This window comes from Aotus nancymaae, unplaced genomic scaffold (genome assembly GCF_030222135.1).
Source record: "Aotus nancymaae isolate 86718 unplaced genomic scaffold, 86718_ANA_hifiasm-v0.15.2.pri h1tg000006l, whole genome shotgun sequence".
In the NCBI taxonomy this organism is placed as follows: domain Eukaryota; kingdom Metazoa; phylum Chordata; class Mammalia; order Primates; family Aotidae; genus Aotus; species Aotus nancymaae.
The window spans coordinates 36,106,789-36,335,059 of NW_026988417.1; the positions used below are offsets into that span (position 1 = coordinate 36,106,789).

The 228,271-nt window shown below is 38.6% G+C and overlaps 1 protein-coding gene across 4 annotated transcripts; it reads left to right on the forward strand.

Moving 5' to 3' along the window:
* Window positions 1-16,054: 16,054 nt before the first annotated feature.
* On the forward strand, window positions 16,055-224,462 carry NWD2 (NACHT and WD repeat domain containing 2). Of its 4 annotated transcripts, none has more exons than XM_012475003.2 (7): window positions 16,055-16,524; window positions 108,081-108,169; window positions 135,033-135,149; window positions 205,928-206,131; window positions 209,156-209,300; window positions 213,824-214,413; window positions 218,233-224,462. In XM_012475003.2, exons 1-7 carry the CDS (start codon window positions 16,374-16,376, stop codon window positions 222,163-222,165), a joined length of 5,229 nt encoding a protein of 1,742 aa, XP_012330426.2. In that variant the 5' UTR covers window positions 16,055-16,373; the 3' UTR covers window positions 222,166-224,462. The 4 variants fall into 4 exon arrangements, with proteins under 4 accessions (XP_012330426.2, XP_012330427.2, XP_012330428.2 ...); XM_012475004.2 differs by lacking the exon at window positions 16,055-16,524 and adding an exon at window positions 41,759-41,964; XM_012475005.2 differs by lacking the exons at window positions 16,055-16,524; window positions 108,081-108,169 and having other exon boundaries at window positions 135,058-135,135.
* The last annotated feature ends 3,809 nt before the right edge of the window (window positions 224,463-228,271 follow it).

Here is a 228,271-nt window from a genome sequence, read left to right on the forward strand (position 1 = left end):
TCTGCTCCACATATGGCTTTCTTGGTGTTATTGCAGGTACATGTGTCATTGCTAGATGCAAAAGCCTATGTGCTATTCTGAATGTATTTTGAGATCTTTTGCCATAGTGTGGGCAATTCACTAGAGAAGCATTTATTAAGCACCTCCTCTGTGCCAAGTAGTGTGTAATTTCAGTAAATAAAAAGCTAAGATTAATGGATATGGTAAGGAAATGGTCTTGCTTTTCACCCCTGAAAAACATTCTATATTTTTTCCAAACACCGTAACTATTAAGATAGGGACTATAAATTCAAAGTTATAATTTGTTTGCTATTCCCCTATTCTTTCTGTAATCATAAGAGTAGTTTTCAAAAATGAAATCTGCTCCCATATCTCTTAGTTATTTTTTTCTCATTTTAAAATAACCTAAACTAAGATTTACATGTACTAGTGGTAAGTGGGGTGTGTGTGTGTGTGTGTGTGTGTGTGTGTGTGTGTGTGTGTGTTTCTTTCCTGACTTTTTAATTGGAATTCTTACCATTCTCTTCTGGTGGGAGAAGAAAAGAAATACTTTTAACTAAGTTTTTTTTTAACTGAGGATTTAAAAGTTTAGTAAGATTTTTATGAGAATCGATTAACCATTCTCTCCATGTTTTCAGTTGTCCGCAAACCAAATAGTGGAGATGTGGCCATTATCCAGTTAATTTGATCATTGTAACAACCAGTACTGACAATGGACAAATAAAAAGCCTTCTTGAGAGAAAATATATTTTCTGGAAGAACTGAAATTAGTGAAGAGACATGTCTAACAGGAAGCTGAAGGAAACAGAGATTTTGATTTCTGCCAGCAGTAAACTTTGCTTGAAATCCCATATACAATGAAAGCATTAGCCATGACTTTAAAGTACTCTTAACCCTCCTTTTAGTTTAACAACCTCTGCATAATTTAAAAATGACTCAAGCGTATGTATAACTCTACGGCCTGATTGTTGGAAAAAAGGGGATCTCCTTTGAAATATTCTGAAAAATCTCTGAATTCAGCAGAAACAGGATTTACCTCCAGACTGGCTATTAAAGCTTTGATATATTCAGTAACTTCTAGCCATAGAGTCCTGCTTTTCTCTCTAATGGATTCTGCACACAATACTAATAGCATGTTTTATCACACATCTTTAAGGTGTTATACAGCTACATTTTACAATCTTGATTTGCAAACGAAGGTTCCGAAAGGTGAAGTGATTCCAGATCCTATTCTTCTCTGTCCTCATTAAGCTTGCAGGGCTCTGCCCAAGTCATATCTGGGAAGAAAACAAACCGTGACACAGATAACACCATCCATCTGGGTCACTGCAGCAGTTCTTAGTGATCCATCTGCACTGACACAAGAGATATGGATTGGGAACACCGATTACTCAGCCACTGCTGCTCCAGCTCACCTTGGTCTCCTCTTTTCTGAACAACTGAAATACTCACCCTTGATTCACATATTGGGCTCTCATTCACTACTGGGCACTGTTATTTGATCATTTCTCTTGTTCATTTGTGTCACTTGCTCACAAGTATGAAACATTTATGGTGAGGCGAGTACCATTGTAGACTGACATGTATGCTTTTTTATTTTTTTTAAGACTTACTCTTTTAAATACCTCCAGTCAGTGTGTAGTGCTCCCCTCCCTGTGTCCATGTGTTCTCATTGTTCAACACCCCCCTATAAGCGAGGGGTGGGGAGTTGGGGAGAGATAGCATGGGGAGAAATGCCAGATATAGGTGAAGGGGAGGAAGGCAGCAAATCACACTGCCACATATGCACCTATGCAACAATCTTGCATGTTATTCACATGTACCCCAAAACCTAAAATGCAATAAATAAATAAAATAAAAATAAATAAATACCTCCATTTTTTCAAAATGATGAAAAATGAAAATAAAAAAGAATTAAAATTGCAGTGAGGAAATATGGAGTCACTGTTCTCAGGTATTAAAATCTAGAAAAGATAGGACATTGCAGTGTTCATGAGGACTCTCTACAAATACTTCAGCTCTTTCCTTTCCCCAGGTATATGGTAGAATTGAAACTGTCTGCCCTCTCTAAAGCATGTCACTGTGTGAGTTATTCTGGCCAATGATACATGATTTGAAGTGACGTGTATGGCTTCTATGTCGAAATTGGAAGGGTTAATAGGCAATTTGCCACATTCCTTTTGTTTTATCTTAGTGATCACAGAATTATATGATAAAGTAAACCTTCCATCAGCCATGGTCTTAAAGTGTCCACTATAAGCAAAGTCTCTCTGCCAACCTTCACTGAATACGTATCATGAGTGCAAAATAAATTTTGCTTTATTAAATCACTGAGATTTTTATGAAGATAAATTCTCAATAAAAAATACAATTTTCTTGTCTAAAGTGTACAGTTCAGTGGTTTCAGTATGTTACGAACTTGTATAGCCATCATCAAAATCTAATTTTAAAATATTTTCATAAGAGCAACATCATTTAGTAGGTTCCAGCAACAAGAAATCTTTTACCCATCCGCAGCCATTCCTCATTTCTCTCTCATCCTTCCAGCCCTGGGCAATCACTACTTTACTTTCCATATCTTTACATTTACCTATTGTAAACATTTCACAAAAATTAACTTACTCAATATGTGGTCTTTGTGACTGTCTTCTATCACTAAATATAATGTTTTTGAGGACACCCATGTTGTAGCATCTCTTGGTAACATATTATTCTTTATTGCTAAAGAGTATTACATTGCAGTATATGTCATTTTAGAAATTCATTCATCATTTGATGAATATTTGGGTTATTTTCTCTTTTTGGCATTTGTTAATAATCCTGTTGCAAACATTTGTGTACACCTTTTGTGAGAATATAAATTTTTATTTTTCTTGGAATTTCTCTAGGAGTAGAATTTCTGGATCACATGGTAGCTGTGTTTAACAATTTGAGGAACCAACAAACTGTTTTCCAAAGTGACTGTAACATTTTACATCCCCACTGTATGAATGTCACAATGTGTGAGGTTTACAATTTCTTCACATTCTCATCAACAATTTTTAGCAATTGTTATTGTGTGACTTTTTTATTGTCGTCATTCAAGCAGGATGCAATAGCATCTTACTGTGGTTTTAATTTACATTTCCCTTATGAGTAATGATGTTGAGCATCCTTTCATGTTCTTATTCACAATTTGTAAATCTTTTTTGGAGAAATGTCTATTAAAATTCTTTGATCATTTTATAATTGGGTTATTTCTCTTCTTACTATTGAATTGATACAGTTCATTACATATTCTAGACACAAGTCCCTTGACAGGTTTTGGGTTTTTCATTTCTCAGGTTGTCATTTCACTTTCTTGATGACAAGTTGGCAAGACAAAGGTTTCTAATTTTGGTAAACTCCAATGTTTCACTCTTGTTCTCCAATGTATCATCACTTGTGCTTGAGTTGTATAGCTAAAAAGTTATTGCCTAACTCAAGGTCACAAAGATTTACTCTTAGGACTTCTTATAATAGTTTAATAATATTTGCTCTTACATTTAGATATCTGACTCATTTCTAGTACATTTTTATGTATGGTGTGAGGTAAGGGTCCAAATTCATTCTTTTGCATGTTGATATCAGTTGTCCCAGAACCATTTGTTGAAAAGATAATTCTTTCTTCCATTGAATTATCTTGGCAGCTTTGTCAAAAATCAATTGACCATGAACATAAGACTTTTACTTCTGTACTTTTAGTTTTATTTTTTCAATTCTATTCTCCCGATATCTGTCCCTATGCCCATACTACACTGTATTAATTGTTGAAGATTTATAATACATTTTGAAATCTGGTTGTGGAAGTTCCCCTAACATTGTCATCCTTTTTTCAGGATTAATTCTAGATTTTTGCATTTCCATATAACTTATAAAGTCTGATTGTTAATTTCTGCAACAACAACAACAACAAAAAAACCCAGCTGGAATTTCAATGAGGATGGCATTAAATCTGTAAATCAATTTGGTGAGTGTTGCCATTGTAACAACATATTGAGTCTTCCACCTGTGAACATAGGATATCTTATCATTTATTTAAAGCTTTAACTTTTTCCTAAACTGTTTTATAGATTTTGGTGTATAAGTCTTTCACTTCTTTTGCCAAGATTATTCCTATATATTTTAATTTTGTGGATGCTATTGTAAATAAACTTTTATTTTTTGTATTCTTCATTGCTAGTATATAGAAATGCAATTAATTTTTGTGTATTGAGTTTGTATCCTGCAACTTTGCTAAACTCTTTTACTAGTTCTAGTAGTTTTTTAGTGGATTCCTTTGAGTTTTCTACATAAAAGATCATGCTGACACTTTGAGTGGCCAAGGCAGGCATATCACTGGAGATCAGGAGTTAGAGACCAGCCTGGCCAACATGGTGAAACCCTATCTCTACTAAAAAGAAAAAGTATAAAAATTAGCCAGGTATGGTGGCATATACCTGTAATACCAGCTGCTCAGGAGGCTGAGGCTGGAGAATCGCTTGAACCTGGGATGTAGAGGTTGCAGTGGGCCGAGATCACATCATTGCACTCCAGTCTATGCAACAGAGTAAGACTTCCTCTCAAAAACAAAAAGATTATGTTGTCTGCAAATAAAGATAGTTTTACTTTTTTTTTCAGTTTAATGCCTTTTATTTCTTTTTCATTTCCTGATTGCTCTGACTAAAACCTAAAGTATAATGCTAAAGAAATTTTGAGGTTAGATGTTACTGCAGCATAACCTTGCCTATATGTCATTAAGGCAAATATTAGGAACAAAATAGAGATGGATTCGATTTCATTGGGAAAATCAGAGAAGGCTTTGGAGAAGTGACCTGGAGAGGATAAGCCTTGAAGAATGAAAGAGAAGGCTGGGCATGGTGGCTTACATCTGTAATCCTAGCACTTTGAGAGGCCGAGGCCAGTGGATCATGAGGTTAGGCGTTTGAAACTAGCCTAGCCAACATGGTGAAACCCCATCTCTACTAAAAATACAAAAATTGTCCAGGCATAGTGGCAGATGTCTGTAGTCCCAGCTACTTGGGAAGCTGAGGCACAAGAACTGCTCGAACCCAGAAGGCGGAGGTTGCAGTGAGCCGAGATCACACCACACCACTGCACCACTGCACTCCAGCTTGGGTGACAGAGTGAGACTTCATCTCAAAAAAAAAAAAAAAAAAAAAAAAGAATGTAAGAGAAGTCATTGAGTATGAATATTAAGTTCTATACCCTGATTTAGAGTAAACATTTAAATAAAGAGTGGAAGAGAAGACAGGGAATACAAGTTAGGAACAGAATATTTGTAAAAGCCATACTGGGGAAATTGAAAATGGAGATAGAGATAGAGAAGTTCTTCTTGCAAAAGAACATCTTGCAAAATCCTAGAGAGGAATAGCAGGTATGAGAGCTAAAACATAGTGCTGCCTGTTCGCAGATCCTTCCAGTGTTCACATTTAAAGCCTCAACAGTACCTACAACTCACCTACCCAGACTTCTCCAGTCTTTCAACTCCAAGCCAGAAAATACTGACAGGCCATTAAGCACAAATCTAATGATGAGCCTTATTCCTAGCTCCTTTTTTATCTTGGAACCCAATATGAAGAACAACATGATTGTTCCACATTCAAATTGCAAGATTGCCTTCAGGGGTCTGTGATCTTCTTTTCTTCTTCACCAGAGTCCTAGGGACTCAATATGCTTCCCCTACCTTGTTCATGTGGCTCTAGCTTATTTCTTACCTAGATTTTCACATCAGTTATACCAACTATGGAGTAGAACCCAATGACTGCAGCTTCTACTGATAATCCTGCAATGCTGACACACAACCACACAAAAACAAGATACAAGGGTCCAAAATTGCTTGGAAGAAGTCTCTTTGGATTGAATGATCTGTTCAGTTTTGTTTATTAGACCTTAAGGATATAAACAAGACAACACACACTATGTAAAGTTTTAAAAATCTAACACAGTTTTGTTGCCATCATCCCCTTTTGAATGAGTAACTGTAAATCTAGTTTTTTCTAATAGTAATAACACTCACTGGGTTCTAGGTACTGTGTCAGGCACTTTACTAACATGCTTACCATTCACCACAGCAAAGTAGGCATCCTGGTGTCCATTTCACAGAGGAGGAAAACGAGGCTTAGGGAAAGAGATTTACTAGGCTAAGGCCATAATTATTAAGTGTTGGAGCCCGTATAGAAACCACATTTATTGATTTTCTCCAAAACCCCCATCCTGCCAGGAGTGAATAGAGCTCACCAAGCCCCTTTTATTCCACAGTCCTTATAATGTATGTCTCAGTGACCTCATACTTCCATCAAGCCCTTTTTTCTAGAGTGTCACTAATGACTTTTCTAGTGTGTATTTATCTTACATATTACTTGTGTTTAAGAAACCTCTAAATTGATTGATAATCATTTTAGTAGAATCTTACCCCATATAAATACTATCTTTCTAAAGTCCCATACTAGACTGGACCTCCTGGGAAACAGTTTTTTGCTGGGAACATAGAAGTGTTCAACTAATCTTTGATGAATAAATGAACAAATAAAATTAAAAAATATATTAATACGCAAGTTTTCTAACAGCTCATTCTTGCAACTGGCATTTGCACTGTTCTAAGGCAATGTATCCTGTAGTAGAATTTAAAGCATACAGTCAGACATGGAAATAGAATCCCAGCCTCAGTGCTTCCAAAATCCTGTGAGTATGGACACATTATCCACTCTAAACCTCAGACTATTCATATGTATAGTGAGTAATAATTTACTCTGGCATATGGAAGATCATATGAGATCATGAATGTGATACAAATTCAACATCCATTGAATATTACTTCACTTCTCTTTAAGACAAATGTTGCAACATGAGTTTTCTTCTAGTTTCCTTGTCTTGAACTAGTTCTCCTTTGCCTGGGTAATTGTATTGGTATTCTATCTGGCCTCTAGAGATGGAGTATATACTAAAGGTCGAAACCCAGATTCTGGAACCAAAGTGCCTGCATTAAAGTGCAGGCCCCAGCACATCGTAACTGCATGACCTCAGGAAAGTACCGTGATTGGCATCTAGCCTCAGCCTCCTAATCTGTAATATGGGGATAATTATAGTAGCTTCCTTCATGGCATGAAAGTTTATAATTAAATGACTATGTCTCTAAAGTGCATAGAACCATATTTAGCCCCATAAAAGGCACTCAGTGAATGTTTATTGTTACTACTGCTAGTACTATTACTACTACCAGTACTACCATCAACACTACTTTAGACACTTAAGCAAAATAGTCCTACAATGTTCTTCTTGCAGGCTGGACTCACTAGAATCTCTGCCTACTGTTGGTTTCTACCTACTTAGTGGGTGTTTACTACTGGATAGCGCAAGTGCCATTTGTCCCTCTGTCTTGACTATCTGGGTTGTTTGCTACAGAAAATTGCCCCCAAGTACTGGCAATATGCTGAAGTTTCTCTATCTCAACTTCAGGGTCTATTTATCACTGATCTTTCCCATTTGGGATTTACAGAGCAGCATCATTCCAATAGTAAGTCATCTCTAGATCACTGCATGTGGGGGGGGGGGTGTGTGTGTGTGTGCGAGAATACATATCACTTCTGCTGTCATATATTTCCTGACTCTTTGCTGTGAGCAATGATTTCTCATTTCCAGTAGTGTGTTTGTTCATAGCAGCCTTTCCTCTTCTGAGTTGATGTCTCTAATCTGCTGTGGTTCTGCCAACTGGGAAAACCCAGTTTGTTTGAATTGTGTGTACAGTAAGTGTAAAGAGAGTCTGACAGAGAGCCTCTGGGAATCTCCCATGAGTCAAGACAGTGAGAGTCATTATGTGAACATTGTAACATAGAGTCTGGCTGCTTAGAAGATTCTTTTCAGTTCACTTTCTTGCTCTTGGTTGTTGTCCAGGAGAGGTAAGCTTTGCCAAGCATCTGAGTCTTGGAGAGGTCGGGTATTATTATTCTAATTTTATTACTAGGAATACAAAAGGCATTCAACTCGTCTTTTGTTCATGGCATTGAAATGTTCTGAGCCACATATTAATAAGAACAGAGGAAGTGTACCATACATTTTCTGGGGAAAGGTGTGTGAGGATTTTGACAGTCTAACCTCTAAAACCCCTTGCAGTGTTCAAAAATCCTGCACAGTCTGAATCTTGGTGCAGGACAAATATTCACTCTCTCAGGCTCTCTGGCCCCCAGCAGCCAGAGTGAAGAACTGTGTGGGGCAATGAGGATGGCAACGTCTAGAGCCCAGTGGCAATAATGCCAGCGGTGGTACTGGTAGGAACGGGTGTGCTGCAGTGTTCAGGATTTGACAGCAGCAGCAACAATGCTGCCCTAATGCCTGTCCCTGTGATGCTTATTTTGACTGTGGATCCAATCTGCTGACCTCTTCCAGTCCCCTGTCATTTTCCAAGCCTGGTTCTCTAGCTCTCAACATTACCATTACTATCTAATAGTTTTCCAGTAAATTGCTTATATACTTAAGTTAATCAGCACCAGTTCTGTTGTTTTCAGCTATGAGCCTTGTGTAGGACACACGAGTGATTCCTTATTTTTCTATCTAAATAGTATATATAAGAAGCACTTGATTTCAAAGGATGGTTCTCATACATTGGATTATGTTCAGTAAATTTTATTGTCATATCTTTATTAACACAATTATTCAGAGGAGATGGTGTGTTACTCTGTTATACTGCTAATAAAGATATACTTGAGACTGAGTAATTTATAAAGAAAAAAAGGTTTAATGGACTCACAATTCTATATAGCTAGGGGGACCTCACAATCATGGTAGAAGACAAAGGAGGAGCAAAGTCATGTCTTACATGATGGCAGGCAAGAGGATGTGTTCAGGGGAATTCTCCTTTATAAAACCATCAGATCTCATGAGACTTATTCACTATCACAAGAACAGCACAGAAAAGACCTGCCCCATGACTCAATTACCTCCCACCAGGCCCCTCTCACCACATGTGAGAATTATGGGAGCTACAATTCAAGATGAGATTTGGGTAGAGGACACAACCAAACCATATCAGATGGCAAAATTCTATTTTGACTCACTCCTTCCTACTCAGTTTACTCCCCTGAGCATCTTACAAGTGAGCAAGTAGTATTTAAAACATTTTCCAAAAATCACTTATTTTAATAAAAGGAAAGATTTACAAAATTCTTTCCAGAGAAAGATTAGTTTGGAGGAATAAATCCAATGATGATGTCCTTGCTAATATGAAGTACATAGCAATTATTTTTTGACAGCAGAGAAAAACAAAAGGTAAAAATTGAGTACAATTTTACATTAGTATTTGCATTGGGGTATGCTAACTTCCTGGAAGAGTGGAAAGAGCCACAGGGAAACATCAACTCAAAAGGAACACAAATATGTTTACTCAATTACTTTGATGTTCCCTAGTTCCTAAAAAAGATGTCAGAAAAGAATCAGTCAGTCTTTCCATGTGGCTCAAGAGTATTAACTATCAAAGAAAGTTTTTTGTGTGTGTGTGTGTGTGTGTGTGTGTGCGCACGCGCGCATGCCTGTGATCACACAAGAGAAAGAGAGAGATGCAAGGGAAAGAGATGTTCTTGTTGCTGAGAAAGAACCAGAGATGAGAACTGGAAAAAACAGTAAAATAATGTCCATTTTTCCCAAGGACATTTCCTATTCCTGGTTCCAGTTTGTCTCGAGACTCAATTCTTTTCTGGCCATGTGTTCTGCATAAACTCCTGTATTCTGAAAAGAAACTCATTTGTTTTGGTTATTTGTCAAGAATTTGCTAAAAAATCTTGACTAATAGATCTATATATCTACAGATCAAATAGATTAGCATCTTTAAAAATGTTATAAACAATTATATAATAAAAATATATAATAAAATATGTAAATAAAATATATTAATATACATACATTTTTATAATAAAAAAGCTATACTATATTTATTTGGAGAAGAATAAGGCCAGTCTCCTAAATTTTAAGTTTGCTCTAAATCTTTCAAATGATAGTGGAACGATCTTCCCATACTTATAAAGAAGTGACAGGAGTTATAAATTTAAAACCTATTTTTGAATCATTTGATTTGTAAAATGTTTCCCAAGGCTTCACCACAATCATAATTGGCTGCCTATCCTCTTCTTTGAACTGAATGTAAATGACCTGTCAATTTCTGCATATGGCTTTCTAAATTTAGGCAATAAGATAATTTACATTTACAAGGGGTAACCCAAGAAGATGCATAGTGCAACTCTGTAACTAATTCAGGCTAAAGAACTGTGATGAAGACTATTATTTTTGAAGAAATAAATCCTATTAAATAATAAACATAAAGCATAACTGTAAGAATGGTGAGGAAAGGAAGATGGAAAAGTCATAGTTTTTCAGAAAGTAGAATCCAAAGAATTGTTTAGGGAGACTGTTGTAGAATCATCATGTATATTCAATTTTTGCAGAAAATACACAAATTGCAAAAATATGCAAAGAAAATACTTTGTCCCATTAAGGTATTTAGGAAAGAAAAGCAAATTCAAAATACATTCGAGCTTTATACTATTCCACCTAAGTACAAGCATTTAAAAAAATAAGAAAACAAACACAAGATTGACCTGGACAATATATTTAAGATATTTGGGCCATGTCAATATTCAGTACTATAAAGGAAAGATTTCCTTCCTAGTCATGTGGATTTAGTGTTACATGATGAAAAGACTCCATCTAGAACAAGGGTGAGATAAATCTGGTTCACATTCTAGCTTTGCCAACTTACTAGCTATCTGAATTTGGACAAGTCTCAGCCTCTTGAACTTACCTACAAAACTGAGTGGTTAGCAGAATTAAAAGATGTGGAAGTTAGCTTCTGCTCAATAAAAATATAAAAGTCAATGTAAATAGGCAATGTAGCTAACATTGCCAACCAAGTAGTGTGTTTTATACCTTATATCATTTGGTTTGCCTAACCACCAGTGTAAATTTTATGGAGAAGTGCAAACGATGTTTAATCAATTTGGCTAAATGGCTCTTGTTATACATTTGCAGCCACATGGCATATCATAACTGACCTATGGCTTTGTTTTCAGAGATCTAGTTTTGACATTGGCTCTGCTATCCAGCAACTGAGTGAACCTAAACATGCCACTAAAATCACTTGAGCTTCATATTTAAAAATGGAAAGGGGAGAGAGATAATGTGAATGCAGAACCTATTTCACAAGGTTAAAATCAAAATCAGCTAACATGTATGAAAGTGCTTTGTAAAAAGCAATTCTCCAAATAAGTGTCAGGTGATGAAACAGGCAAGAAGAGGGTTTTGTAAAGTACTGCATTTGAGATTATCATGAAGGAGAAAAAAAAAAAACCTTGGCAATTACAAAATGAAAATAAAATATTTAATTTAGAAATACCAAGTAATCTACAAACTTATATCAAACTTACTTTAACTTTCTTCTACTTCATGTGGCATGCATAGTGCTTTCATAGCACAGTGTTTAGAAGGTTGTAAGAAGAAGACTGCTCAAAAAATACATTAAGCAGATTTGGAAGGGGGTGGAGGTAAAGTTAGAATTTCTGAGTCATGAAAACATCAGATAGCACTTTCCGAAAGGTGTAACTTTATTTAAAACTGTGCTGCTGTGAATTCTACCATGCTGCAGACACCTCTGAATCAACAATCTCTGTTGGCAAATTGTTATGCTGATAAATTCTCACAAAGACTGAAAATTTCCATTTTGTAAACAAATAAGTGGGTTTCTGATCATCTAGCTTATCTCCTGGAACTTTGAAAAGTAGAGCCCTGGCTTTAGTGACTCTGAATAATCTATTTTTCACATTAGCAAAGCAGATTCAATTATTTATTACCCAAATCAGAGAGCCACTGTATGAATGTGATATTAAGTCTGATACTCTTCTTCAAGCTAGGGAAGCACCAACAGCACATCACTGACTTCGTTGGTTAGATTCCCTAAGATAGTTAGAGTGGCATAATGTGCTAATATGGTCTTCTTCATAACACTAGGAGTTCTATTTCACTTCTATCCACAACAGAACAAATGTATTTAATAGAAGAATGATCCACAGGTTTCCTGTATATTTGATGTATACACGTGGAAATGCACATGCAGGCACATACAGTTTGGGTGATGGGCACTCTTTCTGCAGGATCAGTCAGTCACAGGGGCTCTAGTCTGTGCTTTTTGATCACCACCCCCATCATCTAAGAGGAATGAACTGGATGTGTGACATAGTTATGTAGCTGGGTGAAAAATCATCAGCCATCATAGTGAGGGGAAGTAGGTGAGGTATATGTGCATACCATGGACTTTGGAGCAAGCAAAGTGCACATATGTTACAAAAGGTGATGTATGCACACAACAAAAGATAGAGAGGAACAGTAGTGTCCAAGAAGGGATGTCAGACTTGGAGACAGGAGGTGCTGGGCCCAGACCCTGGATGTAGTGGGATTAAATTAATCAGATGCCTATTAAAAGCCTGACACCAGGTCTAAAATATGAGAAATCCTCATACATCAGTATGATTAAGAAATAATTTTCTTTCCACTCATTTAATAAAATTACAATTTGGGCATCACCTACATATCAAGGGGGGTTTCATTCCATGATCACAATGCTCTTTCTAGCTCAGTGAGTAGAATGAACCTAATGATAATTTTACCTTTGGGCGGCCTTGTTTTATAAAGAGCTAGGACCCATAGCTAGGACCCTATCCTTTTAAAAGGAGCACCTCTCTAGCCTACTAATCGGTGGTAGGGTGAGAGGATAGAGAGGGGAATGCTTGTTGTTGATGACAATCTTGGTCCCAGGCCCATTTCTCATGTACTTTCACCTTCCAATTTCTAGATGCTTTAAATTCTCCAGCCCACATCTGTGATGGTACAGATTTACGTGTGGTCTCACGAAGAAAGACAGGACCCAAAAGAAACAAAGAATCTGGAAGTGTTTGTCATCCGATCAACAACTTAGAAGTTGGAAGAGTCTAGTCTTGTGTGATCAGGCAGACAATGGTCTTCTTTCCTATCTAGAAAGCAGAATTGATAACCAGCCTTCCACAGCTGGGAACACAGGCCTGAGCACCCATTGTGCAGGTTAACAAAGATGTCCTCAAGGGCCAGACCTGAGCAAAATTAGAAAACAGAGGTGGTATGTTGTAATAAGCACTGGGACAGGAGCCGTGATACCTGGATCCTGGCTCTACCAGTAACCAGTTATGTGACCTTGAACAAGTCATTTCACTTTTCAGAGCCTTGGTTTTCTTACGTGCAAAATATAACATTTCTTCTGTGTAAAACATTTTACATAAGAAAACCAAGGCTCCGAAAAGTGAAATGACTTGTTCAAGGTCACATAACTGGTTACTGGTAGAGCCAGGATCCAGGTATCACGGCTCCTGTCATGGTTCAAAAACTACCAATATTTAGTGACAAGAAGAAAACGTTTAGAAAATATTTTAATCAGATATAAAAAACAAAGTTGTCTTGAAAATCAGGGTCAGTCTTCCACAATTATGCCCTCCCTCTCTTCTGTCACGCTCTCACATTCTTTCTTTCTGATTCATCAGGTTAAGAAATAAATCTAAATAATTTATAATAAAGTTTTACCACCATAGGTGACACCTCCTTTACTGGTATTTGTGTGCTAAGAAATGAATATCTGGTGTTTAGATGTCAGACACTAGCAAGATCAAAGAATGTGGAGGAAGATTGTTTTTGCATGTACATGCGTATGCATGTGTGTGTGTGTGTGTGTGTGTGTTTGTGTGCTGAGGGAAGTGAGCAATTGGTATCCTCCTTAGGTAGAATACTCCAAAGACAGTAGTCTCTCTAGCTGAGGCAACGCTGGCTGTGCAGAGAGCCTTTTACAGCGTGGCCCACAGACAATGTACAATTCTCTCTCCTCTGCAGCCTTGGTCTGCAGTGAAACTGGCAGATGCTAAACTTCAGCCTGTCTAGAACAGTTAATTAGGTTATAGAGGCTGCCAAAAATCCCAAAGTCATCCAAAGAAAATGCAACACTTTTAGATTTGAAGCAAAGGTCAGAAGACACAAACACTAATCCTATTTCTAAGAAGAGAGAAACGAAGGGAAAAAAGAAAGGCAGGAAGACAGGTCCCTGACAGTCTGGCAACTTGTTATCAATCTTTTTAAACAGCATTGAGATCAGGCATAAAGGGATCCTAGCTCTTTCCTCCAGTAATAGATACTGTATATTCATACACGATGATATGCAATAGACCCTAGATATTCACGGCCTTTCCACAACTCTCAGTCCATAACTCTTGAGACAGTAGAGGATCTTTCAGGGATCCCCTTCCTGCTGGAGAACATTTCCACCCGAAAATGAGGCTGGAATGAGGAAATTGAATCAATTAAATAGCTGGGTATGTTCAGAGCTTCTTTACAGGTTGCATCAAAGTATCACAAAGTAAGAACTGCTGCTGTCTGCCCCCTGGTTCTCAGGAGTGGAGAGGCAGCCTTACAAACCTAGAGACCCAATTCTTCCAAAGAGGTTACCCCAGAACGTGTGTGTTGGGGCTGGGGTGGAGTAACAAAATAAACAGCAGTGCATAGGACTTCACTGCCACCAGCAGGCCCCAGAGGAAGTGCAGGCCCAGAGGAGGCAGGGCTGCTTAGATTAGGAGCGTCCAGGCACGAGGAGAACACTTGCACCTGAACTGCCGCACCCTGTGCCCGCCCACCCCATCCCCAATCTCAAAGATTTGGAAAAACTGTTCGTCCTCCGTAAAAGACAGGTGTTCCTGCTCAAAAGCCCAGAATAAGTGATTTGAAGACTAAACTGCAATTAAGGCTACAAACAGTCCCTTCCCCCGGCGCCCTTTGCCTCCACCATAATTACACTTTATTTTACGAGGTCTTCGTTCCTGTCCTGGCTTATACAGTATTTCCATGGGTGCAGCGGAGTGGATGGGAGAAGGCGATTTTACGTCTGGGTCCCTCTGAATTTCACGTCACCTAGGGCGTGGACTGGACCCCTGAGCCGTTCACCTTGAGCCCAGAACCAGAGGACCGCCCCGCGTCCGCTGTGGCTGCCCTGGATCAGCTTCAGGTGGAGCAGACCCACGCGTTGCACTGACTTGGAAAAGCGGCTGAAGCGCACACAAGAAGCTGCTGCCCACAGCCAGCTCTGATTTCTCGCACCCCGGTCCCAATCCACGGCCATCTGCACTTTGCGTAACGTTGCGCAGGGAGGCGCTCCGGAGAACCCACACCCTCCCGCCCGGCCCAGGTGCGCGACGGGTCGCGCGGGGCTCTGGCAACCTCGTGGCCAACGGGCCGGGAGCCGCCCAGCGGGCAGAACAGCCGGTGAATGCGCCTCGATGGCAGCAGAAAGGCCCCGTTGGAGCCTTAGAGACCTCGGAGGAGCCTCCCTGCGGAGATCCGCTCCCGGAAAGGTTTTGGGACCACGCGGCGAGAAGCACGTGAACGGGGCAGCTTGGCTATAAAAACCCCCGCTCAGACGCGCGTGGGGAGTAAGGAGAGCGGCAGGACGCTGCCACCTGCGCCACTAGAGATAGGGATGAAGTGACCCTCCCTTCAGGACGCCAGAGACAATCTGGAGACTTCATGCTTCAAACTTCCCAGGTCCGGCTTGGGGTTATGTGCGTCGAACTTTGAGGCTGGATTCCCTGCACTTGGGCAGAGACGCGCAGACGCCCGCGCTTGTGGATTCCCGAAAATTCTCAGGGCTTGTGTGACCTTTAGGAGAGTTGGAGGGGGCGTAGTAGAATCTCAGGCTAATTGATTTCTTTACTCCACCAAGGAGGCGGCCAGGAACACTCGGCTCGTCCACAGAGGAGCCCTGGAGGCCCCTGCGCAGCCCTGAGGCCCCGGCGCCCAAGTCCCGGCCGTCCTTTAAGCCGCAGGTTATTTCTGCGCGCGAGAGAGGCGGGCTCGGATAAAGTCGGGACGCCTTCTCGCAAATAAAGTTTCATCTGCTCTTCTCGCTCGCACGGTTCCCGCCGCCTGGCGGCCCCCTCCTCCCACAGCGGGCGCGGGCGGGGAGATGGCCGCCGGCGCTTCCCGGCGCAAACGGGCGCTGCGCGCGTAGCCGCCGCCACGCTGACCTCCCGCTCCAGCTGGCTGCTGCTCTGAGCCCTGGCAGCGAGCGAAGGCGGAGGCCCAGAGGGGCAGGAGACCGCCGCGACAGGGGCCCAAGGGTCCGTATGGCCGCTCCCCGCCGGCGGGTGCTGTGCGCCACGGAGCTCGCCAGAGGCGCTTCGGGCTCGGAGCGGCTCTGAGCCGCGCCGCCTGCAGAGATCGACCCGGCCGTTCCGCGGAGCCGCAGGCAGGAACCCGAGGAGCAGGGAGGCGGTGGCAGCGGCAGTGGCTGTTCCTCCCAGAGGGCGATGTGGCCGGCCGGCGCGGGCACCAAGCTGCCCTGTCCCCGGGACTCTGCGCTCCGGCGGGCGGCTTTCTCTGGGAACCTCACCGCCCTGCCCTCTCACCTCGTGCCCGCCGGCCGCAGCGTCCGGGTCTTCATCAGCGCCAACCCTGAAGGTACGTCCCTCGCTCGGGTTTCCCCGTCCGTCCTTCTGTCCGTCCGCGCTGCAGGAGCGGGAGAGTGTGTGTCTGCCCCACAGCCCGGTGCGCCCTGCGCTCCCTTCCTCCAGCTAAAGCCGTGGCCGCCCTGAGCGCGTGGGAATTTAATTTGAATCACTTTTCTTCTCCCCTCTCTGGCCAGTTTTGCCTGCTTACTTCTATTAGGACACCCATTCTCCACCCCGGGTTATTCCCCTGGATCGATCCAAGAAACATCCAAGGCATTAGCGGGCCCTTCTGGAAGCTCCATTCTGCCGCCGCTACCACCACCTCCTTTTTTTTCTTTCTGTTTTTAAGCGGGTTCTTCTCCTAGATGACCGCAGACGCAGAACAGTAGCTCTCCTCCCCGAGGCGGGTTCCTGAATGGGGGCTCCCTTCTTGGCCACTGTTTCTGGCTGAGACGAGGTGAGTTCCTTGAGACTCTCCTCCTGCAGGTGCGAAGGTGCCCTTTGCAGAGGCCAAGCAGACTTTTGTGAACGGGAGGTCGAGGGGGACACGCGCTGTGGGTCCGGAACAGGCTTCGCGGCAGAGCGTGCAGGATGAGCTCATCTCCCCAGTTGGGTCACAGGGCTGGGTCTCCTGGATCTAGAACCTGGCCTACTCAGTCATGTTCCTGCTTAAGGCACCTGGTAGGCACTCCATGAAAAAAACTTGTTGATTTCTTGTTGCATTCACAACCACAGAGGTTGAACGCTGGGCGGTCAAATCCTGGCTTATCACTTGACCTTCCAGTCCTCAGTTCTCAAGGTTAAATTTCATTCCCAGTAAGTCGGGGATGGGGGAAGGAAGGATGTATTTGGGGCTGGATAAAACTGCAAGAATTGCTCTTTTCTAGGAAAAACAAATGTTTGGCTATGAGTCTATAGGAGACTGATAGAGGTGAGAGATTTGAGAATTAACGTTTTCTGCGTTCTAACAAACCTTGGGTCTAAAAAAGTAAAAGAGAAAAGTCCACATTCAAAGTACATTGGATATAAGAAAATCCAATATTCTGGTTTCTTGGAAAAGCATTCAGAGAAGACCAACAAAAGTAACTTTCTAGAAAATTATCATTTTGGCGGGGTGGGGGGGAATTGCACTAGCACAAGTCTTAGGTAAAGCTTACATTATGAGAAAGGAGTTGGGGAGAGAATCAAAAAGATAACATGCACTAATTAGTATTAGGAAGGCAATATACTTTTGGGGAACTGGCATGACTGTCCTTTTATCAGTTTACAGCTCACTTTCAAAGAACTTAATTAAGAAGGCTTTTAGAATGTTATAGTACACTCTCAAAAAATCATTCTATCTCAAAGATGTCTTCTAGGATTTGTACCTAAATCTGGATTTAAGGGGAAAAAAATTGAGATATTCAGCCTATTTAAGGAAAGCTGCAACTTAAGTGTTCAGGGTTGGTTCTTTAAAATATTGCTAGAACATTTTTAAGTAAGAGAATTATGTTAGAAAATGTTTAAATGCTAGACATTTTTAGTTCTGAGCTTTGGGGAAAAAGTCATATGAAAAGTGTCTCAATCTGCTGATGTGAAGCTAGCTAAATCACTCTTTGCCTTTAAACATGCTGCTTCTAAAATACTGTAAAAATTCTCCGGGGGTCTGTTGGCGGGGAGGGGGGATAGCGGGGGGGTGGGGAGTTGGGGAGGGATAGCATGGCGAGAAATGCCAGATATAGGTGAAGGGGAGGGAGGCAGCAAATCATACTGTCACGTATGCACCTATGCAACAAACTTGCATGTTTTTCACATGTACCCCAAAACCTAAAATGCAATAAAAAAAAAAAAATAAAAAGAAAATATATAAAAAAAAAATTCTGTTAATATTGTATGTAGTTGATTTTTTTCTTGCTGTGTAAATATGCAATTTCTAGGATAAAACCGATACCAAACTCATACTATTAGCTTAACATTGAGTTAGTACTCAAGGTTAATGTCATTTTTCTTAGATCTGTCCATATGATTCTTCAAATTCCCTAGTTTCTTGAAATAAAAGCTTTAGCATAGATTAGCCCTAGGAGAGCAAACAGGAGGGAGGAGCCAGTCATGCCCCTTGGCTACTGTGTGAGCTGGACAGCTTCCCCAACGATCTTAACAAACAAAACAGAAATGTGAAGCTTACCTGGGAAGTTTCAATAGGGGCAGGACCTCAGATTTTATCCAAACTGGAGAACTGATGGCATATTAAATAAAAAAGACAGATGGACATTTTTAATTATCTGAACGTGAAGCCTTAAAATCTTGGTTAATGCTCTGTCAGAAGGCAGCACTTGACCGTGGGATCTTTATGGATGCAATTTAGAAAGCAAATGCTTGTGTTTTGGTATGATCCAATATTAGATTCTTGGCCAATACTGAAGAGCCTCTCTACTGTCAAATTAAGACAAAGAACATTATCTCATGCTTTCCTTTACAAGCAGAAATCCAATTTACCTTCTAAATAAAAGCTGCTTTGTGTTGAACTCACAGCAATACTCTGAGAACCCAGCAAGGATTTTGCTTAGAGTATTGTTTTAATACGTATTGCTTTATAAGACTTGCATGGAATTTCCCCATCACTAATGAAGATAATGGAATGAATAGAATTTCTTTAGAATGAAAAAAATACTTTCCCGTATATTAATTCCTTCAATATTTTAATTTTGACTTCTATCCTTAAACAACTCTCTGAGGGTAGTGGACCAGGGATGTTCCTCCCATTCTACAGATGAGATTACTGAGGCTGTATCAAATTATACCACTTGCCTGAATTCATATAGCAGAGTGAAACAGGTAGAGCCTATAGGACCCTGAAAACACTTCTCTTGGTATTCTTTGGCCAGCCTAGGCTCCTGACAGATCTCTGTGAAATACCTTACACCACATGGACAAGACAATAATCTAGATATGGGGGATAAGTGCTGTCCAGCATCTTCTGGCTGTCAGATTCCAAGCCAAGCTGGCGGGAACATGGCTGTGCTGACCCACTTTGTTCCCACCAAGAGGTAACCCTAGGCATTCAAGGAAATTTCAGAATGTGCTGGACTCTGACACATTCTTATCCAGAAGTGTATCTGCCTCTGACTAGTCCCCACCACATGGAAGATGCTGGAGAAGGACCCATGTGGGGGAGGCGATAGCATTATCCCAGATTTTCTTAAGTGGATGGGCTTTCATCTAGTTTCGCCTCCCACCCAACATAGAAATTCCATCTGTGACATCTTTATCAATCCTTGGAAGTTTTCTAGTCATTTAGCTACTGTATTTCTGCCAGAACAGCACTCATAGCTCCTTGGAAAGATGATTTTAAAACCCACATAAGATCCTTTATTGTGATTAGCCTAAATAGCCCGTGCATATGGAGATGAAAGGAACCTGCGTGATTCTCTCCCTGTTATTAGAGTGTAAAGGTCTTCCTCTTCTCTGTCTTGATTCTTTATCAATTTATGGGAAGGTAGTCTTAACACAGAAGGAAGACCAAAATATCACATTTATCACTAATGAAAACTGACACAGGTCTACAATCCCTTATCTGTGATCTGGGCCAGATATGATTTTTGGAATCTCTTTAAGATTTTTGGGAAAAATACTTAATATACTGTCTAATATGTGGGGTCTGGGGTAACAATTCATGTCAGATATGAATAGGTGTATATGGAAACAGGAGTTCACTCTAAGTCAGTGTTACACAGAATTTTCTATGATGCTGGAAATGTCTATCTGTTACAGTAGTGCTAGCCACATAGGGCTGTTGAGCATTTGAAATGTGGCTAGTATGACTAAGAATATAAATTTTTAATTTTATATAATTTTAATGGATTTGAATTTAAACAGACACATGTGGCTTTTGTATCAAATAGCAAAGCTCCAAATGGAGTGATGATACAGATTGTAAGTAGCTTCGTTTCAGTCAAGGTCAGGTTTGGCCATCAAGGACTCAGGTTATTTCAGGTTTTGTTACCAGATGGATTGGGGGAAATCTTTTATTTTCAAAGCTTTGGAGATTTTTGGAATTGCAGGTAAAAGATAACGGACTTTTGCTGGAGACTCTGGTTTTAACTCTAGGCAAGGGAGTTTCCCATTGTTGAACCCAAGAATTAGGCTCCACTCCCAGTCACTGTCAGCAGTGGGCAGGGCACAGACCACTCTCCCTGGCCCAAGAACAGAGTAGATCCCTTTAAACCTTAAGAGATGGAGGAGGAGAAGAGAATGGCACTTTTACTTACAAGAGAGAAAGCAGAGGCTGGGCTATTGTCGTCAGATTTTCCTTCCAACTGTAGCCATCAGATTTAGACACTTCTCCTCCTCTAAGGAGTAATTGACAGCATCCTACACTAGTACATTGCCCTCTGCATGCAAAAAGATCTGGAGTGGAGAAAAAGATATTCTAACACTTATCTTTATGCATTTTTTTACCCACTCAGATTTCTGTGCTGGTAATTTTTGAGAGTTGTGAACTCTTGTCCACAGTGTTGATGATCAGGTGTTCATACAACAGCAAGAGACACATTTTCCCTTTATATGTGTACATGGATTTATTTGCTACAACCAGTATCATTGTTTGAGCTTACTTTCTCACGCAAAAGGCAGAAATATCTGCACTGAGAAATTCACATGAAACCTAGCAATATTCTTCACCATTATTCTTCTTTTCCTACTATCCTGATTATTTCTGTGGCTCCCTTTTTATTGTCTTTATGAGTAGTAGAAAAAATACAGCAAAAAGCATATATGTGTATATATATATACATACATATATACACAGCCATTTTGATACAAGAACATCTTTAAAAACTAAGTTGTAAAGGGGAATATACTGAGTTGCTATATTATGATAAATGCACATAGGACATTTGTAGTAAATGAGTTCTAAAATTTTAGTGGTTGTATCTTCTAAGTCCAGAAGCAGACATTATTCAAGCGGAGAAATTATTGGATACAAGATATATATATCTAGACTTGGGAGACAGGTTTCCTGCATTTAAATTCTCAATCTACTATTTAATGCTTTGACTTCTTGAGCAAGTTGTTTCTTTGTTTTCAGTTTCCTAATTTGTAAAAGAAGACAGTGACAGCACCTGTCTCACAGAGTTATTGAGTAGATTACATAAGCTAATAAATAGATGTAAGGCATTTAGGATGGTACTGGGCATGTAGTAAATATTAAATATATGCTATTTCTATCATTATTATCTTTATTACATTATATGATCCAGACACTGTGCAGGTATGCTTAAGCAAATTTACATATGTCCTGCCCTCAAGGAATGCAGTCTTTGGAAGCATTTGAATTAGAACTCAGTACGGTCATGCCTTGCTTAATGACAGGGATATGCTCTGGAAAATGTGTCATTAGTCAATTTTGTCATTGTATGGACATCATAGAGTGTACTCACACAAACCTAGATGATATTGTTTACACATAGGCTATATGGTATAGCCTACTGCTCCTAGTCTACAAACCTGTATAACATGTTATTGTACTGAATACTGAATAGGCAATTGTAACAGAAGAGTAAGTATTTCTGTATCTAGACATACCTAAACATAATAAAAGTACTGTTGACTGGATGCAGTGGCTCACAACTGTAATCCCAGCACTTTGGGAGGCCAAGGTGAGCAGATCACTTGAGGTCAGGAGTTCGAGACCAGCCTGGCCAACATGGTGAAACCCTGTCTCTACTAAAAATACAAAAATTAGCCGAGCATGGTGGTGGGCACCTATAATCCTAGCTACTCGGTGAATCACTTGAGCCTGGGAAACAGAGGCTGCAGTGAGCTGGGATCACACCACTGCACTCCAGCCTAGGTGACAGAGACTCCATCTCAATAAATAAACAGTAAACACACTGTAACAATACAGTATTATAATCTTATGGGACCACTGTTATCGATGTGGTTCATTCTTAACTGGAATACCATGTGGCACATGACTGTAGTAAAATAAAAACTACCCTAGATCTTTCGTGGAATTAGGTACTTCCAAAAATTATTACAGGGGTTGGATGAGCAAAAGTCAGGGCACCACTGGGTATTTAGTTCATGTTGCCAAAGCTACCACCCAGAGAGCAGGAAACTGTAGAAGCCACTGCAGGTATCACAGCTGCCTCTGGGTACCGGGTAGCTGCTCAGCCTCTGCAGAAACACATTTGCTGAAACCTGCATGTTAGCCACTATAACTGCTGGTGGAGGAACTTAGTCCTCCAGATCTTATGCAGGTGCATCCCTTTGGTAGAAGCAAAATTGCATTTGGACCCTGGCAACAAGCAAGTCTAGGAACTTCAGGCTTTCAGCCCCTACAGTACAAGGGAGATAGATAATGGAAGGAAGAGATAATGAATAATCAACACCAAACGATAGTATCTAGCCAGGGGGAAGCAAACACATTCATTCACTCAACCAGTAAATATTCGTGAAGCAACTACTCTATATGGAGTGCTGTTCTGGTGCTTAGCATACAGAAAAGTGAACAAAACAGACTAGGTCTCTGCTCTTATGGTGTCTACATAAATAATATGTATGTGACAAGCACTGTGCTGATGATAGGAACAGAGCATTAAAGGAGCACCAAGGACGGTTATGTAAACCAACTCAGGGTTGGAGGGGGTCAGAGTGAAGGGTTAGTTGGGCTCCCCAGACAAATGAATAGAGCCAGGGTAGGAAACTATTCTGCATGATAATCAAATATGAGGCAGAGTGATGATGATATCTCCACAGGGATTAGAAAGAAATAGTCTTTATCATTCAGCAAAAACCTTTTATCATTTTGAAGAACTGTCTTGAGGTGATATTATCATTTTCCCCTTGAAGGTGGCTCATTTAAAATGAAATTTGAAATAAAGGATGATTTGGACTATAAAGATAAACTATATACATGTCTTTGCAGTCTACAAAATCAGTTTATAGATCTTTTAATATTATTTTGTAAGCAGTGTATATCAGAGCAACAATACCATTTGCCATTTGAAAAGGTGTGTGAAAGTTTGTATTTTATTTCTGTTTCAGTTATCTATTGCTATATATCAACCCACCCCAAACCTGAGTGACTTAAAACAGTGATTTATTTCTCACAATTCAGTGGTTGGTATTTTAGGCAAGGCTTGGCTGTGTGGTTCTTCTGTTCCATGGGGTATTGAATTGAATAACTTGTTCAGCTGCTGTCAACTAAGCCTAGACTTGGCTGGGCTGGAAGGTCCAAGGAGGCTTTATTTACATGTCTGGCACCCCTGTTATCCTCCATGAGGGTCCTCTCTCCATCTCTAGCTTTTTTTCCCATCTCTTAGGAGTCCAGCCCAAGATTCATTATAGGGAATTGACTTTCTCAGAGAAAGGAAATGGAAGCTGCCCCTCCTCTTAAGGCCTGGGCTTGGAAGTCCCAGAATGTTTATTTTGCTACATTCTGTCATCAATGCAAGTTACCAGGCTAGTCTAGATTCAAGGTGGGGAGAAAATTTATTAATGTGAGAAGAGGTATGTGCATACAGGGAAGGGAGGAATTACTAGTAGCTGACTAAAAATTACCATAACCCCCCCATTAGGTTTTTGCAGTTTCTTTGACCTCCTTTTGTCATAATTAGATTATGTGAGATAACAAGAGCATAACCCAGAGGCCTTGCAAATATTATAGTAGTACTCAACAAGTGTTAATAATTATTGTCATTATTACTATGTGTTGTTGAAGACTGGGAATAACTCAGTAAGTAGCACCCTTCTTTCCTCTCAAGTCCATAACTAACTAAATATCAGTTTCTGAAAAAAAGACTCAAGAGTTTGCAGATAGAGAGGATCAGAATATCACTATTTTTCCTGATATAGATAATGGAGAATGCTTTCATGCATCTTAATACTAAACAGCAGAATTAGATATTCTTCTGGCCACTCACTGGAGGTGGTGTACCTCCAGAGACCCTCCATCCTGTGGCCTACTCCATAAAACAAGGAGCCTGGAGGATAGAGTGAAGCCATGCTCCCCAGGACAGGTCAGGGCCCAAGGGGTAGGAGTGAGCAGGTGGGCAGAGATCGCCTGCTTTCTTCTTCCTTACTTTCCAGTTCTGGGCAGGTTAAATGAGGAGGTAAAGAGGGTCCAGGAGGTCCTCATTACATCATAGCCCACTATCTCATATAAAGAAGACAATGAGGTACAGGCTACTAAAGATAATAGGAACGATATACATGTATCAGATATTCAGTATCAGAATACATTTGTAAGGTAAGTTTTCAGCACGGCCTTGGGGAAAGTCAGAAATAAGTTGTTTAAAGCCACTGTGTTTTGAAGTAGATTGATATACAGCAATAGATAATTGGAAAATTAAAAAAGCAAAAACCCACAAGTACCTTCTAAAATGACAAATGATGATATTCTACAGAGTAACAGGAAGTAATTAGGTTTGCTAAAGTAAGCCTTAGGTTTTTGTTTTTTTCTTTAAATCCATCCTTAGCAAACTAACACAGTAACAGAAAACGAAATGACACATGTTCTCACTTATAAGTGGGAGCTAAATGATGAGAAGACGTGGACACATAGAGGGCAACAGCAACCACTGGGGCCTTTTGGAGAATGGAGGCTGGGAGGAGGGAAAGGACCAAGAAGAATAACTTAATAGCTGGGTGATGAAACAATCTGTACAACAAACCTCCGTGACACACATTTACCTGTGTAACAAACCTGCACTTGTACCCTTGAACTTAAAGTTTAAAAAAATTAGGCTGGGAATATCAACATTTGTTGAAATACTGAAAGTTCCATTTTGTTGAGAAATTCTTGGCAAGAACTAAATGGCAATATGTATTTCACTGATACAGGAAGAGAATGTCAAAAAGCAACCAACTTTGAGCTTAAGCATTGATGAATTCCTATCCAAGGCAGCTGCAGAAGATCTGTAATACCAGCATTCAGACATGAAAGATAATCTGTTTATAAACATAAAGCAACTATAATAAACCAGGCAGCTTAAAGCTCAACTCAGTTTTTTTTTAAGTTTTGTTTATAATGGTCGTGTTATTTGAATAAATGTAAAACTTAAAGCAGTGGCTCAAAAGCATACGTAGGTACTGAGATATGCAATCAGTTTAGAAGGAAATGTGATATTCAAGACACTCTTGCATCACTTCTTCAAAGCTTTAGCTTCCATTGCAATTTTTCTTGAAAGCAAACAGGATTCATTCTACAAATTAAAGTGTGTTGGCTAATGTATAATTAGAAAAGAGAGATATGTGATAGAAAGTTAATAAAAAGATGAAAAACTGCAGCTTGGATGCAATTCAAAGAGAATAATACCACCTTCTAATGAAGTACTTCCTTGAAATCTCATTTTCGATCCAAAATATTTCAAAGATTGTGACATGGCACACTGAAAACAAAGAGCAGAGCACAGATGTCAGGTGTCTTATTCCTGGAGTATTACAGAATTCAACTCGGATGAAACCACAAAATTGAAAGCATATCCCTCATAATATTTAATCTGATCTATTACATATGGTGTCATTCAAAGAGTTTCTTGCCACACAATGTCTCCTTCAGATTTTATTCTTAGCATCAACTGCAGTATTTATTAGCTACCCATTGTGCACAAGCAAACACCGAATTGGTTGGTGTTACAACCAAGTTACAAAGGGAGTAAAAATAACAGTATGTACTGCTGTCTTTATTCTTTAGGCTCACACATCTAAGAGGCAGGACAAACACAACTATAAAATGTACAGACAGTGCAGTTGTGAAAGGGATGTTTACATACAAAGGCTGACTGGAATAATTGGAATCAGGTTGTATCTGCTATCCCAGTCTGGCATGAGCTGTTCAAATTTAGCCAACAGGGGAAGACTGAGAAGAATCAGACCTAAAAATCAACTGTCTACTGTAGAAGGGTGGCTAGTGGGGAACTGGTCCTGCCCATATGTAAGAAGAACGTGTCCAGATCCAAGGGAAGGCACAGTTTTTGAAAGGGAAGGCATTTGATACCAAGGAGCCTGATAGAATCTGAAAGGTTACCCAGTGAGTGAGCAAAGCCTGGGCTGAAATGTGTTTAATTTATCTGAGTGTCAGAAGAGTTACTAGGGTTTACTTAGATAAAAATTGAAGGAGTTTCTGCAGATACAGAGCCTGAATGTCTTGAGCACAGAGTTCCCATTCTGAAGTGGGGACTTGTGAAGGAGAATAGGGCAGCAGAAAGTATCTAGCAAAAACAATGGAATCCCAGCCCCTAGTCATAAGGGAGGATGGAGGCCCTGGGACAATGTACAAATCTGCTGTTGGGATTAGAACCCAAGGCCAGAACTGCAGCCTGGGTGTTATGACCCTGAATCCCAGAGGATTGGGGCGGAAATAATGCTAAACATTTTTTGGTTAAGGTTACTGTTGGGCCCAGAGAGTGGGACCAGCCACCGCTACAGGTGGCAGGAGCTGTGGTTTCAGATATGTCAGAGGATGGATGCAGAAGCCAGAAATGGTTATTCAGTTAGAATAAGGAATTTAGAGCAATATTTGAAAGATGAGAAATACTTAATTGTCATAATTGGAAAAGAAATGTTCCAGAAGGAGAGAATAGGACATATCCTGGAAGTCGAGTAAGTCTCACTTCTGAATTGGTGGCAGTGCTTAGAATACTTTGGCGAGAAAGCTGTGGGGCTATATTCAGGCTCAGTGGAAAAGAGCAGTGATTAGTAATGTCTGCTGTGGAATGAACGCTGGTCTATATCCTTATGTGTGCTGTATATATGTGACTACGGGCACTGGGGGTAGAGGAATGAAGCAGTGTAAACAAGAAAGAGAAGGCTTTTGTTTTGTTTCATTTGGCCAAAGCAGAGAAGACAACTCAGAGAAAAATAAGAAAATTGTGTCCAAGAAATAACTGGTGAGAAATTTCCTTGCCCAGATGACAGAACTGGTAAAATCACAGCTTTCTAAAGGGAGAAGAATGTGTTGAAACTGTTAAATAGACTGAAAAATCTACTTACATGAGTGGAACCTGCATGTGAGTTTGTTGCTAAGTAGAGTAGCTTCAGAAAAAATCACACTCAGTTGATGATATTCTAGAAGACTCTAATTAAAATGGAATTCAGAAACTACTGAAGTCACTGTGTGATAAGGAAAGTTAACCAAAATTATCAAATGCTTAAAAAAAAGAATCTTCTATGAACACTAAAAAGTAGAATTGAAAACAAATTCATTTTAAAGCCCAGTTTTTTAAAATTCAGAAGTCTAAATCTTTTCACAGAAAGATTTCAATAACAATAAGAGTATGTAAGAAAAAGAAAGATCCAAACTTTCTCCCCTCTGAGAAGCTACCATTTGGAGGTTTTACCTAAAAAAGAATAAGAGCATTCATAAATTGAGGGATTTCACAATTTAGCAAAATCACTGCCATGCTGGAAATTTAGGGTTTTGCAATGTGGCCCTCAAAATTTGGGGCTCTCTTATTAAGAGGTGGGGTCTCTGACTTTTCCCCTTGAATCTGGGCCAATAGACTACAGGAGAGGTGTCAGTGTACCAGATTTGGGGCCCAGGCATTCAGAGATTGGCCACTTCCACTTTCTGTCTGTCGAAACGCTGATTTTTAGAACCTCACTTCCCCATGGAGGGACCCCTATGGAAAGGAGGCCACAGCCAGCACCACCTTGCCAACAAGGAGAATGAGCCATCTTAGTGGTAGAGCTTCACCCCGTTGAGCTTCCCCAGCTGACTGTGGCCATGTGGCATGGAGATCAGCCTTCCTACTTAACCCTGCCCAAGGTGCAGGTGCAAGGGTCAAAAGGAGTGACTGTTGCTTTAAGCCACCAATTTGGGTTTGTTATGCAGCAATACGTAAATGAAATTAGTAAAAGAAAACAAACATTATAGTGTGTCCTAAGAATGAAGAATTTGAAGGTTAGATTCAGGTTTGAATCCCAAGATTTGCCCAATCTTGGGTAAAATATTTAGTCTTCTTAGGCTCATTTCCCAACTAAAAAATTGGAGCAGTAACACCTACCTCACAGGGCAGTGGTGAGAAAAAAATAAAATACTATACCTAGGCATCTAAAACAATGTCTGAAAGATACTAAGGACTTAAATATTTTAGGTCAGAATTTGTTAAAAGCTCTAGAATATAGAATTATGACAGTTTTATGGAAATGAGAATTTCTTGAATAACTTCCTTCTTAAAAAATTATAGCACAAAATGGGTCATTATTCTCAAATCACACTACCTATATGATCATGTGTGCTTTTAGCTAGAAGGGATTACATAAACACACAAGATTTTTAAAATGATGATTTAATACATAAATATGAATTCAGCCCAAACTATAACATATTAAGTTAATAAGTTACATCTCTAAATAATAGAGCAGAAGCAAGCTGATTTTTCAAAAAAATACCTACCAAAAAAGACAACTCTTTTGAAACCACAGGTAGCCAGCAGAGTTCAATAAAATGACATTCAAAGAACAAAAAGTTTGCACTTTCACCTTTTAATGTCAGATGTGCTAAATTCTTATACTAAAAAATCATAATTTCTATCACTCAAAGAATTCCTTTAATGTTGCTTTAAATCTACGTAAAGGTTCATATATCATTGTTCTGGTCCTGTTAATCTTTTAGACCTTAATGTATAGTTTGCTTGCCATAGATGTTCCAAAGAGGCTGTGGTGCCCACATCTACGTGGGAAAGACCACACTGGATAAAAATGAGCAGCCGTATTCTCTAGGAAGGATTTTGGTACAAATCTCATGCATGATTGAAAGACTATTTAATTCCAAGTAGTTACTATTGTTGAATGACCTAACCAACTCTCACTGTAAGTTGATCATTCTTATTGTGTTCTTTTAATGGTTATTGAGAGCTCACATTATAGTGATTAAAGAGCATTTGTGCTCCTAGAGGAGCAGATGTTTGAAGTTGGAGGTGGTTGCAGGAGATGGGTCTTTTGAGTGAGTCAATGAACAGAACTGGGCATAGGTAGACGATGACTTGAATCTAGAAAGTGTTCATCCTTTATTTGTTCATTCTGGCTTGCAGATCTCAGAGTAAAATGGAATGAGGGAGAAGGCCCAGGTATCCAGGAGTTTTGAAACAGAAATGGGTGTTGTGATTAAGTTTGGAATTTGAAAAGGGCTAGAAACTGAGGCAGTGCAGCATCCCCAGGACAGGGAGTCAGTCCTGAGTGTCTGCAGGTGGAAGAAGGCAATGAGCCTGCTTTTCTGGATGTAACCAGTGTGTTTATCTGAAAAAGAGGAAATACAGGGCTCAGCTAAATACTTTGTTTCTTTTGCTGAGATTTTAAAAAATATTTGAAACTCATTCCTTGTTCCTTAGGCTTATTGTATAATAGTTTTATTTTCCCTTACCATTTTTCTTTTGGAAAATTAGTCTTTCCTATGTCAAAGGAAAAAATGGATTTCACTTTTGCTGCGATCACAAGTAGGATCAAAGCAGACCCATGCTCTGGAGGCTGCCCCAGTGGATGGGTAAGCACAGGGGTCCCCTCTTTACATGCCATGGACCTCAAAATGTATATGTAAATTTCCTCTCTGCCAGCACCTGCAAGGGGGATGGCAGTGCAGATTTCAAGGACATGAGTTTCATTTGATACCAGAACATGTTAGAATCACAACGTCAGAATCTAGATTATGCACTGCCCAGTGTTTATGAGCTGTGTAACCTGGGGCAGATTCCAGAACCTTGAGCCTCCATTTTCACATCTGTTGAAAACAAATACAACTCTATATTTTATATCTTATTCAGTTCTATGGATTAAATTCTGCTGTAGTAAACATACAGCGAATGCTATATAAAAGCAAAGCATTGCTCTTTGCTTAAAACTTTTCCAATTATGTAAGACTTAAACTTCCTTATAAGCCAATATTGTGATACAGTATAATTAGCATTTAATACACAAAACAGGTGCTCAGCAAATACTTGCAGAATTTTTAAATATCTAAGAGACAGTGAAGAGGAGGTCATGGCATGAAGAGTGTTCCTCCTGACCCGAGTCCCAGGCATTACTGCAGGGCCTAGGACAGCAGGGCACACTCTGGGTCACAGATCTCATCCCTCTCCTGTCCCTGTCCCTGTTGCTGCCAGTAGATGTAACCATCTGTCAATATACCAACCAATTTATGCCTGAGGCTGCCTTGTTACTTTGCCTGAGCTTGACAGGCCTCACCTAGAGGCCAGCAGGATCCCCACAGGGAGGGTTACAGAGATGCAGCCCTAGCGTTCCCACCCTTGGAGGCCAGAGCTCCCACCCAGCCACAGTCCATGGATGTCGCTCCCCAAGTTCTACCGTAGTGCCTGGAGAAAAGGCAGAGAGTGGGAGGAGAGGGATGTCTTCCTACCCTCCAGGGAAGGAGCCACTGAGGTAAGAAGAGAGATGAGATTTCCATGAAACTAGAGAAGAACAGTGAAGTTTTAAATTCCCATGCCATTCTCACAGAAACAATGAGAAATCAAATACTGTTTGTACTATGGTCTGGCTGCATTATGACTTTGGGGACCAGTTAGGAACTTTGCCACTCTCTATAACATTATTTTTATGGACAGTTTCATTCTGTGTTCCGTTTAAATCATGTACCACCAGGCTATGTCACAGCCATTTAGAAGGGAGCAATTGGAGCATTTTCACTAGAGAGTGCTCGTTTTCTAATAGTGTCATGTGTGCATGAGGTGTGATGTTCTGGTCCTTGAGACAACATGAGGGGAAGAAGGCATGAAATGGACTGAAACTTCTTGGCTTCTACTTCTGGTTTATACAGTAGCTCTGTGACCATGGGCATTCTCTCTGGGACTCTCTTTTTCTCATCTGTAGAATGAGGTGGTTGACAAACAGGTTCTCTGGGGCCTCTTTCAGCTGCAGTATTACATTATTCCATTTCTCTGAAACTCCCCAGCAGTGTCATTTGCGTGGTTTATATTTTAAGGAGGGAAAATGTGGGATCTAGCTCTTTCTTCCTAACTTTGTGACTGCATCTACTCCATTGCCTGAAAAATAGTAATAATATCACCTGTCTTTCCTGCAACAGAAGTTTGTCATGATAACGGAGGGAAAGCAGTTTTGAAACTACAGTGTATTAATATGTGTAAATTATTTATTATTTGAATGTGGAGAGTATAACAAAGTGCACAATAAAGTTTGTGGGAAATATCTCCAGGATTTAGAAACACCTTCCCAACTATTCCTTATTCAAACTGGAAGGTATGAATAGGGTAAAATAGGCATAAAAGATATCTTCCTTATGCCTGCAAATGAGGCTATTAGATTGATTTTTAAAAATCATTGAGTTTGGGAAAAGGCAGACAGTGTGAACCCTTGGATAGAAGGGATCTGATCTCCATCCTGAATTGCATAATAGAAGCCTTTATGTGTGCACGTACAACACATGATACACACAGGGAATTGTGAATAGTAGAGGCTGAAAATTCAAACTGTGGAGTTGGAAGCAGTGGGTTTGAGACCTTGCTGTGTGCTATTTTCTGACTTCAGTGACCTCAAACAAGTTACTCAATTTATCCAATCATCAATTTCCTTATTTCTAAAATTGGAAATAACCTAGGATTCATGTGAGAGTAAAGCTTGTAGAGTGTCTAACACATGCTTGGCACAATGAGCTTTCATTAAACATTAACTAGAATTATTCATTAAACATTAACTAGAATCAATCACCATTATAATTAGTAGCTCCATTTTCTCCTTATGTAGGAGATGCCGAGGACTCAGCTAGTGAAGAAGGACACGTCAGGCATGGCTCAACCAGCTGGCGTGCATTAAACAAATGCTCGTCCGCTGGCAGGATCCTTGTTGCCCACTCAATAGGAGAGAGAAGGACGTGTAACATGATGATACAGTTAGGAAACATTTATATTCCGTTTGTTTATATTAAGCCAGAATGTTTATTTCCAACTGTCTGTCAAAGTTGACATCTTAAGAGTCCATATTTATAATAAACATTTTAAAAAGAGCTTTTGAAGAATTACCATCACAAGTAAGTTGTAAGCCACAAAAGTAGGCATGCCTTCTTATTTCACAGACACCCATTTTCCATGAAATTCACAAGAATTTAATGAGGGACTTGTACATGCAAGACACTGTTCTAAGCCTTAAAGATGTGGAATTTAACTATGTTAAATAACGATGTTTAAATAATTATGTTATTAAATAAACATACACATAGCCTCTACTTTCATGGTGCTCACATTCTGATGGGGGGACCATAATGTAAATATACAAAATAAATTAAAATATTTGTGAAGTTTGTGGAAGGTGGTGATAACTACTGTGGAGAAAAACAAAGCCAGGTAAGGAGAAAGAGTAATGGGCAGTTCCTCTCTCCCAGTTAATGGCTAGTCATCAAAGTTCTGTCTGATGAGATACTGTTTGAACAGAGATATTAACAGTAAAGAGGAAACCAACCAGATATGTGGAGGACAAACATTTCCACCCAAAGAAGCATCAAGTGCAAAGGCCCTATGGCTGAGCATGACTGGAGTGTTCAAGGAAGAGCAAGATCATTGTACTGGAAAGTGGATGGAGACAAGGGTGATTTTCAAAAACTTTAATGCCCCTGTGTGGCAGACACAGCCAACCAGAATAGATGCCATCTACAAGCATCCAGGAAGCTATACCTGTGTGTGCCTACGGAGCATCAGCTATAGTAAGAAATAAGATCAGGGAACTCGTGGAAGCTGGGTCATGTGGGGCCAGTGTGTTATCTCATTGTAATTTGTAGAAGCCAACTTTACCCACAAATGATAAGGATTTTCACTATTCATTCAAGGAGTATATTCACTCATTCAATTCATTTTTTAAATGATCCCAAGAGAAGATTCCATAGTGGCTGTATCAATTTACATTCCCACCAACAGTGTACAGGTTCACTTTTCTCCACACCTTCACCAACACTGTCTTTTGTCTTTCTGATAATAGCCATCCTAAGAGTTGTGAGGTGATATTGCCTTGTAGTTTTGATTTGCGTTTCCCTGATGATTGGCCAATATTGTTGGGGGAAAAAGTATTACCGTATTCAGTGGGATGTCCATTTTCTACGAGAAAATCAGCAATTCCTTCAGTGTCCTGGTAGGATAGTAAAATGTGGAACCTAAGCCGATCTTCTCAGCTACCCCAGGTACCTTGGAACTAAAATGGAAATAGATGAGAGACATTGTATTGGATTTATAGAGGAGCATGTGGCAAAGTGGCTCAACCCTTGAGAATAAGACTCATAATAAGAGGAAAAGGTTTTTTGTTCATACGTGGCCTGGGAAGACAGAAAATCCTCTCTGAGGTTGCAGAAGGTAGAGTCCAACTTGGTCTCTGGATGCTAGAACATGATGTTACAGGGTGCTTCTTGATATAGCTCCAGGTGGATTCACTGCCACATCCTCTAAACAAAGCTTTTAGAAAACCTGCTAAAAATTACTTGAGAGGGGAAATGAAGGCAACAACCATTTGGGAGCCCATCATAAATTTGATAGAGCTAGGACCGCCAGTGCTGCTATATCTGTCTCAAGGTAGCTATAGCCTCAGCAGAGTCCTAGGTGAATGTCACCTGTGGCCTTTTGCAGCCTAGTAGCAGCTGTGATATGACCCCCACCAGGGACAACAGGAACTGCATGGTCAAGCTTTCACAGCTTCTGAGATCCCAGGGCATTTTATATTATTAGAACCTGTAGTTGCAGCAGGAAAATGTAATGGCCCACAAGGAAGACACATAGCCGCATTTTCATAGCAGGTACCCAAGATGATCAAGAATCATACCAGCTATTTTTTATTCATTCCAGGAACATTAATGCATAGCCAGAACTGTTCATCACTTTCCCTTGCTCAGTCTGGCTTGGCAACTGAAGGAGCATGGGTTACACAAGCTTTTAGTATGTCAACAGTAGCAAAGATTGTGTGGGTCTTGGCTCTGTATTAGAAAGTGCTAGGTCCAGTGTCAGAGCTCTGCCACTTTGTAGCAGGGTGACTTCTTCCTTAACCCCTTTAAGCCCTGGTTTCCTCATCTTTGAAATAGGGCTTATAATAGTGTTAGACTTTTAAGGTTTTATGAGGGCTAGTGAGAAAATGTATTAAAGGCATTTAGCACTGTGCCTTGGCACATAGCAGATAGATTATTGCTAATTGTTTTATGATGATTTAGGGTAGAATTATTTAGTAAAGTTAGCATGTGCCAGAAAGAGAAGAGGGAGGGAAGGAGGAGAATATGCTGTCCTTATAAATTTTGGCAGAGAGAAATTATTTAAATATAAGAGTTACTGATAGACTGTAACTGGCCCTGAATTATTTTGTTAAAGAAATGAAATGATTCTTTAGGAATAGAGTTTTAGATGGTCATTGGAAGCAGTTGACTATTGCCTCTATTTCAGACCATTTAATGCCTGTGAACCATGAGATTAAATAATACTTTCTGGGCATCTCTTAAATAAGATGGTAAAGAGAGCACGAGGATAGTATTTGATGCCTGAGAGGAACAACAAGGTAGTTAGTAGCTGCTCTGTTCACTTCAGATCGGACTGACCAACCCATTCATTCAAGGGAGATTTTTGGACCCAGACTCCTTCAGTCTGTCTATCCAATCCCAGTTTGAACAGAAAGCTGTCAGCTTATAGTGCCTGGCTGAATTCAGATGTAATGGGTAAAGGTTTCCTTTTTAATCAGTCCTTTCTGACATAATAGGAAGACAGAATAATTTGAGTGGCTTTCCGAAGGTTAAATAGCTAGAATAAAACTCATATATCCCTAACATTTGAGAAGAGCTTCCTTTCCTTTTGGTGGATGTGTGATTTTGGTAATTTCTCTCTCGTAAGTAAAATGATGTTTCTCTACCTTCCTCCTGAAGTTGTTTTGCTTATCTTTTTAATTTTTTCATAACCAGCTGACCTTTTTCCTAAATAGGTCATTTTGTTGTGTGCCCAGTAAACTCGGTGTTCTGGAGATTTTTTGCCCAAGGAGGTTGAATATATTTATATCTAGATGTGTCCATATGTCAAACAGATATTTCAATCTGTATTTGAAAGCTGTTACGGCAATAGCACTATAAAATTCCCTGCTTCATAAAAGTCAAAGAAAAACAAATGCTCTTAACATAACAGACATTTTCAAAAGTTCAAAAGTAGAATGTGAAAATGAGAAAGAAGAAAATCTGTAAGAAAATCAGAAGCAAAACAGAATCTAGCCCTTTTTTATTAATGCAGTTATAGTTTATGTAAACATTTAATTTCCCATTTAAGTTGTATAAAAAACTGATTATATATTTAAAGGATCTATGTTTTTAAAATATTTTCACAAAATACCATTATCTAATCAAAATGACATGTACAAGATAAAAAGTAAAATGTAGAGTCTTCACTTCTGTCGTAACTTTTCTTCCATAACATTTATGCTATTAACATATGCTGGAGGATGCTTACTGCTGAATCTATAGGTTAGAATGAGCCAGGAAACTAATCTCCCAGTCATGTAGTGTGTAAATTGCCATAAAGTGAAATAATATTAAAATCAGATAAAAAATGGTTGTATCTAAAGCTCAACTCCAACCTGTACTGTGACTTGATTGTAAAAATCTCCCCAAATAGTGAGGGATGTAAAAGAAAGTAAAGGAATACTTTGTGATATTAATGATAATACTGAATCATTCTTTCAGAATAAAATAAGGAACTCAAGCTTGGCACAGTGGCTCATGCCTGTAATCCCAGCACTTTGGGAAGCTGTGGGCGGATCACCTGAGGTCAGGAGTTTGAGATCAGCCTGACCAACATGGAAAAACCCTGTCTCTACTAAAAATACAAAATTGGTAGGGCATGGTGCATACCTGTAATCCCAGCTACTCAGGAGGCTGAGGCAGGAAATCGCTTGAACCCGGGAGGTAAAGGTTGCAGGGAGCCGAGATCGCGCCACTGCCCTCCATCCTGGGCAACAAGAGAAAGACTGCATCTCAAAAAAGATAAAATAAGGAACTCAAGATGCAGATATAAAATGATATACTTCTAATATTTACTGCAGTAAATTAGACAAGATTTAATGGACCTAACTGTGCAGTCTCTGTGTAAAGAAACACAAGTATGAGACATGAGAATTACATTCAGGAGCTTACAACATACTGACATGGCTGACATTGACATCTGAAAAGTTAAAAGCAATTTAATGAACAAAACCATTCATCTTAGTTTTCTATTGCTTCTATAACAAGTTAGCACAAAATTATTGTCTTTCATTCTGGAGGTCAGAAGTCTGAGTTCAGTTTCACTGGGCTGAAGTTAACATTTTGACAAGTCTGCATTCTCTCTAGAGATAGTAGAAAAGGACCTGTCTCCTTGCCTTTTGCATCTTCTAGACTGTATGTGCAGTTCTTGGCTAATGGCCCCTTGCTGTATCTTCAGTGCCAGTAATGTAACATCCCTCCCATCTCTCTCTGACCTCTGCTTCCACTGCTGCATTTCCTTCTCTGATTCTGCTTTTGTGGTTATACTTCCTCCTCTCATGCTGATCCTTATGCCTCCCTGTTATAAGGATCCTTGTGATTATATTGGATCCTCTCAGATAATCCAAAAGAGTCGCCCTATCTCAAGATCCTTAGCTTAATCACATCTGCAGAGTCTGTCCCCTTTGCCATATAAGGTCACATTCACAGGTTCCAGAGATGGGCTGTGCACATCTTTCAGGGGGCCATTGCCACAACATTGAAACCTTAAACAAAAAAGAAAATTATTTGCAGGCTAAATTTCAAGATTCTTTAAGAGCACCACAGTCTTCCTCTTCAGCTTCGTTCCCTATCAGACCTCTAAATTCATTCTTTCTGGCGATAGTCCTCCCTTTTCCCTCCCTTCTGTCTTCACTGATGAGTTCTGTAACCTCATCACTTTTCAGATTCTTAACCATTCTTCAATGCCAATCTCAAATGTTATGTTTTCCATTTAATATTTCTGGTTTTCCCAAATTAGCCTACACATTTTGGTTGAAGGTGACAGAAGCCCAACAAACCTATGTAAGCAAGACCTGGAGCCACTGTTAACGCAAGTAATTGAATTGTTTCAAGACAGGGCAGGGGTGGATCTGGCCGTAGAAACAGCTACGATCAGGAATGTGAACATGATCTGGTCTACTGTTACTTCTCTCTGCATGCATACCAAGTTCTGTCAGACCAGCTCTTCTAACTTTAGCAGAAGTCAGTGTAGCTACAGGTTACTTCGGGCTTAACAGTTTTACAGCTTTTAACTAGAAAGAGACTGTCTCCTTCAGCTGGAGTTTGAAAACACTTCTGAGAGATGGACTCTGAATGGCTTGGCTGAGGTCACATGTCCAACCCTTAGACCAATCACTGTGGTGAGATGGTCATATATTGAAGCTAGAGATAGGAAATGTGGGAAATAGTCTTTTTTTCCACATTTTTCCATATTCTTCTATGTGGAAAAGGTATTGGACAGAAAAAAATTATTTACTGTCACTACCAACTTAGTGTGATGTCTCAAACCCCATTATATTTTGTTTATGTTTTTCTGAATTTATATCATTAATTATACTACCTTTATTTTGTCCTATTTTTCTTGCTGACATACTGAGTTCTTAAAGCAACTGATTATGCCTTTCTCATTTTCACCCTACCCCTCCCACTCAGCACCTCATTTTACGCAATACTCATAGTAAATGTACAGTAAAAGCATTGAATTGGGTTGAAAATAATACTTTAACACAAGAGATATCTCAAGGCAGCTCAAAGTTAATTAAAATAGGTGCTAAAAATTCAGAGAAATTAAGTGCACTATGGAGTTTAATGACTTGATAAAATGTTACAGCTTAAATTGGAACTTGAAAGATCAGTTGAATTTAGGTAGAAAAAGGACATATAGCAAAGAAAATGACATGTTCCAAAATGCATGTGGCCGTAAAGGAAATAAGGAGTAACAGAAACTGTAGTCCAGGTACAAATAGTCTTTTGGTGCTGAGACTTCTTCTATGACTGTACTGCTAGAAATCATAAATATTTCATGTTCATGCTAATTAAAAATCATTGCAGAATAGCAGTTTTTCCATATCTTGCAATGATTTGTTGTCATTTATTCATTTATTGGTGGTTTACTATGATTATTTATGCATATTAAAGCCTGTGACTCATAATAAGGTGATACTGCTTCAAAGAGGGAGGTAAAAAGCTGAGGGAAGAGAGTGCTGAGGAGGAAGTGGAAGAAAGCAGGGCCAGCCCTGATCATAGCAACTCCATCAGAGCCCACAGCTTTTAAGAATTTCTAAGAACCCTAGAGCATACCCTGAAGGGATGCCTACATTTTAAAATGTGCCTCTTTAGCAAATGTGACATCTTTGATAACAAAGCTGTGGCCTTTGAATTGAGGACCTCACCCACAGATGCATCTAGTTAAAATCTATGCAGATCTACCAAAAGTTATGTGCTATAAATTTGAAATAACAGAAATCCTTGGATCAGTGTTTTTTTTTTTTTTTTTTTGAAGCACCTCTTGGTCTTTGTGTGTTCTTTAAGACAAAATGTGAGTACTTACTATATGCCAGGAATTACTATTATTACAACATAATTAAGCAATAATTGATACAATTACAACAATTAATAATAAGTGGGTGGTGCCTCCAAGGACTTCAGATCTGATGAGGGGGACAAACACAGAAATAGAACATTTAAGAGGTATATGATTAGAACTGTGAAAGCCATAACACTGCCCTCCAGTGTTATGGAGCCTCGGTGTTCTGCCTCCAGTACTGATTCCTCATACATTATCCACTTTTCTCATGCTGGTGCTACTATTACCTGTTCCTGTGACTTGTCTTGTCTCATATAGGAATCCTCTGTACAAAGAAAATGGCTTTGTAGTTGGAAGACAATTTTCATATATTCCTTCTCAACCCAGAAACATCAAACTACTCTCACTACCTGTGGGTTAAAGTCTGAACTCAAGGGCCTGAGTTCATACCTACAAATTTGGAGTCATCCTACTAGCTCATTGATTTCTTCCCTGTATCCTGTTTTTACACTTTCCCCTAAATGAAGCCCGTGTGTCTTCTCTCTCCTGGAGAGTTATTCTTTGTCCACTACTCATCAAAACCTGTGAACTTTTAAGGTTTTAGTTTAAAATCTACTTCCTGCTAGAAGCCGTTCTGAATGAACTTCTAGGGAAATTACCGCTTAACTATTAACCTTTAATCACAGACCTTTTATGTTATTCCTTCTCTGTGCCTAATGTCCATACCTTGTTTCCCAAATTCATTGTTAACTAATAAAGAACCAGGACTCTGTTGTATTCATCTATGGATTCTGAGCACCATGGACATTGCCCTGCCAGGCAGCATCTAGTGAATATGCAATATCACAGTACCTACTTTGAATGTTGATAAGACAATTATAAATGTAAATTAAAATATAGTACTTTTATGCAGAAAGATCATTCATTAACATTTGTGATGTATTTTGCAATTGCTGAGAGCCTTGAAAAAGCTATTTTGTGATAATTAGAGAAAAAAAGCAGGCTGTTGGAATGAGGAAATCATTATTTTAAGAAAATGATTCTGGCAGCTGTATATATAGTGGGTTGATGGGGTGGGACTGAAGGCAGGTGGACAAGCTATGAGGCAGGTGCATTAAATCAAGCATAAGAGGCAAGTGAGTATCTGGGCCAGGATTCTCCCAAACACCCTGCATAGCCCAGCAGCATCTGTAATTATTTAAATATTGCTAAAGTTTATTTGACAAATGGAAATAAATTCCCAGGCTTTATTTCCAATAATTGATCAAAGTCCATCTTTAGCCAAGTAAGATCAGTTAGAGGGAATTTCAGATTTCCCACAGCAGCTATTTTTAAGCCTAGTCTTTGAGAAATCCTTTTGTCATTATGCAATTTATTTTTATTACTATTGCTTATATCAGTGGTTTTGTAGGAATTAAATATGATAGCCTGTTTTTTTACATTAAAGAACACATAATCATGCTATGATCACAAATAAGTGTTTTTTTAAATAAAAATGGAACATATTGAAAATGACCGCAATCAACATTTGGCTTGATTCAGGACATCCAGATGCTTGTCTTCTCATGCTGCTAAATGGTTGGTTGTACTTTTAATTAGAGAGCAAGGCAAAACTGATGTCTAAAATGTTCAAGTAAAAAAATGGAAGCTTAGTCCACAGTCATATTAACAGTCTTTTTATGAGATAAGATTTATATACAATGAAATACAACTTAAGTCTATACTTTGAGTTTTGACAATGTATTCATTTGTGTAACCACACCCTAATAAAGCCAGAGATCTACCCATGTGCCGTTCACCTGTCATTCTCCATCCTATAAAAGTACCACTCCTGATTTCTGTCACCATTGTGAATTTGGTTTAGAACTTCATTGAATTGGAATCATACCATAGATACCTTTTACATTGGGTCCTGCCACTGAACATAAGGTTTTGAAGATTTATTATTATTGTGTGTATCAGTAGTTCATTCTTGTCCACAATTTGTTTTGATTAGTGAATATTGTGCTGTTCTGTTTTATGAACACACCACACATTGTTTATATGTTATCTTTTTGATGGACATGTAGGTTGTCTCCGGTATTTGCTCTCATGAATTAAGCTGGTCTGAACATTTTTAGAGAGTCTCTATATTTTTTCACTTGTTAATTAAATACCTGGGAGTGGAATTGCTAGCTCCAAAGGTAGCTAGACGTTTTACTTTATAAACTGTCAATTTCTAAAACTGGTTGTACCATTTTACACTCCCATAAGCAACATATGTGGGATTCAGACATTTTTTTTTTTTTTTTTTAGAGACGGGGTTTCACCATGTTGACCAGGATGGTCTCGATCTCTCAACCTCGTGATCCACCCGCCTCGGCCTCTCAGGATTCAGACATTTTATATTATTTGATGGTGTTAGTCTTCTAGTATGAAGTGATATCTCATTGAGGCTTTAATTTGCTTCTCTCTGAAGAGTACAAAATTGGGCATCTTTTTGTGCATATTTGCCATTTATATATCTTTTTTGTGAGGTGTATCTTAAAATCTTTGACTCATTTTTTAAAAATAAGCACTCTATATTATAAAATAATGGAAGTTATTTAATACAACTTAAATAAAGTTAACCATTCTCATGTCAGGAATAGTTATTATTAGCATAATTCAAGATACACCAAATCAAATAGTATATCCAGGCACAGTGGTATTTAAAAATTAATTTTTGAATGAATAACTAGATCCTATTTGAACTTCAAACTGTAATAATGTGTTTGCAAAGTAGTGAGGCTATCCTTTGTTCTAAAAAAAATATTCATACTGTAGCCCCAAAGGATAACAGTTCAGTCTGGTTAGCTTCCCTGTTCAAAGTCATGTCAGTATTTTCACATATTCCAAGATGGCCTACTAGAAGCAGCTAGGGTGCATGGTTCTCATGGAGAGGAATGAAAGGGGCCAGGAAATACAGCACCTTCAACTGAAACATCCAGGTACTCACATTGGGACTAATCATGACTCATTTTTAATTGGGTCATTTGTCTTTTTTTATTAATTGGTAGGATTGTTTATATATTCTGGGTGTGACTCCTTTGTCATATATACATACTAATATTTTCTCACAGTCTGGTACATATCCCTTTTATTTCCTAAATGATGACTTTTTTGAGAAGTTGTTTTGATGTTGGTGACTAATTTATCATTTTTTTCAAAATGTAGTGCTTTTTACTGCAAAGAAATATTTTTCTATTTCAAAGTAGCAATTATTTTCTTATGTTTGCTTCTAGAAACTATATAATTTTAGCTGTTAGGTTTAAGTCTTCAATCCAGTTTGAGTGGATTTTTGCATGTGGTATAAGACAAAAGGTTGAAATTCATTTTCTGTACATTTATCTGGTTGTTCTTGTGACATTTCTTAAAACGGCTTTCTTTTCCCCCATTGAATTGCTTTGACAGCTTTGTTGAAAATCAGTTCACTGTATACGTGTGAAATCTATTTCTAGACTAAGTCTTGTTCCATTGGTTACTTGGTCTATCCTTACTCCAGTACCACACTGCCTTGATTACTGTAGCTTTATAGTAAGTCTTGAGATTAGATAGTGTAAGTCCTTCAACTCTGTTTTTCCTGCCAGATTATTCTGGCTATCCAAAATCTTCTAATTTTCCATGTAAATATTAAAATCTATTAATTTCTATAAAACAGCCTGCTGGGGTCTTGATTGGGATTCCATTAAATCTGAAGTTGAATTTTAGAATAATTGATATCCAAATAATATTGAGCCTTCTAATACGTGAATGTGGATATCTGAACAGTGTTTTGTAGACTTAAGTAATGAGGTCTTAGACATCTTTTGTTAAATTATTTGCTAAGCATTTTAAATTCTGTAAGCTATGTTAAGTGGAATTATCTTGTATCAGTTTTTACTGCTAGCACATAAAAATAGAATTGATTTTATATTGATGTACATGCCTTGTGATTTTCCTAAATTCACTTATGAGTTCAAATAATTCTTTTATGACTTTCTTAGTATTTCTAGAGACAAAACCATGTCATCTAGAATGAGTTTCACTTTTGCCTTTTAGGTCTTTAAACATTTTATTTCTGTTTCTTTCCTTATTACATTCACTTATTTTACTCCAAAATAAGTTGTTGAACAAAAGTGATGAGGAGATTTTTGTTTGTTTGTTTCCAATCTTAGGTTGAGTTGCTTGATCATGTTATTCAGTTCACCCAATAGATTCAAGTCACTGACATGTCAGTTCCTTTTGTCTTGAAGGACTCTCTATGGTGTTTGTTATAAGGCAAGTCTACTAGCAGCAAATTCTCTAGTTCAATATTTTACTGTAAGGAATCATGTTAGCTGTAAGTTTTTTGTAGTGCTCCTTTATCAGATTGAGAATGTTGCCATAATTTTTTGAGGACTTTTATTATGAATTGGTTTGAATTGTATTGCAGGTCTTTTCTGTGTAATTGAAATGATTATATGATTTTTATTCCTTGATTCTGTAACTGCAGTGAGTTATACTGTTGATTTTCAAATGTTAAAGTAACTTTTTCTTCTTCAGATAACCTAACTTGGTCGTGATGTATTAATATTACCTTTTTATATATTGTTGTGTTTAGTTTTCTAATATTTTGAATTTTTTCTGTTTGTTTTCTCATGAAGGATATTGTTCTGTAGTTTTCTTATAATGTGTTTGTCTTCATTTGGTATCAGAGTATTGCTAGCCTCATAAAATGAGTTGAGAAGTGTTCCTACCACCTCTGTTTAAAACATAGTTTGTGTAAGATGAATATTATTTCTTTATTAATTGTTGACAAAATATACCACTGAAGGCATCTGGGCTGCAGTTTTCTTTGAGAATTTATTATTAAGTTTCTTTCATTAGTAGAATTCAGATTTTCTGTTTTATCTTGCAACAGTTCTGATATATTCAGATTTTTAGGGAAATTGTCTATTTTATTGAAATTGTTGGCTTTGTTAGCATAAAGTTGTGCATATTATTCTTTTATTATTTTATTGGTACATATAAGATGCCTAATGGTATGTCCTCTATTACTGATACAGGTACTGATAATTTAGGTTTTCTCTCCTTTTGTCTTAATCAGTTTTCAAATGATATAAATATTATTTAGTAATCTTATTTTAAAACAACTGTTTTTGTTATATTTTCTCTATCATTTGCTTTCTGTTTCATTGCTTTCTGTTCTTGTTTCCTGAATTCTACTTGTGCTGGGTTTAGTTTGTCTTTTTTCTGTTTCTTACTGCAAGAACTTACATTATTGAGTATAAACCACCTTTCTAATATAAGCATTTATGGCAGAGCATATGTTCTATCCCAGAGAATTTTCCATGAAAGCTTGAAGAGAAGGTATATTCTCCATACATTAGGTGATGTGCTCTCTAAATGTCAGTTAGGTTGAGTAGATTATGTTATTCAGTTCACTCAATAGATTCAAGTCACTGTCACGTCAGTTCATTTTATCCTGAACAGTGCTCTGTAGTGTTTGTTTTAAGGCTGGTCTACTAGCAGCAAGTTCTCTCAGTATTTATCTGTAGAATTTTGCTCTCATTGTTTTGGGGATATTTTTACTGAATCTGGATTTTTTTTTCTTGGTTTAACAGATTTTTTTATTGCCTTCTGCATTTTCATTATGTCATTCCACTGCCTTCTAGCCCTCACTGCTTCTGATGAGAAGTCACCCATTAATTGTATCAGTCCTCTGCAGTGTGTGATGTCTTGCTTTTCTTTGTGTTTAGAGTTTTCTGTCTTTGGCTTTCCACAGTTTTACTATGATATGTCCAGGTGTGAATCTCTTTGTATCTATCTTGTGTTTCATTGAGCTTCTTTAATGCATTAATTGATTTTTTCATCAAATTTGGAAGGTTTTAGCTGTTATTTCTTCAAACTATTTTCTATCCCTGCCTTTTTTTTCTCTTCTTCTGGGACTACCACATATTTCTCTATGTTTGATGTCCCACAGGTCCCTGAGACTTCGGTTCATTTGTCTTTATTCTTGGCTTTTCATATTGAATATGTTCTTTAATTCCACTGATTTTTTTTCTTCTTTCATCTCAAGTATGCTATTGTGATTCCTGGGGAATTTTTATTTCAGTTATTGTAATTTTCAACTGTAATTTTAAAAAAATTCGGCTGCTTCTTGATGGTCTCCATTATTGTTGACATACTTTTTGCCATTTTAGAAAATGGTTTTCTTTTTTTTACATTAATGATTACTTCTTTCAAGTCTTTAATATCAGGAATATTCGAGATGGTTTCTACTGACTACTTTTTTCCCTACGTATATGTCACACTTTCCTTTTTCTTTGCATATCTCACAGTTGTTTGTTGAAAACTGGTCATTCTAGTTAACACATTATAATAGTTCTGTAATTTGATATTTCTCCCTGAAGATTATTGTTTTTTTCTGCTTTTTTGTTTATTGTTTAGTAATTTGCCTGAGCTACTTCTGTGAAATCTGTCTCCTTTACAGTATGATTCCACTGATACTTTGATCAGTTTGTATACAGACAGAGAAAATACTTATATCTTTGTATTTATTATAAGTATTTTCGGGGTCATCTCATATATCTCTGTAGCTTGGTGGTGAGAGGTCATATTCAACCACCTTGTGTATAAGTCCTCTGTCAATGACTGTGTGTATGGGGTGGGTAATGCATTTAAAACTCAGACTGTTTTAATTTTGCTCCAACCTTTATCTGTGTCCTTTAAGGTCTTTATGTGCATTTATATAACCTTAGGTTTAGTTAGGAGTATGTGAATAGCTTGAGTTGGTATTAGGGTGCTCTCTGCATGTGCTCTCAGCCATAATTATGGTTTCTCCAGCCACAACTACAACCGAAGAACAATTGGTACTTCCTACTTCTCCACTGTTGAGATTATCATGTCCATGATACATGCCCCTGGGAATGGACATCATCCACCACTCCAAGTCAGGTGAGCCCCTTTGGATATGCACAGATAAAATGCCAGCCTCGTGGCCTACCCTAACCTGGTGGAACCTTCATATCAACCATACTGGACAACAGCAATTGTGAGATACCATTAATTTTAAGTTTCTTCTCACTTTCTTCAAATGTGAGGAGACATGTAGCTAGAAATTGATGAAAAGGGGCATATCAGGAAAGCAGTGCTTGACTCAATCTTGAAATGCATTGCTGCATTTGTGAGAGTTTTGATCAATCCGCCAGTCCCCAAACCTTCATAGAAACCAGCACCCTTCTCTTGGCCATTTATCAGTGTGATGAACTGGGCCAGCCCATAGCAAAAGAGAAATGGGCCATTTCCCAAAACACATACACCTAAAACATAAATATTTAACCCAATTTCTGACTTTCCTACCAAAGATTCAACATATTTCAATCTTCACTCTTTTAATCCTCCTTCCTTAAAAGAGCAGAGTACACAGTTAGTTTTGCCAAGTGCAGCTTACTGAACCCCCTGAAGAAAACAGTGCAAAACTGACTTAGTATTATATAAGCATTCACCTCCATTATACTTGATTCTTTAGTACAACATCAAGAATAATGTCCACAAAAGGCGGACAGAATGCAAAGAAAGAATAAAATAAGATAGAGAAATACACAAGGTTGTTTAAAAAAATACATGTTTTTAAATGGAGCAGACAATTTGCTGTGAAGTTTTTTGGTTTTAGGTGTATCTGTGGCAAGTTCCTTTATTTATTCACTTTGCTTTATAGATTTCTAGCTCCATAGTTCAATTGTTTGCTGTTCTTTTAAATATTAGTTCATTTCGAAGCCAAAATAAACAGATAATGGAGGAATAGAGCCTACAATGGAAAATCCTTCTCACCAAATGGAAGGGTTGGTTTTGGAACAACAAAAAGATATTGTGTAACAATAAGACTAGATCTGCAGGAAAGTAAAAAGTTAACATAGTGATTTACTGTGCATTGCCATGATTCCACAGTGAAGTCTCTAGAAGTGATATGTAGAGACAGAAGTTCATTGTAAATGAATATTTGTTGATTTTTCCAAATGTGTTCTGAGGTTACTATAACATCTAGAATAAATTGGAAAAATATACAGTGAAAAGTATTCAGAAGTAGAAGCATTTCTGTTATATCTGCATTATCTTGAAAATAATAAATTACCCTATGTATCTTGGTAGTGGCATGTTTATAAGTTCATTCTTCCCTGGCAAAAATCAGTTACGGTATTACAGAGCAAAATTCCTTTTGAAACAGATACAGATAATATTATCACCTATAGTTAAGCCTAAACATGAGCTCTAGAATATAATCAAATGAAATGCCACTAAAAGCATAAAACTAAACCAAAGTAAAAAATAAAAACAAGAAGTAGGAAATTACTCCTAAATTACGGTAGAGATCTTGTCTCATAAGAGAATTCCCTAGAGGAAAAGAAATGAATAGAGACACTTTCCTTTATCATTTTATAATTCATAGAGAGATTGACAAGAGAGAGGAGGAAGGCTTTGAGGCCCAACCTGGCATCAAAGAGAACAAGTGGTTGCTAAATGGCTGCAGAGCCAGAGAACATGTGACCTTTGTTTTTAGGGTTTTCCCTTTATATACCCAGAGTACAGTAAGTCCTTCTCTAATGTCATCAATAGATTTGCGGAAACTGAAACTTTAAGTAACAGAACACATAATGAGACTGTTTTACCACTGACAAATTGATAGAAATAAGAGTTAAGTTCCTGTGACATATTTCTGACCACAAAAACATCACCAAACTTCTAAATAAAAAACAAAACACTTCTAATATTAAACACTGAAATAAACGTGAGCTATACAGGTATTTGAGAAAGATTCATAATATCATTATTTACTCACTTACTCCAGTTCAGGATCTGGGGTGGCCAGAACCTATCCTGGAAGCTCCAGGTACGAGGTGGGAACCAGCTCTGGACTGGAGGTCACCCCGTGGCAGGGTGACTCACACACACACTCATTCAGACAGGAACCACATGGACATTCCAGTTCACCTAATGGGCCCAGCTTTAGGATACAGGAAGACCGGGAGAAAACCCACACAGACATGGTGAGAACATGCAGACTCCTGCTAGGAATCAATTTTTTTCTCTCATCAACATTATAAGGAAGCCACGTTGTTTGAAACAGCATTATTTAAGGACATCTGTACTGTGTCAGTCAAGGTTCCAGCAGGAAGCAGATGGTAAACTCAAGCTAGGTTAACTCTAGAAGGTTTAAGAAAGGGGACTGTCAGCAAAGCTCTGAGGAGAATAGAAAGAAATTGCAAGGGATAGTGAAGCACCCCAGGGCTAACAATAATAAAGTTGTTACCACCCCAGGTCCAAAGGACCCAGAAGAAAGTGCATTTACAGGATCAGAAAGAGAAAGCCCCCTAAGGGGACATAGCATAGCAAATATGAGGTGTCCCTACAGGTTAAGACCCTGGGGAATAAAGACCATAACCTCTCTCCTTTCTCCCTGTAGCCTGGTGCTGTGGCTCACAGGGTCCACATATCACAGGAAGCTGGAGAATTAGGAAACCCATTGGTGTCCTTTGTACAGATCAGCCTCCTGGCTCTGGAAGAGAGTAGGTGGAAGGGTGGGGAATGGGTCTGGAGGGGCAAAGGGAAGAAAGCTAACCCTTGTTGCCAGTTTGGAATGCTGCTTCTATGGGACAGTCCAAGGGAGGGACATGGTTAAAAACAACCACAACAAAATTAAATGTGATCACAAAAGAGGAAAGCATACATGTCAATTTCAGGACCCCAATTCAGATTTTCCTAGGAAGGGTCTCCCTCCCCTCTTTGATAAACTACCTAGTGAGTGTCCTCGTGAGACAGTTTGTGGTCCCCTCTCTTTTGAACCACACAAAGTGGTTCTGGGGCCAGTTGGAGAGTTTAGTAGAATTCTATATTTTTTCAAAAAGCTGCTATGTACCAGATACCGTGTTAAAAATAGGTAATATAAAGATAAGTAAAGACTCAATTCCAGTCCTCATAGCCCTCATGGGATGAAAGGAAAGAGATCCTTATGTCTCTATGAACCTATTTAGGAGAACTGGAGAAGACCGACAAGGGGGAGGAGAATGAGGACTGGGACCCATCTCTCCACTTAAGTACTATATATGTGTTAAATCATTCTTTTACTAACCCTATGAGATTCATCCTGTTTGTGTCCCCACTTCATGTATGAGAAAACCGAAGCCGGTAATTTTTTTTTTTTTCGAGACAGAGTCTCGCTCTGTCACCCAGGCTGGAGTGCAGTGACATGATCTCAGCTCACTGCAACCTCCGCCTCCCAGGTTCAAGCAATTCTTCTGTCTCAGCCTCCCAAGCAGCTGGGACTACTGGCGTGTGCCACCACACCCAGCTATTTTTTGTATTTTTAGTAGAGGCAGGATTTCACCATATTAGCCAGGCTGGTCTCAAACTCCTGACCTCATGATCCATCTGCCTCAGCCTCCCAAAGTACTGGGATTATAGCTGTGAGCCACTGCTCCCAGTGGAGGCCAGTAAATTTTAAGTAACCTGCTCAAGGTCACACCATAAGTAAGACATGAAGATGGTATTTGAGCTAGGTAGTATGGAGTTTAAGAAAATGGTAAGATCAATATAAAGAAATTTTATTTTCTTATATATTTTTATTTAACATTATAATAATCATAGTTATCAAATTATTTTAAACAAATTTGTGTACATAAAATTATAAATAATTTAAACTGCATTTGATTCACAAACACAGTAACACTCTAGTATCTAAACTGAGGGAGTATGGCTAAACACAGCTTCATAAAGCCTTCATGATATTTATGATTCCCTAGGAAGAAATAGACAGATCCATCTCTTCCATACATATATTATCTTCAGTATTTCTCTTCATTATAGTGGGTATAATTTTGCTTGTATCAGCCAATATTTTAGAGCAATTATGCATAGACCTTTAGTGTTCAGTAATATAACTCAATAGCCTCTCAACTTTAAATCACTAACATATTTCTTGTAAAAAGCAACAGTTCCTATGGAAGGCTGTTAAAGATGAAAAACACAACAAAAATCAAACACCCCAAGACCTTAAGCATAGGGTGTGCATTCCACTATTTATATTGAAAAAGAAACTGCTTATAAATTGATAGCATTATAGCTATGTTTTATTCTTGAGGTAGAAAAAAAGTTACAGAATAACGAAGGGTTTTTTTCCCCTGAGCCTGCTTTACTTCCCAGCCTTGAAGTAATTTAAGTGCTTAGAAAAGCATGTTGAGACTATTAGTCTGCTCTGATACTATTTTTGCACAGTAAATAGAGTTTGTAGGTATAAAAATAGTAAACCGTCTCCCTCTTAAGTAAACAGTAATTCAGTAAATCAGATCCATTGACCTTCCAGTCAGTCTGAATCCTTATACAATTTGAGTTGTGAAAAGAGTCAACCACAGTTCCATCACTCACGTTCAGTATGTATGTGATGGATATTTAGCTCCAGCTGTTATGCAAGGCATGCCCTGAGAATGTATCTTTAGCTTACATTTTGGGGCACTAGCTTCTCTTTGCTGGGTTCTGCTTACACACATTTACTGAAGATTGTGAGTAAAGTTACACCATGAGTATTCTTGGAGAAATTATTTAACCTCTCAGTGCTTCCATTGCCACAACCATCAAAGTTGTATTATAGTTTCTTATTTTAGGGTTGTTGGGTGAAACAAATCAACCAATAGATGGAAATGATGTAATTATAACAGGTACTGTTTATAACACCCAGGACCTTGCTTATTGGGAAAGTACAATTATTGTCTTTGTTTTACTGGGGGACACTGAAGCTCAAAGTTTAGTACTGTCCCCAAGGTCATAGAGCTGGTGTGCTGTCATACCGGGACCCATACCCTGTCCTGTCTGGCTCAGTTGAGGCTCTGACCCACTAGCTGCGGCACATTGCCATCATCATATCATCATTTTTACTGAACTCACCTTAAATCCAGACTTCTGTCATCAAAGAAAAGCTTTCTCTCAGTTAAAATGTGTAAATTATCAGAATTCATATTGGTAATATTTTAATATGCAGCAATATGTTTTATCCAACTATGGAGGGATATATTCTGGCTTTAGGAAAAAATTACCCTGAGGACCACCCAGCTTTTTTGACAGCCACAATAATTTCTGAAAGATAGCCCTTATGTTCTCCTTAATGTTGTTTTAATTTTTTAAATTCAGTATGTCTGTGTATGTCACCAAAGCCTTCTTAATGACACTGGAAAGTTTTAGTTCTGTCTTATGATAATTGTAGGGGTCAATGTTTTGATAAATTATAAATGTACACTTGTATTATTACTACTATTTATTAAAATATTGAACCTCTTGGACTTAGGAGTTTTACATCTTTCTAAAAGCCTTGTACCATTAATATCAGTGATATAAGTCTTAACAGGGTAAGACCCCACAGTGTGTAAGTCTTGTATTTCTGAAAAATTGGGACTTACCTCTTATTATGAGGATCACATAGAAATGTATATGTAGTGGTGGGAGCTCAGATAATTTGACCAAGATTTTTCTTGATATCTCAGTGGTATCTGAGGAGTGTAAGATGATGAAGAAAACCAGTATATCTGGGGAATGTATTTAGGGCTGTTCTGTGTGCTGTAGAAGTACATGCTCTGGAGTGAGGTCAGGAAATTAGGATTCTGAGAATGTTTCTTAAACTCTTGGGGCTTCAGTTTTCTCATCGCTTAAGGAGGTGGCCCTTGATCTGTTTACTGTATACATTCTATGCAGTTGAAATGCTGAAAACATTTTATGTAAATTCATTTTAAAAAATATCTTGACAGGCTGGGTGCAGTGGCTCATGCCTGTAATCTGAGCACTTTAGGAGGCCAAGGCAGGCAGATTACGAAGTCAAGAGATTGAGACCATCCTGGCCAACATGGTGAAACCCCGTCTCTACTAAAATACAAAAATTAGCTGGGCATGGTGGCGCGTGTCTGTAGTCTCAGCTACTTGGGAGGCTGAGGCAGGAGAATTGCTTGAACCCAGGAGGTGGAGGTTGCAGTGAGCCGAGATCCCGCCACTGCACTCCAGCCTGGCGCCTGGCAACAGAGCAAGAATCTGTCTCAAAAAATAAATAAATAAATAATTTTTTAAATATATTTTGACAATATCCTCTGGAAGGTCATTAGCACTGAATTGTTATAAGTCAGTATAGCCCATTTATCTTAGTCTGTTTGGACAGCTATAACAAAATACTATAGATGGAGTGGCTTATAAGGAACAAAAATGTATTTCTCACAGTTGCGGAGACCTGGGAAATCCAATATCAAGATGCCCACAGACTTGGGGTCTGGTGAGAGCTCACATTCTGGTTCATAGGTGGCACATGGTAGATGCATCCTCACATGGTAGGAAGGGCAACAGAACTCTCTCTTTTATAAGGTCATTAATCCCATTCAGGATAACTCTCCTCTCTCCTTTACGACTCAGTTACTTCCCAAAAGCCTCTCCCTCTATCACCTTGAGGTGAGAGTAATTGAACATATGAATGATAGAATTTGAACATGAATTTTGGAAAGGTACAAACATTCAGACCATAGAGCTATCCCATCCAGAGTCGAAATTATTCTGTGAGCCTCAGGACCCCACAGACCATCTTGAGGAACCCTCATTCCTTGGCTCCACCAGTGCCTGTTGGAGTCCCCCACAGGGCCCTGGACCTCCAGTTTCTCCTTCAGCCTAGGGTGACCCCATGTATCTAATGGCTCTTCTATGGCCCATTTGCAGGAGACTTCCTCTTTAGCATGAATCACTTAAAATTAAGAGTGAAAAGAAGACATTGTTCAATTTGGAGGAGTGGAACAGAAGAGGTGCATGTAGCTCTCTCTGCCCAAACACAGCGAGTATCTGGTTCTCCGGATGCTGTGATAGCCCTTGTAGTTGACTTTCCTCCAGAACCAGGCTTCACATTTGTGCCTCTTCAGCTGTGCACTCTCCTTGTGTCCCTTCAGTGGCAAGAGTCCTCTGGTGAGGGGTATCAAAGAAGGCAGACAGCAGAAATGCTGGGATGCCCCCCCAGGATTCTTAGCCTACATGCCTTTGGAGATGACACCCTCAGTATTTGTTTTACCAGTGAATTTCCTTTTCCAGCCCCACTTCACAATTAGATATTTACTACCATGTCTAAGGACAGGGAGGGATGATTTTATTTTTTTTAATCTTGAAACTGTAAATGACTGTTAATACCATACAATGTTAACACTTCTTTCTCTACCCAGCTCCTTTCACACACCACATCCTCATTTTACCTGTGAGGAACCGAAGCCCACATCAATCACAGTAATTACTGGCAGAACTCAAATTTAGTTCATATGACTCGTATGAACTTTCCAACACACTATGTAACTTTTATGGGAATAGTCCTTTTCTTTCATTTTTTTCCCTAAATTATCTCTAACATGTGTTCCCTGTAATTCAGTAACATTTGGTTATTATTTCATAGCTTTGGAATAGTTAGAGAAAACATTAGAGCTGCCAAAATATATTTGTAAATAATTATTCTAAATTTTTCTCCTGTATTTTAAAGTTTGCTGATCTCTAAGACCTCCTAGTAATATACAATATAATAATATAGTTATAGAAATAAAGAAAAAGACAATATAGTGGTCCTGGTTGATAATTTTTATAAGTACATAGGAATTAACTGAAAAATAATTAGGGGTTGTTCTCACAACGTTTATTTTTATTTTAACTGCTGTCCAAATGAAGGCTGCTATTCCTTAACATTTAATTAATTTCTCTGAGAAAGTGTATACACTTTTTGGTTTCATTTGAGCTGAGTAGTACTTTCTAAATTATGTTTGGTTAATATATTTTTACTTTATTTAGGGTTCTAATGTATGTCTATATACTTTATCTTCACTTCCTCCCATTGAACATTTTATGCGAAAGTTTACAGTAACTTGATTTTATTTTTTATGAGTAGGTAATTTTTTTTTAATTGCATTTTAGGTTTTGGGGTACATGTGAAAAACATGCAAGATTGTTGCATAGGTGCATACGTGGCAGTGTGATTTGCTGCCTTCCTCCCCTTCACCTATATGTGGCATTTCTCCCCATGCTATATCTCCCCAACTCCCCACCCCCCGCTGTCCCCCCGACTCCCCCACAACAGACCCCAGTGTATAGTGCTCCCCTCCCTGTGTCCATGTGTTCCCATTGTTCAACACCCGTCTATGAGTGAGAACATGCGGTGTTTGATTTTGTGTTCTTGTGTCAGTTTGCTGCGAATCATGTCCCTACAACGGATGCAAACTCATCATTTTTGATGGCTGCATAATATTCCATGGTGTATATGTGCCACATTTTCCCTGTCCAAGATGGTGATAATTAAAAAATCTGGAGACAACAGATGCTGGAGAGGATGTGGAGAAATAGGAACACTTTTACACTGTTGGTGGGAGTGTAAATTAGTTCAACCATTGTGGAAGACAGTGTGGCAATTCCTCAAGGACCTAGAAATAGAAATTCCATTTGACCCAGCAATCCCATTACTGGGTATATATCCAAAGGATTATAAATCGTTCTACTATAAGGACACATGCACACGAATGTTCATTGCAGCACAGTTTACAATAGCAAAGACCTGGAACCAACCCAAATGCCCATCGATGATAGACTGGACAGTAACTTGATTTTTTAATCAAAAACGTAAATGTAGAAAATTCTGGGTGCTCAGTATATAGGGAGTGTCACTATTCCATTCAAATGGTTGAAATTTTTAAAAAGTTACGTTAGTGTCATTTATACTGAAAAGAATTTCACTCTGAGTTTTGAAGACTCATCAGATATGTATGAGTATTTTGAAGCAACTTAGTGTTAGAATCATGACATCAACTGACCTTAGGCCATACATGTGCACCTGAGGCATTTAAAGGTCTTGCCAATGCAGATCCAAGAAGAACAATTTTCTGTTTTTATGTGACTGAACAAGTAGGATGTCACATCGTAGAGTATCACTTAAAGAGGCATAATGTTTATTTTCAAATAAACTTTTATTGCTATCTAAAAATAATTTAACTTCTAATATGATTGTGTAAGTTAATCATTTTTTGTGTAGTGGTGGTTTATCTAGGATCAGCTTCAGAGACTCATTGGTACTTTCTTAGCACTTTTGTTACGGTAACAGTAATGATGCTGAAATTCCCAAAATATCCTAGAGTTGAAATGTCATCCAAATTACACTTGTGCTTATTGAGTCAAGTTTTTCTTAATGCCTGAGTTGGTTTGGAGAAGTATATTAACTCTTTCTTGCCATGCTACATTCCAGGGAACAGGGCCCTTGCAATCCTGACTGTGAAAGTATCTTCACAAGACACTCACTTATATATTAATCAAGTGGAGGTCCAATTTGCATTGAAATATGCATGCACAAAGATGATTGCATGGGGAAGAAAAAGCAAAAAGTTAGAATCAGTGTTGTGGGTCAGTAGAAAGAACACAAGCCCACTATTGTAGCCTGGTTTAAACCATGAACTGACCAGTAGCCAACTTGTATGCACTTGAGCAAGTTACTTAGCAACTGTGAGTTTCCTCATGTGTAAAATAGAGATCATGATACCTTCTTCACATGATACCTACTTCCCAGTGTGTGGGAGGGTACCTGGAGCAGTTCCTGAGGAGGGTCCTAATAAATGTTGAATATGAATTTTTACTGCTTGTATTCTCACAAATCTTAACATAGTTTAATCACATTGAAAAAAAAAGACCATGGGGTACAGGGCCGAGATGGCTGACTAGAAACAGTGGCAATCAAAGGCTCCCATCTGAAAGAACCATAACTAGCATGTGAATCTTTCACCAGCAACCAAGGTATCCAGGTTCTCTCATCAGAACTGACTGGATGACAGACGTGATCCATGGAGGAAGGAAGAGCAGTGTGGTGCTGTGGCCTACCTGAGAGTCACACAGAGCAGAGGAGTCCCCATCCCCCAGCCAAGGGAGGTGGTGAGTTGAATGTGCTACCCAGTCAGGGAAACTGCTTTATCCATGAAACTGTGCAGTGCATGGATCAGAAGATCCCACTCTCAAACCCATGCCACCAGGGCCTAGGGTCCCAACCCTGGAGTTGATCAGATTCTCAACAGCCTCTCAGCTAGAATCTGCCTAAGCCCGAAGAGCTCCCAGGGGAAGGGGCAAGTAGCACTACAGCTGTAGCTCTCTGCTGCCTAAGCCATTTGAGCTTTTTGGGAGGGGGACAGCAGTCAGCACCGGGACTCACAACTACCTAACACACTAAGCTCCCTGGGTTGGGGAAGGGTGGCATCTATCTCTGTAGCTCCGGGCTGCACTTTTCCCCTGCTGGAGCCAGGGAGACTGGATGGGTTGGTCCCCAAGAAGTGTTCCCCACAGCCCAACACAGCTATGGCATACTGTGGCCAGAGCACCTTTTCAAACCTGACCCTGACTATAGGATATAGTAAATTCCTCTCCAAAGTTTATCCTGTTAACTTCCTTTAAGAAGAGAAAAATTGTTAAGTATAATGAGTTCTGATTGCCTCTTCAAAGAACCAATACGTCAGTATGTTCAGCCTCCCTGTCCTATATTCTCCATTTTAAAGTTTGACTTCCTTGTTCTGTATACCTCCTTGCCCCTGGTTTCAGTAAACAACCCCCTCCTAACCTCAATACTCACATATTTAGAGTCCTTGGTCATCCTAGTCACCTGCTCTGTACCGTCCTTCCCACCGAAACTGCTCACCCCTGACTCTGGCTCATACTCCTGCTCTCTTCAAAATAGCCAACCTAGGGACTAGCTGCATTAGGGATAAGAACTTCTCTCCCTTCCTTGTCTGGTGTGCTGTCACCATTGCTCCATCTGTGAGATGCACCCTTCTATAGAAGTAAATTTGCCTTGCTGAGAAAATTTGTTTGAGTGCTGTTTCTTTTGCAGCACCAAAAACTTGTTTCTAACATTGACACATTCTTTCTTGCTGGGCAGGGCTTCCTTGCAGAAACTAACAACTCTAGCCAGAGGCTCAGGAACAGAACCCGAATCTCCCTTGGCATGAGCCCCTCAGGGAAGGGGTGACTGCAGTCTCTGCAGACCAGCTGACTTAACCTTTCCTCCTGGTGGTTTTGAGGAATCTGGGCAGCCCAGACTAGTGGGTTTCCCCCAGTGAAGCACACCCCTTCCACCACGGTACAGTCAAAGTGCTTCATTAATGGGTCCTGTTGCCTATGCCACCCAACTGGGTGAGACTCTCCAACTGGGGTTACCAGACACCTTATAAAGGAGAGATCCTGTTGGCATCAGGTTTGTGCCCCTTTGAGAAGATCAACCCCAAGACACATAATCATCATATTCTCCAAGGATGAAGAGGTTAGAGATGCCAGAAGAGGGAGCAGGCACCCATCTTGACTGACATCTCTAGGCACAGGAGTGAACCAGATGAATAGGACCTGAAGTGAACCCCCAGCAAACTGCAGCAGCCCTACAGAAGAGGGACCTGACCAATGAAAGAAAAGCAAACAGAAAGCAACAACAACAGCATCAACAACAACAAGCCCCCCATGAAAACCTCGTCCAAGGGTCAGCAGCCTCAAAGACCAAAACTAGACAAACTCATGAAGATGGGAAAGATTCAATGAAAAAATGCTGAAAACCCAAAAGGTCAGAGGGCCTCTTCTCCTCCAAATGATTGCAACACCTCTCCAGCAAGGGCACAGAACTGGATGGAGGATGAGATGGATGAGTTGACAGAAGTAGGCTTCAGACTATGGGTAACTAAAAGCTCCGGTGAGCTAAAGGCTCATGTTCTAACCCAATGCAAAGAAGATAAGAACCGTGATAAAAGGTTAGAAGAGCTGCTAACTAGAATAACCAGTTTAGAGAGGAATATAAATGGTGACCTAATGGAGCTGAAATACACAGCAAGAGAACTTTGTGAAGCATACAAAAGTATCAATAGCCAAATGAACCAAGCAGAAGAAAGGATATCAGAGTTTGAAGATCACCTTGCTAAAATAAGGCATGCAAACAAGATTAGAGAAAAATTGAAAAGGAACAAACAAAGCCTCCAAGAAATACGGGACTTTGTAAAGAATGAACCTATGATTCATTGGAGTGCCTGAAAGAGATGGGGAGAGTGGAAAGAAGCTGGGAAACACACTTCAGGGTGTTATCCAGGAGAATGTCCCCAACCTAGAAAGACAGGTCAACATGCAAATTCAGGAAATACAAAGAACACCATTAAGATACTCCATGAGAAGATCAACCCCAAGGCACATAATCATCATATTCTCCAAGGTCGAAATGAAGTAAAAAACGTTAGGGGCAGCCAGAAAGGCCAGGTCACCTACAAAGGGAAGCCCAACAAATCAACAGCAGACTTCTTAGCAGAAAATCTACAAGCCAGAAGAGATTGGGGACCAATATTCAACATTTACAGAGAGAAGAATTTTCAACCCATAATTTTGTATCCAGCCAAACTTAAGTTTCATAAGCAAAGGAGAAATAAAATCCTTTCAGAAAAGCAAATGCTGAGGGATTTCATTACTACCAGGCCTGTCTTGCAAGAGGTCTGGAAAGAAGCACTAAATATGGAAAGGAAAAACTGGTACCAGCCACCTGCAAAAACACACCAAAATATAAAGACCAATGACACTATGAAGAAACTACATCAACTAGTGTGCAGAATAACCAGCTAATGATGACAGGATCAAATTCACACATAACAATACTTAAATGTAAATGGGCTAAATGCCCCAATTAAAAGACACAAACTGACAAATTGGATAAAGAGTCATGACCCATCAGTGTGCTGTATTCAGGAGACCCATCTCATATGCAAAGACACAAATAAGCTCAAAATAAAGGAATGGAGGAAAATATACCAAGCAAATGGAAAGCAAAGAAAAAGCAGGGCTTGTAATCGTAGTCTGTGACAAAACAGACTTTAAACCAACAAAGATCAAAAAACATAAGAGCATTACATAATGGTAAAGGGAACAATTCAACAAGAAGAGCTAACTATTCTAAATATATATGCACCCAATACAGGAGCACCCAGATTTATGGAACAAGTTCTTAGAGACCTACGAGGAGACTTAGACTCCCACACAATAATAGTAGGAGACTTTAACACCCCGCTCTCAATATTAGATTAATGAGACAGAAAATTAACAAGGACATTCAGGACTTGAACTTAGCTCTGGATCAAGGGGACCTAATAGACAGCTGCAAAATGCTCCATCCCATTCAACAGAATATACATTTTTCTCAGTGCCACATGGCACTTTTCCCAAAATTGACTACATAACTAGAAGTAGAACACTCCTCAGCAAATGCAGAATAATGGAAATCATAGCAAACAGTCTCTCAGACCACAGTGCAATTAAATTAGAACTCAGGATTAAGAAACTCACTCAAAACCACACAATTACATGGAAATTGAACCACTTGCTCCTGAGTGACTCCTGGGTAAATAATGAAATTAAGACAGAAATCAAGAAGTTCTTTGAAACCAATGAGAACAAAGAGACAATATACTAGAATCTCTGGGACTCAGCTAAAGCAGTATTAAGAGGGAAATTTATAGCACTAAATGCCCACATCAGAAAGCTAGAAAGATCTCAAATTGACACCCTAACATCACTATTAAAAGAGCTAGAGAGTCATGAACAAACCAGTCCAGAAGCAAGCAGAAGACAAGAAATAACTAAGATCAGAGCAGAACTGAAGGAGATAGAGACCTGAAAACCCTCCAAAACAATCAGTGAGTCCAGGAGCTGGTTTTTTGAAAAAATTAACAAAATAGACCACTAGCTAGAGAAATAAAGAAGAAAAGAGAAAAGAATCAAATAGACACAATAAAAAATGATAAAGGAAATATCACCACTGACCCCACAGAAATACAAACTATCATCAGAGAATGTTGTAAACACCTCTACGCAAACAAACTGGAAAATCTAGAAGAAATGGATAAATACCTGGACACATACACCCTCCCAAGACTAAACCAGGAAGAAGTTGAATCCCTGAGTAGGCCAATAACAAGTTCTGAAATTGAGGCAGCATTTAATAGCCTGCCAACAACAACAAAAACATCCCAGGATCAGATGAAGTCACAGCCAAATTCTACCAGAGGTACAAAGAGGAGCTGATGTAATTTCTTCTGAAATGATTCCAAACAACTGAAAAGGAGGGACTTCTCCCTAACTCATTTTATGAAGCCAGCATCATTCTGATACCAAAACCAGGCAGAGACACAATGAAAAAAGAAAAGTTCAGGTCAATATCTCTGATGAACATCGATATGAAAATCCTCAGTGAAACACTGGCAAACCAAACCCAGCAGACATCAAAAAACTTATCCGCCACAATCAAGTTGGCTTCATCCCTGGGATCCAAGGCTGGTTCAATATATGCAAATCAATAAATGTAATCCATCACATAAACAGAACCAAAGACAAAAACCACATGATTATTTCAATAGATGCAGAAAAGGCCTTTGATAAAATTCAACATCGCTTCATGTTAAAAACTCTCAATAAAGTAGATATTGATAGAACATATCTCTAAATAATAAGAGCTATTTATGACAAACTCAAAGCCCATATCATATTGAATGGGCAAAAGCTGGAAGCATTCCCTTTGAAAACAGGTACAAGACAAGGAGGCCCTATCTCACCACTCCTATTCAACACAGTGTTGGAAGTTCTGGCTATGGCAATCAGGTAAGAGAAATAAAGGGCATTCAAATAGGAGGAGAGGAAGTCAAATTGTCTCCGTTTGCAGATGACATGATTTTATATTTAGAAAACCTCTTCTAAACCCCAAAACTCCTTAAGCTGACAAACAACTTCAGGAAAGTCTCAGGATACAAAATCAATACGCAAAAATCACAGTTATTCCTTTACACCAATAGACAAGCAGAGAGCCAAATCATGAATGAATGCCCATTTGCAATTGCTACAAAGAGAATAAAATACTTAGGAATACAGCTAACAACGATGTGAAGGACCTCTTCAAGAAGAACTACAAACTACTGCTCAAGGAAATAAGAGAGGACACAAACAAATGGAAAAACCTTCCATCCTCATTGACAGGAAGAATCAATATCATGAAAATGCCCATATTGCCAAAAGTAATTTATAGATTCAATGCTATTTCCATCAAACTACCATTGACTTTCTTCACAGAATTAGAAAAAAACTACTTTAAATTTCATACAGAATCAAAGAAGACCCCATAGAGCCCATACAATCCTAAGCAAAAAGAACAAAGCTGGAGGCATCACGCTACCTGACTTCAAACTATACTACAAGGCTACAGTAACCAAAACAGCATGATACTCATTCCAAACATACATATAGTCCAAAGGAACAGAACAGAGACCTCAGAAATAACACCACACATCTACAGCCATCTGATCTTTGACAGACCTGACAACAACAAGCAATGGGGAAAATATCTCCTACTCAATAAATGGTACTGGGAAAACTGGCAAGTCATATGCAGAAAACAAAAATTGGAGACCTTCCTTACACCTTATACAAAAATTAACCCAAGATGGATTAAGCAGGATGCAGTGGCTCACTCTTATAATCCCAGCACTTTGGGAGGCCAGGGTGGGTGGATCACAAGGTCAGCAGTTTGAGACCAGTCTGACCAACATGGTGAAACATTGTCTTTACTAAAAATACAAAAATTAGCCAGGCATGGTGGTGCGTGCCTGTAATCCCAACAACTTAGGAGGCTGAGGCAGGAGAATTGCTTGAATCTGGGAGGTGGAGGTTGCAGTGAGTTGAGATCGCACCACTGCACACCAGCCTGGGTGACAGGAGGAGACTCCATCTCAGAAAAAAAAAAAAAAAAGGATTAAAGACTTAAAACCATAGAAGAAAACCTAGGCAGTACCATTCAGGACATAGGCATGGACAAAAACTTTATGACTAAAACACCGAAAGCAATTGCAACAAAAGCCAAAATTGACAAATGGGATTTAATTAAACTAAAGAGTTTCTGCACAGCAAAAGAAACTATCATCAGAGTGAACAGGCAACCTACAGAATGGGAGAAAATGTTTGCAATCTATCCATCTAACAAAGGTCTATTATCTTTAGAACTTACAAGGAACTTAAACAAATTTGCAAGAAAACAGCCCCATCAAAAGTGGGCGAAGGATATGAATAGACACTTCTCAAAAGAAAACATTTATGTGGTCAAGAAACATGAAAAAAATGCTCAACATCACGATCATTAGAGAAATACAAATCAAAACAACGAGATACCATCTCACTCCAGTCAGAATGGCTACTATTAAAAAATCAAGAAACAGTAAATGGTGGCAAGGCTGTAAACGCATAGGAGCACTTTTACACAGTTGCTGAGGATGTAAATTAGTTTAAGCATTGTGGAAAACAGTGTAGTAACTCCTCAAGGATCTAGAACCAGAAATACCATTTGATCCAGCAATCCCATTACTGGGTATATACCCAAAGGATTATAAATCATTCCTCTATGAAGATACATGCACATATATGTTTATTACAGCACTGTTTACAATAGCAAAGTCATGGAACCAACCCAAATGCCCATCAATGATAGACTGGATAAAGAAAATGTGGTACATATAAACCGTGGTATATTACACAGCCATCAAAAGGCATGAGGTCATATCCTTTGCAGGGACATGGGTGAAGCTGGAAGCCATCATCCTCAGCAAACTAACACAGGAACAGAAAATGAAACACTGCATATTCTCACTCATAAATGGGAGTTGAACATGAGAACACATGGACACAGAGAGGGGAAAAACACACACCAGGGCTTATTAGGGGGCAAGGGGAGGGAACTTAGAGGACGGGTCAATAGGTGCAGCAAACTACCATGGCACACATATACTTATGTAACAACCCTGCACGTTCTGCACATATATTCCAGAACTTAAAGTCAAACTAAAAAAAAAAAAAATCAGTACAAAGAAGATAGAGTATTTTCTAGTGTGAAATATTTTATGTGGATCCTTTATGTCGACAGAGATAAAGCGAGGGCAAGGAAAATTAATTTCACACTTTAGCCTTCTGCAAATGCCTCTTGTTCCAGGATTACTTTAGCCAGTATCACTTAACCCCAAGGTGAAAATGAATATAGAAAGAGGGAGAAACAGTTGTTAAATTTATTACAATAGCCAAGCTGTCAAATTGAACATGTTATTTATAGTGTTTCTAATTGTCAGCCTAATTTATATATTAATATTTTAGGACAGCATGTGCAGAAATTTAATCAGCAAACTATTATTTCCATGGAGGTTTAGCGGTTACATTCTGGGATAGAATTCAGGCTTCAGAATCTCTTCTACCTCCTTTGTCAGGGGGTCCATATGCACAGTGGCAGAATTTGTAGAAAGGTAGAAGTTGTTGTTGTGAGTTACCCATTTGCATATATCACACAATGCTAAACAATTGATCTGAGTTTGGGGGTAGTTCATTGTTTTTTGTTTTTTGTTTTTTGTTTTTTTTAAACTAGGTGAACTGAGCCCAAATCCTTTAAGGAACATAATGGAATGGACATGATTATACTGGATGAATCAGTTGTTATTTAAATAAAACTGAGCTCTAGGGGAATAACAGTTATAAATCATTGAATTACTAGTAATTGAATTTTAAAATATTTTTAATATTTACATTTTAAATATTATGTTTATGTTAATTGTACATGTGGTTTACATCTAGTATTTTAGTTTTATCTTATTTTCTCTTTTTCTAGTATTTTAGGTTTATCTTATTTTCTGTTTAATCCCTAAGATTGTCAGTGACTTCTCATAATGAATCTCTTAACCTCTAATTCAAGCTAGTGCCTAAATATTGTTGAATTTTTTAACAAATACCACCAACATGGTTGTAGTATTAAAATTTTACCACCCCACATGATAAGTCTAGTTTGGGATGATATAAATTGGAAATTTTCATATAAATTGGAAATTTTCATATAATTTCTGACTTTTCATAGCTGAAGTATTCCCTTGGGACAAGTCAGTACTTAGCTTTTGGATACTAATGTGCCTGCAACTACATGCGGCCAACCAACATCTTTTGGGCAACATTTTATAATGAAAACTTTCAAAATTACAGGAATGTTAAATAATTGTACAGTAAACACTTATATACCCACCCCCAAGATTCTACAATTAACATTTTACATACTTGCCATATCATGTGTTTATCTCTGCATTCATCTTTTATTTTTGTTATATGTATTTCACAGTAAATGGCAATCATCAGTGCATTCCACTCTTTTTTTTTTTTTTGAGACGGACTTTCGCTCTTGTTACCCAGGCTGGAGTGCAATGGCGCGATCTCGGCTCACTGCAACCTCCGCCTCCTGGGTTCAGGCAATTCTCCTGCCTCAGCCTCCTGAGTAGCTGGGATTACAGGCACACACCACCGTGCCCGGCTAATTTTTTGTATTTTTAGTAGAGACGGGGTTTCACCGTGTTGACCAGGATGGTCTCAACCTCTTGACCTCGTGATCCACCTGCCTTGGCCTCCCAAAGTGCTGGGATTTCATGAGCCACTGCGCCCGGCCCAGTGCATTCCACTCTTAACACTTTAGCATGCATATCATTAAATACAGTTCAATATTTGTTTATTGTTCTTTTCATTTGTCTTTTGAGGTAAAATTTACACAGTGAAATGCACAAATCTTAACTGCACCATGAGATGATTTTTGTCAAATGCCTGCATCAATATAACCCAAACCTTTAGCTAAATATAGGACATTTTCCTCATCCCCCAAATTTCCTTCATGTCCCTTCCTCGTGAGTCCCACCCCTAGAGGCAACCACTGTTATTATTTTCTTTCAACAGATTAGTTTCAGGAAACCAGTTATCAGCAAAGGCTTTTTTCCCCCCAAAGTTGTTGGTTAGATTTAACTACATGCCTAGGTACCCTGCCTGAAAGTCAAATGAACAATCTGTTTTCCATTTTCACATCCGTATAACTTTCTGCGGCTATTTCTACTTCTCTTCTGATGGCTTATTTGCCCTTTTGCCTAACAATCCAGTCATCTTCTAAGCCCTTTCTCATAGTTGTAAGTAAGAAAAAGGCAAAGGAGGGCCCTCAGGTATCTTCACGCTGCGCTGTCCTTAAGAAATTAGACGTGCAAACCCTTTGAGAGATAAATTTAGCCAACATTTATTAAAGGGCTTACTCTGTACCAGGTTCTAGGATAAACATAGACAATATCAAGATAGATAAAACATGCTGAGTCCTCAGTAAGGTAGACTGACACATAAACCAATAACTATTAACCATTCATTTTGTTTTTTAAAATGTATTGGGCTACTACTATGTAGATAGCCTTATACCAGACAATGGCGATATGGCCCTGAACAAGATAGACATGGTTCCTGCCCTCAATAGCTTCCATCTAGAGGTGAAGGCAATTTTTACTGATTGTTAAGTGTGCTGATATCACAGAAGTGCAGTGTTATGGGAGTGTATTTGGGCAAATATGACTTAGTCCTTCAGGGAAGTTATAGGTGGTCAGGAAAGGCTTCCAGGAGAAACTGCCTTTAAGCAAATGCTAATGGACAAGTAGGAGCACACATTGGTAAAAGGCACATACAGTAGTTAGACCACAGATGTGTGGAAACCACCTAAGAAGAAAGATGACGTGTTGGAAAAATGGAAACAGAATGTAGAGAACAAGGAGGGAAGCAACAAAAGGTGGAGGCTGCAGGAGGGGATGGGCTCAGTCAGGTAGGTTCCTATGACATTTTTCCTGAGAGGCTAAGGGTATTTGGCAGGGTGAGCCATCATCATTTTTGCTCTTCACTCCACAAATGAATTACTGACTTTTTGGATTAGCTTCTGTGTTTGACCTGAAGTTGGCTGTACTGTTGTTTCAGCAAGAAGCAGTTCTGAGAGGTGTAGAGTTAAGGCGTCCTAGAATTAAGGAATGATATGACAAGATTTTGGTTTTATGGGACTTCTTAAAGTATTCAGCTCTATGTAGTCTTGAACTCCTGAGAGCAAACCTAAAAGGAGTCTGATGGATCCTTTGATCAAAGGTATGAAGTTAACCTCCTCCTTCAGAAGCCTAAAATCAGCCCAGGATATGCAGTGATTAACAGAACATCCCTGAGTAGTTAGTTCCACAGTTTAAAAATAAATGTAGCCAACTTCTTTGTATCTCTTTGATTTTCTTGCATTATTTAATAGTTTGTAATAAAATGACTAAGTAGCCATAACAAAAATAATAGCCTAATCTAAGGATTGCTGTGGGACTTAACCTTTTTGTTCATCCCAGATAAAATTATATATAGGAAAAAAGTCTACAGTGATGCAGCTGCTACATTGAATTGCACGCTATTGCTGATATAATCTCCATTACCTTTTTTGTAAATTTAATTTTAATTACATCAGTCTAGTAGGCTCCATACAGATATTTACTTTTAGCATAATGGATTTTTAAGGGAAAATGTTCCATGAAAGCATTGAGCATTGAATATTTTATTTGAAAGCAAATGCTAAAGGTATTTTTATAACATTCAATATTGCTACTTTGGGAAAGAGTAAAGTGAAAGTATATTTTAATGGATTAGAAGGAAACCTTTAGAGCCTTTACTGTCAGTAGTATTTAGAAGTTCATACTACTACTAACAATATTAATGTATTATTTATAAATGCATTAGAGAGGATAGCTTTACTAAAATTTTTGTTTTGTTTTGATATTTCTGTGAAAAACTGTGTTAGTGTTCTTCATATGATATATAACTAAGATAACCCACCCTTTCAATGATGAGACCAGTTATATGCATCCATAAACGTATGATAATCAAAATATTTAAGCTTATCCCAAACATTAAAATTAAGGCACCATCCATTATATACCCTTGGTATGGGTCACACCTTAAACTCTTCTCTGCAATTTGTAATTTTTCTGAACATATAAGAAATATTGCCTGAATGTGAGCTGACTCAGACATGGAAGCTCCTGAAGTGAAGACCACTTTGAGTGGGTAACTATCTGAACAAGGTCACACATGATTAAGTTTTTTTAGAAAGTTCATAAAACTAAACATAATGATCCTCACATATTTTCAAAGGCCTTGCCTTAGTACATTTCACCCCTTGGCCCCACTTGTGAGGTGCATTCCCTTAGGCAATCCATTGCCAGGTCAGATTCATAGGTGCTCCAAAGATCCATGCAGGAAACTGGGGCCAGTGAGTCTGCTATGATCCGTATGCAACCTCACAAACTGTGTATGTTGAAAATGTGATAGTATTAAGAGGTGAGGCCTTGAGGGGGTGATTAAGTCATGAGAGCACAGCCTTCATGAATGGGATTGGTGATGTTATAAAAAAGGTTGAAGGGAGTGCTCTAGCCCCTTGGGCCCCTTCTGCCATGTGAGGATGCAGCAAGAGGCACCATCTGTGAAACAGAGAGTGATTTCATCAGATACCAAATCTGCAGTGCCTGATCTTGGATTTCCAGTTTTTAGAACTGTGAGAAGTAAGTTTCTATTATTTATTAATTGCCCCACCATAAGATATTTTGTTATAGCAGCCTGAATGGACTAAAACTTTTACCTAGCTCACCTCCTGCCCCAGGATCCCATTCAAACAGGTATGAAGATACTGAGGAATCCTGACATATGTGGAGATCAAAACTGCGTTCTCTAAAGCATTGGTTCCCACTGGTTTCATGGGCGACAACGTTTCCATAGACCAGGGAGTGGCAGGGGATTAGATTTTGGATGAAACTGTTCCACCTCAGATCATCAGGCAATAGATTCTCATAAGGAGTATGCACCCTGGATCCCAGGCATGCCCAGTTCACAATAGGGTTCACACTTCTATGAGAATCTAATGCCACCACTGGTTTGACAGGAGGTGGAGCTCAGGCTGTAATGCTCACTTGCCCACTGTTCACCTCCTGCTGTGCAGCCTGGTTCCTGGGGGTTGGGGACCTCTCCACTAAAATGTCTCTACCCATTAGACAGATTAAATCTATTTTTTGAAAATGTCATCTGCTGAACAATGTCCAATCAATTGTAAATGGGCTGGTACTGGAACTAATGTTGCCACTTTCTTTTTCAACAAGATGGTTTGTTCGAGTAAGCCAATATTTGTTGTTTTTTTCCACCCTTAATTTCCACATGGAATCAATTAGTCAAAATCAATCTCAACTTCATCTTTCTCTTTCTCCATTAAAAAAGACTTAACTTTTAGCACCACACGCTCTCCTAATTTATAGGTATTTGTGTCATTGTCTATTTGCCAATTAGATGTTAACCTGCCTAGCTGCAGGGGTGGGCAGATTACTCATATCCTCCACATCGCCTAGGACAGGACTTTGCACATGGCAAATTGCAAAACATATTTGCTAGTAATTTAATTCGTTAGTGGTATACAGCAAATCAAAAAACCATGCTTGTTCCCAAAAGCAGTTATTATGGAAATTATTTTATGCCTATTTTGTGTCTTCACTATTCATTGATAAATATCAACTATAACATATGAATGTTTACCATTTTGATATTTTATATGTTGCCAAAATGGTTTAATTAACTTTTTCTCTAGCCACATACAGTATATTAATTTTCTGTTATAATTGGTTTGTACATTTTGGTTTCTATAAAACCAGATGGTGGATGACATTTTTATTTGGAGGATTGTGTTGACAGTGTAATGAAACGAAGTTACATGAAGAAGGAATATATGCATTTACTAACAATGTTAAGGGTTTAAAACATTTTCTTAATAATGTGGAGCAAGCTTTCAGCTATTGTTATTCTTCCCAGCTATTGCAAACCATGTAGTACTGGGTAGTAGTTAACAAATGTTAAGCCCAGGACACACTGTGTTAAAAAAAAAAAAAAGATTTGGACTTTGGAAATTCAGAGGAGACCTATCATTGAACATTCTCCTCTATTCTAAACTAGTAAAAAGCATTATTAAAGCATTATAGGTAAGGCTCACTATAGGTTATAGTAAGAAGACAGGTATCAGGTGTTCCACAAATCACAGGAAATCCCCACCCCCTTACTCCTTTATGGAGAAGAAGACTTTCTTTGTTGTCATGTGAGGGAATATAATGGAAGGGAACCACAGAGTTGATGCAATAAGACAAATGTGAGAGCTTCCAATCTTGTAACAGGCTCTAATATTCCCAGGGCTTCCCTACACTGTTGAAAGAGTGCATACACATGGTGTGAAAATTAGTGTTATTGTCTGGGCATTTTTATCTTTTGTGTGCCACTAACTGGCAATTGATTGTAGGTTATTTCAGAGAAATCCTTAGTACCAAAGGCTGCAAGTTAGTGTGGAATTCTCAGGAATGTCTGCTTTTATAGGCCCTGCACACTTAAGCCCCACCCATGTTCTCATTTCCCACCACTGTAGGACTACATTCTGACTTACCATAGCGGCTGCTAAAAAGGATACATCGCAGACCCCAAATGTCCATCTCACTTCTTGCTTATTAATAAGGTAGCAGCAGCAAACTAAGGAAAGAGATGGAAAACATTGACAAAGAAGATGTAGCTTCTGCCTTCTCTATGTTATAGATATTCTAGTAAAATGGACTATGCCTTTGTCTGTAACAAAAGTTTTTTTGAAAAAAAATTCAATAGGTTTGACTATTTTTAAGGATAAGGTCAAACTTGCTTCATGATTGATGAAATACATAGAAATCATTTATTAAGACATCAAAGTGTAAGCGAAAATTAGTCATAGAATATTAGAATGTAAACCAAATGTATCTGAGACGAGTCTCAATCAATTTAGAAGTTTATTTTGCCAAGGTAAAGGACATGCCTGGAAGAAATAAACACAGATTCACAGAAATAGTCTGTGGTCTGTGCCCTTCTCCAAAGATGACTTCAATGATTGAGGACTTTAAATTGGAATAGCGGGCTAGAGGGAAAGGAGGGAGGGCATGGTCACATTCCTGAATCTACATGTTGCAAGAGAAATGAAGCAGGTAGGGGAATGGTTGATTACATATTTATCTGATGCTCAGCATAAAATAAGTTGAACATAGAGCAGTTACTTGTGGAGATGTTTGACCTTTTCTCTATAGCTCTCTGCTTAGGAACGAAAGGTAAGGCAGCTTCTTGCATGACTCAGCTTTCATGCAATTTTTTTTTTTTTTTTTTGCAGAGTGTATTGGTGTCCCAAGTTTTTATTTTTTCACAAGTCAGAAAAGTTTTTAAAGATTATCCATCCAATTGAAGTATTCCTTAAATGTTGCAGTCTCAGTAAATGATCCTGTACTTTGTGTTCGAACACCTCCCATAGTTGTGAATCCATCTCTTAAAGGAGCTCATTCTATGTGGAGATATCTGATAGAGTTAATTGTCTTCATTTTTAGTTGAAATAATCTCATTGGCACCTATCTCATGCTGCTCCTTAGCTCAGTGTGTGTACATCTTAGTAATCTTTACCAAAACCAAAGCAGGTTTCACTCTGACCCATTCCTGATTTATTAGCCTTGATTCTGTCTGTTTTCCCTGTGATTATTTAATCATCATTTGTCTTATGGGTTAGGAAGAAAATCTGGCTTTTCCTTTGTTCTTCTTGTGGAATCATTTATCTACTAGGTTACCAGTGATTCCCATCACTTCATCTCCTACCCTTACTTGGCCTTCATCAACTGCTGGGTTTCCAAATGTGTCTAAGGCATTTCTGTGGCAAGCTTCCAAACCTATGATAACTTAAATAGCATTTGCCCTTCCAGAACACCTAACTTATCCAATGACTATGATTCATTACTGTACTACCATTTTTCTAGTCTTCAGGCTGAAAGTATATTTCCTTAATGTTTTATTTGCATATACAGTCAGTCCCCATTATTCACAAATTTAATATTTGCACATTTTTCCACTTAAGCTTATTTGTAACCAAAATCAATACTCACGGTGCTTTGGGGTTGCTCACGGACATGCACTGAGCAATGTAAAATTTGAGAATCCCCTGACATGCACACATTCCCAACTGAGTGGACCAAAGCAATGCTTTGCTTCTCGTTTCAGCTCTCATACTACAAACAGGTGCCCTTTTCTAAGTCTATTTCATGCCACATTATTCCTACTTTTCTGTTTTTTAAAATAGATTTCACCATTTCACATGGCCCCGAAGCTTAGTGCTGAAGTATTAGTGTTCCTAAGGCTATGGGGTGCCTTAGGAAGAAAATACACATGCTAGATAAGCTCCATTCAGGCATGAGTTATAGTGCTGTTGGCCGATGTTAATGAATTAACAATATGTATTAGATAAGGTGCCTTTAAACAGAAACACACATAAAACAAGGTGATGTTATTGATTGCTCAATAAAAATATTGTGATCCTGTATAATGACAGCAGCACAGTTCACAATTGTGAAGATGTGGAACCAACCTAAATGCACATCACCTGGTGGGTGGATAAATAACATGTGGCATATATACACCATGGAATACCACTCTGCCATAAAAAGGAATGAAATAATGTCTTTTGCAGCAACTTGGATGGAGCTGGAGGCCATTATTCTAAGTGAAGTAACACAGGAGTGGAAACCCAAAAATTATACGTTCTTGTGTATAGGTAGGAGCTGAGCTGTGAGTATACAAAGACATATGGACTGATATAATGGACCTTACAGACTCAGAAGCAGGAGTGGAAGGGGGCCTAGGGATAAAAAAGCCTACATATTAGGTACAATGTATACTACTTGGGTGACCTGTGCACTAAAAATCTCAGAATTCACCACTATGTAATTCACCCATGTAACAAAAAACCACTTGTACCATAAAAGCTATTGAAATAAAAAAATTATAAAAGAAAATGTTGTGATCGGAGGCTCACAGGAACCTACCCCTGTATTTCTTTTAGGAGTAATGATTCAGTATTCACAATCCAGTGTTCACAGCAACTTCGTAGAATTTAAGTTCTGCAAATAATGAAAATCAACTATAATTTGGGATTCACAGAAAAGTTTCCAGAACAGTAAAGATAATTTCTATATACTCTTAACCCAGATTCCCATTTTACCACATCTGCTTTATCCCCAACTCCTCTGTGCGCATGTGTACCACACACAGTATATATGAATACCGTTGTCCCTCTGTATCTGTGGGGGATTGGTTCCAGGATTCCTCACAGACACCAAAATTTGCATATGCTCAAGTCCGCTTTATATAAGATGGCGTAGTATTTGAATATAACCTACACATCTCCTTCCATATAATTTAAATCATCCCTAGGTTACTTATACTACCTAATACAATATAAATGCTGTGTAAATAGTTACTGTTATGCTGTATTATTATTTGTATTATTGTTATTCTTGTATTTTTTCCCAAATATTTTCTATCTGTGATTGGTTGACTCTGTAAATAAGGAACCTGCAGATACGGAAGACTGACTATATGTAATTCTATCATATCTTTATATCCTTTGCAACTAAATGCTTCAATGTATATTTTCTAAAAATAAGTATATTTTCTTACATAAGAAAAATACAAATATCAAAATCAGGAAATGAACATGAATGCGGTATTACCAATCTATACATTTTTTAGGAATTACCAATTGTCCCAATAATACTGGGTCATGTATTGCATTCAGCTGTCATGTTCCTCTAGCCATTCTAAATTTAATACAGCTCCTCAGTCTGTCTTTTTCTTTCTTGACATTGATGTTTCTAAGGAATATACATCAGTTATTTTGTAGAATGTCTTCAGTGTCCTTTGATGTTTGTTTATGATTAGGTTTAGATTATGCCCTTTTTGGCAGGAAGATTACAGGAGTGGTGCTGTGTTCTGAGTACATCATGTTAGGAGGAACATGATGTTGGTTTGTTCCATTTCTAGTAATGCTAACTGAATGCTTAGTTGAGAGGGTTTTTTTTCCAAGATTCCCTACCACAAAATCGTTGATATTCCAGCCAGAGACCCCCAGGAAGACCCTCAGGTTGAACAAAGATGCTTTGTTGGCTACTGCAACATGCCACGGGGAATTGCTGGGCATCTCAGTAAGAGATGCTCAGAAAGGAGGTGCTTATTATTGGGTTTTTACTTATGTGTGATTATTTGGGAGAAGTTTCAAGGAAGTATGGTTTCATTCTAGATTGGGTGCTATCAGAAAACAGGGACAATTTCATGATTGGTTATATTAATAATTTTTATCAAGGGTGGTCAGAGGAATGGAGCAAAGCTAAGCCAGTATGTAATAAAGAAGCATCAATCACTCGTGCCAGGAGAGGGCGCATGTCTGGTCCTTGTTTGTGGTTTGGGCAGTATTCTGTTTTTGCCATGTCTGATTATGGAGTGGTCTTGCTTTTATTTTATTTCATCAGTATCACAAACTGACTGTTTACTGTTTGTTCTGTATACAATTATTTATATTCAGCTAAATGCTATCACCTAGCTTCAAGAGCCAGGCCAGCTCCCATTTGATAGCAGTCAGAGACTGCTTTTTGCTTGTTTATTAATTGCTATTTTTTACTTTGTAATTAATGTGAGCATCCCTACTGAAGTTGGTAGATAGGTAGGTAGATGGGTAGGGTAGAGAGGTGAGTTGATGAGCAGCTGGATAGGAAAAGAGAGAGCTCTTCATTAGCTAAGTGATAAATGTAAAAAAAATTATGGAAACAGAAAATCATTATTTGACGACTATAATAATTTTTTCATACAATGATCATCAATGCAAGTTTGAGGAGCAACAGTCTATTTATATAACCTCAAACTCTTTCCTCACAAAATACCTATTAGTTACAAGGGAAACAGTTATTTTATAAAGTAGAAAATGTTAATCACCCTGTTACGATGATGATGACAGTGGTAGTACGGCCAAGCTTTACTGGAAAGTTATGGATGAAGTACTTTACATTAATTTAATCTAGGTGACGTAGATTGTATGGACATTCTCTGAGGTTTATAAAGGCTTATGAACAAGTTCTAGGGCATACACTTTATATTTAACTAAAACGGTCTTCAGACTCAATTCTTATTACCAGCCATGTTATGCAGTCTCTTTCCTGTGTATCTAATTTATCACTCAATTTCTCTTTAAATCTCTCATTTGCATTCCTCCTTTTCCTACTGCAATAGAGATCTCCTCACCTCATATATGGATTACTGCAGCTACTTCAAAGCAATCCCCTCATTCCAGTTTCTTCTTTGTCAAATCTGCAATACAAAACATTTCCTTCTGTGTCTTTCTGTAAGATCCCCTGAAGCATGGCATCACCCTGCCCACCTCGTTAAATTCAGATGCCTCATTTTCAAGACCCTCAGTAATTGATCCCTTTACCATCATTTAAACTTTTCTCTTTTCCAAAGAAGTTTTGTTCATCCCCAATCCCCTTCTGTAACAAACTCCATGTCTTTTTCTACAATGAGAAAGCTCTTCTATTATACTGTATATCTGAATTCTACTCATTTTCAAGTCATAACTTCCCAAAAATCTTCCCCAATTTGGGTCTCAAAATCAGTCTCGTATCTAGAATGTGCTCCATCCTATCTAATATTGAATAATTTTTTGTTTTCTACTGGTATCTCAGTTTTGACCTTGTCTAAAATGCAAGTCCCAAAGGGGACTGTGCAATCTTTCTATTGATTCCCTGAGACCTAGCAGAGTGTTGGGTGCAGGATGGAGCCTCTGTGAATGGAGGACTTGCTGATTGGTGAATTACTCTAATGTGGGCAGGTGAACCAGGTACAAGTAATCGCCTCTCGGTGAAAGGACAACTGCATTTTGGACACCTAGTGAAAGATATTTTTCTTGTAAACTGATATGTATGATGAATTGCTTTTGATTCTGTATGTTCTTCAATATATATGTTTCTTTTCCATTTGATTATGAGAAAGAATTGCCGTTAAACCCCCAAATTTTCAGCACGCAGAGAAACCTCAAAAGACCTGTGACACTGATAGCCTAATTATAATTTAGCCCCATACACTATACTGCAACAAACTGTACTACTTCCTCAAATACATCATGCCCTTTTCAAGCCTTCCTCCTTTGCTCATGCTGCTATGTCTTCTAGAAGATATTCCCTCTTTCTTACCTGGGAAAGTTTTATTTATATGTCAAGTCCCAGCTTAATTGTAGTCTTCTCTGAGAAACTCTTTTTGATCATCAGACAAAATTAATTGTTCCTCTCTCTGTGCTTCAGTAGCACTTTGCTTATACTCAGTTTCAGACCTTGCTATGCATTATTGGAAATATTACTGTCTTGCTCCATTGTATCGTGAGACTGAGGGCAGGCCTATTCCTTGTGTGACTTTTGTTTTGGAAGCAATGCTATAGCAATCAATAAATTTTAACATGGCAAGCCCTTGTTGAGAACTATGTATGTGAACTCATGCTAGTAGAATGTAAAGTTCTAATTGTATATTATTTTAATAAGTGGATCTGAAAGGCCTCATATAGATCATACTGGGTGTTCTTTAAATAGACTTTAACATGAAAAGAAGAGAAGAATTGCAGATGAATTATGCTAATTTGAAGAGGCTTTTTTCTTCCCAAAATTAAAAAAGAACTGAAAACTCCGAAGTCACCAACTTTGCAGTAACTTTATTTACTTGTGAATTATTTTGTATAAAATATGTTTCAGAAAGAGAAACATCTTGGTTTATCATAATAAAGCACAAAAAAGTATATAACTTTCTTCAATAGCATGCATGGTTGTAACATGAATATCTAGTTTAATGACTACCCTAGAAATTTTAATACACACATCAAACAAAGAATAAAGATATTCAAAATATTATTTTCTGAAAAACATAAGGAATTTATGAGGTTTTAATTCTCATCACTCCTGATTTACATGCTTAATTTAGAATTTTACTTCTTTTTTAACTCCATAAAGTAGACAGATTATTTAAGACATAGATTATTACTTTATGCAGCTAATACTTTGGCTTAACTATATATTTACCAGTTTGTTTGCACACTAACACTTTTTGCATCTCAAACTTTACATTTGAGACAATTTTTCTTCTACCTTCTAAAGAAAGATGGCAATAAACTCACTTTTTGCTTTTCTAAAAATGTCCTCTTTGACCTTTTTTGACACATAATTTTGTAGGTTATTTAATTCTAGACAGCAGATTTTTCTCTCAGCATAGTGAAGATAATCTACGGTCTTTCTGGCTTCTGCTGTTGCAAGGTCAGCTGAAAATATAATCGTCATCTTGTAAGCAAGCTGTATTTTCTCTCTGGCTGTTTTTAAGATCTGTTGTTTTTAGTATTCTTCATTTTCACTATGAAATGGAATTTCTATATTTATATGGAGTTCTTTGTATTCATTGTGCCTGGAATTTGTTGACTTTCCTGAATCTGAGGACTGGAATCTTTCAACAGATCTGGGAAATATTCCAGCATTATTTCTTCAAATACTGCCTCTGCCTTATCTCTCTCTTGTCTATTTTTTTCTGTAATTCAAAAGATGTATATTAGATTGTCTTTATATATTATGCCTATCTCCTATACTCATATTTTTCATTTCTTTCTCTTGCTGTCATGAATGTATAATTTATTCAAATATGTCTTGCTCTTCACCTATTTTTTCAGTGATTTAAGCATTCCATTGAATTTTATTTTAAAGCTTTTTATTTCTAGAGGTTTTATTTCTTTTTCAAATCTGCATTATTGGCTTTTGAGGCTTCTTATTTGTATTCTTTTATTCAATGCTTTTATTATTTTAAATAGATTAAGTACTTGCTTTGTATTTCAGTTAATTTTGTATTTCAGATAATTTCGTGTATGATTCAGCTGACTCTTTTGCTTGAGCTGTATCTCACATATGTTGTCTTGATTTGTATGTGTGTCTATGGTTTAAGAACTTTGCTGGAATAGATCAAGGCATTGTTAGAAAGTACATTGTTAGAAAGTGTAATGACTAAATCAAGATAATTAGCATATCCCAACACAATTCTTTGTGTTGGGAATATTCAAAATCCTCTCCTACTTGCTTGAAAATATATGATAAATTATTGTTTACTATAGTCTCCCTAAAGTGCTACAAAACACTAGAAATTGTTCTAACTGTAATTTCATGTTTGTTAACCAACTTCTCTTTATCCCCTCTTACTATCTACTCTTCCGAGAATCTAGTATCCACAATTCTACTCTCCATTTTTATGAGCTCAACTTTTTTAGCTCCCATATGTGAATGTGAGCATGTATTGTTTATCCTTCTGTGCCTGACCTACCTCACTTATTATAATGTCCTCCAGGCTCATTCTTGTTGGCATGAATGACAGAATTTTATTCATTTTGATGGCCAAATAGTATTCTATCGAATACATATACCATAATTTCTTTATCCATTCATCTGTTGATGGACTCTTAAGTTGATCCCAGATCTTGGTTATTATGAATAGTATTTCGATGAACATGGAAGTGCAGATATCTCTTCGATATTCTGATTTCCTTTTCTTTAGATAAATCCCAGTAGTGAGATTGCTGGATTATATGTTAATTCTATTTTTAGTTTTTTGAGAAACCTCCACAGTGTTTTCCATAATGATTATACTAATTTCCATTCCCATAAACAATGTACAAGAGTTCCTTTTTCTTTGCACTCTCACTAGCATTTTTAAAAATTTTTTTGTATCTTTTGATAATACCCATTTTAACTGGGGTGAGATGAATGTCTCACTGTGGTTTTGATTTGTATTTCGTTGATGATTAGTGATGTTAAGCATCTTTTATATACCTGTTGGCCATTTATATGTCTTCTTTTGTGAAATGTCTATTCAGCTCATTTTCCCATTGTTCAATTGGATTATTTGTTTGTTTTGGCTGTTAAGTTCATTGTATATTCTGAATATTAATCCTTTGTTGGATGAATAGTTTACAAATATTTTCACCCATTCTTTGGGTGATCTCTTTTCTCTGTTGATTTATTCCTGTGCTATGAAGACACTTTATAGTTTAATATTAATCCATTTGTCATTTTTGCTTTGTTACCTGTGCTTTAGAAGTCATATGCAGAAAATCTTTGCTTAGATCAGTGTCCTGAAGTATTTCCCCTTTGCTTTCTTCCAGTAGTTTTATAGTTTCAGGTCTTATATTTTAATCTATCTTGAGTTGATTTTTGTTTACAGTGACAGATGTGTGTTTAGTTTTTGGTCTTCTGCATATGGACATCCAATTTTCCCAGGACCATTTATTTGAAGGAGGCTGTCCTTTCCCCATTGTATGTTCTTGGCACCTTTGTTGAGAAACAGTTTTCTGTAAATACATGGATTTATTTCTGGGTGCTGAAATTCTGTTATGTTGGTCTGTCTGTTTTTATACCAGTACCATACTGTTTTGATAACAACAGCTTTGTAGTGTATAATTTGAATTCAGGTAGTGTGATGCATCCAGCTTTACTCTTTTTGCTCAGGGTTGCTTTGGCTATTTGAGATTTTTTTATGGTTCCATGTAAATTTTAGGGCTGTTTCTTCTATTTCTGTGAAGAATGGCATTGGTATTTTGACAGAGATATCATTGAATCTGTAGATTACTTAAGGTAGTAGAGTAATTTTGCCAGTCTTCTTCCAATTCAAAAATATGTGATTTTTTTTCATTTTTGTATGTCCTCTTCAGTTTCTTTCATCATTTTTTTCTAGTTTTCATTGTAGAGATCTTGTACATTTTTGGTTAAATTCCTAGGTGTTTTGTTATGTTTTGCTACAATTATAAATGAGATTGATATCTTGATTTCTTTTTCAGCTAGTTCATTTTGATGTATAGAAACACTACTGATTTTTATATGTTGATTTTTCTATCCTACAATGTTACCAAATTGGTTTATTAAATGCAAGAGTTCTTTCATATAATTTTTTTGGTCTTTTAGTTTTTCTATATATAAGACTATGTCATCTGCAAACAAGGACAGTTTCATTTTCAACTTTTCAGTGTGCATGCCTTTTATTTTTGTCTTATCTAATTCCTCTGACTAGAACTTTCAGTTCTATGTTGAATAAGAGTTTGGAAATAGGCATCTGTATTAGTCCATTCTTGCATTGCTGTAAAGAGCTACCTGAGACTGGGTAATTTGTAAAGAAAAATGTTTTAACTTGTTCACAGTTCTGCAGGCTGTACAGAAGCCACGGCTGGTGAGGCCTCAGGAAACTTACAATCATGGTGGAAGGTGAAGAGGAAGCAGGCACTTCTTACATGGCTGGAAAAGGAAGAAGAGAGAGAAAAAAAGTGCTACACACTTTCAAACAACCAAATCTCATGAGAACTCTATCATGAGAATAGCAAGGGGGAAGTTTGCTCAAATTATTCAGTCACCTTCCATAAGGCCCCTCCTCCAACACTAGAAATTACAATTTGATGTGAGATTTGGGTGGAGACACAGCCAAACCATATTATTTTACCCCTCACCCTTCCCAATTCTTATGTCCTTCTCACATTGCAAAATACAATCATATTTTCTCAACAGGCCCCCAAGTCTCTACTCATTTCAGCATTAACTCAAATGTCCAAGTACAATGTCTGAGGCAAGGTAAGTCCCTTCCACCTATGAGCCTGCAAAAGCAAAAACAAGTTAGTCACTTCCAGGATACAGTATAAGTACAGGCATTGAATAAATGCTCCCATTCCAAATGGGAAAAGTTGGTCAAAACAAAGGGGCTACAGGCCTCATGCAAGTCTGAAACCCAGCAGGGCAGTCATTAAATCTTAAAGTTCAAAAATAATCTGCTTTGACTCCAGGCCACATTGATGCAAGGAGTGGGCTCCCAAGGCCTTGGGCAGCTCCACCCCTGTGGCTCTGCAGGACTCAGCTTCCATGGCTGTTCTCAAGAGCTAGTGTTGAGTGTCTGTGGCTTTTCCAGGTGCATCAAGCTGTTGGTGGCTCTACCATTCTGGATGTGAAGGATGGTGGCTGTCTTCTAGGCATTGTCCCATCATGGACAGTGTGTGTGGGCTTCAACACCACATTTCCTCTCCTCACTGTCCTAGTAGAGGTTTTCCTTGAGGAACCCACTCCTGCCACAAACTTCTTCCTGGACATCCAGGCATTTCCATACATCCTTGGAAATCTAGGCGGAGGTTCCCAAAACCTGATTCTTGACTTTTATGCACTCACAGGCTCAAAACCACATGGAAATTGCCAAGACTTGTGGCTTGCACCCTCTGAAACCACAGCCTAAGCTCTATGTTAGCCCCTTTCAGCAATGGCTGTAGTGGCTGGGACACAGAGCACCAAGTCCCTAGGCTGCACACAGCATGGGGAACCTGTTCCCAGGCCACTAAACCATTTTTCCCTTCTAGGTCTCCAGGCCTGTGATGGGAAGGGCTGCTACAAATGTCTCTCAAATGCCCTGGATGCATTTTTTCCGTTGTCTTGCTATTAACATTTAGCACCTCTTCATTTATGCAGATTTCTCCAGACTTGAATTCCTCCCCAGAAAATAGGTCTTTCTTTTCTACTACATGGTCAGGCTGCAAATTTTCCAAACTTTTATGCTCTGTTTCCCTTTTAAATATAACTTCCAGTTTCAGAAAAATCTCTTTGCTCACAAATATACACTATTAGAAGCAGCCAGGCCACAACTTCTTGAATGCTTTGCTGCCTAGAAATTTCTTTTGCCAGATACCCTAAATCATCTCTCTCAAGGTCAAAGTTTCACAGATCCCTAGAGCAGGAGCACAATGGCACCAGTCTTTTACTCCAGTTCTCAATAAGACTCTCCTCTCCATCTGTGGCTACCTGAGCCTGGACTTCACTGTCCATATCACTATCAGCATTTTGGTTACAACCATTCAACAAGTCTCTAGGAAGCTCCAAAGTTTCTATCATCTTCTGTCTTCTTCTGAGCTCTCTAAACTACTTCAACATGTGCCCATTACTCAGTTCCAAAGTCACTTCCACATTTTCGGGTATCTTTATAGCAATGCCCCACTTCTCTGGTGTCAATTTTCTGTATTAGTCCATTCTCACATTGCTTTAAAGAACTACCTGAGACTGTATAAATTATAAAGAAAATTAATTTAATTGACTCACAGTTCCACAGGCTGTATAGAAAGCATAGCTGGGGAGACCTCAGGAAACTATAACGATGGTGGAAGGTGAAGGGGAAGTAGGCACTTCTTACAAGACTGGAGAAGGAAGAAGAGAAAGAGAGAGGTTCTACACACTTTCAAACAGCCGGATCTCATGTGAACTCTATCATGAGAACAGCAAGGGGGAAATCCACTCCCATGATTTAATCACCTCCCACAAGGCCCGTCCTTCAACACTGGGAGTTATTCAAGATGAGATTTGTGTGGGGACACAGAGCCAAATTGTATCACCATTCTTTACTTGTTTCAGTTCTTACAAGAAAAGCTTTCCACTTTTCCCCAATCAGTATAATATCAGGCTAAGTTTTTGTCATATATAACCTTTATTGTGTTAAAGTATATTCTTTCTGTATCTAATTGAGGGTTTTTATCATAAAGGATGTTGAATTTTAGCAAATGCCTTTTTGGCATGTATTGACATGATCCTGTGGTTTTAGTCTTTCATCTGTTGATGTAATGTGTCACATTTATTGATATGCATGTGTTGAAATGTCCTTGCATCCTTGGGATAAATCCTAGTTGACTGTGGTATAGACTCCTTTTGATGTGCTGTTTGATCTCATTTGCTAGTATTTTGTTGAGGATGTTTGCATCTATATTCATCAAGGATATTGGCCTGTAGTTTCCTTTTTTTGCTGTCTTTGTGCTGTTTTGATAGCAGAATAATGCTAGCCATATAGCATTAATAGAATAATTAATAATTATTAAAATTAATGTGGAGGAATTTTATTCTCTTCAATTTTTTGGAAAAGTTTGAGAAGAATTGGTATTAATCCTTTGAAGGTTCAGTAGAATTCAGCAGTGAAGCCATTTGGTTCCAGGATTTTCTTTGTTGGGAGACTTCTGATTCCTGATTCAACCTCATCATTTGTTAGTCTGTTCAGGTTTTCTGTTTATTCTTGGTTCCATTTTGGTAAATTATATGTGTCTGGAAGTTTATTCATTTTCTCTAGACTTTCCATTTTGTTGATATAGAATTATTCATTATTCATAATAGTCTGTATTGACCCTTTTTATTTCTGTGGTATCAAATGTAATGGTTCCCTTTTTGTTTCTGATTTTGAGTCTTCTCTTTTTCTTAGTACAGCTAATGATTTCTCAGTATCATTTATCTTTTCATCTTTAGTACTTTAAGTATTTGTTTCATTTAGTTCTGATCTAATTTGGGGTTTGGTTTGTTCTTGCTTTTCTGATAGCCTGACACACACCACGAGGTTGTTTATTTGAAATGTTTCTACTTTTTTGATGTAGGCATTTATTGCTATGAAATTCTCTTAATACTGCCTTTGGTCTATCCCATAGGTTTGGATATTTTTCATTTGTTTGAAGAAACTTTTTTTATTTTCTTCCTAATTTCTTTCTTTACCCATTCAGGAGCATGTTGATTAATTTCCATGTATTTGTACAATTTCCAAAGTTTATCTTGTTGTTGATTTCTAGTTATATTTTGTTGTGGTCTGAAAACATACTTGATATGATTTTAGTTTTTTTTAATGTGTTGAGACTTGTTTTGTAGCCTACCATATGGTCTATCCTAAAGAATGTTCTATGTACTGATGAGAAGAATATACATTCTGTAGCTTTAGGATGAAATGTTCTGTAAATGTCTGTTAGATCCATTTGGTCTAGGATATAGTTTAACTCCAATGTTGGCTACAGTTTGGTGGTTTTCTGTAGTGATAAAGTTTAATTATTCTCTTTCTTATATATGTATCTGCTGTACCAGTGAGTTTTATTCTCTTACATGTTTTTGTGAGGGTAGTTATCATTCATTTGCTTCCAGATACACGACTCTCGTGTATTTCTTGTAGTGTAGGTCTAGTGGTAAATTCCCACAGGTTTGCTTGTCTGGGAAAGACATTGTTCCTCCTTGATTTCTGAAGAATAATTTTGTTGGGTACTGTATCTTGGCTGGCAGTTATTTTCTTTATCTTTCAGCACTTTTAATATATCATCCCATTCTCTCCATGCCTGTAAGATTTTTGCTGAGAAATCTGCTACTTGATGCTTTTCTCTTGCAGTTTTTATAATTCCCACTTTCTCTTTGACTTTTGACTGTAATGTTTCTTAGAGAGGATCTATGAGGTTGAATCCATTTGGGGATTTTTTAGTTTCCTATATCTGAATATCCATATTTCTTCCCAAACTTGGAAGTTTTTAGCAATTATTTTATTAAATGGGTTTTCTATTCCTTTCCTCATCTCTTCCTCTTCTGGAAATTCCATAATGAAAAAAATATTTGTTTACTTAATGGTGTCCTGTAAGTCTTGTAGGCTTTCTTGATTCTTTTTCTTTTTATCTGACTGGATTTTGTCAAAAGACTTGTCTCCAAGTTCAGAAATTTTTTCTTCTTATGATCTAGTCTATTGTTGAAGCTCTTAATTAAAAAAAAAAAATTTATTGAATTCTTTAGTTTCCAATTTGTTTGGTCCTTTTTTGTGATACCTATGTATTGAATTTCTCATTAAGATTATGAATTGTTTTTCTGGTTTTGATGACTCATCTCTCTGTAGTCTCTTATATCCTTCTGAGTTCCCTCAGGTCATTATTTTGAATTTCTTTTAAGGTATTATCAATTTCCTTTGCTTTGGGATGTATTACTAATAAATTATTTTGATCCTTTGAGGTGTTATGTTTCTTTGCTTTTTCATGTTTTTTATGTCCCTATGTTGATACCTGCACATCCGGTAGAACAGTCACTTCTTCTAATTTTGTGGCATAGCTTTCATGAAGAAAGACATTTTCCTGTAGATGTGTCAATTGAGTAGGGTACTTTGATTTTGGTTCTGGGTGGGCACAGTAGTGTAGTGTTCATGGGCTTCTTCAGCTGTAATCAGTGTCAGTAGTGCCTATGAGTGCTTTAGTGGCTTAGATTGTGGGTGTTTGTGGAGTCAGCTTTGCTGAGGCCTAGAGCCACCAGACAGGCTGGTTTGGGAGCACTGGAGCAGTATGCTGGTCAGGACAGTAGTCATTAGTGGCAGCAGCAGGCCCCAGGTAAACCAGACCTTGGTCCCCTGGGGAGCATGCACAGGTACATAGCAGTTTCCCAGCTGGAGAGTTTGGTAGCTAGCAGTGGCAGTCCCTGGGCAGCAGGGTAGTTTTGGAGACCATGGGGAGGGTACATGCAGTGGTTTCACTACTGGATTGGTAGGTCACCAGTGGCAGCAATTCTCAGGTGAGCCAGTCCTCAGGTCCCTAGATGGGGATGTAGGCTCTCAATAGCCTTGCTACTGCAGTGGTCAAAGTTAAAGGCAATGGAAAGGCCCAGCAAGCTGGTCCTCAGCCTTCTAAGGGGAATGCAAGCACACTGTGGCTTATCCACTAGACAGGTAGTTTCACTGATGGTATTGGTCCCTATGTGTGCCAGTCCTTGGGCCCCTGATGGGGGCACATGGCAGCTCCACTTCTATAGTGGGAAGTGCCATCAGTGGCAGCAGACCCCAGATAAGACAGTACTCAGGCCCTCAGTTGGGGGATTGCATGAGAGTACACAGGAGCTCTGCTGCTGAAGTGGGCAGAGTGGCTAGCATTGGCAGACCCTTGGTGAGGCAGTCCTGGGGACCCCACAGGGCACAAGTGTATCACATGTATCACAGCTCTGCTACTGGAGTGGGCAGGATCACAGGTAACTGCAGACCCTGGGCAGCCAGTCCTTGAGTCCCTGATGGAGAAGCCCCTGCAGGCATTGCAGCAGCTCCACCACTATAGAAGGCCGGTGACAGTGGCAGCAGGCCCCAGGAAGGTCAGTCCTAGGGCCTTTGGGAAGTGCACATGGGTATGTAGTAGTTCTGCTGGTCATTAGGCCATCAGCTTTCAAGCTCTGGGCAGCACATTCTTTGCCTCCCTCTCTCTTGAAGATGGCCTCTCTGATGTACTATATCACCTGTTCCCTGAGGTACAGGCCATTGCATTGCCTCAGGTGCTGAGTTCACATCACAGTCCTGTAGTCTTCTGGATTAGATGATGTTAAGACCTCAGAAATGCAGAGATGCAGGGCCTCTGGGGCTTCTGGGCAGGGTATATTTTAGCAGTGGCTCTGTTCTCAAAATGCAGTAGCCTGGGTTCCAGAAAATGGCTGGGAGGAGGTGGGAACTCCGCATGAGTTCCCTCCCTACACTAGTCTCAAGACCTGTGAATACTGTAGGGCTCCCTTGCAGCTAGAATTGCAGGTGTCTGTGGTAGGAATGTGGACTGCTAGGGATCTCCTGCCTTTTCTCACAATGGAGAGTCTCTCTTGGCTTTGAACCAATCCCAGGGCTCTTCACTTCCTTCTCTATGCTGCCTTCCCAAGTTCCAGTGCCTCAAAGGTGCCTCTATCACTTCTTTACTGTATTCTATTGTTTTCCCATATATTCTGTTGTCCTCCCAAGGCATGCAGTTTGCCATGTAGTTATCTACTTGTTGCTTTTTTCTTTTTGTGTGGAGGAAGCATCCCATACTACTCAGCTATCTTGATAATGTCTCTCAAGTTTTCTAGCTGGCGAAGATTTATTTCTAGTTCACTGCCACACTGAAAATACACCTCTTTGGAGTGACAGCCTTTGCATGTTTTACTTGTTAGAAACCTGTTATTTTTTTTTCTTTTTCTTTCTTTTTTTTTTTTTAATTATGCTATAGGTTCTGGAGTACATGTGCAGATCTTGCAGGATTGTTGCATAGGTACATACATGGCAAGGTGGTTTGCTGCCTCCATCCCCCCGTCACCTATATCTGGCATTCCTCACCATGTTATCCCTCCCCAAACTCTCCACCCCCTGCTGTCACCCCCTTAGTACCCCCTCCAACAGACCCCACAGACCCCAGTATGTGATGATCCCCACCCTGTGCTCATGTGTGTTCTCATTGTTCAACACCCGCCTATGAGCAAGAACATGTGGTATTTGGTTTTCTGTTTTTGTGTCAGTTTGCTGAGAATGATGGTTTTCAGATTCATCCATGTCCCTACAAAGAACATGAACTCATACTTTTTTATGACTGTGTAATATTCCATGGTGTATATGTGCCACATTTTCCCTGTCCAGACTATCATTGATGGGCATTTGGGTTGGTTCCAGGTCTTTGCTATTGTAAATAGTGCTGCAATGGACATACATGTGCATGTGTCTTTATAATAGAATGATTTATAATCCTTTGGGTATATATCCAGCAATGGGATTGCTGAGTCAAATGGAATTTCTATTTCTAGATCCTTGAGGAATCGCCACATTGTCTTCCACAGTGGTTGAACTAACTTACACTCCCACCAGCAGTGTAAAAGTGTTCCTTTTTCTCCACATCCTCTCCAGCATCTGTTGTCTCCTGATTTTTTAATGATTGCCATTCTAACTGGTGTGAGATGATATCTCAGTGTGGTTTTGATTTGCATTTCTCTGATGACCAGTGATGATGAACATTTTTTCATATGTTTATTGGCCTCATAAATGTCTTCTTTTGAAAAGTGTCTTTTCATATCTTTCACCCACTTTTGAATGGGTTTGTTTGTTTTTTCTTGTAAATCTGCTTTAGTTCTTTGTAAATTCTGGATATTAGGCCTTTGTCAGATGGGTAGATTGCAAAAATTTTAAAAAGCAAGAAAAAAAAAAAGAAACCTGTTATTATCCCATCCCATTATCACACTGAGTAGAGCGTGATGCTTTGTCTCCTATTATGCACCTACAAATGCCAAAATGATACTTAAAAGTCACTAGGATTTAATAGAATATAATCTAAAGCTGTCCTCAGATCTCTTGTTTTCCAAGATTTCTGCTTTCACTGTGCCTTTGGCCTGTTTGAGTGTTGTTTAATTTTATTCTAGCTATGCAACACATTAAAAAAGATAGATTTTTAAATATTTTGTCCAAAATTTCCATTGTTTTTGGTGTGATGTTTGTGCAAATTTATTTTCCTCAGAAGTACTAGAAATGGAAATATAACATTATCTTTTAGAACTTGCCCCTTTTTCCCTAAAATGTATTCAGGTTTAGAAATAACACAGTGAATTTTTACTGAAAACTTCTAAGTTTTGGATAAATTTATAGGAAAAACTAAATTTGTTTTTTTCTTTGTTACACTGACCAGAACCTCCAGTAAAATATTTAATAGAAGTTTTGAGGAGGTGTTCTCAGTTATAAGTGGAAAATATTGCCTCACATCTTGAAGTATGGTGCTAGCTGTGGAGATTTTTGAAGATGCTATTTATCAAGTTGAGGAAGTTCCTTTCTATTCCTTGTTGCTGAGTTGTTGTTGTTGTTGTTGTTTGTTTTTAAGATGGAGTCTGGCTCCGTCACCTGGGCTGGAGATAAGTGGTGCAATCTCAGCTCACTGCAACTTCTGCCTTCTGGGTTCAAGCAGTTCTACTACCTCAGCCTCCCGAGTAGCTGGGATTATAGGCACCTACCACCTCGCTCAGCTAATTTTTGTATTTTCAGTAGAGATGAGATTTCACTGTGTTAGCCAGGATGGTCTCAGTCTCCTGACCTTGTGATCTGCCCACCTTGGCCTCACCAAGTGCTGAGATTACAGACGTGAGCCACTGTGCCCAGCTGTTGCTGAGTTTTTATCCTGAAAAGGTATTTGATTTCATTAAATGCTTTTTCTGCATTATATGAGCAATCATATAGTTATGTTCTTTTTTCTGTTAGTATGGTATATTCTATTAATTGATTTAAAACATTAAAGTAACATTGCATTTCTGCAATAAATCCCACTTGATTATAGTATGTATGCAGCTAGACTTAGTTTACTAATAGTTTAAGGACTTTGCATGTATATTCATGAAAGATATATTGGTTGGCAGTTTTTGTTTTGTGTTTTTTCTTTTGATGTCTGTCTGGTTTTGGGTGTCAGATAATATAGACTTGTAGAATGAGTTGCATATTCCTTATTTTCTGAAAGGTTTGCAAATAATTAATTTTGTTTTTAAATATTTATGTAATTTACCAGTTATATACTCTGGGCCTGAGATTTTCTTTATGGAGAGATTTTAGTAACTAAATGATTTTACTTGTTACAGGTATATTCATATTATCTTTCTTCCTGAGTCAGTTTTACTAATATGTGTGTTCCTAGGAATTTGTTCATCTAAGTTATTTGGTTTTCTGTTCTTGTGTCAGTTTGCTGAGAATGATGTATGTATTCCCTATGTATTAGAAATAAAGTTGTTCACCATAAGGTATAGTATACCCTAAAATTTTTTAACTTCTGTAGGATCAGTAGTGGTAGCTTCTGTTTCATTCCTGATTTTGATGGCTTGTTTTCCTTCATTTTTGTCTTGGTCAACCTAGCTGATAGTTGATCATTTTACTGATCTTTCAAAAAACCAACTTTTTACTGATTTTTCTCTGAGTTTTCTTTTATTGTTTCATTGATTTACACTATAACCCTTATTTCCTTCCTTAAGTTTGTTTTGGGTTCAGTTTGTTTAAATTTTCTAGTTTCTTAAGGTGGAATTTTAATTTGCTGATTTTAACTTTTTCTGTTACAGGTGTTCAAAGATAGAGATTTCATTCTAACCACTGCTTTAGCTGCATTTCATAGCTTTTAACATGTGCTTTTATTTTATTTCAACACATTTTGTTTTCCTTTGTGCATTTTTGGTGCATGAGTAATAACATCAAATATTTAAAAATATATTAGAATATTAGTATATTAGAGTATGTTATTCAATTTCCAAATATCTGGAAGTTTCCCAAAATGCATGTTGTTGATTTCTAACTTAATTCTATTGTAGTTGGAAATCATATGTATTATGATTGCAGTTAAACTTCTGAGGCTTGCTTTTAGATCTAAAGTGTGTCTCATATTTCGTTGGATATTGTTTTGTTATCTAGTCTGGCAATTCCTTCTTTCCATTTGAATATTTATTCTATTTTTATTTGAAGTATTTATTGATAGCATGGATTTATTTCTGACATTTTGCTATTTTCTACATATCTTATGTTGGTTTTCTTCATTTGTTCCTACTTAACTCTCTCCTTTGTTAAATAGATAATTTAGTATATCATTTTAATTATGTTTTCTGTATTTTTCAGGTTATATTTTTTGGTGCTCTGGGGATTGCAAAATACTCTAATCACGTTTTAGATGAATACTAACTCAATAATGTTAAAGCAAAATTACTAGCATATTCTAGTCTAGCATATGAACTACCATGGGAAATGTCCATGAGCACCAGGAAAGAATGGAGTTCTGCCCTCTTGGGGTGGATTGTTCTATAAATGCCTGGTCAAATTCCTTGATAGTGGTATGCAAGTCTTTTACCCCCTTTTGATTTTCTATTTAGTTAATTCATCAATTATTGAGGATTGGAGTGGCCAGCTGTTGGAATATCTGTTTCTTCTTTTAATTCTGCCAGCTTTTCCCTTATGTATTTTAGGGTATTGTTTATGAGTGTGTATACATTTATAATTGTTATGGTTTTTTCCCTCTAGTAATATTTCTTAAAGCCTATTTTGTCTGATCTGCTTTTGGTATACTGCATGTTATATTTTCTATCCTTTTTTTTATTATTATTGCATTTTAGGTTTTGGGGTACAATGAAGAACATGCAAGATTGTTGCATAAGTGCATATGTGGCAGTGTGATTTGCTGCCTTCCTCCCCTTCACCTATATCTGGCATTTCTCCCCGTGCTATCTCTCCCCAACTCCCCACCCCCCCGCTGCTCCTCCCCTGTTTCCCCCCAACAGAACCCAGTGTGTAGTGCTCCCCTCCCTGTGTCCATGTGTTCTCATTGTTCAACACCCACCTATTAGTGAGAACATGAGGTGTTTGATTTTGTGTTCTTGTGTCAGTTTGCTGAGAATGATGGTTTCCAGGTTCATCCATGTCCCTACAGAGGACGCGAACTCATCGTTTTTGATGGTTGCATAGTATTCCATGGTGTATATGTGCCACATTTTCCCTGTCCAGTCTATCATCGATGGGCATTTGGGTTGGTTCCAGGTCTTTGCTATTGTAAACAGTGCTGCAATGAACATTCATGTGCATGTGTCCTTATAGTAGAATGATTTGTAATCCTTTGGCTATATACCCAGTAATGGGATTGCTGGGTCAAATGGAATTTCTATTTCTAGGTCCTTGAGGAATCGCCATACTGTCTTCCACAATGGTTGAACTAACTTGCACTACCACCAACAGTGTAAAAGTGCTCCTATTTCTCCACATCCTCTCCAGCATCTGTTGTCTCCAGATTTTTTAATGATCGCCATTCTAACTGGAATGAGATGGTATCTCAATGTACTTTTGATTTGCATTTCTCTAATGACCAGTGATGATGAGCATTTTTTCATATATTTGTTGGCCTCATGTATGTCTTCTTTTGTAAAGTATCTGTTCATATCCTTTACCCACTTTTGAATGGGCTTGTTTGTTTTTTTCTTGTAAATCTGTTTTAGTTCTTTGTAAATTCTGGTTATCAGCCCTTTGTCAGATGGGTAAGCTGCAAAAATTTTTTCCCATTCTGTTGGTTGCCGATTCACTCTAATGACTGTTTCTTTTGCCGTGCAGAAGCTGTGGAGTTTGATTAGGTCCCATTTGTCTATTTTGGCTTTTGTTGCCAATGCTTTTGGTGTTTTGGTCATGAAGTCCTTGCCTATGCCTACGTCCAGAATGGTTTTGCCTAGATTTTCTTCTAGAGTTTTTATGGTGTTAGGTCTTATGTTTAAGTCTTTAATCCATCTGGAGTTAATTTTAGTGTAAGGTGTCAGGAAGGGGTCCAGTTTCTGCTTTCTGCATATGGCTAGCCAGTTTTCCCAACACCACTTATTAAACAGGGAATCCTTTCCCCATTGCTTGTTTTTGTCAGGTTTGTCAAAGATTGGATGGTTGTAGATATGTTGTGTTGCCTCTGAGGCCTCTGTTCTGTTCCATTGGTCTATATCTCTGTTTTGGTACCAGTACCATGCTGTTTTGATTACTGTAGCCTTGGAGTATAGTTTAATGTCCAGTAGTGTGATGCATCCCGCTTTGTTCTTTTTGCTTAGAATTGACTTGGCTATGCAGGCTCTCTTTTGGTTCCATATGAAGTTTAAGGTGTTTTTTTCCAGTTCTGTGAAGAAGGTCATTGGTAACTTGATGGGGATAGCGTTGAATCTGTAAATTACTTTGGGCAGTATGGCCATTTTCATGATATTGATTCTTCCTAACCATGAACATGGAATGTTTCTCCATCTGTTTGTGTCCTCTCTTATTTCATTGAGCAGTGGTTTGTAGTTCTCCTTGAAGAAGTCCTTTATGTTCCTTGTTAGTTGTATTCCTAGGTATTTTATTCTCTTTGTAGCAATTGTGAATGGCAGTTCGTTCTTGATTTGGCTCTCTTTAAGTCTGTTATCGGTGTATAGGAATTCTTGTGATTTTTGCACATTGATTTTGTATCCTGAGACTTTGCTGAAGTTGCTTATCAGTTTCAGGAGATTTTGGGCTGAGAGGATGGGGTCTTCTAAATATACAATCATGTCGTCTGCAAATAGAGACAATTTGACTTTCTCCTTTCCTATTTGAATACCCTTTATTTCTTTTTCTTGCCTGATTGCTCTGGCTAGAACGTCCAGTACTGTATTGAATAGGAGTGGTGAGAGAGGGCATCCTTGTCTAGTGCCAGATTTCAAAGGGAATGCTTCCAGTTTTTGCCCATTCCGTATGATATTGGCTGTTGGTTTGTTGTAAATAGCTTTTATTATTTTGAGATACGTTCCATCGATACCTAGTTTATTGAGGGTTTTTAGCATAAAGGGCTGTTGAATTTTGTTGAAGGCTTTCTCTGCATCAATTGAGATAATCATGTGTTTTTTGTCTTTGGTTCTGTTTATGTGGTGAATTACGTTTATAGACTTGCGTATGTTGAAACAGCCTTGCATCCCCGGGATGAATCCTACTTGACCATGGTGGATAAGCTTTTTGGTGTGCTGTTGCAATCGGCTTGCCAGTATTTTATTGAAGATTTTTGCATCTATGTTCATCATGGATATTGGCCTGTAGTTTTATTTTCTTGTTGAGTCTCTGCCGGGTTTTGGTATCAGGATGATGTTGGTCTCATAAAATGATTTGGGAAGGATTCCCTCTTTTTGGATTATTTGGAATAGTTTCAGAAGAAACGGTACCAGCTCTTCATTGTATGTCTGGTAGAATTCGGCTGTTAACCCATCTGGACCTGGGCTTTTTTTGGGTGGTAGGCTCTTAATTGCTGCCTCGACTTCAGACCTTGTTATTGGCCTATTCAGGGTTTCGACTTCTTCCTGGTTTAGGCTTGGGAGGAGGCGAGTGTCCAGGAATTTATCCATTTCTTCCAGGTTTTCTAGTTTGTGTGCATAGAGTTGTTTGTAATAATCTCTGATGATGGTTTGAATTTCTGTGGAATCTGTGGTGATATCCCCTTTACCATTTTTTATTGCATCTATTTGGTTGTTCTCTCTTTTCTTTTTTATTAATCTTGCTAGTGGTCTGTCTATTTTGTTGATCTTTTTAAAAAATCAGCTCTTGGATTTATTGATTTTTTGAGTCTCTATCTCCTTCAGTTCTGCTCTGATCTTAGTTATTTCTTGTCTTCTGCTAGGTTTTGAGGTTTTTTGATCTTGCTTCTCTAGCTCTTTCAATTTTGATGATAGGATGTCAATTTTAGATCTCCCCTTGCTTCTCATGTGGGCACTTATTGTTATATATTTTCCTCTAGAGACTGCTTTAAATGTGTCCCAGAGATTCTGCTTTGTGGTGTCTTTGTTCTCATTGGTTTCGAAGAACATCTTTATTTCTGCCTTCATTTCATTGTTTATCCAGTCAACATTCAAGAGAAAGTTGTTCAGTTTCCATGAAGCTGTGCGGTTCTGGGTTGGTTTCTGAATTTCTGAGTTCTAACTTGATTGCACTGTGGTCTGAGAGAGTGTTTGTTATGGTTTCTGTTCTTTTGCATTTGCTGAGGAGTGATTTACTTCCAATAATGTGGTCAATTTTAGAGTAGGTGTGATGTGGTGCTGAGAAGAAAGTATATTCTGTGGATTTGGGGTGGAGAGTTCTGTAAATGTCTATTAGGTTTGCTTGTTCCAGGTCTGAGTTCAAGTCCTGGATATCCTTGTTAATTTTCTGTCTCGTTGATCTGTCTAATATTGACAATGGGGTGTTAAAGTCTCCCACTATTATTGTGTGGGAGTCTAAGTCTCTTTGTAAGTCATTAAGAACTTGCCTTATGTATCTGGGTGCTCCTGTATTAGGTGCATATATATTTAGGATTGTTAGCTCTTCTTGTTGCATTGATCCTTTTACCATTATGTAATGTCCTTCTTTGTCTCTTTTGATCTTTGTTGCTTTAAAGTCTATTTTATCAGAAATGAGAATTGCAACTCCTGCTTTTTTTTGCTCTCCATTTGCTTGGTAAATCTTCCTTCATCCCTTTATTTTGAGCCTTTGTGTATCCTTGCATGTGAGATGTGTTTCCTGGATACAGCACACCGATGGGTTTTGGCTTTTTATCCAATTTGCCAGTCTGTGTCTTTTGATTGGGGCATTTAGTCCATTTACATTTAGGGTTAATATTGTTATGTGTGAATTTGATACTGCCATTTTGATGCTAGCTGGCTGTTTTGCCTGTTAGTTGATGCAGATTCTTCATTGTGTTGATGCTTTTTACCATTTGGTATGTTTTTGGAGTGGTGGTATTGGTTGTTCTTTTCTATGTGTAGTGCCTCTTTCAGGAGCTCTTGTAAAGCAGGCCTGGTGGTGATGAAATCTCTGAGTACTTGCTTGTTCACAAAGGATTTTATTTTTCCTTTACTTATGAAGCTTAGTTTGGCTGGATATGAAATTCTGGATTGAAAGTTCTTTTAAGGATGTTGAATATTGGCCTCCACTCTCTTCTGGCTTGTAGGGTTTCTGCTGAGAGATCTGCTGTGAGTCTGATGGGCTTCCCTTTGTGGGTAACCTGTCCTTTCTCTCTGGCTGCCCTTAGCATTTTCTCCTTCATTTCAACCCTGGTGAATCTCACGATTATGTGCCTTGGGGTTGCTCTTCTTGAGGAATATCTTTGTGGTGTTCTCTGTATTTCCTAGACTTGAATATTGGCCTGCCTTGCTAGGTTGGGGAAGTTTTCCTGGATAATATCCTGAAGAGTATTTTCCAGCTTGGATTCATTCTCTTCATCACATTCAGGTACACCTATCAAACATAGATTAGATCATTTCACATAGTCCCATATTTATTGTTGACTTTGTTCATTCCTTTTTACCCTGTTTTCTCTAATCTTGCCTTCTCATTTTATTTCATTGAGTTGATCTTCGACCTCTGATATCCTTTCTTCTGCTTGGTCAATTCGGCTGTTGAAACTTGTGCATGCTTCACGAAGTTCTTGTGTTGTGTTTTTCAGCTCCATCAATTCACTTATATTCCACTCTAAGTTGTCCATTCTCATTAGCATTTCATCAAATCTTTTTTCAAGGTTCTTAGTTTCTTTGCATTGGGTTAGAACATGTTCTTTTAGCTCACAAAAGTTTCTTATTACCCACTTTCTGAAGGCTGCTTCTGTCACTTCATCACACTCATTCTCTATCCAGTCTTGTTCCCTTGCTGGTGAGGAGTTGTGATCCCTTGTAGGAGGAGAGGTGTTCTGGTTTTGGGTGTTTTCATCCTTTTTGCGCTGATTTCTTCCCATCTTTGTGAATTTATCCACCTGTCGTCTTTGTAGTTGCTGACTTTCTGATTGGGTCTCTGAGTGGATGTCCTGTTTGTTGATGATGAAGTTATTTCTGTTTCTTATTTTTCCTTCTAATAGTCTGGCCCCTCTGCTGTAGGACCGCTGAGGTCCACTCCAGGGCATCACCTGCATCAGCTGCAGAACAGTAAAGGTTGCTACCAGTTTCTTCTTCTGCTTTGTCCCAGAAGGATACCTGCCAAATGTCAGTCTGAGCTCTCCTTTATGAGGTGACTCTTTGGATATATGGGGGTCAGGGAGCTGCTTGAGGAGACAGTCTGTCCTTTATAGTAGCTCAAGTGCTGAACTGTGAGCTCTGTTGTTCATTCAGAGCTGCTGGGCAGGTACGTTTAAGTCTGCTGCAGCAGAACTCATAAACCCCTTTTTTTTTCCCAGGTGCTCTGTTCTGGGGTGTTAGGGCTTTATTTAGAAATTTCCGTTATGCTGCTGCCTTTTTTTCAGGGCTGCCCTGCCCAGCAAGGAGGCAGGCTGGTCACTGTCTGCCTGCAGAGGCTTTGCTGAGTTGCTGTGGGCTCCGCCCAGCTGCCATGTGAACTTCCCTGCAGTCCTGTTTATATGGGTGTAGTTAGCACTGCCTCGGCAATGGTGGCCCGCCTCTGTAATGATGGACTCTCTCCGTAATGGCGGGTTGCCTCAGCAACAGCGGGTTGCCTCAGCAATGGCAGGCTGCCTCAGCAATGGTAGACTACCTCCATAGTGGTGGAGTACCTTGGCAATGGCAGACGCCCCTCCCCTGCAGAGCTGGACCGTCCCAGGTTTAGCTGTGCTTGCTGTGAAGCTCTCAACCCAGAGCATTTCCAATTGCTGTTTTTTTTTGTGTGTGTGTGGGGGTGGGACCAGCCGAGCTTGCTCACCTGGCTCCCTGCCTCAGAGCCTTTTTTTTTCTTTTAGTTGAACGGTCGACTCTCTCGCCTGCTGAAAAGGCACCGGTATCTGTGTGCTTTCCCATGTGGCGACCCTCTGAGCTGGCTGAAACAGCGGCACTGAGATTCATGGCGCTTTTTTTTTTTTCTTTTTTTTTTGCCCAGGAATCTCCTGGCCTGGCTCCCTGTTTCAGTCCCCTTTTTTAATCAGATGAATGGGCAACTGTGGCTTCCCAGACCTCCACTCACCAGATCCAGACCCGTGTGTTTTTTACGGAGAACCACCGTGCCGGGGTGCCGGCAAAGCAGCCACACGGGCCAAAACAGCCGCACAGGCCAAAACAGCCGCACAGGCCAAAACAGTCGCATGGGCCAAAATAGCCATGCTGGAGACCCGTGGGGCTCCTCTGCCTGGGATTCTCCTAGTCTGTGGGCAATAAAAGTCCGTCTGGAAATGCGGCGTCCACTCACCCTCTGCACTTTCACTGGGAGCTGCAATCCTGAGCTGCTCCTAAGTGGCCATCTTGGATCTTCTCCTCTATTTTCTATCCTTTTACTTTCAACCTATTTGTGTTTTTGGATCTAAAGTGTGTCTCTTATATTCAGTTGGATATTGTTTTGTTATCTAGTCTGGCAATTTCTTCTTTCCATTTGAATATTTATTCTATTTTTATTTGAAGTATTTATTGATAGCTTGGATTTATTTCTGCCATTTGCTATTTTTATGTTGGTTTTCTTCATTTGTTCCCACTTGATTCTCTTCTTTGTTAAATAGATATTTTAGTATATCATTATAATTATATTTATTTTACAGATTATATTCTTGGTGCTCTGTGGATTACAAACTATTTCTTAATTAGTCACACTTTAGATGAATACTAACTTAATTTTGTTAAAGCAAAAATACTTTGCACTGGTACAGTTCTATTTTTCTTCTGTCTCCTTTGTTTTATTATTGTCATATATGTATTATGTGTATATTAAAACCCAAAGATACAGTGTTATTGGTTTTTACAATCTTATGTCTTATCACTAAATGTAGAAAGAAAAAGATACACGGTCTTTTATACATACTTACATATTTACCTTTTTCAGTACACTTTATTTCTTTGTATGGATAAATTTTCATGTCTAATGTCATTTCCTTTAAGCTTCAAAGAATTTCTTTAGTATAGTCTATAATGGAGATCTGCTAGTATCAGCTTTTCTCAGTCTTTTCAAATTTGTTAATGTAAGTATTTTGCTTTTTTAAAAAAAAAATCGTTTTTTTAACTATAGAATGATTGGTTGATTCTTTTTATCAGTACCTTTTTCAGACTATGTTCTGTTGCCTTCTGGCTTCTACTCCTTCTGATGAGAAGTCAGATATTAATTGTAATGTTGTTCCCATGTATGTGATCATTTGTTTATCTCTTGGTGTTAAGATTTTCTCTTTATCTTTTGTTTTAACCATTTGACTATATGTGTCTAAGTGCAGATTATTTGTGTTTATCCTAGTTGGGTTCTTGAACTTCTTGGATGTATAGACTAATGTCTTAAAATAGGGACATTTTCATGATTATTTATTTAAATTGTATTCCTTTCTCTTTATCTTCTCCTTCTGGGACTCACTTTACATATATATTAGTTTGAATGTTGATGTTCTACAGGTGTCTTGGGGCTCAGTTCATTTTCGATGTTCTTTAAATATGGTTAACTTAATTTCCTTGATTATAATAGCTGCTTTCAAGTTTTCATCAGATAATATAACATCAGAACTCACTCAGACAATTTCTGTTGACATATTTTCTGTGTCACATTTTTCTCTTCTCTATTCCTCTCTTAAATCTTTCATGAAAATTGGACATTTTAGGTAATATGACAACCCTAGATCCTGATTTTTCACCTCTGAGTGATGTTTTTTAGTTTGTTTCTTTTAATGTTTTTTTGTTTGGTAACTTACCTGGACTAAATCTGTGGAATTTATTCCCCACAATGTGTGCTGTTGATGTCTCTTCACAGTTATTTAATTACTGTAATTTTTCATTTCTGTTTTTAAGCCTGACTTCTTATGGTTTACCCATTTGTCTGTGTAGTTTAATATTTGTCAGTGATTTATCAAAATTTCTTCTCAAATGCCTCAAACCAGTAAGGCTTTTATTCTAACTGTGGATCTGTATGGTTTGGGGAACACATTCAAAGTTTAGGCAGTATTTAAATCTATTACAGCTTCTACTTTCCACCAGGTCTTTTCATGTTTCTGCTCCTTATGTAAACAGGCTCAGAGTCAGCCAGGAATATGTGAATAGCTTTCAGTCTTTCTTAAGTTTGTGTGTAGCCTTCCCACCACAGGAATTTGTGGAGAGCTTATTCAGGCCCTCAATGGCTATTTATTTCCTTGATGTCCTTGTTACATTTGGATGAAGCCATAGGCTAGCTGAGCCACTGGGTTTACCCATTTGTCTACTTCTGAAACCACTGCTGCTACTAACAATACTGGTAGGCATGGAGTTTTTACAAGTTCAGCTCCTAATCAAGTGAGACTTCTCTGGCAATGATGTTAATGGTCATAGCTTGACTTTCTTTGAGCTGCGGTATGGAGTTTTGGTTTGGGGTAAAGGAGAAGGGAAGAATGCCCGTAGACTCCTAATGTTCTTACCCAAAGTTTAGTGATTATTCATGAATAATCATTTCTCCATTTGTTTCATGCCTTTGGTCTTTGACTGGTTGACAGAGTTTTAATGTGATTATTTTGACAATTTTGTCAAGTTTGATTATTGCTTATTGGGAGGAAGGTCCACTAAGCACCTGACAATGCCATACTCTGTCATGTATTTTGTAATGTCACCTCAGACTCATACATGATGGTTAATGCTGTCAACATAGTCAACTGTTACTTGAAAGTGACATTAAATTTTGATTTATGTTCACTTTAGGAGGACATGTGAATTTTTTAGTTTGGTTTAGTTAATGTTTTTATTATAATTCCATTGATTTGCTCATTCATTTATTGAGTAATAATTGTGCTCTGGGATCTGCTCTAATTTCTAAGATGTAAGAATGTATGAGAAAGTCCCTGCCTCCCATGAATTCAGTCTGCAGGGGGAGACAAACTAAAAGTAATAACTATAGTAAGTTCCAATACATTCCAATATGGGATGTTAAATAGAGCTGAGGAGAGTGCTAGAAAAACCATGCCTGTCTATAGCGGTAGTTCACAAACTGTGCTGCCATTGATTGGTACTCAGAAGGGTAGGAGTCAGCAAAGTGGAAACAATAGATAGGAGCTTCTTCTTAAGCTAAATTAGACAAAATGATAATTTATATGTCACTGACATAATTATAGTGATAGAAGCATTTCATTTGGAAATATTTTTGAAAATTCTTAAATACTATATTTATCAATTTAACACATCATACTTTTACAAAGATACTATTCTTTTAACTCAAGCATTAAAAGAAAAACAGAGATATAGACCAATGAAACAGAACAGAGGCCTGGGAGGCAACGCCACACATCTACAACCATCTGATCTTTGACAAACCTCACAAAAACAAGCAATGGGGAAAGGATTCCCTGTTTAATAAATGGTGTTGGGGAAAACTGGCTAGCCATGTGCAGAAAGCAGAAACTGGACCCCTTCCTGACACCTTACACTAAAATTAACTCCAGATGGATTAAAGACTTAAACATAAGACCTAACACCATAAAAACCCTAGAAGAAAACCTAGGCAAAACCATCCAAGACATAGGAATAGGCAAGGACTTCATGACTAAAACCCCAAAAGCATTAGCAACAAAAGCCAAAATAGACAAATGGGATCGAATTAAACTGCAGAGCTTCTGCACAACAAAAGAAACAATCATTAGAGGGAATCGGCAACCAACAGAATGGGAAAAAATTTTTGCAATCTACCCATCTGACAAAGGGCTTAATATCCAGAATCTACAAAGAACTAAAACAGAATTACAATAAAAAAACAAATAAGCCCATTCAAAAGTGGGCAAAGGATATGAACAGACACTTTACAAAGAAGACATATATAAGGCCAACAAACATATGAAAAAATGCTCATCATCACTGGTCATTAGAGAAATGCAAATCAAAAGTACATTGAGATACCATCTCATTCCAGTTAGAATGGCGATCATTAAAAAATCTGGAGAAAACAGTTGCTGGAGAGGATGTAGAGAAATAGCAACACATTTACGCTGTTGGTGGGAGTGTAAATTAGTTCAACCATTGTGGAAAACAGTGTGGCGATTCCTCAAGGACCTAGAAATAGAAATTCCATTTGACCCAGCAATCCCATTACTGGGTATATATCCAAAGGATTATAAATCGTTCTATATAAGGACACACGCACACGAATGTTCATTGCAGCACTGTTTACAATAGCAAAGACTTGGAACCAACCCAAATGCCCATCGATGATAGACTGGACAGGGAATATGTGGCACATATATACCATGGAATACTACGCAGCCATAAAAAACGATGAGTTTGTGTCCTTTGTAGGGACATGGATGAACCTGGAAACCATCATTCTCAGCAAACTGACACAAGAACAGAAAATCAAACACTGCATGTTCTCACTCACAGGTGGGTGTTGAACAATGAGAACACATGGACACAGGGAGGGGAGCATCACACACTGGGGTCTGTTGGGGGGAACTAGGGAAGGGACAGCAGGGGATGGGGAGTTGGGGAGGGATGACATGGGGAGAAATGTCAGATATAGGTGATGGGGAGGAAGGCAGCAAACCACATTGCCATGTATGTACCTATGCAACAATCTTGAATGTTCTTCACATGTACCCCAATACCTAAAATGCAATAAAATATATATTTAAAAAAAGAAAAAGAAAATATATTTTTTTAAGTCTATTAAATAGGGAGGGTGATTTTTATTTGATAATGAAAAATATCTAGGTATATAAATAAAAACTCTTTAAATGAAGCCAAAACGATTACTCAAAAGAAAGAGAAGAGGAATCACACCCTTTGTTTATATGGAAAAATAACCCTCCAATCATTCTCCTTAAACTCACCAAGAGGGATGAAAGCAAAGGTCTGCATTTACCTGCAGTTCCTTCATATAATGACTCCCTAGCACAGTCATTAAGGTCTTTATCCTCTGAAAGACACTGGGAGGCTCCTCCTGAATCAGAATCCAGCAAGATCTGATTTTCTTTTTGTTAATACCTAGACTACCAGAAATATTTTTAAAATAATTTCAACTTTATTTTCGATTCAGGGGACACATGTGGCAGGTTTGTTACTGATGCTGAGGTTTGTGATACTATTGATCCCATCACCCCATTACTGAGCATAGTACCCAATAGTTAGTTTTGTAACCTTTAATACCCTCCCTACCTTGCCCACAGAAGTCCCCAGTTTCTATTGTTGCCATGTTTATAACCGTGAGTATCCAATGTTTATCTCTCACTTATAAGTGAGAATATACACTATTTGGTTTTCTGTTCCTGTGTTAATTCACGTAGAATAATGATATCTAGCTGTATCCATGTTGCTGCAAATGACATGATTTTATTATATTTTATGGCTGCATAGTATTCCATGGTGTATATGTGCCACATTTTCTTTATCCAATCCGCCATTGATGGGCACCCAGGCTAATTCCGTGTCTTTGCTATTGTGAATAGTGCAGTGATGAAAATGCAATTGCATCTGTATTTTTGCTAGAATGATTTATGTTCTTTTGGATATATACCCAGTCATGGGATTGCGGGGTCAAATAGTAGCTCTGTTTTAAATTTTTTGAGAAATCTTCAAACTGCTTTCCACAGTGGCTAAACTGATTTACATTGCCACTAAGAGTATGTAAGCATTCTCTTTTCAGTGCAGCCTTACCAGCATCTGATGTTGTTTTACTTTGAAATAATAGACACCCTGACTGGTGTGAGATGGCATCTCTTTGTGGTTTTGATTTGCATTTCTTTGGTGACTAGTGATGTGTGGAATTTTTTTTCATGTTAGGCCATTTGTGTGTCTTCTTTTGAGAAGTACCTCTTCATGTCTTTTGCCCATTTTTTACTAGGCTTATTTGTATTTTGCTTGTTGATTTGTTTAAGCTTCTTAGAGCTTCTAGCTATTAGACATTTTTCAGATGCATAGTTTGTGAATATTTTCTTTCATTCTGCAGGTTGTCTCTTTATGCTGTTGATAGTTTCTTATGCTGTGCAGGAGATCTTTTATTTAATTAGGTCCCACTTGTCAATTTTTGTTTTTGTTGCTGTTGCTTTTGAGTACTTAAATAAATTCTTGCCCAAGGCAAATGTCCAGAATGGTTTTTCTTAGGTTTTCTTTTGGGATTCTTATAGTTCAAGATCTTATATTTAAATCTTTATTAATCTATCTTGAATCAATTTTTATATATAGTGAAAGATAGGGGTCCAGTTTCATTCTTCTGCATATGGCTAAATAGCTATCCCAGTCCCATTTATTGAATAGAGGGTCCTTTCCCACATTGCCTATTTTGTCAACTTTGTTGAAGATCAGATAGCTGTAGATGTGCAGCTTTATTTCTGCATTCTCTATTCTGTTCTGTTGGTTCATGTGTCTGTTTTTGTACCAGTATCATGCTGTTTGGATTACTGTAGCTTTATAGTATAGTTTGAAGTCAGGTAATGTGATTCCTCCAGGTTTGTTGTTTTTGCGTAGGATTGCTTTGGCTATTCAGGCTCTTTTCTGGTTTTGTATGAATTTTAGAATAGTTTTTTCTAGTTCTGTGAAAAATGACCTTGGTAGTTTGATAGGAATAGTGTTGAATTTGTAGATTGCTTTGGGCATCATGGGCATTTTAATGATATTGTATTCTTCCAATCCATGAGCAGGGGATATTTTTCCATTTGTTTGTGTCATCTGCGATTTCTTTCATCAGTGTTCTGTAGTTCTCCTTGTAGAGATCTTTCATCTGATAGGAACTTCAGAGCATGGAAAGCAGTTTGTGTGAGGGCAAAGCTCATGATCACGTAATATATGAAAACTCAGACTTTAGAGGGTACATGTTGATCAGCAGTAGAAGACAGAACTTAGCTAGAAGATGTATTTACACTTGCTAAGCATTCCAGCCTTTATCCTCCAGCAAGGTCTTTAATAATCAAATTACTTTTTGTTTTTATTTTATCTTGGCATTTATTGCTGGCAGCTCTGTGAGAGACAGATTACAGGTCAAGCAAATAGATTTTTTGCTTCTTGAAAGTTGAGAGAAGGTGAGTGTCAAAAAGAGTGGCCAAATTAAAGTGTTTATGATATAAAATTGACAAGATTTACTCACATTGAAGTAAGGAAGAATGTAGTGGCTAGATGGGTACAGAGGAATTATCTGAGGGCCATGGAGAGGAGCTCTTGAGGAGCTGCCAAACAAGAAATTAACCTAAACACAACCCCAGAAGTCAAAGAAGCTGTCCATATGAATCATTAACTAAGAGGGTAGGTAAAGAGAAAATCCAGGCAAGAGCAAATGTACAGAGACCTTGGAAACCATGCTAACAAGAAAATTTTAGCAGAGGATCTATAGTGGATTCTAAGCAGATTTTCTGAGCTGCAAGGAACATGGGGAAAATGAATTTGGGCACACTGGCTCACGCCTGTAATCCCAGCACTTTGGGAGGCCAAGGTAGGCAGATCACATGAGGTCAGGAGTTTGAGTCCAGCCTGGCCAACATGGTGAAACCTTATCTCTACTAATAATATAAACGTTAGGCAGGCATGGCAGTGCACACCTATAATCCCAGCTACTAGGGAGGCTGAGGCATGAGAATTGCTTGAACTTGGGAGGTGGCGGTTGCAGTGAGCTGAGATCATGCCACTGTACTTTCAGCCTGGGAAACAGAGCGAAACTGTGTCTCAAAAAAAAAACGGAAAGGAAAAAAGAAAAAAATGACTAAAGTTCATGCCTTTAGTTTGTGTGAAGCTGGAGCTGTATGAAGCTCCAATCTAGCATGGTCCTTTCAGCACTCTTTTATCTTTAATAAAAATTTGGAATGAATCTAAACCCTTGTTGAAATGAAATCAAGATATAAGGAAAATGGTGTTGATTATTAATTCTCTCCCAACTAATGTACTTCCTGTGGTTGACTCAGACACTGCACAGAGACCTTCATTAACTCTGAAATCACCAAGGAATCATTCAGAAAGCAGCTCCTTAAATACCTAATAGTTAGTACTGCCAAAGTGTTGATGCACCTTTTCAAAGCATTAGGGAACTGGGCAGATACGAATAGATGCGATGACGATGTATAAAACATAAATTAAGACATACTTCATTTTTGATTTACACTGTTTAAAGAGGGCCTTTTTAAAGTGTGAGATTCTGTGAGCTAATATTTCCTGTCCATGACATTCTAATGGTTTTAATTGTGAACCATCCAGATTTGCTCTTAGTATGAATAAAATTTTTTATTTAATTAAGCCAGCTTATCTGTCACTCATCATAATTAATCCATTCCTATCTAATTACTTTTTCATTTCCAGAACCATATATTAATACAAATACAGGAAAATCAGAGTCAATTTTTAATATAAATAAGAGCACAGAATGCCCATTGCATATGGGCATTCTTCATATATTTAGAAGGGCTCAAAATAATTGAGTTGATATTCTGTCACAAACACAGAAACCAGAAAAGAAATATTTCAGTTCTTTCATTTACCTCATGACACCAACTACCTAAATACCATCATTTCCCAAAATTTCTTGCTTTCATTAAACCATCCAATGATGAATTATAATGTAGGAAGCCTTTCTGTTTCTGGAGGCAGCTGAAGGGAAACCATGCCTGTAGTTCATTTTTGTCGCTGGTGCATATGTGGCTTTTTTCATTCACTCATTTATTAATTGAGCAAGACTCCAATCATTGGAGATGCAGCCGTGAATGAGGCAAAAGAAGGATCCACCTCCCTTTGAGCTTAAATTTCAGTGAGGGAGGCAGACAATAAACAGATAACAACAATGATGATGAGTAACCCACAAAGAATTAAGGTGGTGGAGGGTGATTCAGTGACTTCTATAGGTGGAGTGCTCAGAGAAGTCCTCTCTGAGGAGGTGTCATTAAAGCTGACAGTTGAATGACAAGAGGTACCATGAGATGATCACAAGACTAAGCATTCCAGGATGACATCACAGCTAAAGCAAAGGCCCTTGAGTTCGAATACAATCTAGGAATCAAGTGAAGGCCAGTGCTGCTGCAGGGACGTAAACAGAAATGTAGTAAGAGATGAGCTTAGGGAGAGAGAGAACACTCAATGTAAGGAGGGTGCATTTCATTCCAACGTTCGTGAAGAGCTGATGGGGGTTTTAAACAAAGTGGTGATGTGATCTGATTTACATTTTGGAAGAATCAGTCTGCTTGCTCCATGGAGAATGAACCAAAGGGGGCAAGCACAAAAACAGGGAGATGGAGTCTGGATGAAAGGTGAGTACAGCTTGCATCTGGTAGCATAAGGAACAGAAGTAGATTAACTCAGGGTTTGTTTAATGGTAGAGTGAGAGAAGTTATTGATATATTGGCTTTTAGAGGGTGTATTATAGAAAGAAAATAATCCATCAAGGGTAATTAAATTTTTTTTAATATCATAAGCTTTAGAACCTTAACATCACTTAGTCATTTCATGTATTTATTCTATTGGTCATTGCACAGGTTGATTCTTTTCACAGTTGCATATTTCCTTGGTTAGAGCAAACTATGATATATGACTTTCTAGATTCAAATCTGAGTTTTCTAATTTAGTGGCCATATGCTCTTGAGCGAGTTTTCTAACCCCTCTGCCCTTTAGTTTCCTTGCCTAAAAAACATGGTAATAATGTTACCTATTTCATAGGGTTGTGGTCAGAAGTGACAAAGAAATGCAAATAGAAGTGCTTAGCACCCTACTGGACTGCAGGAAGCACTCACTAAATGTTAGAAATTACTACGTGCTATAGCAAAAGAATTTATTAACAGAGTAAGCAGACAACCTACAGAATGGAATAAAATATTCACAAACTATGCATCCAACAAGGGTCTAATATCCAGAATCTATAAGAAACTTAAATCAAGCAAAAACCAAATAACCCCACTACAAATAGACAAAGACATGAGCAGACACTCCTTAAAAGAAGACATACAAGTGGCCAAAAAACATGAAAAAATGCTCATCATCACTAATCATCAGAGAAATGCAAACCAAAACCACAGTGAGATACAGTATCACACCAGTCAGAATGGCTATTACTAAAAAGTTCAAAAACGACAGGTGCTGGCAAGACTGCAGAGAGTAAGGAATGCTTATACACAGTTGGTGGAATTGTAAACTAGCTCAGCCACTCTGGAAAAGTTCGGAGATTTCTCAAAGAACTTTAAATAGAGCTACCATTTGACCCAGCGATCCCATTGCTAGATGTATACCCAAAAAGAAATAGATCATCATACCAAAAGGACACATGCACTTACATGCTCATTGCTGCACTGTTCACAATAGCAAAGACATGGAATCAACCTAGGTGCCTATCAGTGGTGAATTAAATAAAGAAAATGTGGTACATATACACCATGGAATACTACACAGCCATAAAAAAAAAAAAGAATGCAATGTCCTTTGCAACAACATGGATGCAGCTAGAGGCCATAGTCCTAAACTAATTAATACAGGAACAGAAAACCAAATACTGCATGTGAGGTAAACATTGAGCACACATGGACGTAAACATGAGAATAGACACTGTGGATGGCTAGTGGTGGGAGGAAGGAGGGGAGAGTATGAGTTGAAAAACCATCAGGTACTATGCTCACTACCTGGGTGCAGTATACCCAGGTAACAAACCTACACATGTAACCCCTGCGTCTAAAATAAGAGTTGAAATTTAAAAAAAAAAAAAAAAAAAGAAAGAAAAAATATGTACTAAATTTCTCTTATCCTCCTTACAGTTGCACATTCAGGTCTCAGTACCTAGAAATGAGTTAACACATTTTTAAGATACAAAAATTTCTGTTTCTTATATCATCACATAATTATTTTTGTATGATTTAGATACTATTTTTCAGAATTTCTTAACCTTTTTGAATATATTTTTACCTTCTAAATCTGGCAGTATTTGTTTCTTTTTAAAGTGGCTTTTTTGCCAGTATTTTATTGAGGATTTTCACATCAATGTTCATCATGGATATTGGCCTGAAATTTTCTTCTTTAGTTGTGTCTCTGCCAGGTTTTGGTATCAGGATGATGTTGGTCTCATAAAATGAGTTAGTGAAGATTCCTTCTTCCTGTATTGTTTGGAATAGTTTCAGAAGGAATGGTACCAGCTCTTAAAGTGCTTTTTTTGTTATTTGAGTTTTGAAAATCTGCTAAGGGCTTTTAGAGAGATTTAGTGAACATTATCAGCTTTATTGTGAAGTTAGTATTTTCAGCTCTTAAAATAGAGGGAGGAGGGGCATTCTGATCTCAAGATTATATAAATTATGTGAAAGCTTAATATAACTGCCTCCATCAGTGCCTCAAGCCTATTTTGAGAAGCAAATAACCCAAGGCCCCACTTTAATGTGCAGCTCCTCCGGTGGATGTCCTGCTTTCTGTTTGGACTTAGAACCATATTGAATCTAAGGCTGGAAAATACCCAATTTGTTTAGATCACGGGATAATCCAGAAGATCTTATATTTCTCTGAATCTTTGATTTCCATGTAAACACTGGTTTCTATCACTCTGCCAGGCTGCAGCTGCATTTCAGACTTTCCTGATGGGTTATTTGCTTCTCAAAATAGGCTTGAGAACAGTAGGAAAATAGAGTAGGTCAGCACAGCATATGGTTAAATTTTCATGGACAGATGTGTTCGAGAATAGGGAAATTTTTTTTAATTGTTATCTTTGTTATAAATGTGCTATGCAGATGTTTCATAGTTATGGCTGGGATTGAGGTACTTTTAGCAAATGGTACTTTTCATAAGATAACACATTTACCTAATTTTTGAAAAGTATACTCCTGTTTCACTGAAAGTAGCTGGGCAAGGAACAGCCTCTTGGCTCTTAGAATCTTACAATACCATCATTGATGCAGAATTGTTCAGCACAGGTGACTTTGGAATTCCTTTCTGTGCAAAACATTAGACATTAAATGCATACATGTTTTGTGATTCTTCAAGTTGCAGGTTCTGTGTTTCTTGTATTTTGTTAATGACAGGAGATAATATTTTTTATTTCAGAAGGTTTACATGGTATGACACATATAAAATAGTTTCTATCTCTGATATAATAGTAAGTCCCTAAGCCCAGAGTGATAGATATCACTTTATGAACCACTGGCCAATCAAATCTACAGTGGGTGGAATCTGCTATGATAGGTTTTCATGCTTGTTTCTATACTGTGCTAAATTTTGTAAAATGTCACAATATATCTGAATACTCTAGGTAGCAATGGTATAGTCTGAGATGTTTTTGGAAATCAATCCTGTTATTTCACAACACAGCACCTCAACTTGATTATATTACTGTTAGTATTTATTTTTAGGTTTTCATTTTTTTGCCAGAAATATGTGTGGACATACTCACTTCCTCTGTGTTTGTCTTTCTACTACAGATACGGGAGCAGAAAGACAGGCACTAAGAGAAAATGTATATCCTAAACTGAGAGAATTCTGCAGAGAAAACTATGGATTGGAATTTCAGGTAATTCTAGTGTTAATTTCATTTGCAATTACATCCAGTTAAGTAACTAGTGTTTGTTTATTGTCGCAATTTGAGTTTTAGGTCCTGAAAACTTTTATTTCTTCAAGCATGGGTAAAAAGAAACAATGACAAACGGAAATAAAGTACTTAGACATTTTTGATGTTTAGTTCTTTTATGCTATGCTTCTTGGACCCTTCCTGGTATGGGCTCATCTTTTTATTTGAATCATATTTATTTGCTTTTTTGACAGTATCCACTATTTTCAAAGAGGTGAAGGTTGCTGAGCACCTGAGTTTAAGCTATGGCTTCTAGAAATGTTTTGCACTTAAAAATAACGACCAATTTTTTTCAAACTATTTCCATTCAGCAGCCTGGCCTGTCCTTGCCTTTATTTTGCCTTTAACTTTTTATTCACATTGTATAACATCCTTTTTCCTAAACATTTCAGAGCTACGCTATTTACTCCCACTAAAAAATTATATCAACCTTTCAAGAGCCAGTAACAGCACACATCATTGCTAAAGTTCATGAACATCCTAACATTTTAATACAACATTGATTTTGCCATCTAATGGTAAAGTGCTTGAAAACATTGGATGTATCTTGGGCATCCAAATGTTGAAAAAGTAAATGGCTCCTGCAACAGATAACATTATTTAGTCAGAATTTTTCAGCCTCATTTGTGATGGAAATCCTAACTCTCCAGTGCTATCTAAACTACACATTTACATTGTCAAGTGATGAATATGTAATAGAGGTTTGTGGTACAGAAGTGCAAAATGCATCATTGTTAGTGGAAGAACATTTCACCCTTCGTTTGTTTCCTCCCAGATAAATATTTCATCCTGGTTTACTCATGATGCCTTCTAATATGACGTATAAAGTAACAGTCTTGAAATGGCTTCAATCTCAATGCATAATGTCAGTCACCACCAGGCCATGATGACAGACACATTGAATCATCACTCATACGTCACCATTTACTTGATAAATTGTGAACCTGAATTAAATTCCTTGACATGAATTCAGCACTACTTTCTCTAGGGAATCTGGTTCTACTGATAACAGGGTTCCAATTGTTATATAACTTCCAATATGTCAAGATTCCCAAAGGCTTAGACATTCCTTGGGGACTCAGTTACCATAGAGGAATAAATGTGTTCAAGCATATTAATCCCATCTTTAAGTTTGTTTTGCATCATTTTTGTCAGCAGAGGAAGTTTTTGAGCTGTAGAACAGCTTCTACAAATCATGGTATTGTCTAGGATTAGGTGAGGGAGAAAGAGAAAAAAGTAACTTTCTGAACTAGAGGTAGACACAGAAGATAGATACAGGTAAAGGAAAACTGTGCTGGGCGAGGCCCTTAGAATAAATTGATAGGATCATTCTAGACAGGTGTACTGAATCAGCTGAGGCGATGTTGGAAAACAGAGTAGACCACAGTGGACAGGGAAGACATAGAACTGAGCCCCAGCTCTCTACAGGTACTGGGAGTGACTGAACCTGCCCATCCTTCAGTTCAGTATCTAAAATAGGAATGGCAACAGCTTACATGTCTGAGGTTGTGTTTAGAATAAAATAAAATATGCAGGGTTACATTTGCTTCCAAGCTCTAGGCTTAGCAGGAGCTCACATGCATAATATCTGAATCTTCTAAGAATACACTTTTTGAGTATAGTCTTTTATAGTAGGTTAATTATATACCTTCCTGAGGATATATTTTTAAGAAAGGCAGTTCTCTTCGCTCAGCTGCAACAAAAAACATGGTGCCAGAAGCATCATGAACAGCCAGTTTACCCCGACAGTGTCCCTGATTCCATCTTTGGTTGTGCATTGAACCCAGAACATAGGAGTTTCCTAGAGTTACTCAAACATACCAATCTACTTCATGCTTGCTTGCCTTTGCTCATGCCATTCTCTTCAACTATGATGCTTTTCAGTCTGGTTCTTCCCCTGCTTCACCTGCTGGATTCTACTCATTCTGAATACTCTTCCTATCTGAACTCATTTGTGCCACCTTTCTCACTGACACACAGCCCTGTGGGCTTCTTTTGCATCCCTGAACACCTTAAGGCCATTCATACTTAAGAATTTTACCCTGGCTGTTCTGTCTTGCAGGAATACTCACTCTCTTTATCTTCACACAGCTGCTTTCTTATTGTTCTTCGGGTCTTCACTGAAATGTCCCTCCTAGAGATGCTTTCCTTTTTATTATTATTGTTATACTATAAGTTCTAGGATACATGTACAGAACATGCAGGTTTTTTACATAGGTATACACGTGCCATGGTGGTTTGCTGCACCCTTCAACCCATCATCTACATTGGGTATTTCTCCTAATGCTATCTATCCCCTGGCCCCCTACCTCCCAGCAGGCCCCAGTGTGTGACATTCCCCTCCCTGTGTCCATGCATTCTTATTCTTCAACTCCCACTTATGAGTGGGAACATGCAGTGTTTGGTTTTCTGTTCCTGTGTTAGTTTGCTGAGAATGATGGTTTTCAGCTTTATCCATGTCCCTGCAAAGGACATGAGCTCATCCTTTTTATGGCTGCATAGTATTCCATGGTATATATGTGCCACATTTTCTTTATCCAGTCTATCATTGACGGGCATTTGTGTTGGTTCCAAGTCTTTTCTATTGTGAATAGTGCTGCAGTAAACATATATGTGCATGTGTCTTTATGGATGAAAATTCCAAAAACCAGAACACCTCTTCTCTAGAGATGCTTTTCTAGTGACCCAATCTAAAGTAATTACTTCTCTTTTGCATCATACTGTTTTAATTCTTTGCAAGAATGTGCCAGTATCAGGTATTTTTTCTTGTTTATGTATTGACATACTTATTGTCATTCTCCCACTAGATTATAAGATCCATAAAAACAGAGGCTTGTCTGTTTTTACAAAATTTCAAAACAGCTGCATTCCTGGTCCTATAGTCCTTGGCACATTAGAAAAGTCCATGAGAATTTGTTGAATGGATGCTCATGTAAAAACAAATGAATGAATGAAGACTCAGCCTAGATATAATTTGTGGAAGAAAGCCTTCTCTAATCCCTCCCACACCTCCCAAGATAGGCCATGTACCCTCCTCTTTGCTTCTCTGAAATTCAGTGTATGACTCCCAATAATCCATCCATTTCATTCAAGAAGTATGTGTTGAGTGCTGACCATATGGCAATCAACATTCTAAGTGCCAGGAATAAAGGAGCAAACCAACTAGTCTCTCTTCTGAGGAGCTTCTAACATTGTTGAGAGAGACAGACAATATGGATTCCAGGGGTAATAAATGCATTTTATTGAATAAATCCTCCTATTTTTCAAATCACAGAAAGTAGGGTTAGGGAATGCCAGTTAGTCAGAGAAAGACTCGGTGATAAGGCAATATTTGAGCAGAGATTGACAGAAAGTGATGGAGCAAGTCATGCAGATGTCTGGAGTTGGGGTGAGGAATTCAGGCATAGGGAACAAGGAAAAAGTCTGAGGTAGGAGTGTATTCGGAATATTCTAGGAAAAATCACACCACCACACTCCAGTCTGGACAACAGAGTGAGACTCTGTCTTAAAAAAAAAAAAAATAGGAACAGTAAAGAAGCCAAGTGTGAGTGAACGAAATAATTACAGATGGCATCAAAGTAAGGTCATATGAGACCTCATGGGCAATATGACTTACCATTAAGAGAGTTGCTCAGGTTCTATAGTAGAATAGAATACAAAGGAATGATCAATGCAGGAAAATAGAGCAAGCAGAGAGAACTAAAGTAAGTGGGGTAGATAATGAAACATCATCTGGTTAGGCAAACTTTTCATCACCTGCCTATAAGTGCCGAAAGTTCTAAGGCCTGGAATTGTCTTATTCAACTTATCCAAATGGCCAGTCAAATAGCTGGCACATAGTAATCAATTTAGTTAAATCTTTATTCACTTAAATTAATAGAATATGGAGTTACATTTTAAGCAAGTCCATATACCTTTTATCTATATGCCTGTTTGGCAGGCTATTTTTTGGTATTTTCCTTATTTTTTTCATTTAAACTAAGATATTTAATCAAAATACACTAGACTCTGATTATATAAACTTCAATTAATTCTATATGTGATGTATACAGATATAGGTTGATTACTCAGGGATGGAAACAGTTCAGTGGAAAGAACATCAAGCCCACAGAGCGAAGAACATCCAGGGCATCAGGAAAAGACATGGTATTTAAATAATATGTTATTTGATTTGCAGGTATTTATTAAGGACCTCTAGATACAGAAAAGAGGATAGAAAACAAGAACAAAGAGGATAACTTGGCAAAAAGTAAAGACAGACTGGGGAGAAAGCAGGTGGTGCAGAACCCAATAAATAAAGAGCTTGTGATTGTACCCAGAGATACCAGCTACTCTTGCTTTTGCATCTTTTCTCCATCCTGATCTAACCCTTACTGCTTCAAAAATGGGACAAACAAAAAGCATCCTCACTGGTTTATTTTCGTACTTACCTGCAGCAGATTGCAAGTCCTTGAGGAGAAGACTGGTTCTTATTTGTTTTTAAGTCCCCAGACCTGGAACAGTTGGGCGTTTAGTGGGTATAAGCAGAACTGCCTTGCACCATCACCCTACTTGAGTTTCTCTATACAATACCACCAGAGTCATCCTACGTAAATCTCATATTGTGTAAATAAAGAGAGGTGGAGCAAGATGCTAAATAGAAGCTTCCACTGATTGTCCTCCCTGAAGGAACACCAGACTAAACCATTATCTGCACAAAATACCATAAGAACCAAAAATCAGGTGAGTGATCCCAGGACCTGGTTTTAACTTCATGTCACTGGAAGAGGCACTGAATAGGGTAGAAAAGACAGACTTGGATTGCCAGTGCCATCCCTCCCTCAACCCTCAGCAGCAGCCACGTGGTGCAGAGAAAGAATCTGTGTGTTTGGTGAAGGGAGAGTGCAGTGATGGTGGGACTGTGCATTGGAATTTAGTGCCCCTGTCACAGCAGGAAGCAACACGAGGCAGAAATCAGCCAGTGCCCACTGAGGCCCATTTAGACTAGGCCTAGTCAGAAAGGAATCACCCCTTCCAGCGATGAGAAACTGAGTTTCAGCAAGCCTTGCCACCATGGGCTCAAGTTTTCTGGGGTCCTGAATAAACTTGAAAGGTAGTGTAGGCCACAAGGACTCCAACTCCTAGGCAAGTCCTGGTCCTGGGCTGGGCTCGGAACCAGTGTGGACATGGGGTGCATGCAAAATAGCAAGATACCAGCTGGGATGGCCAAGGGAGTGCTTGTGCCACCCCTCCCCCACCCCCAGGCAGTACAGCTCACATCTCTGGAAGAGACACTTCTTCCTTCCACTTGGGTAATGGAGAGGAAAGAATAAAGAGGACTTCGGCAACTTGGATACCAGCTCAACCACAGTAGGATAAGGCACTGGGCAGAGTCCTGAGTCCCCATTCCAGGCCCTAGCTCCCAGATTACATTTTTATACACACCTTAGGCCAGAAGGGAACCTGCTACCTTAAAAAAAGGACCTAGTCCTGGCAGGATCCATCATTTGCTGACAAAAGAGTCAGCAGTGAATGATCAGCAGTGATACCCAGGCACTGCTTGCCATGGGCCTTGGGTAACACTCAGAGAAGTGCTAGTTGCAGGTATGACCCAGCACATTCCCAGCTGTGGTGGCTATAGGGAGAGATTCCTGCTTTAGAAAAGGAGAGGGACGAATAAAGGGAAATGTATCTGGCAATTTCAGGCACCAGCTCGGCCATAGTAGGGTAGAGCACTAAGCAGGCTCTTAGCATTCCCAGTTCCAGGCCTTGGCTCTGAGATGGTATTTCTGGACCTGCCCTGGGACAGCGGGGTGCCCATTGCCCTGAAGGGAGAGTCCCAGACCTGAAAGCATTCACTACAAGCTGACCAAGTATTCCTTGGGCCTCAAGTGAATGTTGGCAGTAGCCAGGCAGTACTTGCTGTGAGCTTAGGGTAGTGGTGGCCATGGAAAGAGATTCTTCTTCTCGTGGAAAGGGGAGGGAAGACTGGGAAGGACTTTGTCATATGGCTTAGGTGCCAGCTCAGCCACAGGAGAATAGAGGATCAGGTAGATTTCTAAGGTTTCCAACTTCAGGCCCTGGCACATGGACATCTCTGAACCTACCCAGAGCTGGGGACAACTTGCTGCCCTAAAGGGAAGGACGTAAGCCTGGCTGGCATCACCACCTGCTGGCTGTAGAGCCCTAGGTCCTGAGTGAACGTAGGCAGTAGCAAGGCAGTGTTACCCAGGGCCTTGATGGGACTCACTGCTGTGATGGCTTCAGGTCTAACCCAGCATAGTCCCAGTGGTAGTGGTCACAAGGATGCTTGTGTCACCCCTCCCCCAGCTCCAGGAAGCTCAGCACAGAGAGAGGGACTCTGTTTGGGAGAAAGGAAGGGAAGATAGCAAGAGTCTCTGCCTGGTAATCCAGAGAATTATTCTAGATTTTATCCAAGCCCACCAAGGCAGAAGAGCCACATGTTACTGGGCTTGGGGTACTCCCTAATGCAGATACAGCTACAGTGACCAAAGACCTAGAAAACAAACCCAAGTCCCTTTTAATACCTGGAAAACCTTCCCAAGAACAATAGGTACTGACAAGCTCAGACTATGAAGACTACAATAAATACCTAACTCTTAAATACCCAGACTCCAACAAATATCAGGAAAACATGATCTCCCCAGATGAGTTCAGTAGGACACCAAGGATCAATCCTGGAGAGACAGGGATATTGTGAACTTTCAGACAGAGAATTAAAAATAGCCATTTTGGGGAAATTTGAAGAAGTTCAAAGTAACACAGAGAAGGAATATGGAATCCTATCAGGTAAACTTAACAAATAAATTGGTGTAATTAAAAAAGAATCAAGCAGAAATTCTGGAGTTGAAAAATGCTGAAGAATGTATCAGAGTCTCTTACCAGCAGAACTGATCAAGCAGAAGAATTAGTGAGCTTGAAGACAGGCTATTTGAAAATATACAGAGAAGAAAAAAGAATAAAGAATGAAGCATGCCTGCAAGATCTAGAAAATAGGCTCAAAAGGGCAACTCTAAGAATTATTGGCCTTAAAGCAGAGATAGAGTGGGGTAGAAAGTATATTCAAGGGATAATAGCAGAACTTCCCAAACCTGTAGAAAAACCAGTATTCAAGTACAAGGTTATAGAACACCAAGGAGATTTAACCCAAATAATCTACCTCAAGACATTCAACAAATGCCATATTGTCAGTTTCTTTGCTTAAAAGTTTTTGATGGCTTCCTTCTGCCTATAGGATCTCTCTTTAATATAACTCCATCTTCATTTTCCACTGTTCCCCACATAAATAATCCATGCCAGTCTATCCTCAGCCTGTCCTTGAAGCACTTCTTGCTGATTGCTTATTCCTAACTCTCAAATTCTAGTCACTATATCTATTTCAATTCCTGCTTCCTATCAGAAATACCTTTTCTTCACCCATAGCCACCCCACACCCTGTCCTTCACAATCTAGCTGAATGAAGACCTAGCTTTCCCAAGACATCTTTTCTGGTTTCTAAATATCTCCCCTTCTACTCTCTGAACTCATAAATCCATCACATGTGGCCCACTGGTACACTGAGCCAAGATTGAATCCAGTAGGGCAGGGACTTCTAAAGAACATGTTTAGCGGATCTGAATACTTAGGATAACTTCCATTTAAAAAGAAATTTTCATCTGTGTCCAGCCCTTGAGCTTTATATCACTCTTTAAGAATACCTTCTGATAGCCAACCTCATTAGTGGGCACCTGGTATTTACCTTCATCTTAGTCACAAAGTTCATAAACCTTTTTCTTTACCTCTGACATCCATTAAACCCCAAAGATCTGCCAATTCTACCTCCCTAAATACTTCAGTAATCTGTTCCTTTTGTTCAAATCTGTATTATTGTTACCTTGACTGTTGCCATGTGTACCCTGACTGTTTCCTTTGCCTTCATCTCTGGCTTCTCCTCCCTAATACCAAACTCTTGATCTACTTTACCCATCTGGTCCATCCTCCACAATTTTGCTACAGTGATATTTTTGAAACACCAATCTGACCCTTGTCCGCAAGATACAGTCTATGCTTCTTGGCACAATGTGCACGTTCTTTTTTACCCCTGCCTACTCTAGAGGTCTCATCCGTGACTCTTTCCCACAGGCTAGCCTTTCTGAACTGCATTTGGTTCACCAGCTGTGTTCCTTTTCTCCCCTGAATTTTCTCACCCACTGTGCCCTCTGACTGTGGGAGATGGGGGAGGGCCTTAAATTGTCTCCCAGGCAAATGAGTAGAAAAATTTGTCCTCATTCATTAAACTATAGTGAAGTCCTTCTATGAGATCCCAGAGTACTTTATTTCTAACCTTTACTGGCATGTCATATTTGTTTTAATTAATTTTTAAATGCCCCTCCCCACTAACTGGGAGTTCTTAGAGGTTAGCGATCACATTAGTTACATCTTCATATTACCAGAAGCTGTTATAGCAGAGGTCCCCAGCTCCTGGACTGTGGCCTGTTGGAAACTGGGCCACGCGGCAGAAGGTGAGCAGCAAGCCAGCATTACCTCCTGAGCTCCATCTCCTGTCAGATCAGCGGTGGTGGCATTAGATTCTAATAGGAACTTGACCCCTATGGTGAACTGTGCATGCGAGGGATCTAGGCTGTGGACCCCTTATGAGAATCAAATGCCTGATCTGAAGTAGAATGGTTTCATCCCAGAACCATGCCCCTACCTTACCCCTCTGTCTGTGGAAAAACTGTCTTCCACAAAACTTGTCCCTGGTGCCAAAAAGTTTGGGGACTGCTTTGTTATAGTACATGGCTCATACTAGATCCATCATAAATGGTGGATGATCGATTTCAATTTATTGATTAAATTACTAAGACCCAGAAGCTGAAACTCTATACCAGTACTACGTAAAAGAAGCATAATGTGAGTCACAGATGCGAGCCACATAGGTAATATTAGATTTTCTACCAGCCATGTTCTAAAAAGTGAAAGGAAACATAAAAGTCTTTTTTTTTTTTAGCTCTAAGAAAAATGTAGTCATCTTTTTTCAAATGAGAATATTTTGTGAAGGTCACTTCCAAATATATCATATTTTCATTATTCTTTCTGATTTTTTTTTATTCTTTGTTATTCTTTCTCTGACATGATTTTTTTAATTTTAATATTTTAAGATAATATCTGAAACATTTTAATACATGATCAATATGAAAATTATTAATAAGGCATTTTACATTATTGTCTTTATCCTGAGTTTTTAAAATTCAGTATATCTTACACTCAGAAAACATTTCAATTTGGACTGGCCATGTTTCAGGTGCTTGACCAGCTGCATGTGGCCAGTGGCTCCCAGGCTGGACAGCAAAGCTGTAGATGGTAGTGAGGTCTGTCTGGGTGGGATCATCCTGATGGGATAATGGCCTGACTGCCTGGTGACAGAAGTCCAGCTGAGAGCTGTGGAAGCCTTAACTAGAGGAGCTGCAGTGGGAGTGGAAATTCATTTGTATGTGTAAAAAAAGAAAATAAATCCAGAAAATGATTAAGAAAATAAATTTTTCACCTGTCAAATGAGTAACTTTTTCTTTTATCTGACCACTTTTGGTCATTGTGTTAATAGGGGATATATAACCTGAAATAAATATGTAATGCCACTTTCAAAACTGCTGTAGAATCAGGACTAAGTGACTGTAATACATGAGGCAACAGACTAAAACATGTGGTCAGTGAAGCATTTGCCTGCTGCATTAGTCTTGAAACTTGACTTGAAATCAACAGAGGCACATGATGGAAACTATAACCCTTTTCATTTCCAAATATTAAATTAACAGTCGTCGTCCTAGTGGGTGTCATTTGTTACCTTTTGTAAAACATGGCTTTCAAAAGAAATTGCCCCCACATGCCTTTGCAATGTAGTGTGACAGCATGGTCTCAGAGTGGGAACTCCTCCATGTACTAGTCCCAGCCCTTTTTCTTCATTCTGAGAGGCAAGTGTCAGGTTACCAGGTGTGTAAGGAAGTGTGAGAAACTTGCAGCTTACCCCAACAGGAAGCTCTTGCCCACACCTACTTTCTACTTGGATACCACCTGAAGGCACCAAAGAGGTGGATGCTTACCCTGGGCAGAGGTGTTTCCTGAAACCCCTTTGGTCTGGGGTTTGTCGGCTCTTCATTGCTGAGGTTTCATCTCTCCATGTCTCCTTGGGCAGGGTAGATCCAGGCCCATCCATCTGGTTTTCTTCCTCCCTAGACCCATGGGAGTATAACCTTCTCCTTAAACTGCCTCCTGTACATGAGTAATCTTTACATCAACATCTCTAGCTCTCACCCCTCCATAGTTGTGTGAGGATAATTCTTTTTTTTAATGTTAATATGTTTAAAACAGGACTCATTCTTCTTTTCCCTTTCTGAGTTCTCAAGTGCTACTACATCCCAGTCTTCAAGACTTTCAACTCCTGGCTTAGTCCATTCTTTCATCCTTTAAAACTAGATCCAAGCTGCCGCTGTTCTGGTTGACTCATCTGCCGCAGTGTTTCTTAGAAGCTTGCCTTTTCTTTCTATTTTGAAAATCTCTGTCTTTGCACAGGCTTTCGTTTCTTAATAGCTGAATGCCTGTGACACTCTTTTTTGGATCTTTCCCTACCCGTGGTGTTTAGGTGCTCTGGTCCAGACTATGCACAGCTGTTCAAACAATATTCCTTGAAGAGTATTTACCAGATTTTGCTGATTCTAAGATGCACGGGTTTTCACATTTTTTACATCTCAGAGTCAGGATTTTTACCTTACAAATAAATTGTGTGTGATCATGTAACTGGCAGTGACATCGCTGGGGGCTGGGCCCAGGAGCTCCATTTTGCCCCTTCAGGATATGAGGTTGCTTAGATGTCTTCTTAGGGAAATGAAGCAAAGGAATGAGGAGGTCAGGCCTTTTTGAGAGACTCGACATCTTGATCCAAGAGCAAATGAGCACAAAATAAAGTTCCTTGCAAACAACAGTTTGAACTATGGCTTGAATGGAGTAGAACTAAAAATTCACTTTATTCTGCTAACCAGAGGATGAAGAATTGGGCACAAAGCCTCAACTACTTACAGGCAAATAAAGAAACTAGAAATCTTTAACTTAACCTACACATCAGAATCATGTGTTAAGTTAAATTTTGTGGGTCTTATATTAGCTTGGCCTTACTAATAATTTCTGGTCACTTACTGTCACACTGCAAGTCTGTTATCAGTTGTAACTACCTTTCTTCTTCCGTTTCTTCTCTCTCACCACAGCTCACCTATTCTGTGGAGCCCAATCTCCTTCTCTAGACATGTGTGTTTTTTTTTTCTTTCCGCTCTTTCAACTATCTTCCTGCTTGGGAATCTCAAAATGCAGAATTAAAATACATCTTGCTCCACAAGTTACCAAAATATGTAACTAGCTTTTATAGTTGACAGGGTTTGTTGTGATGCCCTTGGTCTTTTCTCTGCATTGTCAAGTAACTACTCATCCCTTTTCCATTTTCTACTAATCAAATGGATGTTGCTTTTTGCAGTGAAATAGTGAAATGCATGTCTCTTTGTTGAATCACGCATCATTTCATAGGGCCAGAGCTCCAACCTGTTTAGGTCTCTTCATATTTCAGTCCTGTCCATCAAAGCCTGGACAGACTTTACCAAGTCAACATTCCCAGAAGTATTATAAGCATGTTACATCATCCTTCTCCCATCTACATGAGTGAGGCAGCTTATAAAAAGGGAGAAGGGAGACAAAGAGGCAAAGGGGAAGGAAAGCATTATGTCATGGTTGACTTTCATTGCTCAATTTAATTGTAAATATCAGCTCACCACTTCTGCCAGCTGGAATGGCTCTTCTGGAATTCTCATGCCTGACTTCTTGAGGCAGTATAACTGTCCTTCCTTTACTTTGTACTCATAGGCAATCTTCTACCTAATGTTCCTCCTAGATATGCAGCAGTGACATCATGGGAGGCTCTAGAATGTACTGGAGCAGCTAAACTTCGCTGAGCATTTATTTCTGCTAAATGGTGGCTGATTACACCAACACTGAAAATCACTCAAGAGGATTAATCTTCTAATAAACAGAATGAGAGAGTATCGCCCATTTCCAGGAGACTGCATGTCCCCATTGAGTACAGTCACCATGAAGCCTTTCCCAAATTCTGAGCACATGGCAGCTATTTCTTTTTCTTTCTTTGTATAAATGTAGGGGTACAAGTACGATTTTAATGCATGGATATGTTGGGTACTGGTGAAGTCGGAGCTTTTAGCATAGCCATCACCCAAATAGTATATATTGTACCCATTAAGTAATTTCTCATTTCTCACCCCTTCTCACCCTCCAAACATTCTGTCTCCAGTGTCTTATTCCACAGTCTATATCCACATGTACACATTATTTAGCTCCCACTGGTAAGTTAGAACAAGTGGTATTTGAATTTCTATTTGTTTTTTTCACTGAAGATAATAGCCTATCTCTTTCTATCCTTATATTGTATTATAGGAGAGGGGGAAACCTTTTGATAAGTCTTCATACAATAAAAAGAGCACTCATTTAAGAGGTCTCCTTTGTTAATAATTAGATATGGTCCCTTGGGAAAGTAACATACCTCAGTTTTCTTATCTATAAAGTATTTCTTCTACTTGATCTTTAGGTTTTCTCTTAAGTCTCCACATTTATGATGCTGTGACTTTACCAATTCTACATGGGCAGACCATGTCCCATTTCTGTCTTTGCAGAGCTGTTCTGTGTATCAACAAGGCCCACCTAACCTCTATGAAGGGCAGTGTCCTATGTACCTGTCCTTCAAGTCCAGATACATATGTTACCTCCTCACTGACCTTAATCTGAGCTCCAGGGGCAGATTAAGGTACTTTTTCTCCTGAGCTTCATTTATTTTTCAGACATTTATTGAGCCTCTGCTCTGTACCAGGCAGAGTTATGAGTGCAATGATACCATACTATTGAAAACAGAGTGCCTGCCCTGGTGGAGGTTACAGTCTTACAGAGAACAGTTGTAAACAACAGTGACCAGGGTGATGCTTGCAGCCCAGGAAATATAGGGTGCTCTGGGCATATGTAAAGGTGGGGAGAAGCTCAGCCCATCTGAAGACATCAAGAAGGCCTGTGGAGGAGTTGATGTCTAAGCTGAATCCTCAAGGATAGGTAGTGGGAAATGGCTAGGTCAAAAGAATATTCTAGGCAGAGAGAACATACTTTCATAGGCAAATTTGGGAGAAAATGCTAACAGTGTATAGAAATTACTACCTGCCAGGCACTTATTCTAAGTGCTATGTATACATTAACTTGTTCAATCCTTGCCATGAGTCTAGGAGATCAGTCTTATCTTCTTCATTTTATTAGGTAAGGAAACTTAGAAATAAGAAGTGAATTGCTTCTGACCCTGAAGCAAATAAATAGCAGAATGAGAATTTGAACCAAGGTAGTTTGGCCCGAGTGTCCATACTCCTAATCACTATACCATACAGCCTCTTTTGTTCTCACATTGGTGGATCTTTATATAGACAGTACTCAACCAAACAGTGGTTTGACTTATGATTTTTTGACTTTGTAATGGTGCAAAGTGATACACATTCAGTAGAAACTGCACTTCAAGTACCTGTACAACCATTCTGTTTTTCACTTTCAATACAGTATTCAGTAAATTACATGAGATACTCAACACTTTATTATAAAATAGGCTCTGTGTTAAATGGTTTTTTCCAGCTTTGGTCTACCGTAAGTGTTCTGAGCACCTTTAAGGTAGGCTAGGCTAAGCTATGATTTTCAGTAGGTTAAGAGGAGTATTAAGTGAATTTTCAACTTACTGTATTTTCAACTGGCAATAGGTTTATCAGGCTGTAACCCCATTGTAAGTAGAAGGGCATCTATATCTATATTTGCATAGAGATGTAAATGTATGTGCATGTGTAAATATATAAGCTATATATTTATACCTGTTGTACATGCACATGTGAGAGCATATATGTATAGCTAGAGCATGAACAATGAAGGAGAACATGACATGAAATGAAATTGAAGTGTTAGGCAGGGACCTGATCACAGAGGAGCTCATAAATCAGGTCATGGATTCTAGATACTATCTTCGGGATGATAGGAAGGTTAAGCAGGGAAGGTGTAAAATAGCATTAAGAGCCCAGGTTCAAATTCCACCTCTACTGCTTGTTTCCTGTTACTTAACTTCTCCATTCCTCAGATTTTCATCTGTGAAACAATAATATTAATAGTTTTATCTATTTCATAAGTTTAAGGAGTAAATAAGTGGCTCTATGTAGCTTTGGACTATGTAAAAGGAAATCTTAGCTATGGTCATCAGATTTGCATTTTTAAAAGGAGCTATCTGCCTGCAGTGTGGTTAATGGGTGAGAGGGAGCAAGAATATAAGCAGTGAGATACTTTAGGGAGCTGAAGTTGTAATACAGACACATGTATACTCAGAGGACACGCAGATACAGTGATTGCCAAAATCCCAGTGACAGGAACAGAACCAACTTTGGGTTTTTTACTTAGGCACTGATATGGTTTAGAGGTTTATCTGCTCCAAATCTCATGTTGAAATGTGATCCTCATTGTTGGGGATGGGGCCTGGTGGGAGTTGTTCGAGTCACAGAGTCGAATCCTTCATGAATGGCGTTGGTGCCCTCCCCATGGTAATGAGTGAAGTTTTCACTCTATTAGTTACCAGAAGATCTGGTTATTTAAAGAGGCTGGCACCTCCTTCCTTCTCTCTCTTGCTCCCTCTTGCCTTCCACCCTGAGTAAAAGCTTCCTGAGGCCCCACCAGAAGCCAAGCAGATGCTGGTACCATGCTTGTGCAGCCTTGCAGAATCATGAGCCAAATAAGCCTCTTTTCTTTATAAATTTCCTAGTCTCAGGTACTCCTTTATAGCAACACAGAACAGACTAACAGAGGCGTATGGTTTGTGGTCAGGTGTCCTGCCACTGAAGGAAGTTGGTCCCCACTGGCAGCCTAGTTCAAGTTCCTTTATGCAGTGAATTTTTCCAACTTATCACAGACACACAACAATTTCCATCTTGCTACTTCTTCTCTGCCCCTCAAAACTCCTGATCCCTTCTCCATATTCATTAAGCCTTGATGGTCAGAGGTCCTGACTTAGTTCATGGTCAAGGGTTCAGTTCTTCCTATCATGTTATATTGAACTGTCCAGAGGCTAAATCTCTCAAGACACAGAGCATCAGGTCTAGGCAGTTAGTTGTCTTCAGAAGGCTTTGGATGAAGCATCATCCAACCTCATATTGTTGGTCTCTTTCTTTCTGGTGATAGTGCATGACACCAGAGGCCAGTCAGTTCTTTCTGGGCTTGACTGAGGACCTATTTTTCCCAGAATTGCCTGTTTTAATCATGCCTCGCTATGTATCTGTCATATGTCTCATAACCAAGGGAATAATTGCAAGTGACCTGAACTCAGTATTCACAATAGTTCTAGTAAAATGTAGTCACTGAAGATGAGGACCTGGGATTTTTCTTGAGATATGCTTATCTGGAGCAAGTCATTCTACCCAGAGAATGATTTATACCACATGTACAAAACATAACTCATCATTGGTAAATAGTATCTGACAATGCTAGTCTGAGTTTTAAGACTTCTCTGCTTACCACCTTCTGTGAGATGAGCATTCTAGAAATGGGACATAAATACTAAAACAAATTATAATGAGTGCGATCTTTACCACTGTATTGACCTTAGAAAGCTATGTCCTTAGTACAACAATGTTCTTGCTGTTCAAATCTTTCTAAACCTGCTCTGCACTCCTTTGAATATTTTTAGTGGTAGCAGATGTTAATCCTTTCGTGAATAAGAAAAGATTTTATTCTTTTAAAAGAACCACAGGTCTTTTAAAAGCTATGTCTTATATACGTAAGGGCCAGTAAGGCTAGAGAAATACCACTTTTAATCAAAACAAAATTCAAGTACAAAGCAACAAGATTTTTTGTGTATACAAAATGAGATTATTCCTAAAGAGGAAGTGCTCTGAGCAATGGCAGAACTATTGAAATAAGTGTGTAGCCTTCCATTGTAATACCTTTGAAGAATAGCCTTCGTTTCAGTACTGAATTTGTTTTCAAAAAATCAGTCATATTATCTCTGTAGTTATATTTCCATTTTGAATTGAGATATTGTTCTGTGGCATGGGAAAAATGAGAAAGAAAATATTTTGGAAGACATTTAAGTTATTATCTAAGCCTATCTGAAGAAATGATAGTGCAAGGCCATTATGAATTCAAATTCGACTTTCTCTTTTTAGAAAAAAAATTTGAGTGTTATTTATTTTTTACAAGTTGCTTTATTGTTAGGTAATCTTGATATTTAAATGACAGTGTTGATTTCAAGGAGTAAGGTTTGTTAGGGCTTTATTTGCTGGCTTTTTGTTTTTACACCAATTTAGTGCAGTATAAAAAACATGATAAATTAGCTTCCCTAAGAAGTTTTTAAGACAAGTGAGATAGTTTTAAGTAAAAAAGGTAATATCAAATTACTTTCCTAAGCTTTTATGCTTAAATGATGAAATAAGTAAAGATACATAAAATGTGCTGTCAACAAGTTAGTATTCCAATAAATAGTAAATTAGATTCTAGACTCTGCAGTGCCTGGACATTAGGCTAAAAGCTAAACTTAATTTTTTAATGTATGCAATAAATCTTGTCTTGTTGAGCCCTTTATGTTCCAAGTGTTTTTTGCCAGTTATTGATCATGCGGATATTTGGCATAGCTGTCTGCCCAAAATGGTGTTTTATATTGCATGAGTTGGTTGTTTCATTTATTTATTTCCTCAGTGTCTTCCCGGTTGCTTGATTTTTATCTTTTTCATCATTTTCTGCCCATAAAGACATATGGGAAAGAACAATTTAAGGGAGAAAAGCTGGAGGCAGAAGAATATTTAACAAGGTTACTGAAGTAAGAAGATATGGAGCTATGAAGGCCTGGATGAGGGCAGTACTGGTGGCCAAACTATAAGGAAATAACAGATGCAAAAACTATTACAAAAGACTTCCATCAGTGGCAAATAAATGATGTGATACTTGGGCTTTTGAAATAAAGGAAAATAAATAATGAAAGCCCTATTAGGACATTTTTACCCTGATCATTTGGTTCACATGTAGTTAGTTCTTTGTATTTGCAATGCAAATAGATGTGTATGGTATTATTTTTAAAACAGCTTTATTGAGATATAATTTACATATAAAATTCACCCATTTGAAGTATATGATTCAGTGGTTTTTAGTACATTCACAATTGTGTAACAGGAAAATCAATTTTGAACATTTTCATCACCACAAAAAGAAACCCTGTGCCTTTTAGGTATCACTCCCCAGGCACCCCATTCTGCTCCCCACTAGCCCTGAACAACCACTAACCTACTTTTTGTCTCTATGGATTTGCCTATTCTGTACATTTCATATAAATGAAATCATACAATATGTGGTCTTTTGTGATTGGGTTAATGCTTTCAAGGTTTATCCATGTGGTAGCATGCAATGTATTTCATTGCATTACTTATTATACCTCAAAAGTATTCCATTGTGTGAATTATGTCATATTTATTTATCTGTTGATCACTTGATGGACATTTAGGTTATTTCTATATTTGGGCCATTATAATGCTGCTATGAACATTCATGTACAAGTTTTTATGTGGATGTATGTTTTCATTTCTCTTGAGTATATGCCTAGTAGCAGAATTACCAGGTCACATAGCTCTCTTTTTAACCATTTGTGAAACTGCCAGACTGTCTCCAAAGTGACTGAGCCATTTTGTATTCCCATCAGCAATGTATGAAGGTTCCAATGTCTCCACATTCTTGCCAACACTTGTTATTATCAGTCTTTTTTATTATAGCCACCTTGTGAAGTGTTATCTTATTGTAGTTTTGACTTGTATTTCCTGATAACTAATAATATTAAGCATCTTTTTTATGTTGGAAATTTGTATATATTCTGTGGAGAAATGTCTACTCAGAACGTTTGTCCATTTTTAAGTGAGTTAGTTATTTGTCTTTTTATTACTGAGTTGTAGGAGTTCTTTATATATTCTAGCCAAAAAAAAAATCCATACAAAAATGATCTGCAAATGTTTTCTTTCATTTTGTGTTTATTATTTTTCACCTTCTTGATAGTATCATTTAAATCATAATATTAAAAAATTTTGAGTAAATTCACTTTATTTTTTATTTGGTTCCTTGCATTTTTAATGTCACATCTAATAAACTATTGTCAAATCCAAGCTCACAAATACTTACTTCTGGCCAGCTGTGGTGGCTCACATCTGTGATCCCAGCACTTTGGGAGGCCAAGGCAGGTGGATTACCTGAGGTTAGGAGTTCAAGACCAGCGTGGCCAACACAGCAAAACCCCATTTCTACTAAAAATAAAAAATTAGCCAGGTGTGATGACAAGCACCTGTAATCCCAGCTACTCAGGAGGCTGAGGCAGGGATAATTGCTTAAACGTGAGAGGCAGAGGTTTCAGTGAGATGAAATCGTGCCACTGCACTCCAGCCTGGGTGACAGAGGAAGACTCCATCTCAAAAAATAATAATAATAAAAAAAATACAAAATAAAGATTTATTCCTATGTTTTTCCCTTAGGAGTTTTATAGTTTTGACTCTTAAATTTATGTCTGTGATCTATGTTGAGTTAATTAATTTTACATGGTATGAGGTAGGGGCTGAGCTGCTTTTGAATGTGAATATCCAGTTGCCTCAACATCATTTGTTGAAAAGGTTATGGATGTGACATTGAATTGTTTTAGTACCCTTGTTGAAAATCAGTTGGCCTTATGTGTGAAGATTTATTTCTGGATTCTCTATTTTATTCCATTAATTGAACGTCTATCCTTATGCCAGCACTATACTGTCTTAATTATTGTAGTTTTGTAGTTTGAAATCTAGAAGTGTAAGTTCTTCAATTTTATTCTTCTTTTGTAAGATTGTTTTAGCAATCTTGGGCTTTTTGACTTTCCATATGAATTTTAGGATTAGCTTGTCAATTTCTGCAAATAAACCAACTAGGGGTTTTATAGTGATTGTATTGAATCTGTAAGTTAATTTGAGAAGTAATGATGTCGTAACAGTATTAAGTCTCCCAATCCATGAACATGGAATGCCTTTCATTTATTTACATTTTCTTTAGTTTCTTTCAACAATCTTTTTGTAGTCTTCAGAGTATAAATCTTGCATTTCTTTTGTTAAATTTATTCCTATGTTTTCTTAGTGATCTTATAAATAGAATTGTTTTTTTCTGGTGCTCTTTTAAATTGAATTTTTATTTAATTTCATCATAGATTTTTCATTGCTAGTGTATAGAAATATAATACATTTTTGTTTATTGATCTTGCATCCTACAACTTTACCTCATTTATTGATTAGTTTATTTGTAGTTTATAGGTATTAATTTTCCTCTCAGTACTACTTTAGCTGCATCCTATACATTTTAGTATGTTGTACTTTTATTTTCATTCATCTCAAAATATTCTTTTTATTTCTCTTGTGACTTCTTTCTCATTGATTATTTGGGAGTATATTAGTTTCCACAAATTTGTACATCTTCTAAATTTTTTTGTATGATTGATTTATAATTTTATTCTACCACATTCAGAGAACATACTTTGTATCATATAAATTCATTTAGATGTATTGAGGCTTGTTTTATGAACTAATATGTATTCCATCCTGGAGAATGTTCTATGTGTGCTTGAGAAAAACAAATTCTGCTGTTTCTGGGTAGATTATTTCATAGACATGTCTTTAGTTTGTTTATAGTATTGTCCAAGACTTCCAATTGTATATCTTACCAATTGTTCCTCCCTTTATTGAATGTAGGATATTTAAGTCTCCATTATGATAGTTAAATTGTTTATTTCTCTCTTCATTTCTGTCCATTTGTGCTTCATGTATTTTGAGGCACTGTTGTTAATTGCATGTAACATTTATAATTGTTACATTGTCCTAATGAATTGATTCTTTTATCATTATGAAATGGTTCTCTTTATCTCTCATTATATTTTATGTTTTATAATCTATTTTATCTGATTTTAGTATAGCCACTCTAGCTTTCTAGTGTTTGCTGTTTGCATCATATATCTTTTTCCACCCTTTTACTATCAACCTGTTTATATATTTGAATTTAAAATAGTCTTCTATAGACAGCATATAGCTGGATCTTGATTTAACCCAGCCTGACAGTCTATGCCCAGGTGTCCAATCTTTTGGCATCCCTGGACCACACTGGAAAAAGAATAATTGTCTTGGACCACACATAAATACACTAACACTAATGATAGCTGTTGTGCTTTTTAAAAAATTGTAAAAACAAAAATCTCATAATGTTTTAAGAAATTTTACAACGTTGTGTTGGGCCACATTCAAAGTCATTCTGTGCTTCATGAGGCAGGTTGGGCAAGCTTGGTCTATGCCTTTGACCACATTGTTTAATCCATTCACATTTAATGATATTACTGATGCAGTTGGATTTACATCTGCCACTTTACTTCTTTTCTATGTTTTATATCTTTTGTATTAGGAATTCCTATTTTATTACCTTTTTGCATTAAGTCAATATTTTCTAGTATAATATTTTAATTCCTTTAATGATTTTTTCACTATATTGTTGAGTTCTTAGGAGTTATTACAGGGCATATACATCTTAATTCATCATAACCTGTTTACAATTTATACCAATTCTAGTAAACTGTAGAAAGATTATTCCTATATAACCCTATTCCTTTTCCTCCCTTTTGTGCTATTATTGTTATCCCTGTTACAGCTAGGTATGTTATAAATTCAATGTCATATTGTTATAATGATTACTTTATATAATTGTACGTCATTTAAAGATCAGAGAAGAGCAAGTTTATATTTATAGCTTTTCTTATATTAACCTTTAGATTTATCATTTTTATTTCTCTAAATAAGACCTTCCTCAACCACATCCAAACAGTATCAGCCAAAAGAATGGAGATGAGATTATGTGTATAGTTCTTGGGTTGTGCCTGGCATAACTAAAGGTGCCATACACATTGCAGTGGATTTGTATATTTATTTTGATGAGTTATTGGCAGATAGTCTTATAACAATTTTAATGATTTCAGTATAACAATTATGATTTCAGTATGTTGTAACAATTTTCTGGTAGCTAGAAGTAAAATGACTAGAAGAAGAAGTGCTTTTTAAAATCATACAAGAATGAAATGTGATCCCTAGTGGCAGCCCCATAAGTATCTGGAACTAAGAGGCTGTGTGGTGCTCTGGTCTCAACACAGTCCAAAGAGAACCAAAAGGTAAGAGTAAGCTGGATCCCAGTTGTCTAACTCTAAACAAGCCTAGTTCTTTAACATTCAGCTGTTAACAAGTTCTTTAACATTCAAATAGCTTCAGCCATTTAGTTTTCCACACAAATCACTTTTTCCATGGACAAGCCATACAAACATCACAGGGAAGAACTTGCCCTGATTCTTGCTCTCCTTCTGTGCCAGAAGCATGGATCAAAAAACTAGCAGAGAGGACATGAGGTCCTACCATCCTTGGGCACTGACCTTGTAATGGTGACCACACCCATGGGTAAAGACCAGTGAATTCCAAGCCCTGACCAACCAGTGAAGCCATCCCTTCTCACACTTGCCAGCCTTTTTTTCTTTTCTTTTCTTTTCTTTTTAAGATACTTAAAATCACTTGCTTCTCTAGTTCTTTTCATTGTGATGTTAGGGTCTCAGTTTTAGATCTTTCCCACTTTCTCCTATGGGTATTTAGTGCTATAAATTTCCCTCTAAACACTGCTTTAGCTATGTCACAGAGATACTTATATGTTGTGTCTTTGTCCTCATTGGTTTCAAAGAACTTATTTATTTCTGCCTTAATTTCGTTATTTACCCAGTGGTCATTCAGGAGCAGGTTGTTCAATTTCCATGTAGTTGTGTGGTTTTGAGTGAGTTTCTTAATTCTGAGTTCTAATTTGATTGCACTGTGGTGTAAGAGACTGTTTGTTATGATTTCTGGGTTTTTTTGTTTTTTTTTTAATTTGCTGAGGAGTGTTTTACTTCCAATTATGTGATCAATTTTAGAATAAATGTGATGCAGTGCTGAGAAGAATGTATATTGTGTTGACTTGGGGTGGAGAGTGCTGTAGATGTCTATTAGGTCTGCTTGGTCCAGAGCTGAGTTCAAGTCTTGAATATCCTTGTTAATTTTCTGTCTCGTTGATCTGCCTAATATTGACAGTGGGGTGTTATAGTCTCCCACTATTATTGTGTGGGAATCTAACTCTCTTTGTAAGTCTCTAAGAATTTGCTTTATAAATCTGGGTGCTCCTATATTGAGTGCTTATATATTTAGGATACTTAGCTCTTTTTGTTCCATTGATCCCTTTACCATTATGTAATGCCCTTCTTTCTCTTTTTTTATCTTTCTTGGTTTAAAGTCTGTTTTATCAGAGACTAGGATTATGACCACTGTGGTTTTTTGTTTGTTTGTTTTGCTTTCCATTTGCTTGGTAAATATTCCCCCATCCCTTTATTTTGAGCCTATGTGTGTCTTTGCATGTGATATGGGTCTCCTGAATACAGCACACCAATGGGTATGGACTCTTTATCCAATTTGCCAGTCTGTGTCTTTTAATTGAAGCATTTAGCCCATTTACATTTAAGGTTAATATTGTTATGTGTGAATTTGATCCTGTCATTATGATGCTAGCTGGTTATTTTGCCTGTTAGTTGATGCAGTTTCTTCATAGTGTCAATGGTCTTTACAATTTGGTATGTTTTTGCAGTGGCTGGTACTGGTTCTTCCTTTCCATATTTAGTGCTTCCTTCAGGAGCTCTTGTAAGGCAGGTCTGGTGGTGATGAAATCTCTCAGCATTTGCTTGTCTGTAAAGGATTTTATTTCTCCTTCACTTATGAAGCTGTTTGGCTGGATATGAAATTCTGGGTTGAAAATTCTTTTCTTTAAGAATGTTGAATATTGGCCCCCACTGTCTTCTGGCTTGTAGGGTTTCTGCCAAGAGATCTGCTGTTAGTCTGATGGGCTTCCCTTTATGGGTAACCTGACCTTTCTCTCTGGCTGCCCTTAATATTTTTTCCTTTATTTCAACCTTGGCGAATCTGATGAATATGTATCTTTATGGTGTTCTCTGTATTTCCTGAATTTGAATGTTGGCCTGTCTTGCTAGGATGGGGAAGTTCTCCTGGATAATATCCTCAAGTGTGTTTTCCAAGTTGGTTCCGTTCCCCCCATCACTTTCAGATACACCAATCATACATAGGTTTGGTCTTTTCACATAGTCCCATATTTCTTGGAGGCTTTGTTTGTTCCTTTTCACTCTTTTTTATCTAATCATGTCTTCATGCTTTATTTCATTAAGTTGATCTTCAGTCTTTGATATCCTTTCTTCTCCTTGATCAATTCGATTATTGATACTTTTGTATGCTTCATGAAGTTCTTGTGCTGTGTTTTTCAGCTCCATCAGGTCATTTATGTTCTTCTCTAAACTGGTTATTCCAACTAGCAATTTCTCTAACCTTTTTTCAAGGTTCTTAGCTTCCTTGCATTGGGTTAGAATATGCTCCTTTAGCTCAGAAGAGTTTATTACCCACCTTCTGAAGCCTAATTCTGTCAGTTCATCAAACTGATTCTTCGTTCAGTTTTCCATTGCTGGCAAGGAGCTGTGATTTTTTTGGAGGAGATGAGGTGTTCTGGTTTTGGGAATTTACAGTCTTTTTGCACTAGCTTTTTCTTATCTTCATGGACTTATCTACCTTTAGTCTTTGATGCTGGTTACCTTCAAATGGGGTTTTGTGTGGATGTCCTTTTTATTGATGTTGATGCTATTCCTTTCTGTTTGTTAGTTTTCCTTCTAATAATCAGGCTCCTCTGCTGCAGGTCTGCTGGAGTTTGCCGGAGGTTCACTCCAGACCCTGTTTACCTGGGCATCACCAGTGGAGGCTGCAGAACAGCAAAGATTGCTGCCAGTTCCTTCTTCTAGAAGCTTTGTTCCAGAGGGGCAACTGCCAGATGCCATCAGGAGCCCTCCCTTATGAGGTGTCTGTTGACCCCTGCTGGAAGGTGTCTCCCAGTCAGGAGGCACAGGGGTCAGGTACCCACTTGAGGAGGCAGTCTGTCCCTTCACAGAGCTTGAACACTTTGCTTGGAGATCCACTGCTCTCTTCAGAGCCAACAGGCATGAACATTTAAGTCTGCTGAAGCTGCGCCCACAACCACCCTTCTCCCAGGTGCTCTGTCCCAAGGAGATGGGAGTTTTATCTATAAGCCCCTGACTGAGGTTTCTGCCTTTCTTTCAGAGATGTCCTGCCCAGAGAGGAGGAATCTAGAGAAGCAGTCTACTTGCCAACTTTTAACCCGTTGTTCAACCAAGGGTATTATTGTGATATTGGGGTTCAGGGGTTCAAGGTGCCCTCAGCTCCCCTGAGAGGATGTTTCTCGAGGTTCTTGGTCTCCTGCCCTCTCAAGAATGAGAGAGGGGACCATGGTACAGTATGCAGTAAATACCAGACTCAAAAGTGTTTGTAGAAAGTGATTTATTTAAAGAGAGAGAGAGAAACAGGAGAAGGAAAGAGAAAGAAACAGCTAACTCTCACGCTGAGTGAGAGAATCCAGAAAGATGGAATCCAGGAGAGAAAAGCAGCTTGCACACTGAGTGGAAGGGAATAGAGACTGAGATGGAATTTAGGAGGGGAAGATAGGCTTCCACGAGAGAGTGTGGAAGGGAACCCCAGAGGGGAAATCCAGGAGGGCAAAGAAAGCTCCCACTATGTGGGAGGGGATTCCAGAAAGCTGGAAATCCGATGTGGGTAAAGGAGCAGGGGAATTTTTCCTGGGAGAAATTCCCACCTCCCCAAGTTTCTCTGGCCAATGAAAGGAGTTCCTTTAAACTTCTGTTGGGGAGATTGACTCTTAGTTTCTTCCTGCACCCACAAAATTTAAACATAAACTGTTAGGTCTCCCAGATGGAGAGAGATGGGAGGGAGCATGGTGCTGGGAAATTCTTGCCCTTATAACTACTCCCCGTTATGGACCCAGAAAGAGAACACATTCCCTCATTATTGTCCTCCTCAGAACAGGAGACCAGAGTAGCATGTGAAGGTTATTCTATTTCCACTGAGGGAGTCACTTTCTCAGCATTTGCAGCAGCTCTGGGGATATCCTTCCCAAGAATGGTGAGGTGGAAAAGTTCATCTTTTGTATTTAAAACATTAGACACAAATCCCCATGTGGCAGGATATTAATTTACCAAAAATCACTCTGTAGCATGTGAAACACCCAGAAAGATTAACAACAGATAAGCCATAAATGTTTTCTTTACCTTTTCATTTTCTGGAAGCATTACCCTTTGCAAGTCATCATGGGCTGTCCATTATTTATCAAATTAGACTATTTTATAGCCCTATTCTGTTCTTTTATTACTAGATGATTTCTGTGCTCTTCTGAAGCTCAGTAATTTACAGCTCTGTTCAGTGGAACTTACTATGATATGAAATACTCTGTTTCTCCTCTCTCCAACATGAGAACCAGTATGGGGCTACTGAGAACTTGAAGAACTGAATTTTTAATTTTTACTAATTTATATTTACTTTTAAGTATCCCACTTAGAGGCCCTCAAACTGGATAATGAAGTTGCCTTCTTTGATATCCCCTTTCTTCATATTGTGTGATTAAACTTAGTAAGACAGATTAAAGGGAAGAGCCCCAAAATCAGTGCTGATATTTTCATATATGATAAAACCCATGGAATGGGCCATAAGAATATTTTTTAAAGAGTTGGCATTTATCTGTTAGCCTTTTAAAAACTCAAATGCATTTAGAGAAAGATCTGGACAAGCCAGATCTGTGGGGGCCCATAGCCAAGAAATGGGATGTGCACAAAGTCCCCAGGATCTGCTGGGACCACAAGGGAGGACTCATACTCTGAGCTTTCATCTCACCAAATTTCATGCAAGCAGGAGGAAAAGAGTGGGAGGGTCTTGTTTGCACCTATGGGAAGCAAGGAAAGGAAAAGACATTTTCAAAGCTACAATTGGGAACATTTACTTTATGCAGATAGCAGTTGAGTGAAGGTAATGAAACCCATGATGCTCTCCACAGCACTTTTCAAAGAGTGAACTTGTAAAAGTTTGTTATAGACTGCCAGAATCTTCTTTAGTAGTCTTTGAAGTAGGGAGATAGAGGATCCTATTATCCTTGCTTTTCTGTAAGGCATACCTTTCATTTTTGCCAGTACATGTTTTTCAGATATATATTGATGAAAGCCAAACTGCTTACACATAAAACAGACATAAGCAAAATATCTGTCCTCATATGATAAAATGTGATGATGACAGGGCTTTCTTTTTTTAAAAAAAAAGAAATGTAGATGTCTGACTTGAAATCAGTATATGGTAATGTCCAGTATGGTTTTCCTTTCTCATATTAATACATATGGTAACATTATATACATATAGTGATTTAATTGTCTTAAATTTTATGGTAACCTTATCCCAGCTGCTTCAGACCTTAAAATTCTGTTACCAGTTCAAGACAACAAAATCTCATGCTCCAAAGCCTTCAACAGTTAGCATTTCATTTTCTCTGGGCCCAAGTCAGCAATATAATCAGAAACACAATAAGAAATTATAATGTTCATTCCCAACCCATCATGGAGTGAAAAATCTCTTTAAATGGATCTTAAAAATCATTTTCCTTCTGTAAGAGAAAACATGCTGCAAAGAAAAGTTAAAAGTCACATTAGTTTGACATTATAAATAAGAACAAAGCCCGCAGGTAAACTGATGCTGCTTCATCCATTTGTCCCCAGGTCATAGATCTGTACTGGGGAGTGGAAGAAGATGACTGGGACAGCCCAGAGCTCCAGAAGACCCGCATGAAGCTGCTGGAGGATTGCTTGAAAACTTCTGCAGGTCCATGTTTTGTTGTGGGTATAAAAAAACTAATGCTTTATATTAACTTTTAGATGAATGTGAGAATTCTTGCTGATTTGTGATTTGTACGGGGCTTTTTAAATGAGGAGGAAAAAGACGTATTTATGTCTATTTAAATATTTTAAGCTGTCTCCTGGCTCTCAATGTGTGAGAACAAAAAACTTCAACTTTCCATAAGAAGTGCTACAAATTAATGGTGAATAATTTGAAATGGTAATCAAAAGGATGACTTGGGTTTGACAGCAATTTCTACAACACCCTGTGATCAACAATAAGGATTAGTCTTTCAGACCTACAATAATTATGCTAGGTTTTCTTATCTTATTGTATAGTATATTCCATCATAGTGTTTCTATTTCTTAACACTAGAATTTCTGGCATTTTTTTTTAACAAAGTGGCTGAAACGTTGTTAAAGTAAATCAAACATACTATGTCTCATCTGCCAGTAGCAAATGATGCCCTGTGAAAAAGTTTGTTTCTACAATGATTTTCAGCTACATGTTCATTATAAGCTAAAGAACAACAGAGATATTTCAAGTGGAACATTATTATTAATTCATTATTTTCTGAAGAATACTCACTCCTCTGTGTAAGCACAGTGGTAGTAAGATAAATAGGTCATCCTATGGCAGGTGATTGTGCAAAATCACTGCCTTAATTTAGCTTAAGAAAGTCTTATCTTGAATCCAAACAGATCCTACCAATCGATAGGAAAGTTGCCCCTTTGAACATAGGTTGCTCTAAAACTGACAGATGAGTGTTAAAATTACTAGTGAGTGCTATGAAAAGAAAATCACATCATACTGTTAAAAACTAGGTTCAATATGTCAGCAAAAGTGTTCTTAATATTTACTTGCATATCCATCTATATTTGGCTCCACATAGGATTAGGAAGATCTACCGAGATGGTATCAGAAATTTGAACAGCTGATGGTAAATTACTTACCCGGGCTAGTAAAGTATATAAAGGCTGTATCATATAGTATTTGTAGTATTCCATATATAGACAGGTTGTTTACTCACCAACCACTTGAGTGCTACTGTGTGCCAAGGGCTGCTCTTAGTGCTGGGGATATGGTCAGTTGACCCATACGAAATTGTTATTTTGTGGGCCAGTTCCTTATGATTCAGCCTTAGACTTGAACTAAGAAGATAAAATGTCCTGCCTTCCTGGAGCTTACATTCTAATGTGGGTGGAAGATGCAGGCAAAAATCAAATATGTAAGATAAACAGTAAGTCAGATGTTGATAGGTGCTATGGAGAAAAATACAGAAATGAAAGAAGAGAGAATACCAGTGAGTGGAGAGATTTGCTACTTAAGATAACATAGTCAGAGAAGGCCTCACTTATAAGGTGACTCCGAAGGGAAGATGGTAAGAGGAGGAGGAAAGAACCAGATGTGGATATTCCAGGTCAGACACTCTAGGAAGAAGGGCTGGCATGTTCAGGGAACAGCAAGCAGGCCTCTGTGCCTGGAACAAGTATGAATAGGGAGGAGGGAGTGGGATGTGGGGGACATATCATGGGGCCTTGTAGTCTTTAAGAGTAAGAAGACTATTGTTATGACTTAGCATAATTGGGAACCATCAATTTTGGAAAGATAATTTTAGTAAGACAATTCTTTAGTCTTCAAGTGGACTATTAAACTTTCAATTTGAGTGACAGGAAAACCTGCAGAAATGTTTTGAGCAGAAGAATGAGGTGATTTGACTTGTATTTTAAGGACAGCTTTGGCTGCTGGGTGAAGAATAGGGGACAGAGCAGGCAGAGCTTTAGAGAGCTACTGCAATAAGCCAAATGAGAAAAATACATGGTTTGGGGGTTTTGGGGAATGAACACCTAAAAACAGTGTCCTGTAGCCTGAAAAGAATTCTATAAAAGAGGCCTGAAAGTTGTGTTAAATATCTGAAGAGCAAGTAGTGGAAGAGATTTTTTTTCCCAGGGGTCATTGGAGGATAGAACTAGGAAGTGGATTTCAGCTTTGGGTGAAGAAGTTAAAGGATAGAGCTTTCTCTCAAGTTTTGGGGTCCAGTATCTGGGTTCTGACTTGACATTTCATAGCTGTGTGGCACTGCAGGAGTTGCTTCACTAGTCTAAGCCTTAGCTTTTTGTCTGTAAAGTGAAAGTGATAATAATAGTTATCTACCTTATCGGGTCATTCTAAGAATCAAATGAAATTTTAAGTGCTTTTATACTATTTCATATATAGTAACCCATTAAAAAGTGTTCATTGTTTCTTGTTGTGTTATCTATCACAGCTGTCTAAAATGAAATCACCTGGCTCAAACTGTAATGATGCATCACCAAAAAAGTTTTCATTGAAGTGAAGAACACAAACTACTCTGACAGGGGTGCTATCGAAGAGATCTAAATATTGGAAGACAGGTTAGGCTAGATTCTGTTATGCTTAGAAAGCCAGATTTGGGAAGCATAACCCACCTTGGGAATGTCCTGGGGAATCTCATTACTGTGATCTCCATAGTTCTACCATAATCCAGCCTCAGAAACTTAGGAATGAGAGAGATGTTCTCCCCATTATATAACCCTGTCTAGTCCCATACCTAAGCTAACTAAAATTAGACGTGACTCTGAATTCTAATAATTTTCTGGTAGGAGAATAATTTAAAGGCTTTGCAAGTTTGTGTAAGTCCTGAGAGTAAAGCTTAGCTGACAGAATAGCAGCAATATCTTTATTGAGCATAAACAAATCATTTATCCCTTCTTCTGCTCCCCCGTTACATGTTTAAACTCAGAAAACCATGATAAAACCCTGCAGATAAAGCTAGGATTATTCACCCCAGTGATCCTAAATTACACAAGGCTTATATCTCACTGCTTATAGAAAAAAAAAAAAAAGTACACCTCTTATGGCCTTTCCTGTTGTAACTATGGTAACAACTGGCATGTGTGTTACTTTAAGCTCCAGTTTCCTTGCCCAGTGCTCCCTGGTGGATATTTCTAGAACTCATGATGACCCCTGTGGGATGCAGAGCTTAGCATAATACTTCCCTTAATGCTGAAGTCTTTGGCAAGGAAATTCACCACTGCTGAATGAAAATAATGTTTTTATATCTTCAAAGGCTTCACAGACTTTAGCCTTTATGTTAGATCCAAATAAATTTAGGACCAGACGGAGCTTTCCTTTTAAACACCCAGGGAATTGAGGCCCAAAGGGAACTTGGTCTTCAATATTGTTCGTGCTTGGCCTTTTTTGACTTCATTTCCTAAGAGTTGTCATTTAGATAATGGCCTGAGGTTCCAATGGACATGCAAGCTGTGCTGTAATTCTGGACAGCTGTTTTACACGTTTGTGGCCCCAAAGAGATGAGGGTGCTAGAGTGACAAGGCCTGGACGTGTGTCTGGTCCTGCTCTCAGAGGACTAGTTTGGGAGACATATTGTAAAGCATACATCATCTTACTGAGAAAAACAACATTTGAATAAATGTATAGAGAGAGGCAAGTGCAGTGGGAAAAGCCCAAAATTTTCATTTTACAATCAAGTGAGAGACCTGGGGGCAAGTTCTCAGGGAACAAGTCACTAACTTAATTGTGCTTTAATAATCACATTTACAAATATGGGAAAATAATAACAGAAAACTAAAAGTAAATTTTGAATCAATTTCAAAGGTTTGTTGTGGGGACCAAATGTGATGCTATATGTATGAGTTATTTGTAAACCCATAACAGGCTAACAACCAGTAATTTTAGACCAAATAACTTAAACTGTGATTTAAGCTGTTTTCAAATGATAATAAAAAGTTTTCTTTTATATTAGGCATTTATGTGCTATTATAACTTTTCCCTTTAAAAATGTTGATAAGCATTAAGGCTTCATTCAGTCAAATGTTAAAGGATTTTAATTCATTCTTATTTGTGTGTTAATAAAATGTAAACATATATGGTAGATACATATTTTATTTTTCTAGATATTAATTTACTGACATTTACTGACCAAAATTTACTTATCCCAAGGGAGGGATTCTGACCAGGGCAGCTCCTAGCAGGGAGACAACTCACAGCTGAGTAACAAATCATGTTCATCACCTTTTAGGCATAAAAAATTGCTTCAGCCTTTGCAAAGTGTGAAAGGTTCAACAGAATCTCTCCCACCTACTTGTCACATTCCCTAGTCCATAGAAAATCATTTTGTAGAGGGAGAGGAATATGGCCTTTTGGAGAGATCAGAGGTCATGTGATTCTAATTCTCTCATTATCTCATCCCCACTCTTCTCCATGGTGCATATTTATAGGGAAGAGGGGGTTTTCTTTTTGTCACCCCTCCAAATATGGAGTATCCGAAAGAATTGCTCACAGAGTTTGAGCATTGATCCTGGACCATGAATACAGGCCTGCCTCATGGCAGAAGTTGATAGAAGTAGGTGACTTCAATCAGAAAAAACAAAGATGACATTACAACCGATCACATAGAAATACAGAAGATCCTCAGGGACTATTATAAATACAACTGTGCACACGAACTAGAAAATCTAGAGGAAATGGACAAATTCCTGGAAACACAATCTCCCCATATTGAATCAGGAAGAATTTGAAACCCTAAGCAAACCAATATTGAGGTCCAAAACTGAATCAGTAATAAACCTACCAACCAAAAAAAAGCCCATAACCAGATACATTCACGACAAATTCTACCAGATGTACACAGCAGAGATGATACCTATTATAGTGAAACTATTCCAAAAACTTAAGGAGAAGGGACTGCTCCCTAACTCATTCTTAAAAACCAGCATCACCCCAATACCTGATAAAAGACAAAACCTGGCAAAGACACAGTGGAAAAAAAGAAAACTACAGGCAAATATTCCTGGTGAATGTAGATGCAGAAATTCTGAACAAAATACTAGCAAACCAGATCCAGCAGTACTTAAAAAGTTAAGTCACCATGATCAAGTAGGTTTAATTTCTGGGATGCAAGGCTGGTTCAACAGCTCAGCACTTGAACTCCTATAAGAGACAGACTGTCTCCTCAAGCAGCTCTCCAACCCCCATATAACCAAAGAGAAACCTCATAAAGGAGATCTGAGAATGACATCTGGCAGGTATCCTTCTGTAACAAAGATAACAGAAGAAGAAACTGGCAGCAATCCTTAGTGTTCTGCAGCCACTGCAGGTGATCCCCAGGCAAGCAGGGTCTGGAGTGTACCTCCAGCAGTCCTACAGCAGGGGGGCCTGACTGTTAGGAGGAAAACTAGAAAACAGAAAGAAATAACTTCATCAGCAATAAAAAGGATGTCCACTCAGAGACTCCATCTGAAAAGTCACCAACCACAAAGACCACACATAGATAAATCCACAAAGATGGGGATAAACCAGCACAAAAAGGATGAAAATACCCAAAAATAGAATGCCTCTCCTCCTCCAAGGGATCACAACTCCTCACCAGCAAGGGAACAAGGCTGGATGGAGAATGAGTCTGATGAATTGACAGAAACAAGCTTCAGAAGGTAGGTAATAACAAACTTCTCAGAGCTAAAAGATCATGTTCTAACCCAGTGCAAAGAAATTAAGAACCTTGAAAAAAGATTTGACGAAATGCTAACCAGAATAAACAGCTTAGAGAGGAATATAAATGAATTGATGGAGCCGAAAAACACAACACGAGAACTTTGTGAAGCATACACAAGTTTCAATAGCCGAATCGACCAAGCAGAAGAAAGGGTATCAGAGATTGAAGATCAACTCAATGAAATAAAATGAGAAGGCAAGATTAGAGAAAAAAGAGTAAAAAGAAATGAACAAAGCCTCCAAGAAATATGAAACTTTAACACTCCACTGTCAATATTAGACAGATCGATGAGACAGAAAATTAACAAGGATATCCAGGACTTGAACTCAGACCTGTACCAAGCAAACTTAAGACATTTACAGAACTCTCCACCCCAAATCCACAGAATATACATTCTTCTCAGCACCACATCACACCTACTCTAAAATTGACCACATAATTGGAAGTAAATCACTCCTCAGCAAATGCAAAAGAACGGAAATCATAACAAACAGTCTCTCAGACCACAGTGCAATCAAATTAGAACTCAGAATTCAGAAACTAACTCAGAACCACACAACTTCATGGAAACTGAACAACTGGCTCTTGAATGTTGACTGGATAAACAATGACATGAAGGCGGAAATAAAGATGTTCTTTGAAACCAATGAGAATGAAGACACAACGTACCAGAATCTCTGAGACACATATAAAGCAGTGTCTAGAGGAAAATTTATAGCAATAAATGCCCACATGAGAAGCAAGGAAAGATCTAAAATCGACACCCTATCATCAAAATTGAAAAACTAGAGGGGCAAGATCAAAAAAACTCAAAAGCTAGCAGAAGACAAGCAATAACTAAGAGCAGAACTGAAGGAGACAGAGACACAAAATGCAGCCCTGTGTACAATAGCAAAGTCCTGGAACCAACCCAAATGCCCATCAAAGATAGACTGGACAAAGAAAATGTGGTATATATACACCATGGAATACTACGCAGCCATAAAAAATGATGAGTTCATGTCCTTTGTAGGAACTTGGATGAATCTGGAAACCATCATTCTCAGCAAACTGACCCAAGAACAGAAAGCCAAGCACTGTATGTTCTCACTCATAGGTGGGGTGTTGAACAACAAGAACACATGGTCTCAGGGAGAGGAACATCACACATAGGGGACAGTTGCAGCGGGGGTAGGGGAGAGACAACGGGGGTGGCAGGGGAGAGATAACATGGGGAGAAATGCCAGATATAGTATGCACCTAAAGTAAAATAAATTTTTTAAAAAAATCAATAAATCCAGCAGCTGGTTTTTTGAAAAGATCAACAAAATAAACAGACCACTATCCAGACTAATAAAAAAGAAAAGAGAGAATAATCAAATAGATGCAATAAAAAAACGATAAAGGGGACATCACCTCAGATTCCACAGAAATACAAACAACCATCAGAGATTACTACAAACAACTCTAGGCACATAAACCAGTAAACCTGGAAGAAATGCATAAATCCCTGGACACTTACACCCTCCCAAGCCTAAACCAGAAAGAAGGTGAAACCCTGAATAGACCAATAACAAGGGCTGAAGTTGAGGCAGCAATTAATAGCTTACCAACTAAAAAAAGCCCAGATCCAGATGGGTTCACAGCCGAATTCTACCAGACGTACAAAGAGGAGCTGATACCACTCCTTCTGAAACTATTCCAAACAATCCAAAAAGAGGGAATCCTCCCCAAATCATTTTATGAGACCAACATCATCCTGATACCAAAACTCGGCAAAGACTCAACAAGAAAAGAAAACTTCAGGCCAATATCCATGATGAACATAGATGCAAATATCTTCAATAAAATACTGGCAAACCAATTGCAACAGTACATCAAAAAGCTTATCCATAATGATCAAGTAGGCTTCATCCCCAGGATGCAAGACTGGTTCAACATACACAAGTCTATAAACATAATTCAGCACATAAACAGAACAAATGACAAAAACCACATGATTATCTCAATAGATGCAGAGAAGGCCTTTGACAAAATTCAACAGCCCTTTATGCTAAAAACTCTCAATAAACTAGGTATCAACGGAACGTATCTCAAAATAATAAAAGCTATCTATGACAAACCCACAGCCAATATCATAGTGAATGGGCAAAAACTGGAAGCATTCCCTTTGAAATCTGGCACTAGACAAGGATGCCCTCTCTCACTACTACTATTCAATATAGTATTGGAAGTTCTAGCCAGAGCAATCAGCAAGAAAAAGAAATAAAGGGTATTCAATTAGGAAAGGAGGTGTCAAATTGTCTCTATTTGCAGACGACCTGATTGTATATTTAGAAGACCTTATTGCCTCAGCCCAAAATCTCCTGAAACTGATAAGCAACTTCAGCAAAGTCTCAGGATACAAAATCAATGTGCAAAAATCACAAGCATTCCTATACACCAATAACAGACTTAAAGAGAGCAAATCAAGAACAAACAGCCATTCACAATTGCTACCAAGAGAATAAAATACCTAGGAATACAACTAACAAGGGATGTAAAGGACCTCTTCAGGGAGAACTACAAACCACTGCTCAACAAAATAAGAGAGGACACAAACAGATGGAGAAACATTCCATGCTCATGGTTAGGAAGAATCAATATCATGAAAATGGCCATACTGCCCAAAGTAATTTATAGATTCAACACTGTCCCCATCAAGCCACCAATAACCTCTTCACAGAACTGGAAAAAACCACCTTAAACTTCATGTGGAACCAAAAGAGAGCCCACATAGCCAAGTCAATGCTAAGCAAAAAGAACAAAGCTGGAGGCATCACGCTACCTGACTTAAAACTATGCTATAAGGCTACAGTGATCAAAACAGCATGGTACTGGTACCAAAACAGAGATATAGACCAATGGAACAGAACAGAGGCCTCAGAGTCAACACCACACATCTACAACCATCTGATCTTTGACAAACCTGACAAAAACAAGCAATGGGGAAAGGATTCCCTGTTTAATTAATGTTGTTGGGAAAACTGGCTAGCCATGTGCAGAAAGCAGAAACTGGACTCCTTCCTGACACCTTACACTAAAATTAACTCCAGATGGATTAAAGACTTAAACCATAAAAACTCCAGAAGAAAACCTAGGCAAAACCATTCAGGACATAAGCATAGGCAAAGACTTCATGACTAAAATACCAAAAGCATTGGCAACAAAAGCCAAAGTAGACAAATGGGATCAAATTAAACTGCAGAGCTTCTGCACAGCAAAAGAAACAATCATTAGGATGAACTGGCAACCAACAGAATGGGAAAAACTTTTTGCCATCTACCCATCTGACAAAGGACTTATATCCAAAATCTACAAAGAACTAAAACAGATTTACAAGAAAAACAAACAAACCCATTCAAAAGTGGGCAAAGGATATGAACAGACACTTCAAAAGAAGACATATATGAGGCCAACAAACATATGAAAAAATGCTCATCATCACTGTCATTAGAGAAATGCAAATCAAAACCACATTGAGATACCATCTCACACCAGTTAGAATGGCGATCATTAAAAAAATCCAGAGACAACAGATGCTGGAGGAGAGAATGTGGAGAAATAGGAACACTTTTACACTGTTGGTGGGAGTGTAAATTAGTTCAACCATTATGGAAGACAGTGTGGTGATTCTTCAAGGACCTAGAAATAGAAATTCCATTTGAATGCCACTGAATAGCAATGCCATTACTGAGTATATATCCAAAGATTATAAATCATTCTGTTGTAAGGACACATGCACACATATGTTCATTGAAGCACTGTTTATAATAACAAAGACTCGGAACCAACTGAAATGCCCATCGATGATAGACTGGACAGGGAAAATGTGGCACATATACACCATGGAATACTATGCAGCCATAAAAAACAATGAGTTTGTATCCTTTGTAGAGACGTGGATGAGCCTGGAAACCATTGTTCTCAGCAAACTGACACAGGAACAGAAAATCAAACACTAAATGTTCTCACTCATAGGCAGGTGTTGAATGATGAGAACACATGGACACAGGGAGGGGAGCATCACACACTGAGGTCTGTGAGGGAGGACTAGAGGAGGGACAGTTGGGGGTAGGGAGTTGGGGAGGCATAACATGGGGAGAAATGCCAGATATAGGTTATGGGGATGGAGGCAGCAAACCACATTGTTCTTTACGTGTACCCCAGAACCTAAAATGCAATTATATACATATATATATACACACACACACTTATATATATAAAGGCATCCAATAGGAAAAGAAGAAGTAAAACTGTCTCTCTTCATATATGATGTGATTCTATACCTAGGATATCATAGACTCTTCCAAAAGGCTCCCAGAACTGATAAACAACTTCAGTAGAGTTTCAGGATACAAAATCTATGTAGAAAAATGAGTAACATTTCTATACATCCATAACATTCAAGCTCAAAGCCAAATAAATCAAGAATGCAATTCTATTTACAATAGCCAGAAAAAATTCAAATACCTAGAAACACATCTCACCAAGGAAGTGAAAGATCTCTACAAGGAGAACTACAAAACACTGCCAAAAGAAATCACAGATGATACAAACAAATTGGAAAACAATCCATGCTTCTGGATTGGAAGAATCAATTCATTAAAATGTCCATGCATCCAAAGCAATATATAGATATAATACTATTTGTATCAAACTACCAATGTCATTTTTCACAGAACTAGAAAAAACTATCCTAAAATTTATATGGAATCAAAAATTAGTGTGAATAGCCAAAGCAATGCTATCCAAAAAGAACAAAGCTGAAGGCATCACACTACCCAACTTCAAACTATGCTATAAGGCTACAGTAACTCAAACAGCATGGTACTGATACAAAAACAGACACATAGACTCATGGAACAAAATGGAGAACCCAGAAATAAACCTTCACACCTACAGTCATCTAATCTTCGACAAAGTTGACACAAATAAGCAATGGGGAAAGATATTCTATCCAATAAATTATATTGGGATAGCTGTCTAGCCATATGGAGAAGAATGAATTGGACCCCAATCCTTCACTATATATAAAAATTAACTCAATATCGATTAAAGATTTCAATGTAAGACCTCAAACTATAAGAATCCCAGAAGAAAACCTAGGAAATATCATTCTGGACATCTGCCTTGGGAAATAATTTATTATTAAGTCCTCAAAAACAACTGCAACAAAAACAAAAATTGACAAGTGGTACCTAATAAAACTAAAGAGCTTCCACACAGCAAAAGAAACTATCAACAGAGTGAACCAACAACATACAGAATGGGAGAAAATGTTCAAAAACTATACATCTGACTAATGTCTAGCATTTAGAATCTGTAAGGAACTTAAACAATGAATGAGCAAAAAAAAAAAAAGCTCATTAAAAAATAGGCAAAATATATGAACAGACACTTCTCAAAAGAAGACATACGAGTGGCCCACAAGTGTATGGAAAAAAATGCTCATCAACACTAATCATCAGGGGAATGCAAATTAAAAGCACAATAAGATACCATCTCACACTAGTCAGGATGACTATTATTAAAAACTCAAAAACAACAGATGCTGGTGAGGCTGTAGGGAAAAGGGAATGATTATATACTGTTGATGGAAATGTAAATTAGTTCAGCCACTGTGTGAAAAGCAGTTTGGAGACTTCTGAAAGAACTTAGAACTACCATTCAACCCAGAAATTCCATGACTGGGTATATATCAAAAATAAAATAAGTCTTTCTACCAAAAAGACACATGCACTCACATGTTCATCACAGCACAATAGTAAAGACATGGAATCAACCTAGGTGTCCATGTCTAGTGGATTGGATAAAGAAAATGTGGTACATGAACACCATGGAATACTACACATCCATAGAGAAGAATGAAATTAGATTCTTTGTAGCAACATGGGTGAAACTGGAGGCCATTTTCCTAAGTGAATTAACTCAGGAACAGAAAACCAAATGCCACATGTTCTCACTTATAAGTGGAAACCAAAAATTGGGTACTCACGGGCATAAAGATGGTAACAATAGAAACTGGGGACTACTCAGCCACACACACACATGCTGCCATCAGTGGCACAGGGAATGAGGGAGGGGGAAAGGGTTGAAAAACTGTTGGGTACAATGCTGAGCACCTGAGTGATGGGATCAGTCGTATCTCAAATCTCAGCATCACGTAATACACCCAGGTAACAAACCAGCACATGTATGCCCTGAATCTAAAATAAAATTTAAAATTATATATAAAAAAGAAGACAACTTATGCTCTGCTGTCTTGAGCAACTAGAGTTTGAAAAGCTTAGTTACAGTATTAAAGAATCTGTCCCCACCCCACCATGCGTGTGCCATCCCTGGGGGGATGCTCATAGCATCTCACTAAGGTTCCTCAATTCATAGTGTGAATGAGGTGGAAATTTGCTGTAGGAGAAGCATTGGCAGGCAACCCTAGGACAGTCAAGCCTGATACCATGTGTGCAATGAGAGGAGCACCAATTACCACTAACAGAGGCCAGTAAGAGGTTCTTCCGTGACTTCGCATTTAGAGGGGTGTTCCGTGTCTTAGAATCAGGACAAAAGGAATCTTGCCTGCGGTATGCTTTGTCAACTCTCTGAGCTCTCAGTGAGCCAACACCCATATAGCATCCTCAACAGGGCTATAAGATCACACACATATAAGCAAACACAATCTGTCAGCATTGGGTAAAGAAGCAGCAGAGACCAAAAGAACAGTCATGTTACCATTGTTGCTTGAGTGTAAGCAGATGTCAAAGCAGACTTCTACCTCCGTTTTCACACACACACACAGACACACACACACCCATCAGTGGCACAGCTAGCAGGGAGCAGAGAACAGGTCATGTTCATACCCACCACAGGCAGCTCCTGGCGGTGGACTCTCAGTCCAATATGCACAAAGGGAGAAGAAAGAAGCCCAGACGGCTACATTTTGAACTGGGCCATATTTTAAACTGAAAATATGACAAGGGATTGAACTGTGAAATCTGTTGTTATTCAGCAAGTTTATTTTTTCACTAGGCAGAAGAGTAAAGAGAAGACAAACTTTGTAGCTGTAACTGACAGACTGACATTCTATATTTGTATGTCATTGAGTGACACTACTCAAACTTATAGCATATAGGTGAGTTCCTTATTACCTTCTCACCACTCTATTTGTAGTTAAATTATGTCTCCTTATAGTTTAGTTTCTTTAAATAATTTTCAGTAAAAGAAAACTATATAGTAAGATTTCTTAAATCATTTAAAAGAATTACAGTATTTTTTAAACCACTTAGGTTTGAAAAATATTTTAAATTTATCCATATTCTAATATGTTTGCTTTATCATTTTAGGTATACAAAACAAAATACACACATGAAAAATTAAAATAAGTACTTAATTTTCATTTGTATTTTAACTAAAGTGCAGGGAGTGGGGGTTGTATCATTTAGTTCTAACCTTTATAAGTACAGTTCTATCAACCAAAATGTATTTTATTTTATTTTATTTTTGAGACAGAGTCTCACTCTGTCACCAGTCTGGAGTATAGTGGCCCAATCTCGGCTCATTGCAACCTCCGCCTCCTGGGTTCAAGCAATTCTCCTGCCTCAGCCTCCTGAGTAGCTGTGACTACAGGAGTGTGCCACCACACCCAGCTAATTTTTTGAATTTTAGTAGAGACGGGTTTTCACCATGTTGGCCAGGATGGTCTTGATCTCCTGACCTCATGATCAACCTGCCTCAGCCTCCCAAAGTGCTGGGATTTCAGGCGTGAGCCACTGCGACTGGCCCAAAATGTATTTTAAAATGGGAAAATACTCATCAATTTGAACTGGAAAGTCACCTAAATTAAACAATCCAGTTTAAAAAGATTTTTCTTACAAATTTAATTTAAATAAAAATCAAAATCCTCAGATTTTCCAGGTATTTTGTTCATATAGTCCAGCGAAACAAAGATTTATTTTCTTATAAAAATGTTTTTCCAGTTGAAATCAACTAGTTATCATAGCTCTGAAATTCTTGATATCACTAAAAGAGTTTTAGAATGGACAAACATTGAAAACTAGCTTTCTTCTCAACAATATTTAATTGGTAAAAGCCGAGAGGGCCACTGAATTAATTATTGCTAATATATTAAGTATTTCCACAGTAAACTTTTACTAATATAAAAGCTATTTCCATAGCTTAAGTTTAGTTGATGTAAGATAGCATATTTTTATATAATAAAAAGAATTATGGAGAAAAAGTAAATGGGAGAGTACTCAGTCTCTTTATAATTCAATTGGTAAAGAAGAATGTTCACTTTTATAGCTGTAGTCCAGATGACTTCTAAGTAGGCCAGCAATAACTTTTTTAAAAGGCAAAATATAAACATCATATTTTTAAAAAGATAGTAGGGCTGTGGAGACAAAGGTGATTAGACACACTCAATTTCCAGAAAGAAATGAGTCAGTTCTTGGTAAGCTGACTTTATAGATAGCAGAACCCCAAAATCATGGGGAGTTTTCTCCATGAGATATTTGCTGAGCATTGGGCAACATGGGAGGTTAGGAAGCTGCGATGGAAAGGCAGAATAAAGTCTCCAATAATATCTTGGTGTACAGGAGACAAAGACCACTAGAATGTAGCACAGACATTTAACAGGTGTTGCCTTTGAGGCATTTTAGTTCAATTCAAAGTAAGCTGAATCTAAAACTCCAACCTAGCCCCTGCCCAGTTCAGTTAAGAATGGGAATGTGATGATAAGCCTCTCATTGCCCTATCAGTCTAACATAGGAAAGGGACCCCTATTAACCATTCTTTTAAATATGAAGTTCAGAATACAATGAAAATTACAAGACATGCAAAGAATCAAGAAAATATGACTAATTTTAAAAGGAAGACTAAAGAATAGATGGAACAAGTAGAAAGATGCCGGCTTAAACCCAAGTATTTTATTCACTGTAAGTAATCTAAACCTTCCAATTAAATACAGGTTCAACTGTATGCTGTTTGCAAGAGTTCCCTTTGAAGGAAACAGCATAATTGGTTAAGAGTTAAATGATAAAAGTATAGATATAGATATAGATATGCTATAGAAAGACTAACCAAAAGAAAATTACATCAATTTCATATAGTAGGCTTTAAGTTAAGAAGATAAAGTAAGATGTTTCATAATGAAAAAATTCGACAGAAAATGTAATATTTCTGTATTTGTATGCACCTAATAATGTGGCTCCAAAATATAAAAATCTTGACTAAAAGGAGAAATAGACAAATCTACAGTCATAATTATAGATATTTACAAATGTCTTTCCATATCTAAGAGAAGTAGAAAGCAAATCCGTAAGTATGTAGATTTGAATTACATGATTTATAACATGACCTAATTAACATTTATAGAATGCCACATTCAATAACTGCAGAATATACCTTTTTTCAATTACACAGAACATTGGCTAAAAGTACAAAGGATAATAAATCCATACAACAAATTTCAAAGAGTTGAAGTCATACTAAACTTGTGCTCTGACCTCAGTGGAATTAAAAACAAAAAAATAACTGAAAAATGACTAAACATGTCCAAATATGTGAAAGTTAACACCGTTCTAAATAAACTATGGGTCAAAGTAGAAAAATCACAAGGGAAATCTAAAAATATTTTGAACTGCACTAATATGAAAACCATATCAAAAACTTGTGGATTTGACTAATACAGATTCCAAATATTCTAAACACTGAAAAAACAGAAATCCATAATTTGAAATTCATATAATTATAAAAGATGAGAATTTGAAAATTAATGATTTAAGTGTCCATCTGAAAAAAGGATAGAAAAAAAGGGAGAATTAAACCCAAGGCAATTAGAAGGAAAAGGCAATATTCATCAGAGTATAACAGCTTTTAAAATACTTCTACAAATTCTCAGTGCTATTTTTTCCTCTAAGGATAAATGAATGATAGGATTTTAGAGCTGGAAAGAGCCTTAAGATTATCTAGTAACTAAATAAATCTTGATTATACACAGGTAAAATTGAAACCCAAAGAAGTGAAGGGAATTTTTATTTTCTGAATGCCTAAAATACAGTAGGTACTGTGTTGAGCTTTTTTCCTCTTATATCAGCCCATGGGGCAGTTATTTTTCCATTTCTTTCAGTGAAAATGCTGTGACAGGTGATTTCCGCAATTTGCCTGATGTCTAACTAGTAAGAGATAAGAGCCAGGATTTCAGTCTAAGTCTCTTTAATTCCAAAGCCAACATTCTTCCTACTAACAGATGCTACATGGTTTAATTGGAAGCTATAATGAAGTCGAGAACCCAAGTCCTTTTCTTCCTGTATTTTCTTTATCTACAGAAGTACAGGGATTGAACTATGTCCTGTTCCAGTTTTCTTAGTGGCATTTTCCCACATACAGTTCATTGACTCAGATAACATAATCACTAGCCTAGTGTATGATATACTTCTCTCTGGTGGAGAAGGAAGCTGTGTCGCCGAAGGCTTTATTGAGATTGCTTCAGCCAAAACTTGGACTTTTTCATCTGATTTCCCTGAACTGAGAAACTCTAAGCTGCCAAAACCTGTGCTTGAAAATGACATAAATGCAAATTGTAAAAACAACAAAGACTTCTTAATTTTTCTCCCCTTGCATTTACCCAGCATGTAATTACAATGCAAGGTCTAGATCTGCTATATCCAACCAACCTAAAGTCTCAATGTGCTTCTAGAAACGCATATTTTACATTGTTGTCCAGTAAAACACAAGCAAATTTTTAAAGTGCCTATCATATGTAAGACTGTGCTATGTTTTCTGAGCTAATGGTAAGTCATATGCTACCCCTGTCCTATTAGCACCCACTTAAACAGAAAGAGGTGTGTGTACAGTTAAATATGATACTATTTGATTGATAAGTGAGATAATATAATATTAGTTAGGTGTTATGGAAGCCAAATGGAGAAACTGATTTGTTCTGATTGTGTGTGTCACAAACGACCTCCTGAAGAAATGATATTTAGAGTAAGCTTAGAAGGACTAAGAGCTTTCCATCCCTAAATCTAGGGCAGGGGAGGTGAAGGTACCTTGATTGTTCAGAGACCACCAGTTCCTGAATGAAGGTAGAATATAGGGTTAGTGGCAGGGCATTGTAGAACATGAGGCAAGAAATGTAATTTGAGGCCAGATCTTGTAAGTTAAATTTCAGCTTAAGCTTGTTAGCAGTGAGGAGGACATCCTGTTGAGATTTGTAACAAAAGGCAATGAGTTCAAGAGGCTAGAGACAAGAGACCTAACTAGCAACCCAGCTAATGTCATGATCCAAGCAAAGATACCCTGATGGGCTAAGGAGGTGAAATAGAGAGGTGGGCATAGATTAGAGATATTTCAGAGACAGAATTGGTAAGAAGTTGTTGACTGTTTCAGTGGGGGCTGAGGGAGAAGGATGAGTCTAAGGTGGTTATGCTGATACCCAGGGTATTAGCTCTTCCTTCCATTACACCATTGTAGATACTTAAATATACCCCACTGAAACACGTTGTGGAGAAACCTATGATCCAAAATTTATGAAAGGTAATTATTTGATGAAAAAAATCTATATTAACCAGAAATAATGATTAATATTTTCTGTTTCTCAAAATGTGTGTGTTTTTTAAAAATAAATTTAAGGTATATAAGTGCAGTTTTTGGTACATGGATATATATAGTCTAATGGTGTAGTATGGGCTTTTAATGTAACCATCACCTGAATAGTGTACGTTGTACTCATCAAATAATTTCTCATCCCTAACCCTTCTCCCACCCTTCCCTGCCTCTATGTCCATGTGTATATATTATTTAGCTCTCACTTATAAGTGAGAACATGTGGTATTTGGCTTACATGAGGGTTTTGTATACTTCTTTTCCATCTTGGGTGGTATGGGAGGAGAGTAAAATTGGTAACCAAGAGTGAATAAGGAATAATTTGAATCATAAAATCAGTGTGGACCATCAAAATTCAATGAACACTTCCTGTATTGGTTTACACTCTCCTTTTTTAAGCAATCAAGGAAGGAGTGATTTTCTAAATGTGTGATGTCATAGGTCAAATGCAAAGAAAATGCAAAAACTGGGGGCTCAAAGTAGGTATTCTCTTCCCAACTTGCAAATGTGCACAGAAATGCTGAGAGTGGAGGTCAAAGATTCTCTTCCCTGCTTGGAAATCTGCACAGCATGTGCTGAAAGTGGGCAGTGAAAGTCGATATTCTCCTCCCAGTTTAGAAATACACACAGATATGGGATGGCCTTGTGGAACTCCTCCATTTTATGGCCCTTTCTGTATTATCAGCGGTACGTAGCAGCCCCCAAAGTACCAAGTGTGTCCTCACTCATTTTTGTTCTGTTCTTTAGCATCTGTGCTGGATATGCAGATGGAATTGTAGGATTATTATGCTCCTCACTCCTTTGCAGTTTTGCCACAATTGTGAAACTACCTGCACAGCCATTCTGCAGATCTGAACTGAATAGTTTGAGGCAACTTAAATATATTATTTTTATCTTAATTGCACATGAGATCTCAGATTATGGAAGAAATAATAGTTTTAACTGTTAAATTTTGACTTGAGAATAGAGAATCTCTGCTTATTTCTGCTTAGTTCAGCATTTACACTTGCCTATTGTTATACAAAAATATGTATTTTTAGTAATGAATATTTAAGGCTTTTCAAACCTATACTTAAGATTAATATTTCTGGACTGGAATATGTATATACCATCAGCAATATAATATATAACTTAAAATGTATCCCCTTCTGCAAATGTATTGACCGCAATACTTTCCCTTAATAGTAAAATTATTTGCTTGCCCCAAAATGGGAGCATGTTTGTGGATTTTTGCCGAGCCTTGGAAGAAGCATTTGAAAGAAGGTTGAATGATGTTCCTGTGAAAATGGATATTAATTGGTCTTCAGCTTGAATCAGTTATAAATATGGAGGTGACCCTGATTAACCAACAGCAGAGAAGCAACTGTATCTTAATTGCCTATAGCAGTCTCAGCAAAGTACTGGACTCAACTTTCTCCATAACATATCCGATGAGATATGCTTTTGATGAATCTAGATTACTTGTCATATCTACCTCTGTACCTCATTTCTTCAAGACAAGAGGAGTGATGAGGCTAAAGGTTGATGATAAAATATGAATACTAGCCTTAACGGTGCTTCGTTTTGTTGCTTATCTGAAAAGAACAAGCCTACAAACTAAATTTAGTTTGTGTTTGCTTTTTAATCTGTCTTTAATGTGGAAACTTATACAGTATAAGTACATCTAGGGGCTTGGTACACCCACACAGACCACCACACTTGCTTACATACACTTACACATTAAACCAATCTGGAATAAACCAGGTTAAACTTACAGAAGGCAAATTGTTTGCCAAAGAAGTTCAATTTCTTTTTCTTTTTTGAAACGGAGTCTCAGTCTGTCACCCAGGCTGGAGTGCAGTGGTGCAATCTCAGCTCACTGCAACCTCTGCCTCCCGAGCTCAAGCGATTCTCCTGCCTCCACCTCCCGAGTAGCTGGGATTACAGGTGTGCACCACCATGGTGGCTAATTTTGTATTTTTAATAAAGACAGGGTTTCATCATGCTGGCCAGGCTTGTCTCTAACTGCTGACCTCAGGTGATCCACCTGCCTTGGCCTCCCAAAGTGCTAGGATTACAGGCATGAGCCACCAAGCCGAGCCAGAAGTTCAGTATGTTAAGCAATAAGTACATCTTTCTTACTAATCATAACCAGTTTTCTAGTTTGCTTTTACTAGATGGCTAAAACTATTAAAGAGTTTCTTTAGTAAAGTTCAAAAAACAAAGCTGCGCCTGTTAATTTTTAGCAATGATATGAAATGACTTTGCTCTTATTTTAATTAAATCTGTTGAAGTTTCTCAGGAAATTGAGGCAAGAGGCTTCCTTTTTCTTACTTTACCATGTGTAATCAATAATTATTGCTGACATAATTGACTCTTGTTTACCTGAGGGAACCAAGTGTCTCACCCAATTCTCTTTTTCCATATCACAGACCAATGGACTGAGCTAACATCTACTTTTTTTATTCCCCTGGAGAAAATGTTAAAATATGTAATCAGGCTCTAATTTTGCCCTGCAGTGCAGAACAGCTTTTCCCTAAAAGTTTTCTAATGCAAAGAAATAAACTTTACAATAACAAACTTTTTATGTTTTAACAATTTTTTTCTAGAGTGAAGCAGAGCTGTACTCATGGTATAAACACTTCTAAAGTGTGAAAAAGGGAATGCAAATGAATTTTAGATCAAGAAGTCATTCCTGTTTCTTAAAATATGGTGGGCAATTAGTATCATTTTTATGTAGTATATTGAAAACATGCTATGATGGAATCTTTAAGTCATTGTTAGATGAAATTAAGTTTTGTCTGAATAATTATTGTACATTTAAGTAGCTTTCTATTTGTATCTCCTTTCACTTGTCTCTACCTCAACACTATATTAAAATTAAACACACTTAAATTTCTTGAATGGCTGACACCTTATACTTGGTGAGTTAAGGATCTATATAGATATATAGAACATAAATGGAATACTTAAGCTGTATTCTGAGTACTTTATGTGGATTCATTCATTTACCCTTCCTAGTAATTGATGAGAAAGTTTCTATTGTTATAACCATGGTACAAATGAGGTAATAACTGAAAAAAATGATTTCTGTTTCTTGCTGGAACACACAGCTAGTATAGTAAGGAGCAATGTAAGTCATGAACCCAGGTAGTCTGGTGCTGAATTTACATTTTAATCACTCTATACTGTTGTCTTTCAATTTGTTATCACTCAGCTTTTGTTTTCTCTGAATGCAGGTACATTCATTTCAGCCTACAAAGTTATCTGGACCAATGGGTCTCAAATTCCATTTGGAATATTGGCATCTACTAGTAACTCAACATTTTAATATGATATTTTTTCATGTATATCAAAGTCAAGGGATAGCATTCCTGACTTCCATCCTTCCCCTATTTCCAATCCATGTTTGTCATTCTTTCCCTTTAGTTCCCAGACCTAGGGCCACCTATCTTAAGTCACACCTACATGCCAGTGTGCTGTGCAGCATAGAAAGCTCTGTTCATTTTTAGGAATTATTAGTTCATCTTTCTTAGTCTCCTGTAAAAGCTATTATCTCTCTAATCCTTGGGGAGAAAGTGAATTAAAGGATACAAACTTGTATTGTGAATGCCCTCTGACTGTCCTGTGCAGTATTGCTTCTCCTGGCTTCATACTGAACTGTGAAGATACAATGCAAAGAAAATTCACAATGCTAAAATCAAGACTAAATCAAGGAGGAAACTCAGCTATTTTTAAGATATATAGAGTTAAAATAAGATTCACAAACTGTGGACAATAATAGCAAACATTTACTTTGCATTGTGCATGTGCCAGGTTCTATTCCGCATTTTGCATATAGTAATTCATGTAACCTCACAACAGCACTAATGAGGTAGGTGCTAATATTCGTTCCATTTTGCAGGTAAGGAAACAGGCACTCAGGATTTGAAGCCAGGCAGACTGACTGTGAGGTTCATAGTCATAACTACTCTCTCTGTAAATATTTTCCTTCCCACTTGATAAGAGTTGCTTCATTCTAACCTTGTTACCATTATCTACCCTTTACCTAAATATCCAGTATCAAGAAGTACACCAGGCAGCTGTTCATTGCTGAATATACACAGCTTTCTAAAAGGGTTGTCAAAGCTCAATCAATACAAATTCAAGGGCTGCGGATTACCATAAACAAGGAATATCATACAGGTTTAGCACCTTACTGTAACTTGGCTTGGGTATTACTGATTACCCATTACTGGTTTGTAATACCTTAATAGCACTGTATTATGGGAATTCTAAATATTCATATGCCTCATCACTGGAGATGTTTAGAGAATTAGCAACAGTGATGGGTGGAAGACCCAGTTCAATCTACTAAATATGTATTAGACACTGTTTTCTGAATTAGGAGAAAGGGCATCAATTTGTTCTCCAGCAACAGATGGAGAAGAGCTGACCAACACCTAAATGGTCAGAGATCAGGACCAGACATCTGGTATACTACAAACATCGAGTTTGGATTTCGAAAACTTTTAGAAAATGTTTTACAGATGAACAAAGGTGAACTAAAAGATAATGTATGTGAAAATAGTTTGCTATAGGAAACAAAAAACTTTAGAAAACATTTTGATATCTCAGTAGCATGCAGAAAACTCGAGACTGAAAACCGTGTGGGGAGAATAGACCAATGTGCAAAGACAGCTAAATGGTTAGGGATGGGCGGTGATACAGTTTGGTTGCCTGTCCCCTCCAAATCATGTTGAAATGTTATCCCCAATACGGGAGATGGGGCCCAGTGGGAGGTGTTTGGGTCATAGGGGTGGATCCCTCATAAATGGCTTGGTGCTTTCCCCATGGTAATCAGTGAGTTCTTGCCCTAATAGTTCATGCAAGAGCTGGTTTAAAGAGCCTGGCACCTCCTCCTTCCATCTTGCTCTCTCTCTCGCCATGTGACACACCTGCTCCCCTTTTGTCTTCCACCATGAGTAAAAGCTTCCTGAAGTCCTAACCAGAAGCAGATGCTGGTGACATGCTTCTTGTACAGCCTACAGAACAAGGAGCCAAAAATAAAAAAGCCCTCTTTACAAATTACCCAGCCTTGGGTATTCATTTATAGCAATGTAAAACAGACTAATACAGATGGATTGCAGGGAAGACAAAGGATAGAACCAACACAATAAAAATCAAGTCAGTGATACAGAGAATAAACATGAGATGGTTTCTTGATATGCAGAAAGATATGGAAAAAGGAATAAGATGACAGAGAATGGAAATTTAATCCTAGAATTACAGGTATTTCCAGGGAAGACAGGAAAATACTAAGGTCAAAAGCAAAAATAAGTGGAAGAAAAGTCTGGACAAATGATTTTTACTAGCAAAAACAAAGTTTTGATGAATCTAATGAAATAGAAATATATAGAAGCAAATTAGGTATAAAAGTTATTTAGGCACAGATATAGAAATAAGAAATAATAACAGCAACAATACTAATACATAGCACTGACTGCATGCATCTAAATTACATATATAGTATTTTATAGACATTACAAGAAAACTTTTCAAATTATGAGAAAATACTATGTAAAACTCTGTGCTAAGAGAGTTTCTAAACTGAATGATATGAATGCTTTTCTGAAATGTGTTAATTACTAAAGTAGCTTCAAGAAAATCTGTATAAACTGGTAACAAAGTTGTAACAAAATTTATCACAGCATAACTTCTGAAAATGAGCTTCCTTTCGCTTCCAAAGCATGGGCAAGATGGTTCTACCTGTATAATCTTCTATGCTTTCAAAGAAGGTATTCCCATGCCAAATAAATTGTTCCATTGTGAAGACAAGCAAAGGTGTAAAACTTACCTTACTCATTTTTTAAACTAGCATAACCCTGACTCCCAAACCTGATATAACCAACTTTGCAATTTTTATAGTCATGCCCAGTGTAAAATTAATGATTATTGAAAGGAATTTGGATGTGCAAACATTATAAAGAATATATAACAATCACCTATAATCTTACCATTCATCACATTACCATTAATATTTTAACTAATATTTTAAATATCCCAGGCCCTGTGCTAACTGCTTATCTGTATGTTTTTATTTAATTTCATTAAGAATCTTCTGCCATAGGCATTATTGTTGTAACCCATTTTTTCCTGATGAAGAGACTGACACATAGAAAGATTCAGTGACTTACTTGCCCAAGGTTGCCAAGTAAGCAGTCACATAGGTGAAGTATAAACTTAGGGAGTCTTACTCTAGAATTCACTCTTAAACCATTGCATTATACTGTGTCTTTAGATAATTTGTTTCCAGTATTTTGTCATAAAGTATTTTCCACTAATATGCTTTGAAATCATGCTTATAATAAGTGTATGTTATTTTAGCAAATGAATGAATGTTATATATTTAAATATTCCCTTTTTTAGATGTGTAGGTCAATGTCAAGTGTTTTTTATAAATATTAATGAATTTAACATTAATACAGACCTAGTAATGCAAAATTACTAGGTCAAAGATTATGAATACTTGTGAACCATGTTGATTCTCTGCTTGTTTCCTGGAAGGATTTTGCAATATGTGTTTCTACCCAGAGAAAATGAAAATGCCCATCAATATTCAGAGCAATATCATCAGCTCTGAATAGCATTACTATTTCAAACATTTATAAATTAAATTAGATAGCTGAAAGAAGGGATATCATATTTATTTCACATTTTTTGGCTACCAATAACATTTAGAAATATTTTTATATGATTATCAGTCATTGGAATTTTTTATTAATTCCTGCCTCAGAAAAAGCAACAGAGCTAATGGTTAAGAACGCAGTCTCTCTTTTTTGTCAGAGGCTCTAGAGCAAGATGAATGCTTCCAGCTTGTAGGAGGTGGAACATGGTTATACTAGACATATTGTTCTCAAAGGCTGACATGAAAAGTTTCTAGCCATTCCTAGAAACCTAGGCCAATCCTGATCCTACAAACCTTAATCTCATTGAACCTCCATTTCCTCATCTTTATTGATAATACTATTTGAAATTAATACTTCATGTTTATTGTCAGTATTAATATTTGCAAAGTGTTTAGTGCACAAATAGCCTAAACATGGTGACTTTTAAAAATATTGGTCCACGCTTTCATGTCAGTCACATGGCCCTCTGTCTATGCTTATATTAGAGTTTTGTATGAGCTTATTATTCTCCCATAGTAGATTGTGAATTCTCAGGAGGAATTTTTATCTCTATCCTTTGTCCCAAGTACCTATCATAAAGCCTTATGTGTTAGGAATACGTATCTACCGTATTGGGCTGAATGTAAAGTTACTCAAATTCCAAAGAACATTTTGTGATATGAGATGTCATGATTCCATCTAGCCTCTGAAACATTTTGTCATTTTCTTATTGCAGAATTCTTAGAAATACTCAAATTTAGGTTCTCAAGGGAAGCTTTTAGAGTTTTAACTGTTTGCTGACCACTTTCTTGAGGACAGACTCAATAACAGGAGTGCCAAATAGGCTAAACTCAAGGGCAGATACAAGAGTAGTGACTACCCCACTCACCATGTGATTTGATGGGCAAAGATGTAGCAACCCCACAGCATTGCAGCAAATGGAGAAGTGCCCACTCCCTTCCTTCTCTTTGCAATGAAAGAGAAGATAATTCTTTTCAAAATATAACCCAGTGTTTAGCTTAGTAAAATTAAAAAATGAAATTCATTGATAAGGTTTTATAAAGACCTGCAAATGTCCACATAATTTTTTTCTTATTTTCACTGTCAGACCAAAGTTGTTATAAAAGTTCAGGAGGAAAGACATCTTCAAAATGAAATAACTTAAAATGGTTAATAATTTAAAATAAGTTTGAATAAAAGTGTCTAAGTTTAAATAATTTAAATGTATTATAAGTTTAATAAGTTTAAATAACTTAAAACAAGTTTAAAACATTTTTAAATGTTTCACCACAAAAACTAGTATGTGAAGTAATGGATTTTTTTTAATGAGCATCATTTAATCATTCTACATTGAAACATGTAGCAAAACAGCATATCATGCCCTGTAATTGTGCACAATTATTATTTGTCAATTAAAAATTAATCATTAAACATTTTAGATTAGAACTTCTTATAATTAAAAAATAGAATTCTAAGCCTAATTTTGGTTACAATTAAGAACATATTACATGGTTCTCTATACCCTTCGTCCACCCATATCCCACCCTCCCCTACTTAGGTTCCTGTGTGTGTCTGCTCCACTCCCCTGCCAACAACCACTTCACAGAATATTAAGAGTGACTTTGGGAGCCGCGATGGCTCCGGCCAGATGTCCTGGCGCTTGAGGAGGCGAGGCTATGAGTTCAATGCCAAGCTGGGCAATATGAGAACATCTCATTCATTGAAAAAAAAAAAAAAAGAGTGACTTTGATTTGGAAAACTTTAAATGTTCTATTATTCTGCTTTCCTATATTGATGTCTGAATTGAAATAAAAGACATATGACAGTCATCTTTATGGACAAGTTTAAGTTCAATTTTATTATATAAGCTTTCTCAAAGAGAAAATGAAAAACAGTCCCCCAAAAATCATAATATTAGAGACTTTTGGTTAAGAAAGTGAACACTGTGACAGGGTGTCACTTGTTCATTTTGGATGATGGACCACAATTTCAAGAAAGGAAGGAACTCCATTTTCCCATGTAGCAATGGCAAATGCCAGCCAAATTCTAACCTAATTTTGCCAGGATCTTTGGACAATTCCCCAGCTTGTTATACAGTCATCATTCTGTTGGCTCTTGTGTTTTGCCTTATTTCCTTGAATGGATTTTTTTTTTAAATTTGAGTGACCTTTGAGTCAGGAGGACTTGTAATTTGGTGACTCTTGTGAAAGTGTTTCTTTCAATACATCCCCCATGTGTCCTCTCTAAATGTTATTTTGTAAATTATAAAAATAAAAAAAATAGGCTTTTTCTGTAATGCTGGGCTCAACAACTGATTTCTTTAAAAATTGAGAAGTTTAAAGAATTGGGCTTCTTGCTGAAATTCACAAGAAGTTGTTGTTTTAAAGCTGCTTTAGGAACAAACATTTGTTTTGATGGTTTTTGCAATTAGAAACTATAAAACTAATGGAATTGCTCAAATTCATTTGTGTTGAGGTTATAAAGCTACCTATAATTTCAGTTTACATTTTTATAACTCAACTTTCAAGTTAATTGTATAAAGGAAATCTGAAACTTGCCAAATCCTTGATAATCTGGACTCCTCACTTACCCCTACTCAATCCCCCCAAAAAATATTTCATTCTAATTGTCTGGTAATTCAGTGGAAAACCACATGACAGGGTTAATGAATTTACCTAGTGTTTTTTACACCTGAGGTTCATAAAAGGGCTACACTTTCTGGTCACTTTTGCAGGCTGTTCACAGGAAGAATTGTGATGGACCGAGATAATGTAGTCAGTCAAATCTAAGACTAAGAATAAATCTAACAAACACATCCAACATCATTCTGTTGGAAGGACTTAAGCCATTTAGTCCGTCCAACAGAATGATGAGGATGGTACTGTTGTCTGCATTTTATAGAACAAACAGAGGCACAGAGAGGTTGAATGACTTTCCCAGAGTCACACAGTAAGTAGGGAGACAGAATTCAAACCCTAATAGTCTAGTTTCAGGGCACATTCCCTTTTGTGTCATGCTTTTATATTTCAAAAAGCACATTACATATGTTTTATTATTTAATCCTCTAAATACCTTCAGGAGATATTCAGATTTTATAATGCTTTTTGTTGGTGTGGGTCAACTGAGACACAGAATTGTGAAGCAGAACTGATCATGACCATGCTTGAGTAGATAATGAAGCAGTCCCGACCCAAGACCTCCTGACTGCAAGGCTGTGGCTCTCAAGGAGGCTTTGTTTCTGTTTTGTCCAGGAACACTTTCATTAAATAAAAATGTCACCAAACTCTATTACAAATGAAGGCATAACTGTTCTCAGTGGGGACGGATGGGGCACTTGGACTTCTCTCCTACCTCTACCTGTTTCAATCCCACCCCCAGAGGCCCTAAATGGCTCCATGGAATACAACTGGAAGCCCACTGCTCTACCCCATGTTATCTTTCAGATATATTAATATATCATATATATTAGCACTGGAAAGAGCAGAAATTACTAGAAACAACAGAAAAGGAAAGGCAAGCAGGATTTGAACTTGGCTGCACCACTTGTTCAGTTCTATATTTATCTCTAAAATGAGAATAAGAATGAATACATTTCACTGAGTGCTTCTAGTGAGTCAAACAGTAAGTGTTTTCTCACTTAATCCTTACAGCCACCCTGTGAGTTGCAGATATTGTTATCCCGATTTACAGATGAAAAATAAACATTCAGATTAACTTCTTCGGGTCTACTAGGCTAGAAAATTGCAGTTGGAATTCAAAACCACAACTGTTTGACTATAAAGTCCGGGCTCTTAAACTACCTAGTATTGGGGAAATTATGTGAGATACAGCTCCTAATGTGTGCTGCAGTAGTCAGTCAATAAATGGCAGATGTTATTTTGGGGGAGACTGTTGAGATTCACTCGGGGTGGCTGGCAAAATATTAAAGAAATATTAGGAAAAGTTATATGTTAGTCTCAAACCTTTCGGCCTTCACATTTAGTCCTCCGTTGTTGAGTCAGGGTCTGCAGAGCAGACCTCCACAGGTGGTGGGCAACATCTCAGGAGCCTGTGCTATTTAAGAGCATGGACTGAAATCAGACCATCAGTGTCTACATATCTGTTCTATTAGTCATACAATATGTGACTTTGGACAAATGTTTTTCTCTCTCTAGGTTTTAATTCCTTCATTTATAAAGTTTGAATAATATTAAAAGTTTCTATGCAGTTTTTATGAAGATCAAATAAGATACTGTGTTTACGTTGCTTTGCACAGGGCCTTACCCATAGTATGCCTTAAATAAATGCTAGCTATGGTTATTATTCAGAACTATATGCTAAGGAATCATGAGCCAAAAAAAGTGGATTTCATGAATAGTCTGCATTATCTCATCTTGTTTCATCAAAACTTTAGTGGAGTACTATATTATTTTCATATTACAAATGCTATTTTGAAAGGTTTTTTTTTTTTTTTTTTTTTACATTTCTTGAATATTCACAGCTAGCAAGTGACGAAGCTAGAATGTGAGCAGACAGGTGGAATTCGGAGGCTTCATCTACATTCTGTATTGATTCTGACAAACTACCTAAGATAAACGTTCCCCCCAGTCTTGATGGAGCCCAAGAGTTAGGGATTTAGCCGATCAGGAAATGCTCTTCTTTTCCCTGCTTAAATTCAGAACCAGTTGAAAGGTGGTTGCAGGAATCAGGTAGATGGAGATTAAAATGTCACCTTTTTTATGATAAAGGTATTGAAGGGAATGACTTAGATACCAGTGTCAAGCAAAATATTTAATCTTTCAAGAGACAGAATGAACCACCCACTGGTGATCCTAACACTTCAACCCTACCCCCAGCCCTAGCCCCACCCTAAGAAGCCTGAAATGGCCCTGTGGAGGATTTAAGCTGAACTACCAGCCCAGCTATCATGGATTTGAGCATACAGAGCCTGGAATGAGGGAGAGAGGGCCGAGTCACTCGTATCCCGTTTCCTGCTCCCACATCACCAGCTGGGTCAGTGACCCCTGCTCTCCTGAGTGGAGTGAGTGAAGGAGGAGAAAAGCCAGAGGCTCTCTAATGGAGTGCCTCCAAATAGGAACACCTGGAGTGGGATAACAATCTGATTTAACATTCCCCAGGTTTGTGTGTTCTCAAGGTCACTGGGGTCAGCTGTTGAGACTCGAGGTTATCCCTCTGTATGGCTGCCACCTGGAGTGTGAGGAGATTAACATCTGTCAGGGCAGGACTGCCTCCAACTCCATGAGGCCACTCCCCCACAGCCCACTACTGCTGCTTTGGGTATCCTCCCTTGGCTGTGTTTACTTTACCCTATGAAAGCTACAACCAGGACAGAAATACACAATTATGAAATTAATACCAAAGCTACTCTACATCTAAAGTCGATCTGTATTCTATTTCCCATTCCCAATTACCTATAACCACATTGTCCAACTTCAGAGGTTCTGTAACAAGCCAAAATGACAGCCTATCTATTGCAGAAGTGAAACGATAATACTATAAATAGTTCTATATTTGAATGTAAATCTCAATTACAAAGGGAGAAATTAAAGTTTAAAAATTCATGTTCCAAAGAATTAAACTACAAAATACTTAAGTCACATTTCAAAATAATTGATGTTGAAGAGAAAATTCTCTTTTGTGGGCTAACATTTTTTAAATTTCAAAATTGATCTCAATATTTTATCTGTTCAGTCTTATTCAGAGACATTCTTGACACTGTGGGCAAGCTTGGACTGTCCTCTACTGGATATGTGTCACTGCTCCAGCATCTCACAGATAAAATTTTACATTTTTCAAGAGATAAGAACACAACACACACCCATGAAATTTAGAAAAGTTAGCCCCAGGCCCTAAAGAAGTTAGTCCAGGCATCCTTGTGTTTCCCAAATCCACATTTTGTGTTGCCAAAACCAGAGCAGAGATTTCAGTGGTAGCAAGTGAAAGGTGATGATCAGTAAAGTCCTGGTTTCCAGCTTGCCAGGATGCCACCTGGTCTGCGCCTGCACTCCAGTGACTATGACCTGTGAACCTAGATTTATTTAAGAGAATGCTGCCATCAAGAGATTGATTTTGGCACTCTGTTTGCCATGTTAAGGAGGACGTTTCTACCTAGGTGTGCTGTCTTCCATCACAAGACATGATATTGACACATTCCTGTCTTGCAAATTTAGGCATTTGCAATGGTGGCAACCTCAGCATCAAGTTTTGAGAGTTTCCTCAGTGGTAATGTTCCACACTTCTCTCTCCCCTTTTCCCCTGAGTGCCCAGGTTTCTGGCACCCCAATGCTGCATTGAGGAATGATTTTCACTGAGTTCACAAATTTGTTTCATCTGGAGAACTGCCTGAAGAATATTATTTTATTTTAAATTTATTTTATTTTATTTGAGGCAGGCTTTGGCAACAGCCCAGGTTGGAGTGCAATGGCATGATCTCGGCTCCACCAACGGAATCAAGGTAATTCTTGTGCCTCAGCCTCCTGAATAGCTGGGATTACAGGCACACGCCACCACCTGGCTCATTTTTGAATTTTTTTAGTGGAGATGGGGTTTCACCATGTTGCCGAGGCTGGTCTCGAACTCCAAAGCTCAGGCAATCCGCCCACCTCAGCCTCCCAAAGTGCTGGGGTTACAGACCTAAGCCACCACACCTGACCGCCTGAAGAAAATTCCTGAACTGAAAGCGCTGTTGTCTCGAGAGCCTGCTGAGAACCATTTCTTCTGCCGTGTTCTCCTTAAAACACTATCTTCCCTCAGACGTTGAATGTTTGAAACCTAAGGCGCATTTCTCTGTGTAATCTTTTTCTGCAGTAGCAGTCTTTCAGCAAGACCAGGAATTTCTGACAATTTCACCTTAATTTGGTTTCTTCCTTTGTCTAACACCTATGGGACCAGCCCTGTTTACTGAATTTGAGGGCCTTCCCCTCCTCCTTTGATTCACAGCCAAAACAATTTGATTTTCTAAGATACCTCTTTAGATTTCATCAGGTGAACTCTCCGTGGTGAGATAAATAAAATTATGTTCTTGATATGCCAGAGATGCCTACTTTTCAAATAAATTAACTTTCTCTAGATTGGAGAATCCCACCTGGGTAATATTCTCCCATCAGATCAGCATAGAAACTAAACCTGAATTTGCTCTATTATTGGCCTGTCTGTTCACATAGAATATGTCTCATCTTGTCTTTGCCTTCTTTGAGTTCTGATCTCATAAGTTTCTCAAGCAAGTCCCTCAGGACATAGAAAACACCTGCATGCCCCCTAGGCTGGCTCTATCATCTGAAAACTCACCTATGAATTCTTTGAGTATTTTATGCTGCTTTTCGCAGCCTTTTCATATCACATCTGCCCACATAGGTAACTACTTTGTACAGTGACCCAGTCATCAGGATGTGAGTCCCCTATGGCTCTTACTAGGGACTGAAAGTTTTTAGTAAGTTTGCGAAAGTTCTCTGGGTTTTTGCACCCTCTAGAGGAGTAATTACAAGTTGTTCTATGAAATCCTGCCTTCTGTCTTCTGTTGGGTTTCCCTGGGCCCAGGTCACCCTTTCTGATCCAGTAACAGATTAAAGATCTCTCCACTTTTCTTATTCACCCCCTTTTTTTCTTTTTCTTTTTTTTTAATTTTAAGTTCTGGGATACGGCCAGGTGCGATGGCTCACGCCTTTAATCCCAGCACCTTGGGAGGCCGAAGCAGGCGGATCACGAGGTCAGGAGACGGAGACCGTCATGGCTAACATGGTAAAACCCTATCTCTACTAAAAATGCAAAAAACTGGCCAGGAGTGGTGGCGCGCACCTGTGGTCCTGGCTACTCGGGAGAATCGCTTGAACCCGGGAGGTGGAGGTTGCAGTGAGCCGAGATCACGCCACTGCACTCCAGCCTGGGTGACAGAGTAAAACACTGTCTCAAGAAAAAAAGAAAGTTCCGGGATACTTGTGCAGGACATACAGGTTTGTTACATAGGTTAACGTGTGTGATGGTGGTTTGCTGCATCTACCAACCTATCACCTAGGTTTTAAGCCTCACATGCATTAGCTATTTATTCTGATGCTCTCCCTCCCCCTGTCCGATTCCCTTTTTAGGAGCAGACAGAGGTAGGCACATCTTCTGGCTTTTAAAGAATTTATGTCTATCTAGCCTATCTTCTAAGATGTCAGACTTTCCCTTAGGAAAAATCTTTCTTTTTAAAAGAAAAAATTGATTAAAAGCTACAGCTTTTAATCAGTTTGCCTTCTTTATTCTGTTTCCAGTCTTCCACTGCTCCTGAAACCATTGTCAAACTGAAGTACATTCTTCAAAGCGTTTGGGTTCTTCCTTCATTCCCTGATTCCTAGGGATAAGCCCTTGGGTCTGCAATAATTTTATTGAGTTGTCTACCTCAACCCAAAAAGATGGCATATTCTGTTTGTTTATTTTGAATGTACAATACTACTTTTCATAGGTGACCCTTCAGAGCCTTTGGCAAGCCACATAATGACAGTAAAGTCATATTCTTTCTTTTGTCCCTGAGGGGGACATGGATTCTGAGACAGCCAAAATAATGCTGCCTCCCTGGCCCGGGTACTAGTCACTTAATGCTAGAACTACTGGTGTTTGCAGTGTGCGTGGAGCTCAGCTGTTGTCTTCCCTTGCAAGTTCTGGCCACTAGGCAGAGCTGAGAAACAGCGGCACAAACTCATTCAGCCTCCACGTACATCTAAAAGATTTTACCCCAAAGAACTTTCCATATTTTGGCCTCCATTCTGACAGCTTTCCAAGGCTGGCAACTACAGCCCTACCTACATAAAAATATCTTCTTGCCTGTATAATAGCCATTCACCTGTGGATAAAACCACCCTAAGTCAAGGTTGGAATCCCACAGGCCAACACTTGCTAAAGCCTGAAGTCTTCTGCTCTGCCATACCAGTTAAAAGCCAATGGTAATTAGTACATGTTGCTGATTACCCTGATTTGATCATTACACAATGTATATATGTATCGAGACATCACATTGTACCCCATAACCACGTACAATTATTATGTCAATTTAAAATATAACTCAAAAAGCCAGTGGTAGAACCCAGCTGCAGGAAATGATGTAGACACCAGCCAACTACCGAGATTAAAACACACGGTCGATCCCAGCTGACCCTGGAGCCCCAAGTGCCTTGACCGTAGTAAAAGCCTCTCCACTCTTGGTTTTTCAAGTTTCCAGCTGAATAACAGATACTGGGAATTTACAGGATTAGTAAATATTACATCTTTCTTTCCCCTGCTTAAATTCTGAACCAACTGAGAAGCATAGGAACACACAGGTGACAACTTAAAAACTTGCCTTTTCTGTGAATCTAGCTGTTGGAAATCATCAAGCAAGTAGGTTTGCTAAAATTTCACAACCCTGATTTACCCACCTGTAGCTGGACTCCCACAAAGGGTTCTGATCCTGTGAAACTTGCTACTCAAGAGGAACAAAGCAGTGTTCTCTCTGTCCACGGGTCGTTACCAAAAAGAGATGTCCAATTTCATCTCCCAGAGCCTCCAGAGGATCATTCCCCAACTGTGTGAGGACTGATTGAAGATGGGTGAAGAACCGGAAGTGTTACTCTAATGAGGGTCCCTTCACGCGGAAACATCAGGAGCACAACAAAAGTTCCACCATAACACCAGGCTGTGGGACATGTTCACCAGGGAAGCATGAGCTACCTCATGGAAACAAGGGTGGGAAACACTGAAGCTGGTTGGACAATATGTTATTGATCATATCTACATCTCTATTAGTGTGATAGAAATTAACTGGGATAAAGGAGGGATTGGGGGTATTATTAATTAATAATAATAATGTCTACCAAGTGTTCACCACATGCCAGGAATTCTAAGTGTATTCATTAGCTCAGATGTACCTGACCACAGGGTTTGAGCTCTTAACTACGTTACCATTCTTTGTTGTCTAAAACAGAGTGCTATAAAGAAATACTTAATCTGGAGATTATAAAGTTTTTTAAGTCTCTGAAAATGTGTCCTTCCCTCAGCACATCACAGCACCGCAGCAGTTGCCAAAGAGATGTTTTCATGTGAGGGCTCAAGAGGCTTTATTTCTTCTCTTGATTTTGGGCATTTAGGGATTTTGTGAGATTTATCTGTGGTACTTGTTCATCACACTGAGTTTTGTTATTTATCAAGAAAGATTTCCAGGGATTTCTTCAGCTAAACTCTGCTGGTGTTGTCTAGAAGAATAAAAAAGCCATCCTAAGTGTGTATTGAAATAAACTGCAGTACACACACACACACACACACACACACATAAATTCCAAACAAAAATTAAATTGACATGAAACCGTCATGAATGTGTAGGTCTTTTGCTAGCTAGAAAATTGAACATAGAAATGTAGTGTGGTTCCCGAACTTTCTGGCATCTTTTTCTACCCAAGTTCTAAATGTTGGCATGTCCCAGGGTAGGCCCTGGGTGCTTACTGTACTCTCTGCAAATACAGGCTCTCCAGAAGGTCTCCTGTATCCCAACTCAGCACTCAGGATCAAGTGCATGCCCGGAGTATGCAGTCCCAGCTCTGACCTCTACTCTGAGCTCTGGGCTTCCTATCTCTGTTTGGATGTCTCACAAGCATCTCAAAGTCTGTATGTCCAGAGCAGAATTTTTTATATTTGTTCATAAACCTTCTCTTCCCCTACTTATATAGTTTGCATATTTGTCCCCTCCAAATCTCATGTTGAAATGTGATCACCAATACTGGAGGTAGGGCCTAGCTGGAGGTGTTTGGGTCATGGGGGTGGGTCTCTCATGAATGAGTTGGTGCCCTTCCCACAGTAATGAATTCACACAAGATCTGGTTGTGAAAGAGATTGCAACTTCCCCCCTCTCTCAGTCCCTCTCTCACCTTGTGGCATGTCTGCTCCCTCTTCGGCTTTTTCTATAATTGAAAGCTTCCTGAGGCTTCACCAGAATCAGATGCTAGTGCCATGTTTCTTGTACAGCTTACAGTATTATGAGCCAAGTAAACCTCTTTATAAATTACTTAGCTTCAGGTATTCTTGGATAACAATGCAAAATGAACTAACAAACCTACCCACCCTATGTTTATCAGTTTGGTAAATGAATCACCGTTTACTACATTTTTCAAGCAATAAACCAGGACATTATCCTAGGTCATCATCATCCAGTGGAAACATATATCATCCTGAAATGTGACTACTAGAAAATGTTCTCTAGTAGTCATATTTTTAAAAATTAAAAACAAATGGAGTTAATTTAATAATGTATTTAACCCAACGTAGTCAAAATATTGCCATTTCTACACCATTTTTTAAATGATATATTTTAAGTCTTTCACATGCAACATCTTTAAAATCCAGAATTATTTTATAATCTGATTTCTTAACTAGCCACATTTTAAGTGCTCAGTAGCCATTCAGGGCTAATGACTACCATTTTGGATATGGCAATCTTAGATCTAAGCTTCCTCATTCATTCCTCAAATCAGCTCCATCAGCATATCATGTTGTCATCCTCTCTGAAATATATATGAGCCATCTGTGTGTCTGTACCTCCCATATCTTCACTATCTTTCACCTTCTACTATAGCCTCCCCTACTGATCCCTCATAACTTCTCCCATCCCCGCAGCCTGTTCTCCACCCAGCAGCCAGAGTAATCACTTTGAAATATTTATTCTTTTTTTTTTTTTTTTTTTTTGAGATGAAGTCTCACTCTGTAGCCCAGGCTGGAGTGCAATGGCACGACCTCGGCTCACTGCAGCCTCTGCCTCCCAAGTTCAAGCGATTCTCCCACCTCAGCCTCCCAAGTAGCTGGGATTACAGGCAGTCACCATCATGCCTGGCTAATTTTTGTATTTTTGTAGAGATAGGGTTTCACCACATTGAGCAGGCTGGTCTTGAGCTCCTGACCTCAGGTGATCCGTCTGCCTCGGCCTTGAAATATTTATTCTTTTAACAACTATTTATTAAATTATTATGTGCCAAGTTCAAATCCTACCTCTGGTATTTATGAGCTGAATGACCAGGCAACTTGCTGAGCCAATCTGTGCTTTAGTTTCCTCATGTGAAAAATGGGAGCAATAATAGTATCTTGCTGATATTATTAATAATAGTACTTTATGGGCCTGCAATGAGGATTCACCTAGTTAATAGATATAAAGTGCTTGCTATGTAGTAAGCAGTTGGTATAGTGTTTTGTTTTGTTTTTCTGAGACAGAGTCTCTGTTGCCCAGACTGGAGCGCAGTGGTGCAATCTCAGCTCCCACCTTGACCTCCCAGGTTCAAGCTCTCCTCCTGCCTCAGCCTCCTGAGTAGCTAGGACTACAGTCATGAGCCACCACACCCGGTTAATTTTGTATTTTTAGTAGAGATAGGGTTTTGCCATGTTGGCCAGGCTGTTCTCAAACTCCTGACCTCAGGTGATCCACCTGCCTCAGCATCCCAAAGTGCTGAGATTACAGGTATGAGCCACCGTGCCCAGCCGACAGCTATAGTTTTAAGTCACTCTGCAGGTTTGAATTTTGGATACTGATTTCTTTAAGTGATTTTCACTTCTACTGTGGAAAAAAAAAATATATATATATATATATATATATATATAATGTAAAATTTGCCATGTTTAGCCATAGTACAAGTCAGTGGCATTAATTGCATTCACAGTGTTGCGCAATCATCACCACAAAAACAGCTGTTTCAAAAACATTTCCATTACCCCAGACACTAGCTACATGTTAAGCAGTAACTCCCCAAGCATCCCTTCCTCCAACCCCTGATATGGGTTTCTGACTTCTTATCCTCTATGATGGTGTCTATGTCTAGTTGCAGAAATATAGAGAGTTGATAAATAAAAAGGAATTTAACATAATGTCTGCTAATACTAAAAGGTGGCGGAAAACACACACACACACACACACACACACACACACACACACACACACACACAAGAAGGGATGGTGAATGGGGCTGCAGTGACAGATGATCAAGGAAGACCCCCTCTGAGAAAAAGACATTTTCCCGAAGAGAGGATTGAAGCAAAGGAATTAGCCATACAAAAGCCCCACCGTGCACTATCCATGCTGAGAACCCTTTGAATAAAACCAAAGCTTATTCCTTAGCCCCAGGGGCCTCTCATTGGAACCCGGCCTCTGGCCACTCTGTTTCTCCCCACAGTGCTGTGAATTCTCCTTTCCTTTGAATGTACGCACTTTGAAGCCTGGATTCATGGGAAAGAAACAATTATCAGGCCAGCACTTTGGGAGGCCGAGGCGGGTAGATCACTTGAGGTCAGGAGTTCGAGACCAGCCTGCCCAACATAGTGAAACCATGTCTCTACTAAAAATACAAAAAATTAGCCAGGCATGTTGGCAGGCGCCTGTAATCCCAGCTACTAGGGAGGCCGAGGCAGGAGAATCGCTTGAACTCAGGAGGTGAGGTTGCCGTGAGCCAAGATCATGCCGTTGCACTCCAGCCTGCTGACAGACCGAGACTCTGTCTTAAAAAAACAAATAATAATAACCAAATGTGCTCCTCTTTTGTACAGGTTTAATGTGTATTAATATTACAAACTTTCAATCTTTTACAGTTTATCATAGCGAGAAGCAAGAGCCCAACACATTTGGACTTAAATTCTGCCTCTGCCTTTTTGTCACTTGGCAATTAGTTTTCAAACCCATCCTTCCCCTCTGCTGACTCTGCAGTGACAACAGCTGCAGTTGACTGAGAGCTTTTCATGTTAGTCTTTCTGGCTCTCAGTTTCCTCCACTGGAAAAGGAATCTAATGCCTGCCTCACAGGTGGTAGTGCTGGTGGTGAAGGGGTCAGAGTGAATATCCAATACAGACGTGGTCTCGCTGTTCATCAGCATCAGCTGCTGTGAATATAACTTTGATGTTTTTCTAACAGCAATGCTCCTTATAAAATAACTTTGGATGTAAAATTAATATTAAATCATGCGCTTTTTTTTCTTTCTGACACAAGGAGTCTTGCTCTGTCACCCAAGCTGGAGTGCAGGAGCATGATCTCTGCTCACTGCAACCTCCACCTCCCAAGTTCAAGAGATTCTCCTGCCTCAGCCTCCAAGTAGCTGGGATTACAGGCGCCCGCCACCATGCCTGGCTAATTTTTGTATTTTTAGTAGAGATAGGGTTTCACCATATTGGCCATAGTTGGCCAGGCTGGTCTCGAACTCCTGACCTCAGGTGATCCGCCCGCCTCAGCCTCCCAAAGTGCTAGGATTACAGGCGTGAGCCACCGTACCCAGCCAAATAATTCACATTTTGTTTTAATTTTGCTCTGTAGAGTTCAGTCTGAAGTTGCACTTTCCATTCTTTAAATGCGACAGTTCCATCTAGTGGCCAAATTGGCTAGGGCAGTGTTGTTGTTTTTTTAATCAGTGTGGGTCATGAAATTTAAATATATATACATATATATGAATAAAATGCAGTAGAAAATATCAGAATACATATAAAATGTTTGATAAAATTTGACAGGTACATTTTATGAAATGATTTTACTGAAATATTAAACTGTATTCACACGTGTGTGTTTGGGCATAATCTGAATTGTTCTTTTTAACAGTGAGTTATTTTTTAAATATTCAGAGAGTCACTGGTCTAAGAAATTTGGTTTATAGTAGACCAGGGGTGAACACTGGAATTACCTGGGGAGCTTTGTCCCACCTCCAGAGGTTCTGATTTATTTGGTCTCTAGTGTCACCTGGCATCATGATGTTTAAAACCTACTCAGGTGATTATCTGTGCAGCTGAGGTTGAGGCTTACTGCCTTAAATCCATCAAAAATTAGAGCTAGGAAAGACTTGGAGATGATGATCGATTCTCTTAGTTTTGTGCATGAGAGAACTGAGATCCAGAGAGTTTAAGCGAATTGCCAGAAGTCATACTGGTAATTAGCAGAGAAGCTTCGTGAAGGACCTTGATGGATAATTTAAAGCCTGGAAGACGTTCAGCAAATATTTTATTTCATTTTTAGAATACTTTAAAAAAGGAAATGGCAAGCAAAATGGAGAATATCTAATGTCTGTCTAGTCTCTTTACCAAATCAAGTTATAATTTTCTTTTTATATTTCAATAAAGCTGCAGAATTTATCTGTTAAATGTTCATTTAGAGTTAATTAAAATTAGATTCTGTGTCTCCACACAATCTACCTCACTGATATTTGTTTTGTTTTTCACCAACATCCAGTTTGGGAGCATTTACCACCTACACCTCAGGGTACAGTTAGATTATTTTACCTTTCTGTTTATTTTCCACTTAGAAAATGTGTTTGTGGGTTGGTGATGCCTTGTCTTTTGCTAATAACGAGGAAAGCACTTGTGACTGTCCATCAAAAGCTCCACACCTTGTAAAGTATGATGATTAATTAAATGACAGAGTGCTCATATTCAAGAACTCTATTGTCTGCTGAGAGAGAAGACGCATACAGATTTTTAGGATAGAAAGGACATAAGAAACAGAGCAGCCAGAATATAATCACATGCGTTACATGTAGATGTGCCTATAGGCAGCTAGCTGGTCAGATAATATGCACGCATAAACTGGAGGAAGCAGTGAGTATATTTTGGTCAGTGGAAGCTTCCAAAAGATGCTTTTTGAGTGAGGAGAAAGGGAGGGTTTTAGAGATAAGTAAAGGCTTGAAGAGATAAGGTTAGTAATTGTTTTGTTTAAATTAGAATAAAAATCTTTTGTCATGGAAAATGAGAATCTTTGAGAAGACATTCTGGTTCACGGGAAAAAGAAATATTTGGTCAAGACATGCATGGGTGAAATGGATATGTGGGTTTCCCTTACTTGGAGTTTTTAATAATACAATGTCAGAGTCCCAAAAGACCTTCTAGGTAAAGCCATCCTCATCATCATCCAGATGAGGAAGGAGAGTGGAGACTTCACTGGGTGGCACCATTGGCCCCCACAAGTCTTGTGTCCTCCTGCCCCGTTGTCTTCCCCCAGCTATGAAAGGCTGTTACCAAATTTAACAGATAATGAAGAGTCACTATATTCTGCACATATCTTCATCAGCTTAAATATGTTCATTTAATAAATTAAAACATGGACCAGGCCTGGTAGCTCATGCCTGTAATCCCAGCACTTTGGGAGGTCGAGGGAGGACCACCATGTTGGCCAGGAGTTTGAGACCAGCCTGGCCAAGATGGTGAAACCCTGTCTCTACCAAAAATGCAAAAAAAAAATTAGCTGGGTGTGGTGGTGCGCCTGTAATCCCAGCTACTTGGGAGGCTGAGGTAGGAGACTTGCCTGAACCTGGGAGGCAGAGGTTGCAGTGAGCCGAGATTGCACCACTGCACTCGATCCTGGGCAACGGAGTGAGTCCCTGTCTCAAAAATATTAATTAATTGAAACATGAATAAAGTTAAAAGCAAATTCATAAATCCATACACCTAAGAGTGTATTACAGAGGCTTGAGCCTGATAAACTCCCACCCAAACTGAAGACTAGATCATAGATAATAAAACATGATCACTAAACAGCTTAAAGCAAACCATTTAGATCCAGGTTTCCCAGCCTCAGCTCTACTGACAGCTTAGGCCATAATTCTTTGTGGAGGGAGCTGCTGTTCACATTGTATGATATTTAGCAGCATCTCATGGTGTCTACCCACTAGATGCCAATAGCAACTTCTCTGCCCCCACCCCAGATTGAGACAGCCAAAAATGTCTCCTGGGAAGCAAAATTCTCCTCCAGCCTCTATTGAGAGTCACTGGTGTAGGTGATGTAAGAATGTTCTGGAGTACAGTTAGTGAAACTAGGATCAAATGAATGCAAGTGCGTAGGGAGTCACCAGCAGTGGACCTCACTGAACTGTGTTACTCATTTTGCTAGCTTGAGCTTACCTCTGCTAATTGCTCCTACAGAGCTCTGCACACCACAGGGCACTCAACAAATACCTCTGAGTGAAGACTGACTCAGCAGTTGGCAATTTATTCACCTTAACGTTGTCTCCACCAGTTCCAGTTTTCTGACCCTTCTAGAGTCATCTTAAAACTAGACGAGCTGATCTCTCTTTTGGAGAATTTCCAAGGATCATGGCAGTCTCTTATTCACCCTAGGATGTCTGTGAATGTTGTGGATGCTTCAGAAATTCTCTTGACCCAAATCTGGGTCTGACATAAAATCATTTCCAGCCACACTCAAGTGAACAGTGCCTGGGAGCAGGCTGTCATTTGGTTCCCCTCTCTGCATTGGCTCTGACCCACGACCCAGGGCTCCTCAGGAAGTGAGAGGGAGCAGGCAGTGAGGCCAAGCCATGAATGTTGGGCCCTTTTCTTAGAAAACAAAGGGTCTACTTTAGGCTGGCAGGAAACATCCGGAGGGGGAAAAAAAAAACGCTGACCTTGATCAGAATCAAATAAGAGATGGGATTCAGAGAAAACTTGCTTTCATGCTGTGAATAATCATTTTGTTGGGCCTCTTATCATATATTTTCTCCGTCAGAAATTTTACAAGAGAAATGATTGACCCTTAAAGCAAATTTTTGGAAGGGATTCTCAAGGAATTTTAGTAGTTTTTAATTTTCTTAATCAAGACCTTTTGTAATTTCCTAGGCTACGTGTTGTCATGAGAAGAAATGTCAGAACATTTTATAAAGAGTGGAGAAAATCCATAATTACTCAATATAAGTATAACCCGAAGGTTTCCAAAGAGGATAATCCAGACATACTAAGAAATGCAAAATGGGCCAGGCGCGGTAGCTCACACCTGTAATCCCAGCACTTTGGGAGGCCGAGCCTGGTGGATCACCTGAGGTCAGGAGTTCAAGACCAGCCTGACCAACATGGAGAAACCCCGTCTCTACAAAAAATACAAAAAATTAGCCAGCCGTGGTGGTGCACGCCTGTAATCCTAGCTACTCAGGAGGCTGAGGCAGGAGAATCGCTTGAACCCGAGAGGTGGAGGTTGTGGTGTGCCTAGATCACACCATTGCACTCCAGCCTGGGCAACAAGAGCGAAACTCCGTCTCAAAAAAAAAAAAAGAAATGCAAAATGGATTCAACTACTAACGCTGACTCAACGGACCATTACATCTCTTAGTAGGGACCACTATTTTAATCTTTCTTTCCAAATAATTGAAAATCTGAAATCTCTGCAGTAGCAAGCACTCTGCTGGTTTGAATTTGGGGTTTAGCTTCCTAACTTCCCTTCTGCTATATATATTCTTCACAGCTCCTGATGTAACACAGACTTCTCCAGATTTCCTCTTAACTAACATCCCTCACTCCTCTCAGAACTTTCTGCTTCCTAAAGCTCAGCTCCAACAGGCCACTTGAATTGGTCTGATTCCTTTACTCCCTAAACTAGGAATACAGGGCTATCTTTTGAAAAGTAATTATTTACTTTGGCATAGAATTGTGAAAAGAATGGTTCTCCAGTGGCAAAGAATGGACCTGCAAACATGAGTGTTATTTCTTTCAGACATCCCCTAAGAAAGGTGGGAAATTAAATGGGGAAGAGAAACCTGCAATGGGAATGTGGAAATCTTTGTGGCTCTAATCTGCCTAATATTTTCCATCCTTTAAGATAACCACACTAAGCACTCAAGTAAATTTATAATCTCACCTCCTTGTTATCTGTTGAGCATCTGTTTTCATCCTAAGATCCTTCTTTGCCATATTTTCCTTATGTATTCATCTGTGTTATTTTCACCTGATTAAACTAGAAGTCTCCGTAGAGTGGGAAGGGGGATAATGAAATTAGTGCATGCCAGGATGGCTCAGAGCACATGTTAGACATAAATAACAGAGTTATTGATTAATATAAACTGAAAAATCTACTTTATCGCTTTGTATAGTATATAGCACAGTAAATGACAGTAATCCCCAGAAATAGGCATTTAAGTACTTACTAGTGTTTGCAGTAGAGATGTATCCATGTATATGGGAAATTTCTGTCTGTCCCTGATTGGCTCATTTACTCAGAACATTATACAAATTGGCCTATTTTCCTCTATTGGGAACACTTATGATAATTTTTTTTTTTAAGAGCCTCACTCCACTGCCCAGGCTGGAGTGCAATGGTGCAATCTTGGCTCACTGCAACCTCCACCTCCCGGGTTCAAGTGATTCTCCTGCCTCAGTCTCCCAAATAACTGGGATTACAGGTGCACACCACCACACACAGCTAATTTTTTTTTTTTTTTTTTTTTTGGTAGAGACAGGGTTTCACCATGTTGGCCAGGCTGGTCTTGAACTCCTGACCTCAAGTGATCCACCTGCCTCGCCCTCCCAATCCTGGGATTACAAGCATGAACCAGCACACCTGGCCCCTTTATGTTAATTTTTAACTGAGACCTCACCCTCCTCGTAGCCCTCAGTTGACAGGCAGATAGTGCCCTGCCATGTGGAGGGCCACACAGCCTTCCAAAGTGTATGATAAATCGGAGCAATGGTGATACATGCTGAACTCAGATGGGGCCAAGTCTTCTTAAATTTGTACAACTAGCATACTGAAGGGGCTGAGCTCACCTGAGGACACATAAGAGAAAGAACAGAGAACTTGGGGTTTGTTTTGTTTATGCATCACTGCCTATAAATGTGCTTTGCTGGATTCCTTCCCACTGGGGAAGGAATGCATCTCAGACAGATGCTATCAAGACCCACTTTCAAGTACTAAGTCCAAGTCAGTCTAAATCAAAGTGTCAGCCCCACATCCAGCTTAAAGAGTCTGCCTCTCCTTGGTTCGATGTCCCAGATCCATAATGGTGAAGGCCTGGTCAGTTCTCGCATCGGCCCTTTTTGTTCTTCCTTCATCACACTCCCGGCCTTCTGGACCTCAAAGTACTATTTCTCGGTTTTTCAGGTCAATCAATGGGAAGGGGAAATAGAAGAAAAGGAGCAAAAATCAAGGGAAATATGGCCAACTCTGCCTGCCATCTTGCACTCCGTCATGACTGGCATACAAATATTGGGAGCTCTTTCATGGAACTCATTTGTGAGGAGGCTTTTAGTGGGAATCTCCATCCTGACACATATGATATTATCTGATTATCCTCTTAGGGCTTCCATCCCAGTTTCACTCCTACCCCAGTGAGCCCCCTTATTTCTTCTTACTGGTGGGGTCCTCGCCCTGGCATGTGACCCTGTTGGATGAAGTCCCTTCAAGATGATTGGAGCCTGACTCTGTCACGCCTTCTAATTCATCCACAGGAAACTCACACCTCCTTACCCCTGGCCATGCCCATCTCTGGAAGCACAGGCTGCCTTATCCTGACTTCATATGTGGCTCTCAATAGGTTGTTGTCGTCACTATTCTTTACAAGGGAATCGGGCACCAGTCTCCATATTTCCAAATCCAGCAAAGCTCCTGGAGCTACATCTTGGGTTCTCTCAAGAAATCTCCAAGTGTGTTCCACCTGCTGTGTTTACTGGAGAGGATTCTATCAGCTTCTTCAACTCAACGGGTCTCACTCAGGAAGTCAAATGTGATCTGCTCGGTCTCTACAGATGGAACTTTCCTCCCTTGATGAGAGAAATGGAACTAATCTGAGAAAAGTAAAAAGCAAAGCAAGGCCAGGTACGGTGGCTCACGCCTGTAATCCCAGCACTTTGGGAGGCCCTGGTGGGTGGATCATCTAAGGTCAGGAGTTCAAGACCAGCCTGGCCAACACAGTGAAACCCTATCTCTACTAAAAATACAAAAATTAGCCAGGCATGGTGGTGGACGCCTGTAATCCCAGCGATTTGGGAGGCTGAGGCGGGAGAATCGCTTGAACCTGGGAGGCGGAGGTTGCAGTGAGCTGAGATCCTGCCACGGCACTCCAGCCTGGGGGACAAGAGTGAAACTCCATCTCAAAAAAAAAAACAAAAAACAAACACAAAGTGAAGTGACTTCTCGAATGAATGAATTCCTTTCCAGTCTCCAGTCATCACTGAAATAGCCTGGGAGTTGGTGATAGGGATGAGCATCTCAGGAATAGGGTGGCCACTTTTTAGTCAGCCCAGCAAGTGTGTCTAGGAGCTTCTCATTACAGTGTTGCAATAGCCTATTGTCCTTCCTTGGGTTTTAATGAAATTTCTGAGGTTAGGGAAAGTCCTTGTGAGGATTAGTTTTTGTTGTTGTTTGTTTGTTTGTTTTTGAGATGAGGTCTCGCTCTGTTGCCCAGGCTGGAGTGCTATGGCGTAGTCTCTGCTCACTGCAACCTCCATCTCTGGGTCCAAGCGATTCCCCTGCCTCAGCCTCTGAAGTACTTGGGATTATAGGCATCTGCTACCATACCTGGCTAATTTTTTGTATTTTTAGTAGAGATGGGGGTTTCACCATGTTGGCCAGGATGGTCTCGAACTCCTGATCTTGTGATCTGCCCACCTCGGCCTCCCAAAGTGCAGGGATTATAGGCATGAGCCACCACACCCGGCCAAGGGTTAGTTTTACATGTCAAATTCACTGGGCCAGAGTACCCGGATATTTGGTCAAATACCAGTCTGTATTTTGCTGTGAAGGTACTTTTTAAGATTGGATTGACATTTTAATCAGTAGACTTTGAGTAAAGCAGATTATCCTCCATCATGTGGATGGGCCTCATCCAATCAGTTGAAGAGGGCTTGAGAGAAAAAGACTGAGGTCCCTCAGGAAGAAGGAATTCTGCCTGCACATTATCTGCATGCTTGAGCTGCAACCCCAACTCTCACCTTTGTCTCCAGCCACCAGCCTGCCGTGCAGAGTCGGACTTGCCAGCCCCCATAAAGTAGCTCGCTCTGGAGTGAGGGTGACTTCAGAGTCCTTATTACCAGTTCCCCAACATTCTTAGGTTCACTGTAAGTACAGAGCACTTTCGTTAGAAGTTGTTGAAGGAAATTGCTTGAACTAGGAAATTTCTCGCCAGCACCCCTTGCCAAATGCTTGTCCCTAGCAACTTAGCAACTCGTTACCCTGGGAACAGTTTCTCTCTCTCCCTCTCTCTCTCTCTCTCTCTCTCTCTCTCTCTCTCACCCTCCCTTTTTCCCTCCCTCCTCTACTGCATCTTTCTTTTACTCTCTGTCCCCTGCCTCTGGGTTCTGCATTGGCCATGCTGCGGCTGGAGAAGGATCTCATTGTGAGCACTCATTTGGTGGAAGCCTATCTTCCAGATCAACTCTAAATTGAAAAGAGATCTCCCACTGCCCAGAAACATGCACTGAAGCAGCACCATTCAGTTCCACAACTGAGTGAGTTGCATAATTTCATCACCACTGCTTTTAATTAAAATATTTGCCAAATACTTAACATGGGCCAGACATTGTTCACAGCACTCTATTCAAAACATCAGTGAATCCTCACAAGATTCTTTGAAGGCTAGTGCTTCAGTTAAGGCCATTTTACAGATGACACCCAAGGCCTAGAGAGGTTAAATAACTTAACCAGGGTCATAAAGAAAATGTGGCACATATACACCATGGAATACTATGCAGCCATAAAAAAGAATGAGTTCATGTCCTTTGCAGGGACATGGATGAAGCTGGAAACCATCATCCTCAGCAAACTAACACAAGAACAGAAAACCAAACACTGCATGTTCTCACTCATAAGTGGGAGCTGAACAATGAGAGCACATGGACACAAGGAAGGGAACATCACACACTGGGGCCTGTCAGGGGGCTGGGGGGGATAGGAGAGGGATAGCATTAAGACAAATGCCTAATGCATATGGAGCTTAAAACCTGCATGACGGGTTTATAGGTGCAGAAGAGCACCATGGCACATGAACAATGTAACAAACCTGCACATTCGGCACATGTATCCCAGAACTTAAAGTAAAATTTAAAATAAGTAACTTATCCAGGGTCACCCAACCGATATGGCAGGGTCAAGTTTCAAATCCTGGAAGTCTACATTGAAAGCCTATGGTCTTTACCACAACCTTTTGGCCCCCAGGAAGGACATCCTGACTTAGGATCAGCCTTATCTTTATAAACAGACTCTTACAAGCTTTGCAAGTATTCGTGACTAAACAGGGTTATATTTTTTTAATTCGTTATATATAACCCTATCTATACCAAAAAGGATTTGACAGGAACTTATATTAAAAGAAACAATAAGTTTTTGGTTTTCCTTTGCTTTTTTTCCCCACATTAATAAAGACAAAATATGAATGCTGGCTAAGAAATAAGGAGCTAGGGAGAAACGAATATCCGAAATGCCTTTAAGGGAAAATGCCAGATGAAAACAGAAGACATAACATGGGATTTTCTGGCTGCTGTGACAAAAAGAGGACCATAGTAAATTTCACATTTTTCATCATATGATAAAAAGGAAGCATGATGATAGTTCATCAAGAAAGATACAAGTGTTATACTGAATTGCAAAAGGAACATATTTAATGTTCTTTTCAAATGATGGCTTGTGTCTTTAACTGTACGTTTAGGACAGTGCGGATGACGTTCACATATGAAGGCGAATGTTTACAGCTTTGTAATTTTCCCACCCAACTCCCTCAATGAAAAATCTAGATGGGTTTGTCACATCAGCAAGGCTAATCACATTTTCATTTCATGGGTAGCTTAGGCGGTGGACCTCGCTTATTAAGCCTCTCTGGCAATCTCCTCGCCCGTGAATATAGTAGGAACAGGCCTGGATTCAGTCAACGTGGGCTTCTTAACCCCAGTTTATTTTATTTTTAATTCCAAATGTCTTAGTTAAGATAAGTATTTTTAAAACAATTTTTTGGCTTCTTTCAAATGCACTTATTTATTAGCTATATATCTTAAAGTTACTACTTTTGAATTAAAATGATTTCTCTTTGAGATCATTCAGTTGAAAAATCCCTCATTTAACCTGGTGGCCCAATATTTCCCTTATTCCTAGCTTTAAAATGGCTCTCTTTCCCACTTACGACGCCTTCAACTCTGCCTATTGTTGATGTGAAGTGACTTCTGACCCAATCTTTTGGGGTGGTAACATGGTTTTCCTTTTTATCCTCTTTCTCCAGAACAAGCTTCGTTTTTGTAAGTCTTTCATTAAGGCCTAAGTGCTATGCTTTTACTCAGGATTGTAACTTTATGCTGCTTCCTCAGGTATACCAGTGGCATCTGTATCACCTAAGAGTTGTTTAGAAATGCAGATTACCTGGCCCTACCCCAGAACTAAAGATTCAAAAATTCTAGGGAGGGGCATGGTGTTTTAACAAGCTCGCCAGGTGATTCTGATGCATGCTCAGGTTTGAATACCACTAGACCAGGTTTTCCTTTCTCAGACTTTTGGACACTTCTTTTCTGTCTCCCATATTATCTAAATCAGTAAGTAACAAGTAACTGGAGTTAAGATTGTAGACTCTGTACCCCCCACCATCTCAAAACTGGAAGTTTCAGCAACTTTGGAAATCGAGAGAATCTAAACAGATACATATGGGTAAATTGCCTCTTTTAAAATCCCTTACCATTAGTTTGCCTTCCCATCCATTCTAATATTCCTAGTATTAGTCTCCAAGTGTGTTGCTATCTGGCCTATATATTTTAAGTAATGAAGACGCCCAGAGCTAACAGCTCAATTTCCCTGGCAATCCTTCCAGTGGGAAAATAAAGAGAAATTACCTTTGTGAGTTGTGTTTTAGGGCATCAGGCTCATTCAGCATGGATTTTTCCATTTGCCTGTGGTTTGTTAACCAGCCCGCAGTGAAGAGGAATTGCCCATCTGTAGTCAGAAAATTAGAGTGGTGACATATATTTCCTCCCTTGAATGACACAGAGTTCCCCATCATTAATTCACTTAGAAGGACCGTTTTCAATATAAAAATGTACCTGATTTTTGCCCAAGTTGAGAAAGCCAGCTAAGAATTCTCAAATATTTTATTTCAACTTTGTGACTAATTTCCCTGTGTACCTGCTCTTGATGAGTAACTGACAAATAGGCATTTTATGGAAGCAGTGATGGAGTATTTCACTTTTATTGAGATCACTAATGTATTACAAACAAAATGGAAAGTGTGAGTGTTTCATGTCAATCAATTTGCATTTCTTGAAATGAGAATTGGAAAAGCCAGATGGTCTTTCCTTAAAGAACAGTAGTTACATTGTTTTAGTTGTGGTTCTTACACATAAAATTTGACTGAAACAGACAGACTGTACTTGATATCTTAATCCATTTGTGTTGCAATAAAGGAATACCTTAGACTGGGTAATTTATAACGAAAAGAAGTTTATTTGGCTTATGGTTCTGCAGGCTGTGCCAGAAGCATGGTGTCCACATCTGTTTCTGACGAGGGCCTCAGGAAGCTTTCACTCATGGCAGAAGGGGAGCAGGTAAAGGCAGGTCAATGTCTTGAGAAAGAAAGCAAGAGGGGGGACAGTGCCAGGCTCTTTTTAACAACCAGCTCTCAAGGGAACTCTTGAGGAAACTCCTAGAGCTTTACCAGGAGGCCAGCACCAAACCATTCATGAGGGGTCTGTCCTTGTGACCCCAACACCCCCCACTAGACTCTACTTCCAACAGTAGGGATCAGATTTCAACACAAGACATGGCAGGGCCAAACCATATCCAAGCCATAGCACTTGGCAAGCAGGATTATTAAGGATTCTTCAGTGGCCTATGCTATTTATTGAAATTGTATAGTCATTTTGTACAAGTCACAAACAGAACAAGTAATCATAACACTTGTTTATAAAAACAGATATAGGTAATGTGTCAACAAACTACTTATTAAATTAAGGGCCATGTCTCCTAGAACAGCTTATAATGTCAATTTTGTGTAATCATTTTTTACTTATGCAGTCCCTAAATTTATCTGTGTTCTCTCTCCTCCTTGGCCAGAGATCTTATTTCCCTCTTATTGAGAAACAGAGGACAGCCTCCATGAGCCCCCTAGGGGTGCCTACTCATCTCCACCTGAGATCTCCTACCTCCATTTGGCCCAGTTTGCCAACTGGCTTAACAAGAAAAACTGCTCTCCAGAGGTACCACCTTGATGTTCACTGCCCCAGGATCGTCTCTGACAGTTAACTCTTTGTCTCTTGTACTTTTGATTCCTCCCTGTCCCGTGTGGTTTACAGACTCACACATTGTCTTCCATCTGTGACTCTTATTCCATTGCTTTGGGTACTTCCCAGGTTCAGAATCTCATCTTCTCTCACCCGGGCCCCTCACTGATCCCTTCAGCTGCAGCTGCTTTCTTCTCAGAATTTTATGCCAGGATTATTTCATTAAAAGATATGTGTGATTATGTTAGTCCCCTACACAAAAATTTAGTGGTATTCAAAAAGAATTAGAAAAAAAAATTTTTTTAGTATAAGCCTGAAGGTCTTCTACCATCCACCTTGGGGCCTTCTACTTTCTTTTCTGGAACAAGTGTCTTCTGCACACCTTTCTGGTTCTTTGAACATCCATGCCCATCCTCAGACCTCTCAACTTCTGCCCTTGCTGTTTCCCCATCTTCAGTGTCTTTTCTCCTCTTGTTGAAATTGTCCTCAATGAGAAACTTTCCTCTCTGTTCCAGTGCAAATCAACGATACCCACTTCTGTGTACCAGCAAATAAAATTCATGCTGAAATTTAATTGGCATTGTGATGATATCAAGAGCTGCGACTTTTAAGAGGTGATTAAGTCATCAATCATAAATAGCACCATTGCCTTGGGAGTGGATTAGTTGTTTCAGGAATAGATTCCCAATAAAAAGGATGAGTTCAGCCTCAGTTTTTCTCTCTCTGTCCTGTGTGCTAACTTGCCCTTATGCCATGTGACACAGCAAGAAGGGGCCTCCTCAGGTGCTGAGGAGATGCTGCTGTCATGTCCTTGGACTTCTCAGCCTCCAGAACTGTAAGAAATAAGTTTATTTTCTTTATAAACTGCCCAGTCTCAGATATTTTTTTACAGCAGCACAAAACCTGCTAGAATAGTACCTATTTTACACTTTCATTATAGCACTGCCTTCTGTTGTGATTAATTGTATGTGTCTGAGATCAGGAACAGTGTCCTTTTCTTTTTCTTTATCTTTCCCAGCAACAAACATGGTGATTTATGAAAATTCGATGTTGAAGCACTGAATTAGATTGTATGCTGTTAACCAAATGGATAATCACAGAGGTATCATAGGGAAGAAAAGGATGTTGGTTCATTTTCATCAGACATTGTCTTCTGTAATAATATTTAAATGTAATGTACTTACCCCATATCTAGAATTTTTGTCTATTGGTGAATTGAATTCTTATTTTGAATTTCTCATATGAAGAAGGCATTTATGTGTGTAAAGTAGAAAGATCAGGCTGGGATTAGAAATGCTAATAAGCTCTAGGCCTGGCTCTTCACAAACCCAGCTGCACTGGTTCTGTAATGTCATGTAACCCTTTGGGAAGACTCAATTTCCTCATCTTTGAAATGAGGAAACTACATTCTCACTAAAGTTTCTACTAAGTCTAGGATTTTGTTATTTTAACCATCACTATTGTCTTTTGTCCTTTTTTGTTATGTAAAATCTACGAGTTTTGTGTTTAATACACCATTTTTCATAGCATAGACAACTGTACGTTGAATGCTTCAAGGATTTCTTGATGACTAAGAGGTCCCAACCCAAGTAATTAATTCCCTGAGAGAGACAGAGAGTTAGGCAGCTCACTTCTTCATAATTTTTCTGTGGAGTCACCAAGCAAAGTCTACTGGAAGAAAAAGTACGGGGAAGATTTCTAAGCCCACAGCATGCCACTCCCACAGCTGCCCTCTCTTCTTCCAACAAATGTTTATTGTGCCCTTATTATGTACCAGGCACTGGTCTAGGCACGAGAATACAGTGATGAGCAAGACAGACAAGGACCCTTCATTCTGATAGCTTATAAAAGAAACATGGTAAACAAGAAAAAAATTTTAAAAATGGTCATTTTTATCTGGTGATATGGGTCAAGGGAACAATAAAAGAGAGTGTTGTAATAGGTTTTTGAATACCTAATTTAGCTCAAGTGGACATGAAGGGGCCGAAATAATTAAAGAAGCCACATATGCTTCTTTAGGGGCCACAGACAAACTACCCAACTATAAGAACACTGGTGTGCCTAGTACAGTGGGAAACAAACTCCTAGGAGTCAGATCCAGATTCCCCAGTGAAGATGACTTCCGAGGAGTGGGTTCCTGACAAAAAAGATGAGTTTGGCCTGCATTTCTCTCTCATGCTTACTTGCAGGAAGCATCATTAGACCTCATTTAAAGCTCAAATCCTCTCTAGGACAAAGCTAAAATGAATAGATCATCTCTGATAGCAGAGGGCAGTGAGTCTACTTATTTCTCCAGTACATACACTGCAACCATGGGGTTCACATTTGTGAAGCATTTCTTGGTCAGACTTAGCTATTTTTATTGTCTATGGCATAAAAGAGATAGGCTTCAAGTCATGGGATTTGAACCTCTTTTAGGTCCAATTCAGGAATGTACATTAAAATGAAAGCTCATAAGAATGATACTGACAGTGCACTGATTAAATTTTCACTGGCAAACTCTAGTACTTCCTTTTCAAAACTATTGGCATCTCATAGCTCATCAAGATCATAGGAATGAGAGACCTGTGGAATCAGATCCACTTTCCTCAGCCAGTCCCCACTTAAGCCACTCATCCCTTAAATACCATTACGTACCATTACATGCTGGCTCTTAACATGAGCTTCATCCCAGTTGTGCTATTGAGAATAATAGACAAGATTCTGAACTTCAAAGTTATGCAGGCCTGAGCTTAGATCTCCATTTTGCCATATACTTGCTGTATGACCAATAAGACTTTCTCAACCTTGGGAATAACAGTATCTAACTTATAATGTCATAGGAAGTACTCTGTAAGTGATATGATTATTGATTATAAAATGAAAGCTCTGTTATTATTATTGCCAGGCTTCTAATTGTCTCTGAAAAGCACCCCTCCCTATTAATAACTATGAGCATTTGCTTAGCTGCATATCCCAGCTAGAAGGTCCTCTCCCACCCTCATTCCAATAAGCCCCATGAAATCCTTTCCATCCAGCAGAGGCCAGTTCAAGTTTTGCTTTCTTATCCATCCATAGTCAACCTTCTGATTAGTTTCATCTTCTCTGAAGTCTGTGAGCCCTTATAGACACTACCATGCTCTTTGTTCTTTCACCACTGCTTGCCCATCCCGTATCCCTCCTTTCTTTCTGATTCAGCCTGTAACCTCAGGAAGGGCAGTGTATTAGTCAGTTCTCACACAGCTATAAAGAAATATCTGAGACTGGATAAATTATGAAGAAAAGAGGTTGGCTCGTGGTTCCACAGGCTGTACAGGAAGCATGGCAGCATCCACTACTCTTCTGGGGAGGCCTCAGGGAACTTACAATCATGGTGGAAGGTGAAGGAGGAGCAAGACATCTTACAAGGTGGAACAGGGCAAGAGAGAGAGAGAGGGGAAGGTGCTACACACTTTTAAACAACCAGATCTGGTGAGAACTTACTGTGATGGCAATGGCACCAAAGGGGATAGTGCAAAACCATTCATGAGAAAGTGCCTTTCCGATCCAGTCACCTCCCACCAGGCCCCATCTCCAGTACTGGAGATTACCAATTGAATATGAGATTTGTGTGGAGACACAGATCCAAACCACATCAGCCAATAATCTTGTCTTCCATTTATCATAGCTTCCTCTTCCCTGAAATAATGAATCAATGAAGAAATGAGTATCCTCAGTGTCAAGATTTTCCTGTAGTTCAAATCAATGTCACCCACCTCTGAGAACCCATTTTATACCTTTATGACAGCTCCACCTTGACATTGTAGGTAATTGTGTGTGAAATCAAGGGCACTTGCCTGCAGGGAAACAAATTATAAGAATGAAGCAATCCTATGGAGAGGGACACAGAACTCTATAAGAGAAGAGATTTCCTTTGGAGGATTATACGTTTTTAAAATGCGGATTGTATTCTAATAGTAGATCAAGAAATCATTCTATTTAGTAGGTTGCCATCAGCAATCTTTAGTGAAATGGAATAGGATAGAAAACATCAAGGTGAATTGCATGTAATATAGTTAACAATCATTTGGCGAAAAAGATTACTGGATCCACTCCCAAAATTTCTGATGCTATAGGTCTGGGGTGATAACTGAGACTTTCATTTCTAACATGTGTTTGTTTGAACAGAGTCTTAATATAAAATGTGTTCCTTGCTGTAGGTCTCAGTCAAAAAATGTTTGAGAAAAACATTGTTCTACTTCATAAAGAGTCAGGTCTAAGGGACACATTTTTATAATTTCACCCAAAGTGCTCTGACATACGTTGTCTTGGAACATTTTAACATCCTTGTCAGGTAGGTAGGAATATGGGAAATTATTGTCATTGTAGAGTAAAGGGGACCAAGGGACTTAGAGGTACTTAACAGATCTTTGTTGAGCAGGCAGTTTGGCTTAGCATAGGCACACAGGTAAACAGCAGTTGATTTAGAACCAGAACCCAGAATTGAAATTGTGAAATTGTGATTTCTTCACTAATTAAATGAGTGGCTTCTAAACTGTTAGTTTATCATAAGGGTTATGAAAAGATTCTCCAAAGATTTTTTAAATTTATAAACCATAAGTCACATTAAGTCATGCCACTTTTAACTGTGAGCATGGAGGTTGTTATAGTCCCAACATAAGCAACAGCATCAGCTGCAAAAAAAAAAAGTAGAAAATGATTAATAAATGCAGAATAAATGATATTAGAACGTAATTTTCTTGCAATCCCAAAGGAAAGAATGGATCTAGACAGCAATCATCAGTGGATGGTGGAACAGGCATCAGACCGACACATCCCAAGCACTGGTCTGTCTCAGCATTTCTAACAGTGGGTCACACGGATCTTATGTGCGTCATAATTGATACAGTGGGAAGGACAGTACCATCTGTGAAGAATTGTTTCCTTAAAAAAAGGATCTAGAACCAGAAATACCATTTGACCGAGCAATTCCATTACTGGGTATACACCCAAAGGATTATAAACCATTCTACTATAAAGACACATGTACATGTATGTTTATTGCAGCACTATTTACAATAGCAAAGACTTGGAATCAACTCAGATGCCCATGAATGATAGATTGGATAAAGAAAATGTGGCACATATACACTATGGAATACTGCGCAGCCATAAAAACAGGAGTTCATGTTCTTTGTGGAGACATGGATGAAGCTGGAAGCCATCATTCTCAGCAAACTAACACAGGAAGAGAAAACCAAACACCACATGTTCTCACTCATAAGTGGGAGTTGAACAATGAGAACACATGGACACAGGGAAGGGAACATCATATGGGGCCTGTCCGGAGTGGGAGGCAAGGGATAGCATTAGGACAAATACCTGATGCATGTGGGGCTTAAAACCTAGATGACGGGTTGATAGGTGCCGCAAACCACCATGGTACATGTATATCTATGTAACAAACCTGCACATTCTGCACATGTATCCCAGAACTTAAAAGAAAAAATGAACCTGAACATAAGCAAGGCTGTAAATCTAACTGCCACCTTATAGGTTAGCAAATCGAAGAAGGCAAATTACAACAGGAGGAGTGGCACCCAGCTAAATCTACATTGTGAGATATTCAACAACATTAGTATCCAAGCAGGAGATTTTGGAGGGCTTGTTTTGTGAGATATTCAATATTAATACCCAAGCAGGAGATTTTGGGGGGCTTGTTAAACAGAAATATCCTGGGCCCTGCTCCCAAAATTTGTGCTTCTATGGGACTATATGGGGCTTGAGAAGAGAATTTGCATTTCTGGCAGGTTCCCAGGAGATACTGATGCCACTGATCCAGGGGCCACACTTTGAAAGCCACTGGTCGACAGGACAAACAACCTGCTTATCCAACCAATCAGTGACATGAGAGGGAGTAGGGATATTATAGAATAAAATGCCTTCCAGCAGCCTCCAACCTTATGGCAATATATGGACTTCATCTGGTTCTTAATTCAAGGCAGCTGCAAAAAGAAATTCTGAAGCAACTGGGAAAATCTAAATGTAGACCAAGTGTGGAGTTTAAATAAAGAAATTACCCTTAATTCTGCTGAGTGTAATAATATTGTGAGGATTACATTAATTCTTTTAAAAATTCATATGAAGGAATTTTTGTGATCAAATGATAGGACTCTGAAACATGATTATCAAAATGTTGATAGTTGGTGAAAGTGGATGATCGTATCTAGGGGCTTGTTATGCTATTATCTGTACTTTTGCATATGTGTGAAAGTTGTCACAATAAGCTCTTTTTAAAAATGACTACTGCCTATGCTAGACTTCTTCACATTATAGAGAAGTACACCCTCTTCATCTAGAGATCAGCATTTAAGTGGCCTCAGCCAGCCCTGCAAAAAATAAAAACCCGACACTCAGAAATAAACAAAGATAAATGACCTTTATGCTCCAGAAGTCGCTGTAACAAGATTCTGCTAAAGTCATGAATCTTACCCTGTTGAATATCAGTCAGACTTATTTAATGTACACTTTTCATTCCACATTTGATCTAGTAAAGGAAGACTGCTGGAAGCAGGTACAGTGATAGCAGGAAAAATCGCATCTTATAACCTGACACTTGGAGAACCCAAAAAAGTATAATAAATAATTGGATCAATATACAGTGATGGATTATTGATTAATTCATCAGTAGTAAGTGTTAGCCTTTATAGGACATTTATGCGTCAGTTACCATTCCAATTACTTCTATTAATGCTGTTAACCCACAGGGAAATCCACTGAAATTGGCATCGTTGGATTCTATATTTTACAGATAAGGGAGCACACCGGAGCATAGAGGGGTTAAATAAGTTGCCTAAGTTCACAGAGTGGAGAGCTTCTGCTCTGAACCATTGTCAATACTTCCCTATAAAAAAAAATTGAACTACATTCAATGTATTGTATTTAAGACATATATTGGGATGAAATGAAAGTATAAAAGGCAATTTAGGCACTTTTTTCAACTGAAATTTGTTTTAAAGAGTTTTTAAGGTATCTAAAGGGATAAACGGGCTATTTGGAAATCTCCCTGAAGAAAGCATGGTATAGGAGAAATAGCATAGACTCTGAAGTTAGAAGAGACCTGGGTTCAGATTCCTAGGCAAGTTACTTGACCTCTCTCATTCTCAGCTCTCTTGGCTTTAAAGTGGAGGTAGTACATCACAATGTGGTTATAAAGATCAAATGAGTTAATGGTCTAGAATTAGTTCATATTCTCCCTTCTCATGTGGAGGAGCTAGTGATGCCAGGTAGATGAATCATTGCTTTAAAATAGGCAAAAGACACTCAATATCCAGAACTTATAAATGGGAAAGTCCAGTTAAGGATTAGGCACATACTGAAGAGAACACTTCATGAGCCCAGGCCTTAATAATGGATACCCATTAATGATGCTGGTGTCACCATTTAAACAACAGTTACTGAGCCAGCTTTCCCTCCTGGCCAGCTTTCCTTTCTCAGGCCCATGGTGCACAGGCCAAGCTTCCTCCCAGGCCTGTCGACTGCGTCCTCAGTTAAAAAGAAGAAACTTCCCTTGGAACCATGGATCAGCAGGATGTATGGACAATTCAGCCTTTTTGGAAGGTTTTCCAAGCATGGCTGAAAGGCCTCAGCAGGATCTGCATACACAGGCGGCCTTGAAAGAAGCCTTAGACACACCGACTAGGGCTGACCCCCACAAGGCAGCAGGAGAAGTGAGAGCCTGTTGTGGGCCAGGCATTGTGCAGTGTATCCAGGCGGGGTAGGGACCAAGCCAGCTGGACAGCAGCTGCAAGAACTAGGATCCACAGGCACTGAAACAGGACTGGAGTCCAGGCTTTTAGGTATGGAGTGAGAACTCAGGTCTGAGCATGGAACTCATTTTATATATTTGTTATATTTTTAAAATAAAAATATTTACATACCTTTATATATGTACATAAAATGTATAAATGTAAATTGGTGTAATTTCCACTGATATAGTTAATATTTGCCAGCTTTAAGAATGGCCATAATCAAAAACTAATAGATGTTGGTGTGGATGTGGTGAAAAGGGAACACTTTTACACTGCTGGTGGGAATGTAAACTAGTACAGCCATTATGGAAAACAGTGTGAAGATTCTCTAAGGAACTAAAAGTGGATCTACTATTTGATCCAGCAATGCCACTCCTGGGTATGTACCCAGAGGAAAAGAAGTCATTATACAAAAAAATATACTTGCACATGCATGTTTATAGCAGCACAATTTGCAATTGCAAAAATATGGAACCAGGCCACATGCCCGTCAACCAACAAGTGGATAAAGAAAATGTAAGATAAATAGATAGATATAATAGAATACTACAAAGCCATAAAAGGAACGAAATAGTGGGATTCACAGAAATCTGCGTAGAATTGGAGACCATTATCGTAAGTGAAGTAACTCAGGAATGGAAAACCAAGCATGATATGTTCTCACTCATAAGTGGAAACTAACCTATGATGATGCAAAGGCATAAGAATGATACAATGGACTTTGGAGACTCAGAAAAAAAAGGTGGGAGGAGGGTGAAGGATAAAAGTCCACATATTGGGTACAGTGTACACTGCTCAGGTAATGAGTGCAGAAATCTCAGAAATCACCACTAAAGAATTTATTCTTGTAACCAACACGACCTGTTCCTCAAAAACCTATTGAAATAAAAATAAATAAAATTTAGAATATATTTCTCTTAAAAATTGTTTTATAAAAGAAAACCAAAAAAATTTGCTGGCTTAATGATGGCATCGTTAGTATGGCAATATTTATAAAAGCAAAAAAGAGCATCTAAATATTCATCAGTAAAATATTGATGGAGAAAATGTGGAACATTCTTTGGAGAAAATATCAGAGTTATACAAAAGAATAGTTTGGATTTAAACTTAACATAGAGCCATTGCAAAAAAAAAAATGAATTTTAAAACTACAGAATAGGTCTCATATAATGTATATAAATTTTAAAATAAAAAACATATGGAGGTATATTTTTATATATGGAATTTGCTAATAGACTAATGGGGTATGTAACAAGTGTATAATAATTGTTGCATCTTGGGGAGAAGGAGGGGAATCTGCCTAGCTTTGCAGGTCAAAAGGGAATTCAACTTTATGTTAAGTTTTATTTCTTTTTTAAAAAAAGATCTATTGGAAATAAGGGAGTCTGGAGGCCTGAAGGCAAAAGGAACGGTACATAAATACTGTGCTCTTGTTGATTAGATCATTTCCCACAAGGAGGAGACTAACAATTCTCACACTACTATACATGTATCTTGGAATTGACCGATTAAGTAATTGGCAGACGGTGGGATTCAGGTTTCTCACTGTTGGGGTCAAACGTACAGATCAGTAGCAGGAGGAGGCTAGAATGATCCATGATAATGAGTCAAAGTTGGAGATACTTGCTTATGAAGAACTCATGTTTAACTTAATATAGATTAAGATTAATGACTTCATATAGAACAGAGATAGAAATATTTGTGGATACATGTATATACACAGGTTAGTATACACATCTATAATTCTTTACTCCATCAATAGAGAGGACCTAAAAGAAATGACAGCACAGTAGCAGCACAACATCTAGCACCCTGTTCTTGGTTTCTATAACATTCCCTAATAAAAGGAATAAGGACTCCTTAGAGAAATGGATTATTCTGGGACTGGAGCATCTTGTAGTACCAAGAAGTAAGGAGTTCTTTAAAAAAAAGGATGGAGGGGTGGTAAGTCAAAGAGCCCAGGAACCCAGTGAAAGTTCTCCCAATGGCCAAAGCTGGAAAAACTTCAGCAACAAAATAAAGTAGCATTGGATTATAACCCCAAATATAAATAAATATCTATAAGTCCATACGAATATAAATTATTGAATAAATTAATAAATGAGGAGGAAGAGACAAGTCTTTTATGCAGAATAAATTAAGTAGATTATGTAATGTAGATACTCTCCCCTAAAAAAGGGGAGCCTCTCACCCCTAAATGTGGACTACACATAATGATTTCTTTCTAACGAGTACAGGATGAAAATGAGGGGAGAGGAATAACTGTACAGTGGAGAAACCAACAAACACTGTCCCAGCCAGGTCAGTGTCAATACGCACAAACTACGTTGATAGTAAGTACCCTTGATATCATGAAAATGGCACTTAAATTCTGTGATCTTTCTCCCAAAAATCCATAATTCCAGTCTAATAATGAGAAAAATATCAGGTAAATTCCAGTCGTGGTGTATCCTACAAAATATGTGACTGCTGTTCTTTACAATGGTCAAGGTCATCAAAAACAATAAAGCTTGAGAAAATGTCACAGCCAAAGGGAGCCCAGGATAAATCAAAAGTGAGTGTAATATGGTACCCTGGAGGGAATCCTGAAACAGGAAAAAGATATTAAGTATAAATTAGAGAACTCTGAATAAACTGTGGGCTTTAGTTCATCAAAATGTACCAATATCGGTTCATTAATTACAGCAAATATACCATACTAATGTAAGATGCTAAAAACAGGGAAAACTAGAATGTACGCTCCATTCAGTTTTGACCTTACTATCCACTCAATTTTTCTTTAAGTCTAAAACTGTTCCCCAAAAAATAGTTTATTAATTTTTTAAAAAACACTTGAAAATATGACAAAACACTGAGCTGTCAACTGGGTTGTTTATTCTTTGTTTCTCGGTTTTGTAGTTTCTCAGAAATAGAAAGATGAAAACTTAGAGCACACTTACGTCCCACACATTATGTGAATTCATCATCTTGGTGGAAAATTTTACTCTCAGTTTTCTTGTTTATATTAACACTGGTAAATCAAACATCTCTTATAGAATAAGGCCAAGATATAAGCTAAAAATTGTTGAACTTCTTTGCACACAAATCTTTCTGCAAATAGGATGACTTTCTAAAAGTGAAATTTTATATCTACTGCCAAACTACATCCTCAAAATGTTATACTCATTTTTATTGGCACTCTGTGTCTGAGAGTGCCTATTTCCTAGTTGCCTAGAAACCACTAGGTATGCTCGTTATTTTCCTCTGTCAGTTTGATAAGCAAAAAGATCTTACCACATTTGTGCTTTCATTTGCAGTTCTGATTGTTAATAGGATGAGCGTTATTATTTCTCATACTTGCATTTATCTTTTTGCATATATGAATCACCTGTTCACATCCTTTGTCCATTTTTCCATTGCTCTATAACAGATCTGTATAAACGTTTTGAAGAGTATTCTTTTCTCTGTTGACTTCAGTGATACTTTTGCATTCTTCCACCCTCTGCTTCTGTGGCCACACTCAAGGTTGGTGGCCCTCAGCTCCACCCTCTTTCTGCTCTGTAATTGCCCCTGAAACTATCTAATCGATACAGATATCTGACTGTTCTCCTAGAAAAAATGCACAAAAGGAGAAGGGACCATGACTGTCTTAGCATGACCAACTGTCCTGGCTTATTTGGGACCAGGGCAGTTCCTGGGACTTTGAGTGTTCAGACTAGGACAGTCCTGAGCACACAGAAACAGTTGTTCACCCTGAAAGGTAAGTTAAATCCTCAATAAGTATTTATTGAGTGAGTCCTTGATAACTTCCAGGACTACTCTTCCAGCCAGCTTAATCTTTTGGCCCGCAGATCCACATCTCTAATTCTTCATGGACAGCACCACTTCAATAGTACAGACATCTCACTTTTACTGTGTGTGAAACTCCCTGAACTACCCTTGGCTCCTTTTGTATTCACTTTCCCAATGAATTCTTTCTCTAGCATTTTAGAATTCCAGTAATCCTTACACATTTGACAGTTCTCAATTGTGTAAGGCAACTGCCAGGGTTAGGGTTATTGGAACTAATTTAAGTTCACTGCAAACTCCGAAATGGCTCCATTCATGTGGCTCTGTTACACAGTGCTTTCACCCTTATGGCTGCTCCCTTTGTTCCAATATTTCTAAAGAATAATGGTTGTGTTCACTGTTTTCCAAGTAATGACACTTTGTTACATGCAAAAGCATCTTGCAACAAATAAAAAGTAGCAGAATTTTTATTAATACAAAGAGTCCAACAGTGAGTTTGTGTGTATATTTAATAACTATAATTAAAGCACGAATGTCAGTTTCAAGAAAGAAGTAAAGCTATAATGTGATTCTGAGAAAGCTGAGAATTGTTATGTCTCAAAGAAAGTTAATTGAAGCATCAGTTTAGTTGTTCTGCTATCTGTTAGATGAAACTGGTAAATTACCTAATCTATGACTTGACTGCCTCATTTTACAATCACTGCCAAACACAGCAGGTCTTACGTTGACAAAATCTCATTCACTTTGTTAATCTTTATGCTTGTATCAGTTAGTTCAAGCCACAAGGACAAAATACTGTCGACTGTGTAGATTAAATAACAGAAAATTTTTTTGTCACAGTCTGGAAACTGGAAGTTTAAGATGAGGCTGCCAGCATGGTCAGGTTCCAGGGAGGGCTGTCTTGCAGCCTAGAATAGGCTCCATCTTCTTGCTGTGTCCTCACTTGGCAGAGAGAGCTCTGGCGTCTCTCTTCCTATCAGGGCACCAGTTCTATCAGTTTAGGGTTCTATTCTTATAACCTCATTGAACCTTAATCACCCCTTTAAAAGCCCCATCTTCAATACAGTCACATGGGTAGTTAGGGCTTCAACATATGAATTTTCAGGAGACACAAGTTAGTCCATAGCAACGCCGGCTTCCTTTATAGAGAAACTGAATTTAAATAACTCAATTCTTGCAAGCATAGCTATTAACACACTGATTATAATACAAACAGCTTCATTTTTGTAAACTTCTGTTTTACATGTGGTTTGCCGTCTGCCCTTAAAATACTGCCTGTGTTCCCTGTAAAGGTGACTGTACATCTGTTGCTGTGATTCCAGCTAGCTAGCGCAGTTAACCCAGTATAATTCTTTTCAAGCTCTTTTTCTCCACCCCTGCAGCATTGATAAGTTTGTCCTTATCTGACCACACATTTTCTTACCTTCATACCACCTGTAAGCAACTGCCTGTGCATTTTTTCCTCCCTTCTAGCCTCTGTTTGTCTTTTCTATCAAGAAACACTTCGTTCCTCTATCTACCCAGCTGTACTTCTTAGCAATTGTTTCTATTCTGTGTATATATGTATTAGTATGCCATGTATACATATTTCTCTATAAACTATGTTTATATAGCGATACTTTGTGTATTACCAAGTGCTTTACGTTTCAGAGTGCTTTTACCATCAGTACGTGTTTGATTCTTGTGACACACCAGAGAAAATAGGTGGCCAGATAAGTATACAAAGGAAGAGTTTTATCTCTGTTAACAAATATGAAAGCTGAAACTCAGAGAGACAAAACAATCTACTTAGGTCACTCCTAATGCCTTGCCTTCTACTAACTTCAAAATATTCTTTTTTATCTGCAGATTAGATTAAGTATTTGTACCCATGAGTGTATCCCTTTGTCAGTATATCCTATTTCAGAGACTCATATTTGTAGTATGTGAAACACAGGCTCATTGTATACATAATGTGGGAATTTTTTTTTTTTTGCCCATAGAGAGATGCCAGTAAATATCAAATTATTATAGACCATCAGCACCATCATGAATATCCAGATAATTGAATGTTTTTGAATGAAGAATACTTAATGTGCTAGATATATCTGCTAACATTCATTCTTGGCAAGGCTGCATACAAGCGTGTATCTGTAATAATTGAGATATGAACAGTTTTCCAAAAATATTACCCTCATGTTTGTTGGTGCCAAAAATATGACCTTTCTTAAAGACCTTATCTGGATGATCTTTAATGTGGACATTATTTTAACAGGGAATGTTTTAGTCACTTGTCATTATTATTTTGCAATTTATTATCATTTCCCCATCTCCTCCTGTATTAGAGTTCTCCAGAGAAACAAAATCAATCGACTATATATAGATGATTTATGATAAGTCATTGGCTCATGCAATTATGGAGTCTGGCAGACCCCATGATCTGCCATCTGCAAGCTGGAGACCTGTGGAGGCTGGTGGTATAAATTCCAGTCCAAGTGCAAAGGCCAAAGAAACAAGAGTGCTAATGGTATAAGTCCCAGTCCAAGAGCAGGAGATCAGTGTCTCAGCTCGATAGTCAGGCAGAGAGAACAAATTCCCCTTTACTCTGTCTTTTTGTTCTCTTCAGGCCCTCAATGCATTGAATGGTACATACCCACATTTGGCAGGGCCATCTGCTTTACTCAGTCTACCAATTCAAGTGCTCATCTCATCTAGAAACAACATTACATACGCAACCAGAAATAATGTTTAGTCAAATATCTGGGCATCCTGTGGTCCAGTCATGTCGACACATAGAATTAACCATCACATCCCCATTTCTCCATTTCCTCCTCCTACTTGTGACATGGGAAACTTAAAGTTCGAGTAACTGCATTGTGATTTACTTCTAAATAAAGTATGTTATGTTTGTATTAACAAATTTAAATAGATGTATAGGTGCTTCTTGACTTCCAAATCATTGAGTACATAATGTTAAGTTGTGAATGAGATGCAGCTGCCTCTTTGGCAGGGTTCAGGTGGTCTCACTCCACAGTAGAGTTCTTAACATTGGCCATGAGCTCCAGGGAATGCATCACAACCACCATTCTCCCACCCAAAGGAATAAATCAAGTAGAAAGAATACCAACACCTAAGACATGTAGCATATACATATAACATTGAACATGCCATAGTCCTTGTGAACAGTGCTCCCTGGAGCTGTGCAGTACACAACTGGATGCCTGCACATCCATACATGGTAGCCCTGCCAGGTGTGCAAGCCGCAAGAACTATCACAATCAAATGAGCTACTCTAAGATACTCTCAGAAGGGGAAGTAGCAAAATAACTTGATGAAGTAGAAATAATGGGGTTATTGTATTTAAAGTTCTGTATTCAAATGCTGGTACTATCCTGTCTTCTGGGAAACATGATCTCAGCAAGCTTGCTGAGGTCTGGGAGCCTTGGTGTCTCTCCCTACTTCACAGATTCTTTAGTGTTAAATGAGATCATATGTAAGGGAAAGTTATGCATAAAATCATAAAATTTTATTTTAACAAATAGAAGCATATAGAAAGAGAGAAATAGACCCACCTCCGTTGCTCCGGTGATTAGATTGGGAAAATAGGGCATTTAAAGAGTATGTGCTTCAGCTTGTTACAGCACCAGTTTGTGGAGGAGGATGAGTGGAGATCTCTTTTCCTTTACAGCTCTCCCATGAGCAATGGCTCACAAACAGCAGTCCAGGGAGCAGCTGCCTCACGCCCAACAAAGCATGGTATGTCTTTCCTGACATCCCACCACAGAGTAAAGTCAAGGACACACTGAGTTCATCAATACCTTCAAGAATACTTACTCCTCTGTTCTGTTGGGTACAATGCAAACTGCATGCCATAGACTCAGACCCCAAAGATTCTCAGTTGCAAGCCCAGGCAGAGCTAACTGCACATGAGGAGCAGAGTGGAAAGAAATCAATATTTGCCCAATGGAAAAGAAAAAAAAATCAATTGAGAGGAGAGAAAATGTTATCTCTAAGCCTTTGAAAGCAATGGCTTAGGTAGCTATATCAGCATATAAAGAAGGAAAAGGAGATTTAAAAAGTAGAGTCTTTTTACATTTAAGTTCATCATTCTAAAGGGCTCAATAGTTCAGAAAGTATTTTTTAATTGTGATGAAATTCACACGGCCTAAAATTAACCATTTTAAAGTGGACAATTCAGTGACATTTACTACATTTACAGTGTTGTACAACCACTACCTCTATGCAGTTCCAAAACATCAGGAAGTGTTTGTTATTCTAGTATTATACATGCAGAAACTACGGTTAAAAGTCTGAGAAATTTTTCTTGGACTTTTCAGCCCTTTGGACCTAACTCCCCAGATTATATTTGAGTGTTGTATTGTTGCTTTCTGCCTAGCTGATATTATGTGTCTTCAGTGTTTAAGAATGGGCTGATTTAAATGTATTTCCACATTTGGTAAGGTGAGTGGGAGAGAGATGATTATAGATTTCTACAGACAGGAAAAATCCCATTTGTTTATGTTCACATATGTATTGACAGAATCGTTAAACAATTAAATAAAAAGTAGAAAATTATTTCAGTCATATGCATTTCTTCTGTCTAGGGTCATAGGCAGATGAATCAATAGTGTAACTCATAAAAATTGATCTCAATGCAAAATTGAATGTAGTCTCTCATCTCTGCACCAATTTTTTCCCTAAAAACTGGCAAAGTTGGTTTAACTAAGCAAAAAGCAAGCTTCTTGAGAACCGGGTCAGAAGGATGTGGAAAATGTTTCTTCTTCAGTGGCTGGAATGAATACTTTATTGCCAGTGAACAGAGAAGGATGCCTTCTTGATCATAGCTGCTGTGGCTGCCCTAAAGTCATTCATGGGTACTCCCCATGGCTGCAGAGCTAAGGAATAGTCCAATTAGGAAACAAAACAGTAGAATCCATCTTGCTGCCTAGAGTTTAGCTACTAGCCTCTTGAACTTGGTCTCCCACTTCCACCCCTGCTCTGGTCCATTGGCCATATGAGCTGGACTTTGCAGCTAGTTGGACTGCCCCCTCTCTAAATTGATTCTCTGGTTCCTGGTAAAATATCTGTGTATTGCCTTATTTGTAAATATTGTTATGTTATTTTAGAACTGTAAACACACACACACACACACACACACACACACACACACATATACATATACATACACACAAAACCAAAAATGTCTTACTGAAAAATGTGGAAGCAAAATTCACTTTTGCTGTTTCTCAAATAGCAAAATAAGATTGAGGTGGAATCCTGTCTCAGACTCCTAAAAATTAACTGATTCATGATTTATGAGCATTCCACCTAAAGGAAGAATCAATAGAGAGAAGGAAAAGACTAAGGGAGAACAATCCAATAAGTAACTTTAAGCCTGTAGCGTAGTATTACTTTTCTGAGGTTCTATATTACCACTTTATATATTGTAGGCACTCAATATATATTTGTTATTTGAATGGGATAAGGATTTTTTTTCTCTTTTAGTAATCTTTAAGGAACATTTTGCCTTACTATATCGATTAAATAATTGCAGTATTTGGTGCCAGGTGCTCAACTGAAAAGAAATGATTATTTTTAAATAATCATTTCAGTGATCCACTGTGGTCCAGGTCCTGCCCCTTCAGTACTTGCTAACCATTCCTCATGAGACCACATATACACTGCCCACAGCAATGGCTCCAAATTCTGAATTCCTTTGGAATTTCATTTTAACACGCAGGTTCCTGAGAATCTTCACTCACAATATTCTTTCCATCTGAGCATGGACCTAGCAACCTACATTCTAGGAAGTATCCTGGGTGATCCAGATGTAGATGATCCATGGAGCACATTTTAGTAACTGATCCATAGATTTGACTGTACCCTAGTCTCTAGGACCAGCCTTGTTTAGAGCAGAAAGAAGTTGAAGAACCAGCAGTACATTGCTGTACAATCATGATGGTGCTGTCCTGGGACGAGATCTTGTTTCTGTACTCTCTATTTTGTCCTCTTCCTTGCTTCATGCCTAAAACCGAACTGGTCTTGCCTTGGATTGTAGCAGCTGAGTCCATGATATTCCAAGACCTCACTGACTACTAGATGGAGTGTTGTCAATTACTAAATCTCATGTGTAACATGCCGCCTGTCTTCCTGGTCCTCCCCTAATGACCAAACTCCATCTGTATACGTTTTTGGACACCAATGCCTACTGATTAGACATTGTCTTATTCCCTACTTCATCCATATGAGTCTGTTTGATGACTCATCCCAGCATTAAAAACTCATTCTTAGTGGCATACAGCCCCAACTAAGAGTGCTGGCTATCCTTATCCAGAATCAGTCAAGATAATGAGATAATCACCAGGTTGGTTACCCTAAAAAAGATAATGTTCCTCTGTATGTGTGGTAAAATGAAAGATCATGCCTATTTGTTTAGCATAAGAGATTTTAGAAGAGGAAATCATTAGAAGTTGGGAAACAACTTGAGGTATGTCATTTTTGTTATATGAACCTGTTATCAAGAATGGCCCAATGCAGATTAAAATAGAAGTGCTTTTAATTGGCCTTCAGACTAATACAGTGGCTTGGGAATAATAGCATACCCTCTGTAGAACACTCATATACCATGCTGAAATGATGGATACCAATAATGTGGCATCCCTGCATTCTAGCCCCTTCCAAAGGGGCTTTTGCAGCCAAAAAGAACAGCCAGGTTAGATCTACTTCCTTTCTGGTTGTTAAGGCTAGTATTGAGGAGGCTTGAGCTTGAGGCAGTGAATTCAGTTACCCACAGTCACTTCAGTAAACCAGTTATATGAGATGGCTTATGTGCTAAGGAGAGAGAGAGGACACGGTCCAACCAGAGATACGTTTATACAATACCTGCTTAAGGAATGGGACTGAAATGAGTATTGCTCACAAAACTGGGACCTTCCCAAGTTGTTACTCCACCTACTGAGAGTTGAACTATTTTATTTGACTACAAAAAGAAGCTTCAGAGAAGAGCAGAACAAACTTTAATGATTTCTTCATCTGTCTTGTTTCATTCATTTAGTCAACAACTGTGTGTTTTAATCCTTTCTGTGAGCCAGGAATAAACAGCTCTGGCCTCTCCCTCAGAGAGCTTATCATTGAGTTGTAGAGTTTAGGTCATGAATGTATGTGGACACAGATCTACAAGGGACTTTTCTTATTCTCTCAGCTGCCTGTTTCAGATGAAAAGAGCACCGTGAATACTGAATAGGCAGTTGAAGTAGTTAGAAGTACCGCCTAGGGAAGCCAAACCTGCAGTTCACCTTCCAGTGGATAAACACAGCTTGATGTTTATGCTAAAATGCTAATCAACGAGAGGAAGAAACAAAAATGCCCCCAGATAGAGCAGAAAGCGTCTCATGGATACAATAAAGTAGACAAATTGCTTTGGTTAATGTAGGCTTATATAAGAGGCCCTTTGTGTTCCCTCCTTACTAGATAAGATGAAGATTAATTGAAATACTAAGTGCTATATAAGCTAATAGTTTTATTAGCTTAAACCAGACGTTCAGCCACCTGGAGGACTTGCTAAAACGTAGATTGCTCACTCTGTAACCAGAGTTTATTTTTTAGTAGATCTGGGATAGGGCTTGAGAATTTGCATGTTCCCAGGTGTTGCAGATCCTGCTGGTTACAGGACCACACTGTACGAACCACTGGCTTAAGCACTCTCAGCAACCGTGAAAGGGTTGCTCCACAAAGCAAATAGGTGGCATCACTAATTTTTTTCTTAAGATGGAGTCCCGCTATGTTGCCTAGGCTGCAGTGCAATAGCACGATCTCAGCTCAATGCAACCTCTGCCTCCCTGGTTCAAGCGATTCTCCTGCCTCAGCCTCCCCAGTAGCTGGGATTACAGGCACATGCCACCACGCCCGGCTACTTTTTGTATTTTTAGTAGAGAAGGGGTTTCACCATGTTGGCCAGGCTGATCTCAAACTCCTGACCTCAGGTGATCCGCCCGCCTTAGCTTCCCAAAATGCTGGGATCTCAAGTGTGAGCCACCATGCCTGGCCTGCACCACTACATTTAAAATGTTTAAATACCTGCTATTTTTCTCACTACAAAATATTATATATGTATACCAAAAAAAAGTTTTTAATAAAAAAGCAATAAACTTATTAAATGACCTATGTAAATTTAAAACCATCCAAAGATAGCCATTAATAACCTTGTTTGTATTTTTATAAAATGTTTCTCATGTATGTTTGTGTATAGATATATACATGATATTCTCTCTAACATATATGTGTAATATTATCTCTATATATATTAATATAAAAACACTGGAATCATCTCTCTTTTTTGAGATAAAGTCTCATTCTGTTGCCCAAGCTGGAGTGCAGTGGTGCAATCTTGGCTTACTGAAACCTCCACCTCCAGGTTCAAGGGATTCTTGTGCCTAAGCCTCCCAAGTAGCTGACATTACAGGCACATGTCACCATGCCTGGCTAATTTTTGGATTTCTTGGTAGAGACAGGGTTTCATCATGTTGGACAGGCTGGTCCTGAGCTCCTGGCCTCAAGTGACCCACCCGCCTCAGCCTCCCAAAGTGCTGGGATTGCTGGCAAGAGCCACTACACCCAGCCTGGAATCATCTTACGTATACCAGTTTGTAACTTACCCTTTTCACTTAATATATATTTGTAAACATATCTCTAAGTCAATATAGTTGTATGATACAATGTAGTACATCCTTTGAGTGAACATATAGGTTATTACACAGTTCTTTCAAGGAAACCAATTCAGCACAAATTTTTTCTTAAAATCTTTATTTGTATCCTTAATTATTTTCTAAAGGCAAATTCCCAGAAGAAAAAAATCCCAAGTAAAAAATTAGATAGATTTTTAGGGATCTTAATACATATTGCCTGATTGCGCTTCAAATGCTAGATCATTTTACATGCCCATCAGCACTCTATGGTTATTTTCTCACACCTTGACGTAGGCTGAGTACATATTTGTTCATTGTTTTCCTGTGAGAGGTTTCTTTCACCAGCTTAGTAGAGAAAAAAATTCTCTCTTATTTACACTTTGAATTTTTTTTTTTAGTTACCAGTGGGGTTACTAGTAGTATCACATTCAGTGATGTCATACTTCTTTTTATTGTAGGTGTGTGAATCTGAAGCTTAGAATTATGCTATCAATTCCTGACAGAGCAGCTCTTTGGTTTGAGGCTTTACATGTTTGACATTTTTAAGGTCTAGCATGTCATTTTTCTTTGATATGAACAAATGAATCTCGGAGCAGATCAGCTTTTGTTGTATTATGTAAACTTTGAGAAAGTAAATGGGCTGCAAAAATTCTTTATTTTGAATTCATCTGATGTAATATGCAGTCTCATTTCTCAGCCTGTGAATAATTTGTTGTAATATAATTGATCTAATTTTACTTAGGAAATCAACCGTCCACTGTGATGAAAACAGAAAACTGATGGAGCAAAGGATCTTGTTATCTATTGATTAATATTTATTCAGTGACCGTGTGATGCGAATGCTAAAATGAACTTTCTTGGTGATACACTAAACTGAACTTTCTTGTTGATACACAGGGACTATTAGGTGAAAAATATGGGAATATCCGAATCCCCGGAGAAGTTGAAGCCTCAGAGTTTGAGATGATTTTGGATGCTGCCATAGAGGCAAAGCTGGAGACCAAGTTGCTGGAGGAGTGGTACTGTCGAGATGAGAACTCAGTGCCGGCAGCCTATTACCTCAGACCCAAGTCAGAAATGCTGAGAAGCAATAGAAATGCAGTAAGCCGCCTTTCCCTCCAGCCTGTGGATCTGTCCTTTACTTTCAGCCGTTTACGTCATCCAGGGGTGGTTCTGCACAGAAAATGCAGAGTAGATAGAAAATTACTCTGCCCTGGGCCCCAAGTTTCCTTTTAACAACTAAATCCACACTGATCCTCAGGGAAACACAAATGAAAACCGCAATACCACTTCCCTTTACACCTGTTAGGATGGCCATCAAAAAGTCAAAAGATAATAGGCGTTAAAGAGGATGTGAAGAAAAAGGAACCCTGGTCCACTGGTGGTGGGACTGTACACCGGGGCAGCCTCTGTGGGAAACAGCAGAGAAGTTCCTCAAAAAATTAAAAATAGGACGACCCACTTCTGGGTCTATATCCAAAGGCAATAAAATCACTGTCTTGGAGAGAGATCCGCACTCCCAGGTTCAGTGCACAGTCATTCATAATAGCCAAGATATGGAAACAGTCTAAGTGTCTGTCAGCAAATGAAAAGATAAAGAAAATGTAGAAGGAAATTAAGGAACATTGATATACACACACACTGTGATGTTATTCACTCTTTTTAAAGGAAAGCAACCCTACCATTTCCAGCAACATGGATGAACCGGGAGGACATTATGCTAAGTGAACTAAGCCAGCCCCAGAAAGACAAATACCGTATGATCACACGTATATATGCAATCTAAAAATGTTGAGCTCATGGTGACAGACTGTGGTTACAGAGGTCTGGAATTCAGAGGAAATGGAGAGATGTTGGTCAAAGGGCACAAATTTTCATGGTGACTGTAGTTAATTATAAACTTGAAATTGGCTGGGAGAGTAGATCTCTAGTGTTCTTACCAGCCACCAAAACAAAGGTAATTATGTGAGGTACTGGATTTGTTGGTTAGCTCGATTGTGATAATCATTTCACAGTGTATACATATATCAAAACATCACATTGTACACCTTTAAAAATTTACTGAATTCAAAGCTAAGAAACCATCAGTTGTCACTCACCTTTCCATTTAGCATCTCTGACTTTCCTTCTAGGCTAATTTTCCTTCTCCTGAAGTATATCATTTGTAAGTCCCATCAATGAAGATTTACTAGTGACATTAATTGATTTTTAATTATTAATATTGATATTAAACAATAATTTAATGAAATAATTATGTATTAATTCTTAATATTAATTGATTAAAGTACCATTAATGAAGCTCTCTGTGTTTACTTATCTGAAAATATTATTGTTTTGCCCACTTTTCTATAATGCAGCTATTTATTCTGATTGGTATATGTCATGCTTATCTGTGAATTCATATAGTCTCTTAATTCTAGAAAATTCTCAGTCATCATCTCATCAAACAATGTCTTTCCTCTGTTCCCTCTGTTCTTTCCTTGTGCTCCTTAATTACATGTGTATTCGGCCATCTCAGTCTGTCCTCCACGGCTTCTAATTCTCTTTCACATAATCGATGAAAATTGATCATTTCACATGATCATTTAGGTTTACCCCAATATTCCCACCCAGAGAAACAATATTCTTACAAATAATTACTCTGAATAGTACATGTGAGGCTGAAGAAGAAAAATCAAGAAAACTGATCATGTGAAACTGATCATAATCATGATCAATTGGCATGATCAATTTTCTTATCTCTGTGCTTCTTTCCAGAAGATAACTTCAGATCATTTTTCCAGTTCACCAGTTTCTTCTTCAGCTGTGTTTGTTCTGTCCATACACTGAGTTTTCAAATTTGACAGTTGTATTTTTTATTTTGTGAAAAGTTTGTGTGTGCGTGTGTTTCCTGGGGAAGGAAGGCCTTTGTAAAATCTACCTATTATTTATAGTCTCTTTTAAAATTTTAAGTTCATAGTTTTTCTTTGTAACATTTTAAACACTTCATTTATATTCATGCATCTTATGGAGAGTGATGGAGTGAGGCTGAATCATGCCTGAGCATGATGGAAACATTATTATCTACTTTCCAACTTGGCTCCCAAGTTTATCTATGACATGTTCCTTAAAAGCAAATGAAAGAGGAAGAGGGAAAGGGTGGACCTGCTCATTGCATAGAATATTTAGGGAGACTGCAGGAAGGCATAGACATCCAACCCTCTGCCAAAGAGAATGTCCTTGATTTAATCAGTACCAGGCAGTTCCAAGAGGACAAGCATGAGTTACCTACGGTTCTCCTTTTCGTGATCTGTGTATTTGTCATTCTGGTATCCAACATAATACATTTTCTCTGTGCAACACGAAATCATATCAGAATCCTTGATTTTTCTTCTTCGCCCTGACATGTATTATTGAAAGTATTTATCTGTAACAATATTGTTTCTCTGAGCGGGAATACTGGGGTAAACCCAAACCATTTCCCAGTTAAAGATGCTAGGAGTAAATATAGATAGCAAAGAACCAGATACCTCAAGAAACCAGTTTATAATATGATCTGGGGGATTTTCTCGTATGTTACTATTTAATTTGCTGTAATTGTTTCGTCATTTATTTTTTATGATCCACTAGGGAAATTGAGATTATTCCTAAAACCCCACATGATATTTCTGCATAAATTATTATTGAAAAAGTGAATGTACGAGTAAGGTTATCGTCAAGATTATATAAATGTTACTTTTTTGCTAGGCTGTCCTCCCACTTTATCTCCTAGTGGATCATCAAAACAAATGAAGCTAAAACAACCTCCCTTTAACTTTCTCTCTCCCCTTTGGAGGACGCCAGAGAGATTATTTTCTTATGGCATTTGTATTAAAACTCAAAAGCGAAAATCATGGTATATAAGAAAACCCAACAAACACACCCTATTTGGATCATACCTTTGTGTAACTTAGTCAAGTTCACATGCAACATGTAAATAATTTGTAACTTTCAGGGTGATCGGGGGGATTAAACTAGACATTGTCTATAAAGCATTTATCATAATATTGGCACATAGTAGGCCTTCAAATTGAAATTTTCTTGTTCTTAAATACAATTTTTCTTTGATGATTGTAAGACTGATTTCTCCCTTTTACATTTCTATAGATGCAGCCTTCGGCCAACGCTGAAAATGAGAAGACATGGCAAGAGATATCAGATGAGATCAAGAAGATATTTAAGGCTGCTGTAAAGCTGTTGCATGAAAAGGGTAAAATGAAACACAGTCAGGCTAAGAGGTACCTGTTCTCAGGTAATTTTCCCACACCTTCAGTAAAATAAGACATAGATAAATAATAGGTACATCTACGGCTTCCCTTTAATGCTCTGCAAATTTAATCTCATTTACTGCCTGGTGAAATTTAATTTTTCTAAATGTTCCCATGTTCTGGAGAAGCAAATGTTCTTTTGTTTTAATTCATAGAAAGGCCTTTCCTTAACTTGAAGGCTTCTCTAGAAAATGTGATTTTAAAAGAAGCCAAAAGTGACACTGGATAGAATTGACCAGATTCTGCCATTATTTCTCAATTGAGCTGTTCATTCATCATTCACCCGCTTATCCAGCAAATATGAATGGACCTATTGGATTCCTATGTGCCAAGCAATGGGGAGACAACGCTTAGTAAAAAGGCAAGGTCTCAGGTCTCCTGCAACTTATTTTTTAGAGGGAGGAAAATATTAATAAATGATAGCCAAGTAATCAAATAAATGCACAAGATCATATCAAAAGTGATTGATAAGTTTTATGAATAAAACAAAGCACAGTCATAGGATAATAATGACTGATAAAGGATGTGGGGGTCCAGATTTAGATGAGGTGGGCAAAAAGAAGATGACTTCTGACCTGAATTACAGAAGAAAATCAGAGCTGACAGTGCCGTATGTGTCTAAGGTAGAGAATTCCCAGCAGAGGGAGCAACAGGTTCAAGACCTCTGAGAAAGGAACGTGATTAGCTCATTCCAGGAACAGGAAAAAGAAAAGGTAGCTTTGCTTTTTTTTTTTTTTTTTTTTTGGTTCTTTTAACTTTTACAGGGAGAGAGAGATGAGGATAGAAGTTTAGCACAGGCCATCACAGGAACCTTATGTCTTATTCTGTGTGACACGGGAAGCCGTCTGAGGGGTTTGGTAGGATCTAATTTAACATTAAAACAAAAACCTCCCCAGCTATTTGATAGGCTCAAATTTAACATTAAAATAAAAACCTACCCAGTTATTCAGGTATATTTCAGTCTATACTGTACCAGGTATTCTGTGTACAGAGGCTCATCTGTTGGCCTTTCTCACCATGGAAAGGAAGCTTTATCATTAGAAGTTGCTCAGGAAACTACAGAACTGAAGGAATACGTCAGTCATAGTTTCCAGGGAACAAACACAGCTAGGTAAAAGTCAGATGCGTAGCATTTATTTTGAAAGTTGATAGTAAAAATTTATGGCGGGAAAAACTGTAATAGCTGCGTTTCCAGGTGGGTTTTGGAATGGTGTGGCAAAGCATTTGTGAAAACCTAAAAGGCACTTGGTAATCATTCTTACTGGATACATGTGTGTGAACCTCAGAAAAGTTACAAACCATTTTGACAAATTCCAGAAAGAAGCTGTTTTTTAAAATTAGGCCTTATTTAAAGTCTTCCTGAAAATGCCAAAATTGTCAGGTATAAGTACTGTATTTAGAATATATAGATTCGGGTTTATCCTTGTTTCTTTGGAACCTTTAGATCTGTCTTTGAGGCTCTGGCTCTTCATCTTTATCAAAGACAGAACATCCCTGTTCCATTAAGAGCTGTTTTAGAAAAAAGTTACCAGTGAAGCTTTCCTATGATTTATGCAAAAGACACCAGTTTGGGGAAGGCATCCTCTTATTTGCAATCACACAGCTTAAGTGTTCGTTATTTCAGTAGCAAACACTTGCCCTAGCTGTCCCCATAGTGAAGAATTGTGTCCACATGGATAGCCATGTGAAGATGAGGAATTTCATGTCAGCTGCTGCAAGTGGACTGTTTTCTGCTTGGGGATCTCCTAAAGAGATACATCCTCATGACAATTTGATTTGCTTTACATTTCAAACTCCTTTTAGGATCATGTCTGCATAATCAAAATTGCTGACTTGCCAACTCAACTGGATATAGTATATATTATATTTTTAGAAATCTTGAAATAAGAATACTGGATAGAACCCGTTAAAGGTGTACGATTTATGTTTTAATGTAATTTTTCCCCTTTTTAAACAACAGGAGAGGAAGAGAAATAAATTAGACTCTAAAATGGTGCCCTTCTGAGAACATCAAAACTCAGGGCCTTGGGAATCTTAAAGAAGTTAATTTCTCATGAATGATCTTTTTCATTTGGGTTGAAAATTTCCTCATGGATGATAGTTCATAGATGATAACTCATGGATGATAGTTATCAGGACTGGAAATCTGTTTCTACCATTACCTTCATTGGGTGCTGTCACTGGTTAAATTTCAGGACATTAAGGAGCATGCAAAAACAGAAAATAAATATGATATTCTAATAATGTCCTAAAATTCTAAAGTTTATGATATTTATAGATAGGCATCAGAAATTATGAATACAAGTCCCCTAAAATCGTAGTCCCCTAAAATCAGTAAGTCCCCTAAAATCAATAGAAGTCCCCTAAAAATCAATTTTTAGAGGCAAAGCATGCACTTTGCCTCTAAAAATAACTTTGTAGAGTTGCCTTTGTATCACAGCTCTCATTTATTCGGGGATATTTAAGTCTATACCATACCAGGCATTCTGTGTACAGCATTTGCCCCTGCTGAGCCAAGGTTAGATGGGCTCTGCCAAACTGGTTTATTTGTTTTTTTTTTTTTTTTTTTTGCTCCATTTATGATCAACACTTCTGCTTGATACACTCTTTCCATAAATGTGATAACAATGTCAAGTTATAGTTGAGTTGTTTTCTGGGAGTCAAAGGTGGCAGGGCGTATCTCTGATTATAATGCATTATATATAGATACTACAGTTTGACCGCTTCCTTTCTCTTCATGATACTCTCAGAATGTAGCAAGCTGCTGATCCAGCCTGCTAGTATTTTACACAGATGACTAGAAAAGAGATGGGCCCGAGGCTGCTTTCGGTAGTGGCTCACGATGTCTAGATTTCTGGCATCTTCCCTTATCTACATTATAACAAGTTCTTACTCTTCCTTAAAAAGTAGAGTAGACATATGTTTATAAGCTCCTTTAACTGGCTTCCTTAACCAGCTTGCTCAATTAAAATGCTTTGTAAAATGTACTGATGCTCATGACACAGCTTACTAGACACTGGCAGCTATGAACGTATCTTTTTCATTTTTGGAAAATTTCCTTCAAAAAGCTCTCATTACTGAAAAAATATTATCACAAGAGTTCCACTTAAAGGCACCATTTTTAAATAAAATTCTCACCTTCTTAACAGTTACATTATAGAATATATGTGCATATATTCTAGATTTTGCTTGACAGTGGAGTTATGGCCAGCATATAATTTTTTTCAATTTATGGCCAGACCAGCCCTGTGTATTCAGAACTTCCCTGATAGAAATTCACAATCTGAGATTAAAGCACCTGCAGATTCCATGTTTGATGAGGACCACCTTCCTGCACACAGATGGCTGTCATCTTGCTGTGTCCTCATAAGGCGGGAGAGGCAAGGGAACTCTCTGAGATCTGTTTTATATGAACATGACTTTCAGTCATAAAGGCTCTGCCCTCATGACCTAATCACCCAAACACCCCACCTTCTAATACTGTCATACTGGGGATTAGGTTTCAATATATAAATTTCTGGGAGACACAAACATTCCATTTATAGGGCTCCATAATGGATTATTTTTCTCAATGTTCTGTTTTCTCTTGTCATTGTATCCTAAGCAACTGTCAGCATGCCTAGAATACATAAGGTGTTCAATGAAGAGCTATTAGATGAAGGAAAGGGATGGAAAAGGAGGAAGAAAGGAAGATCAGCCAATTTTAAGACTGCTTTCTTTATAATTCATTTCCATTTGTTTATTTTACATATTTTTAATTTTTCTCTGCACAATGATGTTTTCATTACTACTGATCCAGTTTAAAATTTTCTTATGGGGACTCAAGTGATTTATAATGTATATTTACTTGTGTCCAACCATATGTATTGTAAGCCATAATATGGTATATGTTAGAGGAAATGAAGTTAGTAAGTCACTTTTCTGTGCTTGTTCTGATGGATATCATAACAGTGACATAGATCACCCAGATTGATCAGTCATCAGAATATGATTATATTTTGCCTTAAAAGTGCTTTTGTATTGATATTTGATCATATCTGATTAGGACTCAATACACCTCAAACAAAATGGTGAAGTCACTTTGTCAAGAACACGCTGACAAGGAACAGTTAACTAGCTACATCCTTCGGCTTCCTCCTTTTCTTCCTTCCCTGGCCCAAATGAGTCCCTCTTAGAGCCTCTGAATTCTGAGAGGGAAACTGAGCAGCAATTGAAAATCATACATATTAGAAATATCTACTATAAATTTGATATGCTTTCTTTATTATGCTCATATCCAGCCTCTTCCTAAACTTGGGGAGAAAATTAGACAATTTTATATAAAACCTATTCTTCTGGGTTGCTGGCTGGTTAGAAAAAGACAAGAAATCAAGAAATTATTCTAAAGATTACTCTGCTACAAACCATAATCAAAATAATCTAACATTAATAACTAAGTGTTGACTACTAAGAATGTGGTTGTGTTGCTTGTTCTAAGCAATAAATTCCTTGTTATATTTTCTTTCAGCTATAGAGGATGAGTTTGACTTTGCTCTGGGAAAACAAACTCCAGCATTTCTAAAGAAATGTGTTTGCTACATTAGGAAAATTGCTAACATTGAGCGGTTTGTGAAAATCCCAGAGATGGGAAAATACATGGATATAACTGGAACAGAACCAAGGATTATTCGGGACCCAGAAGCCCAAGAGAAGCTGATAAAACTCAGGGATGAATTTATTCCTACTATTGTTGCATCATCTAATCTGAGAGTGTACACATCTGTTACTCATTGTGACATGAAACTAGGCTACTCCCAAGAAATAGAAAATCATTACATCGAAGGACTTGGCAAACAATTTTATGAGGACATGATTGACATAATTCAGGCAACAGTACAACAGAATTTTGACACTGAAACTGATACACTCTATGACGAAATCCTTCAACATTCATCATTATGTAAAACATATGCCTCATTCTATGAGTACAAATGTGAATCTCTCAACATAGTGCATAACTACATTCTTCCAAGCAAAACTGGGCACATCAACCCTCTTATTATATATGGTGGACCATGCACTGGGAAGACCCTTCTGCTTGCTGAAGTAGCAAAGAAGGTAAAAGCTTATTCTTTCCCATGGATATTTGTAAAAATTTTTACTTTTGGAAAATGGTAAATTAATCAAATTTATTTCTACTTTCTGTGTTTACTATGTGAATTATAATTGGTCTTTTTTGCTTTTCTTTTTGCTGGTATAACAGTTATATTGAGAGAGCAAAACTCGTGGAGTACAACTGGAAGCAAATTCACTTTTTCTCTCTGTTCAGACTCATGTTGTGGGCTAGTTCCTATCCCTGACCCCATTTGGATGAAAACCTAGGCCAGTCTCAATAACTGTTCTCATCCCTTTCAGACAAAGACAAGCCCCTCTGGTCTCTTCTGTCTGCTAAATCAGTCTCAGTTAAGTCATTAGTATGACCACTGTAAGGTAAAAATGAAAATATCAGTCTACATTTTTCTTCCCCATCTGGGGCCTCTCATAAATGAGGCACATACAATGGGAAATGGGGATCTTCTTTCTTTCTCCACATGGCGCTTCTTTCTCTCCTTTCCTAATCCCAACGACATTTATGATTCCTGTAAAGTTACAGTATAGGGCATATAGGACAGGTAAGGTGGCCAGAAAGTTTTTATATTAACTAGTACTGTTCTGAACTGGGCTGTGAACTCTCTGGTCTTAGCACATGTTGAAAGCTGCTTCCCATCTCTTTGGAGGTCTTTTCATGGCTTCTTGGAGGTCCTTCCCCCGCTGTACCTCTGCCCTGTCTTCCTTGAGCATCTCCTACCTACAGTTGCATAGACACAGGGGAATGCATCTTTTTTTTAGCTGGTTACTTCCTCAGCTCCTAGACATCCAGCAATGCGCTTCCTCTCTACAGCCCAGCACACTGATTAGATAGGACCTGGGAAAAAAAACAAACAGAAACCCTTGTTAGCTCACTCTAGCCTACCATCCACATGTAATACATGAGAAACACTCAGGTATTGTTTTGTCCTAAGGAACTCTAGACCTCCAGGCCAGTCCCAGCCCTGAAGCTCTATCTCACTTCTCCATCACAGCAGCTAGCCAGCCTCAGTCATTCAGCCTTCATGGATCCCAGATGTCACCAAGTACCAGGTGCCTGCATCCCCAAGCTGTAGGGGCATTCTATAAGTGGTCCACTAAAGTCCCTTCAACTTGACTAGAAGTGAAAGACAGGCATCTCTCTAATCTCCTTCTAGGGAGGGTATGGTGAGAGATACAACCCACAGCACCCTGATTCCCACCGTTTTTCTCTGCCTCTCCAGTCTCCTTTTTCAGGCTAGAGGTGGGTAATCCACTAATAGTAGCAAAACTGGTTTTCAGAACCTCCCTTTCAAGTCCTGCACGATGGGCTGGAATCTCACTTTGGAATGTGGTATCTGCTGAGTTGGCTCTTCAGCCTAAACAGGATGAAATTAATTCCATTTGTTTAACCTCCTCTTCCCTTAGTGTCGAAGTGTGGTGGTTTATTTTATTCTGGTGTTATTTCTGAAGCTTTGTGTTGTTCTTCCCATGGTTACTCTCTTAAGAAGAGAACTTTCTTTAACTTCATGAATATTCTCATAACCTGTCATGTGCTACATAATCTCAAATTGGTCCTCTTGAGGGCAAGAACAGAGACAGGTACATTACACCATTTGTGAGAATTAGGTTCCAAAGTAAGCCCATAGGCAAAACCAGGTATATTCCACTTACCTTTGAAAAGTCCTTACGAAGTCTAATTTGCTCTTCCTCAGTATGTGAAGCCTAGCTGGGTTTTCTGCTTTCGTTAGAAGACATAGCTCTTTCTTTAATTAAGCACCAGATGAAGTAGCAGGCTTGCATTTAGGGTCTACATTGGGCATCTGAATAAATTGTGTATGCATGTGTTTGTGTCCCTTTGAACACTAATTTGTATGTGTATCTTCAAACTTTAGAATTATTCCAAGTAAGCAAGATAGTAATACCAGGGGCACATGAGAACTGAAACCAAAGGAGTGAACCTTCACATATGCCATTTTGCACTCACTCTAGGGCCCTTTTCCTTGTGGAGGAAAGAAGCAAAAGGGCGGTAGAGGAAACAAATATCGTTCAATTTGACTAAGTCAAAGGTTCTGGGATGCGTCTCCACATGCTCTAGCACAAGAGGTCAGGACTTTTGTGGGATGTGCTGATTCCCTGCACAGATAAGCAGTCCCAGTGGGGCAGAGCATGGTAACTGTCCAGAGTTGGTCAGTTTAAGGAATGGCTTTCTGAGCTCTTGCTCTTCTAGATATTTTGTCCAATAGCCTGAGTTTGTTTATTGACTATCCAGGAGTCAGGTCCCCCAAGAAACTGTGCCTCTTTTTAGGTCCCCTGCCTGCACTTCACTTACCTTCTCCCGGAGAATGTCTGACTCACCATCAACAACAACCTGTACTCTCCTGTGACCTCATGTCCCTTTGAGGATGCAGATAGATATCTCATTTTTATCTCATGTGTCACTCAACATTTTCATGAGCATGAACTTGTGATGATAGGGCTGCTCTCTACAGACATCACATGTTCAGCATCATGTGACTGAGAGGAGGGAGGAGGATGCATGTCATTGTCATAAGCAATCATTGTGGAAACAAACAGTGTTTTCAGATTTACCACCAAAGGATGGTTGTCCAATGACAAGATTATCTTCCTTGAAATCAACTTCAAAGGTTGAGGCTAAACAACAGCAACCAAATGTTAATTTTCCTTAATAGCGCCTTTTAAAACTGACATCCATAAATCTTTCTAATCTCATTCATGCCTTAACCTGAACTATCTCTCTTGAGGAACCAAAGTTCACAAACTTACCTCCGAATGTGCAAAATCACTTTTCCTTATCTAAGGCATATCCTTGGTAAATTCCAAGGATAACTGAAAGACTTTATTTTCCTAAAAATACTCATTGGAGTATTTTATGCCTTGGGTATGTTTCTTCTTATCCTGACCTTTGAAAATGGAAAGATTCAACTCAGTGGGCTCCTCACATATTCTATCCTTTAACTCCACAGTGTCTTTTAAGAAATGAAACAATGAAAGGTCGGGTATGACTTCTACTCCAGCTTTGTCTCTCGGTGACCATTTAACTCTGAGCAATCATTTATCCAGCTTGTACCTCAGTTTCCTCTCCTGTTAAGTGATACTATAATCTCATCTGCCCTTCAGAGACATAATGTGAGGACTGATGGCTGCATGTATATAAAATCAACTATCTGTTACAAAGCACAACGTTTAACAAAGCTCTTTAAACCACCATTATGTGGATTTTGTAACAGATAAATAATAATCAAAATTATGACCCTATAACACCATAAAATTATCTCTAAATCGTACAAGATTATATTCACTGTAATTTCAGTATTGAATGCTTTTATTGCTTTCTAATTAATTGGAAATTTGGTCAGCCATATATGGCATTATATGCTCTCAATTAATACAAATATTTAACTTGATATAATATGTAAATCATTACTTAATCCATTCATTAAACACTTACTAAGGACCTACTGTGTGCCAACAGCTGCTCCAGGAGTTGACCATACTAGATATTTAGATTTATAATTCATGAAACACTTTGTATCTTTCAGAATACAAGCTAAATATTGCCTTATGAGTGAAAAATACTACTTTAGTACATTCAGTAAGGGTAATCCTGAGGGTCTCGCCTGTAGATTTTAGTGCACAAGCTTTGTGGCAGTTCTTTGGCCTTCTCAAAAGGTTTTTCCAATTTTTGGTCCTAGGCTATTTTCTGCATCGTAAGGGTGACCAGATTCTGAGCTCTGGAGAGAGGCAATGTTATCACATATAACCATGTGAATACCCATAACCATTCTAAACTCCACTTTTGTGTTTCAGGCTTATGGCTGGCTACATGAGGACACAGGACCAGAATCTGACCCAGTAGTCATCGTGAGATTTCTAGGAACAACAGACATGAGTTCTGACCTTAGGACTCTCCTTCTAAGTGTTTGTGAACAATTGGCAGTTAACTACCGGTGTCTGGTTCAAAGCTACCCTAAGAAGATCCATGACCTCTGTGACTTATTTATAAATCTTCTGAATGAGTCTTCACTGCAGAGACCTCTAGTCATAATATTTGATGCGCTAGAGCAGCTCTCAGAGAACGATGATGCCAGGAAGCTCTGGTGGCTCCCAGCTCACCTGCCCCGCTTTGTCAGGATAGTCCTTTCCACGCTGCCCAACAAACACGGGATCCTGCAGAAACTAAGGTGCCTTATCCATGAAGAAGACAACTACATCGAGCTGATTCCCCGAGACAGGAAGATGTGCAGCCAGGTTCTCAAACACCAGCTGCTACGCGTCAAGAGGAAGGTCACATCAGGCCAGCAGATTTATGTGAACAATGCATTCTCCAAGTGCACACTGCCAATGTTTGTGAACCTGACCTTCAGGGAGGTGAGACATTGGAGATCTCACAAAGATGTGGATGAATCCTCCCTCTCCGTCACCGTTCATGAAAGTATAGAGCAGTTATTCTGGTCCTTGGAGAAGAAGTGTGGTCAGAAACTGGTCTCTAGGGCTCTTGGTTACATCACCATGGCCAAAATGGGTCTGAGTGAAATGGAACTGGAGGATGTGTTAGCCCTAGACAACAGTGTAATGAGTGAGCTGAATGAAAACACCAGACCCAGCAATCCCCTGAGAGTACCTTATTTATTTATTGCAAGGCTCAAGGAGGGTCTCAGTGGATACTTAATAGAAAGACACGTGAAAAATGTCACACTCCTGGTCTGGGCCAACAGACACCTGCAGCTCATAGCCCAGAAGCTATATCTGCAGGATGACAATGACCTGCGTGAAATGCACACCATCCTAGCAGATTATTTCCTGGGAGTCTGGTCAGGGGGCAGGAGGAAAACTTTCTGCCTCGAGGACCCCTACTTGAATGGCTGCCTTGACTTGGAGAGCAGAAGCTTGCTGGAGGAAGAAAAGCACTTCATGGAACAGGCTTCCTTTGACAGGCAGGCTCCAGACCAGCCCTGGGTTTTCCAGTGTAATCCGCTGGAACCTGACATCTTTTTCGTCAATCATCGGAAAATGTCTGAGCTTTTGCACCACTTGACGAGGTGTGGGAAAACCGATGACCTGCTTTATGGCATCATCATGAACTTCAGCTGGCTTTATACCATGATCAAAATTGGCCAGTTTGATAAAGTGCTTTCAGACATCGAGCTGGCTTACAACTACTCGCAAGAGAAGGAGCTGAAGTTCCTGGCCAGCACCCTCCGCAGCATCAAAAACAAGGTCATTGCATTTCCTGGCTCCCTTTCTGCAGAGCTTCAGCAAAGACTGCTGCCTGTTGTAAGCTCCCTGCCCAAACTTAGACATCTTCTTTTAGAGTGTGACAAAGACGGGCCCAAATATTGCTCCATTGTACCATTGCATTCATCCATGGATGTGACATACAGCCCAGAGCGTCTCCCCTTATCATCCAGTCACCTACATGTCACAGAGATCCTGCCCACCTGTAACCCTAGTACTGTCCTCACAGCTTTAGAAAATGGTTCCATCAGCACCTGGGATGTAGAGACTCGACAGCTACTCAGGCAAATCACCACAGCCCAGTCTGTCATCCTGGGCATGAAACTCACCAGCGATGAAAAGTACCTTGTGGTGGCTACAACCAATAACACCTTGTTGATTTATGACAATGTCAATTCTTGTCTCCTGTCCGAAGTAGAAATCAAGGGGACCAAGCATGGAAGCAGCACCACCTACATCAATGGTTTTACGCTGTCCGCCAACCACGCCCTTGCATGGCTCGAAGCCAGCAAAGATGTCACTGTCATCGATCTGCTGTACGGATGGCCGCTTTACCAGTTCCACTGCTGGTACGAAGTGACATGCGTCCAGTGCTCTCTGGATGGTCTGTATGCTTTCTGTGGCCAATACCTGAACACAACCACCATATTTCATTTAGGGAGTGGAGAAAAGTTATGTACAGTGACATCAGAATTTTCAGGTGGATTTGTGAAGTTTCTTCTTATCTTGGACACGGCTCAAGAAATGGTCATGGTAGACAGTGAAGGAAGTCTTTCTGTTTGGAATACTGAGGACATCTCCAGCCCCCAGCTGACTGATGACTTTGATTGCCGAAGAGAAGACAGCGAGGTGGTCAGCATTGAACTTTCAGAAGACCAAAGTGCAGTTCTGATCTGTAAAGCCCTCAGCATTGAGCTCTTAGATACTGGTCTGTGGAAGGTGGCTGAAAAGTTCAGAGCCAAGCACAATGATCGCTTTATATCTGCCGTGCTGTCTAAAAATGGAGACTGCATCATCGCCACCATGGAAAATACCTCAGCTGTGTTTTTTTGGAGGCGGGACACAGGACAGTGTATGGCGAGCTTGCAGGAAATCTCAGGTTCCATTGTTAAGTTAGTGAAATCCAGTCACCACAATATGCTACTGTCTTTATCAACCAGTGGTGTTCTTTCCATTTGGGACATAGATATAATCACAGCTATGTCCAACATAGATAAGACTGGAAAACCCATCCAAAGTTTGTTGTTGCCTGCTAGAGGGGAAATCATTTACTCCCTGGATGGATCTGATTGTGTTCATAAGTGGAACTTCAGCAGTGGCTTCATCGAAGCAGTATTCAAGCATGAAGGAATAGTTGAACACTGTGTGTTAACATCCACTGGAGATATAATGGTGACATCAGATGACAAAAGCAGCCAGTACGTCTGGCACACCAACAGTGGTGAAAACCTTTTTCGAATTAATGGGCAGAGAATATCTCAGCTGCTGATTACACACAATGACCAGTTTGTGGTCTCGCTCTGTGAGGAAAATGCCTCCAGGGTTTGGCGGCTTGCCACAGGCCACAGGGTCTGCAACATTCTGACCACTTTGCAGAATGCCTTTATTACCTCCGCAAATACCTTCGTGGTGGGAATGACTAAAAGCAAGGTATTGGCAGTCAGTCTTTGGACAGGAAGTATCACCAAGAAATTTTGCTGTGAAGATGGGACCACCATCGTGAATTTTAAATTAATCCCTGACTGTCCAGACATCATCGTGTTTATCACATCGGCTGAGACTGTGAACATCTGGAGTCTAACGGATGAAGTGATCTGTCGGCGCGTGCAACTTCCAAACAACTTCCTGAAAAATCTGGAGGATTTTGAAATTTCTCCCAATGGAAAACTAGGCATTATATCCAGGGGAGATGAAAACATCAACGTGCTAGATTTACACAGTGGTAAATTGCGGGTGGTTCACGCCTCTGGGATCATCTGGCGGCAGAGGTTGTCTCGAGATGGTCGCTACCTGGTATACATTTGTTTCCGAAATGGGGAGGAGGAGGATGAAAATGGTGCAATATTCAGTTTAATTGTAATGAGACTGGCAGATGGCAAAAATATCGGTGCTTGTTCCCTTTACAAAACACCAACTTTCCTTGCACTCTCTCAGAGGCACCTGAACATCATTGTGGGATTTGATGATGGGAGTATAGGGATATACACAGTAGTAGACCGCGTCGATGCTGCACTGAAAATTAAAATTGCCACTTCAAATAGCAGACAGATTTTCAACAACGCAACACACACCTCCAGGCCAAAGTGTAACAGTTATTGTTTTAAAATATCTGTGGATTGCTTATGGAGAGAATCCACTGAGGTCTTTGCAAGAGACAGCCCCATCACAGTTAGCGACTCTACTGAGTCCAATGAAGCAACACCCACCAAGAAACACAACTCTTGTTATGAGCGAGTGTGCTCGGCCCTAGAAGCCAGGGGCCACAGCTATGCCCCTGATAACTGACAAAATGTGTTCCAGCTAAGCAGAAATATATGATTTACATAGAGAAGAAAAAAACAATGTGCCCCAAATGATAAACTATTCATTTCTTAAAAGACAGGAGCAACGCTGGAATTCCAGTGTTTTATTAAGATGTTCATGAAATGGACAAGTAGGAGGCTGGTTTGGGGTGCAGTCTTTTTCTCAAAGCGTATCCAGGAATGTCAGACTTTCTAGTAGTAGTATTTAAAAGGTTACTTCATCTGAAAGGTAGAGTCTAAAAGTTTTTAAATTAGCTGTGTGGTGAGGCAGCATAATTCATCCCATTGGTTAAGATGAGAGAGCCTACAGTTATATGCAGATCATTGGAACGAGAATTAGTTCTACAAAAATCAGTTGAAATCATGAAGACAAAGAGCTGCTTGACTTCAAATGATTGTGTGATAAGTAAACACAGCCTTAATCTTTTTACATTTTACAATCCTGACAACTGTGTACACCCAGTCTGCAGTGAATGGTCTAAAGGTGCAAAATTATGTAACAAAAATACCTAAGTGTATTCCCAGTCTCCCAAGAGATCTGACCTGAAATGTGAGCATGTGGACTGGACTGGGACAAGAACTAACTACCACTATCATAGGGCTACTGAACAAGGAGAGTCAGTCTTTATTAAAATACAGTTGCAACAGTTGCATGCAAGGGTTTCTGTATAACAGAGTACACGATTTTTAAACTATTTCTTTCCTGGTTTGCAAAAGAACACATTTACTAAGAAACAACAATCTTTTTGCATCTTTTTGAAATGCACATTTGTGCTGGGTGTAAAGAAGAATTACAGGAAGGGCATTACAAATCTGGTCAAAACACCTGTCCATTTCTATCGTTCTACTAACAAAAGTCTGTACTATTTGGTCAGTTGTATGGAAGCATAAATTATTCCCTAAATTCTGGCAGTCGATCTTAATAGAAAGCAAGCTTTCTCAACATGCCATCTCCGAGATACTGATGACATTTGCCTTACTCACATTCTTTCTCTTTCCAGTGTAAGATGCAGATAGATGACCAAATACTCTGGGACAAACTGAATATGCCTGTCTTTGTGCTAAAATATTCCATAAACCTTAAGGGTGTCCAAAGGTTCTTTATTGTCCTTGTTTGTAATCACTTTCTTACTTCTACACACCGTCTGTATACTTCTTTTTCTGTTACTCTTCCTGATTGAGGACTCTTCTGAGCCTTTTATAGTCTTATCCATTTCACAGCAGAAGCTGTGAAACGGTATTAAATATTTTTTAAAACTACTTCACCTGTTTAAAAGAAAACATGACATCTCAAAAGGTGAAGGTGATAGTTCTTTCTTCCATATCCTCCTCATGGCACGTCCTTGGATAACTTTTCAAAAGGTATCCGCAGTTTTGCTTTAGTTTAGTTTTCTTAGAAAGTGGAGACATAACACTTTACTAGAATAATGAACAAGGAACTGATTTGCTTTAGGGCCTGCTCTGCCATAAACTCATTGTGTATTCCTAGACAGGTCTTTAACCTCATCAGTGTGTTGTTTTTGTGACGTGCAAAAAAAAGGTAGTGATAGTTTCTGCTATAGCCCTCATAGGGACACTGGGAAGCAGTGTAATAAAAACTTCAGCAACATCGTGATTATTGATGCTAATGGGAAAAATAAACTGATCTAACCCATAGAGAACCCAAGTCAATGATATTTCCCTTTGGTAAGCAGTTTAACACGTAAGCATTCAAAGATGTGATTCAGATAAAAAATACCCAGCTCCATAGTGAAAGACTTTTTTTAGTATGTTACTTCTGGTTTAGCTACTAGCCAGGGAGGTGGTAGCCCAGAGAAGGCTACTCACATATACAGAGCACCTGGAATTGATTATATGAGTCTGTGCTTTTGAGCTCTTTAGACAACACATTCTCATTCCTGTCATTATCAGTTGAACCTTCATGCCACACATTTCTAAGAATTAAATGCCCAGATGGATTAAATGTAGTATGTGAATGTTTTGTGTAAAAGCCAATAGAGTATACAAGTGACTTGAATGATTTTTCCTAACTCGTTTGCAACTGATAGCTCATATTGAATGTTTTTATGTAAACTTTGTATTGTTGGGAAGAATTACCCAATCAGAGATTTATATTTTCATAAGTGTTACATTTAGTTAAATTTTGTTACGGAGTTGTTACACTAGAAAATTATTTCAGTCTTCAAACAATATACAGTCTTGTGTATGTATTATTTGTATGAATAAAAGATAAACTACTTAGATTGGCGTGCTGTTTGTTTTTCTCCCCCATTTTTGGCAGATGTGATTAGAGGCCTTCAGTAATAATAATAATTGTTCGTGTTTACTGAGTGTTTGTGTTAAACCACGCACTGTACTTGGCGCTTTGTATGTACTTAGCCATTTAATCTTCACATCAGCCCTGTGAAGTAGGTCCTGTTAGTATTCTAAATTTATAGGTAAGGTAACCTAGAAACAGGGGTTCAGGAAAAATAGCCGAACAAGACTTCAGTGCACTCTCAATGTCTTTTTCCTTAACTCAAAGTCCATCAAAATAGAGCATTTAGTATCCAGTAGGCACTTAGCGATCGATAATGACCCAAAAGATATTTTCCAACTTGCAGGTGGGAGACGGGCTAGGCTCTGAAGATCACTAGAGGTTGCTCAGGTTTTTCAGGTATCCAGAAAGAGTTGATGAATTCATTCATCAAATATTTATTTGGTCACACATTTTGCCAGAAACACAAAGGTAAATAAAACAGCTCATGCCTTCTAGGATTTAGGTTTTAACAGGAAAACAGGTAGGAACAAATCTGTGTGTAAGTGCAGGGGCAATGTGTTTCCCTCTGAAGATGGGGAGGAAGGAGAAGAATGATGACTGAGGAGTTGTCTTGCTCATAAATTCCCTTTGGTGAAAGAACAGGACCAAGGCGAGCCTTCCCATATGCCCTGTCTTCCATCTCTTGTCTCTTGAATCTGTGAATCCACACATGCACCAAAAAATATTTTTAGAAAACAGAAACAGAGCAGTATTGGTGAGCTTCGGTGATAATGCATAGGAAATAATTAGATGAAATCTTGTATCTGGTTGTCATGAAATAATTGTTCTCAGAGAAACTTTAAGGTTTTAAGAAAATAAGAAATTATCATTCTGGTTTATTGCCTGCATCATGTGGTGAGACTAATGTGCAATTTACCACCACTGAAAATGATTCCATTACTCACAAAGGGTAATATCCTTTAGGTTGAAAAGGTTAAACCCCTCTCCTTTCGGTTCTCAAAGAAAATGTAGAGAAGTTAATAAATATTTGCAAAAAAAAGCATTTCAAATAAATAGAGTTTGTTTAAATATCTTCTTTCCTAGAGTCAAGAACACAACAAATACTGTATGTTTGCTATGCCCGAGGCATTATGCCCTGGAATGATTTCAAAAGTCATGCATGACTCCTGCCACAAAAAACCCTACAGACTAAAACAGTCACAGCTAAACCAGATGAGACTGATTTCAAAGTTTGTAAGAGTGAAAGCCAGGTGCTGAGGATACACTACAGAGGAGCAATTAATTCAACCTGAGTATCAAAATGGTTGGCCCAGAGGACGCATAGCCGAAGCTAGAAAAATAATTAGGATTTAGCTGTCAATATCAGAAAACATTTCAGGTAAAGGAAGCTGCATGAGCAAAAATGGCGAGTTGAAGCATATTTCAGCCGACTTCAAATGCTGATGGGATTTTAGATTTTATTCAGTAGTCAATAGTGTTATCAAAAGCCAGGGGCTCAGCCTAGGTAGGTCCTGTTGCTCACTGCACAGAAAGCCAATCACTAAGGCAATGAGTATTGTCAGGGAAGAAGGCTTTATTATGGATGATATTAGCCAGAGGGACAGGAGACAAAACTCAAAATCTGAATCTCCCCTGGCTAAAGTTAGGGTTTATGTAGCGGAAGAAAACAGGCGGGGCAAGGAAGAGGAGCTGATTAATGGGCAGCAGGTGTCTAGGATCTCACTGTAATCTCCTATAGGAAAACAGAAATTAGGGAGGGTTGAGGAAGAGGAATTGGTCAACAGGCAGCAGGTGTAAGTTTCCCAAGCTTCAGCTCTATCAGCATTTGGCTTGTTGGAAAATTGGGCTGGTCTCAACAGGAAGCTGGGAAAAAGTGTTGGGGAAGGGCAGTTTCTTTGTCAGATGGTTTTCAGATGGAAGAGACCAGAAGCTGGGAGACCAGTAAAGACATGTCAATGATCTAAGTTAGAAAATGTTAGAACCCAATCTTAGAAGAGTGACAGTGAGACTGCTTAGAGTAGGGGCGACTCAAGATTAATTTCAGGGCTTAATGGATAGAAGTAGTTGATGAAGGGGAGAGAAAACTCATAATAATTCCAGTTCCAATTGAAATTGAGTAGATAGAATTACAAATGTAAAGTGAACAGGGATGAAAATGAGGAAAATCATAAAATAAACTCGCAGCTAGAGAGTTTAAAGGTAAGACATCCATCTAGCCCATTAGAAATATGCAACCTAACCCATGGAGAAATCTGAGATAAAAAGAACCTACTCAGTGGTTTCTGTCTCAGGAGCCCTTACTACAATGCCTAATATGGTGTGGGGAGGTTTTTGGTTATAACATAAACTGATACCATAATTTTTTTAATGTTGTTTCTTTTTTTACAACTATTTGACAAATTTGGAGCCATGTTGATAAATCCACTCAAATAAATTAGCTTTTCTGTCTTTCATATCTCATTGGCTGGGAACAATCTACGTGCCAATAAAAACATGAGCACACCTAAAAAAATGAAATGAATCATGGTGTTTTCATCCTGCCATGCATCAAGAAACCATAGGTTTTGCTTCCATATGTTTTGCAAGAGCCCCCTCAGATCTCGATTTGGCATTCCAAGAGAGCTGCAGGAAGCACAGATTACACTTTGTATGGACACACGGAGGGGTCAGTTTCAGGGTATCAACATGACAAATTACATAATACTGGTAATTTAGGGATACAAATAAAAGCAGCACCTCTGGTTTTATAGAATGCCAACCCTCACTATTTAATAGAGGAGGGGAACTTCACCAGGTACTTGTGTATATTCGGAGCAATGGTTCTCAAACTGGAGTGGGTACCACTTGCTAAAACATAGATTTCTTCACCCTCGCCCCCCCAACTATTTCTGAATCAATACGTCTGGGGTGGGGCCTAAGAATTTGAATTTTTACCATATTTTCTCAGATTATGCCATGCTATTAGTCTAGGAACGGTAAACTTTAAAACCCAAGACAGGCTGGGAGCGGTGGTATAGCTTATAATCGCATTTTGGGAGGTCGAGCAGTGCGGATCGCTTGAGCTCAGGAGTTCAAGACCAGCCTGGGTAAGTCAGGGAGAGCCCACCCCCATCCTAGTCTCCACAAAAAAAAAAAAAAAAAAAAAAAAATAGCTGAGCATTGTGGGCTGGTGGGCATGTGCCTGTAGTCCCAGGCATTCCAGAGGCTGAGGTGGGAGGATCCCTTGATCCCCAGAGGAGGAGGTTGCAGTTAGCCGAGATGGCACTGCTGCCCTCCAGCCTGCGGGACAGTCAGACCCTGCCTCAAATAATAAATAAATACCCAAGACAAATACCAACGTCTTTTTGGACAGATAACCTACCTGATAAATGTTTCAATATCCTGTAGACACCAATTAAGTGTCGACTTTATTGGACATGAATGCCGTTCATTGTGACAAAGGATGTAAAACCACATACAATTTCCGGCAACAATCTACCACTTTACAGCTTGCAATCCCAGCGCTGCAAAATTAGAAGGATTCAAAAAATGGGGTCTTCAAATTTTCAAAAGCCTGGCAAACGTCATGTGAATGCGGCTGGAATCGTTGAAGTAGATACATTGAAAACCCAAGGTTTTCTACAACGTTCATCCTTAGATAATACTCTGTCCAGCTGTCTCTCTAATATCCTGTTTTATTCTCTCGCTGGATGAGTTGAAAAGAAGAGAGAAGAGGGTCAGCTAGGTGGCGCAGTTGCTTAACACATTATTTATTTATTTATTTATTTTTTGGCAAGCCCAGCATTTGCTTTGGAGCACAGGTGAAAAGAATGTCCAGTCCTTAAGCAGA

Coding starts and splice junctions, on each gene's coding strand:
- NWD2 (XM_012475003.2), top strand. CDS start 16,374: ATGTGGCCGGCCGGCGCGGGCACCAAGCTGCCCTGTCCCCGGGACTCT. Junction 16,525..108,080: donor CATCAGCGCCAACCCTGAAG/GTACGTCCCTCG, acceptor TTTCTACTACAG/ATACGGGAGCAGAAAGACAG. Junction 209,301..213,823: donor TAAGAGGTACCTGTTCTCAG/GTAATTTTCCCA, acceptor ATTTTCTTTCAG/CTATAGAGGATGAGTTTGAC.